This window comes from Myotis daubentonii, chromosome 16 (genome assembly GCF_963259705.1).
Source record: "Myotis daubentonii chromosome 16, mMyoDau2.1, whole genome shotgun sequence".
In the NCBI taxonomy this organism is placed as follows: domain Eukaryota; kingdom Metazoa; phylum Chordata; class Mammalia; order Chiroptera; family Vespertilionidae; genus Myotis; species Myotis daubentonii.
The window spans coordinates 3,835,081-4,113,520 of record NC_081855.1 but is presented as its reverse complement, the minus strand read 5'-3'; the positions used below and the strand labels follow the sequence as shown (position 1 = coordinate 4,113,520).

The following is a 278,440-nucleotide window of genomic DNA, read 5'->3' as shown; positions in this document are numbered from 1 at the left end:
ACTCTGTCTGTGCTCTATAAACACAACAACAAAGCCTGTATGACAGCACATCTGTTTACAACATAGTTGACTGAATATTTTAAGTTCACTGTTGAGACCTACTACTCAGAAGAAAAGACTCCTTTCAAAATACTACTGCTCAGGAAGTAGCAAGATGGCGGTGTAGGTAAATGTGGCACTCGCCACCTCCCACAACCACATCAAAATATACAACTAAAATACTCAACAACCATTATTCAGAATCACCTGAAATCTAGCTGAACGGAAGTCCTACAACTAGGGAATTAAAGAAGCACACCAAGACTAGTAGGAGGGGCAGAGGCGCAGGGTGGAATTATGGAATGAGCTAGTCCCACACCCACGTGTAGTGGTTGAAAATCAGGAGGGATAGCTTGGTTTTGGAGGTTTCCCTGAGGAACAAGGGGCCCTGTGCCATACCAGGCCACAAGCCCAGAGTTCTAGTGCTGGGAAAAGAATTCCCTACAATTTCTGGCTGTAAAAACCAGTGGGGATTGTGGCTGAGTGATATGAAGACTACAGGAGTCCCAGGCAGTTCCTCTTAAAGGGCCCTAACATGGACTTACTTTGACTCACTCCCTCTGAGTTCCAGTGCTGGGGCAATAGCTTGAAAGGAACCTGGGACATTCAGGGAAGAACTAATTTGTCTGCAATCAGGGCAAGAGCTGGACAGTGCTGGGAGCCGGTCCATCCTTGCTGTTTCAAGGGACCTGGCATATATGGCATACTGTTCTTAATATGTTTGCTCACCTTCTTGGCACTATGTGTTTTAACCAAGGTCACCTCTCTGAGAAAGGTTGTTTCCCCAGGTAGGGATTTTCCCCTGAAGTTAGGGAGAGAATAAAACCCCTTAACTAAATGCCAGGCGGGTAATTAATCACTTTAACTATGAACAATCATGCTTAAGCCACATAATCTTTACTCCCTGGAATGGAGATAAGAAACGCCCTAACCTTTGGAATAGAGATTGATAGGATTGGAATCAACTGGTATAAATACAGATGTAACAAGACAACAGGACACAGAACCTACACACAGAACCTAGACACAGAACCTACACAGAACCTAGAGACAGAAGAACTTCGCTGGAGATAACATGGCAAAAGATCCTGGACAGAAACTGGAGACAGAACCTAGAGACACAACCTAGCGAGAGAACATTGCAAAAGATCCTGGACAGAAACTGGACACAGAACCTAGAGACAGAACCTAGTGAGAGAACATGGCTGAAGAACCTAGAGACAGAACCTGGCTACAGAACCTGGATAGAACATGGCAAGAGAACCTGACTAGAACCTGGTGACTGAACCTGGCTGAAGAACCTGGAGAACTTGGCTGAAGAACCTAGCAAGAGAACATGGACACAGAACCTGGCTGGAGATCCTAACCAGAACTTCGCTGGAGATCCTGACCAGAACTTGGCTAGAGATCCTGGCTAGGCTGCTGATCAACTGAATGCTGCCTCTGTGTCATTCCTTCTTCGCTGACTCCGTCCACACCTTTGGGGACCCCTGGACCTGCTGGGCTTGGACCCCAGCTTCTGGCGCCCGAACAGGGACCCCTAGGTAAGCCCCACTCTCGGGATGGATAGGACTCCACCATAGGAAGTGGATAGTCTTCGCCGACTCCGTCCACACCTTTGGGAACCCCTGGAACAGGATTCCCCTAGGTAAGCCCCCCCCCCCATTGAGAACCCCACACTCGGGACGAATAGGATTCCACCAGGGTACTACAGACCCCCTATAGAGGATAAGTAGGGTAAGAAGGTGGATAGTACAGAACTTAGATTGAGAAGATGTGCCATACTGAGTCCAAAGAAAGAAGACTCTGTATTGATTCTTAGATTGAGAAGATGTGCCATACTGAGTCCAAAGAAAGAAGACTCTGTATTGATCTTTAGATTAAGAAGATGTGCCATACTGAGTCTAAAGAAATAAGACTCTGTATTGATCTTTTAACACATATGCTTGCTAGCAAAGGAATTAAGGTTACTCCCAGTCAGACAGAACGTTTTATACAAGAAGTATGTCCATGCTTTTCTGAGGAAGGAAAGGTAAATGTAAAGGCATGGGAGGAGGTAGGCCCAAGGAGCCTTATCCTTAACCCCACTGCAGCCTTTCCACCCCGGGAAAGTGCAGGATTGGCAAGCTCTCCATGGGGTGATAGATCAGGACTCAGGTAATAGTGGAAAGCGCCAATCCTACTCTTAAAATGGATACAAGAGAGCATTTGGGGTTTTTCTTTTTAATGCCTGCTTTTAAAAAAATAAAAAAGGGGGAATTTGCCGGGAGCTGGTCCATCCTTGCTGTTTCAAGGGACCTGGCATATATGGCATACTGTTCTTAATATGTTTGCTCACCTTCTTGGCACTATGTGTTTTAACCAAGGTCACCTCTCTGAGAAAGGTTGTTTCCCCAGGTAGGGATTTTCCCCTGAAGTTAGGGAGGGAATAAAACCCCTTAACTAAGTGGCAGGCGGGTAATTAATCACTTTAACTATGAACAATCATGCTTAAGCTACATAATCTTTACTCCCTGGAATTGAGATAAGAAACGTCCTAACCTTTGGAATAGAGATTGATAGGATTGGAATCAACTGGTATAAATACAGACGTAACAAGACAACTGGACAGACAGAACCTAGACACAGAACCTACACAGAACCTAGACACAGAACCTACACAGAACCTAGAGACAGAAGAACTTCGCTGGAGAGAACATGGCAAAAGATCCCGGACAGAAACTGGACACAGAACCTAGAGACAGAACCTAGTGAGAGAACATGGCTGAAGAACCTAGAGACAGAACCTGGCCACAGAACCTGACTAGAACCTGGTGACTGAACCTGGCTGGAGAACCCTGGACAGAACCTGGCTGGAGAACCTACAGAACCTGGCAATAGAACCAGGCAAGAGAACTCAACCATGATGATCAACTGAATGCTGCTTCTGTGTTGTTCCTTCTTCGCCGACTCCGTCCACACCTTTGGGGACCCCTGGACCTGCTGGGGTTGGACCCCAGCAGGACAGGCAGCTTATTCCCAGACAGAAGTGCAGGCAGAGGCCAGTGTTCCTTTGCTGAGCCCTCCCTGCCACAGAGCTGACAGGCTTTGCCATATCTTAATCTCTATCAACCTGGCTCACACTTTTCGCCCGACCCTGGTGATTCCCTGAGACTCCGCCCCTCCCTACTTGTAGGCTTATCCAAGCCATTTCCAGTGGCTTTTCCATACAACTGGCCTCTCTTGCCTTGTGCTTTGGACTTTCCAAAAATCTCTCAAGCAGCAGCTGACATCAGTGTGCCCCTTACCTCTCACTAAGTGGTCCTAGGCCTGGCACTAGTGGCAGCCCACCCTGGTTCAAAGCTTGGCCTTTCTTGGGCACCTCCAAGCTCAACACAAGCAGCATCTATCTTCAGATTGTTTTGTAGCTCATGCTGGGTGACCCCAAGCAGGGCACTGGCAGAGGCTGACTTTGCACCTCCCAGGAGGCTCCAGAGCCAGTGGACCTGGTGGTCAAATTCAACCATGCCAGATTATAACCCTACCATCTCCACAAGTGACACATTCAAGGGCAAACTCAGTGAGCACTAAAGCCTCACTTTAAGCAAATCCTGCTCCATAGGGTCCGCTGCTGCACAGAAGCTCTTAGCTGTAGTCACAGCCAATCTTCACAACCAATTGGCCTGGGGGTCAATCCCTCCCAGTGATGCCAACATAAATCAAGGCTCAACTACAACAAGACTGTGCACATAGATGACACAGGGGCACACCTGGAGAGCCCAGCTCAAGTGACTGGGGAGGCTGAATCACGGGGCCCTATAGGACACCTACTACACAAGGCCACTCTAGGAGACATAGTAATTCTACATGGAAATAAAACAGGGAAGTAGCCAAAATGCAGAGGCAAAGAAACATGTCACAAATGAAAGAAGAGCAGAAATTACCAGGAAAAAAAGCCCCAAAACTAAACAAAAAGGAAGTAAGAAAACTACCAGACACAGAGTTCAAAACAATAGCTATAAGGATGCTCAAGAAACTTAATGAGAACTTTGAGGAACTTAGTGAGAATTTCAAGGTACGTAGTGAGAACATCAACAACATAAAAAAGGACCAGTCAGAAGTTTGGCATACACTCACTGAAATAAAGAATAATTTACAGAGGATCGATCAACCGTGGAGTAAAGGACACTGAGAATCAAATCAAGAATTTGGAACATATGCCCTGGCTGGTTTGGCTCAGTGGATAGAGCGTCGGCCTGCAGATTGAGGGGTCCCGGGTTCGATTCCGGTCAAGGGCATGTACCTTGGTTGTGGGCACATCCCCAGTAGGGGGTGTGCAGGAGGCAGCTGATCAATGTTTCCTCTCTCATCCATGTTTCTAATTCTCTATCCCTCTCCCTTCCTCTCTGTAAAAAATCAGTAAAATATATTTTTTTAAAAAAGAATTTGGAACATAAGGAAGTAAAAAACACCCAATCAGAAGAGCAAAAAGAATCCAAAAATATGAAGATACTGTAAAGAGCCTCTGGGTCAACTTTAAGCATATCACATTCACATCATGGGGATACTGGAAGGAGAAGAGAGGGAGCAAGAAACCAAGAACCTATTTGAAAAAATAATGACAGAAAACTTCCCCTACCCGGTGAAAGAAATAGACTTACAAGTCCAGGAAGCACAGAGAGTCCCAAACAAGATGAACCCAAGGAGACCCACACCAAGACACATCATAATTAAAATGCCAAAGGTTAAAAACAAAGAGAGAATCTTAAAAGCAGCAAGAGAAAAGCAGTTCGTTATCTATAAGAGAGTGCAGACTGTCAGCTGATTTCCAAACAGAAACTTTGCAGGCCAGAGAGAATGGCAAGTAATATTCAAAGTGATAAAAACCAAAAACCTACAAACCAAGATTACTCTATCCAGCAAAACTTTCCTTTAGAATTGAAAGTCAGATAAAGGCCAAAACCGGTTTGGCTCAGTGGATGGAGCATCAGCCTGTGGACTGAAGGGTCCCGGGTTCGATTCTGGGCAAGGGCATGTACATGGGTTGCGGGCACATCCCCAGTGGGAAGTGTGCAGAAGGCGGCTGATCGATGTTTCGCTCTCATCGATGTTTCTAACTATCTCTCTCCCTTCCTCTCTGTAAAAAATCAATAAAATATATATATATATTTTTAAAAGTCAGATAAAGAACTTCCCAGACAAGGAAAAGCTAAAGGAGTCCATCACCACCAAATCAGTGTTACATGAAATGTTAAAGGGTCTTCTTGAAGAAGAAGAAATTAGAAGAAGGAGAAGGAGAAGAAGGAGAAGAAAATATGTACAATAAAAATGGCAATAATGTATATCTATCAACAATTGAACTAAAAACCAAAATAAATGAACAAGGAATCTAATGTACAAAATAAACTGGTGAATAAAATAGAAGCAGAGGCCTGGAAGCATGGAACAGACTGACAAATCTCAGAGTGGGGCTGGGAAGAGATTACTCAAAGAGCTTACATGCATATGTGCATTACCTATAGACACAGACAATAGGATGGTGAAGGCCTGAGATGGGGAGGGAACTGGGTGGAGGAGGCAATGGGGAAAAGGAAGGGGGATATCTGTAATACTCTCAACAACAAAGGTTAAAAAAATAATTGCATTTTGCAAAAAAATAAATAAATAATATTACTACTCACTGACAATGCACCTGGTCACACAAGAGCTCTGATGAGATGTACAATGAGATTACAATAGTTTCCATACCTGCTAACACAACATCCATGCCGTCCATGGATCAAGAAGTAATTTCAAGCCCTGGCTGGTTTTCTCAGTGGTTAGAGTGTCAGCCTGCAGACCAAAGGGTCAAGGGTTTGATATCCAGCCCTGGGCCAGGTTCATGCTGGAGGCACTGATGTGTCTCTCTCACCTCTCTCTCTCTCTCTCTCTCTCTCTCTCTCTCTCTCTCTCTCTCTCTCTCTCTCCACTCTCTTTCAAAAAAAAAAAGTCAATGGGAAAATATCCTTGGGTGAGGATTTTAAAAAAAGAAGTTATTTCAAATTTGAAAGAAGACTTTCAAATTTTAGTATTTAAGAAATATATTTCAACCCTAGCCTGTTTGGCTCAGTGGTAAGAATGTTGGCCCAACAGACTGAAGGGTCCTGGGTTTGATTACAGTCAAGGGTATGTACCTCAGATTCAGGCTCAATCCCTGGACCTGGTTGGGATGCGTGCAGGAGGCAACCAATCAATTCGTCTATCTCACATTGATGTTTCTTTCTCTTTGTTTCTCCCCCTCCCTTCCACTCTCTCTAAAAATCAATGGATTAACAAAGAAAAAATAAGAAATATATTTCATGCCCTTGCCAGTGTGGCTCAGTTGGATGAGCATCATCCCATGCACCAAAAGGTCACCAGTTCAATTCCCAATCAGGGCACATGCCTGGGTTTCAGGCTCAATCCCCAATGGGAGGAGTGCAGGAGGAAGCTGATCAATGTTTCTCTCTCACATTTCATGTTTCCCTCTCTCCTTCTCTGTTTTCCTCTCTATAAAGTAAATTAAAATGTATTTTTTAAAAGAACTACATATTGTAAGGCTGTCTATCACTACCCTAGACAGTTATTCCTCTGGTGGATCTGGGCAAAGTAAATTGAAAACCTTTTGGAAAGGATTCACCATTCTAGATGCCATTATGAGCATTTGTGCCCTAGCCAGTGCGGCTCAGTTGGTTAGGCATCGCCTTGTGCACCAAAAATTGCTAGTTCAATTCCCAGTCAGGGCATATCCCAGGTTGCTGGTTCGATCCTCAGTAGGGTCTATGCAGGAGGCAGCCGATCAATGATTCTCTCTCATGGATGGGGTTTTTTGTTTTTAAAAAATCTTTATTATTGAGAGTATTACAAATGTCCCCATTTGTATCCGCATTGCCCTGCTTCACCCAGTTTCTGCCCCACCCCAGGTCTTCACCACCCTATTGTCTGTGTCCACAGGTAATGCATAAATGCATATAAGTCCTTTGATTAATCTCTTCCTGCACCCCTTCCTTCTGAGATTCGTCAGTCTGTTCCATGTTTCCATGCCTCTGCTACTATTTTATTCATCAGTTTATTTTGTTCATTAGATTCCTTGTTCTTTATTTTGGATTTTAGATTCAATTGTTGATCTTTTATGTATTTATTGCCATTTTATTGTTCATATTTTTAAAAATACATTTTTATTGATTTCAGAGAGGAAGGGAGAGGGAGAGAGAGACAGAAACATCAGTGATGAGAGAGAATCATTGACTGGCTGCCTCCTGCATGTCCTCTACTAGGGATTGAGCCCACAACTTGGGCATATGCCCTTGACCAGAATCAAACCCAGGACCCTTCAGTCCGCAGGCCGACACTCTATGCACTGAGCCAAACTGGCCAGAGCTATTGTTCATATTTTTTCTTTTTTCTTTTCTTCTTCTTCTTCTTCTTCTTCTTCTTCTTCTTCTTCTTCTTCTTCTTCTTCTTCTTCTTCTTCTTCTTCCTCTTCTTTTTAAAAAAATATATTTTTATTGATTTCAGAGAGGAAGGTAGAAGGAGAGAGAGATAGAAACATCAATGATCAAAGAGAATCATTGATCGGCTGTCTGCAACCCAGGCATGTTTCCTGACCAGGAGTCATCAAACCTTGACTTCCTGATTCATAAGTTGCAGCTCAACCACTGAGGCATGCTGGTTGGGCTTCTTCTTGCTCTTCTTAAAGAATCTCATTCAACATTTCATATAATACTGGTTTGGTGGTAATGAACTCCTTTAGCATTTTCTTGTCTTGCAGGTCCTTGCTTTTCTTGCCACTCCCTTCTGGCCTGCAAAGTTTCTATTGAGAAATCTGCTGACAGTCATATGGGCGCTCCCTTGTAGGCAACTAACTGCTTTACTCTTGCTGCTTTTAAGATTCTCTGTCTTTAACCCTTGGCATTTTAATTATGATGTGTCTTGGTGTGGGGCTCTTTGTATTCTTCTTGTTTGGGACTCTCTGTGCTTCCTGGACTTGTAAGTATTTCTTTCTCCAGATACGGGAAGTTTTCCATCATTATTTCTTCAAAAAGGTTTTCAATATCATTCTCTCTCTCTTCTCCTTCTGGCATGCCCATAATGTGAATGTTGGTACACCTGAAGTTGTCCCAGAGACTCCTTACACTATCTTCATATTTTTTAATTTTTAAAAAATTTTTGCTCTTCTGATTGGGTGTTTTTTGCCTCCTCATGTTCCAAATCATTGACTTTATTTTTGGAATCCTCTACTCTACTATTGAATCCCTATAAATTATTTTTTATTTCAGTTAGTGCATGCTTAATTTCTGACTGGTCCTTTTTTAGGTTGTTGATGTTCTCACTATGTTCCTTGAAATTCTCACTAAGACCCTTGAAAGTCTCACTAAATGCCTTGAAGCTCTCACTAAAATCCTTGAGCAACCTTAAAACCATTATTTTGAACTCTGTAATTATTTTTTTAAATATATTTTATTGATTTGTTACAGAGAGGAAGGGAGAGAGATAGAGAGTTAGAAACATTGATGAGAGAGAAACATTGATCAGCTGCCTCCTGCACATCCCCCACTGGGGAAGTGCCTGCAACCCAGGTACATGCCCCTGACCGGAATCGAACCCGGGACCCTTCAGTCCGCAGGCCGACGCTCTATCCGCTGAGCCAAACCGGCTTTGGCTGAACTCTGTATTTAGTAGTTTGCTTTTTTCCATTTCATTTAGTGTTGTGTGTGTATGTGTGTGTGTGTGTGTGTGTGTGTGTGTGTGTGTGTGTGTTTTCTGGAGATTTCTTCATTTGTGATATATTTCTTTGTCTCTGAATTTTGGCTGCTTCCCTGTGTTTGTTTCTATGTATTAGGTAGAGCTGCTGTGTCTCCTGGACTTGGTAGAGTGGCCTTGTGTAGTGGGTATCCTGTAGGGCCCTGTAGTTCAGCCTCCCCAGTTATCTGAGCTGGACACTCTTGGTAAATCCCTATGTGGGATGGGTGTACAGTCTTGTTATGGTTGAGCCTTGATTGCTGTTGGCGTCACTGGGAGAAATTGATCTGCAAGTCAATTGGCTATGAGGACCAGTTGTGACTACAGTGGGAGAGCTGCTGTGCAGGAAACACCCCTATGGAGCAGGACTTGGTTCAGTGGGGCTTTGGAGCTCACCAAGTCTGCCCCTTGAGTGTGTTGCTTGTGGATGTGTAGAGTTGTAATCTGCTGTGGTCTGAAGCTGACTCTGGGGCCACCTGACAGGAGGCTGTTACTTGTATTGGGCTTAGAAATGACCAGGGGAGGCCAAGTTGTGAAGCAAGGCAGGTTAGTGTTAGTGTTGGGTCTTGGGCCTCTTATTGATAGGTTTAGGGCACGCTGACACCAGCTGTTGCTTGTTTGAGAGATTTTAGCAAAGTCTGCAGCCTGAGCCAGGAGAGGCCATTTATATGGAAAAGCTGCTGCAAACAGCTTGGGTTGGGGCTGCAAATTGGATGGGGCGGGATCTCAGGGAATCAGTAGGGTGGAGCAAACAGTGTGTGCCAGGCTGATGGAAACTCAGAGATGGCTGCCAGTTAGTTCTGCCACAGGGGAGGTCTCAGCATAGAACAATGATTCCTGTGAGCACCCCTGTCTGGGAAAAAGCCGTCCCCGAGTTCTTGCTCTGATGCCAGACAATCCAGTTCCTCCCCATATGTCCCTGGATTCCCTCCCTTGCTGCTGCTCCTGCACTGGAGCCCAGAGGGATGGAGTCCCAGTAAGTCTGTGTGCCAGTCCTTTAAGAGAAACTGCCTTGGTCTCCAGAAGCCTTTGTGTCACTCAGCCACATTCCCTACTGGTTTTTTTTCAGCCTGAAGTTATGGGGACTTCTCTTCCCAGCTCTGGAACCCTAGACTGGGGGGCTGGTGTGGGGCTGAGACCCCTTGCTCCTCACAGGAGGCCTCCACAGCCAAGATACCACTCCCAATTAACAAAAACGCCGCATGTGGGTGTCTCTCCAGCACATTCCATGCCTCTGCCCCTCCTACCAGTCTCAGTGTGCTTTCTTCTTCGAGAGATAATAATAAATTTTTGTTTTAAGACACTAAGTATGGAAATTTCTTGCTACATAATTATGTATGATAAGCAATACAGGAGCAGAACCAGGATTTGAGGCCTGTGATTCGTTCCACTTCAATGCAGTGGCTAGTCCAGGGGTGGGCAAACTTTTTGACTCGAGGGCCACAATGGGTTCTTAAACTGGACCGGAGGCCGGAACAAAAGCATGGATGGAGTGTTTGTGTGAACTAATATAAATTCAAAGTAAACGTCATTACATAAAAGGGTACGGTCTTTTTTTCCAATAGTTTTATTCATTTCAAACGGGCCGGATCCGGCCCGCGGGCCGTAGTTTGTCCATGGCTGGAGTCCATTGGCTTGATCATCCCTTGGCCATTTGCAGGTTTACAGAGTCTGCATTTTATGGAAGTGCTGAGCTTGCCTGCACCATTGACCATATGCAAGAGCCAAACTGCTGCACATAGAATACGAAATCATGATGCCCAGGCCTAAGACATTCCCTTTAACATTTTTTTAAAGGAAGGAAAAGAATCTTTGCTAATGTTTTATAGAAGTTTTTTAGCAGGATAGAACCAAAAACACAGACCTTTTCCTTCAAATGATTGTTGAAATGAAAATGCAGGGACTTGACTATCAGTCGCAGAGACTGGGGTCTGAATTGTCTCCTCATTGCAGACATGACCAGGCACAGATCCTTTCACCTAAAAAATAGGCACTAAGATTAGCAGCCATATGGGAACTTAGGATGGGGAATAAGCTGTCTGTGGAGTCCATGAGTGAGAGAGCACCAGAGGAAGCTGGGGTTGTTGTTGTTGTTTTTTTCTTTTGTTTTGTTTTGTTTTGTTTTGTTAATCCTTACCCAGCGATATTTTTTTCATTGATATTTTTAAAAATATATTTTTATTGATTTCAGAGAGGAAGGGAGAGGGAGAGAGAGGTGGAAACATCAATGATGAAAGAGAATCATTGACCGGCTGCCTCCTGCACACCCCCTACAGGGGATCGAATCCACAAACCAGACATATGCCCTTGACTAGAACTGAACCGGGGATCATTCAGTCTGCAGGCCGACACTCTATCCACTGAGCCAAACCAGCTAGGGCTCATTGATTTTTAGAGAGAATAAAAGGGAGGGGAAGAGAGAGAGAGAAACATCGATGTGAGAGAGACACATTGATTGGTTGCCTGCCACACATGTCCCAACCAAGGCCGTGGATCCAGCCTGCAACTGAGGCACATGCCCTTGACAGGGAATCAAACCTAAGACCCTTCAGTCCATGGGCCAACTCTCTATCCACTGAGGCAAACTGGCTACGGCCAGAGAAAGTGTTTTGTAGCTGCTCTCCACTCTCATGTGTCTGGCCATCAGGAATAAATAAACAAGGATTTGGTTTTCCCCAAGTGGAGGAGGATGGCAGCTGGTCTGGCCGTGGGAGGCTACAGAGGCCAGAGGCCTGGTCACTAGTCAAGGGGACCTTGGAAGGTTCTATCACTGAGTCCTTTCCTTCATCATCTGGATTTTATCCTTTTTCTACTTCCCTCAAAATTAAAAGAGCTTCATTGTCTTTTGTGATTATTAATATTTATATGTTGTAAAAAATTAAAGAAAAAATTTAAAAGATATTTGCCATTATCTCACCATGGAGAGATAACCACTCTTGACATTTTTTAACCTCCCTTTTTAAAAAAAAAAAAAAATCCTCACCCGAAGATATATTTTCCAATTTTTTTTCAGAGAGGGAGGAAGGAAAGGGCGAGAAAGAGAGAAACATGGATATGAGAGAGACACATTGACTGGCATGCACCCCAACCAGGCTGGGGTTCAAACCTACAACCAAGACACATGCCCATGACCGGGAATCTAACATGCAACCCTTGGTTTGTGGGCCGATGCTCTAACCACTGGGAAAACTGGCCAGGGCTTAACCTCCTTTTTTACTTCATTATTTCAGACATAGCTCCATATTAATGAACTTAAGTCAACGTCATTGGCATTGCCATTGTGCCATGGACTAAACACTGCAGACTTAGGAACCAGACAGCCTGTGTCCAAATTTCTCCTCCTTTTCTCACCAGACATGTGACCTTAAGCAAATTCTTTTTCCTCCTCACACCTGCTTCCTCATGGACATGGCCACAGCAGCTACCTCATAGAGTTGTCACGATGACCAAGTGATCCCTCGTGTGGGGCCAGGCAGGAGGCAGCCAATCAGTGATTCTCTCGCATTATTACCAGTACACAGTTACCAACCACTTTCTATTAGCTACACTTATTATGAAATTTTTAACCAATCTCTAATTCTGAATACTTTTTACTAATCTACACAACCTGTCTTTGGATTTTCTCACATTAAAGTCCTAGAAGTAAAAGGGTATGACCTTTTAAAATTGTGTCCCCCAGAAATTTTGCACCAATTTACATTCTCACCAGATAGGGAAGAGTGCCCATTTCTCTTCATCCTTACCAACACCAGGCACTATCCATTTTTTAACATGGCCAGTGGATGGTCAATTTTTCCCAGGCTTTTACCCCCATCGTGTAAATTTTTCTTTAATTAGTAGGTAACAATGAAATTTGTAGTTGGCCAAACAGAAATAAACAGATATTTTTTTCCTATTAAGCAGTTTTAAAAGAGCATGAATAAAATGCCATTCTATTATTAAACATCTTTTAAAAAAATTTCATTTATTTTAATGAGAGAGAGGGAGGGGGAGAGAGAGAGAGAGAGAGAGAGAGAGAGAAAAGAGAGAGAGAGAGAGAAACATTGATTTGTTGTTCCACCTATTTTTACATATATTGGTTGATTCTTGTCTGTGCTCTGACTGGGACTCTAACCCAAAATCTTGGTGTATCAGGACAACACTCTAACCAACTGAGTTACCCAGCCAGAGCTAAGCATCTTTTTTTTTTTCTTCAAAAATGGAGATTTACTATTTGTTATATTGAAAGGCTCAACACATTTTAGATGTCAATACACCTAAAAATTAATCTATGAATCCAGTGAAATCCCCTTAATTTTTTTTTATTGCTTAAAGTATTACAAAGGGTATTACATATGTGACCTTTTTTTTCCCCGCCCTTGACAAGCCCCTGGCTTCCCCTATCCCCCAGTGTCTTATGTCCATTGGTTATGCTTATATGCATGCATACAAGTCCTTCAGTTGATCTCTTACCCCCCTACCTCCTGCCCCCCAACCCTCCCCAGCCTTCCCGCTGCAGTTTGACAATCTGTTTGAGGCAGCTCTGCCTCTGTATCTATTATTGTTCAAAAGTTTATAATGGTCTCTATTATCCATGAATGAGTGAGATCATGTGGTATTTTTCCTTCATTGACTGGCTTATTTCACTTAGTATAATGCTCTCCAGTTCCATCCATGCCGTTGCAAATGGTAAGAGTTCTTTCTTTTTTACAGCAGCATAGTATTCCATCGTGTAGATGTACCACAGTTTTCTAATCCATTCATCTACTGATGGGCACTTAGGCTGTTTCCAGATCTTAGCTATGGTGAATTGTGCTGCTATGAACATATGGGTGCATATATCTTTTCTGATTGGTGTTTCTGGTTTCTTGGGATATATTCCTAGAAGTGGGATCACGGGGTCAAATGGGAGTTCCATTTTTAGTTTTTTGAGGAAACTCCATACTGTCTTCCATAGTGGCTGCACCAGTCTGCATTCCCACCAGCAGTGCAAGAGTGTTCCTTTTTCTCTACATCCTCTCCAGCACTTATCCTTTGTTGATTTGTTGATGGTAGCCAGTCTGACAGGTGTGAGATGGTACCTCATTGTTGTTTTGATTTGCATCTCTCGGATGATTAGTGACTTTGAGCATGTTTTCATATGTCTCTTGGCTTTCTGAATGTCCTCTTTTGAAAGGTGTCTATTCAGAGCTAAACCTCTTGAAATAGCTTTTGAACCTTGAAGTACATTGGTTGAGGAACGTTTTTATCAACAGTGTCTAGAAATCAGCCGGCCTGTGTGGCTCAGCAGTTGAGCATTAACCTATGAACCAGGAGGTCACAGTTCGATTCCCTGGCAGGGCATATGCCTGGGTTGCAGGCTCGATCCCTAGTGTGGGGCCGTGCAGGAGGCAGCCAATCAATGATTCTCTCTCATCATTGATGTTTCTCTCTCTCTCTCTCTCTCTCTCTCTCTCTCTCTCTCTCTCTCTCTCTCTCCCTTCCTCCCTGAAATCAATAAAAATATATATTTTTTTAAAAGAGTGTTTAGAAATCAGAAAATGACAGTGGAGTAAGTGGATGCTACACAGACATGCTCCCAGGACCAAATTGGAATTACAACTAAAATACAGAAAAACCATCCTGAAAAATCAACTAAAGACTAGCTGGAGAGAAACCTGATCACCAAGGATGGAAAATGGAGACCACATAGAGACTGGCAGGAAGTGCAGAGGTACAAAAGGGCTGGTTGGTCTTCCACAGACAGTAGATGAAGTTCTGGAGGAATATCTCAGCTGTAAGGTGCTCTCACTCAGAACTCTGGGGTCTAAACCCCAAGCTGGTCTCCCAGCCCATATCACCAGAACTGAGAAAGGTGCCCACACAACATCTGGCTGTGAAAAGCAGCAGGGTTGCTGTCAGCCAAGGAGAGATGGCTGGAAATGCAGGCACCCTCTTAATGAGCCAATGCACAAAATTGCGTGTGCAGCTGAGAAAAGTTAGCTTGAAACTCAGGCATACAGGCCATGGGTCCAGTGGGAAACAAAGGCAGGTGGAACATAGATAGAGGCAGACACGACAGTCTGAGCAGCCTACTCACAGAACCCAACCATGTTGAAATAATAGGATGTTTTTGGACACAGAGCAGGAGGCATGGGAAACCAAGAAAGAGCCTGCAGCAACAAGGTGTACTGATGCATAGGAACAAAGTTCAGGTCCATTGCTAGGCAAGAACAATGAGGGAATCAATCAGGTGGCAACACAAGTAGATATAGAGCAGCCTTGCAGCAAATATACACCCCTAGAGTACATGGCTTTATGGGCAGCCCATTATTGCGCCCTCCTCCCCATGTGGAGAGTCTGAATCTGCTTGTAATAAATTTTCCACACTTTGCCTTAAATCTTCTGGTCCACAGAGCTCATTCTTTGGCACACAAGACATGACCCAGGGGTGGAAACAAACTTGGCTCACTGTTCCAGTTATCACAGCCACTCACCTTGGGCTCTGGCAGAGAGAAGACAGAGTAGACTGGAGCAGTGTCAGCAGAAGCCAGGGTTGGGGACTTTGGGGTGAGATCTCATAAGGCAAACACCCCAGTTTCCTGTGCTGAGTCATTCCCTCACACGGCAGAGGACAGCTTTCTCCAACAGACCTTTACCATCTAGGCAGCTTTTGCCTGGAAGAGAAGCAATAGCCCCACCTTATTGGAAAACCCCTTGCCACACCCTCTGCAGTTTCTGAAGCCCATTAAGAGACTGAGAATAACAATCGGCCTGAAGGGAGAAGCAACTGCCTCATCCTGTTGGAAAACCTCCCGCCCCACCCTGTGGATGATAACCTGAGACTATGACTGCATAACAACCAGACTACAGGCAGGGGCAGGTCTCTGGAGGCTTTGAGTCTTTGCCTGATTTAATTCTGGGCCCAAGGCTAGGAAAAGCAGGCCTTGGTGCACATCTTGGTCCTTTCCAAAGGCTCCTGACCCCAGCAGAGGAAGCCACAAGCTGTGCTTGCTGATAGCTCCAAACAAGGTACTAAGGGACAGTCACGAACATCATCTGACATTGTCCTGCACTAGAGATTGGGAGTCATAGCAGATCTACCTAAAACACAGACACAAACCCAAACAGGCAGCTGAAATGGGGAGAAAATGAAAGAACAAGACAATTCTGCAGAAGAAGAGCTAAATGAAATAGAGATAAGAAATTTATCAGGGGGTGGGAATGGCTGGGGTGGGGGGGTGTCAATTGGGGAAAAAGGAGACATATGTAAAACTTTAGACAATAAACAAAAAGAAATTTATCAGATATAGAATTCAGAATACTGATGGTAAGGATACTCAACAGCATGAGAAAAGATACAGTAACTGTGAAAAAAGACCAGCTGGAAATAAAGAATAACATAGCATTAATAAAAAACACATTGGAAGGAATACACAGCTACACAGCAGATTAGGGGAAGCTGAGGATTGCATCAGTGAATTAGAAGACAGGGTAGAAAAAAAAATCACTCAATCAGAGAACCAAAAAGGAAAAAAAATTAAAAAACAGGAGGACAGTTTAAGGGAGCTGTGGGACAACATAGAAAGTAACAATATTTGCAACAGAGGATTTCCAGAAGGGGAAGAAAGTGAACAAGGGATAGAAAACGTGCTTGAAGAAATAATGGCAGAAAACGTCCCTAATGTGGTGAAGAAAAAAGTCACACAAGTCCAGGAGGTACACAGAGTCCCAAGCAAGAAGAACCCAAACAGGCCCACACCCAGATACATCAGAATTAAAATGCCAAAAATTAAAGACAGAGAGAATCTTACGGGCAGCAAGAGAAAAGCAATTTGTTGCCAACAAAGGAGCTCCCCTATAAGGCTGTCAGCTGATTTCTCATGAGAAACTCAACAGGTCAGAAGGAAATGGCATGCAGTATTCAAGGTAATGAAAAGCAAGGACCTGAAATCAAGATTACTATATCCAGCAAGGCTATCATTTAAAATAGATGGTGAAATAAACAGCTTCCCTGTTTTAAAAAAAAAAAGTCTAAAGGGGTTTATCACCACCAAATCAGCACTGCAAAAAACATTAAGGAGACTGCTGTAATGAGAAGAAATATACATAGAGAGAAATATAAGCATAAAGAATTAAAATGAATAAGTACCTATCAATGATAACCTTAAATTTAAATGGATTAAATGCTCCCATCAAAAGACATAGGGTAGCTAATGGATATGAAAACATGAACCAAATACATGCTGTCTACAAGAGACCTGCCTCAGAACAAAAGACTCACCCAGGAGGACAGTGAAGGGATAGATAATTTTCCCCCAGCAATTAGAAATGGAAAAATAAGCTGGGATAGCAATACTCATATCCGAGAAAATAGACTTCAAAATGAAGACTATCACAAGAGACAATAAAAGTCACTACATCCTACTAAGAGGATCAATCCAATAAGAGGATATAACACTGATAAACATGTAAGCAACTAATGTGGGAGCACCTAAACATATTTAAAAAAACTTCTGGAGGACTTGAAGGAAGAGATCAACAATACAATCATACTAAGGGACTTTAACACCCCACTGACTTCACTGCATAGATCTTCCAGACAAAAATTAACAAGGAAATAGTGACTCTAAATGACACACAGGATCAGATAGATTTAATTGACATTTATAGAACATTTCACCCCAAAGCTGCAGAATATATATTCTTCTCAAGGGCACATGGTTCATTCTCAAAGATAGATCACGTGTTAGGACACAAAACAAGTCTCTACAAGTTCAAGAAGATTGAATTCATATCAAGCATCTTCTCAGATCACAGTGGAATGAAATTAGAAATCAACTACAGTAAAAACACCCAAAAACATGGGGGCTAAATAGCGTGTTATTAAACAATGAATGGGTTACCAATGAAATCAAGATGGAAATAAAAGACTTCCTGGAAACAAATTAAAATGAACACACGCTCTCCCTGGTGGGAAACCAAGATGGCAGCATAGGTTAAAGCCGGAGATTGCTGCCTCGAACAACCACTTCAAAAAACAACTAAACAACGGAACGGACATCATCCAGAACCACAGGAAGGCTGGCTCAGTGGAAATTCTACAACTAGGAGGAAAGAGAATATCATACCCAGACTCAGAGGAGGCGCAGTGCTGAAGTGAAATACTCAGGTGCAGAGTGCGCGTGCGAGCAGGCTGGCGGCGGAGGGCGAGGTTGTTGTTTTCAATCCAGAGGGAGTTTCAGACTCTGAGCTCCAGATCCAGGCGAGTCTCTAGGGACCCAGACTCAAACGGGAGAAGCGGGACTGTCTGGCTTCGGTCGGAACTCGAAGGCAGCTTTCTCTCCGAGGTTTGCAGTGGTTGCTGGGACTCTGTGAGGCAGAGCCCCTAGGGACGGAACTGAGAGCAGCCATAACTGCTCGCTCCAGCCCACCATGTAGATCCCCAGGGACCCGCCCCACCCAAGCCCTGCGCAGAGCCATTTGCCGGATAGCCTCAGGCAAAGGCTAGATTAGCACCGCCCTAGAGATCCAGCACAGAAGCTCTCCCACTGCAGACACAGCGGACTCTCATAGCCAGTTAGCCTGGAGGTCAAATCACCCCCGGTATTGCCGACAACAATCAAGGCTTAACTACAACAAGACGGCGCACAAAGACCACTAGGGGGTGCACCAAGAAAGCATAAAAAATGCCGAGACAAAGAAACAGGACAAAACTGTCAATGGAGGATATTGAGTTCAGAACCACACTTTTAAGGTCTCTTAAGAACTGTCTAGAAGCCGCTGATAAATGTAGTGAGATCCTCAAGAAATCTAATGAGACCCTCGATGTTATGATAAAGAACCAACTAGAAATTAAGCATACACGGACTGAAATAACTAATACTATACAGACTCCCAACAGCAGACCAGAGGAGCGCAAGAACAAGGCAAAGATTTGAAATGCGAAGAAGCAAAAAACACCCAACCAGAAAAGCAAAATGAAAAAGAATCCGAAAATACAAAGATAGTGTAAGGAGCCTCTGGAACAGCTTCAGGCGTACCAACATCAGAATTATAGGGGTGCCAGAAGAAGAGAGAGGGCAAGATATTGAAAACCTATTTGAAGAAATAATGTCAGAAAACTTCCCCCACCTGGTGAAAGAAATAGACTTACAGGTCCAGGAAGCGCAGAGAACCCCAAACAAAAGGAATCCAAAGAGAACCACACCAAGACACATCATCATTAAAATGCCAAGAGCAAAAGACAAAGAGAGAATCTTAAAAGCAGCAAGAGAAAGAAACTCAGTTACCTACAAGGGAATACCCATACGACTGTCAGCTGATTTCTCAACAGAAACTTTGCAGGCCAGAAGGGAATGGCAAGAAATATTCAAAGTGATGAATACCAAGAACCTACAACCAAGATTACTTTATCCAGCAAAGCTATCATTCAGAACTGAAGGTCAGATAAAGAGCTACACAGATAAGGAAAAGCTGAAGGAGTTCATCACCACCAAACCAGTATTATATGAAATGCTGAAAGGTATCCTTTAAGAAGAGGAAGAAGAAGAAATAGGTAAAGATACAAATTATGAACAACAAACATGCATCTATCAACAAGTGAATCTAAGAATCAAGTGAATAAATAATCTGGTGATCATAATAGAATCAGGGACATAGAAAGGGAATGGACTGACTATTCTTGGGGGGGGAAGGGGTGTGGGAGATGCGGGAAGAGACTGGACAAAAATCGTGCACCTATGGATGAGGGCAGTGGGTGGGGAGTGAGGGCGGAGGGTGGGGCGGGAACTGGGAGAAGGGGAGTTATGGGGGGAAAAAAGTGGAACAAATGTAATCATCTGAACAATAAAGATTTAATTTAATTTTAAAAATGCCAAAAAAAAACACACAACAACCCAAAATCTCTGGGACACAGCAAACGCAGTCCTGAGAGGGAAGGTCATAGCAGGCCTACCTCAAAAAAAACAAGAAAAATCAGCAATAAACTATTTAACCCCACAACTTAAAGAACTTGAAAGAGAACAACAAAGAATGCCCAGAGTAAGTAGAAAGAAGGAAATAATAAAGATTAGAGCAGAAATAAATAACATAGAGACTAAAAAAACAATACAAAAAAAATCAATGAAACCAAGACCTGGTTCTTTGAAAGGATAAACAAAATTAATAAACCATTAGTCAGACTCATCAAGAAACAAAGAGAGAGGACCCAAATAAATAAAATCTGAAAAGAAAGTGGAGAAGTAACCACTGACACCACAGAAATACAAAGTTTTGTAAGAAAATACTATGAACAATTATATGCCAACAAGCTGGACAATGTGGATGAAATGGACAAAGTCCTAGAAAAATACAGTCTTCCAAACCAAAGCAGGGAGAATCAGAAAACCTGACTAGGCCAACAACAACTGATGAAATAGAAGCAGTAATCAAAAAACTTCCAGCAAAAAAAAGCCCTGGTCTGGACAGCTTCACAGGGGAGTTTTTCCAAACATTAAAAGAAGAAATAACACCTATCCACCTCAAAGTATTTTTAAAAAATCCAAGAAGAAGGAACACTTACACCCTCTGTTTTAAAAAATATATTTTTATATATATTTCAGAAAGGAAGGGAGAGGGAGAGAGAGATACCTCAATGATGAGAGAAAAATCATTGATTGGCTGCCTCTTGCACGCCCCACACTGGGGATCGAGCCTGAACCTGGGCATGTGCCCTGAATGGGAATTGAACCGTGACCTCCTGGTTCATAAGTCGATGCTCAACCACTGAGCCACAATGGCTGGGCCCAACCTCTTTTTATGTGTCCAGCATTATCCTAATTCCACAACCAGATAAAGACTACAAAGAAAGAGAATTACAAGCCAACATCCCTGATGAACATAGATGCTAAAATCCTCAACAAAATATTAGCACATCACATCCAGCAATATTATCAAAAAAGATCACACACCGTGGCCAAGTGGGATTTATTCCAGTGTTGCAAGGCTGGTACAATTCCCAAATGACATAAACAAATTGAAAGACAAAAATCACATGATCATATCAATAGATGCAGAAAAGGCATTTGACAAAATCCAACACCAGTTTTTTACAAAAATGCTCAGCAAAGTGGGAATAGAGGGATCATACCTCAACATAATAAAAGTCATATATTACATACCTCCAGCCAACATCATATTCAATGGGCAAAAACTAAAACCATTTCCCGTAAGAACAAGACAGGGATGTCTGCTTCCACCACTCTTATTCAACATAGTACTGGAAGTCCTAGCCACAGCAATCAGACAAGAAGAAGAAGAAATAAAAAGCATCCAAATTGGAAAGGAGGAAGTAAAACTCATTATTCGCAGATGACATGATATTGTACATAGAAAACCCTAAAGATTTCACCAGAAAACTAGTAGATTTAATAAACGAATTCAGCAATGTAGCAGGATACAAAATTAACACCCAGAAATAGATGGCATTTTTTACATCACTAATGAATTCTCAGAAAGAAAAACTAAACAAATAATCCCATTTATCATTGCAACAAAAACTATTAAGATACTTGGGAATAAATTTAACGTAGGAGGTAAAATACTTGGAAAACTATAGGACTTTGAAAAAAGAGATAGAGAAGATATAAACAAGTAAAGGGTGTCCCAAAATTCACGCAAGAAGCAATTTTGATAGAAAACACAGGTTTATAATTAAAAATGTAAATTTTTTATTGATTCATAAAGTATACAGTATAGGGTTATGTATGGAATAGCATATCGAGTAAATGGCCTCCACGGTTTTGCTGGCACATAGGCACTCTTTTGTTGAAAATTTCCATGACCGTTTTGCATAAATGTGGCTGAATTTCGATGAGGCTCATTTTCATCTTGATGGCTTGATTAATTGACAAAATTGTCGCATTTGGGGTTCAGAAAATCCATGAGTGATTGTTGAGAAACAAATGCATCCACAACGTGTCACTGTTCGGTGCGGATTTTGGGCTGGAGGCATCATCGGACCATTCTTCTTGGAAAATGCGGCTGCTCAGGCAATAACAGTTAATGGTGCTCGCTATCGCGACATGATAATCCAGTTTTTTGTGCCTAAATTGCAAGATATGGATGTGCACAACATGTGGTTTCAACAAGATGGTGCCACATGCCATACAGCCCGAGAAACAATTCAATTACTGCATGAGTCATTTCCTGGTTGTGTAATTTCCCATTTTGGTGATCAGAATTGGCCGCCCAGATCATACATATGTGCCAGCAAAGCCATGGAGGCCTTTTACTCGATATGCTATTCCATACATAACCCTATACTGTATACTTTATGAATCAATAAAAAATTTACAATTTTTAATTATAAACCTGTGTTTTCTATAAAAATTACTTCTTGCGTGAAGTTTGGGACACCCTTTTAGAAGAATATATCATGTTCATGGATTGGTAGAATTAATATCATTAAAGTGTCCATAACTCCCAAAGCAATCTATAGATTCAATGCAACCCCTATTAAAATACCAACGGCATATTTCACAGATCTAGAACAAATACTACACTGAGTGGCCAGATTATTATGACCACCTGACATTTGTAGGAAAATTAGCTATAATTTCGCGCTGAAGTTGCTAGAGGGCCAGATCATTAAAATAAAGAAGCAGGTTGTTTACCACAACAGTAGAAGTGATTTTTTTCTGAAGAAATGGGTAAACAACACGATTTAACAGCCTTTGAACGTGGGATATATTTGAACGTGAGTGGCCAGATTATTATGACCACCCCATCAGTACTTCGTTGGGTCACCTTTTGCCTTCAATACTACAGCGATTCTTCTTGGCATTGACTCCACGAGATGTTGAAAGGTGATGCGAGGAATCTGACACCATGCCTGATGAATAGCACTGTCCAGTTCTGTGAGATTTGATGGTTGTGGAACCAGCTGCCTGATGGCTCTTTTAACTTCGTCCCACAAATGCTCCATTGGATTGAGATCTGGTGATTGTGGGGGACACCTAAGCAAGGTAAAGTCTCCCTCATGTTCTTGAAACCACTCCTGCACAATACGAGCACCGTAGCATTGCGCATTGTCTTGTTGGAAGAAGCCATCTCCGTTGGGATATGCCATTAACATGATAGGATGAACTTGATCAGCAACGATACTTAGGTATGTTGTGCTATTCAGATGTTGTTCCACACGAATTAAAGGGCCCACATCATGCCAGGAAAACATGCCCCAAACCATAACACTGCCCCCACCAGCTTGAAGGGTTGTACTCATGCATGTGGGGTGCATGCTTTCATGCTGTTTCCACCAAATTCTCACTCTGCCATCTGCATGATGCAACTAGAAACGTGATTCATCAGACCACATGACTTTTTTCCAGTGCTTGATTGTCCAATCCTTGTGTTCCTGTGTGAATTGGAGACGTTTTATCTTGGTAACTGCAGACAGTAAAGGTGTTCGAACAGGCCTTCGGCTTCCATATTCCATACGATGCAGTGTACAGCTAATTTGCCTACAAACGTCAGGTGGTCATAATAACCTGGCCACTCAGTGTATATGGAACCAAAAAAGACTCCAAATAGATGCAGCAATCTTGTGAGAAAGAACAAAGTTGGAGGGATCACAATACCAGATATTAAGTTATATTACAAAGCCACTGTAATCAAAACAGCCTGGTACTGGCACAAGAACAGGCATATAGATCAATGGAACAGAACAGAGACCCCAGATATTGACCCACACCATTATGGTCAATTAATATTTGACAAGAGATGCAAGAACATATGATGGAGCAAGGATAGTCTCTTCAATAAATGGTGTTTGGAAAATTGAACAGGTATGTAAAAAAAATAAAACTAGGCCATAACTTACACCATACCAAGAATAAACTTAAAAAAATGGATAAAAGACTTAAATGTAAGTCAGGAAACCATAAAAATACTAGAACAAACCTAAGGCAGCAAAATCTCAGACATCTCTCATAGCAATATGTTTATGGATACATCTCCTAGGGTAGTGATCGGCAAACTCATTAGTCAACAGAGCCAAATATCAACAGTACGACGATTGAAATTTCTTTTGAGAGCCAAGTTTTTTAAACTTAAACTATATAGGTAGGTACATTGTTATTAACTTAATTAGGGTACTCCTAAGGCTTAGGAAGAGCCACACTCAAGGGGCCAAAGAGCCGCATGTGGCTCGCGAGCCGCAGTTTGCCGATCACTGTCCTAGGGCAAAGGAAACTAAGAAGAAAATAAAGAAATGGGACTACATCAAAATAAAAAGCTCTGCACAGCAAAAGAAACCATCAAAATGAAAAGGGAGCCCACTGTATGGAAGAACACATTTGGCAATGATCCATCTAATACAAGATTAATATCCGAAATATATAAGGAACTCATACAACTTAACAAAAGGGAAGACAAACAATCCAATTTAAAAAATGGGCATACATCTACACAAAGGACTACTAAGCTGCTGTAAAAAAGAAGGAATTCTTACCATTTGCAACACCATGGATGGAACTGGAGAGTATTATGCTAATCGAAATAAGCCAGTCAGAGAAAGATAAATATCACATGATCTCATTCATTTGTGGAATATAATGAACAACATAAACTGATGAACAAAAATAGATCCAGAGACAGAGAAGCATTGAACAGCCCATCAAACCTCAGAGGGCAGGCAGAGAAGGGTGAGAGGAGGAGGGGGTAAGAGATCAACCAAAGGACTTGTATGAATGCATGTAAGTATAACCAGTGGACACAGACAATAGGGGGGTGAGCGTCTGTTCTGGGGGGCGGGAGCAGGCTGGGAGAGGTCAATGGGGTGGGAGGGAGTAGATATATGTAATACTTTCAACAATAAAGAATTTAAATTTTAAAAATGGGCAAAGGACCTAGACACTTCTCCAAAGTGGACATACAGATGGACAAGAGACATATGAACAAATGCTCAAATTCACTGATCATCTGAGAGATGCAAATTAAAACAACAATGAGGTATCACCTCACACCTGTCAGAATGGCTACCATCAACAAATCAACAAATGACAAGTGCTGGAGAAGATGGGAAGAAAAGGGAACCCTCGTGCACTGCTGGTGGGAATGCAGACTGGTGCAGCCACTGTGGAAAACAGTATGGAGTTTCCTCAAAAAATTAAAAATGGAACTGCCATTTGACCCAGTGATCCCACTTTTAGGAATATATCCTAAGAAACCCAAAACACCAAACAGAAAGAAGGTATACACCCCTATGTTCATAGCAGCACAATTTACAATAGCTAAGGTCTGGAAACAGCCCAAGTGCCCATCAGCAGATGAGTGGATAAGAAAACTGTGGTAAATTTACACCATGGGATACTATGCAGCTATAAAAAAGAATCTCTTAGCCTTTGAGACAGCATGGAGGGACTTGGAGAGTATCATGCTAAGTGCAATAAGTCAGTCAGAGAAAGACAAGTATCACATGATCTCACTCATATGTGGACTCTAATGAACAAAATAAGCTGATGAACAAAATAGATCTAGAGCATGGAAGCATGGAACAGAGTGCGGAATCTCAGAGGGAATGTGGAGGAGGGTGGGTGGGTGGGAAGAGATCAACCAAAGACCTTGTATGCACATATGCATAAGCCATGGGACACAATAGGGTGGTGATGGCCCAGGAGCCAGGGGAGGCCTAGAAGGGGTCAATGGGGGAAAGGGGACATAAGTGCCCATCAGCAGATGAGTGGCTTAGAAAACTGTGGTACATCTACACAATGGAATACTACGCTGCTGTAAAAAAGAAGGAACTTTTACCATTTGCAACAGCATGGATGGTCCTGGAGAGCAGTATGTTAAGCAAAATAAGCTAGTCGGAGAAAGATAAATATCACATGATCTCACTCATATGTGGGATATAATGAACAACATAAACTGATGAACAAAAATAGATCCAGAGACAAAGAAACACTGAGCAGACCATCCAACCTCAGAGAGAAGGCAGGGGAGGGGGTGTAAGAGATCAATCAAAGGACTTGTATGCATGCATATTAAGATAACCAATGGGCACAGACACTGGGTGTTGGGGGCTTGTCCTGGGGGATGGGAGTGGTGGGGGCAAGGAGGGGAGTGCCAATCGGGGAAAAAGGAGACATATGTAACACAAACAATAAAAAAAGAAAAAGAAAAGTGTGCTTACAACTCAGGCTGTTTAAACATACAAATGTACAAAATGATCTTTAAAGCATCACTTTTGTGTTTTGCTTTGTTTCCTGCTGCTCACCAAACAGAACTCCTTCCCCTGCAAAGGCCCTTGGGAAATGATAGTTATTTTTTCTTTCTGCCTTGAGGCAACTCTAATTTTTATACGTTCACTTAAAGATTTATTGTCATATCAGAACAATTTTCAGTGTACTCTAGCAATATTGATTAGTTTGTTATAATTCATATAGATATCTCCATATTCATATTATATTCTCATATTGATATATATTATCCACATTTTATACATTAACCATTACATTTATACATTAGGGGTGTAAATCTAATTTCATTTACATTTGATCCCTCATATTTTCTTCTTAGAATTACAAATGTGTAGTAAAATTACTTAAGTTCTAATAATGGGGGTTAAGAAAAATTTTATTTTACATAGTGATTCAAACATTTTTTTAAAAATATATTTTATTGATTTTTTACAGAGAAGAAGGGAGAGGGATAGAGAGTTAGAAACATCAATGAGAGAGATCCATCAGCTGCCTCCTGCACACCCCCCACTGGGGATGTGCCCGCAACCAAGGTACATGCCCTTGACCGGAATCGAACCCGGGACCCCTCAGTCCGCAGGCCGACGCTCTATCCACTGAGCCAAACCGGTTCGGCAATTCAAACATTTTTAAAATATATGTATATTTTCATTGATTTCAGAGAGAGGAAGGGAGAGAAAGAGAAAAATAGAAACATCAATGAGAGAAAGAATCATTGATTGACTGCCTCCTACATGTTCCCTGCTGGGTATTGAGCCCACAACCTACTGGGCATGAGTCAAACATTTTTTAAATATGAGTCAGTCTTTGTAGTTTCTTGGCATTTAAAAATATATATGTTTTTATTGATTTAAGAGAGAGGAAGGCAGAGAGAGAGGTAGAAACATCAGTGTAAGAGACATTGATTGGTTGCCTCCCTATGCACCCTGACCCGCAACCTGGGCATGTGCCCTGACCAGGAATTGAACCTGTGAACTCCCTGTGCAAGGGATGACGCTCAACCAACTGAGCCACTCTGGTAAGCTAGTACACTTGGCATTTAAAAAAAAATATTTTTTAATTGATTTCAGAGAGAGGAAGGGAGAGAGAGAGAGAAACATCAATGATGAAAATTGATCGGCTGCCTCCTGCACATCCCCTACCAGGGAATTGAGCCCGCAACCCGGGCAAGTGCCCTGACTGGGAATTGAACCCTGACTTCTTGGTTCAGTGATGGCAAACCTATGACACGCGTGTCAGAGGTGACATGCGAACTCATTTTTTTAGTTGATTTTTATTTTTGTTTTATTTTTTTCAATTTTACTTTTATTTATTTATTTTTTATTTTTTTTTGTTAGTTTTATTGCTTAAAGTATTACAAAGGGTATTACATATGTGTCCTTTTTTTCCCCCCCGCCCTTGACAATCCCCTGGCCTCCCCTACCTCCCAGTGTCTTATGTCAATTGGTTATGCTTATATGCATGCATACAAGTCCTTTGGTTGATCTCTTACACCCCTTCCTCCTGCCCCCCTCCCCTCCCGGCCTTCCCGCTGCAGTTTGACAATCAGTTTGAGGAAGCTCTGCCTCTGTATCTATTATTGTTCATAAGTTTATAATGGTCTTTATTATCCATGAATGAGTGAGATCATGTGGTATTTTTCCTTCATTGACTGGCTTATTATTTATTTATTTTTAATCTTTAATTTCTTTATTGGTTAAGGAATTACAAATGTGTCCTCATCCCCCCATTAACCCCCAACTTCCCCCCCCCGATTTTTCTTTGTTAAATGGCATTTAAATATATAAAATAAATATCAAAAATATAAGTCTTTGTTTTACTATGGTTGCAAATATCAAAAAATTTCTGTATGTGACACGGCACCAGAGTTAAGTTAGGGTTTTTCAAAATGCTGACACGCCGAGCTCAAAAGGCTCGCCATCACTGGTCTAGTTCATAGGTCCATGCTCAACCACTGAACCACCCCTGCCGGGCCCCATGACTATTTTTATTGCCAATTTGCATATCTTAATCCCTTCCCTTCTGTTTTTTTAAAGTTATTGGTCCACCTCAAACTGCCTGTAGCTACCCTGGCCACTGTGCTAGCTGATTTCTTCATCTGCATTCATTTGCTGAGTAAATACTATTGACTGAGTACTTAGTGCATTAGAGAGCTGGGCTGCATAGAGATGACAAGCCACCTCCACATGGGGTGACCCAGGACCGATAAGCTAAGTAGTTAGAAAAAGAGTGCCTGCTTCAGTAGCCAATAAACTATCCTATGAAAGGGAGACCCTCATAGATAAACATAGATAGATGCTTTCTGAATATATAATGACATTAGCAGTCTATATGACATTCATTATCATTATGCTATGGTGATCATATTGCATATTATTGTTAACTTTTTAGTCGTAGGACCTTAGAGGTCACTTCTCTCTGACCCTCAGCTCTGCATTTGCAAATGGGCGAATGCCACCTACCTCATAGCCCTGTTGGATGGAGTGGAGCAATGCTTTCATGGTGCCTGGCAGTAATGCCAGCCCCAGAGGCGCAGACAGCAAGCAGCGCCCTGAGGCAGCCTCCCCTAGCGGCCAGCACCCAGCCAACACCTAGGACTTGGAGCCGTTTGCTGACATTCCATTCTCTGCAGCTGTTCCCCTGAGAACTGTTGACTGACACCGGGCTGAGTCACTGCAGCACCCAGTAGGACCTTTTCCTTCTTCTTTCCATTTCCATTACCGAAAGTTCAGAGTGGAAAGCTGATGAGCTCCCCGCAAGCCAGCCCCTGTGGGTCCCTCACAGTTAAAGACGGGCGCCCCCCAGGTCTTCCGCCCAGAACCACAACAAGCTCCCCAAACCACATTTCTCTGGCTCACCCCTATAAACCCTCCCTGTAGCTCAAGGGGGGCATCCTGCAGTTCTGGGGGCCCGGACTCCCCCACCCCCTGCAGTGCCACTGCCCCAGCTAGAGAGCCCCTGTCCACCCTCTGCCAGAAACCACCGCCCTTCACTAGAAGCCCTCCCCAGGGGAGCACTAGGTGCTGGGGCCGGGACTGGCCGCTCATTGGTAGTTTGCATTTGGTTGAGATGGTAGCAAACAGGACGTGTGTTCCCCATTCACATTCTATCATAAGGATTTGCGTTAGCTAAAAATAAAGGAGTGGGACTGCTGGCTTACAGAACTAAACGCCCAGGGTAAACCTTCAGTTATAGTTGGATCCTGTGCTTGACTATTGCCATGTTTTGTGGTTTTGTGTTTCTTCCTCTCGAAGTTCCCTCTGCTTGCATCCCCCAGAAATTTTGCACCAATTTACATTCTCACCAGGTTGAGGGAAAGTGCCCATTTCTCTGCATCCTTACCAACACCAGGCACTATCCTATTTTATTTTTTTTTTTTTTTTGGTTAATCCTCACCCGAGGATATTTTTCCATTGATTTTTAGAGTGGAAGAGAGAGGGAAAGACAGAGAGAAATATTAATGTGAGAGAAACACATCAATTGGTTGCCTCCTGCATGAGCCGTAACCAGGGCCCAGACCAGGGAGGAGCCTGCAACCAAGGTATGTGCCCTTGACCAGAATCAAACCCAGGACCCTTTGGTCTGCAGCCAATGATCTATCCACTGAACTATATAGGCTAAGGCCTTTACCCATTTTTAATTGGGTTATTTGTGTGTTTTTGGTGTTGAGTTGGGTGAGATTTTTTAATAAATCTCATTATCCTAAAATAGGCAGAGTCTTTGTAAGGTTTAAACATATTAAAAAATTTAAAACCTGCTATTATCAAAAGACACAGACTGAGAGAAAATATTCACAATATGCATATCTGGCCAAGGACTTATATCAAGAATATACAAAGCCCTCTTAAAAATCAATACTAAAGTTCACTTCACGCCCACTAGGTTGGCCATAATGAAACTAAATTTTTTAAAAGCAGCGGAAAATAACAAGTGTGGTGAGGATGTGGAGAAGTCAGAGCTCTCACACATTGCTGGTAGGAATGTAAAATGGTGCAGCCACTCTGAGAAACAATCTGGCACTACCTCAAAAAAGTTAAACAGAGAGTTGCCATATGACTCATCAGTTCCACTCCTAGTATCTACCCAAAGGAGTCAAAGACATATATTCAAACGAATACTCAGACACAAATGTGAACAGCAGCACTATCCAGTCGCCGACAGTGGAAAATACCCAAACGCCCACCAACAGATGAATGGATAAACAAAGTGTGGTCTATGCATACAATGGAATACTAATCATTTATAAAAAGGAACATGCTACAACATGGATGAAACTCAGAAACATTATGCTAAGAGAAAGAGGCCAGACACAAAAGGCTGTATATTGTATGATTCTATTTATATTAAACTAGAGGCCCAATGCATGAAAATTCGTGCAAGATTAGGCCTTCCTTCCTCCAGCACCGGGGACCCGGCTTTCCTCCTCTGGCCACCGGCAGGCACCGGGACCCAGGCTGGCTTCCCTCCAGCCCACGCTTCGAGAAGACATCAGGTCTAATTAGCATATTACCCTTTTATTATTATAGATGTCCAAGGCAGGTGAATTTATAGAGACAGAAAGCAGATTGGTGGTTGCCAAAGTTGGGAGGAGGGAGGATGAGTAATGACAGCTTAATGGTTAAGGAATTTCACTTTGGAGTGATGAAAATATATTGAAACTAAATGTAGGTGCTGGTTGAACAATATTATAAAAGTACTAAATGCTACTGAATTGTGCACTTTAAAATGGGTAATAATTAAATATACATTATTTGAATTTCACTTAAAAAAATTGATACCAAGAAGGCAAATAATCCAATTTTCTTTCTTTTTTTAACTATATTTTTATTTATTTTAGAGAGGAAGGGAGAGAGAGATAGAAACATCAATGATGAGAATCACTGATCAGCTGCCTCCTGCACACCCCACACTATGGATGAGCCCGCAACCCGGGCATGCGCCCTGACCGGGAATCAAACTGTGACCTCCTGGTTCATAGGTCGATGCACAACCAACCACTGAGCAACACCGGCTAGGCCCAATTTTCTTTTTTAAAAATATGTTTTTATTGATTTTTTTAAGAAAGAGAAAGGAAGGGAGAGGAGAGGGGAAGAGAGAAAGAGGGAGAGAGAGAGAGAGAGAGAGAGAGAGAGAGAGAGAGAGAGAGAGAGAAACATCGATCACCTTTCTCCTGCAGGCCCCCTAGGCACTGAGTTGGCAACTCAGGCATGTGCCCTAACCAAGAATTGAACCGTATTCCTTTGGTGCATGTGCCAACGCTCAACCAACTGAGAGCCATACCAGCCAGGACAAATAATCCAATGATTTAGAAGATATATGGGGGGGGGGGGGGGGGAGCACAGGAAAAAGTGCTTGGTATCATTAGTCTTCAAAAAAAGGAAATTAAAGCCACGGTAGACCACTGTATATGCATGGAGATGGTAAAATTAAGGCTGATGATGCCAAACGGGGACGAGGGTGTGGAGGGGCCAGGACCCTCGCGCCTGCTGGTGCGAATCTAAAATGGCACAACCACTTTGGAAAGCAGTTTGGTGGTTTCTTATGAAATTAGACATAAAATTACTACCAGACCCAGCAATCCCACTCCTAAGTATTTATCCAAGAAAATTTTCTTAAATGTCCATCAACAAGTCTTGTTCACTACCTCACACCTGCCAGATAGTGTTGTCAATAAATCAGCACACAGCAAGTGCTGATGAGAATGTGGGAGAGGGGAGCCCGGGTCATTGCTGGTGGGAATGCAGACTGGTGCAGCCATGATGAAAAATAGTATGGAGGGTCCTCAAAAAATTAAAAATGCAACTGCCTCATGACCCAATGATTCCACTTCTGATGTATTTCTGAAGAAACCCCAACGCTAATTCAAAAGAATATATGCACCCCTATGCTCATTGCAGCATCATTTTCCATAGCCAAGATATGGAGGCCACCCAAGTGCCCATCAATAGATGACTGGATTAAAAAATTGGTGGTACACATATGCCATGGAATATTACTCTGCCATTAAAAGGAATGAAATCTTACTATTTGCAATGGCATGGATGATTCTAGAGCAGCGGTTCTCAACCTGTGGGTCGCGACCCCTTTGGGGGTCGAACGACCCTTTCACAGGGGTCGCCTAAGACCATCGGAAAACACATATATAATTACATATTCTTTTTGTGATTAATCACTATGCTTTAATTATGTTCAATTTGTAACAATGAAAAGACATCCTGCATATCAGATATTTACATTATGATTCATAACAGTAGCAAAATTACAGTTATGAAGTAGCAACAAAAATAATTTTATGGTTGGGGGTCACCACAACATGAGGAACTGTATTAAAGGGTCGCGGCATTAGGAAGGCTGAGAACCACTGATCTAGAGGGTATTATGCTAAGTGAAATAAGTCAGTGAGAAAAAGACAAATACCATATGATTTCATTTATATGTGGAATCTAAAGAACAATATAAACAAACAAACAAACAGACTCATAGATGCCGAGGACAGACTGATGGTTGCCAGATGGGAGGGGAGTTGGGGGCCTCGGTGAAAACAGTGAAGGGATTAAGAAGTACTAATTGGTAATTACAGAATAGTCATGGGATGTAAAGTACAGCATAGGAAATATAGCCAATAATATTGTAATACTTTTTATGTATGGTGCCAGGTGGGTGCGGGAAATAGGGGGAATACTTTGGGGGGGGGGTGTTGTTATACCAGAGGATGTTTTTCCATTGACTTTTAGAGAAAGTGGAAGGGAGGGGGAGAGACAGAGAGAGAAACATCGATGTGAGAGAGACACATTGAATGGTTGCCTCCCAGGTGCACCCCAAGCAGGGCCAGGGATGAAGCCTGCAACCAAGGTAGGTGCCCTTGACCGGAATCAAACCCGGGACCCTTCAGTCCTTGGGCAGATGTTCTATTCACTGAGCCAAACGGGCTAGGGCTCAGGGAACACTCTGTAAAGTATATGATTGTCTAACCACTATGTTGTACACCTGAAACTAATATAAAATATTGAATGTAAACTACAATTGAAAAAAAAAAAGAGAGAGAATCACACACAAAAAAAAATCAAGCCCTGTACATGAATATTCATAGCAGTGTATACATAGTCTTCAGAAACTGGATATAACTCATATGTGTGTCCCTCAGCAGGTGAAGAGATAAAATGAAATATTGCTCATGCAGGAAACCATAAAAATTCTAGAAGAATCCAAAGGCAACAAAATCTCAGACATATGCTGAAGCAATTTCTTCACTGATACAACTCCTAGGGCACTTGAAACGAAAGAGAAAATGAACAAATGGGACTACATCAAAATAAAAAAGCTTCTGCACAGCAAAAGAAACCATCAACAAAACAACGAGAAAACCCACTGTGTGGGAAAACATATTTGCCAATGACATATCTGATAAGGGCCTAATCTCCAAAATTTATAGGGAACTCATACAACTTAACAAAAGGAAGATAAACAATCCAATCAAAAAATGGGCAAAGGACCTAAATAGACACCTTTCAAAAGAGGACATTCAGAAAGCCAAGAGACATATGAAAACATGCTCAAAGTCACTAATCATCCGAGAGATGCAAATCAAAACAACAATGAGGTACCATCTCACACCTGTCAGACTGGCTATCATCAACAAATCAACAAACGACAAGTGCTGGAGAGGATGTGGAGAAAAAGGAACACTTGTGCACTGCTGGTGGGAATGCAGACTGGTGCAGCCACTATGGAAGACAGTATGGAGTTTCCTCAAAAAACTAAAAATGGAACTCCCATTTGACCCTGTGATCCCACTTCTAGGAATATATCCCAAGAAACCAGAAACACCAATCAGAAAGGATATATGCACCCCTATGTTCATAGCAGCACAATTCACCATAGCTAAGATCTGGAAACAGCCTAAGTGCCCATCAGTAGATGAATGGATTAGAAAACTGTGGTACATCTACACGATGGAATACTATGCTGCTCTAAAAAGGAAGGAACTCTTACCATTTGCAACGGCATGGATGGAACTGGAGAGCATTATGCTAAGTGAAATAAGCCAGACAATAAAGGAAAAATACCACATGATCTCACTCATTCATGGATAATAGAGACCATTATAAACTTTTGAACAATAATAGATACAGAGGCAGAGCTGCCTCAAACAGATTGTCAAACTGCAGCGGGAAGGCCGGGGAGGGTGGGGGTGCAGGAGGTAGGGGGGTAAGAGATCAACCAAAGGACTTGTATGCATGCATATAAGCATAACCAATGGACATAAGACACCGGGGGATAGGGGAGGCTAGGGGACTGTCTAGGGCGGGGGGGGGGGGGGAAATGGACACATATGTAATACCCTTTGTAATACTTTAAGCAATAAAAAAAAAAGAAAAAAAGAAAGAAAAACAATAAGAAAAAAAAAAGAAATATTGCTCATGGATGAATGTCAGAAAGATTGTGTGAGTGAAAGGAGACACAAGAAAGTCTACGTACTGTATGATCTCCTTTACAAGAAATTCCAGGAGAGGCCAAGCTAATCTGTAATGACAGCACACACCAGTGTTGCCCCACCCCTGGAACTTTCCACAGTGACAGAACAGTCTACTATCAGATGGCAAACAGTGATCCATCACATGATTGTATTTGATTCATGTTGCACCTCCATCAAGCTTACTTTCAGACCTCTGTCCTACATGCCGCCTGTGCACTTGTCTCCACTGGTGTCCCGCCGCCCGGCACCCTACCCCAGCCAGCCACGCTCAAGGTTCCGTTAACAGAAGCAGGTTACATAAGGCGCCTGTGTCTGCCCCTGCAGCGCTGCTGCGGAGCCACTGCCCTGGCGCATGCGCGTGGCCAGTGGGCCCTGACCCTCCGCGTGCCCTGGTCAGGGCCCTTACGCCGGGTGGTTTCTATGGGTACTCTGGCCCATATGCCAGCTCCTTGAACAGAGTCCACAACAACACAAACTATAACATGTGTGACCAGTACTCCGGCGCCAATAGCAGAATGCCCAGCGCCATGCTCCGGACAGTCCAGTCTCGGAGGGGGTGATGCGAGAGGGCAGCTTGGAGACAACCTGGAACATGAAATTGCCAAGCTACGTCCTGGCCTTGCCCAGCTCTGTATCTCTTTCCCTGTGAAATGGGTTCTAGTATCACTTGCAACTTTAGCAAAGTGGGGGGCCTATTTGGAACAGAGGGCAGCGGTGCGGGCCAGCCCTCTGTCACAGGAATTGCGAACCCTGTTGGGACCTGCGACATATGAGACCCTGTCAAGGGTTGAAACTCGCAGGGAGGAGTTGGGGTTTGTGCCACTCCCAACATGGGCGTGGCCACCGAGGCCTGTAAGCACCACACATGGCTGCCAACTGTCTCTCAACAAGCAAGTATCGGTTCCCAGTTTCCTTCATCGCTGGGCCCAAAACCCGACGGTGCGCTTCTCCCCCCATACTGTTCCCACAGATGCCAACCAAACCCGGATGGAGTAACGGTGCCGCCCAACGGGAATGGTTGTGTCAGGTCTCCTCCACCTCTGGAGTCCAGTCCCACGTCGCCCCCTTCTGGGACAACTGGGACAGTGGCCGCAACAATGGCGCCAGGTGGGGGTGAACGCTCGCCAACACCCAGAAGACCAACACAGGTCTGCAGCTGTGCCGCCTTCCCCGCTGTGGGTCGGGGATAGCCTGCACCTGTCAATGCCTGCTTCGGGGCTCACCCTGGTCTCACTGACCAGACAGCTCCCAGGACTCTGACAGTAAGCCAGTCGTTCACCGCCTTTCCCTGCGAGCCCAAAGCCTGCCGTAGGCTACTGGCAGCTGCGTTCAAAGCTGCAAGAGAGTCAGAGGCCAGCACGATGCCATCAGTACGATGGAACACTGTGACCGTGGGAGGCTTGCCCCGGTGGCTAGATCTTGTGCCACCAACCATGACAGATGGTAAGGCTGCACACATATCCTTGCGGGAGAACGACAGAAGTCCACTGTGGACCGTCCCACGTGAAAGCAAACTGTCCTTGACTCTCGGTGCTATGTCTGTGGAAAAGAAAGCGGTAGCCAAATCCACCACCTAGTGGTCCCGCCCCAACGTCAGCTCAGGTGGTCGATGAGCTCCCTGGAGTGTAGCCGGGAGTCACTTTCTTCAGGTCCCTGTAACCCCCGGCCATTCACCGGGCGCCCTCAGGCTCCTTCACCGCCTTGCTGGGGAGTACGGGGGGGGGGGGGGGGGGCCAGATCTTTGGCTTCTCCAGCTGCGGTGCGGCCTCCTGGGAGGCGGTCCTGCCACACCTGCGGCACTGGGGGTGTGCCCCCTTGTGATGGGGTTTACCACATGCACCCACAAGTGGAATTCGCCCTGGGCCCTGGCAATCGTTAACCCTTTCCGCTCATCCATTCCCAGGCTGTGTTCTGTATGGGGAGGCACGCACCATATAGGCCTTCGGGGCAGGCGGCCGATACCCAGTGTCACGTTCGTTGCCTGCGCACAGGGACAGTTCTGCCCCCGGACCCGTATATGGGCCACGGGACCCATGTATCTGTCCGCGTTGCCGCAGAGCAAACTGCACTCCGCACCGTACCCACCAGCGCCAACACGCGCTGCCCGCTGCGGGGGGCCAACATACAGTGAGTTCAACATGCGGCTCGGCCCCCCAACCAGCGCCTGGGCCTGCCCCTCAGTCCGGGAGGTTACGCCTGCTCCTCAGGGGCCTCCAGTCCTGGAGGCGCGGGCGGCGGGGGCTGCCCTTGCTCGCAGCTTCTGGAAACGCTGTCCCACCGGTCGCGGTCTCAGGCCTCACGGAGCTGAGGCTCCTCCACAGTGACGGGTCTCACCACCCCCTTCTCTGGCCGCTGGGACGGTCTATGAAAGGGTCAGAACGCTGCCAGCGAGCCCAGCGCCCCCGGAGGGGCTGCAGCGAGACTCCAGTCTTCCATGCGCGTTGTGAACGCTTGTCAGCACCTCGAGTATCCAGTTAAACATGGCTCGTCCCCTGCCCGTTGCCGTGTAGCTTGCACTAGATCTGCACACGGAGGCCATGGACTCGGTCTGGGCGGTTCTCTGGATCCTGCCCAATGTCTCTGGCCGCGCCACTAGCCAGGCCATCAGGGAGGGGCTCCCTGTCGGCTCCCAAACGCGACTGGTCCGCAGTCGCTGCCGCAAGGAGGGGTGGGTCCTTATGGAGGTAACATCTCCGTTCCGGTGGAGACGCTGCAAGCTATCTGCAGGTCATCCCACATCTGCACGTCATCCCGGAATCGCTCCCTGCCTCTGCGGCTCTGTTGGCCTCATCCTCTCGGTTCTGTGGGGGCGCAGGGGGTGGAGTGGCACATGTGCTAATTCAGTAATGGTGGGCTGCCCTGGAGCCCCACCTTCGGGGCCACAGGCTGATCGCTCCTGACGCCTTTTCAGGGTCGGTGGCACCTGTAGGGCAGAGGCTGTTGCCCCAGCGGGAACACTGTCCCCCAGCCTCTCCTGGCTCTGGATCTCCTGTCCCAGTGTTGCAGTTTCAAGGCCGTTAGGAGGACCAGCCTACCTTCCCCGCAGCCTTCCGCTGGTCTTTGGGAATCTGGTCCGTCAGGAGCGACAATGCCTTCTCTAACGCCACCGCTGTTACCTCGACCTGCTCCCAATCCTGGGGGGCAGGGGGTGGTGGAGTTGGGGTCCAAGACATCAGGACCACCACTACAGATTCTACAACCTGGTCGGAGGCCACATGTCCTCCGGCGGGGTGGACAGGGTACTTACCCCAGAATCCTGCCTACGACTCTGCCAGTTGTCGGGTCCAAGTTCCTCAGCCAGGGACTTGACCCCTTTGGATGCGGGAATTGGAAAAACATAGGAATGGCCCTAAGCAGGTGGGACAGGCTTTATTGGAACAAAGCGCCAACAACCCGCTGGTCAGTGGCACTTTATATACTCACTCTAACTAAGAGGCCTCGTGCCAAATAGGGACATCTGTGCTCCATTAGCATAAGCAGGTTACATAAGGGTGCACCTGTGCAGAACGTACAGTGCTGCTGAGTCGTTGCCCTTGCGCATGTGCATGGCGAGTGGGCCTTGAACCTCCCGCCTACCTTCCCCGTGCTCTGGTCAGGGCCCCACATCACTCCACCATCCCTACATGTTAGGTCTCATTCTCCTGATTCAAAATAGCTGCCAGAGCTCCAGCCATTACACCTGCACTTCAGACCAGCAGCTGAAGGACAAGTCCACGTAAGGGCCTCTTCCTTTTAGGGAGACTTTCTGGAGTCCAACACTTCTACTTATATCTGGCCAACACTGAGCCAGCAGCAGAGGAGGCTGGGAAATGAATTCTTTGCTGAGTTCACTGCTGCCCCCAGAGAGCATTAGCAGCGGTTCTTAAACTTGGGCAAGCATCATGAGCAACTAGAGCAGCGGTTCTCAACCTGTGGGTCGCGACCCCTTTGGCGGTCGAACGACCCTTTCACAGCGTCGCCTAAGACCATCCTGCATATCAGATATTCACATTACAATTCATAACAGTAGCAACATGACAGTTATGAAGTAGCAACGAAAATCATTTTATGGTTGGGTCACAACATGAGGAACTGTATTTAAAGGGCCAGAAGGTCGAGAACCACTGAACTAGAGGTATTGTTAAAACACCCAGTGCTTGGCCCCACCCCAGAGTCTCTGATTAGTAAGGCTGTGGAGGGTCTGAGGGCCTGTATTTCTAACACGTTTCCCCGGGAGGCCAATGCTGTGGCCACATTGAGAAGCACTGTCTGGGAACTCTGACCCTAAGCAGGCAGGAGGGAGAGGCGCTGGGGGGCCGCTGGCCTTCTCCATCACAGCGGAGGGACGGAGCCAGGTCCCACAAGGGCCACTAACAGCATGAAGACCTTCTTTCAAGTCTTTGCCGTTAGGTGCTCGCTCCACATTCCCTACCAAATATATAAAACATACCCCCGTATCGCAGAAAATGTTGCTCTTTCTATAAGATAGAATTTGAATTTTTTTTTATGATTTAGCTTCTGAAATCATTTGGCCACAAGTGTATCACCTTTCATCTTACTTTATAGTGGCATTTTTGCAAAGTGAGAAAAACCACGTTTCCCACTGTCCTGAAAATGTTATGAACGTTAGATTTAACAAAGAAGAAATTGAGAGTTTTGTGAGCATTTAATTAAACATTTATTAATGTTGGTTTTGCAAGGTTTTTAAAAAATGTTGGATGTAATAAAAATAATTTTAGGTCTTATATATACACAAAGGCCTTTGAAACAGTCATGAGCAGAGGTCTTCGTGCAGGAGGTCCCTCCCCCTGTAAACACTGTGGGCTCTTAGTGTCGGGAGCAGCTGGCCCAGCCCAGAGGCCTGGCCCGCGCTGGGGCCAAGACAGAGACTGCAGGGAAACGGGTTCCATCTGTCTCAGCAGCCAGCCTGAACTGCCAGCAGAAGGCCCTTCCTGACCAGGGAGGCACCACTGTGGGTTGCAATAAAGATTTCTCTATAGGTCAGGCTAGGCTGGGTTCTGCTGCAGTAAAAAAGGAGCCCCAAACCCTGGCCAGTGTTTCTCAGTGGTCAGACCGTTGGCCTGGTCAAGGGTCTCAGGTTCGATTCCCGGTCAAGGACATGTACCTCAGTTGCAGGTTCAATCCCCAGTCCCGGTCAGGGGGTGTGCATGAGGCAACCAATCGATATGTTTCTTTCACATCAATGTTTCTCTCTCTCCTTCCCCTTCCATCTCTCCCTTCCACTCTCTCTAAAAAGCAATGGAAAAAAATGTCCTCCAGTGAAGATTTTTTAAAAAATGAACGCCGAATTATTGTTGGCTTATACCAACAAAGAATTCTTTCTCACACTCTGTTCTCACTGTAGGTCATCTGGGAGCTCCAATCCACATCGCCCACACTCCACGTCCCGGCCTGAGGAGGCGGCCCCCATGGGGCACTGCCCGTCTCACAGCACAGGGGACGCGGACCTGCTAGTATTGTACGGACCCTAACCCTTCTGCTGGGAGTGACACGCGTCACTTTGCTCACGTCTGACAAGACTCTCTCCTTGACCAGTTCTGCTCGGGGTCCCTTCAGTTCTTTTTCAACTTGGCTTCCGCTTTGGGGCTTCTGTGTTCATCTCTGCAATCTCCAGTAGAACCAGCGCCCCCCGCCCCCAATAACGGATCACCCTCTATATCTATATCTGATTGAGTTCCTCACCCCTATCGCCACCCCCAGGTGATGCCCATCACCCTGGCCTGCCTTTGCCAAGACTGCAGTTAGCGGGCTTAGCCAGAACCCCCGAACCCCCCTGATCCCTGATGTTTCCTCTGGGAACGATTTCCATCCACTGACCCACCCTGCTCCTTGCCTATAAATTCCCACTTTTCCTTGTTGTATTCGGAGTTGAGTCCGATCTCTCTCCCACGGCAAGACCCCATTGCAGTGGTCCCTACGCTCACCTCGACTGCCCTTCGTGAGCGAAGCCTGCCTTACAGTTCTGTAACAAGGGCCGGAGGGCCTCCGTAACCGCCATCGCAGAGGGAAGCAGGGCCAGGCCTGCTGTGACTGCCACCGGAGCGCTCTTTCCAGAAGGTGGCAGTGCCTGCTTGTGAACAATGCTGCGGCCACTGTCCGCCCACAGGGAAACCAGGACCAGCCCTGTCCGGCAGGCCGCCCCCAGCTGCGCAGTGGAGAGCGAGAGCGGCCGGGAAAGTCGTTTGCCTGAGGTCACCGAGGCAGGCGGTGGCAGAGCCGGAAGTGTCTTCTCGCTCACCCACACGGAATGACCTCATCCCGGGCTCCTGGTGGGACGCGGCCATTTCTGGTTCACAGATCCACCCCGCAGCCACGGGAAGGTCGCCCGCCACAGCGAGGGTGCGGGGGTGAGGGGGGGGGGGGGGGGGCGTTGCTCACAGAATGTGAGTGTTGGGCAGCCTGTTTGTATGAGACGAAGGTAATCTGCCTCAGGATCAAAAGACATTTTATGTGTGAATCTTGATTAGTTCCCTTTTAAAAAATCGTTTTGATCATATATTTATCCAGAAAGAAGCCTGCAATAGCCCCCAGCGCCCAACCTCGGAGAAGGAGCCTGAACTCGCCATCCCCTTCCCGCTGCACGGAAAGGCAGTGCCAGCTTCCCTGGGGTAACAGTAAAGGGGACCATCACAGCGAATGACTAACAGTAGCCGAGCCGTTGATGTGCCTCACGGTCACGTGCTCCCTGCCCCTCCTGTGAACTGCAGCAGTAACACTGCCTGGTTCCACCGTGTGCCCCATGAGCCCGCCGAGGAATCATACTCCCGTTTCCGTACAGTGGGGCTCTCCATAAGGTTGGCTAAAATTGTGTGTTCTGAAGAAGGGGGTGTAAGAGATTTACACCATTTTGAGGTGCGGCCCATAAAAGTCTCCCGGTCTCACAATGTCAAACACCCCAGAGCCTGAGTTAAAGTGGTAAAAATGGGTTTTACTCAGAAACTGTTGCCACAGGGGGAAGGGACTTCGGGACAGGGCTGAGTTCAGCGCTGAATACAACAAGGAAAAGTGGGAATTTACAGGCAAGGAGCAGGGTGGGGCATTGGACGGAAATTACTAAGAGGGAATATTGGCGGTCAGGAGGGATTCTGGCCAAACCCACCCAAATGGAGTCTTGCTGAAGCCAGGCCAGGGTGACGGCATCACCTGGGAGACGGTGGCGATGAGGCATGTGGTCACGTACCCAGGGTGATGTTATGGAGGACGAGGGATTCTCGCTAAAGTTTTGTTGAGGATAGAATCTTTGACAACAATCTCCCACTGCATCCTTATTTTAGACACCAGCTGTGTAGACTATTTTGGGGATAGTGGAAGAAACGTGAAAATGGACTGGATGTGAAATGATGTAGAATTTTAATTTTTCTTACGTGTGGCAATGTCTTTCCGGTTATGTAGGACACCTTTACTTTTAGGAGATGCATGCTTAAGCACTTAGAGGTGTGAGGTTACCGCAAAATCACAGGAGTGGGCGTCAGGGTAGGGCTGATACAGCGGCCCATCCAGCACCTGCTTTCCTTAGAAAGGATATGGAACAGGAAGGCACCAGTAGCTCCACAGAGTGTGGACCCTCACCTGCACATTTCCGTGGCCGTAATCACTGCCCATGGGGCATGTTCTAGTTGCAGGTGGCGGCAGCAGAGAGGCCACTGACGTTGGAGGAGATAATGGAGGAGACAGGACCGCAGGGTGACCATCAAGCTGAACCCTGGCATCTGGAGGCTCCTCGCCACTGCCGCCCTTAGAATGCACATCCACCCACCATTCCAACAGTGGGAGCTGTTCGAAGAATGCAGCCTTCGGAGAGTAAGGTGCTGTTGAGACCACCTGGACTGAATAGTGCCTGAACCCAGTGAGGCCTCTATATAAACTTTTAAGATTCTGGTGAGCAGGTGCAGCGATCTACTCGTCCTGCTGCACCCAAGACAAGCCTCCTGTGTAAGTTCCCTGGCTCATCATTCCTGCCACCTGCCCATCTGTGATCGTCTGCCTCTTGCCTTGGTCTCTCCTTGCCCTCTGTGGCTGGGGACTAGTTTGTAAACCAACAGCTGGTTCTGGGGTCCCCTGCCAGTCAAGTCGCCTATAAGGTAAGCGTCTACTTCTCATTCTTCAGCCCATGAATCACAAGTTGTACCAGGAGGGGCCCTGCCGTCTTGGGTCAGCCTAACAGCACCTCATGGGGCCCACAGCAATCCCGTCTAAATTCAGACCAAGCATCACATTCTTGAAGCTGGAGGAGGGAGTCACAGTTCAGCTAGGAAAGCTTCCCTCTCGTCGTGATATCTGCAACGACTTGTAAAGTGATTTAACAAAAAAGGAAATGAGACAAAATGCTAACAATGATTGGGTCTAGGAAATGAGAACTGAATGTTTATATTCTCTAGTGCTTCCGTAACTGCAATGTTTAATTACAGGCAATCAGAGGGGCGGTCTGAAGTGAGGAATTCACCTCTTGCTTTTATCTCTTGTGTGGTTTGCTGGTCAGTTAGTCCTGCCTTCTAACGTCCCCTGCTGCCAAGTCAGAGTATAGACCCCTCTTGTTTCATGCAGGCCCACCCCCGTCCTCCTGACCATAGACCCACCTCTCCTCCCATCCAAGTGCTAATTCTTCTGGAAGCGGGTGCCATCAGACGCTTTCTGTTTACCTTCTTTGGTTGAAGGACAGAAATAAACCAACACAAATTACCTTAAACAAAGAGAGAGAGAGAGAGAGTGGGGAGGGAGGGGGGAGAAAAACTCTTTCCGTATAACTGTATAGGCCTAGCTTCTATCTCAGATAAGTTCTGGCCCAGAGGTCAAAGGGGAGACCTCTCTGTCACTGGCTAGTCTTCCTGGGTGTTGCTTCCTTTGGCACAGGAGATTAGACAGAGGCCAGCAGCTCTGGGACTGCCTCCTTCCAGAAGGACAATCAGCAGACTCTGTCCTAGCATCTCAGCAAAAGTCCCAAGGCTTACTCTGATTGGCCAGGCGTCGTCACCTGCCCACCCCTGAACCAATCACTCAAGCCAGGGAGTGTCAGCACTGATTAACCTGCACTGAGTCATATGCTCCACAGGGTGGAGAAGGCAAGGGCAGAGACCCAAGCAAAGGAGCAGAAACTGGGGGCAGCTGGACTCTGGAGGGTGGGCTCAAGGTTTCTGGGGGAGAGGGGAGCACAGAGGGAGGGGACTGGTTTGGTGAGCTGGAACTAGCCCACTTCAGAGGACATTCGAGTCTCATCCGGTTCTGGGGGCTTTTTCGTCCTGTGAGATTCCAAAGTGATATTTTAGCCCTGAAAGGGCTTGGCTGAGTGGCTAGAATTTGTCTACCAGCTTCCCGCATGCTCACCCGGCCCAGGTCCAGAGCCGGCACTGGGTGGGTGTAGTTCACAGAGGGACCATGAGGGGAAGACGCAGAGGCACAAAACCAGTCTCCAGGGCTTGGGATGTTGTATTTTGTTAACTTTTTTGTGAAGTGTAACACATACATGGAAGTGTGTCTTAAGTGCTCCGTTCAATGAATTTTCACAAGTTGAAAACCCCCAGCATCCATCTCAAGATAGAACATGACCCCGAGCCCTCCGGAGCTCCCCTCCTGCCCTTTGCCGGCCACTCCTCCCAGCCCCATGCAGACAGGCTCTCTCCCAGGTCAGCACCGCGGACTGATGCTTCCTGTTCATCCACGCTGTCATGTGTGGTTGTATTTTTGAATGAACAAGGTTGTTCTCATGGTTCTGTAGTTCCCGTATTCATTTGTGCCCTCTGCCCTCCATGGGCACTGAGTGTTTGGGCAATGGTGACTGGTGCTGCTATGAACCTCTTACACGTCTTTTGGTGGGGATATCCTATATAATAAAAGGGTAACATGCAAATCAACCAAAAGGCAGAATGACTGGAATGCCTGCAACCCCTCACCCTGGCTGTCCCCACCCACAGCCCCTCGTCACAGCCAGCCCACCCCCAATGGCCCCCATTGGGGCAGGCTGGCTGCATCTGACCAGTGCATGAATTTGTGCACTGGGCCTCTAGTGTGTGTATACACACATACACACACACACACACACACACACACACACACACACACACACACATTTTATATATATACTGGTGGCCCTGTGCATGAAATTTGTGCGTGGGGGGTGTGTCCCTCAGCCCAGCCTGCACCCTCTCCAATCTGGGACCCCTTGAGGGATGTCCGACTGCCTGTTTAGGGATCAGGCCTAAACCGGCAGTTGGACATCCCTCTCACAAGCCAGGACTGCTGGCTCCCAACCGCTCACCTGCCTGCCTGCCTGATTTCTCCTAACCACTTCAGCCTGCCAGCCTGATCACCCCCTAACCACTCCCCTGCCAGCCTGATCAACTCCTAACTGCTCCCCTGCCAGACCGATTGCCCCAAACTGCCCTTCCCTGCTGGTCTGCTTGCCCCTAACTGCCCTCCCCTGCCAGCCTGGTCACCTCCAACTGCCCTCCCCTACAGGCCTGGATCCCCCCAACTGTCATCCCCTGCAGTCCTGGTCACCCCCAACTGCCCTCCTCTGCTGGCCCGGTCACCCCTAACTTCCTTCCCATGCAGGCCTGGTCACCCCCAACTGCCCTCTCCTGCCAGCCATCTTGTGTCCACATGGGGACAGCCATCTTTGACCACATGGGGGCGGCCATCTTGTGTGTTGGAGTGATGGTCAATTTGCACATTACCTCTTTATTATATAGGAGATATATATATATATATATATATATATATATATATATATATATATACACATTTCTATATATACTAGAGGCCCGGTGCACAAAAATGTGTGCACCAGGGGGGGGGCGGGGGGGGCGTCCCTCAGCCCAGCCTATGCCCTCTCACAGACCAGGAGCTCTCAGGGGATGCCCTGTGTTTCTTCCATGGTCCCCTTAATTTCTAAAATTTCCTAAACCTGTCCTATTTCACCCCTAAAAATTCCAGTTTCAACAGCACATGTAGTAAATATCACTGAATTATATGCTTTGAAATGGCTTAAATAGTCCATTTTATGTTGTGTGTATATTAACCACAATAAAATAAATTAGTACGGAGTTCCCATATATCATTCTCCCAGCTTTGATTAATGATAACATCTTACATAACCATAGTGTAAGTATTAAAACAAAGCAGTTAATATCTATCTATCTATCTATCTATCTATCTATCTATCTATCTATCTATGCAAATCGACCAGATGGTGGAACAACCAGTTGGCTATGACGTGCACTGACCACCAGGGGTCAGATGCTCAAAGCGGGAGTTGCCCCCAGCCTGCAGGCCCCGATCGCCCAATGGGGAACCAGGAACTGGGAACCGGGGGTGGGTGGTGGCAGATGCAGGAGGTGCCGGGGCCCGATTGCCCCGCTGATCACCCCACACACAGAGGGCAGCGTGGCAAGGGAGTGGGACCAGCTGCCAGCAGCCGGGGAAGATCGGCCTGATTGCAGGCCAGGTCTAGGGACTCTACCCGTACACGTGTGCCGGGCCTCTAATTGGTACATATTTGGATTTCACCAGTTGTTCCCCTCAGGCTTACTGTTTCTCTACTTCAGTTTCCAGGCCAGGACCCCACTTCAGGTAGCTGTCACACCTCTTAGTTTTCTTCAGCCTGTGACAGTTTCTCACTTCTTCTCTTGCCTATTGCAATTTTGAAGGGTTCTAGTCGTCTATTTTGTAGAATGTTCCTCATTTTGCATTTGTCTGATGTTTTTTCAAGATTTGATTAAGGCTGTGCCCTCTGAGAAAGAACACCCAATGGCAAGATGCGTTTCTCAGTGTCTCAGCTGAAGTCAGAATGTCTTATATTAATGAGATTAGCCCGCTCACAGGAGTAAGGTGATGTCTGCCAGATTCCTCCACTGTAAAGTTACTATTTTCCCCTTTGTATTAATAATAATAATACGTATTTTGAGACTGCAAATTTCCTATTTCTCTTTAAATTTTCACCCTTTTATGTTGGATGTGGCCTGCAGCAAAATTCTCTATCAGTGATTTTCTATTTCCTTTATCCCTTCTTTATTTACTCATTGGAATTCTTCTGCAAGGAAGAGTTGTCTCTTCTCCATTCATTTTTCTATGAACCTATGTAGTTGTATCAGTATGGACTAATGAATATTTACTTTATTCTTTGGATCACAACTCTATCATTACTTTGTTACCCAAATTGTTCTAAGTCTGGTCATTGGGACCGCTTCCAGCGTGGCTCTTGTTCGTCTGACACTCCCTGACTGTGGGCACTGCAGGGTTCTCCAGGATCATTTTGTGTTTTGCTCGCTCCCGCCATGGACTCAGCCACTCCTTCAAAACCCCAGAGTCCGAGACCTGGGCACCTCGTGCGTTCATTGCTCCCTGGGCGTCATTCTTCTCAGCGGACAGAGCTAAGAAATATATATATATATACCACCAAATGTGTACCCACACACGTATATTTATGTCTGTAGGTCTCTCTGTGTATTTTGTTTTTGAAGCATCACAATGTTCATTCTAGCCTGCCACCTTTCCTCAGTTGTAACTTCCCTCTCATCGTGAGAAAGCTGGCCCTCTTTATCGCCAATAAATTTGTTCAACCTTAGAGTGCATGTAAAGTAGCTTCAGAATTGTTGACCCCGTAACCCGCTGAGAAATAAACTTACCACTGGGGTACAATGTGTGCCTGTAGTTCTTTTTGTCTTTAGCGTTACATTATACAGTCAAAACACTGTTCTCCAAAAGTAACTAGGTCAGCGCCTTTCTTACCCATTCCCTTCAGTGTGGTTATGTGGTTCATTTGTAGCTCATTCAGCTACATTGTTACTGTTTGTCACAGTCTGCCTGCTATTTTGGGTTGCCCCCGAGTCTGATTAATTTTTTTAAATTTGCATTCGCAAACTATCTTTGTGGTGGAAAGTTCTGTGGATTTTTGTTGTTGTTAATCCTCACCCGAGTCTTGATTTTTTTAAAAAAAATATATTTTTATTGATTTCAGGGAGGAAGGGAGAGGGAGCGAGAGATAGAAACATCAATGATGAGAGAGAATCATTGATTGGCTGTCTTCTGCACACCCCCCACTGGGGATCTAGCCCACAACCTGGGCATGTGCCCTTGACCAGAATTGAGCCCGGCACTCTATCCACTGAGCCAAACCAGCCAGGGCAGGATTTTGATAAATGTATAAACTCATGTATTCCCCACCTCAGTGCCACGTAGAATAGTTCCAAACCCCCCCACATTTCCAGCTGTGGTCAATGAGAAGAACAGAGAGACCCAATGCCTGGCAACCACTCATCTGTTTTTCATTCCTTATAGTTTTCCCTTTTTCAGTATGCCATATAAATGGAATTTTTCAAATATAACATTTTGTATTTGGTTTCTTTCACATATTAAACTAGAGGCTTGGTGCATGAAATTCGTGCACAGGTAGGGTCCCTAGGCCTGGCTGGCGATCAGGGCCGATTGGGGCCTTCCTTCCCCAGCTGCTGACTGCCAGGGAAGGCATTCCTTAGTTCCACGCCGCCCTCTGGTGGTCAGTGCACATCATAGCAAGCAATCGAACTCCCGGTCTCCTGGTCGAACTCCCAAGGGGACACTTTGCATATGAGCCTTTTATGTATATACTAGAGGCCCGGTGCACAAAAATTTGTGCACTCGGGGGAAGGGGGGGTCCCTCAGACCGGTCTGTGCCCTCTCGCAGTCTGGGACCCCTCGGGAGATAACGACCTGCTGGCTTAGGCCTGCTCCCGGGTGGCAGAGGGCAGGCCCAATCCCTAGGTGCAGCCCCTGGTCGGGCTCAGAGCAGGGCCGATTGGGGAGTTGGGGCGCCGCCCCCTGTCATGCACAGAGCAGGGCAGATTGGGAGGTTGCGATGCCACCCTCAGTCATGCTCAGGGTAGGGCCGATTGGGGGGTTGGGGCACCGCCCCCTGTCACACTCAAGGCAGGGTCGATGGGGAGGTTGCGGCGCCACCCTGTCATGCACAGAGCAGGGCCCATCAGGGGGTTGGGGTGCTGCCCCCTGACATGCACAGAGCAGGGCCGATCAGGGGGTTGAGGAGCTCCCCCCTGTCACTCACAGAGTAGGGCTGATAGGGGAGTTGGGGCACCACCCCCTGTCACACTCAGGGCAGGGCTGATCAGGGGGTTGGGGCACCGCCCTCTATCACCCACAGAGCAGGGCCGATCAGGGGGTTGGGGCGCCGCCACTGTCACACTCAGGGCAGGGCCAATGGGGAGATTATGGCTCTACCCTGTCACACACAGAGCAGGGCCCGTGGGGGGCGGGGGGGTTGTGTCCCCACCCCCTGTCACACACAGAGCTGCAGGGCGATCAGGGGTGTGGGCGCTGCCCCCTGTCATGCTGATCCTGGTGCCGGGAGGCCTCGCGGCTCAGCTGATCCCTGTGCTGGGAGGCATATTACCCTTTTACTATATAGAATAGAGGCCTGGTGCATGGGTGGGGCTGGCTGGTTTGCCCTGAAGGGTGTCCTGGATCAGGGTGGGGGTCCCCACTGGGGTGCCTGGCCAGTCTGGGTGAGGGGCTGAGGGCTGTTTTCAGGCTGGGACTGAAGGTCCCAACCGCTCCTTTTTTTCTTTTTTTTTCTTTTTTTATTCTGGGCAAGCTTTAGCTCTGAGGCCTCGGCTGCTGAAAACAGGTTTCTGGCCTTTGTTTACTGTCTGTATTTGATACAATGTTGCGGTCCGGCTGGCTGAAGCCCTGCTGTGTAAAGCAGGTTTCTGGGGTTTTTTTAGCTTCTATATTCGCAACATAGTTGCTGAGGGTTGCAGCTGAGAGGCCGGCAAGTCAGGCGGGGAACGTTGGAGTCCTCCGTCACTGAAGCAAGCAAGCCTCCCTGTTTGCATCAGCTGCCTGGTTGCTGGCCACCATCTTGGCTGCCAGTTAATTTGCATATCTCGGCCCTACTCTGTGAGTGACAGGGGGATTAGCCAATGGGAAAGGTAGCGGTTGTACACCAATTACCATGTTTCTCTTTTATTAGTGTAGATAGATGTATCTGATTTTCATCTATGTTGAGTTCCACTTCTGGCATAGCTCTGGATCTGCTCCACAAACTGTTAAAAAAATATTTAAAAAAAATATGTTTTCATTGATTTCAGAGAGGAAAGGAGAGGGAGAGAGAGATAGAAACATCAATGATGAGAGAGAATCATTGATTGGCTGCCTCCTGCACACCCCACCCTGGGGATCAAGGCCATAACCCAGGCATGTGCCCTGACTGGAATCAAACTGTGACCTCCTGGTTCATAAGTTGAAGCTCAACCACTGAACCACACCAGCTGGGCTAAAATATATTTTTAAAAATTTTAAGTCTCTGGAGATGGTTCTAACAAGCTGAAGGGGTTTGCCTGTGGGCATCAAAGCCCAATACAACTTGAATAGGAGTCTGCCGCAAAGAAAGTAAAGGTTTATTAAGGAAATGGTGCCAAGCCTGGATGCCCGCCAACGGGTCGGTTATATAAGGGAAAAACCATTAGTCATGGTGACTAAGGGAGTTGGGGTCCTGGGCTCTACTGTTTGGTTGGGACCAGGGTAGGGAGTAGTTGAATATTGTACCAGGTGCTGATGGTAGCCAGGGTGTCATTCTGTCCAGTTTCATGAGGGTGTGGTCAGTAGAGTCACTTGGCTTTCATGGGCCTGGGGCTGAAACACAATGAGATCAAGATACTACCCTTAGGCCCAGCAGGAGTGATCGGTTGAGCATTGTCCTGTGCACAGAAAGGTTGCTGGTTTGATTCTCAGTCAGGGCACATACCTGGGTTGTGGTCGGATCCCCAGTTGGGGCGCCTATGGAAGGCAACCGACCCATGTTTCTCTCTCACATTGATGTTTCTCTCTCTAAGCATGTTCTCGGGTGAGGATTAAAAAGAAAAAAAGATGTTTAATATGACGAAACTTTTCCCCTCAATAAGCAGACCTGAGGCTTTATTCTTTTTCTTGTTAATCCCCACCAGAGGATATTTTTTCCATTGCTTTTTCAGAGAGAGTGAAAAGGAGAAAGAGAGGAAGGGAAAGAGGGAGGGAGAGAGGAAGGGAGAGAGGGAGGGAGAGAGGAAGGGAGAGAGGGAGGGAAGGAGAGAGAGAGAAAGAGGGAGAATGATTGACTGGCTCTCTCCCATACATGTTCCTACTGGGGCCAGGGAGCAAACCTGCAACCCAGAAAGGTGCCCTTGACCAGGAATCCATCCTGCAACCCTTCGGTCCAAGGGCCAAACCGGCTCGGTCTAACCACTGAGCCACCGGCCAGGGCTGAGGCTTCATTCTCAGACAGTTTGATGCTGACCAGAACATGTTGTCTTAAGGGCTTGATGATTAAGGGAGTGGATGTGTAGTATGTCATGGTGCTATTAGACTGAACAAATCTAGCTTGGTTTAAGGAAAAAGTCATATCCTATCTAATAAAGAGGTAATATGCAAATTGACCATCACTCCAACACACAAGATGGCCGCCCCCATGTGGACACAAGATGGCCGTCAGGGGAGGGCAGTTGTGGGCGATCAGGCCTGCAGGGGAAGGCAGTTAGGGGTGACTGGGCCAGCAGAGGAGGACAGTTGGGGGCAACCAGGCCTGCAGGGGAGGGCAGTTGGGGGGACCAGGCCTTATAGGGAGGGCAGTTGGGGGCAATCAGGCCAGCAGGGGAGGGCAGTTGGGGGGACCAGGCCGGCAGGGGAGGGCAGTTGGGGGGACCAGGCCTGCAGTGGAGGGCAGTTGGGGGCAACCAGGCCTGCAGGGGAGGGCAGTTAGGGTCAATCAGGCAGGCAGGGGAGTGGTTAGGGGGTGATCGGGCTGGCAGGCAGAAGCGGTTAGGGGGCAATCAGGCAGGCTGGCAGGCAAGTGAGTGATTGGGAGCCAGCAGTCCTGGATTGTGAGAGGGATCCCAGATTGGAGAGGGTGCAGGCTGGGCTGAGGGACACCCCCCCGCCCCCGCACAAATTTTTGCACCAGGCCTCTAGTTAAAAAAATGAAATCCCTGTATAGTACAGGCACACAGCAAATGAAGAAACATTTATTCAAGAAAATCTGTGCCATGCCAGCACAGCCAAAGGTTTGGTGAGCTTGGGGGCTGGGCCGGGGGAGGGGGGTGGCGACAAAGGATGTAGAAAAGACAGACAGAGAGAATGAGCTGGGTCTAGGTCAGGGGTGGGCAAACTTTTTGACTCGAGGGCCACAATGGGTTCTTAAACTGGACCGGAGGGCCGGAACAAAAGCATGGATGGAGTGTTTGTGTGAACTAATACATGTTAACACTGCTGCTGGTGAAGGAGTGGAGGGGAGAGCAAGAGAACCCTCCGCTCTTTCGGCTCCACAGGCCGGATAGAACAGCCGAACGGGCCGGATCCGGCCCGTGGGCCGTAGTTTGCCCATGGCTGGTCTAGATGGATCTTCCTGTGCCTGGCTGAGGCCACAAAGAGAGATCCAGAGACAAGCTGAGCCTTTACTTTATAGCCAGAGGTAAACAAGGTAGTGGTCACCATAGTTACAGTGTTCTGGTGAATTTCACTTGTTTCAGCAGCACTTGCTGCATCTCCCACAGCCCATTAGCTTCCCAGATAAGATCTAGGGAGCATCATAAGGTCAAGCCTAATTATGCTAAGAGGGCTGTGCCCTCTAACCTGGGACTTCTTTGTGGCTTTGCCCACAGGTCAGTCCGAGGCTTAACCCTATAGCCGCTCCCTACAAAAACCTACTAAAACAGAGTGATAGGAAGTCCTTTGGGACTTGCCTCCTGGTCCCCCAATATTGCAAAATTATCTCGTGTCTTTTTCTCTCATTTGTTGTGCGGCTCCTCTTTCAGATACCGAGCCCTACTCCACGCAGAACGTGGAGGGAGTCTTACTCGACATCTGGCGCCCGACGGGTAATCTGGAAGTGCAGGCCTCGCTGGAGCGAGAAAAGGAAGTTTTCACCAAAAAGGTGTGGAAAACTCACCGAAAAAAGGTGAGGGGAAGTCCACCGCACGCAATGCCCAGGATCAACTACAGAAGCCCGGGTCTAGAACAGCTACAAGACCATGTGGATTCCTGTAACAACGGATCACAGAAAGCCAGCCACAAAGACAGAAGAGACAGTTCAGAGATGGAGATGGTGAAGACGCCTTGCCATGCTAGCAGTCAGCAGCTGTGCGTCGCTGCAGGGTGCCCAGGACCAGACCAGAAAGGACCGGATCCTGCATTTTCCACCATCCAGAACCAACATTTCATTGCTGGCATGTACACATGAACTGTTGGACATTGAAACTTGGACTCAGAACTGTTGGACATTGAAATTGGGACTTGTTCTTATATTTCTAGTCTACAGATACTTGATTTTTTAAAGAAAAAATAAGGGGGAGATGCCGGAGTCCATTCATTGTCTTCACTAGCTGAGTTTAGACAGAGACCCCCAAAAGCTAGTAACCTTTGAAGTCCTAGCAAAGGTCAGAACTGTGCACCACCCAGTTAATTTAGGTAATAATAGTTGAATCATCCCCACCTTAGTTCCCTTAATTCCTTAGATACTTATGTAGATCCTTGTTGATTATTGTTAATCAGATACTCTGCCTACTCCCGGAAATCTATTGATGAGCTAATCAGATACTTTGTCTATTCCTGGAAATTGTCTGCTGATCTGTGTGTCATTGAAACCTCCTTACCCTAAGGGCTACTCCAGATCAATAAAAGATGGGAGCGGCCTGAGCATCGAAGGAAGTCCTTCGGGACTTGCCCGCCTGGTTCCCCAATATTGCAAAATTAAAAACAAAAACAAAAACAAAAAAAAACACAGAGTGATAAAAGCAAATCTGTGATGTTTGAACGGAGGTCTGCTTTCTGCTTCCTCGCAGCTCAGACAGAACAGCCCAGCCCAGACTGGCCACGTCAAAGAACAGGCCTCCTCTTCTGGTTTCGCTCCGGCTCTCCTCCCCGGGGGGCAGGACCCAGCATGGCCCCCCTCGTCCTCAACTGCCAGTGTTTAGACTACGCTCTGAGTGAGTGCAGACAGGAGTGGGGGCTTCCTCCTGACACCCACCTCCCATTTGTGAGGCCAAAGCCCTACCTTGAGCACCATGAGCCCTGCCCTTGCTCATGGGGCTGGGGGTCCAAGCGGGGGGAGGCAAGCCAGATGCCTAGTGAAAGGGGGCAGACACAGAACACTGGGGAACCAGCTAGAACTGTAAGAAATATGAGCCATGCTCTGTTAGCAGGATTGGTTTATTCTGATTAAAAAGGGCACGTTCTACCCTGGCTGGAGCTGCCCTGGAGGTGCAGCCTTCCCCCCATTGGAGCTGCCTGTCATCATGGAAAGATGAACAACTGAGCTGCAGAAGCCACAGTCGCAGCCCTTTGAAGGTCCCTAGTCTGTTTTGCACACCCGCAGGCCTTTGCAGACCTCCAGCCTGCTCACCTGTTCACCGCCCATGTGGCCTACCAGTTGGCTATTTCCCCATGGAACCCCGGCCCCTGCATATCACTAAGCCCTGTGAAGACCCCAGCCCTTTTGTATATCTGTAAACCGCCCATGTGCCCTTTTGCCTATTCTCCTTGTCCTCCTACCTACATAAGCAACCAGCTTATGGGGGTCTGCAGAGCAGATTTCTGTGGATGACCTGCTGCTCTCCCATGCTGCCGGCAATGTACACTAATAAAAGACAAACATGCAAATTGACCATACCTTTGCTACATCTTAAGCCATGCCCACCAGCCAATCAGAGCGACTATATGCAAATTAACCCAATCAAGATGGCGGCCAGCAGCCACGGAGCTGGAGCAAGCAGGAGGCTTGGTTGCCCCAATGATGGAGGAAGCCAAGCTTCCCAGCTGCCACGGAGGGCTCTGAGCTCCACTCAAAGCAGCAAAGTTTCAATTATAGAAGGTAAATAAACCTCAGATATCTGCTTTCAGCCGGCCCATGGCCACGGAGCTGGAGCGAGCAGGAGGCCCATCCTGGCCAGCTCTGAGCTCCACTCCAGGCTACAAAGTTTCAATTATAGAAGGTAAATAAATCCCAGAATAAAAAAAAGAAAAGAAAAAAAGGAGAGGCTGGGAGCTTCCATCGCCAGGGAGGCTTAGCCAGCCTAAAAATGGCCCTCAGCCCCTCACCCAGACTGGCCAGGCACCCCAGTGGGGACCCCCACCCTGAAGGGGGTGTGACCAGCTGAAAACAGCCATCAGCCCCTCACCCAGGCTGGCCAGGCACCTAAGTGGGACCCCCCCACCCTGATCTGGGACACCCTTCAGGGCAAACCAGCTGGCCCCCACCCATGCACCAGGCCTCTATCCTATATAATAAAAGGGTAATATGCAAATTGACCCTAACAGCAGAAAGACTGGGAATGACTGGTCACTATGACGCACACTGACCACCAGGGGGCAGATGCTCAATACAGGAGCCAACCCTGGGAGGAGCTCTGCTCAGCCACAAGCCAGGCTGATGGCTGCCATACAGCGGTGGTGGTAGGAGCCTCTCCCACCTCCTCAACAGCGCTAAGGATGTCCGACTGCAGCTTAGGCCTGGTCCCCGCTGACAAGTGGACATCCCTCGAGGGCTCCCGGGTTGCCAGAGGGATGTCTGACTGCCAGCTTGGGCCCAATTCCCCATGGAGCGGACCTAACCCAGCAGGTGGTCATCCCCTGAGGGGTCCCAGACTGCGAGAGGGCACAGGCCAAGCTAAGGGACAACCCCCCCCCCCAGTGCACAAATTTTTGTACACCTGGCCTCTAGTACTCTATAATAAAGAGCTAATATGCTAATTAGACCAAACAGCAGAACAACTGTCCGGATGACCTTCCGGAGGACCGGCAGCCAGGGCTTTGAAGGCCTACTCTTGCACGAATTTCGTGCATCTGGCCTCTAGTACTGGAATAACCGCTCATGTATGATTCAACCCTGCCTCTGCTTAATTGGCTCGAGTAGTGACAGGCAGCACGGTTGTTTGTCCAGTTACACTAGGATGATGGCTGTCACTGAGTGTCCAAACCGGTAGAGAATTTTTGAGCCAAAACTGATGATGATGCTGGAAACAATTTCTCAAATGCTCCAGAGAATAACAGATTTTCAGATTCTTTTATTTGTTTGAAATTAAGGAGGAAAGTTAAGGAAGATAACATGAAGGTGGGAGAAAGCAAGGTGGAACTGGAATACAGGGTACGTGCGTGAGATTACTGCTCCCTTGAGGGTGGTTACCACCTAATTCAAAGGTGTGTTAACTTCAATGCACATATACAATGGAGAGGGTTTGCTTAAGGCGAAGGTAACCCTTTTTCTAAAGAAGTTAAGTGCTGGGCATGGCTACCCACCATGACTGCCGAGTTGGGAATTTATGATCAGATCACCCTGGGAGGTTACTTTCTGTAGAGCGTGTCCCCTCCCCACCCCACCCCCACCCCCGCCTTTCTTTTTGTCTACAGGACATGGGTAAGACAGAAAGGAATCTCATCCCCTTATACAGCTGTGGGAGTTTAGATGTGCCACAGTGGTGTGCAGATCATTTTGAACTAGAGGCAACCAGGACTCTGGGGGCTCAAGAGAAACTTTTGCCCCCACTTAACTATCTAGAAGAAATTAAATTAGGGGCTGTTCCCATAATAAATGATTATCAGAGATAACTGTTTGTGTTTTCTTTTAATCCTCACCTAAGGATATTGTCCCCCCCATTGTTTTTCAGAGAGAATGGAAGGGGAAGGGGAAAGACAGAAACATCAGTGTGAGAGATACATCAATTGGTTGCCTCCCACAGGTGGCCCGGCTGGGGATGGGGAGCAACCCCACAACCCACGTACCTGCCCTTGACTGGGAATGGAACCCTTGCCCCTTCAGTGCGAAGTCCAGTGCTCTAACCACTGAGCACACCAGCCAGGGTGAGAGAACCTTTTTTGCCTACCTATAGGGCAGGGCAAACTTTTTTTTTATTTTATTTAAAAAATATGTTTTTATTGACTTTAGAAAGACAAGAAGGGAGAGGGAGAGAGAGACAGAAACATCAATGAGGGAATTGGCTGCCTTCTGCATGCCCCCTATTGGGGATTGAGCCCCTAACCCTGGCAGGTGCTCTTGACTGGGAGTCAAACCAGCCACCTCGGGGTGCATGGGGTGATGCTCAACCGACTGAGTCACACCAACCTGGGCAGGCAGGGCAAACTTTTCATTACTAAACATCTGCTCTTACAATTCTGCAAGGTGCCTCACCTCATTCTTAGCTCAGAGTGTCACATATACCACACTCTCCCTGTCTGTGACCCTCCCATGCATGTGAGGCCTCTGACTCTCTCATGTATGAGGACTTCCCATGCATTTTATGTGTTAAATTTGGTTATTTTCTCTTCATCTGTCTCACAACATCACCACACTCACCATACTACCACACCCACAGCACCTCAGACCCCTTGGAGGCTCATCACCCTCAAGGGAGCCCTTAGCCGTAACGCTCCTGTAACCCAAACCCCATCTTGCTTTCTTCCACCTTTATTTCATCTTCCTTATATTCCCTCCTGCATTCCAAACACATGAAAGAAGCCCCACAGTGTCATTCTCCAGTGCATTTGAGATCTTACTTCCCGGCATTGTTGTCAGTTTTGGCTCAAATAAATTCTCACCAAAATTCTCTACAGGTTTGGATGTTCTTCGTCAACATGCTCAAAGAAAACAAAGTGGAGGGAGAGTCCTCCTCTTATTTTAAACTTGGAGAATTAAACTTCTTATTTTTATTTTTAAATGTGTCTTGATTGTAGAGAGAGAGGAAGGTAGAGGGAGAGACACATCCACATGAGATAGAAACATTCACTGGTTGCCTTCTGCACCCACCTCAACTGGAGATTGAACCTGCAACCTGGGTAGGTGCCCAGACCAGGAATCGAACCGGTGATTTTTTGGTGCATGGGACAATGCTGAACCAACTGAGCCACACCAGCGAGGGTTAACCTCTTATTTTTTTTATTTGTCCCTGTCTTTACAATTATTAAGCAATGGTTGGTGGCACCAATTCAATGCCAACAGGAATCCCCAGTTTGGGGTGCGGTGAAGAAGGAAACTTAATTCAGTGCAAAAGAGTTCAATTGTGATCCGCACGGCTAAGAGGCGGCCCTGGGGCCAGGCCCCTCTCTGGCTGGACAGCTCTGCTCCGGCCTGTGCTGGTCTGCTCCACGCTGGTCCAGAAGACATCTTCAGTATTTCAGCTCAGCCGGGGAAATGCAGTCTCAGTCCTCAGTGGGAAGGGAAAGTGTGCCAGAGGGGAGCCAGCTTATGTAAGCAGAAGTCCCCTGATCCCTGCCTGGTCTGTCCTCATAAAATAAGGATCCAGATTCCTGACATTTGATTGGTCTGATGGAGCTGCTGTGATTGGTGGGTAAAGATGTTGATACAGCTGTGCAGCTCTGATTGGAAGAGGAAAGCTCAGTCCTATTGGTTGAAATAGATCAGGAACTCCTTTATAAGGCTGGCTCAGATGGCAGGAACACCGGCAGGCAGGAGTTCAGTGCAGAGGCAGGCAGTTCAGAGCAGGCCTCTCCCTGACATGCAGTTTGCATGAGAGGGCCCTGTGAAGAAATGGCTGCTAGGCTCTGTTTCTTAAAAAAAAAAAAAACATTGAGCCCAGTCAGCCACCAGGAGCCCTTCTTAGTAGGTATCTTCCTGATCAGTGTCCACACTATCTACTTTGCTCTAAATTCCAAAGATGCACAGTGAGGGGGTGGGGTGACACAGGGGAGCTAGAGAAGGAAGTGACTCACTAGGCAAAGAAGCTATTTGACAAAATCATTCTGAGTCTGTGTTGTATTGTGTGACTCTCCTGGAAATAGGACTTCTTATGGATCCCCACTTTCTCACTGTCTTTCCCAGGAATTTCCTGAATCAGTTTTGAATCTATTAACTGTCACATTACTCCCATTTGTTACATTTTGGAAATTGCTTGACATTGTAAGAGGTTAAGAGTTGTTGATACACTGAGGACTGAAATATCAGGAGCTGTTAGAGAACAAATTATTCGATGACACAGTACGGAAAACTTTATTCAAGGGGAAGCTATTTCTATAGGTACAGGGACCACCGCAATGGAATCTTTCAGGGGCAATAGAGAGTGGGCTCAAGTGTGAATATGGGCCAATGGAACTTATAGCCAAGGAGGGGGGAGGGGTGCAGTGGATGGAAAATGAGAGGAAGAAACATCCGAGGTGAGGAGGATTCTGGCTAAACTGACCAGGCCAGGGTGATCAGACATCACCCAGATAATGGAGGATGAGAAATCCAACTAGATATGGAGGGTGGGGGTTCTGGTCAAACGGACTTAGCAGCATCCTTGCTAAAACTGGACCCCGTGGGTTTTGGACTCCGGTCCACAGCAGAGACAAACAGGGAAGTCTGAAAGTCAGGCTTCCTGGAAAAATATTTCAGAGGAGCCCGAGTAGAATGTGGTCAAGAGAATCTGTCAGCTCTTTCCCCTATGGTGTGCAGCCCCTAGGTTTCTGTCTATATTCCAGTATTTATTGAGTCCTAGTTATGTGTCAGGCACAATGTGAGTGCTTTAGATCTGTCTGTTAATCCTCCTGACAGCCATGCCAGGTAGACATAATGATCTCCAATTCAAGAGTGAGACATGTAAGTGCCTGTTCTAGGATTCCACAGGTACCGAGTCACAGTGTTGAAGTTCAAATCCACGTTTGTCCCATTTAAATGACCACCTGCTAAACTGTAAGTTAAATATAAGCAACAAGCCTCATCCCCAACTCCAGGGCCTACCCAAATTCCCGGGACCGGCCCTGCACGTCTCCCCAGCATCCCAGCTCCCTGGCTCGCAGCCAGGCCAGGAGCGCCCCGCCGCCCGCAGGCCCAGGTGAGCCGGCGCGGGTCTCGGGGCGCCCGCCCCGCCCCCAACACGCAGCGCGCTCTGATTGGGCGCCTCCAGAGGCGAGGCGGGGCGGGGCCAGGCGGGCCGCGCGGGGACCCGGGGCAGCGCGGTTCGAGGCGGGTCACGTGGCAGGTGCGCGGCCCCGCGAGTCTCGGTCTCCGGTCGCGCGGACGGCAGCGTGGGCCGTCGGTCCCGGCAGGTGGGCAGCTTCGGGCGGGCCTCTGACCCGGCGCTCGCGGCGCGCTCGGCTGTGCGCGTCTCCTGGCTCCCCAGCCCCACGTGCTCTGCAGGCCGCGCAGGTGAGGGGCGCGCGGGATGATGGGCGGGGGGTCGGCGCGAGTCCCCAGCGCCCGTTCTCTGGTCCCAGGTCTCAGGTGCGGTAGGGGGTGGCCCAGCTGAACACAGGTCCGAGTGGCCGCTCTCCCCTGAGCGCTCTCGGCCTGAGCATTCCAAATGCAAGTGCAGCTGCACCTCCCGCAGCGTCCTCCCAGCCAAGCTGCCAGTCGAGTGCTTTGCAGACGGGACGGGGAGGCTCGGAGAGGAGCCGGTGTAGGCGGGACCCTGCCACACGGCACACGGAATCGAACCCAGGCTCCCCGCAGCCGGCGCGCTCACCGCGGCGTTTGTGGCCGCTCGGCTTGGGTCCCCGAGGGGAGGGACTGGCTGCAGTCGTTCTGGGGGACGGACGTTGCACCGTAGGGCTCTTGGCCCGGTGCCCTGTGCTGCCAACCCTGGAAGTTAAGTGGACCTTGGCCAGCGGAGCCCCGCACCCGCAGGTGCCTCCCGTCAGGCAGTTGCTGCACTGGAAGCACCAGTTTAGATTCTTACGGGATCGCATTTGTAACTTCCTACTCGAGGGAACATGCGCGGAGTTGGGTGATTGTGCTTTTATTCAGTGCGGGTGGCGCAGGCGGGCTTTGGAACCAACTCCAGGGAAAACAGTTCAAATGACATGGCCTTCGGCCCTGCGCTCTCTGAGCCTCAGCTTTCTGAAAAGTGGAGGTCACAGGGCCTGAGACGGGTGACATTCCGCAGGCCCTCGGTTCCACTTGTGACCGAGGCCCAGGGAAGGTTGGAGGCATGGGGAGGCTGGTGACTTTGGAGAATGAATTCACTTCCTGGCCTGTCTCCCTGGGGGTGAGTGAGGCGCATGCCACCATGTCATGACAGCTGAGGCTGCAGAACTGCATCCCTAACCCAGGCAAGGCCATACAGCACCCCTCAGGATAGAATAGATTTTATTGACTTAATAGATATAATAGATTATAACTGATTTAATTGAAACAAGACACACAATCCTGAACTCTGAATGAAGAACTCAAACTTGTTCCTGGTTAAAACAAAGCTTAAGTTAGACTCGATATGGATTTACTGAGAGTATGAGTTAATTACTCTGCCTGGGGGTTGGGGAGTGACTTGATCCTGAGTGGTAACGGGACCCCAGGGAGGAGACTCCCAGTGGGTGGGCAGTGAGCGTGGGGTGCTGGCCACATCCGCACCCTCACCGTGGGCGGAAGCCGTCACTGAGTCAGAACTAGCATCTGGGCCAGGAAAAGGTTTGCAACAGGGCGGCAGGTTGTTACGCTGCAGTGAGCTGAGTGAGACCACAGATGAGGCAGAGACTTGGTTCTTTTTCCTGAGCAGAGGGGAGCTGAGTGCCTTTCACAGTGACTGAGGATCTGTCTGACTGTCCTGGAGGGAGCGGGGGTGGTTCCCAATGGGCTTTAGCCATTGGCTGGTTGAGATGGTCTCTGCTTGCCACCTTCAATCCTTTTTGACTTTGACTAGTCAGTATTTGAAGCAGCTTTTCTCTTGGAGCCTGGTTTTGTCTCTGGTGCTTTTTGTTGTGGGCTTACCACCTGCCGAGGGTGGTGTTGGTCCATGCACAGGTCCTTGGGTTGAACTGGCCATTCTTGAGTGCAGAGGTCTCTCCACCTCTGGTGGAAATGTGGGGCGTGGCCAGCCACATTCAAGGTCACCTGCCTGTCCTTGGCAAGGTGGTGCTGCTGTGACCACAGAAGTGTCCATTGCGTTCCAGCACAGCGCTTCCTTTCTAAGCATGCTGTGCTTACGGTAAAATAATGGCCTGGTTCAAGGTTATAGGACCAGAGATTAAGGAGGATCCCTGTAATTTGGGACTATTAGACTGTTTTATCTAATGGGTGTATTTGTTGAACAAATTTACTGTGTGTGTACTTGTGTGGGAAAAGCTACAACCTTTCTGCTGTGTTTCCCTTTTACTCTCACACCATCACCAAGCAACCCTTCTCACACCAGATGTGTGGGGGTTTCCAGGCATCAGCAGGTCTGAGACACCACTGGGTGTCGTACAATTCAATCCAATTCTACCCGGAGTTAATTCAGCCCACGAGACCACCCCCTTCAGATGTCAATCACAAATAGTAGGTCCCCAGGTTATCCACGACTTCTGTCCTATCGGCTACAAATCAGAGGCTCCCGTGACCTGCTCCTGGCATTCCATCATTTGTTAGAGCAGCTCACAGAACTCAGGGAAACACTTAACGTTTATCAGTTTTTTAAATATAATTTTATTGATTTCAGAGAGAAGGGAGAGGGAGATAGAAACATCAGTGATGAGAGAGAATCACTGATTGGCTGCCTCCTGCACGCCCCACACTGGGAATGAAGCCCGCAACCTGGGCATGTGCCCTGACCGGGAAGCGAACCGTGACCTCCTGGTTCATAGGTTGACACTCAACCACTGAGCCACGCCAGCCAGGCTACCAGTTTTTTCAGAGAGATGATAAAGGATACAGGTGAACAGCAAGGTGGCACTCAGAGGGTGAGGTCTGGCAGGGTCCAGAGCACAGGAGCTTCTGTCCCCCGTGGAGTTAGGGTGCGCCACTTCCCCGTGTGGATGTGCCCACCACCTGGAAGCTCTGAATATATGCAGGCTTCCTCGTGTAGGCATGACCAAGCGTTAACTCCTCCTTGGAGAGGTGGGGGCAGGGCTGGAAAGCCCAGGCTTCTAATCATGGCTGGTCTCTCTGGTGACCAGCGCCCCAGCCAGGAGCCCTCCAGGGGCCCACCCAGGGGCACCTCATTAGAACAACAGAGGCTCCTAGTCCTCTTTTCACTTAGCAACTCACAAGGGGTTAGGAGCCGAGACCAATATATAGGTGTTATCTCATTACTCTTGGGGGATGGGCTCTCTCCTCATGATTGGATCTTTCTTTTTTTTTTTTTTTTTTTTTTTTTTTTTTTTAAATATATTTTATTGATTTTTTACAGAGAGGAAGGGAGAGAGATAGAGAGCTAGAAACATCGATGAGAGAGAAACATCGATCAGCTGCCTCCTGCACATCCCCCACTGGGGAAGTGCCCGCAACCCAGGTACATGCCCTTGACCGGAATCGAACCCGGGACCCTTCAGTCCGCAGGCCGACGCTCTATCCACTGAGCCAAACCGGCTTTGGCATGATTGGATCTTTCTTAATCTAGACGCCCTTTCCCTGGGTAGGCCCCTGCCTCAGCTCCAGCACCCAGCTCCCATCCTTCCTGGCTCTCCTCATTTTATCCGTCTGCATTTAGTACACTTGTTCAGCTTGCTGCTCACCTTCCGCACCAGGGAAGGCCCTGACGGCAGGGCCCAGTCTGCTGTGCTCACAACTGTGTTCCCAATAGCAATGCCATGGCGGCACAGAGGGGCCTGAATAAATAGTGGTCGGTGAATCATTTTATTTTGTTTTTATTTTATTATTATTGTTGTTGGTAATCCTTGCCCGAGGATATTTTTTTCACTGATTTTTAAAGAGAGAGAGAAACATCGGATGTGAGAAAGACACGTCGACTGGTTGCCTCCCAAAAGCGCCCGACGGGGCCGGGGTCAGCCTGCAGCCCAGGTCTGTGCCCTTGATGGGGAATCGCACCTGAGACTCCGGTGCATGGGCTGACGCGCCACCACCGAGCCACACCGGCCAGGCTCCATGAATCCTTTTAGATGAAAGCTTACCAAATTATTGGAACACTGCTGAAAAGCTGCGGACTGTTTGTTGATTAGGGGAGGTAGGTTCCTGTAAATATTTAAACTTTCACACCAGGGGAGATGCCACAGATCACAAATTCTTGTTCTTTGTAAAAACATACATTTTCCGGCGTTTTGATGGGATGCAGTTTTCTGTTGAAAAAGATTGACCTATAATTCTTTTTTTTTTCCTATCTATAATTCTTGCAGGGCAGTCTGTATTTAAGCCAGTGCGTGCTCTAACTTGCAGTTTCTCCAGGAACCCTGTGGGTAAAAGAGCATATGACTTCCGGTTCCGAGTCTGACCCTCATGGCCAGTGTGCTGTGCAGCCACAGGCTAAGAGGCTTTACTGCTCTGAGCCTCGTTTTCATTCCTTAAAAAATGGAAAAAATGACACTTAAGTAATTCATTGTTGAGGCAAATATTACTTCATGTATGGCCGCACTGAATTCTGTGGGAGATTTAAAAACATGAAAGTAGCACACAGCCCTTGCCTTCCAGGAAGGTAGTTTAGCTGGAGAGAGAAGCCACAGCAGGAAAGGTTAGTTGAGAAAAGGCAGCGCAGGGCTCTGTCCGCGGGGTCAGGCCTCCTGGGGCGTGGGGGTGGCTCTCATCGCTAACTGGATAACAAGCTGACACCCACAGTTCCGAGGGAACCAGAAGTCCCACGTACACGTAGTGGTTTTGCAATGGACTATCTTCATGTTTACCAAGCAGTTGAGGGAGGGGCTCATAGTGTTGATACTTTAGCAACTCAGAGAACTAGCAGGTTGCAATGAGCTTTGACTAAAATTAATGTTGGAAGTTCTTCCATTTTGAGGCAACTTGGAACCAGTGCAATGGCGACCGCGGTGAGCAGGGCTCCCAAGAACGCTGACCTGTGGTCCTCGCATGACAGAATGCTGGCGCAGCCCCTGAAAGACAGCGACGTCGAGGTGAGGCTGTGGGGTCTTCCTGGGTGTCCTTAGATCCCAGTGTCTTCTTACTTTCTAGTTCTAATGCCAGGTGCCCTTCATCCTGAATAGCCTTGCAGTTAGTATAAGAGTGCCAGGCTTAGAGGCAGCGGTTGGCAAAGTGCTGAAAGCCCTTCCAGGATAAGGGTAAGTATTTCTGTGCTTCTGCAAAGTGCAGAGCTCGGTGCTGGATGCCCTGGGGGGACGGGGAAGGTCACTGACATCTGACCCTTTCTTACAGTTTAGAGGAGGACATTTAGACACCAAGAAGCATCTTTTATTAATGTATTCGTAAAAATATATTTTTATTGATTTCAGGGAGGAAGGAAGAGGGAGATAGAAACATCAATGTTGAGAGAGAATCATTGATTGGCTTCCTCCTGCACACCCCCTACTGGGGATGGAGCCCACAACCCAGGCATGTGTCCTGACCAGGAATTGAACTGTGACCTCCTGGTTCATAGGTCAGCGCTCAACCACTGAGCCACACCAGCCTGGCCTAACCATCTTTTAAGGAAGCTTATTTTAAAGAAGAGAAGCAAGGAATCAGGGAAGGGAACACTTGGTGAAATGTAAAACTAAAGATAAGACGGTAGAATTAAAAATTAGGTGAGATACTTATTTTAAGTACATTCTGAGTTTGGTTTTTTGGGTGATGGTCAACCTCTGAGGGCAAACTATGGTGCTTTAACAGCGGCTCTTCTCTTTCCTCGGTCATCACTGTGATCAGAGTAGAATGTTGAGCTTAGAGGTCCACATGTTTGTGTCTGTTTTCTTCTCTCCAGGTTTACAACATCATTAAGAAGGAGAGTAACCGGCAGAGGGTTGGACTAGAGCTGATCGCCTCAGAGAATTTTGCCAGCCGAGCAGTTTTGGAGGCCCTGGGCTCCTGCTTAAATAACAAGTACTCTGAGGGGTACCCTGGCCAGAGGTATGTGAATGCTGTCTGAGGCTGCTTCCGGCAGGTGGGCGAGGCACTGAGTCGGCAGAGTGCAGGCCCCGCAGGCTCCTGTCCACGCCTGCGGGCCGACACACCTTGTATGCGGGCCCTGTGACAGCACCGATGTCCCAGAGCAGCTACGCTCAGGGTCACTAACAGCCCCTGCGCGGCTTTCCTGACGAGCAGGCCAGTCCCTATAGAGGAGTGCGGAGCTGCTGAACTGTGGTTCTCAACCTTCTGGCCCTTTAAATACAGTTCCCCATGTTGTGACCCAACCATAAAATTGTTTTCGTTGCTACTTCATAACTGTAATGTTGCTACTGTTATGAATCGTCATGTAAATATCTGATATGCAGGATGGTCTTAGGCGACCCCTGTGAAAGGGTCATTCGACCGCCAAAGGGGTCGTGACCCACAGGTTGAGAACCACTGCTCTAGAACAAGGTCAGCAAGTACTCTGAGTGATGCTAGGGGCGGGGGTTGTTGCGTGTGAGTAATCAATGCGGCTTCAGGAGGGACTCGGAAGTGGACCCTGAACCTGCTGCCGGAATGAATGTTGGATTGACGTGGGCAGTGATTTGGGTCAACTCCTTCACCCGGAGAACCCTGAGAAGTTGCCTCTTTTACAGTCATCACCAGACAAAGTGATGATTACAGCATCTGACATATGGTTTTGCACATTTGTATTTTTGTGTCCCAAAGGACACAGGAAAAGAAGGGTCGCCCTGGGAGTTGAACGCATTCTACCCTGAGGTACTCACTCTGCAGCTCTCTGTGGAATGGCCAGACACCAGAGTAGGTGTGCGGAGCCACCTCAGCCAAGGGTTCACAAGCCTGAGCGGGGCGGCGAAGGATGAAGAGGAGACAGACAGAGAGAATAAGCTGGGGGTGGATCTTCCCGTGCCTGGCTGAGGCCACTGAGAGAGATCTAGACGGCAAGCTGAGCCTTTATTTTATAGTCAGAGGTAAACAAGGTAGTGGTCACCATAGTTACACTGTTCTTGTGAGTTTCACTTGTTTTGGCAACACTTGCTGCATCTCCCTCAGCCCATTAGCTTCCCAGATAAGATCTAGGGAGCATCATAAGGTCAAGCCTAATTATGCTAAGAGGGCTGTGCCCTCCAAGCTGGGACTTGTTTGTGGCTTTGCCCGCAGGTCCGCCTGAGGCTTAACCCTATAGCCTTGCCCTACAGTAGGGCTTGTGTTTCTTCTGCTGTGAATGACTAGCTTTTGCATTGTACCTTGAGGAGGTCAGAGGTCACTGGGTGTTTTCACAGCTAATATCTCATTGGATCCTCATGGCCGCCCTGTAGGGAAAGGGGGGCTGTGCTCCATGCCGTAAGGATGGGAGAGCGAAGACTCACCAAGATTCGGTGACTTTTCAAGTTTGCACACGGGTAGAGGGGCTGGGCCTGGATCCAGATGCTTTCCAGTTGTGGTTTGATAAGAAACATCTGGTCTTTGTCCCTGGTTTCTGGCACCTGAGCTCCTAAAACTCTTGGAATCTGGTGATAGGATGTCTTATTCATAATGAACACACCTGAGTTTATGTTAAGAGGTGACCCTTGGTGAGCCTCTAGACGGCTTCAGGGTGGGGCTGGTGGCCGGAAAGACCAAGGCATGCTGAGCGGGCTGAAGCCGAGTTCACCACCACTGGCCAGTGGTTTGTCAGTCACCTCATAAGGAAGCCTATGGAACCCAGCGCGGTGAACGGCTCAGGTGCTGGGAGGGGCTGGCCTGGGGAGGCCCGGGAGCTCTAACCCTAACCCTTTCCCCGCACCGTGCCCCGTGCATCTGGCCAGTGACAGTAGGTAAAGTGCTGTCCTGAGTTCCATGGGTCACTTTGGTGAGTTATTGAATGTGAGGGGGTTGTAGGAATCCCAGAGTTTGTCAGACAGAAGTGAGCAACCTGGGGACCAGCCATCGTGACAGCCTCTGAAGTGGGACGGCCTGGGGGGCTGAGCCCTTAGCCTCAGGGGCTGGGCTGCCCCAGCTAGTCCGTCAGAGCTGAATTGAATTGTCGGATGGTCAGAGCTGAATTGAATTGTCGGATGGTGGATGGTCGGTGTCAGGACTGGATGGTGTGAGGAAAAACCCCCTCACATTTGACATCAGAAGTGTTGTTACTGGAAAGGGGGCTGAGCCTAGGGCCGGCCGGAGCGCGTGGTTCTTGACTTGGTGCAGGGAAGACGTCACACCACGAGTCCAGGTGACTTTGAGAGGGTGTTTATTAAAGCTGGGGCAGTGCAACAAGGAAGGGGCTGGGGTAGAAGCAGCAGGAGAGCCTGGGTGGGGTGCTCTGGTTCACTAAGAAGTCAGAGAAAGGGGCCTTGGAGACAGGATCAGATCGGAGGGTGAGCCCGGCACAAGCTGCCGCTGCCCATTGCTCCCTTGGTGGGGACCCCGTGGAGTGTAGGAGGTGCCCGCCTGCGGGGGGGAGAGGGAAGGGAAAGGCATGGGCGCTCCTGGGAGGGAGAGTGCAGGCTGGGTCCCTCCTGGAGGGTTTAAAGGCTGGGCATTTAGGGGAGGTTTTAAGGGAGGAATTAAACCCTTTCAGGGTGTTGGCTCCACTGATTGGTCAGCCCCAGGGCAAGGGGTTTAAACTGCATGACCAGCAATATGCCAGGGGAGGAAAGGCCGCCCTGGGGAAGGTCCGCACCAGTCTTGCCCATTGCTAGTCACCCGGGCTCTGTGCCCCGCCGACCGTCTATCTGCTGTGGATTGCTGGCCAGTTTGTTCAGCTCTGTCTCAGCTTCCCCGGCCCACTTGCCAAGGAACTTTCCTAGTTTCCTACTAACATGCCTTACTGTGAGTAAAACCCCTCATTCGCCCTTTTTCCCTTATTGTGGTAAAATATACATAAGGAAATTTTCCTTTTTAAGTGTGCAGTTCAGTGGCATTAAGCACATTCACAATATGGTGCAAGCATCACCACTATCATCTCCAGAACTTTTTCATTTTGCATAAATAAAACTCTGTACCCATTAAGCTGTAACTCCTGCCAGCAAGCACATGAACCAGGTGCTCAACATCACTGAACATCAGGGACATGCGGATCAAAACCCCAATGAGCTATTCCCTCACACCCATTAGAGTGGCTACTACAGAAACACACACTCACAAGACAAGTGTTGGTGAGAATATAGAGGAGTAGCCCTTGTGCACTGTTGGTAGGGATGTAAAATGTGCAGTCACTGTGGAAAACAGTATGCAGGTTCCTCAAAAAATGAAAAATATATGATCCAGCAATTCCACTTCTGGGTATATATTCCAATAGAATTGAATTTGTACATGTTCATAACAGCATTAGTCACAGTAATCAACAGATGGGTGCAACCCAAGTGTCCACTGATGGACAGGTAGATAAGCAAAGGTGGTCTATCTATAATAATAAACGTGTAATATGCTAGTTAGACCGGACAGCCAAACGATCTTCCGGACATCCTTCTGGACTAAGCCTCAGTGGCAGGGGCCAAGGCAGAGGCAATTAGGGGCAATCAGGCAGGCAGGCAAGTGGTTAGGGGCATAAGGCAGGCAGGCAGAGTGGTTAGGGGTGATCAGACAGGCAGTTAAAGGGGTTAGGGGCAGGCAGGCAGAGGGGTTAGGGGCAATCAGGCAGGCAGGCAGAGGGGTTAGGGGCGATCAGGCAGGCAGGCAGACAAGCGGTTAGGAGCCAGCGGTCCCGGATTGCGAGAGGGCTGTCCAACTGCCAGTTTAGGCCCAATCCCACAGGTCTAAACCGGTAGTTGGACATCCCCCAAGGAGTCCCGGATTGGGAGAGGGTGCAGCTGGGCTGAGGGGTCCCCCCACCTCCCCACACGAATTTCATGCACCGAGCCTCTAGTACTTACAATAAAAAAAAGAAGGACATCCTACCACATGCTGCAGGGATGAGCCTTGAGGACATTATGCTAAGTGAAATAAACTGGTCACAAGAAGTCAGATACTATATGATTCCATTTCTATGAGGTCCCTAGAGTAGTTGAACCATAGAAATGGAACTAGATGGTGGTTCCTAGGGGCTGGGGGAGGGAGAAATGGGGAGTTGTTCAGCGGGTGTAGAGTTTCAGTTTTTTCAAGATGAAAAAGTTCTAGAGATCTGCTGTGTAACAATGTGAGTACTTATCAACATGAGGTACTTAACACTACTGAACTGTGTGCTTAAAAGTGGTCACAATGGTGTGGCCCAGTTGGTTGAGCATCGTCCCACGCACCAAAGGGTCGCTGGTTGACTCCCGGTGGAGGCACATGCCCATGTTCCTGGCTCAGTCCCCGTGGGGGAGCACCAGGAGCATCCATGTTTCTCTCTCACTCCCTCTCCCTTCTTCTTTCTCTAAAAATCAATAAAAACGTATTTTTTAAAAAATGGTTAAGATGGTAAACTTTATGTTATGTGACTTTTATTATAATTTAAAAATGTAAACACATTTAATTCAAAAAATTTAATTTAAAAAATTTCCAAGCTTTTTGTGACCACAAGGCCTAAGTGTTAAAAATTTCTTCTGGATTGAGTTATGATTATTAGTATGTATACCAATAAAAAACACAAATATATGAGAAATTTTGATATGTTATTATTCAGTGAGAAGTAAAATTTTATTAGAAATGCAAAACCCCTCTACCTCTCCCTCCACCCAGCCCCTGGCCAACCACCATTGCACATTCTGTCTCTCTGAATGTGACTGCTCTTGGCCCCTTATGTAAGGGGCAGTCAGTGCTGAAACGGCTTGTTTCACTTAGCACAGTGCTCATGCGAGGTTGGCCCTGCAGCTGACGTCAGTTTCCTCGTCGATGAGGAGACACTAACGCAGTGTCGGAGCGGGCACTGAGAAGGCGGGGCACTGAGAAGGCGAGTCCTGTGGCTGCCCACCAGGGCTGCACTCCTGCTCCGTCCTGCGCGAGGTTCTTCGGCCGCTGCCGGAGCGGGCCTGAGTCTCCTGCTCTTCTCACGCAGGTATTACGGCGGGACTGAGTTTGTTGATGAGCTGGAGATCCTCTGTCAGAAGCGAGCGCTGCAGGTCTACGGTCTGGACCCCCAGTGCTGGGGGGTCAACGTCCAGCCCTACTCGGGTAACTACCTACCAGGTCCAGGGAGGCCTGGCCAGTGTTCATGGGGAGGAGCCTAGGAAGGACTGCCCATACACAGAAGCTAGGAAAAGCCCCTCCTGGCGTGGTTGTCTTTCTCCATGTCCTTGGCTCCCGCTCTTCTCGCCCCTCAAGGATAGTGCCCTGTCTGACCCGCCCCTTCCCTCGCTCTCAAAGGGGTTGGTGTGGGGAAGCTTTGGGGGCTCGAGGAATGCAGCATTGTTTCCAGTCCAAAGTCGCGTGCCCCACACTTTGAAAGGCCAAAACTCAGAGTTTGGAGTAAGGAAAGATTTGTTGATCGAGAAGATGGGGCCCTAACCCTCAAACCCATGTTAAGAAAGCAGAGTTGAGGCCCCGCAGACGTCCTCTAGTGATCGGCATGTCCGGATCAGGCTGTTAGCCTGAGGGCCATGGGAGCCACACAGATTTGAACCTGATGGAGCCGGAGACGGAGCATCTCACTCTGTTCCATGTGGCGGCCACTGCTGGTGGACGGCCTAGTGGCCGAGCTTGGGGTCCTGCCAGCTGCCGCACGGGCAGAAGCAATTGTACGCCCTCTGGTCTGCCCGGTCCAGGCTCCCCTGCCAACTTCGCAGTGTACACCGCCCTGGTGGAACCCCACGGGCGCATCATGGGCCTGGACCTGCCCGACGGAGGTCACCTGACCCACGGGTTCATGACGGACAAGAAGAAAATCTCTGCTACATCCATCTTTTTTGAATCTATGCCCTATAAGGTAAGAGTGCCCCTCTCTCCACAGCCCCACAGTCTGTCTCCTCAGGAAGCCACCAGTGTGTGGCTGCACCTGGGGAAGTCCCCACTCTCACCATCTGTCATTTCCCTGCCCTGGGGACTCCTCAGGCATGCAGGGCAGGCTGGGGGCGGTTGGGGAGGCAACTGCATAGGGGGTTCCAGCCACAGCAGGGCTGCCAGCTGCTCCAGAACGAGGGGCAGTGACAGCTCCCAACAACCAGGTGCCCCAGCTGGACCCCTAGTGACAGCAGGTGCAGCGGACTCCCCCCGCCGCCAGCAGCCCCCACCAGCACCTCGCCAGCCTCCTGAGCCAGGCCCGATGCCCGTTGTGGGACCAACACGTTTGTGTGGGGCCCTTGTCATTATAAACAGTTTTGTTAAAAAAAAGCATGTCGGGCCCTGGCCGGGTAGTTCAGTTGGTTAGAGCATCATCCCAATATGCCAAGGGTGAGGGTCCCATCCCCAATCAGGGCACATACAGGAGCAACCAATAGTGCGTGAATGGGTGGACAACAATCAGTGTCTCTCCCCCTCCCTCTCTAAATTAAATAAATAAAAGTGTAGCTGCATGTGAGATCCGTGGGCTCCTGAGGGGCACAGGGAGTTCGCCGTGGCGATGAGTAGAGAGATGGTACAAAGAGGTGACTTGCACACGTGCTCATGGTACGCCTGTGCACCTGATTCTCCTCATGCCCGGACTCTCTCCTCGCGGCGCGTCGTCAGTGAGCCGTCCCTGGTTCCTTTCATTCGTCCCATCAGAGCAAAGGCAGCCATGCACTATTCCGCGTGGTTGAATATCAGACACATAATTTTATCCTTTTAAGAAAATCAAGCTGCCTGGACCGTGTGGTTCAGTGAAGTGTCCCCTGTACACTGAGAGGTGATCCTGGTCAGGGCACATAGGCAGGCTTTGAGTTCAATCCCTGGTTGCAGTGTGCAGGAAACCAGTTGATGTTTCTCTCTCCCCCTCTCTCTCTCAAAACAAACAAAAAACACAAAAGACAATAAAAACATATTTAGCCCTGGCTGAAGCTAAGTGGTTAGAGTGTTGGCCTGTGCTCACAGTTTGATTCCTGGTCAAGGGCATGTACCTGGGTTTTGGGTTCAGTCCCCAGCCCGCTGGGACACGTGCAGGAGGCAACCATTTGGTGTGTCTCTCTCACATCACTGTAATGTTTCTCCCTCCCTTCCTCCCTTCCACTTTCTCTGAAAAATAATGGAAAAAATATCCCCTGCTAAGGACTAACAACAAAAGCATATTTAAGAAAAAAGGACAGAGCCGTGGCCGGTATGGCTCAGTGAGCGTTGACCTATGAACTGGTCAGGGCACATGCCCGGTTGGGGCTGGATCCCCAGTCGGGGGTTGCAGAGGCAAAAACAAGCCATTGATATATCTCTCTCTCTCTCTCTCTCTCTCTCTCTCTCTCTCTGCGTTTTCAGATTGGTGCATATCCTTGAATGTGTGCTCTTTTGTTTTGTTGTGTGTTTTATCTAAGGATATTTTTCCATTGATTTTTAGAGAGAGTGGAAGAGAGAGAAAAAGACAGAAATATCAATGTGAGAGAGACACATCGATTGGTTGCCTGCTGCTCGCGCCCTGACCAGGGCCCGGGTCAGGGAAGAGCCTGCAACCAAGGTACGTGCCCTTGACCGGAGTTGAACCTGGGAGCCTTGGTCCACAGTCCAACGCTCTATCCACTGAGCCAAACTGGCTAGGGCTGTTTGCTGTTTTATTAGCCTTTGTCTCAGTTCTAGCCATTGCACACAGGCTTTTTTTTTTTTTTTTTCATTGATTTTGAGGGGAGAGAAAGAGGAGGGGGCATCGATTTGTTGTTTCATTATGTGTGACTCACTGGTTGCTTCCTGTTTGTGCCCTGACCAGAGATCAAACCCGCAACCTTGGCGTATCAGGCCTGTGCTCTGACCTACTGAGCTACCGGCCAGGGCACATGCTCTTTGAGTGCACGTGCTGGCTCGTTGCTTTCCATGGAAAGCCTTGGTGTTTCCAGTGACGGTGTCTGCATTGGCAGTGCTGACCTTGAACGTGGAAACGGGACAGTAGTAATACAATGCTCTGTCTGCACGGAGCACAAAAGCCGGTTCCGGGTTTCTTTCGCCAGGGAAACCGTGGTGGCAGAGGAGCACAGGCTTGTTCTTCAGCCTCCGGGGGGGCCTTCGGGGAGCCTCCTGCTCTGTAGCCCCGTGTCTGCTGTTATTGAAGTCTTCCTGGCATTAGCAAGCCTGGGCTGCACCCCAGTTACCCCACAACCACCCTCTTCTTTGATACGCACTGTGCAGGCTGCAGTCCCGTGGGCACACGAAGGCCAGCCCAGTGGTGGGCCTGTGGGGTGTGGAGTGGCTGGGACCAGGACCCTGGCCAGCTTGGCCGGCTCACGTGCTGGAGGGCGGCTGCGGGCACCGGCCTTGGTGGTCAGGCGGGAGGACACAGACCTGATGGGCCTTCAGCAGCAACTGTTACCCATCAGGCTGCTTTCTGCCCAGCCCTTCAGCCCTGCCCCCTGGGACTTTCACACCAGGCTCCACCCATCACTGGGCCAGGCCGTCCATCTCTCTGGAGAAACAGCTGGCTCGTGCACCTGCTGTCGCTCTCCCCGCGGCTAGAACCTCCTCTCACTGGGCCTGTGCCTGGAGGGGCTCCTTCCCTCCCGTCCGAGGCCTCCACTCTGCTCTGGCCACAGGGCAGTGGTTACATGCCTGTGAATTCTTCCAGAAGCTGTTTTATTGCCGAATGTTTGAAATTTAAAAAAAAAAAACAAACAAAAAAACACTTAAAAAATATCCCACAAGTTTCAAAAGCAAAATGTGCAGGGAGAGAGTAGCAACTGATTCTTTTGGGTAATTATGTCCTCTAAAATTTTATAGAATAATGTCCATTTTTTTAATGTGGATCAGCCATTGATTTTTCAGTTAACAGTTTCTTTGCTGAGTTTAGGTGGCTAAGAAAGAATCAGCTGCACCCTTAAAACAAAACACACAACAAAGCCACAAATCGTCTTTCAGCCTGCTTTCCAGATGACCCCTTGGTTCCCAGGTGGAACCCCTTGCACACACACATCTGTGATTGTGTTGAACTGAAAGCATTTTTTTTATTTGGAAAGGGTGACCACCTAACCCCAAATCCTTCCCTCCATGGGGTGGGGCTTCCACAGGAGAAGTTTCTCACCACCTTCTCCCTGAGGGCTCCCATGCCCCCCACACCCCTAAGTCTTTTCTACAGTAACCCCCTGAGATTTTTTTTCAAATATGTTTTTATTGATTTCAGAGAGAGAGAGGGAGAGAGAGATAGAAACATCCAAGAGAAAGAAACACGGATCAGCTGCCTCCTGCACACCCCACACTGGGGATCGAGCCCACAACCTGGGCGTGTGCCCTGACTGGGAATCAAACCCTGACCGGATGATGTTCAACCACTGAGCCACACCGGCCCGGTGACTATTTTTACTTCCCCTTAGCATAAATGCTTTAACATAACTTTAATAAATTGAACTTACTAAGAAACATGCTGCCAAAAAAGAGAAAAGTTGTCTTACCATCTGCACTCCATCTGGGATTGAATTGTTTTCTGGAGGCCAGCGGTGGCTGCGGTAGGCATCCAGCTGACCTCACGCCATGCGTTGGAAGGCCTCGCTGCCCTGCAGCCCCGCACCGCCTGGGCGGCGGCCTGTCCAGCCGGCTCTCCCTGCCCGCCCTGCTGCCACGCTGCCCTCCCCACGCACAGCCTTCATCCTGTCACTTTGAGTGCTCTCACATTTCTCTCAATAATGCTCTGGGTAGCGGTCTTGCCCACCTTTGTTAGATATTTTACGGCTTTTGAAACTAATGAATGATATAATTATTAACATTCCATTTTCTGTTTTTTGCTGCTCATAGATACAAATATAATTGACTTTTTAATTGATTTTTTTAATTGGCTTTCAATCCTACATCCAGTGCCTCACTAAATGCAGTTTCTAGTCCAGTTTCTGGTCGCTGCGTCTAGTCCAGGGGTGGGCAAACTTTTTGACTCGAGGGCCACAATGGGTTCTTAAACTGGACCAGAGGGCCGGAACAAAAGCATGGATGGAGTGTTTGTGTGAACTAATATAAATTCAAAGTAAACATCATTACATAAAAGGGTACGGTTTTTTTTTTTTTTTTTTAGTTTTATTCATTTCAAGCGGGCCGTAGTTTGCCCACGGCTGGTCTAGAGTCTTGGATGTCCTAGGTTTACAAGCAGTGAGGGAGGTCAGCTCTGAGGCTTTCGAAGCCCAGGACTCTCTCTGGGGCCTCCCTGGGCTGCGGCTGAGGAGCCGTTGGCGGGCCCGCTGGCTCCTTCCTGAAAGCGCCGCCTGGGTGCCTGCATGCGGGTGCTCGCTCGCCTCGCTCCTGTGGCTCCGCAGTGGCTTCCTAGTTCCTTCTCACCCAGGAGACCCTGGCGGGGCGGCTCACTTTCCCGGAACCCTCGGGGCTTGGTGGGTCTGTGAGTAAGACTTAGTTGTTGGCACCACAGGGGCATGCCACATGAGGGTCCCCCACCTCACCCTCAAGCCTGGCCTGGGCACCTTCCTGTCTTCATGGCGGAGAGGAGCAGGCAGCTTTGGGCAGGTGGAAGGAGTTGCCTGACCCTTGATGGCCAGCGCCAGTCCCGGGGGAGGGCCGCGGGGAGGGCTGCAGGCGCCTGAGCCTGCGTGTCCGTGGCTTCCTACAGGTGAACCCCGACACTGGCTACATCAACTACGACCAGCTGGAGGAAAACGCCCGCCTCTTCCACCCGAAGCTCATTATCGCAGGTGATGAACCTCATTACCGCGGGGGATGACCAGCGGGAAGCTGCGGCGGGAGCTCCCAGTCCTCGCCCCGTCCTGCTCACTGCTGGTTTCTGCCTGGATGGCTGAGCTCCTTGGGTCCAAGTGGACCCTTCTCAGGACACATGTCCGTTTTGCCACAATTAGCCGCCGGTGGAATAGGTCCGAGGCTGTTCCCGGAGAAGCATCTAGAAATGTTAATCCCTGACTGGCTGGGGTGGGGGGCCGTCCCACCACCAGGGCATGGAAGAGGCAGAGATCAGAGTGGCTGCCTTGACACCAGATGTTTTTCGAGAACATCCTTCATTTCTGTCCTCAGATTGTGGAGGGAGAAGCCTCCAGGCTTTCGGATGTGCAGATCGGAGGCCACCATGCCGTGGCCGCAGTTGGCTCTGGGTATCTCTGACTATGGGGTCGCTTTTTCCATCTTAGGAACCAGCTGCTACTCCCGAAACCTGGACTACGCTCGACTGCGGAAGATTGCCGATGACAACGGGGCGTATCTCATGGCCGACATGGCGCACATCAGCGGGCTGGTGGCGGCTGGCGTGGTGCCCTCCCCCTTCGAGCACTGCCACGTGGTGTCCACCACCACCCACAAGACCCTGCGAGGCTGCCGCGCGGGCATGATCTTCTACAGGCGAGGTGTGCTGCTCAGTGCGGGTGGCTGTGCGGGCGGGGCCGGCTCCTCTCCTCGGTGTTCACATCCGCTTACGGGGCTGGGGAGAGTCCGGCCTGGGATGCCTTGAAGACATGAGGGTCTGAAAGAGCTACTTAGGGGTAATGACCGCTGTTCAGGGGACCTGGAGAGAAGCCCGGAGCGCAGCTGTGGGCCGCGGGGGAGGAGGAGGGCATCGTGCCGGGCGGCCTCCTGGTGTGGCAGGTGCCGGAGGGGAAGGAAGACGTGCACGGCTGGCCAAGGCACGCAGGGGCGCCGGCACAGAATTATTTTGGTGAACTTGCCATGTTTCTTCTAGAGAAAGACTCCCAGTAGTCAAGCTGTAAGGCCTCGATGTACGAGTCATAGCGCCGTTTATCATTGCAGTAAGGAGTTTCTCTCTCCAGTAATGGGATGCTTCCAGCCCACATGTATGTGGACGCCCCCATATTTTGGGATTCCCACATGTGAGAGCCATGTGGGCCTGTGCAGGGGCCTGGCGTCCACAGAGAAGCCACCCTCGGGAGACAGAGTCTCTTGAACCCCGTCAGCAGCTCCTCCCCGGCCCGGCCACCCGTGTACAGTGGGCACCTCTGCACCCTGCGGTCCTTTCCATGCGCTGAGGTGTCTGGGGCAGGTCGCCCTCCTCCCGCCTGGGCGATGGTTGCCGACTCAGCCAGCTGGGCCAGCGGTGAGCCTGTGCCCCTCCCTCAGCCCCGGGGCAGGACCAGCTGCAGCGCCTGCCTTGGCCGGCTGCGGTGAGGATGTAACGGGTTAACGCAGGCAAAGTGCTGAGAGCCGCTCTCTGCACACATCAGTGCTGCTAGTGCTGATTAGTAACCTCTTGCCCAGGGGAGCCGTAGTCCCCGTCTCCAGCCACATGAGTCTTATCTCCTCAGAGTGGTCATCCTGGCAGAGCGCTCTCTGGCACTTCCCCAAGGCGTTTTCTTTGTGACGGTCTCCTGGAGGGAAATGTTCGTCATTTCATTCCATGTGTGAAAGGGTAGGCTGCCCACCTGGCAGCCAGCGCCCTCTGCCCGCAGCATGGCGTGCAGGTCTCCCCTCCAGGAGGAGCGCCCCACAGCTCCGCAGTCTGGGTTTGAGTCCAGGCGGAGAAAACAGCCCATCGGTGGTTCCCATTCTGATCTTTTTCTTCATCCAGGAGTGCGCAGCACGGACCCCAAAACCGGCAAAGAGATTCTGTACAACCTGGAGTCGCTCATCAACTCTGCTGTGTTCCCAGGGCTGCAGGGCGGGCCCCACAACCACGCCATTGCTGGTAGGACCTCCAGACCCCCCCCCCCCCCGAGCCTCGGAGGCCGTCCCTTCACCCACAGCAGCCCCCATGCCGCAGTTCCCCTTCTGTTCGCTGTGGCCCCGACTCCCCCTCACCATCCACCAGAGTCGTGCCAGGGCTGCCACGCTGGGGAGAAACGAGAGGAACGCCCCCGTCTAGGAGATGCCAACAAGGAAGCCCAGGGAAACGGGACTGTCACAGGCAGGGACACGTGTGGCCACCCCTCGGGGGAGCTGAGCCCGGCCGGTCTGTGTGGAGCTCTCTTTAAGAAACAACAGGGGAGGATTTGACAGCTGGAAGAGGCAATGCAAAGGGAGGGGGCTAGCAAGGACAAAATGCCTCTCCCCTGACCCGTGGGGGAGGGGCACCTGTGTCGGGTCCTAGCACCGCTGGCCTTGCGTCTGCACCTGTGGCTCCTGGACTCGATTCCAGGACCCCAGCAAGCAGTCCTGACTCATTCCCTCTTCGTACAAGCGGCTCAGAAAACCTGTGACGACCTCAGTTACTCCACTCTCTTCTTTGGAACAAAGCAGTTGCTAGGAGGGCCCAGGACAAAGGTCTAACCTGCACCATGAGAAGCACTAGTGTTCCCCAGAGGGAGGGGGGCAGAGCGGGGAGGTCAGGCACCAGGCCGTGGGCGGCCCGGCACCTCCCGGGGTGTTTTCCTGTCCCATTTTGTACCCACAAGCTCAGCATCTGCAGTTTCTTCCTCCGTCACACTGACTGCAGCCTCTGGCGGGACGCAGCACGTGCGTTTTGCATTCTCCTCCGTTTCTGTGCCCTGTAAGCAGCCTCAGGATTGAACACAGGCCTGCACCCTCACCTAGAATCTGACCTGAAAGGGCTGCATAATTTGGCATCAACGCCCAGCTTTAAGCAGCATTTTCATCTATGGAGCGGAGAGGACCGCCTGCGAACTCTGCCTCACTTAGAACAGCTCTCCTGTGCAGGCTTACCAGCACCAAACTCCCACGCCTGGGAGAAAGGCTGCCTCAGAAGCACATCCTCAAACAGAAGATGTCTGGCCGCGTGGCCAGGTCATTGTAGGGTTAGAAGTATATGTCATTTGGGGGATGTCATCCACCCCTTTCCGTGACGGCGGAAAACAAGCCCGAGCAGAGCCAGGTCTCTGAGTCTCAGCCTGTGTTGTGCTCCGCCCTGCCTCCTGACCTCTGTCTCCCTGCAGGGGTGGCCGTGGCTCTGAAGCAGGCCATGACTCCAGAGTTCCGGGTGTACCAGCAGCAGGTGGTGGCCAACTGCAGGGCGCTGGCTGAGGCCCTGACGGAGCTGGGCTACAAAATAGTAACAGGTACAACAGAAACTTGGGTGGCACCCACTCACCTCGGCCGTGACCCTGCTGCTTCTGACTCATCCAGGCAGGTGTGGCTGTAGCAGGGCCCTGGGCTGCGGCTGCCGGGTGTGAGTCAGGCACCTCCAGAGGCGTTGCTGTGCCCTGCGGCCTTCCCCACCTCACACGGGGACAGCTGCCTCCCCTGCTGGGCCAGTGAGGCCAAAGGAGTCCCTGAGCTCACCGAGAGGCCGGGAACTGCGCTCACATACGGTGGGTGGCAGCGCCAGCGGTGCCTGGCATGGTCTGCAGGACTGACCCCACTCACCCCAAGGGCCACGGTGCAGTAGACCACCTGCCGGGAGGCCAGGGAGTTCAGACTCCACTATGCTCGCCTTTGCCTTAACTCAGAGATGGTGGCCCTGAGTGAGCTGGATGTGGTGGTGAGGGCTCGCTCGGGGGGCCGTGCCCAGTCCCTGCCCAGTCCCTGCAGGCTGAGTCAGCATGGCCCGGGTGCTGGCAGGCAGTGAGCGTACTTAGCTACTGAGAGGAAGGGCAGCTTTCTTGGGCTCGCCGGCTGCCATCTGTGCCAGCAGAGGTGGCCCAGGAAGGTGGGTCCTGGTCCCCTGTGGATGCAGGTGCCTGCCCCTGCCTGCTGCCTTTACAGGCCCAGTCTGAGGAGCGGGCTCCCAACTAGGCCAGTGAGCAGCTGAGCTGGGCAAATGCCATGTTCTCAGCCATGTTCTCTGAGAAGCATCTCTTTCCTTCACTTCCTTTCTTCGCGTTCTCCTCCCTCCTCCACGTCTCCCGGGAAGAAAGCCCCAGGGTTCTGTCTGGCCTGTGACCTTCCAGGTTCTCTAAGTCAGTTTCTCAAACGTGGATGTGCATATTAATGCAGGCCTGGGCGGGCTCTGCCTCCCGCTAGTTCCTAGGTGATGCTGGGCGGGAGCCAGGCTTGGTTGGCATCACCAGGATTTAGGCCAAACTCCGTCTGATACAGGCACCCCCTCAGCCCTGCTGCTCAGAGCCTCCAGTGAGTCCCGCACTTCCTGAGCTCCTGGCCTGTCCTCGCCCCTCATTCACTCTGCTCTGAAGACTGAAGCCAGTCATGGTCACTGATGGCAGCCAGCATATCTGGTACCAACCTGCCTGGCGCTGGCCAAGCACGATTCACAGGCCCTCATTTCACCCTCATGACAGCCTTGCATGTTGTTGGGCTTAGGTTACAGATGGGCATCTGAGGTTCCACAATGCTGAGCTGCCTGCCTAAAGCAACGGCCAGAAAGTGGGAGGCTGTGGGGACGGTGCCTTCAGCTTTGGGCTGTGAGGTCCAGAGCTAAGCGCTGACTTGGTTTGTGGCATCTTGGAAGTCACAGCTGTTGCCCAAGTCAGTGACTTGGTACTAATGAGAGTTCAAAGTGGAAAGATGCGGGTACTGTACCTGGAAGACTTCTGGGCGCTTGGGCCAGTTGCAGAATGTTCTTGTCGCCTCGCCATCTTCATCTGCACCACTCTGCTACCATCCCCTTCGCAGGAGTAGAGACCAGATATGACAGCCAGTAGTGCTGGCGCCCAACACGTGCTCAGTAGCGGGAGCGGGTACCCGCTGTCCCATAAACGGGACCACCCCCTGCTGCCTCGCAAGGGGATGGAAGATTGGCTTCAGAGACGGGCGGGGACTGCCCAGGTGACGTGTCAGAGGAGGCGGAATCCTGAGCGGCACTGCGCGAGCGGCCCTCCCAGGCAGCCGAGGCCCTAGCCGGGCGGCCGGTGGCTGGGTCTTTGCAGTGGGCAGGCTGGCCATTCTCCCCTCAGCCTCAGCCGCTGCATCGCCGAGCACCCTACACCACTCGGTCCTTTCTGTTCAGCTCTCGGGTCCTGAGCGTCTTTCCTTGAGGCGAGTGAAGCCTTCCAGGACACGGTGGGGCTCACTGTCCTGCCCCATCTGCTTCAGCCCCGTCCTTCCAGCCCATTCCTAGGAGAGAAATTCCTCCACTCGCATGGAGTCACCATCTGCATCCTTACATGTCCAACTTGGCTTCCAGGTGGTTCTGACAACCATTTGATCCTCGTGGATCTCCGTTCCAAAGGCACAGATGGTGGCCGGGCTGAGAAGGTGCTAGAAGCCTGTTCTATTGCTTGCAACAAGAACACCTGCCCAGGTGAGAACCCTCCTCGCTCTTCTCTTCCACACTTGTCTGCATTTCCGGGCTGTTACAGCTGTGAGAACTGGCTCAGATGCTTGAAGGATGCCTGTGCCCTGGCGGGTGGGAGCTCAGCGGGGGTTCTCCGGGGCTGCCTCGCCCAGCTCCAGCCAGGACCGGGCGAGGGGGTGCTGAGAAGTGAGAAGGCTTTTCAGGGAGGGAGCCGGGTCGCTGGAAAGCAGGCTGGCTCTCGGTAGGTTGTGAACGAGGATGGTGATGCAGTCCAAACCCAGAAGAGCAAAGGCCACGTCACAGAAGGTGACTTTCTTACTGTTAAAGCAGAGCCCTCAGTGTGCCGCTGCCTGCGCCTTGCTCCTGCCTCTCCCGCGGGGGTCGGTGCCCTTCTCACCAGACACACTGGCATCTGCAGGCCTGTTCTTTTGCCCAAGGGTCCCTTTTCAACGCACAGTGGTCAGGGGTGAGTTTGAGTGCGGCCCAAGTACAGAGCCTGTTTCTGTTGAAGGTGACAGAAGCGCCCTGCGGCCCAGTGGACTGCGACTGGGGACCCCAGCACTGACGTCCCGAGGACTTCTGGAAACAGAGTTCCAGAAAGTAGCCCACTTTATTCACAAAGGTAAGGATATCGGTTTGGAAGTTTGACACCTCATACTGTGTGTATGGAGTCTCTGAACAGTGGCGACCCAGCCACTGAGGGACGCTTCTGTGTCAAGGCTGAGTGTTGGGGACAGGCAACAGCAGAAATCACTTAGCAAACCATTGATCTGAAACCTTTGTACACTTGTCCTGCTCACGGAGGGTGCATACAAGAATCATTTCTGGGGTGAACATGAATCCCTCCGGCTGTCACCCCCCAGCTGGGGTCTCTGGGTCTTGCGTGTGTCTCCTGGTCCCAGAGGACTCATTTCTGTGCCACACAGGGATAGAACTGACTCTGCAGATTCAGAAGGACGTTGGGGACAAGGCCAGCCTGAAGGAGTTCAAGGAGAAGCTAGCGGGGGATGAGCGGCACCGTGGGGCCGTCCGAGCCCTCCGGGAGGAGGTGGAGAGCTTCGCGTCTCTCTTCCCTCTGCCCGGCCTGCCGGACTTTTAGAGGAGCCACCGGCTGCACCTGCCCCACTGGGAGCGTCAGGACCAAGGACACAGTGCCCTTGAGAAGCACCACCCCACACGGGCCTGGTCAACTTCTGGGTGCTCTCCGCAGAGGTTTCTTTGGGACTTTTCTCATGTTATCTTCACAAATCAAAATCTGCTAAAGGCCCACTGTTAGTAATTCTGGGACCAATTAAGGAGTATAAATCTAAACCTCACTTTCTCACAGCTCTGTTACAGTTCCTCTGTAAAAATGAAATCCTACTTAGCCTTCATTCACTGAGACAGTGGGGCGGGGCAGAGCTAGGGGAATGATTCCAGGACCTTCACTTACCCTTCTGTCAGTATTGGGCTTCCTCTGACGCACTGCAGCAGCGAAGAAACACCCAAGCTCGTAGCTTGTTCCCCGTGGGACAGCAAAGGAAACTGACCCATGACCTTACAACCGCAGAGGGAAACCTGACCCTTCTGCTCTGTGCTGGCTCAGAATTCTCAGAGGTGCCCCAGGCTGCGGGTTCCGAGTAGCAGCCCTGCACGCCGCGGCCGTGGTCTTCGCCCTGCAGCTGGGCAGGTGGGAGCGCCTAGGGTTCGCAGCCTCCTGCGGAGCCTCATCCAGGGACCTTCGTCCTGCGAGAGAACTCCCTCCTGTGATCAAGAAGCCGACTGTCACCTTCCCAGAGAAACTTTATTTTTCATAAAGCTGAGGTGCAAAACATAAATGACCATTTTTAATAAGCACAAATTTTTAACCACAGAATGTCTACAAGAATTACAGCTTTAAAAAATACAACCCATTTTTATATTTCAAAAATAACTCAAATAAATTAATTTCTTAAAAAGTACACTTCTCGTACTGTTTGTTTGGCATTTGCTCTGGTTGAACTCTGGTGCAACCGTACCTGGGAGCCACTGTCACCGGGTCTCTGTCATACTCTTGCTCGCCACTGTGACGACTGCAGCTCACATGCTGGTCAGACTCCCATTCACAGACGTGGACAGAACATGCAGTAATAAAATACTTTCCAAAAATAACAAACGAGAGTTCCTCACAGACGATGCTTGTCACTGCAGCCTTACAGGCGGCTTCTCTTAGCCCGACTGCAGCCGCCAGCAGCGCCGGGCATTCGGAGGCCGAGGCTCCCTGTGGCCCCGCCTGGAAGGCACCTGTGGCCTAGTGTCCAGTGTGTTGGCGATTGCTCCAGCGCAGTCTCTGGGTGAGTGCACGCGGGTACCCACATCTATGCCTCAATCTGGGAGCTGTTACACTGCTCCAAGGCTTACCTTTAGGGGCTTGTTTCTTCCCCAGCTGAAGACGAAGGGACATATCCAAGACCCCTTGTGTAGCCCCAGAAGCCAGGGCTCCCCACCAGCAGCAAAGTGCCCCTTCCCTCTCTCCTGCGGCCTCCCTTACTAGGTGAGGCCATGTTAGGCCAGTGCTCAACAGAGAAAGGCTCAGGAAACCCTGGTGTGCTCCAGCCTTATCAGCTGAGACCGTTTTTGTTTCTAGCCAGAAGCAGAAACTTGATGCTTTTTCCTTATCTCTTTTAAAGATTCCAGTTTTTTCACTTTAACAGTATTGGAGAAAATTCAGAAAGCTGGCTGGTTTGATTCAAAGCACGAACCAAAACACGTTCCTCTGAAATAGGAGGTAGCATCTGATTGCTAGCTTGGGGAATCAGTGCCTCCAAAGTCCCCCCACCCCCGGCTGGCCACCAGCTGAGTGCTACCACCTGTAAAAGATGACGCAGCAGCAGCTGACCTGCCCTGCAGCGTTGGGCCAGGGAGTGGGGCATGCGGTGGTCAGTGCAAAGGCAAGATCTTCAAGACCACTCTTGGCCTCCAGACACATGTCACTGTACCACAACAGGCCTGGCATTTGGGGTAGAAATATCGGCCTTCCTTGGATTTTGAAATGGGATTTGTTGTTTGTCGGGGGTTGAAGTCTACTATACTTCGAATACAATAACCTGAAATAAAGTTAAAAGCTAAATGGGAAATGACAGGATGAGCTACCATGGCCCATTTCCAAATCTGGTGTAATGTGTATAACTTCAGCCATTGCAGTCAATTATGGAAAAGTCACAATTTCTAAACATCAAAGATCACACTACAGGAGCAAGGTCCCTGGGGAAACGGAGGCAGCAGCTCAGGCTGGGTGCTGTGACGCTGCAGCCAAGCGCTAACGGAGCTCCTGGCGGTCACTACGTGACTGCAGCCCAGGCAGCTTTGTGACGGGGACTGCGTGGACAAAGGGAAGGGGGGCGGGTAAAGGAAGTAAAGAAAACTCAGTTTCAGTGCCTGGGCCTTTGTGGGACTAAAGAATTAATAGGGGCACCGATGTCCTTGATTGTCTGGGAAGTGTTTGTAAATGTTTTATTAACACTGGGCTATACTACAGGACAACATCAAACCACAGTTCTTGAAGAAATGATCAGTCCGTTGCATAGGGCTCCCCACCATTACCCTTTATAGCTGCATCTGGTAGGTCCCACTTCAGTCTCAACCGCCTCTGCCCAAACCTCCCAGCCCAAGTGCCACTTTCATCCCTTTGAAAAGAAACACACTGGGCATCAGGCAATCCTTTGAAACTGTCACCCTGAAAAGTTAGATTTTAACCCAAATTTAAATCCTGGAGTTCACCCTCTCCTCAGTGAGGCCAATGCGCTTCTCCGTGCGGAGCCAGCTCCAGTGCGCTGCCCCGTGGGCTCCGGCCCGCGCCGCGGAGCAGCCTCTCCTGCTTACAGCCACGGCCGTGCCGTAGTCCTCAGGCCTTCGGGACTGTCCTTGGGGCCAAGCTTCTGAGCACACACCCTCCAAAGCAGACGTCTATGGCAGACGCAGCAGTGGGCTCCTAGAAGGCCGTTTCCCCTGCCCATGTCCATGTTAACCAGAGTCCGTGTCGGAGGGAAACAGGAATGAGACGTCAGTGCTGGCGCCAGTGGTCACTGTCCATCTTGTCCCTGGGCCCTAAGGCCTTTCTCCCCGTGGGGGTAAGATGGCACGAGCTCATGCTCCTGGAGGCCTAAGTGACAGCAATTAGCCACCCAGTTAGAAACAAAGCAGCATCTTGACCACGAAGGAGGGGAGCCGGTCGCAGGCCCGGAGCTCACCGAGAAGCAGGCTTCCTGTGCAGCCCTCCCGCAGGCCAACGCCTCACCTGTCAAAGCTGCCGGCAGCTCCTGGAGCGCCGTCTTGCGTGTGAACATGCAACAGCCGGAGGTAAAAGGAACCAACAAGTGTAAGCAACACCAATCACCACCAGAGTTCTCAGTCACGGCCTCAGGGGCAAACTCGCACATCCACAAAGACACGCGAGAAGGCCTTCCTCTTCTGGAGGAAATCCCTGCCCTAACAGGCATGGGGACTGACCAGACACTCTGGATGGGAGCCAACGGGCCGTATCCTGTGCAGAGGACCTGGGCGAGGGAGGGACCAAAGGAGTGATGGGACGCAAACCCTCCTTAGTCACCAGAGGTGTGCCTCTCCCGTGACTTCAATGGTGTGCCCCACACTGACAGGCAGACCAGGTCTCAGCACGCAGGGCACGGCCCCAGTAGATATGCACACGCGCCCAGGAGCACCACTTGTCACTGGCTCAGGGTTGTTTTATCACGTTTGTGGGAACAAATTAAAAAGCAGTAATACCGAGAGTTCTCCCTACTTAGGGGGGAAAACAGCTTTAAAAGAAAGGTATAAAATTATCAAGGTTGCAAGAAACCCTCCATCTACATACCAGTGGCAACTGTAAGAAGCTCAGGGAGGTTGTGGTGGGTGGACCTGGGCACATCTCCTGAGAAGGTGGGAGTCACACATGGGCAGAAGTAGCTGCCATGAAGTGCCCACACGCCAGGCCTGTGCAACCTGCCAGGCAGGTCCACGAAGACAGCTGTCCTCTTGCCTGGAGGAAATCCCAGCCCCGAATCACCACCATCTGGGCTGCCCACCCACACCAGCCAGCTGAACCGAACTCTGCTGTCCCGTGCTCGAGAGACCCCGCGAGAGGTAGTGAAGTGGTTGCAAGGGTTTGCTTTGGGTGAGAGGACAGTGCTGACACTCTGGCCAAAAATACTGCTGGGCCAGGCCCTGCTGGCTCTTCACCGCTCACACAGTGGTGATGGCTTCATGGATCCTCGGCCCTGGCTGGGCTCTCTGCCTCAAAGCGCAGTTCCCACTGACAACTGGGGACTAGTGACGCTGCACTCTCTCCTGCTGCCTGTGGGGACGCTGTGCAAGGTGAGGAAGTGAGGGTGGGGACAGGGAGCTGCTCACTCCCTCAGCACGGGGGCCTGGAGGCTGACATTCCCCACCACCCAGCGGGGGCAGAGCTTTCTCCCTCCCCTCTCTCAGGGGCCTCCCCTGGATGACAGGCTCTAGGAGGCCATTCAGTTGGGGTTTGAATGAGACAACGGATATTCCACCCTCTTGTTTTCCACAAAATCATTCCAGTTAACAGGCTGTTTCACTTGATTTTGCCACTCAAGTGTTCAGTGAAGATAAGCGTGGCCACATGGTCCTCCCATCATGGCTTTGCCTTCCTGCCCCTCATCCCACCCCACTGAGGCTTTCCTCTGCCCTGGCTACCAGTCCTTGGGAGGCCAAGAGCGCCCTCCAGGTCCATTCCTTACCAGGGAGACAAGAGAGCTGTTACTGTCCTGGATGCTTTCAGAGCCAGGCTCCTCCCTCTGCCCAAGTCCAACTTGCAAGCTGCCTGAAGCCACCTTGGTTTCCTTCCCACCTATGACACCAGAAGTCTAAACCGCTCAGAGGACTGCTTGGTCATGTCACGCCAACCCTTCTCTTTCCTGTGCCCGAGTCACAGTGGCTGGAACTGACCTCAGATTTTGTACAAAAAACTGGGGACATAGTCAAACCTGAGCATGGGCTGGCTGGTCCCAGGAGACTCCTGCATATAGTGCAGCTTCAGCAGCTCAGCCAGGTACTGGACCACCTTGACATCTTCATTCACGAGGCCCAGATTCAGCTTCAGAAAGCTTGCCCGCCGGCTGGCAACCAACTCCTCTATCTCCTTGTTGTGGGCAGGCAGGTGCAGGTGGTGGCAGAAGGTGTAGAGGAAGGCCTTGGAGCAGAGCTGGGTGAGCATGCTCTGGACGTGCAGGTAGTAGGTGCTGCCCCGCTTGATTTGAGTACGGTGGTCTGCCAGCCGGGGCACAAGGGTGCCTCTGTAAAGGGGGCAGCGTAGGGTTTTGTTGTCCAGGTCCAGGATGCTTGTGTAGCGGCTGTAGCGGCTCAGAACGTGAAGGGTGCTGGCACTGGCCGGGGATGCCACTCTGAAACACACAGGCTAAGGTCAGGAGGAAGAGCAAGGGCAGCAAGTGGAGGCAAACACTTAGGAGGGGGGCTTCCTGTCTCTAGGCCAGCTCCCATCCGGCCAGCACTCACTGGCTTTCTGGAAGACAAATCTGCTCATCATGATCTTCCAAAGGCTCCTCACCACCCTCATGAAGTTCAGATGCCTTGGCATGGTCAACAAGTCCCTGTATGACCTGCTGCCTGCTGACCTCTGAGGCTTCATCTGTTACTAATCCAAAGCTTTCCATGGGGCCTCCACATCACGGCCTATGTGCTCTGCCCGGATACCCTTCACTCCCTCTGTACATGGCTTATCCAGTGTCAGCCTTCTCCAGCCTTCCCTGATCCCTTCCTCTGCTTTTTGCTATGACCTTGGTCAAGCTCCTTAACCTTTCTGAGACTTATTTGTCGCCCTGACCGGTTTGGCTCAGTGGATAGAGCGTCGGCCCACGGACTGAAGGGTCCCAGGTTCGATTCCGGTCAAGGGCATGTACCTGGGTTGCGGGCATATCCCCAGTAGGAGATGTGCAGGAGGCAGCTGATCGATGTTTCTAACTCTCTATCCCTCTCCCTTCCTCTCTGTAAAAAATCAATAAAATATATTTAAAAAAAAAAAAAGAATGCCTGACACTGACCACTGTGGTGATAGCTGTCTTCTTGTCCTGCCCACTGGCCAGGAGTTTTTGCAGACGCAGGCCTGCAAAAATTTGGCCCCTTGCTCCCACTGCCTTGCACTCCAGGGGTAGGCAGGCAGGGTTTGCCCAGTGAGGGAGGAAGTCGGAGCGCTCAGTCCAGTAAGCAGCTCCGTAAAACCCTCCTTTACACCCGTTTTTCTCTGTCGTCTGGCAAATGGCTGACTGGCCAGGTTTCACAGACTGACAGGCTCTGGAATGTAGGGCATGTATTAGACCCAAGATGGTGTGTAAAATGGACTGACAGTCACTTGGGACCAAGGTAATCTCATAATAACTTTTCCTTCCTGAATGTTGTCACCTTGTATAACTGACAATCATTTACTGAGCATCTGTTATATTCCAGGTAGTGACTCAGGGGCAGAGCAGGTGGTGATGGGCCTGCTTTGGCTGGAAAGAAAAGCCAAGCACACTGAGTGAAGGGGGATGTGTCTCAGCCTCCACAGGAGAGGCTCCGGGCCAGAAGGTTCTGGAGGAGTGGCCTTAGAAGAAAGGTGGGCCTTGGGATCTGTGGAAGGCATCCAGACCAAAGATGGCCAAGGGGGCCGGACTATGAGCCAAACACCTCCTCAGGCTTGGCACATCCAGCCCACCAAGGCGCTGCTGCAGCAGCACAGCCTCATCTTCTTGCCCCTCCATTCCAGCCACCTATCTTGATCACACTGGCCTCAGGCCCAGCTTCTCCCAGGAAAGCTCAGACGGCCCCACCCAGTCCCACCTATGGCACCACCACTTCTCTGAGAAGATGCTGTTTCTTCTAACTCTTCCTCCATTTCTGCTTCCCTCAAGACTCCTTATCAGGAGGCCAGACAACATGGGAAGAAGCAAGTTCCAGGCTTGTCCCTCAGCTGTACAGCATAGGCACCTGAGAGCCTCACACCTGTGCAGATTCATTATGGTCTATCCCAGTGGCCAGCAAACTGCGGCTCGCGAGCCACATGCAGCTCTTAGGCCCCTTGAGTGTGGCTCTTCCACAAAATACCAACTTCTGCGCATGGGCCACGAAGTTTCAATCGCACTGTACATGCGCGCCCGCACGTGGTATTTTATGCAAGAGCCACACTCAAGGGGCCAAAGAGCCGCATGTGGCTCGCGAGCCGCAGTTTGCCGACCACTGGCCTATCCCAAAGCCAGGGAGGCAATCTCTGTACAGACAAGGACACTGAGGCCCAGAGAGGGGCCATCACTTGTGCAAGATCACCTAGTTAGAAAGTGGCAGAAGCAGGACTCAACCCAGGAGGGCCTCTGACCCACCCTCGCACTGTTTCCCTCCAGAACTACGCTGTTTTCCAGATGGTCCGGGGCGTGTTACTACTGCCTGCTAAACAATACAATAACCTCTGGATTTGACTTAAAATCATGGGAGACTGATTTGATTGTGTGTCCATATCCTGTGTTCACTCTGTAGACAGTGAGGGCCTACCTTAGAAGAAAAATAAAATCAAACTGCCAATGACATTAGCAGTTCTGGGGTGAGTCCTTGAAAACAGTTCATCATCTGAGCTGATTTTAGCTGGAGGCAAAGCACCTGAGTGGGAAGACTCTCTGAGCCAGACAATTCTCCGATTCCAGATTAACTTAGCACACGGGACCACAGATGGGAAGTTCGTGACACACCAAGACACCTCTTCTACTCACACTCTTCAATGCTGACCCTCAGGTGGGCCTCAATCCGCCTGTTCGACGGTGGGTCTGCCCATGGGGGTGACTCGCCCTCCACCCACAACTCCAAGCACCGCTGAGGGCTGCCGAGCACGGCGCTAGGCTGTTCACACACCCTAGATGTGCCCGCCTCCAGCTCCGTGTGGGGCTTCTGTAAGCCTACTTACAGGCAGGATCGACAAGTTTTGTTCAGGGATGAATGACATGACTGGTCCAAACTCACACAACTAGTACTGTTGACAGCCGGATCTGAACTCGGAACACACACTGCCTCCAACAGCCATGAAGCACAACTCTATGGGTTTTCATCTCTTGATATTTTCACACTCTGTCTACCGTTCACCTCTCAGAATTATTTCCGGTGATTTGTAGCAAATCCAGTTCCCACTCCATTTCTAGTCCCTCAGCTGATCATCCAGTGACAAGTCCCCTAGGGAACAAGAACTCCAGCCCATCTACCATTCTTCATGACTGAGAAGGACCCCCTCGAGGCAGGTGCTTCCAACTCCCAGCAGGTGTGCACACTCCGGTCAGCAGGAGAGCTTCACAGAAGTCATCATTTCCCCACTTGGGATTCTTGAAAAGACCTCACCGGCCACTTCCGACAGGACTCTCACTTTCGTGAAGGGCTGCTTCCAGGCTCTGCAGACTGGTGGTGTGGGCCACACTCAGTCCCTGCTGCCCTGGCCTGCCTTCCTATTCAGGATGGGGTAGACCATAATGAATCTACAGAGGAGGGCTCATGGGTCAGGCACAGATCAGATGTGATGGGCCTTCCGACCTCTGCAATCACAAGGCCAGCCTCAGAGAGGTCAAGCTGACAGCGGTGACAGAGCTGGGGCTAAAGTGAGGGTTGACTGGGAAGGGCATGCTCGCCCTGACACGGCTGCCAACTCACCTTATAATTCTGGCACTGGGCACAGTAGCTGGCACATAGCCCTCAATAAGTACTTGGCAAATGATATTCAGTGATCCAACCCTTTTCTTTTCTCAGGAGGGAACAAAGCCTCGAGACAAGGAGTAATTTGCCCAGGTGCCCACTGTGAATGGACAGTGAGAGGGATGACACAGGACTCAGACCACCTCACACCTCCTCCACTCCAGGATGCCAAATATACTGCCCACCTGCCAGCTACCCTCTCCTGCACCACAGAAACATCATTAATTGATGACAGCAGGATTTCCAATGCAGCCCAACCGAGGCCTGAGTCCTTCCCAACAGAGCACTTCAATCAGGTACGCAGTAGAATGGAGATGTAAGAAATGAACCTCTTTTGCCATTCTGGCACATTCTAAGGAGGGAATTTAAGGAAAAGCCTCCAGAAAGGGCAAGACCATCTTGAGCCTGGTCCTCAATATGCCAGGTGATGTTGATAGATTGACATGTTTTAGATGCTCCATCTTTTGAAGTAAAAATGTCAAAGTTGAAGGGTTAGGGTGAGGGCTTGAGTTGGATAACAGAAGGTGTGTAATGTGTATGTGGGTGCATATGAGGAATACCAACTCATCATTCCACCAAGAACAGTAGCAAAACACAATCCCTGAAAAGCCCTTCCCTTCCTGGGACAGAAGGGTTAATCCCAAGAGCACAGAGGTGCCACCAGCAGAGGGTGAGGACGCTGGGAGGCAAGACAAAGCCATCAGTGCCATCATCCAACCTACTGACCCTCAGATTCTACATCTGTAAGCAAAGACTTTAATGGTTTCCTATGATGCCCAAGGAATGAGCTTGTCCAGGTGTCACAGGCACATCACACCACGTCCCATGACGTCACTCTTACCCAACAAGGGCAAGTCCACCCTCCAGGTCATTCAAAGACCCCAGGCCTTCTCCAGTCTCCCTTCCTGCTTCCCAGGTGCGACTAAGTTATGCTGTTTTCTTAGAACACACAAAACACCCACTGTTAGAACTCTTATCTCTCCGTATGGCAAGGCCCTGATCACTTTCTGTCCTCTCTCCTAAACTACAAATTTTTCCAGAGCAATGGCCTTGCTCAGGTACCTCCAGCTGATAGCGCCGCACCCGCCAGAATGGCTTGTAGGTTCTCAACAAGTGAGTCAAGTCATGACATAGAAGTGGTATTTGTTTGAATCCCACCATGATGACTCTGAGGAAAGCCTAATGCAGCAAGGGGTTAGTTAAGTCCAGGTGACTTCATTAAGAAGGGTGGACACAAGGAGACGGGATGGTGACTTCACTGGTATTAGGAACCCATGTAAAGGGGAAGTCAGAAAATTAGAGCAAACGATGGCTGACTGCAGTGTGGAAATTTTTGCCCTTCCTATGTGTCAGCAGGGACTCTGATGATAACCTAGCTCAAAACCTTTGTTTTACAGATGAGCAAAGTGGGGTGCAGAGAAGGGGCTGAGGAAACTGAACACAGTGCGTACACTGAAAGAGAGTCCCTTGAGTCAGACATTTGTCAAGCAGTATTTGGAAAAACAAAAAGAATCTATTAAAGCATAAGGAAATGAAATAGAAAGCATTCAGAGAGGAAGAATGAATTGGCTTTTGCATTTCCTTATTAAGACTGCCTTCAAAGGCAAACAGGACAGTGGAGTGAAAGCCACTGGAGCCCTCTGATGTCCCTCTCACCAGTCAATAATGGCTGCCCTCCTACATTACCACAGCCCTTTCTCAGACGCAGATCACTTGTTAGTCATTTACACCATAGTGTAAATTTGAGGATAAACAAGGACCCAAGATCTAGAAGTCCAGCCTTTCCCAGGCCAACTGAATCAGAATCTCTGGAAATGGAGCCCAGGAATTGTGATTTTTAAAATTCTCCCATACCCCCGGCCAACGTGGCTCAGTGGTTGATCCCCAGTCTGCCCAATTGCCCAGCTTGCAGGCACAATCCCCAGTGGGATTCTCTCTCATTGCTGATGTTTCTCTCTTTCTCCCCCGCCCCCCGCCCCCCACCCCCTTCCTCTCTGAAATCAATAAAAACATGTTTTAAAATAAATAAAATGAAATTCTCCCATAATTCTGGCACAACTGGATGCAATCCAGGACTGGCAACCACTTAGGAACTACAATCCCCTCATGTGACTAATAGAAAAGGAAACAGAAGGGGAATGAGTTGCCAAAAGTAATGGTGAGTTGGTGCTGGGTCCAGACTGGAAGCCAGGCCTCCCGATTCTGGTCCACCACACCAACTTTTAGCCTCACCCAGAGGCATGTACATCTAACAGGCCCTTCCCCACTACCTGTAACCAGTTACCTCTGCAGGCCAATAAGCTTCCACTTCTGAAAATCCGTAATGTGCAAAGGGGAGGAGACCCAGTGCTTCACGGGTTTGGCATAGCAGCTGTAGTTGGGGACGAAGATGGACAATGCTGTCACAAGCTTCCTGACTATGGCCTCGTCCTCCCCCAGGACCACAAGTGTCCTCCCACTGAGCAGGGAGTAGATGGCTGGGTGGGCAAAAGGGTACTGGCGGATGAATTTTAAGGCATTCTGGCCAGCCCTCTTTTTATGCCTCTCAAAAGAGGGGCCAGTGGGATGAGCAGAGGAGGGAGTCCTGTCCAAGCTGGTGGAGACCACACTGCTCACATAGCTGGTGGTGTCCGAGTAGTTGTCCAGGCTGATCTTACTGATATCCCTGCTGGCCAGCAGTTGGCCTGGGTCCAGCTCATAAGCAGGGAAGCCTTCAGAACTGTTGTCTCGGGAAGAAGGGTTGGCATTTTCCACTGCATAGTCCACACAGAACCCCTGGTCCTTCTGCCTGTAGCGCTGTGGGGGGATGCTCACTACTCCATCCTCGTCAGAGTGTGTGTGGATTGGAGTGGTGAGTGGCACCAGCAGACTGTCACTCTCCTTCCCAATGCAGCAGGAGTCTGCTTGTGACGAAGTGTTTTCTAAACTGCCTTCCTCTGGCTCACCCAGCTTGCTTAGGCTGATGCTTGCCTGGAAATGGATGGCTCCCTCATTATCATCTGCATATGATTCTTCTTCATTAATAGCACTTGGGTAGCTGGCCTTAAAGTCATCAGGGATGAGGGCCTCAGAGGGGCAGGTGCTGAGGACTTCAATACTGTCCTCACTGATGGTCCTGTGGCTGACTGCTTTGCTCCGGATCACCTGGGGGCTCAGTGGCACCACGAGGCTGGCCTGACTGTCAGACTTCGATAGCGCAGAGGTGGACTTCTCCGTGCCTAGAACCTCAATGCTTTCACCACTGCTGATACTCCCTTTCATATCCATATCCAGGTAGTCTAAGTTCCCATGGAGATCAAAACTGCTCATTTCTGCCACCTCCACTTCCTTACAGTCCTCACCTCCAAACTCCTGCTCCATCTTGATCAGCACAGACTCCACACTGGACTTGTAAGAGCCAACACTAATTAATACTTGAGGAATTGGGCATTCTTCTAGAGATCTGGAAGGTGGCCTCTCCTGACTGGGCTTAGAGGGTATGCTTTCTTGTTTCTCTACCATCCTATCATCATCTGCAAAGTCTTCAAAGAGAAAGTTTGTTATGTGCTGTTGCTTTAGTAGTGCTCTGTCAATCTGGCTAGTCAGGAGATAGCACAGGTCTCCTCTGAACATGTGCTCAATGTGGCTGAGCTGAGCCAGGGTCTTGGTGAAATACTCAGTGTCACAGAGCTCTTCCAAGGTCTTCAACTTCTTGTCAAAACACTTGGCGGACTTTGCTTTGATGAGTTTTGGGGTGTAGGCAGGTCTGCAGGTGTAAAGGTCTGTGTCAGCACACTCATCAGGGTTGGAAGTAGTGGGTGCTGGGTCAGGCTGATCCTGAGCATTCTCCATCTCCTCAGAACACAAATCAGACCCCTTCAACTTCCGATGAGGGTATGAGCGGATCTGCTTCAGAAGGTCTTGATGTTCGATGATGGACTTCTCTACACTAGCCAGCTCGTTGGCTTTCTCAATTGCCTGCGATGAGTAGAAGCCCTTGTCATTGGCTTTCTTCTGGATCTCCGTTTCAGTGTGCAACACTGTCCTGGTGTAATCCAAGTCTTTCAGTTTCTTTTCAAGTTCCACAGCAAAGGCCTTCCTGTTGCCTGACTTCAAGTACTCTGAAGCTTTGGAAAATTCAGCCGAAAGCTCCTGGAACTGCTGCATGATTTTGTGCTGGTCTGCTGAGATATAAGCCATGCAAAAGGGCCTCACGAAGCCACGGGCCTCCAGGTCGTACAGGGTGAGGTGGTGCACATAAGCAAAGGCTCCCTCTTTGGAGTCTCCCAGCACCACCTTGGAGTCCTCCACGAAGTTCAGCTTGGGATAGGCAGAACCAGGAGGATGGCCCACGAAGGAAGCCTGGTAATCCACAGACATGATCCGTAAGGAGAAGTAATTGAGGTCAAAAGTACCGAAAACTTTGGTATCATTGGGGATGGTCAGCAAGGGCTGGGGTCCCACCTGCTCCGAGAACTCGGAAATAAGGATGAAGTCCCGAGAGAACTTGGCTCCGGACAGTTTGGACCATGGGTTACCTCCCTGGCTTGTGAAGGGGAAGAGCGGCACCGAGTACTCTTCTGGCAGAGCCGGCTCATTGTAAGGCTCCTCCTCATACTCGTCCTCTTTGGTGAAGGCCACCACGTCAGGGGCGCTGATCATATTTCCAGATGTGCAGAGAGAACATTGAGAGGAAGTGAGAAAGAACGCTGGGGCAATCAACGCCGGGGAGCCAGGCCTCCGCAAGAGGAAGCAGTCTTTGTCGACTTCGTTGCGCTCTTAGGAGTACTTGCCTGCCTCTCACACACCCGAGAACTCAAACTCCCGCAGCCCCTCGGAGGTGTATCCCCTCCAGGCCTCATGAACTCCGCAAGTCCAGAAGACAGGGAGGCCGGCTGCCCCCTCCTCTGCCAAGCGCGGCCGGCGCAGAGCACCTGCAGCGAGGTCACCGGGACTTCCCCGAACCCACCGGTGGTAGCAACAGCCCGGGCCTGACCTGGTACCTAACGTGGGGCTACAGGACGCCGCAGGGACCAGCCAAGCGTTGCCGCCCCCACGACCCGAGGGCAGAAACGGTCCCCGCTCCTTGGACGCCACAACCCAAAGACAGCTACAGCGGCGCCGCCATCTTGGTATCACATGACTCGCGGTATTGGCGCCGCGTGACCCGGAAACGTTCGAGTAGACTTCTGAGCAAGAGCGAAAAAGATTGTGACGGAGAGGCTCGGGGGAGGCGGGGGCACTGTGGAGCAAGGACCAATCGATTAACTAACACTGTCAGGAAAGAAAGGAAATGAAGCGGGGGAGCGGAAACGTGTTGGGACCGGGATCCGGGAGCGCGGGGCAGTGTGGGAGTTGTAGTTCGCGGTGCTAGGAACTCGCGCCTGGCGGAAGTGGCTGGAGAAGGCGGGCGGAAGCGGACGCGGCGGGCGGAGAGGAGAAGGCTGAGTGGCCGCAGCCCCCAAGCCGGGTGGGCTTGTGGGAGGAGACCGGGCTGCGGCCGCACTCTGGCGGCTCTCGTAGGCTCTGGTTCCCTTAGGGTGGGCGCGGGGTGAGGTGACCCTCACCTCTGTGTTCCACAGCATGCACGGGCGCCCGGGATGATCTTCCCCGTCTCCCGCTGCGCGCTCCGGTGTCTGCATCGGCCCGGAGGTCGGACCTTTCCCACCTCCGCCATGGAGGTGGCCTTCCGAGGCGTCCGGAAAGTCCTCTGTGTGGCCGAGAAGAACGACGCGGCCAAGGGGATCGCCGACCTGCTGTCCAAGGGTCGCATGAGGCGGGTAAGGGGGCGCATTTCCCATCAGCCGTACTTGGTGAAGCCCGCGAAGCGGGACAGCCTGGTGGGCACGGGGGATAGAGATGAAGGCGACTTCTCGCCCATCTGTGGGTCTTCACTGTCTCCCCCAGACCATTGCCGTGGCCTCCTGTCTTCTCTTAGGACTGATGGGCATTTAAAATGTAGTTCAGAGGTTTCACTCATCTGCTTTGAAACCTTGCATCTTTCTTGCCAACAGCAGTGGTTGCCAAACTAGTCTGATCCTCAGAACCACCTGGGGCAGTGGCTCTTCGGCGGACCTGGAGTGAGGCTGGGGTAACCTGTATTTCAACGTCTTTTCCTCCGGATTCTAAAACTCGGTTAAGTTGTGAAGCACTGACCAAACTCTAGCTTGGCAGTCACGCCCTGCCCGATCGTCCCTGGTGTCCTAGCCCTCCTGCTTTCTGCGTTCCCTCTGCCTTCTGCAGCCCCGCTGACTGTACAGCCCCTGAGTGTATACTGACAGGGCAACATTGGGTAAGGTTTGGGGATTAGAGGCAGATGGCAGCCCTCACCCATGGTCCTTAGTGCCAATTCAGCACAGGAATCCCCAATTTGGGGTCACAGTGAAGAAGGAAACTATTCAGGGCAAAGTATCAGAGAGGTCACATCCGTGTTGCAGTTTCAGCTCCAGCTGGGAGAACTGCCTTAGGTGGGAAGGGAAAGTGCTCTCAGCAGAGGCCGCTGGTTTAAGTTGCCAGAAGTCCCACCGCTGGTCCCGTCTAGTCCTTCCTCATGCAAATGTCGCGCCAGCTCTCAGTTTGATTGGTCCAAAAGACATTGTGATTGGTCAGAATGGAGCTTCTCTGATTGGTTCGTGAAGAAGCGGATGAGGATATATGGCAGCACTGCTCCGACCGGATGGGGAAAGCCTCATTCCCATTGGTTGAAATATTGTTCCAGGAACTCCTTAGTAGGACTGTCTCAGGTGACGTAACAGTGTAGGCAGGCAGTTCAGTGCAGGCTTCTCTGTGAAGTGCAAATTGCGTGAGAGGCCCCTGTGTAGCAATGGCTGCTGAGCTTTGTTTGTTTGTTTGCTTGTTTAATTAGATTAGAGAGAGAAAAACATCCATTGGCTGCTTCATACACGCCCCCTACTGGGGGTGGAGCCTGCATGTGCCCTGTCCGGAATGCAACCAATGACCTTTTGGTGCATGGGACCATGCTCAACCAACTGAGCCACACTGGCCAGGGCTGTTTGTTTTTTAAATTTGAGCCCAGTTAGCCACCAGGAGTCCTTCTTAGTAGGTATCTTCTTTCTCAGGGTTCACACTATCATACAAACTGATTCTGAGAGAGGCAAGTAAGGGATAAGATGTTTCTAGACACACTGGGGGCACAAAGGAAGGGGAAAGTGAGAAAGGGTTTTCAAAGGGAGTTGACAGGAAGGTCTTAAGAACTATTCAGGAAAATCTCTCAAATAACAAAAGTGGATCCTGAAATGTATTCTGGAGAACATTCTGAGAGCATGGGCTAGAAGTTCCCTGCTCTTTTTTCTTTCAAGTCCCAGGTTCCTTAGACCTCTGTTTTCTAGTGCGTGGCTAGTGAGAGTCGGAGCCAACGTTGTATGGGTGCTAGCTGAGAGCTTCATCTTTTCAGTGCCAAAAGTCCTGGTGACCGGCCCCAGTATTTGTCAACTTATGGAGGTCTGGGCCTCTTGAAAATGGCCCATCTACACCTAACTAACTAACTTCTATATTCTTCAGGGCTCTGTTTAAATGTCTCTTCTTCAAGAACCTTTTCCTTAAGTTTCTCACCCTGCAACTAGGTGAGGGACACTTTGTGATATGCTGTCATGGTGCCCTCTCTATTTGGAAGGCACCTGCCATTACAGTTAAATAATGCATTGTGCAAGTATTTACTTGATGTCCTCACCTTCGCTCCTTGGACTCTAAGCTCCATAGGAAAGGGACTATCTCTATTTTGTTCATTGCTGTATTCCTAGAATCTAATACGGTGCCTTGAATACAGGAGCGTTTCAGTAAATGTTTGTTGGATAATTGTTTGAGCTGAGGCTTGAAAGATTACCAGGCAGTGGAAACAGTATCTATAAAGAACAACCAATTGCTTGAAACAGCTTACCGTATTCAAAAACTGAGGAGTTAGGAATTCGAGGAGGGACCAGTGAGTTAAGCAAGAGAGATTAGTTGAAGGAAGATCATGAGTGTATTAGACTGCCATGTATTTTATGCACAAGTGTTAAAGTACATACAACATTTACCATTTAACTACTTTGAAGTATACAATTCAGTAGCATTTAGTTTATTCACAATATTGCACAACCATCACCTCTATCTAGTTCCAGATTTTTTTTAAATTTTGTTTTTTCTTTTTCTTTTTTTTTTTTTTATTGCTTAAAGTATTACAAAGGGTATTACATATGTGTCCATTTTTCCCCCCGCCCTAGACAGTCCCCTAGCCTCCCCTATCCCCCGGTGTCTTATGTCCATTGGTTATGCTTATATGCATGCATACAAGTCCTTTGGTTGATCTCTTACCCCCCTACCTCCTGCACCCCCACCCTCCCCGGCCTTCCCGCTGCAGTTTGACAATCTGTTTGAGGCAGCTCTGCCTCTGTATCTATTATTGTTCAAAAGTTTATAATGGTCTCTATTATCCATGAATGAGTGAGATCATGTGGTATTTTTCCTTCATTGACTGGCTTATTTCACTTAGCATAATGCTCTCCAGTTCCTTTAAAATTTTGTTTTATTGCTTAAAGTATTACAAAGAGTATTACATATGTCTCCTTTTTTTTTCTCCCTTGACATTCCCCCGACCTCTCCTACCCCCCAGTGTCTTGTGTCCATTGGTTATGCTTATATGCATGCATACAAGTCCTTCGGTTGATCTCTTACCCCCAACCCTCCCCAGCCTTCCCGCTGTAGTTTGACAGTCTGTTCGATGCTGCTCTGCCTCTGTATCTATTTTTGCTCATCAGTTTATAATGGTCTTTATTATCCATAAATGAGTGAGATCATGTGGTATTTTTCTTTCATTGACTGGCTTATTTCACTTAGCATAATGCTCTCCAGTTCTATCCATGCTGTTGCAAATTGTAATTCCTTCTTTTTTATAGCAGCGTAGTATTTCATTGTGTAGATGTACCACAGTTTTCTAATCCATTCATCTGCTGGTGGGCACTTAGGCTGTTTCCAGATCTTCACAATGGTAAATTGTGCTGCTATGAACATAGGGATGCATATATCCTTTCTGATTGGTGTTTCTGGTTTCTTGGGATATATTCCTAGAAGTGGGATCACTGGGTCAAATGGGAGGTCCATTTTTAACTTTTTGAGGAAACTCCATACTGTCTTCCATAATGGCTGCACTAGTCTGCATTCCCACCAGCAGTGTACGAGTGTTCCCTTTTCTCCGCATCTTCTCCAGCACTTGTCGTTTGTTGATTTGTTGATGATAGCCAGTCTGACAGGTGTGAGATGATACCTCATTGTTGTTTTGATTTGCATCTCTCGGATGATTAGTGACTTGGAGCATGTTTTCATATGTCTCTTGGCCTTCTGTCTGTCCACTTTTGAAAAGTGCCTATTTAGGTCCTTTGCCCATTTTTTGATTGGATTGTTTATCTTCCTTTTGTTAAGTTGTATGAGTTCCCTATAAATGATGGAGATTAAACCCTTATCGGTGAAAACATTGGCAAATATGTTCTCCCATGCAGTGGGCTTTCTTGTTGTTTTGTTGATGGTTTCTTTTGCTGTGCAGAAGCTTTTTATTTTGATGTAGTCCCTAGTTCCAGATTTTTTTTTATCACCAAAAGGAAACCTCACCGCCATTAAGCAGTCACTTACTATTCTCTACTTCTCCCAGCCACTGGCACTGCTAATTTGCTTTCTGTCTCCAAGTATTTGCTTATCTGGATATTTTACATAAAAAAGAATCATAATATGAGGTCTTTTGTGTCAGGCTTCATTTACTTAGCACAATGTTCTTGAAATCATCCATGTTGTAGCATGTATTAGTACTTTGTTCCTTTCTATGACTGAATAATATTCTATTGTATAGATAGATCACATTTTGTTATTCAATCACTGGTTGGTGGACATTTGAATTGGTTCCACCTTTGGCTATTGTGAATTAGAGCTGCTATAAACGTTCATGTACACGCTTTTATTTGAATACCTGTTTTTGGTTCTTTGCAGTAAATTCCTTTGGACTGGAATTGGTGGGTCATAAGTTAACTCTGTATTTAACTTTTTGAGAAACTACCAAACTATTTTTCACATTGGCTGAAACATTTTACATTCTCACCAGCAATGTTCAGTTTCTCCACATCCTCACCAACATTTTTTGCCCATTATATTGTGGGGTTTTGTTTGTTTTTTTGATCTTCACCCAAGGATATGTTTTATTGATTTTTAAAGAGAGATAAACATCAATGGTTGCCTCTCATATGCACCCTGACCTGGAATCAAACCCAAAACCTTTGTGATGTACAGGACAGTGCTCCAACCAACTGAGCCACCCAGCCAGGGCCAATATCATGGTTTTGATTTGCCCTTCCCAAGTGATTAATGACACTGAGCTCTTTTTGTGTGCTTATTGGCCACTGTTGTATATATCTTGTTTGTAGAAATGTTTGTTTTGTCCGTTTTTTAATTGAGATGTTTGTCTTTTATTGAGTTGTAATAGTTCTTTATGTTTAGGATAGTAGATCCTTGTTAGATGTATGATTTGCACATATTTCATTCCATTCAGCAGGTTGTCTTTTCACTTTCTTGATAGTGTTCTTTGGTGCACAAAAGATTCTAATTTTTTTTGAGCTCCAGTTTCTGTTTTTCTTCTTTTCTGGTTTATGCTTTTAGTGTCATATCTAAGAAATCATTGTCAAATCCAAGGTCATGAAGATTTGCCCCTGTGTTTATTTCTAAGAGTTTTAGCTCTTATATTTAATGTTTCTATACAGTGTAAAGTAAGAATCCAACTTTATTCTTATGCATGTGGATAACCAGTTTTTGCCAGCACCATTTGTTGAAAAGACTGTCCTTTTCCTTTGGATGGTCCTGGCACCCTTGTCAAAACAGTTGACTGTAGATGTTTGGGTTTATTTCTGGACTCGCAGTTCTATTCCGTTGTTCTGTATGCCAGTACCACACTGCTTTGATTACTGTAGCTTGGTAGTAAATTTTGACATTGGGCAGTGTGAGTCCTACAACTTTGTTCTTCTCTTTTTCAAAAACAATGTTTTGGCTATTCGGCGCCCCATGCAATTCTATGTGAATTTTAGGATTAGCTTTACCATTTCTGCAAGAACAGGTTATTGGGCCCTGGCAGTGTGGTTCAGTTGGTTGGGCATCATCCCATGCACCAAAAGGTTGCTGGTTCCATTCCCTATCAGGGCACATGCCCAGGTTGTGGGCTCAATCTCCAGTAGGGGACATAGAGGAGGCAGCCAGTCAATGTTTCTCTCCCTCTCCCTTCCTCTCTATAAAAAGCAATAAAGAAAAATAAAAAATTAGGAGTTTCTAAAACAAAACAAAACACAATTATTGGGATATTTGTAAGGATTGCATTGAATTTGTAGATCACCTTGGGAATTATTACCATCCTAATATAGTCTTCAATCTATGTCCACAGGTACTTTTTCTATTTATTTAGGTCTTTAAGTTCTCTCAGCAGTGTGTTATAGGATTCATTGGCTTTTGGATACTGTTATGAATAGAATTGTTTTCTTGATTTCCTTTTCAGATTTTTCATTGCTACTAGGTTTTGTGTGTGTGTGTGTGTGTGTGTGTGTGTGTGTGTGTGTACTGTATCCTGCCACTTTGCTGAACTTATCAGTACTAATGTTTTTTTGTGGCTTCTTTAGCATTTTTGTCTGTAAGATCATGTTGTCTGTGAATATAGATAATTCTGCTTCTTTTAAAAAAATACTAGTATTTTTATTGATTTCAGAGAGGAAGGGAGAAGGAGAGCAATAGAAACATCCTATATAATAAAAGCCTGATGTGCAAATTGTCCCCTCTGGCGTTCATTTGACCCGGAGACCGGGAATTCTACCACTCTGGTGCTGACCACCAGGGGGCAGCGCGGAACATGGCTACCTGGGGTCGGGGATAACGGGGATGGAGGTGCGAGGTGTCCGCAGATCTTGCTCTCATTCCCCTGGGACGCCAGGGCTCAAACGCCAGGGAAGCCCGCACACTCGGGTGCCGGGCGCCTGTGTGGAGCCTGCCCTGCATCTGCAAGGCCTCTTCCGGGTGAGCCCAGCCGCAGCTGCAGGAGACCGCAGGGGTTGGTCAGGCTCCCCATGGGTTCACGCAGGAGCCGGTCTGTGAGGCCAGCCAGGAGAGAGTATGCTGCCCGCCTGGCTTTCGTGCAGCACCACTAGGTGGCCCAGAGGCCCATGCTGCACCCTGGACTTCAGTGTCCAGCTGCACTCACCGCATCTCCACGTGGGGACTTGGGCACCGTGACTCAGGTGGAGAGGGGCACGTGGGGGCCCAGGTGCTGCCCCGGGCCCAGAGGTCAGCTGGGACCTACCCTTCCATGCCAGATGCTCGCACTTCAATCACCAGCCAGCCTAGGGACCGCACCCATGCATGAATTTCGTGCACTGGGCCTTTAGTTAATTTTGAGAAAGAATCATTGATTGGCTGCCTCCTGCATGCCCCCTACTGGGGATTGAGCCCGCAACCTGGGCATGTGCCCTTGACTGGAATCAAACCTGGGACCCTTCAGTCTGCAGGCTGATGCTCTATCCACTGAGCCAAACCAGCTAGGGCTGCTTCTTTTTAAAGAATATATATATTTTTTTCTTTTTTTTAAATTTATTTTTTTATTGCCCTAGCTCGTTTGGCTCAGGTTGTAGGAGAGGGAGGGAGAGAGAAACATCAATGATGACAGAGAATCATGGATTGGCTGTCTTCTGAACGCCCCACACTGGGGATTGAACCCACAACCCAGGTATGTGCCCTGACCAGGAATCGAACAGTGACCTCCTGGTTCATGATAGGTTGATGCTTAACCACTGAGCCACACTGGCTGGGCTAATTCTACTTCTTCCTTTCCAACGTGAATGTTTTTCTTTTTCTTGCCTAATTGCTCTGGCTAAAATCTAGTAATCTCAGATAGCAATGGTGACATTCTTGTCTTGTTCCTCATCTTAGAGGAAAAGCTTTCTGCCATTGAGTACGATGATGTTAGCTGTGAGGTTTTATTCTGAAGGAAGTTGAATATTTATCAAATGCTTTTTCTGCACCAGTTGATATGAGCAATGTAGGTTTTAAGTTGGGGAGTACTGAGGTCATATTTGTGTTTTAAAAAATCACTCTGGCAGCAGAGGATTTCCAGAGTGAAAACCTGGAGTCAAGGAGACAAATTGGAGTTCCCCATGTGAGAGATCGGAGGCCTGAACTCTAGAACCCTGGAAACAGTTTGAGTAGGAAAAGAAGGGAATGATGGAAACAGTTTAAAAGTTAAAAGGTCTAGCTCTAACCGTTTGGCTCAGTGGATAGAGCATTGGGCCGCAGACTGAAGGGTCCTGGGTTCGATTCTGGTCAAGCGCGTGTATCTTGATTGCGGGTTCAATCCCCAGTAGGGAGCATGCAGGAGGCAGCTGATCAATGTTTCTAACCTCTCCTTTCCTCTCTGGAAAAAAATAAATAATGAAAAAAAAATTAAAAGTTAAAAGGTTAATATTTTACAAATCTTGGTCCTTTTCCTGGAATGATAATTTTCTATTCTCCTGATGAATTCTCCATCTTTTCAAAGAAAAATAAAAGGCAACCTAAGTGTAATCTCTTTTGTGAAGGCTTTCCTAAGTGTCCCCTCTATCCATTTCCTTCTCTCTTTCCAGATGCATTTTCATCTCTCTTGATGATGGCAGTCATCATGGGTCGAGTTATCGAGCTCTTTGTCCATCTCCCCCTAAGAATAGTGACAGGTCCTATTTGTTCATTCATCCCTCAGACAGAGCCTGCTACATGAAAATCACATGTAAATTACATGGTATCAAATGCCATAATCTCTACTTTTTAAGAGACTTAAATTCTGATGGCGGTGCTAACACATGCACATACAAATCAAAATCAAATGGCAGCCATTGCAGTTTTATGATAGCAAGGAATTGAAATAATAAGAACAAGTAATGGAAATAGAATGATTAAGTAAATTATATGTCCTTATAATACAGTAATGCCCTGGTGCATGGATTCGTGCACATTGAAAGGAAATAAATTAGAAGGTGGCTGGCGGGGTGGGACTGGGCAAAACAGGCTGGACACGCCCTGAGGCCAACCTCCCACTGTCCCTCCCCGGCTGGCCGGTCCCTCCCCAGCTGGCTGCAACTGGGGCGGCGCCAGGGCTTGAAGAGCATCTGTGGAGTGAGCAGGGTCTCTCCAGCAGATGGGGTCCCTCGGCCTGGCCTGTGGAGATTGGGCCAAAACCGCCTCTCTGATATCCCCCGAGAGGTCCTGGATTGTAAGAGGGCGATTCTCAGGTGACACACCCTGGCTCCTTCCTCTCTGGTTCCGGGATGCATCACCCGAGAACCTCCACTGCCAAGTCACTGCAGCTCAGCAGCTCCTGCATTGAGCGTCTGCCCCCTGGTGGTCAGTGTGCGTCATAGGTGATGGTTGGACAGTTACTTAGCCTTTTATATATATAACTAGAGGCCCGGTGCACAAAATTCATGCACCCGCGGGAGGTCCCTCAGCCCGGCCTGTGCCATCTCACAGTCCAGGAGCCATCGTTGGATGTCCGACTGACAGCTTAGGCCCGTTCCCCTGGGGAGTGGGCCTAAGCTGGCAGTTGGATATCCTTAGCGCTGTTGTGGAGGCAGGAGAGGCTCCTGCCACCACTGCTGTGCTCACCAGCTGTGAACCCAGCTCAGGGCTTTTGGCTGAGTGGCGCTCTCCCTATGGGGCATACTGACCACCAGGGGGAAGCTCCTGCGTTGAGCATCTGCCCCCTAGTGGTCAGTGTGCATCATAGCGACTGGTCGTTCCGCCATTCAGTTGATTTGCATATTAGCCTTTTATTATATAGGACTAGAGGCCCGGTGCACAAAAATTTGTGCACTCGGGTTCCCTCAGCCCAGCCTGTGCCCTCTCGCAGTCTGGGACCCCTCAGGGGATGACCACCTGCTGGCTTAGGCTCGCTCCCCAGGGGATTGGGCCTAAGCTGGCAGTCAGACATCCCTCTGGCAGCCTGAGAGCCCTCGGGGATGTCCACTTGCCAGTGGGGAGCAGACCTAAGCTGCAGTCAGACATCTTTAGCGCTGCTGAGGAGGCGGGAGAGGCTCCCACCACCATCGCTGTGCTGGCAGCCATCAGCCTGGCTTGTGGCTGAGCGGAGCTCCCCCTGTGGGAGCGCACTGACCGCCAGGGGGCAGCTCCTGCATTGAGCGTCTGCCCCCTGGTGGTCAGTGTGTGTCATAGTGACCAGTCATTCCTAGTCGTTCTCCTGTTAGGGTCAATTTGCATATTACCCTTTTATTATATAGGATTAGATATCTGTTAATGGAAAAGACTTTTTTTTTTTTATTAGTTAAGGTATTACAAATGTGTCCTCATCCCCCCCACCCTGCACACTCATGCTCCCATCCCCCTGTTGTCCATGTCCATTGGTTTGGCTTATATACATGTATACAAGTCCTTCGGTTGATCTCTTCCCCTTACCCCCGTCCTCCCCTACTTTCCTTCTGGGGATTGATAGCCTGATTGCTGTTTCTCAGTCTTTGGGTCTGTCCCTTTTCATCAGTCTATGTTGTTCTCTATAATCCACAAATGAGTGAGATCATGTGGTATTTATCTTTCTCTGACTGGCTTATTTCACTTAGCATAATGCTCTCCAGTTCCATCCATGCTGTTGCAAATGGTAAGAGTTCCTTTTTTTTTTTTACCGCAGCGTAGTATTCCATTGTGTATATGTACCACAGTTTTCTAATCCATTCATCTGCTGATGGGCACTTAGGCTGTTTCCAAATCTTAGCTATGGTGAATTGTGCTACTATGAACATAGGGGTGCATATATCCTTTCTGATTGGTGTTTCTGGTTTCTTGGGATATATTCCTAGTAGTGGGATCACTGGGTCAAATGGGAGTTCCATTTTTAGTTTTTTGAGGTAGCTCCATACTGTTCTCCACAGTGGCTGCACCAGTCTGCATTCCCACCAGCAGTGCAGAAGGGTTCCTTTTTCTCCACATCCTCTCCAACACTGGTTGTTTGTTGATTTGTTGATGATAGCCATTCTGACAGGTGTGAGATGATAACGCATTGTTGTTTTGATTTGCATCTCTCGTATAATTAGTGGCTTTGAGCATGTTTTCATATGTCTTTCGGCCTTCTGTATGTCCTCTTTCGAAAAGTGTCTATCTAGGTCCATTGCCCATTTTTTTATTGGATTGTTTATCTTCCTTTTGTTAAGTTTCATGAGATCCCTGTAAATGTTGGAAATTAAACCCTTATCGGTGGTATCATTGGCAAATATGTTCTCCCATGTAGTGGGTCTTCTTGTTGTTTTTGTTTTGTTTTGTTTTGTTTTTAATATATTTTACTGATTTTTTACAGAGAAGAAGGGAGAGGGATAGAGAGTCAGAAACATCTATGAGAGAGATCGATCAGCTGCCTCCTGCACGCCCCCCACTGGGAACGCGCCCGCAACCAAGGTACATGCCCTTGACCGGAATCGAACCTGGGACCCTTCAGTCTGCAGGCCGACGCTCTATCCACTGAGCCAAACCGGTTTGGCTGTTGTTTTGTTGATGGTTTCCTTTGCTGTGCAAAAGCTTTTTATTTTGATGTAGTCCCATTTGTCTATTTTCTCTTTAGTTTCCATTGCCCTAGGAGCATTATCAGAGAAGAAATTCCTTCGGCATATGTTTGCAATTTCGCTGCCTGTGGATTCCTCTAGTATTTTTATGGTTTCCTGTCTTACGTTTAAGTCTTTTATCCATTTTGAGTTTATTTTTGTGTATGGTGTGAGTTGGTGGTCTAGTTTCATCTTTTTGCATGTATCTGTCCAATTTTCCCAACAGCATTTATTGAAGAGACTGTCTTGAGCGTCTGCCCCCTGGTGGTCAGTGTGTGTCATAGTGACCAGTCATTCCTAGTCGTTCTCCTGTTGGGGTCAATTTGCATATTACCCTTTTATTATATAGGATTAGATATCTGTTAATGGAAAAGACTTTTAAACCTATGTTTAAAAAAATACGTATATGTACTTAAAAGAAATTCAACAAAATATTAACAAGATAGAATCTTTTTCTTTTGTTAACAGTAGTACTTTTTTTTTAATTAAATCTTTATTGTTCAGATTATTACATTTGTTCCTCTTTTTTTCCCCCCCCATAACTCCCCTCCTCCCAGTTCCCGCCCCACCCTCCGCCCTCACTCCCCACCCACTGTCCTCATCCATAGGTGCACGATTTTTGTCCAGTCTCTTCCCACATCTCCCACACCCCTTTCCCCCCCAAGAATAGTCAGTCCATTCCCTTTCTATGTCCCTGATTCTATTATAATCAACAGTTCATTCTGTTCATCAGATTATTTATTCACTTGATTCTTAGATTCACTTGTTGATAGATGCATATTTGTTGTTCATAATTTGTATCTTTACCTTTTTCTTCTTCTTCCTCTTCTTAAAGGATACCTTTCAGCATTTCATATAATCCTGGTTTGGTGGTGATGAACTCCTTTAGCTTTTCCTTATCTGTGAAGCTCTTTATCTGACCTTCAATTCTGAATGATAGCTTTGCTGGATAAAGTAATCTTGGTTGTAGGTTCTTGGTATTCATCACTTTGAATATTTCTTGCCACTCCCTTCTGGCCTGCAAAGTTTCTGTTGAGAAATCAGCTGACAGTCGTATGGGTATTCCCTTGTAGGTAACTGAGTTTCTTTCTCTTGCTGTTTTTAAGATTCTCTCTTTATCTTTTGCTCTTGGCATTTTAATTATGATGTGTCTTGGTGTGGTCCTCTTTGGATTCCTTTTGTTTGGGGTTCTCCGCGCTTCTTGGACCTGTAAGTCCATTTCTTTCACCAGGTGGGGGAAGTTTTCTGTCATTATTTCTTCAAATAGGTTTTCAATATCTTGCTCTCTCTCATCTTCTGGCACCCCTATAATTCTGATGTTGGTACGCTTGAAGCTGTCCCACAGGCTCCTTACACTATCCTCGCATTTTTGGATTCTTTTTTCATTTTGCTTTTCCGGTTGGATGTTTTTTGCTTCCTCGCATTTCAAATCATTGACTTGATTCTTGCGCTCCTCTGGTCTGCTGTCGGGCGTCTGTATAATATTCGTTATTTCAGTCCGTGTATGCTTAATTTCTAGTTGGTTCCCCAATATAAGATCGAGGGTCTTATTAGTTTTCGTGTAGATCTCATTAAGTTTATCGGCAGCTTCTAAACAGTTCTTGAGAGACCTTAAAAGTGTGGTTCTGAACTCTATATCTTCCATTGACAATTTTGTCCTGTTTCTTTGTCTCCGCATTTTGTTATGCTTCCTTGGTGCACCCCCTAGTGGTCTTTGTTCGAAGTCTTATAGTTAAATCTTGATTGTTGTAGCTAATCCCAGGGAGGGTTTGACCTCCAGGCCAAGTGGCTATGAGAATCAGCTGTGTCAGCAGTGAGAGAACTTCTGTCCTCTAGGGAGGTGCTAATCTAGCCTTTGCCTGAGGCTATCCGGCAAATGCCTCTGTGCAGGGCTTGGGCAGGGCGGGTCGCACAGGATCAACAGGGTGGGCCGGAGAGAGCAGTTATGGCGGCTGTCAGTCCTGTCCCCAGGGGCTCTGCCTCTCTGAGTCCCAGCACCTGCTGCAAAGCTCGGAGAGAAAGCTGCACTCGCTCTGACCGAAGCCAGACAGTCCCGCTTCTCCTGTTTGAGTCTGGGTCCCTAAAGACTCGCCTGTATCTGGAGCTCAGAGTCTGCGACTCCCTCCCGATTGAAAACAACAACCGCGTCCTCCGCCGCCAGCCCGCTCCGCGCACTCCGCACCTCAGAATTTGACTTCAGCACTGCGCCTCCTCTGAGTGTCCGTGTGCGTTTCTCTTTCCTCCTAGTTGTAGGACTTCCACTCAGCTAGGGTTCCTGTGGTTCTGGGTGATGTCCCTTCCGTTTTTTGGTTTCACTTTTGAAGTAGTTGTTCAAAGCAGCAAACTCCGGCGTTAACCTATGCCGCCATCTTGGTTCTCCCAACAGTAGTACTTAAACAGTTGTAATTGCAAACAGTTCAGGGACTACATATGTATATCAAGTACACTGTCCTCACCACCCACAGCAATCACTGCTAGTAACTTATACGTCCTTGAGGACTTTTCTATAGTTTTCATAGTTTTATTTTTATATTCAGAAGAAAATTTTTTAAATAAAATTTTAAAAATATGTTTTTATTGATTTGAGAGAGAGAGAGAGAGAGAGGGAGAGAGAGAGAGGAGAGAAGGGAGAAGGAGAGAGGCATCAATGGCCTCCTGCATGCCCTGTACTGGGGATCCAGCCCGCAACCCGGGCATGTGCCCTGACCCATAATCGAACTGGCCCCCTCTCAGCACACAGGATGACTGAGCTACACTGGCCAGGGCAGAAGGAGGAATCTTAAAAGGATCCTGCTGCAGATTCGGTGGCAGCAGTGTGGTCAGCATGCTCAGAGAAGGTGTGATGGGCTCTTCTTCAGTAGGGTGGGGAGCACTGAAAAGACATCACAGAAGCTACACTCTTGGTCTGTCAACTAGGGCTCCTTTCTTTAGTCTCCAAAACGCCACTATAATTTGGGAGCAGCCTAAAGCATCTGAGAACTTCACCCAAGAGGTAGAATCACACAGTTGTGCACTATCCTCGGAATTACAGGGAGGAAAGTTTGAAATGTCAGGAAAACATTTTACATCCTCAAGACTACCCATGGGTAAGGAAGGCTTCCTCGGAAAGCCCTGAGCCTGGGGTCCCACATGCTGTTAGGTACCTCTCTTGCTGGAGAGCATCAGGACAGTGGCTACAGACACTGTCCCAAAGAGACCAGAGGGCCGTGGGTGTGCACCTCGGAGCCACTGCGGCTGGCTGGGCTGGGGGAAGGTTGAGGAGCAGGATTCAGCCGGTGCCTCAGCCTGGTTGTGTGTCAGGGTCCATATAAGATTTTGTTTGAGAAGAGTTCATTGCTTCCTTAAGAATTAGGGGGGAAGGAAACAGAAACCATTGATTAAGCAGATTTTATTCTGTATTTCCGTAGTCTCCTCTTATCCGAGGTTTCACTTTTCATGATTTGTTACATGGTCAACCACACTCTGAAAATATTAAGTGCAAAGTTCCAGGAATAAACAAATGGTAAGTTTTAACTTGTGCACCGTTCTGAATAGTATGGTGAAATCTTGTGCTGTTCCACTGTGTCCCGCGTGGGAATCCTTTCAGCTGCCCACACTGTATACGCTACCTGCCCACCCACCACTCGCTTAGCAGAGGTCTCAGTTACAGCTGGATGTGGTGGTATCACAGTGCATGTGTTCAGGGAGCCCTTATTTTGCTTAATGATGCCCCAAAGCACAACAGTTGGCAATTCAGATATGCCAAAGGGATCCATAAAATGCTTCCTGTAAGTAAAAAGGTATGTGTGTGATAAAAACAAACAAACCAGTATATGTAGGGTTCAGTGGTACTGAGGACTCAGGGATCTATTGGGGGTCTTGGAATGTATTCCCTGAGAATAAGGGGGGCTACTGTACTGAAAAGGCTTAACTAGTAATTGGAATTTATAAAGGTCGTCTCTTTCCTTGGCAACATTAGAGTACTGAATTTTTTATTATTTTTTTTTTAGCATTAAACTCTTAAGTATCAGATAAATCCCTCTTTAAAGTTGCTATTATGGGCCCTGACCGGTTTGGCTCAGTGGATAGAGTGTCGGTCTGCGAACTGAAGGGTCCCAGGTTCGATTCCGGTCGAAGGGCATGTACCTTGGTTGCGGGCACATCGCCAGTAGGGGGTGTGCAGGAGGCAGCTGGTCGATGTTTCTCTCTCATTCATGTTTCTAACTCTCTATCCCTCTCCTTTCTCTCTGTGAAAAATCAATAAAATATGTTTAAAAAAAAAAATAAAGTTGCTATTATGGCCCTGGCCAGTGTGGCTTAGTTGGCTGGGTCTTGTCCTGTGCACCAAAAGCTTGACAGTTCTATTCCTGATCAGGGCGCATGCCCAGGTTTCAGGCTCAATCCCTGGTAGAGGGCGTGCAGGAGGCAGCTAATCAATGTTTTTCTTTTATCGATGTCTCTCTCTCTCTCTCTCTCTCCCTCTCCCTAAAAATCAATTTGAAAAAATCTTTAGAAAAATAAAAATAAATTTGCCATTATACCTCAAAGAACCTCATTCAGTGTTCCACCCAGAAAAATTGTATTTGTGAGGCTGAGGGAGAATCTTGTCCACAGCGATTTTTCTTGGCCCTTGAACGGAAATTTCCTCAGTTCCCATTTTGCCTGTCTCTTGTCTTCTGCGCGTTGTCGGTGTGAAACTCACATGCACAAATACAGTTGACCCTTGAACAACATGGGTTTGAACTGCATGGGTTCATGTTTGCGTGGATTTTTTTCATTAAATATGTACAGTATTGTAAATGTATTTTCCTTATAATTTTCTTAATAGCATTTTCTTTTCCCTAGTTTACTGTCAGAACACAGTATTCAATACATATTTCATACAAAATATATGCTAACTGTTTACATTATTAAGCCGGTCAACAGTATGCTACTAGTAGTTAAGTTTCGGGGGAGTCAAAAGTTATATGCGGCCCTGGTGGCACAGTTGGTTAGAGCATCATCCAGTACACCAAAAATTTGTGGTTTAATTCCCATTCGGGGTGCATGCAGCAGGAGGCTGATTGATGTTTCTCTGTCCCCTCAATGTTCCTCTCTCTCCCTCCCACCTTCCCTATCTCTCTCTCAAAATCAGTAAAAACATAACCTCCGGTGAGAATTTTAAAAAGTTACACCAGGGTTTTTTGACTGAGTAGGGGGTTGCTGCCCAACCCCGTCTTGTCAGGGGTCTGTTGTACTTTTAGCCTCTTCGGAAGAAGATGGGGTCTCCTCAAAGAGGCTCTTGCTTATCCAGAAGTGCAGCTGAAGTGCTGTGTAGACTGACCCCAGTCCTGAGTGGGTCTCATAGTGTCCATGGATTTCAGAGCCAGGGAGACCTTAGAGCTAACTTCATTCAACAATAAATTGGGGTTCAGAAAGGTGAATGATTTGCCCACATTCACGGTTTATTGGTACAATTTTATAGTCAGGAAGTGGTAGGAATGTGTGGAGAGGAAAGAGAGAATCAAGAGAGCTGTGCCCTAATCCTTTCTCTGCCATTAATTTGTCTTGTGACCTTAGACAAGTCCATTCTCATCTATAAAAAGATGTTGTATTAGCGATCTCAAAGTTGCCTTCCAGCATACAAACTCCGTGGTCCTTATCGGGTCCATGCTTGTACCTGTGTTTAAGGGGCCACTAAATAAATGGTCTTAATAAGGTAGCCTCGCCTCTAGAGGAAATGCTGTTGCATTTTTAATGTTCTCACCTAGCGGGGTTTTGCTTGATCTTTATGCTGAGGAATCCTTCTTATGTGGTTTATGTATTTTGTTTGTTTTGTTTTATAGAGGGAAGGACTTTCTAAATTCAACAAGATCTATGAATTTGATTATCATCTGTGTGGCCAGGTGGGTGGTACAGTATTTCTATCGTACAGCGGAGGCGTGCTTTCAGATCAGGTGCCACTTTGGTGTGCATTCTCATGGCTAAAAAGAGCAGCTGTTTACTACAAGTTCTCCCTAAATTGCTTGTATTTTAGAATTACTTAATCCAGAAGAGTTAGTCAGCCTGGCCATTGTAGCATATGTCGCCATCTTTTAAGAATAACTATTGTTAAGACCTAAAGACCCCTGGTTACAGGTGACTACTTTATAATTTGTAAGGAAGTCTCTTTTTAATAAAAAATGTGGTCCCATCTCAGCTGTTTTTATAACAAGAAGCTAATGTGCAACAGTTGGGGGGAATTTTAAATGCTACAAAAGGCATCAGGGTACTAGAATTAAAATGGTGATTTCATTGTATTACTGTGGCTTTTGGCTTCAAAGAGCTCTATTTATGTTTGTTTCTTCCCAATCAACTGGGTTTTTTGTTTGTGTATTTTTTTAATACTTTAATTTTTTTAGAGCAATTTCAGATTCACAGCAAAATTGAGGGGAGAGGAAGGTACAGAGTTACCACATACCCTCTGCCCCTCTCCCCATACACACACAGCCTTCCTCATTATGAACATCCCTCATTAAGAAAAGAAAAAAACAAAACAAAAGAAGATCCCTGCACACAGTGGTATATTTGTTATAACTGACACACCTACCTGGACACGTTATAATCACTCAGAGCCCGTAGTTTACATTAGGGTTCATGCCATGTCGTGCTTTCTTTGGGTTTGGCCAAATGTAAGTAAACATATGTCCATTATTACGTTCACTGCCCTGCAAATCCTCTGTACCACCTATTCATTTCTCCCCCCACCCCAACCACTTTTATTTCCTTAATAGAAGTTTCTCCCTTTTATTTGAATGATGTAGCAAAATATAGTTGCTAAAAGACTGACTCAAATTTTGTTACCATTTAGAATGTTACCATGATAATGACCTCGGTTTCTGGACATTTGCTGGCTCATGATTTCCAGATGCAGTTTCGTAAATGGTCAGTACAATTCTTGGGGGGGGAGCGGAACTTTCCGATTATTACAGTAAGTTGTAGAACATTACAGGAATTTTGAGGCATATTGATCCTATTGTGTAACCTATAATACTAAGATGACTGAGTAAGTTCATGCTATTATAGCAAAATACCACAGACTGGTCGGTTTATAAACAACAAATTTACTTCTCCCAGTTACGGAGGCTAGAAGGAGGAGGTCAGAGTGCCAGCATGGTCCGGGTGCCGACTGCCGGCCTCTCACCGCGCCTTTACCTGGTGGAAGGTCTAGGGCAGCGGTTCTCAACCTGTGGGTCACGACCCCTTTGGGGGTCGAACGACCCTTTCACAGGGGTCACCTAAGACCATCGGAAAACACATATATAATGACATATTGTTTTTGTGATGAATCACTATGCTTTAATTATGTTCAGTTTGTAACAATGAAATTGGGGGTCACCACAACATGAGGAGCTGTATTAAAGGGTCGCGGCATTAGGAAGGTTGGGAACCACTGGTCTAGAGAGTTTGTGTGGCCTCTTTTATAAGCATCCTGATCCCACTCATGAGGCTCCACCCTCATGATCTAATCACCCCCAAAGGCCTCACCTCCTAGCACCACCACTTTGGGGTGAGGATTCCAGAATCTGAGTTCTGGGAGGAACAAAGCGTGAGGCTGTAGAAATGACCTTGGATTAACTGATTCACCACAGGTTTAAAGAGCCATTGCAGTGTGCTCCCCCAAACAGCCAGAGCTTTGTCATGCAGTCATTGGGTTGCATTTCTCCGATAGCAGATATGCATGGAGGCTTCTAGAGTGTCTTCCTAGCAGCTCCTGCTAGTGCTCCTGGGAAGTGGAAAGTGCATGTGCAGAGGGTCTGAGTCTTGCTCTTGACCCTCTGGCATTTCATGCGGGGCTTTTCTGTGGGTCCCTCCCCGGGTGCACGGGGCAGAGTTTCCCCTCATGCTGAGGTGGGCTTTGTGTGTTTCCGTTTCTTTTCTAGGCAGAGCTGCAATCCCCTTGTCCTCTTTGAAGCAGAAATTGAGAAGTACTGCCCAGAGAACTTTATAGACATCAAGGTGGGGTCTTTTGGAGGACATGGCCCTGGCGTTGAACCACCACGAGATCATTGAACTGAGTGGTTTCTGTATTTTGAATGCACTGAATTCAGAGGCCAAGTTTCCCACCAAACTAAGTGCCATGATTAAAAAAAGTATTCCCAAAATGAGGCCATTGAAACTAAGTGGCCAAGGGACTGGAGTCAGCCTTTTTGTGAATAATAGTTGTTGAAATAAACTCTCAGAATAAGTATTGTTAAATTACTAGTTCTAGCTCTGACCCCATCTCTAGTTAGAATGAAGAGACTACAAAGTGTGTAAATGGTCCTTTGACAGTAAATTGTGAGTTTTCAAGCAGTCAGAGCACCTGTAGCTAATTCAGTGCTGACTGGGAAACCTTGGGATGAAACTCAATTAGGGGTCCGTTCTTTTTAAACCAGACATGACATAACCAGACCCACTAGAGTCCCATGTGCTGTTAGAACTGAGCTTCAGGTCTCTTCTTGCTGGTATAGTTGCATTCACCTCGGGCTTCCAGAAGCTCATTGGTGAGTGTGACTCTAAGCTGGAGGGCTGTGCTGGTTTCTTCACCGCCCGAGAGCTGTAAGCACAGCTTTCTCTGGTTTCTTTTTCTCACCATGGTGCATATTCCAAGAACGTTGTTAATGCTCAGTCAGGTCTGTTTAGTGGAGAGGAGGTGCAAAGTAGCCCGCCGCAGGCTGTGCTCTCACTGCTCTTTCCCTACCGACTTCAGAAAACTCTGGAACGAGAGACTCGGCAGTGCCAGGCCCTGGTGATCTGGACCGACTGTGATAGAGAGGGTGAAAATATTGGGTTTGAGATTATCCACGTATGCAAGGCTGGTAAGTGATGCCCCTTCTGAGTTCCTGTACTTCGGGAATGCATAAATAGATGATTCTCCGGCATAGATGTGTGAGTGGCTGCGCCTGAGTTCCTCCCCATATACTCTTCCTCCCGAGTCCCCCTGCCGTTCGCACTGGCTGTGTGTCCTGGAGCAAGTCACTGACCCCCTGGGAGCCTCGGCTTCCTCTTCTGGAAAGCCCGCCAGCCTGGCACAGTTCCCAGAGCCGTGGGGACTGAATGAGCCAACCACGCAGATCCGGTAGCCCTGGCCTTACTGCGTATTAGCTCCAAGTACATGGCCAGCTCCTTGGAAACAGGGACTTTATTTTCTATTTTTTATTTATTTTAAACATTTTTTATTGGTTCTTTTTAAGGGAGATAGTAAGGGAGAGGCAGAGAGAGAGAGAGAGAGAGAGAGAGAGAGAGAGAGAGAGAGAGAGAGAGAAACATCAGTCAGTAGCCTCCCTGGCCAGATAGCTCAGTTGATTGAAAAGTTGACCCAATACAACAAGGTTGCGGGCTCGCTCCCTGGTCAGGGCATACAAGAATCAACCAATGAGTGCATAAATGGGGCAGCAGCTTGAGGTTTCTCTCTCAGATCAATTTTAAAATTAAGTTTGTTGAGGTAACATGGTTAATAACATTATGTAAGACTCCTTTTTTAAAATCTTCATCCAAGGAGTGAGAATATTTTTTCCACTGGTTTTTACAGAGGGGGGAGGGAGAGGGAGGAAGAGAGAAACATTCATGGAGAGAGACACATGGATTTGTTGCTTCCCACACTTGCCCCCACTATGGGTGGGAATGGAACCTGCATCCCAGGTACATGCCCTTGACCGGAAATCGAACCCAAGACCCTCCGGTGGGCAGGCCGATGCTCTAACCACTTAACACACCGGCCAGGGCAAGATTCCATTGCTTAAAATCTATATTAATTTTACCTCCTGAACATTAACAAATGTTGAAGTGAACTTAAATGTGAGTCTGAAGCTATAATGATTCCTGAAATTTGTTTTAATTTAATTTAAAAAAAATTTTGTTGTAAGGTATTGATTTTTTTTTTTTTAGAGAGAGGAAGGATGAAGGAGAGAGAAAGAGAAGCATCGATGTGAGTGGGAAACATCGATCGGTTGCCTCCAGTATGCACCCCGACTGGGTATGGAACCCCCAACCTGAGTATGTGCCCTGACTGGGAATGGAACCCACAGCCTTTCGGTGTGTGGGACGGCACTCCAGCCAGCTGAGCCAAGGCGACTCTCGCATTTAAATGCATTAACTTCCAGGGAGAGTGTATGTGTTATTTCCATGACAGGACACGAAATCCCCCATAGGATCTGTTAATTAACGTTTTTCTCTTCCCGAAAGGTCTGAGAGCAGGTGAAATTAAAGTCTTGAAAGGCTCACTAAGACGGTCTCAGTTGATAGCTAAATTCAGTCCGCTGTGGTTACTGACAGTGCTCAGCTTGGCGGCTGTAATGAATTCCCTCTCAGAAAGCATATTGCTCTTTCAATCGGGTGCTTCACAGCTTCTTGAACTGTCCAGCTTTCTGCGTCCAAGGTGGCCTTTACGATGAGAGGGCGGTGTGACTTGGCTTCGACCTTGGCCACTCTTTCTGCTCTGCAGTGAAGCCCAGTCTGCAGGTGTGGAGGGCCCGTTTCTCTGAGATCACCCCCCGTGCTGTCACGATCGCCTGTGAAAACCTGACCCAGCCCGACCAGAGAGTGAGCGATGCTGTGGACGTGAGGCAGGAGCTGGACCTGAGGATCGGTGAGGGGCCGCACCCGGCCTTTGCTGGCGCATGCAGCTGTTGGGCTTTGGTTATGGAACCAAGGATGAGGTTTGTGTGTAAATATGTGCAGCTGGCTTTGACCTTGCAGTTCATCATTTTCTTGTTCTTCCTTTCCTTCCTCACTCTCCAGGAGCTGCCTTCACGAGGTTCCAGACCCTGAGGCTGCAGAAGATCTTCCCCCAGGTGTTGGCAGAGCAGCTAATCAGTTACGGCAGCTGCCAGTTCCCAACCCTGGGGTTTGTGGTGGAGAGGTTCAAAGCCATTCAGGCTTTCGTGCCAGAAATCTTCCATAGAATTAAAGGTAGGGCTGGGACTTGTTTATGATGTGGAACCTACAGGCCAGGAATAGCCAAGGGCTCCATGAGCGTCGCGGCACTAATTCACTGTTTACTTGATTTCTAGTTTTGCTGTTCTTTATTCTACCTCATTACAATATTCAGAATCCACGTAACGTTTCCTCAGTGACCTTCTCTATTTCATATTCTTTGACTTGCACTGTAATACTCCTAGTTCACCTGTCATGTCACGTGGCTGAGGCACAGCCTCCTGTTTGCGTTTCCCCAATAGTAACGCATGACCACAGAGACGGCGTCGTAGAATTCAGCTGGAAAAGGCATCGTCTCTTTAACCACACGGCTTGTCTTGTCCTCTATCAGCTGTGCATGGAGGTAAGAAATATTTTGAAATCTCAGTGATCTGGGAAAATTGTAATTTCCCAAGTCTGTCCCTCTGTAGTGGCGGAAGCGATCCTGTCCCGTTGCCCCCTGAGCTGTAGCTTTCAGGATATCACCTTTTGGGACCAGTAAGAGTAGAACCTCATGAAAACAGCACTAAAAATTGGGGAAGAAAAGGACCTGTGGAGTTTTTAGGTAAAATGAGAAATGTTTGCTAAACTCTCCCCTGAAGCCAAGGCCTGTCATAGCAGCTGATAAGGACAAGCTGGGCCAGGGCGTGCAGTGCACTCTCAGAGTGGAAGGAGCTGGACAGCTTCTGGTCTGACTCTCAGCCATTGGCCAGATGAAATCTAAAGAGATGAAAGTCTCAAATGAGTGAACAAGTTAATTTTACACAATGATAAAGGACTGGAGGTAAAAGGATAAATTAATAGAGAATGGCCAGGGGGAGCAGAAAGGGGGACTGTTCTAGGCATGGCGGTCATGAAAGGTATGTCAGGGAAGGCCGGAGTGAGTAGCAGCAGGGAGCCAAGGGGGCCCTGGGGAAAGCGTGTGGCCGGCAAGAGAGCAGCACATGCAAAGGACTACTCAGCCACAGGCCAGTCAGTGGCTCAGCTGTGTCCCTCAGGCTGACTGTCCACTTTGGGATGCTGCTTCCTGTCAGTCAGCACACAACAGCCGGCGTTCACCCAGGGGCTGCACGCTGTGGCACCTAAAGAAAACTTGGAGCTCTCTAGGTTTGATGAGGAGTCAGCTGTGCTTCTCAGCTGTAGCCATTGGCAGGGTTAGCATTGATTTGCTAAGGGAAAGTAATGACTACTGAGCACCTGCTTCATGCCAGACACACCGTGTGTTTACATGTGACTTCCTTTAGAACACTGCCTACGCGGGTGGCGGTCTCATTTTACAGATGAGGGGCTAGAGAGAGTGAAGGAACTGCACAGACACATTGGAGCCAGTAAGGGGCAGAGCAGGGACTGGTCCCAGTGTGTCTGACTCCAGCTCCTGCAGACCACGCTGCCTCCCAGGAGTCACTTGTCTGTCCACTACTTCACCCTTTGACCATGAAGGGCACACAGCCACCCTGCACGTTTATCTCTTCAGTAAAAAGACCTGCCCTTTTATGTGCTTTATTAGGATACTAGAGGCCCAGTGCACAAAATTCGTGCACTGGTAAGGCCCCTAGTGGCTCCTGGCTGCCGGCTGGGTACTTCCTCCCTTCCTCTGGCCCCCTGCCGCCACTGGGACCTTCATCCCTTCCCCCACCCCCCACCCTCGTCGCCTGCTGCTGCTGCCACCGCTGGCCAGGACCTCCCTCCCTTCCACTGGCTGGCCCCACCCCCTCGTCAAACTCCTGGACAACTCCCGGTTGAGGGGACAGTTTGCATACTGCGCTGTTATTATATAGGATGGTACCAAAAAAAAAAGCAGGTGGGATACTTTGAGCTCCTTGTCAAACGCACCTGGTCCCAGTCTATTTGGAAAGGGAGATTTGGATTTTGATATATAAATATTCTCATTTCCAAATCACTTGAGTTGAGTTCTTTGTCTACTTGAAGTCTCTTAAAAGTGTGAAGTTGGTCTTAAAATTAGAGTTTCTTCAGCGTGTATTATAGAATTTCTCCTATTTCCAATTCTGTATTATCAAGAATTAAAAAAAAAAAAAAGTAACTCCATGCACGCGAGATTGGAGACCATACTTAGGAGAGGCGTAGGCTGCTGTCGTCCACGGGCTCCAGGGGGGCACCGGAGGGCTTGTGAGTTGCCCCTCGCGGTCTTGTTTGAGTGGGAAGGTGGTGATGGCACCCCCCACTGGACGACAGCCGGCGTGCATGGAGCGCTTCCGCAGGATGAGCAGGGTCTCCGCTGACCAGGGGCAAGCAGAGTGCTGAGCAGGGCCTTGCGGGAAAGCGGCAGACGCGCATCAGCAGGCTCACGTGCCTCTGCTTTTCGTGGCTTCCAGGACCCCAGGGCGACTGTGGTGGAGGTCAGTTCTAAGGCGAAGAGCAAGTGGAGGCCTCAAGCTTTGGACACTGTGGTACGTTCTGGGGGGATTTCGCCAGCCCCTGACTTCCTGTTTTGGGGACCAGACCATGGCCCAGTGACATCACTCTTCACAGGGCCACACAGGAAAGCACTTGGAAAAAACAGAAGCTCCAAACCCTGGGCCTGCTTGGCCTCTGCTTCTTTAATATTTAAGTTATCAATGCAATATAACTAGTTTCTGTGGAGTTTGGGAAACAACAAAGGGAGATAAATCAACTATCACCTCACCATTCTTGTGTAATTACTGGTGTAACTTTGGTGCCTTCTTTTTTTCATATGCTTATTTTTTAGAGTTGTAATTGGAATACTTTGTTTTTCCCAGCTAAGTTCTTTTTTAAAAAATGTTTCTGCATAATATATAAATATTTAAATATCTGCTTTAGGAGCCTACTCAAGAGCAAATTTTTTGACTCTACGAGCCCCACCCAATGGGACACAGTCTGAGTAAACGCATTGGGGTTCCCCTTCCAAGTCACCAGCGTGCAGGGAAAGTCAGAGAGCATCCTGTCAAGGCCGGCTACAGAGGTTGAAACGCAGAGGGCTTGCGCTGGGGTCCCCCCCCCCGTCCGTCCGTCCGTCCGTCCCCCCCCCCGTCCGTCCGTCCGTCCCCCCCCCCCCGTCCGTCCGTCCCCCCCCCCCCCCCCGGGCGCAAGGCAGCTTTGCTTCCAGACAGTAGGCCGGTGGATACTTGGCCATGTCGCCGAGCATTGTGGGATGTCAGCCGGGGAAAGGGCCGCCGGTTCTCCCCCGGGAGGCTGGCAGAATGGCATTCATCCTTCAGGGGAACGTCCAGGATTCGAAGGGTGTTCCCAAACTGGGGTGCTCAGACTGTCTGTGTCAGAATCTGTATTAGGTGCTTGTTAAAAAACGCAGATTTCCCTTCCTGGCTGGGTGGCTCAGGTGGTTGGAGCATCGCCTCCTACACTAAAAGGTTGTGGATTCAATTCCCAGTCAGGGCACATCCCTAGGTTAAGGGTTCCATCCCCAGTCACAGGGCCCACGGGGACAACTGATCGATGTTTCTGTCTCACATTGATGTCTCTCTCTCTTCCTTCTCTCTATAAATCAATAATACCATATCCTCAAGTTGGGGTTGTTTTTAATGCAGATTGCCGGCCTCTCCCTGCTTATGTCAGAATCCCTAGTGCTCAGGGCCTGGGAATCTGCTTGCTTCCCAGGTGGTTTTTGCTTCTGCACATCAGGGTCTGAGAACCACTGGAGTAGATCCTGGCTCTGCTGCGCAGGCCCAGGAATGTCCTCTCAGCACAGCCTTTCTCCCTAAAGTGACAGCAGCTGGAGCGACGGGCCCAGCCAGTCTGGAGATGGCGATGTGGCTGTGCCGTGCGCTCTGGCTGCGCTACACCCTAACGTGCCTGCTGACATTCACAGGAGCTGGAGAAGCTGGCGTCTCGCAAGCTGAGAATAAGCGCCAAAGAGACCATGAGGATCGCCGAGAAACTCTACACTCAGGGGTAAGTGTCTCACCTTGTGGGTAGAATTTGATGCATCTTCATCAACGTGAAATACTTTAGAAATAGAGTTTATGGGGAAACACACTGTCTAGATATCACTTAAGCTCTGAAGTAGAAGAATTTTGACACTGACTTCTCTTTCCTAATAATGAAAAAGTTATTTCAAAATCTCTTCTAAAACAAGGGTCCATAGAGTAAATTCAAACCCCAGTCTTGATCCCCCAGCAACTCCCCCTGGGCCCTGGCAGGTGGCAGGCAGCACCTCACCTTTAGGACAGCGGTTCTCAACCTGTGGGTCGCGACCCCTTTGGTGGTCGAACGACCCTTTCACAGGGGTCACCTAAGACCATCCTGCATATCAGATATTTACATGACGATTCATAACAGTAGCAACATGACAGTGATGAAGTAGCCACGAAAATGATTTTATGGTTGGGTCACAACATGAGGAACTGTATTTAAAGGGCCAGAAGGTTGAGAACCACTGCTCTAGGAGTTGTTTGCCTGTTGTAAGCCATCCTGCCTCCAGGGTCATGGGCCCCCCGTGCCATCCAGGGCCAGTGTGATCCGTACAGACCGGCATGGCAGCCACACTGCGGCTGACTGCTGCGTGCCTGAAATGTGGGGTGTCTGAGTTAGGATGTGCTTAAGTGTGAAATATACACTGGGTTTCAAAGATTTGCATGAAAAAAAGAACGCAAACAATGTCGGTAATGGTGAAGTGGCTAACGAAAGCTTTAACTACACGTGGGGTCTACGTTGCAGTCACTGGGCAGCACTGCTGTGTCTGTGCCTGGAGAGAAGTGTAGGCGTGTGCGCTGTTGTAGCTGTCGGGCCATCGTGCGGTTGCTCTGTCAGACTGACATAGAGAAGGCCCTGGATGTGCCCGGCACACAGCTGCTGGCAGAGCCGAGCTGAGAGTGTGCCCTTGCTGTGCCCTCCCTTCATTTATCCTTGGACTTCTTTGCGTCTCACCCCTTCTGGGGGGCACATCTCAGGACCTCTATCAGCGTAGGTAACAAGGTTGCCTTCATTTGAGTTGGCTGGCTCAGATGAATGATTGCTGGTGTCACCGGCTGTTTTCCACCGAATTCAGTTGTTTGCGGACCAACCCCTTGTTCTGTTTGTCTGCCTTGTTTTAGGTACATCAGCTACCCCCGAACTGAAACAAACGTGTTCCCCAGAGACCTCAACCTGACAGTGCTGGTGGAGCAGCAGACCCCGGACCCACGCTGGGGGCCCTTTGCCCAGAGCATTCTAGAACGGGGGGGCCCCACCCCCCGCAACGGGAACAAATCTGACCAGGCTCACCCTCCCATCCACCCCACCAAATACACCAACAGCTTGCAGGTTGGTTTCCCTGGCTCTGCTGCCTCCTGGAACCCAGAGGGAGGTGAGGGGTCAGTGGTGGCATTTGAATTTACTCTAGTGGGCTCTAATTGTAGGAACTATGTGATTGTGAAATATCTCCTCCATTTCAGAAAAGAGGTGTTATTGTACAAGCTCTCTCTCCTATTTCACAGTCTTCTGCCTGGCTTCCATGAAAGACCCCTATGGTGGGTTCTGCTCTCTACCCGGCCCACCCACTTCCCCACTCTGTCAGCTCCCTCTGCTGCTTCCCTGCACCCCCAAACTGATCTCTGCACAGCCCCCCACCCACACAGAACCCTGGCCCTCTCGTTCCCTTGTCACCTGGAAGAATCCTATTCATCCTCCCAAAACTGGATCCGTTTCCATTGCCTTCCCCAAACTTTCACATCCCCTCCTGCCATACTCCACTCAGCAGGACTGTCACACTTGGCATGTGCTCAGCTGGGGGGAAGCTCCGCGATGCCCCAGCTAGTGAGGCTTGTTTGACATCTGCAGGTTAGTGAAGTCTGGTATCTTCTTCCTTTTCCTTCTTTCTTCTTCCTCCTCCCTTCTTGTTCTTTTCGTATTTCTTCCTTTTTTTTTCTTTAATTTTTTTTTTTTTTTTCAGAGAGGAAGGGAGAGGGAGAAGATAGAAACATCAATGATAGAGAAACATCAATTGGCTGCCTCCTGCCCGCCCCCAGGAGTATGCCCTGACCGGGACTCGAACCAGAGGCCTCTTGGTGCATGGGACAACATTCAATCCACCGAGCCAGGCTTCTTTCTCCTTTTTTTTTAATTTTATTTTTTTATATTTATTGATTTTACAGAGAGGAAGGGAGAGGGATAGAGAGTTGGAAACATCGATCAGCTGCCTCTGCACACTCCTACTGGGGATGTGCCTGCAACCAAGGTACATGCCCTTGACCAGAATCAAACCCAGGGCCCTTCAGTCCGAGGGCCGATGCTCGATCCACTGAGCCAAACCGGTTATGACTCTTTCTCCTATTAGTAACACATTATTCTTTCTGATTTTTAAAAAATACATATTTTTATTGATTTCAGAGAGGAAAGGAGAAGAGAGAAATAGAGAGAGAACCATGGATCGGCTGCCTCCTGCACGCTCCACACTAGGGATCAAGCCCACAACCCAGGCATGTGCCCTGACCTCCTCGTTCACAGGTTGATGCTCAACCACTGAGCAACACAGGCCAGGCTATTTTTTTTCTGATTTTAAAAGTAATACATGTTCATTTTAGACAATTGAGAAAGAAAAAGATGTCCTCTAATCTTACCTCCTCCTGAGAACCATCCGTTTTCTATGCATGTGTATAATATTCTTACATTAAAATTGCAGCCTTAAATAGTTCATAAACTATTTTTTTCCATTTTATGTTTCTCCATGTGCTGAAATATTTTAAAGTATATTTAATGACTGCATAGGTGGTCTGTAACTTATTTTGCCAAGTCTGTTTCTGAAGGATTAAGTTGTTCCAACTTTTAGATACATGATATACTAAAGTTAACAGGTGTATACATAAATATTTGTGCAGATCTCTCATTATTTTCTTCTAATACCTTCTTAGAAGGAGCATTAATGGATACAAGCATGAACATCTTATGGGCTCTTGATAGACTGAGCCTCACCAAATGCTGGATTACTGAATTGGTGGGAAATCACCAGCCCTGTGTTCATGAAGTTGGTCTAGGGCTGCTGGCTGCAAACTTACCCTGTATCTCTAATGTATGAGGGTGCCTTGTTACTTCTTATGCTTTCGCCTGGTGGTCTGTGTAGGTTGGGTTTACGGCCAAAACGTCACTTCCCACTGTTGAGGGCAGCATGACTCTCTTGCTGATCTTTGCCTGACGAGAGTCGTGCGGTTTATCAGCCTTCGTCCATAGCGCCAGGGCCGTGGCCTGGCACGCCGCGTTCGAGCAGGGGGCAGGCGTGGAGCGCTCTGTTCTGTGCGGACTGTGGCCTGAGAGGAGCCTACACAGGTGGCACAGCAGTGATGCTGAGACCCGAGCGGCGTTGTTCTGGATCTAGAGGGACTCTCAGCTTTCTTTTCTTCACAGGGAGATGAACAGCGACTATATGAGTTTATCGTTCGCCATTTCCTAGCTTGCTGCTCCCAGGATGCTCAGGGGCAGGAGACTACTGTGGAGATTGACATCTCTCAGGAACGCTTTGTGGCTCATGGTCTCATGATTCTGGCCCGGAACTATCTGGATGTGTACCCGTATGATCGCTGGAGTGACAAGGTAATGAATCATAGGTGCAGTCAGACAACCGCGGGCCTCGGGGGACGGGAAGGCAGTCGTGGTCCCACCCTAGAACATTGCTAGAGGGGGCATGTTCCTAGGACCGGAAGCTGTCTTTTGCTGAGTGCCGTGGCAGAATGGTTTGACTGACGCTTCTGCTCTCTGTAGACCCTCCCTGTGTATGAGAGAGGCTCCTGCTTTCAGCCCAGCACCGTGGAGATGGTGGACGGGGAGACCAGTCCGCCCCAGCTGCTCACTGAAGCCGACCTCATTGCCCTCATGGAGAAGCATGGCATTGGTCAGTAGCTCATCACCATGGTAACTAGCAGCTCTCAAGCACAACTACTAATGTGGACCCTGCCTTACAGCTGAAGTGAGGCTCAGAGAAGTTAGGGACTTAACCTAAGGTCTCAAAGTGTGTTTTATTAAAATGTAGGTCCAAATAACTCCACAGTCAGTGTTCTTACCACTGCTCTGCACCACCCATGTACACACAGGCACCTCAGACCCTGTATCACACACACATATACACAGGCAGGCGCCTCAGACCCTGCACCACACACACATACACACACACACACACACACATACACACATACATGCGCACACGCACACACACATACACACACACACAGGTGCCTCAGACCCTGCACCATACACACACACACACACATACACATACATACACACACACACACACGGGCGCCTCAGACCCTAAACCACACACACAGGTGCCTCAGACCCTGCACCATACACACACACACACATACACACACACACACACACACGGGCGCCTCAGACCCTAAACCACACACACACACACACACACACACACACACACACAGGTGGTGCCTCAGACCCTGCACCATACACACACACACACACACACATACACATGCAGGTGCTTTAGACCCTGCACCACACACACACACACACACACACACACATACACATGCAGGTGCTTTAGACCCTGCACCACACACACACACACATACACACACACACACACACACAGGCGCCTCAGACCCTGCACCACACACACATACACACACAGGCGCCTCAGACCCTGCAGCACACGCACACACACACACACTCACAAATACACACAGGTGCCTGAGAGTTACTGTGGGTTTGGTCTAGGCCAGGGCTGGGCAAACTTTTTGACTCGAGGGCCACAATGGGTTCTTAAACGGACCGGAGGGCCGGAACAAAAGCATGGATGGAGTGTTTGTGTGAACTAATATAAATTCAAAGTAAACATCATTACATAAAAGGATACGGTCTTTTTTTTTTAGTTTTACTCATTTCAAACGGGCCGGATCCGGCCCGCGGGCCGTAGTTTGCCCACGGCTGGGCTAGAGTCTAGACCACTGCAGTAGAGTGAGTGACACAGATTTTTTGCTTCCCCAGCACGTACAAAAGTTAGGTTTATATTGTACTGTAGTCTGTTAAGTGTGCAATAGCGTTATGTCTTAAAAATGTATATACTTTAATTTAAAAATACTTTATTGCTAAAAAGTGCATCATCTCAGCTCCAGAGCTGTGCCCTGTGTTTCCTGAGGGAGGGACTTGCTCAGTGCACACGCAGACGTGATGTGAGGTGCAGGACGAGGAGGTGTGCCTGGAGAGACAGCCATTTCCCACCGGCTCCGCGGGGCGCGGGGCTGCCCATGGCCTCAGTATTTTGGGTCCAGGCTGAGCTTTGTTTGTGTTAAATAAGGTCCCAACATGTGAAACTTGAGAAATTCCACATAAAAGCCTCTCTCCATCTGTTGAAGTCTCAGGGGGTCCGGCAGCCTGGGCCTCCTGTCCCAGGGACTCTTGTTCGGGTTTGCGCGGCGGCCACTCCTCTAGATGCCCGTCTGCTGCTCACGTGGCTCCCGCACGCCCGGTTCAGCCCGGCCCCTGCTGTTACCAGGGGTGGCCGTAGTCGTAGATTTTTGTTAAAGCATTTCCTGTAGTTGTTTCAGAATTAGAAAGTAGGTTTATATGGTGTCAGATAGGGATTAGGTTTATCGGGGTGATCATTTTGTGAGTCATATAAATGTTTGATCACTTGGTTTTGCATCTGAAATTAACATAATATTGTATGTCAGCTATAATTGTAAATTTAAAAATTATTTTTTAAAAAATGAAATTAAGTTTAAAAAGAAAAGCCAGGCCAAGATTGTTTCTCCCACCAAGCCCTGTAGCCGCAGCCGTACAGGTGGCTCTCTTGTGACTGACCCACTGGCCCCTCTCCTCACAGCTCTGAGGACTGTCTCTGAGCCTCGTCCAGAGGGCCGTGCCTGCAAGGGGGGCTCCCTGGGGTGTCATGGAAGCAGGCTGTTCCTCGGGGGGCAGCTCCTCACTGCAAAGTGAGTGTTGTCGTTCTGTGACGTAGGAAGACGTGCCCCGACCTGAGGCCACTGGCCATGCCTGGCCTGTCCAGAAAGGCCATGCATTTAGCTAAAATGAGAAGTAGTTTACCCCCATGATTCATGCATTAAAGTGTGAGGCCTGGGGCCTGGGTGCACAGGCGTAAGGCTTCGTCCTTCTCTTCAAGGGCTGGTCCAGCAGGAGAACCAAACCAAACCAACACATTAGGCACAACATGCTGGGCTCCGCAGGGAACGGCAGGGAGCCCGCAGCCTCACAGTGAGAATGTCGAGGAGCGCAGGCAGGCCTCGCGGTGCAGGGAGGACACGGGGAGGACACCGTGCTGTTGGGGCGGGCATTCGGGGTGGTCGGAGAACGGAGGCCAGAAAGGTGATGGGAGCCACGCCGTGCTCAGGGCTCCGATGCTGGCCCATAGTCAGCAGAGCCGTCTAAGATTTCTAAGGAAAGGACCAGTGTAGGGCTACATTTTTTTCAAATGTGAACAGCTTTATTGAGACATAATTCACATACAGTATATAATTCATTGACTTAAAATGTTCAGTTCAGTGCTTAGTATATTCACAAAATGATGCAGCTGTCACCACAAATCAAACATTTTCACCACCTCAGAAAGAACCCCCACCCAGAGCAGTCATTCCCTTCCCCTCCCGTCCCCGCCCGAGGCAGCCACGCCCCTCCTGCCACCATAGGTTTGCCTTTTGTAGACATTTCCTGTAACGGAATCAGACACCAGCTGGCCTTTTGTAACTTGCTTCTGTCACTTAGCATGTTGTCACGGTGCGTCCGTGTGTGGCGTGTGTTAGGACGCTGTTCCTTTCATTACTGAGGAGCGGTCTGCCTTCTGTTTCTGTTGACGGACGTGTGGGTTGTTCCATGGTGGCTGTCCCGATGCTGCAGTGAACATTTATGCCCCAGTTTTGTGCAGACATGTTTCCAGCTCTCTCGCGTATACACCTGGGAGTAGAACTGCTGGGTCGGGTGCCTGTGTTTGAGGACCCCAGGCTGGTTTCCACAGCGGCTGCTCCGTGCTACATCCCCCAGCAGTGCGGGGTCCGGCGTCTCCACATCCTCGCCAGCACTTATTGCCATCTGCCTTTATCCGCGTAGGCAGAGTGACATTCCCTGTGGGTTTGGCTTGCACTCCCTGGTGGCAGAGCTGTGTTTTAAAGGGGGGTGGGGAGCGTCGGGTCCACGGGCCGTGCCATCATTTGGTCTGGCCCTGCCAGGGCAGCCACAGGTGGGACTCGAAATTCACTAAATCTAGGAGCTTTTTTCTTGCAACATTTATATTAAGAGAACGATTTTATAAATATAAACATTGCCCTTGGCAGAAAAAACGGTTCCCTACCCTTGTTTTAAAAGGTCCCTTCAGCCCTAGCTGGCTTGGCTCAGTGGCTAAAGCATCGGCCTGTGGACTGAGGGGTCCCGGGTTCAATTCCTGTTAAGGGCACATGCCTGGGTTGCGGGCTCACTCCCCAGTAGGGGGCGTGCAGGAGGCAGCAAATCAATGATTCTCTCTCATCATTGATTTTTCTATCTCTCTCTCGCTTCCCTTCCTCTCTGACATCAATAAATATATATATATTTTTTTTTTTTTTTTTAAAGGTCCCTTTGGCCCTCTTCCGGGAGCTCAGTTGGTTAGAGCATCACCCTGACACACCAAGGTTGTGGGTGTGATCCCCGGTCAGGCCACATACAAGTATCAACCAATGAGTGCATAAGTGGAACAACAAATTGATCTCTCTCTCCCCCCCCTTCCCCCCTCCCCCCCCCCTTAAATCAATAAGTTAAAAATAAATAAATAAACAAACAATAGCTCCCTTTGGCCACAGCGGAGAGAACGGGTGGGTGGAGGGAGAGACCGGAAACCGGAGCCTCGGGTGTCCTGACCAGCTGGTGTTGGGGCTCTGGCTGTGGCTCCGGCTGAGCTGAGGGGGAAACTTAAAGACGCAGCGTCCGAGCTGGAGGTGACAGCGTTAGTGAGCAAGCGGATGTGAGGGACAGGGAGGTGGCCATTGTGGTTTCCATATGGTCCAGACTGTGCATGGAGGAGTAGTGCAGAGAGCAGGCAATCCTGGCAGAGGGAGGGCCCACGGGGTGGCGGGGGGGGGGGCGAGGTCTGGACTAACCGAGTCACTGGAATGGCTTTCAGGTACTGATGCCACTCACGCGGAGCACATCGAGACGATCAAAGCCCGGATGTACGTGGGGCTCACCCCAGACAAGCGGTTTCTCCCTGGGCATCTGGGCATGGGACTGGTGGAAGGTAAGGGGAGGGGCTGCAGGGAGTTTGGGGGGTGCTCTGTCGTTCAGATTCCAAGTTGTGCTGTCGGGGCCGCACAGAACACTGCTCTTCCCTCAGGGTATGACTCCATGGGCTATGAGATGTCCAAGCCGGACCTCCGCGCCGAGCTGGAAGCCGATCTGAAGCTGATCTGCGAGGGGAGGAAGGATAAATCTGTGGTTCTCAGGCAGCAGATCCAGAAGTACAGGGCAGTTTTCACCGAAGCAGTGGCTAAAGCTAAGAAGTGAGTGCACATGGGGGGTAAAGGGGTACGTTTCCCTAAGAAGTGGGAATTCCTGGGGTGACTCAGCAAAACCAGGTGGTCCTCACACGCTGCCCGCCAGGCCGGTCCATGCTTACCAGCGGCCTTGCGGCCTGGCTCCCCCCGGTCATTTCCTCCTGAGCTCCAAGTGTTCCCTTCCGTGGAGCTTTGTCAATATCAAAACAAACAGAGAGACCTGGTCCAGCTATGCTCGGCTGTTGGCTAAATGCTGTTCTCTTGATTCAGTTGTTTCGAATTAGTAGCAGCACAATCATATGCCAGTAAACCAGGTGCTGGGGTAGGACCACTTGTTCTCAGGGTGTTGTGAGGGGCCATTCAGCAACACGCGTGTGTGTTAGAAAGGTCTGCCCCAGCGTCGTGAATGCGTGAGCTGGTCGAGACCCAGGACTTCAGAGCGTGTGCCTGGGCCGGTGTGGTTTGTTTGATGTGCGGCCACTGACCGGCAGAGCTGCACCCTCCCGGGCGCTGTCCGTCACCCAGGCCGGCCAGGGCCGCTCGGCCAGTGCAGTGCTGTGCCTGCCTCCCGCCTGTGCAGCCGGCCTGGGGCTGACCAGCCAGCTGGCTCCCGGGTCACACGTGCTGAACGCACATAAGAACGTTGCACATGCTCTGCTGTTTCTTCAGATTGGACGAAGCCTTGTCCCAGTACTTCGGGGAAAGGGCGGAGGTGCCCCCGGAGGAAGCCATCTACCCGGCGGTGCCAGCTCCGGTCAGGAAGTGCCCGCAGTGCAACAAGGACATGGTCCTCAAGACCAAGAAGAGTGGCGGGTCAGTGCCCAGCTTGTGCCCCACCTTTGCTCGCCTCGCACCTGCCGGCTTGGCCAGGCAGCTTCTGCTCACCCCGCCTTTTCTTTTTTCTTTAACCCTCACCCCAGGATATTTTTCCATTGACTTGTAGAGAGAGTGGAAGAGGGAGGGAAAGACAGAAATATCAATGTGAGAGAAACACCGATTGGTTGCCTCCTGAACGAGCCCCGACCAGGGCCTAGGCCAGGGAGGAGCCTGCCACCGAGGTACATGCCCTTGCCTGGGAATCGAACCTGGGACCCTTTAGTCCACAGGCCGACCCTCTATCCACTGAGCCAAACTGGCTAGGGCTCCTTTGTGTCATTTTTTAGAGGCAGCCTGCTGTTGCCAGTCCCCGGACCAGGAGTTGGAGATGGAATCCCACTCCTACCACTTACAAGTTTGTGCGCCAAAGCAGGTTACTTAACTCTTCTCTTGTCCCTAGACTTCGGGCACCGAGGTCTGCCTCACAACGCTGTGGGAAGGGTGGGGATTCAGTGAGAAGTCAGGGTCTAGCCCTGAGCCTGATATGCTAGATACTCAGCAACACTGATTCCCTTCTCTCCTAGCTTTGGCTCCGAATTGGGTCTGAACATCTTAAATCCCTCCTATTCCCAGTGCATTCATTCCAAGTGGGCAGTTGACTCCGAGGTTCAGGTTGCCCGGCCAGGCCTAGCTGCCCAAGCCAATACCTGGGCACCAGGGGCAGGTCACGGCGGGAGTGGTGGGCGGTGGTGCGGCCATCGTGTATCCTGTGCCATCCCTGTGGCCGGCATGCTGGAAGGTGCTCGACAGACTATCTTATCCGACTCCATAACCACCCTACAGGACAGCTGTTTTCTAAGGAGTGAGGCCGAGGCCGAGGGGCTGAGGGCTTGTCTATAGCAGGCAGCCCTGGGAGCAGGAAAAGCAGAATTTGAACCCGGTCTTCACAGCCCTTCTCCGTCCTGCCAGCCCCTCTGGCTGCAGCATCGTTCACCTCTGTGCTGCTCCGTGAGCAGGTGGCTTCCCTGACTCAGAAACCAGAGGTTTGTGGGCCCGACCAGCAGCCAGGGTCAGGCGTGTGTTGCCCACAAACGTAGAAGCCAGTGCCCCTGCAGGCATAGGCAGTGCCTGGCGGCCCTGTGTCAGCGTTTAATACCCGCTGTCGGTGGTTTCTTCTGGGCCAGTGTGCATGCATTAATAAGCTTCGGAACATGAGGGAAGGAATGCTTACTTTGGTGTAGCTCTGGGTGCTGCAAGTCCTTGAGTCGCCCAGGTGGGTCGGAGGATCTTGTGAGGTTTACCACTCCAGGGTTTACCTGATAATCTCCATTTCTGGGGTTTGGGGTTTGTTTTGTTTTTCCTGGTCTGGTCATACCCGGACATGCTCAGAGGACATTGTAGATGGTGTGTGTGGTGGCTAGTCCAGCCCTAGAATTGAAGGCATTGATAAATGTTGGCCAAAAAAGATGTGGAGCAGGTGTTAAGGGTAAAGACTCTCTCATCAGACTGGGGGGCACTGAGCCAAGCCCTCGTACTCCCTGGTGCTGTGGTCTGAGTGTTGGCAGGGGGGTTGGTTGTTTTTAAAGTAGAAAGCAGAGTCAGCTGTAGCAGTTTCTTTGTTATTATTTTGTTGCTGTTAATCCTCACCCAAGGATATTTTTCCCATTGATTTTTAGAGAGAATGAAGGGGTGGGAGAGAGAGAAAAAAACATGGATGTGAGAGAGATACATCAATCGGTTGCCTCCCACATGCACTCCAACCAGGGCCAGAGATCAAACCTGCAGTCCAGGTACATGCCCTTGACCTGGAATCGAACCCAAGACCCTTCCGTGCACCAGCACTCCCACCACAAGCACCCCTGCAGGGCAGCAGTGCATTTCTTAGCGGGTGGGCAGTGCAGCCGGCCAGCATTTCCAATACAGAGGGCGCCCACACCTCACCTGCCCTCTGTCTGCAGGACGGCAGCCCTTCGGCTGTCAGGGTTCCTTTCTCCTGCAAACGCTGGACCAGAGTTCACTGCTCTGCATGTCTGTCTCCAGTGCTGGGGCCCCTTAAGGGGGGACAACCGCTCTCAGGTCCTGTCGCCTTCACCTGCTGTGGTCCTGCTCACAGTCCAGGGGCTTCCCTGTGCACAGACCTCTTCTCGGGACCTGGGCCCCTGGTGTCCATGTGGGGTGGGGACAAGGGTGTAAGACATGAGGGGCGGCAAGGGCACCTTACAGGGTGACACGGGTGTATGTTTTGATTCCAGTACTGACAGGCTCAGAACTATAATGTGGTGCATGGCACATCCCACTGCCCGCCTGGCACCTTGCAATGTGGAGAGAACTGAATTAAAGCTATTTTTTAAATATATTTTTTAATTGATTTTAGAGAGAGAGGAAGGGAGGGGTAAAGAGAGGGAAATTTCGATGGGCTGCCTCCTGCACACCCCCAACTAGGAATTGATCCTGCAACCTGGGCATGTGCTCTGACTGGGAATTGAACCGGTGACCTTTCAGTGCACAATATAATGCCCAGCCAACGAGCCACACCATTCAGGGCTTAAGCCGTTTTATAACAACTCTGTCTCTTCACAGGCTTTCTGTTCATGTTGTAGAAGGCAGCTTGGCCAATCTATGCTGGACTTTGAATAAACTCTCATATTCTGGAAAAAGAAAGGAAGAAAAAAATTTTCTTGCCAGATGGGTGACAGCCTGGGACTGGCTCCCCCAGTTCCCGTTTCTGCCTGACCCTGGTCCCTGTGCCCCCAGGTTCTACCTCAGCTGCACGGGCTTCCCGGAATGTCGAGCAGTTATGTGGCTCCCTGACTTCGTGCTGGAGGCGGGCAGGGATGAGAGTGTGTGTCCAGTGTGTCAGCCACACCCTGTTCACAGGTGAGCTGGGCGCCTGAGTCAGCGTCAGAGGAGGTGGGGCGGGCACGTTCGGGGCCTTTCACTCCGAGGCCCTCGGAGGGCGTTCGCTGTGCTCGCGGCGCCAGGCCAGCAGGTCTCCGCTGGGGCAGGTCCCGCTGATGCCCTTGTAGGTGTGGGGCCAGGCTCCTGGGCCGTCTCAAGAGGAAGGACCATGGAGGCCCCGTGGCCTGTCCCCTTCTGCTCGATGGCCACAGTCTGCGTGCGTTGCATGTCGTTCCCACGCTCTTCCCCAGGCCCAGAGCTCTCACGGGGCTGGTCCTCGCACCTGGTCACAGGACCCCTTACGTTTGTAAACATCATTGAGGGATCCAAAGAGCTTTTGTTGTGGGTATGTTTATCAATATTTACCAAATTAAAGTGTAGACATCTTCTAAAATTGAGCTTATTAATTTGTTTATAACATGCATTGCACACTAACATAAATAACATGTTTTTAAGCTAAAATGCCTATTTTCCAAAGCAAAAAAATAAGAATGCATGGTTTTCCATTTTTGCAAGTCTGATGTCTGGCTTAAGGGAGACAATTGGACTCTCACGCCTGCTCCCACAGTTGGTCTGCTGGGTTCAATGCATGTGTTGTAGCCTCTGAAAAACTCTACTGCACATACTTGGAAGAATAAGAGCACAGCAGACTTGGCATTGTTGCAAAATATTTTTGGGCCTCACCTTGAAAGGGCCCAGGAAAACGCAGAGGCCGCTGGCTCACACTTGGAGGGCCGCTGGTGCGGGCTGGCCTTGCAGAGGCCTCTGTGTTGTGGCCCCACCTGCCTCCCGCTCTGCACTCGTGTGAAGACCGGAGGGGCTGGTGGTTGGCTGGTGCGTTACGAGGATGTCAGGGGGAGACCTCAGGCAGGCCCAGCCCTCTGGGACCAAGGAGAAGACGCTGCACCTGGTGTCAATGTGTTTTCTTACCTTCTGGCCCCTTAGGTTGAAGCTGAAGTGTAAGCGTGGTAGCCTTCCCCCGACCATGCCTCTTGAGTTCATTGGCTGCATCGGCGGATGTGATGAGACCCTGCGGGAGATCTTGAACCTGAGGTTTTCACAGGGCCCCCCCAGAGCTTGCCCGCCAGCCAGCCAGCCCCCTGGCTACCTGCAGGCTAGCCAGTCCCTGAACCGAATGGACAGCAGCCAGCACAGCCACCCCCTGCCCCCTGACACCAGGCAGCCCAGGCCCTTGAAGGCTCTGGCCCGGAATCTACCACCAGCCACTGCTGCTGGTGAAAACGACTCTGTGGTCTGCAACTGTGGCCAAGAGGCCGTGCTGCTCACCGTCCGGAAGGAGGGCCCCAACCAGGGCCGGCAGTTCTACAAGTGCCCTGCTGGCAGCTGCAGCTTCTTCCTGTGGGCCAGCGGCAGCTGCCCGGACCCTCCCTCTTCTGCACCGAGACCCCCCGGCGGCTCGCTGGGACGCCCCCCTGGCTCAGGGAACCGCCCCGGTGGGGCTGGTGGCCCTGGGGATGATTCTGGTGGTGGCACGTCCTGCCTCTGTAGCCAGGCCGCTGTCACACGGACGGTGCAGAAGGACGGGCCCAACAAGGGCCGCCAGTTCCACACGTGTGCCAAGCCGAGAGCGCAGCAGTGCGGCTTCTTTCAGTGGGTGGACGAGAACGTGGCGCCAGGTGAGGAGCGGCTCCCCCGCAGCGGCCCTGCAGGGAGCAGTGGGCGGGGCGGGCGGGCGGGTCCTGCTCAGAGACCTCAGCTGTGTGATGGGAGTGTGAGCATGAGGTTGGCTTGCTCCTCATCTGCGTCCCAAACCAAAGGGTGCCTGCCGGCACCACGCTAAGTCAGCAATGTACGTACACATCCTCCACCTTCACCAGGTGAGCCTGCGGTCACAGTTACACACACGAAGTGACTGACCACAAACGAAGCCGCTTGAAAGTAGGTCGGCCTAATCCCAACCCCACGTGCCTATAGCCTCTGCAAACCCTGCAAAGTCATTACCCAAAAAATCACTCATTTGTTCAGATGAAGAAACTAGCCCAAGGTTAGACACAGCTTGAGTGTGGCACCCAAATGGGTGTGTGAGACGGGAGCCTGGCCATGGGGCCCAGGGCTGGTGCGTCTGAAGGCACTGAGAAGTGGCCTGTCCGCTCTCGTGCGCAGCAGAGCGTGTCTCTGAGGATGACAACAGGCCTAGTGGGAGCTGGTCACGCGCTGGTTCCACAGCCCAGCGGTCTGACCTGGAACCCAGGACCTGGCTCAGCCTCGGTTTCCTCAATAAGATGGGCACCTGTCTGTCTCCATCAGAGCTCCTGAAGGAGTTTAATCTCGGGCTGTGGCTAACATGTCACCAGCTCTGCACCTACAGGAGGAACCCAGAGCAAGCAGGGCAAACTCCAGGGCTAACACAGGCCCATAAACAAGGTGTAAGTGTATGTGGCCGCAAAAAGAACGAAAGGTTCAATCCTCATAGAAATGTAGGTTTATTTAGAAAAGTCTAGTATAAAAAAAGCACAAGAGCAATGATAAAATCCATGTTTTCTTCCTGGCACTTGGCATCTCTTCTCTGCTACTATCTTTCCTACTTCAGGGGAAATCTTGTTCACAGTGATCACTTTCAAAACTGAACCACGGTGAATGTCAGTAATTCTGGATCTGCAGGAGACTCATTTCCTGTCATAATTGTAAATAACTGCTCGCGCCATTATATTGGCTGGGCCACAAAAATATTCACTGTGGGCCGCATGAGGCCCACGGGCCACGAGTGTGACATGCTTGACCCAGAAGGCTCAGTAAAAGTATGGCGCTGGGCCGGCTGGTGTGGCTCGGCAGTTGAATGTCGACCCAGTAACCAAGAGGTCGCCAGTTTGGTTCCTGGTCCAGGCATATGCCCGGGTTGTGGACTTGATCCCCAGTGGGGGGCCTGCAGGAGGCAGCCAATCAATGATGTTCCTCTCTCACCATTGATGTTACTGTCTCTCTATCCTTCTCCCATCCTCTCTCTAAAAATGAATAAAATGTTGTTAAGTGCAGGGCTGGCTGCCAGAGCCAGAGGGGCCTTGCTATGACAGACTCACGTTTGAGTGGAGGGTGGTTCAGACCTGCAGAGCCGCAAACCGCTACCTGGCTGAGCAGGCAGGCGGCACTAAGGCTGGGGAAGGACTGGCAGGATCCAGAGCGCGGGTTTCTTGTGGAAGGTGGGGAACAGGTGGTTGGTCACAGGCCCTCTTGTCTTGGCTGCCTCGCTCCTGACCTCAGGCCAGCCTCTTGCTTGGGTTCCCACTTTGGTAAAAGGGGCAGCGCTCTCGTTCCCAGCACCGCATGGGCCCGCCTTCAGGAGCTCAGGGCCTGGGCAGGGTGCTGTGTGCTGGTGCAGAGCAGGGGCCTGGCCTGGGGGGCGGTGAGTATGGAAAGGAATCCGTATTTCCTTCCAAGTCAGCGTGACTTTCCCTGCTCCCCCCACAGGGGCTTCTGGAGCCTTGCCCTGGCCAGGAGGCGGCGGGAACACCCGCGGGCCCCAGTCCACGAGCAAGAGAGCGTGGGCCAGCTCCTCAGACCCGGGGTCCACGGCCAAGAAACCGCGGAAATGCAGCCTTTGCCACCAGCCTGGACACACCCGCCCCTTCTGTCCTCAGGGCAGAGGAGGGTGACAGGGCGCTGCCTCTGCTCATCCCTTGTCTCCAGGAGGAGCTGTCTTCCTAGGACCAAGCGGCCCTTCACCCCCTGGGGGTGTGGGGAGGGGCTGCATCTGGCCGGCCTGTGTTAAGGAGTCCAGGTCAGACTGCTCCTCAAGGCCACCCTGTGCCTGGGCTCCGAGTGACCACGCCACTGCTGAGGCGCAGGAGCTGCTGGGACCCCCGCAGGGGCCCGTTCGCGCTGCGGCAGCAGCTGTGGCCTCCGGGGCAGGAGGACTTCTCCACGGACATCCTGAGAAGGAGGCGTAATGCAGCCGTGGCTCTTGCTCTGAAATTGTGTCTACAGAAGACTTACTCCCCTTTATCTAGAACCTGTGGCCAGGACACACCTGCTCATGTGCCTTAATAAAGAGTTTCACCCCTTCACTCTGGTGGGTCAGGTGCAGAGTCTGGGGAACGGTGGCAGGAGCAGTGGGTGTAGATACCGGCCAGTGCCCAGGGGACTCTTGCCAGCCTCTGGCCCTCATGGTCTCCCTCCAGCCGATGCCCTTTTCCCCTGTCCACATGGTAAGCGGAAGCCCAACTTCTCGCAGCTTGTCCTGCAGAGAAGGTAGTGGGTGCACGATTCAGAATCTGTCTCCCACACCTCCAAAGGCTGCCACCTTCTTGTGAACAGCACTCAGCATACTTACTGGCTTTGTTGTGAGGGTTAGAAGGTAAGCAGAGTGGGTGTGGGCTGCCCAGTCACGTCACTAGTGCTGAACAAATGAACACTCCTTAGGTCTTGGGACGCCTGGCCCTGCGCGGGCTGGGTGGCAGGTGGACAACGTTTGGAATTGCTCCTGGAGCACCTCATCAGTGGTATGGGTCATGGCCCTGCATCTGTGAGGTCTTGGGCTCCCCCAGCCCCAGAAACCACCAGTCCATATTCTGCCTCTGGTTCTACCTATTCCAAACATTTCATATAAATGGAATCATACGTGCCAGCCAGTGTGTCCCAGTGGTTGTGTTGACCATGAACCAGAAGGTCACCAGTTTGATTCCCAGTCAGGGCACATGCCTGGGTTGCAGGCTTGATCCTCAGTGTGGGACATGCAGGAGGCAGCCCATCAATGATTCTCGTGTTTCTATTTCTCCCTCTTCCTTCCTCTCTTAAAATAAAATAAATGGAGTCATACAGAATGTGACCTTCTGTGCCCTGTAAGGTTCATCCACATATAAGCATGTTGGTCCTTCATTCCTTTTTTTATGACTGAACAAGGGGCCCAGTGCACCTTGAAAGGAACTGTGGGCCGCAAGGCTGCAGTGGGCACAGGGGTGGGTCTCAACCCATCCTCCCTGGCCCCCCCACCCCTGTCCCCTCTCTGCCAGCAGCCCCGCTCCCGCTGCTCCCACTGCTCCCACGCACTGATGGCACCAGCTCCATTCACACCCGCTGATGGTGTAGAGTGATTGGGGCCGGCGCCTGCAGCAGGTGCAAGCGGGGCGGCGCCTTCAGCGGGTGCAAGCAGCCACTGCTGCCCCAGTCGCCCCTCAGGAGCAGGTGGAGGTGGAGAAGCCCTCAGGGCCAATCGGGGCCAGCAGCCGCCATTCGCACCACTGATAGCACCGAGCAATCAGGGCATCGCTGGGCACGGGCAGTGGGTGTGAGCCCGGGCGGGACCGCAGCACATCGGAGCAAAGAATTTTTAGTAACCGCCAGAGGTTTGCCCCCATGACAGTGACTGGTGCCCCTGCTCATCTGCTCCACCATCCCACTGCAGTCAATGCCCTCCATGTTCTGCGCACGCCCCCTGGTGGTCAGCACGCATCACAGCAACCGGTTCAGTTTCTCCGATCGGTCTATTTGCATGTTAGGGTTTTATATATATAGACTAGTGGCCCAGTGCACAAAAATTTTTGCACTCGGGGGTGGGGGTGTCCCTCAGTCCGGCCTGCACCCTCTCCAATCTGGGACCCCTGGAAGGATGTCCTACTGCCGGTTTACAGGGATCGGGCCTAAACTGGCAGCTGGACATCCCTCTCACAATCTGGGACTGCTGGCTCCTAACCACTCACCTGCATGCCTGCCTGATTGCCCCTAACCACTCTGCCTGCCAGCCTGCTTGCCCCCAACTTCCCCCCACCGCCAGCCTACTTGCCCCCAAATGCCCCCCCCCCCACCAGCCTGATCACCCCCAACTGCCCCTGTACCAGTGTGCTCACCCCAACTACCCCCCCTGCTGGCCTGCTCGCCCCTAACTGCCACACCCTGCTGACCTGGTTGCCCCCAACTGCCCCCCTGCTGGCCTGCTCACTCCAAATGGCTCCATCTTCTATTCCATTTGTGTCCTTTCCATCCCTAAGTTAATGTCGTGTCCCTAATATGTGGTTATGAGATGTCTCTGTGACTGAGCTGGGAAACCTTTCACATTTCTCTTTCCTTGCATCTCAGGATAACTGAGGTCTGCGGTTTGTGTGGGACCAAAGGCCCTGGGAATACAATGCTGAGCCCTCTGAACTCATTTTATTCTTTACTGTATTTGATTCCTGGGGCTGAATTAAACATGAAAACAGAAGAGAATATACCCTTAGATATAGAATCTGAGTCATTACCCAGAGATTTCTGCGGGAGTTGACACTGAGGCATGAGACACGTGTTTATTGGTCTGTTTCCTCAACTATGGAACGGAGGTTGATCCTGCCCCTCGGATCCTTTGGAGGTTGGATATGCTGCATCCAGAGGGATTAACTGGCAGCTCTGAGAGTAAGATCAGAAATCCACAGACACTTGTTTCCTTTGCCCAGACAGAGTTAGAAAAACACAACTCCTTTTATCATAACGGCAGCAAGGGCCATGCCTATGGGAGGAGGAGCAGGGAACCAGGGCTTCCCCCTTGCTCCTTCCCCGCCCCCCCTCCCTCCATCCCTGCACTGGTCCAGCTGCTATGCTATGGTGGAACCGCTCACTCAGGCTCTGGCCCCGCCCATGTCACAGGGAGGAGCATGTGCAGTTTCTTGCAGACACAGAAGCAGCTGTGGAGTAGGGAGGTGGCGGTTTTTCCCCTGAGCAGGCACTTAAGTCCTCTTTGAAGTCTCCACTCCGGAGCCTGCGAGTCCAAGTCCTGGGAGGCTGTGCAGTGGAGGCGCCACATTCCTTTCAGCAGAAACTGAAGATTGATGGGAGCCTGCCGGCTGGGGGGAGGGACCAGGAGGTCTGCCTTGCGCCCATTCCCAATCCACAATCCCGCTTTGCTGATCGCACCTCCTGAGCCCCGCGCTGCCCGGGGCTGCACACGGGGCCCTGGATGGCGGCTCCTGCTGTCCCACCCTGCCTACAGTATGCAAATTAGCCGCCATCTTTGTTGGCAGTTAATTTGCATATCACTCTGATTAGCCTATGGGGCGTAGCAAAGGTACGGTCAATTACCATGTTTGTCTATTATTAGATAGGACTAGTGACCCGATGCACAAAATTCGTGCATGGGGAGGGGGGCCCTCAGCCCAGCCTGCACCCTCTCCAATCTGGGACTCCTTGGGGAATGTCCGACTGCCAGTTTAGGCCCGATCCCTGGCAGTCGGACATCCCTCTCATAATCCGAGACTGCTGGCTAACCACTTGCCTGCCTGATTGCCCCTAACTCCTCTGCCTGCCTGCCTGATCACCCCTAACTGCCTCTGCCTGATTGCCCCTAACCACTCTGCCTGCCGGTCTGCTAGCCCCCAACTGTCCCCCCTGCCAGCCTTCTCACCCCCAACTGCCCCCCCTTGCTGGCCTTCTTGCCCCCAACTGCCCCCTCCCCTCTGGCCTAGTTGCCCCCAACTGCCACCCCCCCCCACCAGCCAGCCTGCTCGCCCCCAACTGCCCTCCCCTCCTGGCCTGATTGCCCCTAACCACCTCTTCCTTGGCCCTGCCACTATGGCTTTGTCCTAAAGGATGTCCAGAAGGTCTCCCCATCTAATTAGCATATTACCATTTTATTAGTATAGATCCGTGGTCGGCAAACTGTGGCTCACGAGCCACATGCGGCTCTTTGGCCCCTTGAGTGTGGCTCTTCCACAAAATACCTCATGTGGCTGCGCACGTACAGTGCGATTGAAGCTTCGTGGCCCATGCGCAAAGTTGGTTTTCGGCCTGGGCGAGTCTATTTTAAAGAATTACTGTTGATATTTGGCTCTGTTGACTAATGACTTTGCCGACCACTGGTATAGATGATATTCCATTGTGTGGATGTACTACATTATGTTCATCCATTAATCAGCTGATGGACATTTGGGTTATTAATTGCCTTTGGCTAGTGTGAATAGTGCTGCTATAAACATTCAAGTATAAGTATTTGAACACCTGTCTTTAATTCTTTTGGGTATATATGTAGGGGTGAAGTTATTGGGTCATAGGTAATTCTGTTTAATCAACAAATGGTTTTCCATAGCAGCTATATACCATTTTACATCCTCATGACCAATGCAGGAGGGTCCTATTTCTCTACATTCTTACCAATACTTATTTACCATTTTTTAAAATTCTGGCCACCCTAGTGTGTGTGAAGTGATAGCTCATTGTGGTTTTGACTTGCCTTTTCAAAATGACCACTGATGTTGGACATCTTTTCATGTGCTTGTGGCTATTTGCACATCTTTGGACAATCATCTACTCAGGTCTTTTGTCCATTTTGTTCACTTGGGTTGTTTGTCTTTTTGTTGTTGAGTTGTAGTTCTTTACCGACTCAGGATACTAGATGCATTTGTGGGTTTTACTCTTTCTACAGGTGACGCCTGTGTGCCAAGACCAAGAACTGCTGGATTGGGCTGTGCCAGGACAAACCCAGCTCAGGTCCTGGCGCCCCACTGACTCAGTGGTGTGCCCTCACCACTGAACCTGAGTGTCCTCGTCTATAACACCTGGTGCCAACTGGGGGCGCTTTGGTGGGGGAGTCCAGGCCTGACTGCCGTGAGAACTTCACAAATAAAAGCCTGTGAGGGAAAAAAAAAATAAAAATAAAAGCCTGTGAGGGAGTTTCTCATGTCTCTTGGTTCAGGCGAGCAGCATTCAGCGCACTGAGAAGTGGATCCTTCGTCTGACTGACAGAAGGTTTGAACCCCATTTACAGCTTGCACAAATAGGACAGGATAAAATGACCCCCTCTTACTAAGCCCCAGCCACGAGCCGCAACTAGGAACTAGGCCACCTAATCGCGCCGTTTCTCAGCCTCCAGCTCCATTGCAAGGGACACAGGCTCTTCCTCTTTGAGCAGAGAAGAGGACTGAAACCGTCTCCGCCTGCATGCTACCCTCTTAGAGAAGGCACTGTTCACGCCACAGAGCACCGCTGTCTGCAGAGAAGGGGCGCTCTGGCTGATGCCTCTTGCACGTCCCCATGGCACCCCTTCTTGCCCCAGTCTGAGAACTAGCGAGAGTGGCCGCACAGCTGTTGCTGGTCGAGGGAGCCTGTCTCGGATGCTCATTGCTCTTGGAGCAGCTGGAAGCTAAAAATATAAGCTCTGGCAGCCAGACATTCTCTGAGCACTGCACTCGCTTCAGGCAACAGCTCGGGTACTGGGAGGTCTGCCACCCTTTGGGGTGAATTCGAAGCTGCCTTTCCTTCCAGGGCTGTTGCAGCCCAGAACGTCAGCTGTTCGGGACCAAGGACCTCTGACTGGAATACAGGGGCGGCATGGGGTCAACGAGCATGCCAGGGTGGTCACATACTCCCACTGGCCGTCCCTGCTAGGGACAGATGTGTGCACTCTGTGACTGCCTCAGACTACCCATGTTCACACGGAGGTGGCACTGGGGGCAGCCTGGAGAGGTTGGGGTGAAAGCACACAAGTGAAAGAGTCTGAGATTCTGGCCTTCCTGCTGTGTGAGGCCCCAGCCAACCAACTCATCTCAGGAAATTGGCAGCACTGCAGAGGTGACCCACAACACCGTCCTCGGTGCCGTTTGGAATACACTCTGGGTGTCATCCACTACACTCTTAGCTTCCTCATTGAATTAAGTGCAACCAAATTGTGATGTTACTGGGGTTAAAAAAAACCCTAATTTTCTGATTAGAAAATAAGTATTTTTTTTGCCCAAGCTGGTTTGGCTCAGTGGATAGAGTGTCAGCCTATGCACTGAAGTGTCCCGGGTTCAATTCCAGTCAAGGGCACATGCCTGGGTTGTGGGCTTGATCCCCAGTAGGGGGCGTGCAGGAGGCAGCCGATCAATGATTCTCTCATCATAGATCAGTGATGGCGAACCTTTTGAGCTCGGCGTGTCAGCATTTTGAAAAACCCTAACTTAACTCTGGTGCCATGTCACATATAGAAATTTTTTGATATCTGCAACCATAGTAAAACAAAGATGTATATTTTTGATATTTATTTTATATATTTAAATGCCATTTAACAAAGAAAAATCAACCAAAAAAATGAGTTCACGCGTCACCGCTGGCACGTGTGTCATAGGTTCGCCATCACTGTCATAGATGTTTCTACCTCTCCCTCTCTCTTCCTCTTGGAAATCAATAAAAATACTAGTATATTTTTAAAATCTAGCTATGTAAAAGGCTGTGTCTGTCCGACCAGTAGCTATGATCTCACTGACCACCAGGGGCAGACGCTCAACGCAGGGGCAATGACATCATGTAGCAACGCCCAGCTTCCTCTCCCTAGTGACTAGCCTCCTTGCAGTTTCTTCAGCCCAGGAACACGACTTGCTTTATAGCAAGGTGCAAACGTTTTACACTTTAACCAAATGTCTGTGAAGCATTTTCCCATGCCTCATCTCATTTGATCCTCACAGAAGTCCTGGAGTAGGTAGATAGGAGACTTGAGGGAATCCTATTTTCATTAGCCAGAAAATGGAGATTTAGAAAGCTTAGAAACTTGACCCGACTGAAAAGAAGTAAGAAATGGTGGACCTTGAAAATGACTTCAGGTTTTCTCACTGCTCAGAATATAGTCAAACACTGCTGCAGTGAAATATTTTACCCTTTGTTCTCCCTGCGTGATCTGCAATAATAATCTGCTTCGTGTTGATATTTACTGCCGTGTTGCTGACAATTACCTGAAAGAGAAGTTGGAGTGCTTCACTGGGCTGGAAAAAGTTTAGTTAAATCAGAAAGCAGGTCTAATTAAGCAAGTTTATTCTATATCTATAAAAGGCCAAGTTGACTTGCACACGTGTGATACATATAAAGCTCTCGCTGATGCCAATCACGGGCATGTGTTTTGCTCTGTTATTGTCGATCATGAATTTGGTTGACACTTCTATTATAAAGGGCGAATAGCAATATTAAAATATTTCTTCTAATTAATTTCCTTTCGATGTGCATAAATCCATGCACTGGGACACTGGTGTGTGTGTGTGTGTGTGTTGTTTTTTTTTGAAAAATGCAAATGTGTCATGTACCACGTTGAAGCCCCTTCTATTTATTTTTATTTTTATTTTTTTTAAAATATATTTTATTGATTTTTTACAGAGAGAAAGGGAGAGAGATAGAGAGTCAGAAACATCGATGAGAGAGAAACATCAATCAGCTGCCTCCTGCACATATCCCACTGGGGATGTGCCCACAACCCAGGTACATGCCCTTGACCGGAATCGAACCCAGGACCTTTCAGTCCGCAGGCCGACGCTCTATCCACTGAGCCAAACCGGTTTCGGCAGAAGCCCCTTATTTTAGAACAGGGCAAAGTGGAGCAGTAGCCCTAGACCAGGGGTGGGCAAACTTTTTGACTCGAGGGCCACAATGGGTTCTTAAACTGGGCCGGAGGCCGGAACAAAAGCATGGATGGAGTGTTTGTGTGAACTAATATAAATTCAAAGTAAACATCATTACATAAAAGGGTACGGTCTCTTTTTTTTTAGTTTTATTCATTTCAAACGGGCCAGATCCGGCCCGCAGGCCGTAGTTTGCCCACGGCTGCCCTAGACTATGGGCTTTGGGGTGTGCCTGACCCTGACCCCCTGACCCTGGGCATACTGCCCTTCCCATACTTGAAGGAGCTAATACCTGCTCTAGAGCCACTGCAGGCTCAGCGTCTGCTCCCCCAGGCTCCAAGCCTGGCCTCACAGCCAGCTAAGTGCTGAGGTCTCAAAGGCAGGAAGTGCTTTCCTGGTGTGGCTTGCACGCTAGCTCGGAGGCAGTTGTGCTGGAGGTACATTCGAGCCTGCTAAGGTCTTTGAACCAGGGGTTCCTGAGCTGCCCCTGAATTGGCTTCATTTTTCCTCAGCGCAGACCAGGAAGATGGGAGCCACGGACACAGGCATCGGTGGTGGGAATAGGAATCGCACCTCCATTTTCCACTCCAAGTAAGATCTTACGAACGGAGAGTAGGAGAACGTGGGACGTGGCAGCGAAGGCTGATGCTGGTGAGGGGTCGGTCGCATGCTTCTGTCTACGGAAGGCAGCCACTTTCCCTTTCTGCCCCGCTCGGCCAGGCACAGCTCAGCGCGTTGGGGCGGTTTTCTGGGCTGCTGGCTGAAGTCCTTTCAGAATGCAGTTTGGCAAGATCCTTCAGGATCTGCGCAGCTGGTGTGGCTCAGTGGTTCAGCGTCAACCCATGAAACAGGAGATCACAATTCTATTCCCCGTCCCGGCACCTGCCTGGGTTTCAGGCTCTATTCCCAGTAGGGGACGTGCCGGAGGCAGCTGATCCATGATTCTCTCTCACCACTGATGTTTATAGCCCTCTCTCTCCCTTCCTCTTGAAATCAATAAAAATACATTTTTAAAAATTAAGATCCGTCAGGATCTGAACAAGTTTGAATGCTTTCCACGCCCAGGAATCTCCTTATGAGGAAGCCCATGTGCGCAGACCTTCAGGGCTTACGGCTGAGACAACTGGGCAGGTCACCTTGAGGATGGCTGTTCCTCCAGCACAGCGGTTCTCAACCTGTGGGCCGCGACCCCTTTGGCGGTCGAATGACCCTTTCACAGGGGTCGCCTAAGACCATCCTGCAGATCAGATATTTACATGACAATTCATAACAGTAGCAACATTACAGTTATGAAGTAGCAACGAAAATAATGTTATGGTTGGGTCACATGAGGAACTGCATTTAAAGGGCCAGAAGGTTGAGAACCACTGCTCCACAGATAGGATGCTGTGCGGCTAAGTGTTCTGTTGCTGTTCTTAGCAGCTAAGTGTTTCTGAGGAGACATTCTCAGGAGTGAAGTACAAGGAAATGTTTCCCATGCAGGAAGATTATGCCTGAGTTACGCGGTGACATTTTAAACCCGTGAGCTCCTGTTGGCCATTTCCATGACTTTCATTCTGAGCAGGTGCGGGCCTTGGCCCTGGGTAACGCTAAACCAGGCCAGGACGCGGACTGCCGGGTTGCCCACCATAGTCTTAGTACACGACGTTCAGACAGACGCACCTGGCGCAGGGCTGGAATTGTCCCTGCGTCAAAGGGCATCTGTGCAACGGTAGCAACAATCCCTGCTGCTGGCACAGACCAGGACTGAGCCTGCCAGACACAAGCTCCCGCGAAGGCTTCTAGCAAAATGGTGATTTGTTTCCGGCTCTCGGCTAGAAACTCAAGTCCCAGATGTTAACCGTGTACTGGGGATGTAACCACAAACACCTCATTTCTCTTTTAATTCACCCCCGTCTTACTGAAGTTACGGTGTGTGAGGGTTAATTCAGAGCTACCTCAAGCAGGAGGCCTCCCCAGAGGGGACCACACGTGGGGTTCTGTCACCTAAGAAGGGGCTCTGAACCGCCGCCCCAGCCACGCCCAGGCCAGCTCAGCAGGACACCAGTTGTCCTAGGAGCCCGCCATGGTCAAAGGCAGCCTGGTGGCGGAGGCACCCTTGTGCTTGGGCTCTGTGAGCGAGGCACCAAGGCCCAGCAGTCTCTGGTTTGGGAAAGCACTTCATTTTTGGCCAGGCTCTGGGCTAACGCTCCCCCCAGCACTTGCTCCTTGCAGCCACCCTAGGAAATAGGTGTTGTGATGAGAATCCCAAGGCACAGCCTCTGCCTCCTGCCTGTTCCCTGGCCACCCCTAGGCTGCCATTACAGCTGCTTAAGGCTCTCTTTGCACCAGCTCCTGAGACAAGTTATCTGAATGGCCCTCAGCTAAGCCAGTCTCCTGACCTTTGACCCTTGCCATAGCCTGAGTGCAGCCACCATAACCTCCAGAGGCAGCCCAGGATCCTGTCCCATTTGGCAGCCCTTGGGTGACTACCCTAGGAAGTACACTGGGATGCGGAGAGGAGGGGAGAAGCATAGCGGTGGCGGCCACACCCTCAGCACACAGGGCCTCGTCTGTCATCTGCTGACACGGGAAGCAACCCCCAGCAACGGGGACCCTGACGCACTCGCTTCCCGTCTGGACAGGGAGGCAGAGAAGTCGCATTTCTCTGTCACTCCTGGCGAGAGGCAGCTGCAGCTGGAGGAAGTGCTGGTGGGAGCGTCAGCCCAGAGGCTGGCACAATCCCGAAAGCACAGGGGCTTTGAATAGAAAATTCAGGCTTTGTGAAGAAACAAAACCCTGTTGGTTCCCATTACAAAAGCAAGGCATTGCCAAAACCAGTTTGGCTCAGTGGCTAGAGCGTCGGCCTGCGGACTGAAAGGTCCCGGGTTCAATTCCGGTCAAGGGCATGTACCTGGGTTGCAGGCACATCCCCAGTAGGAGATGTGCAGGAGGCAGCTGATCGATGTTTCTAACTCTCTATCTCTCTCCCTTCCTCTCTGTAAAAAGTCAATAAAATATATTTTTTAAAAAAAAGCAAGGCATCACACCAGCAACCTTGTCACCTCCCTCCATATCACCCCTCCAGGCCCATTCCCAGCCCCTCTGGCCCAGCTTCCAGAGCTCCCAACAGCTGCTCATGAGACAGCACGAGTCACACGAAGGCTTGTTTTCTCTTTTATTCTTGTTTACATTCTTTGAGGCATAGCTCGGCTTCAGCAGGAAGGATACCCAAGGCAGAGGGACCACAGGGAAGGGGAGGTCGACCCTCCCTTTCCCAGCCCTGACCTCTGCCAGGCTGCAGGGAGAATGCAGGAGTCAGCTGAGCTGTCCACGTGGCACTGCCCAGGCCACCTGCACCGCAGGCCTTCCCCGGAGGGCACGGCCTCTGCTCTCCGGCTGGCCCAGTAGCAGCTAGCGAGACACCCTTGGCTCTAGGCACGGCAGGCAGCACTGAGCCCTGGCTCCCCCGTGGGGCAGGGGCTCTCGCAGGGCCCTCCAACAGCCGAAGAGAAAAGTCGCCAGATGGAGGGGAAAGGGCCTTCACGGATGTGAGGTGGGCAGCACCCCAGGCTGAGCCCCCACTCCCGGCTGGAGGAGAGTTCAACAAGCAAACTAGACCACAGATGTCATCAGGAAACTAAGTCAGCCAAAGAGCCCGTTCCATTCCACGGGTGCCAGGGGGGATGAACAAACACCTGGTATTCACCATCCTGCACCAGACCCTACAGATGCCTGGAGCTGGCACCCAAGGAAAGCACCAACTCACCCTCAACGGAAAGACAGAGCTGGCCTTAGCCCCTTCCTACCACAGCAGCGCCATCTGCTGTCAGGGGATCCTCTGCTGGTGATGATGGACCAGGCCCTAGGTCCTGGGGTGGGCCCAGAGGACTAAGGGAGTGGGTGTGAGTGGCTGGCATTCCAGGCTGCCTGAGAGGCAGTGCAGCCCAAGCGCTCTGAGATGGGAGGGTCCGAGTGATGGCTGCCTCTGCACATGCTAACCCCGTGGCCTTAGCCAACGCACCCTTTTTTATCCTGGCTGAAAGCAAAAGAAAGGATGCTCTCCAGATCCCTGGGAGAAGCGTGCAGCTCACCAGCATCAGAACACACGCAGCCTGCCCTTCCCCGCCCCATCTACAGCAGCCCCTCGGGGGCCTGGAGGCCGAGGTACAGCACGTAGCCAAGGTTGTCGATCTCCTCCTGGCACAGGCTGGCGAAGAGGTTCACACCAGGGTTGAAATGGCAGGGCAGGCTGGCCCGCTCCAGGCTGCCGATGAGCAGCTCCACAGCCTGCAGAAAGCGCTCCCCCAAGGCCTCCTCGGCCCAGTCCACCTCCTCCTCTCCCAGACGTAGGACCACCTGGGTCAGGTGGCCCCGGCTCAGCTGCCTCAGGGCCGGATGGCCGCGGCAGACACGACACAGTAGCAGCAGCAGCCGCCGGCGGGTCCCAACCTCACAGCCATCCAGAGCTCGCAGCCTGGCAGCCTCCGCCGGGTACAGATCCTGCAGCCAGAGGTTGCCAGCCGGCCCCTCCAGGGGCCAGGCCACCAGGAGCCGGTCTTCAGCGCTGGCGCCAGTGATGGCCAGGAGCACAGCGACAGTGAGCTCCAGGCGCTCATGCTGCACCTCGAGCAGCAGCTCCTCCGAAGCCACGCTGGGCCAGATCAAGCACCCGAGGAGGCTGCCAATGACTGGCCAGTTGACGGAGGCGGCCAGTGCCTTGCGAAACAGCTCCAGCAGGACACGGGAAGAGAGGTAGCCACCCACCAGGAAGCGGTCCCAGGGGCTGCTTCCGCGGGGACAGAATTCAAGCTGAGTCCTACGCACAGCCCAGCAGCGAGGGTCCCTGGCCACAGTGTCCATGCCAGGCACCAGGCTCCACAGACCCGGCTCCAGCACCAGGGGCACCAGGAGACGCACATCGTCAGCAGCCCCTGCCTGCAAGCCATCATAAAGCGGCCCCCCAGGCGCAAGCACCCCAAAGGGCAGTTCTGGGAACTTGCTCCGCAAGTAGGCCTGCAGCTCTAGGGCAATGTCGCCAGCCAACTGTTTGGCCAGAGCCACGTGGGACACTGGGATGCTCACGTGGTCTCGCTCGAACGCCAACAGCTTCTCCTGGAATGTCAGGCACAAGAGTCCTGGGGAGGCAAGCTGAGGAGACGACTGAGGGTCAGCACCTGCAGGCCCCTCTGCAGAGTGAAAGGGCCAGGGAACATGTCAGAAGGCCCTGTGGTGAGCCACGAAGCCTCCCCCAGGTTACCAGGTGTGTACTGGCCCTCACCTGTAAAAGAACCAGCTGAGAAAGAGCACCCCGCTCAAGTCCTCACGTAGAAAGACTACTTTGATGACAAGTTCTCATTGCCTCAGCTCCCCAACTCTTTGGGGCCAAAACAGCTCATGCAGAGTGCAGTGCGGTCCTGGACCTCGGTTTCCTGACCTGAGGCCCCCATATCAGAAGGCTACTGCCCTACTGTGATATCACCCCCAAAGTCCACATGTCCCAGTGGTTGACCGAAGGGCAGAAAAACACACCATGAAACATGCAGGGAGCCCACACCCCTGGAGGGAGAGGGGCTTGCACAGGGCACAGTCGGTCAGTGGCAGAGCCTGGGCTGCATCTCCTGAGTGTGACCACCAAAGGGGGACCCACCAGGTTAGAGGGGAAGGGGTGCCATTCACCTGGGGCAAACAGTGAGGGGACTGGGAGCAGCACAGGCTGGCTGGGGGCAGCCAGTGAGGGCCGGGGCTGTGGGCGTGGTGCGGCCTTGAGCAGGCTCAGTTCCTTCCAGCTGTCCTCCAGGCTCGTGGCGTCTGCCTTGGCGTCATCCTCGTCCTGCGAGCTGGCAGCCCTGTCAATGAGCTGCAGGCAGAGTGCACAGGTCAGCGCACCTGAAGCCTGGGCAGCACAGCACAGCCCAGGGCAAAGCCAACAAGCTTGCTGGGTAGAGAAGCAGATGCCAGCCATGGGCAGTCCCCAGCCCCCTCCCAGGGCCCCGCTGCAGGCCCCAGCCCTGTGATCCTCCCCTGGGAGCCCCAGGTGTCACTGGTCCACCATGGCCTTACCCGCTTCACAGCCAGGGTGGCAATACCCAGCACGGCAGCCCCGCCCACACCCAGCACCAGGCGGGCATTGGCCAGGAGGAAGTTCACAGCACTGCCCAGCATGTCGTCGTCATGCCGCTTCCCCCGTTTCTGGAAGAACTCTGCCATGTCTGCCTACAAGAGAGCCAGGGTGCAGGGACCACTGAGTATGGAGCAGCCAGGCAGACGGCGCAGGCGTGGGTAGGCACTCGGTTGCCATCCTCCTGGGGTCCCTGGCTCAAGCCCACAAGGGGGTTCCTGAGAGTTTCAACAGAAAGTGGCCACTCACAAGATTTCTTGTGAGGAGAAGGGGGGCTGCCTGAGCCCCCTTCCCCAAACCTGCAAACAACCTACCCCACCCCTGGACAGAGGGGCTCACACAGAAAGCGCCTAAGGCAGGTCAGAGAAGGGCCCAGCACCCCGACCCCAGGATTCTGACATCCCCAAAGACCCCTAAGGAAGGTCTTATCGTCACTCCAGTTTTACAGAGAAACAGGCTGCTGGCCAGTGAGTCGACAGCACATGCACCAACGACAGCAAGCCCCCAGGATCTCGCCTCCCAGAGGCCCCTGGTCAGGCCCTAGAGGCGCCTCGCGCTGGTTAATTAGGGGGGCACCCAGGAGGAAGCAAGGCCCGGGAAACCCACGCCCTGGGGCCCAGACAGCCTGCCCTGGAGGGCATCTCAGTGCGGCCAGTTACCTCCACATCTCGACAGAGCAGCACCAAGGCAGAGCTGCCAAGTCAAGGACAGGCGGGGAGATGGCCCGGGCTGTCTGGCAGTGGGTGTGTGACAGCGGAAAAGGCTGCACTCAGGCCCCAGAGGACTGGCCGCCTCCCGGGCTGGGGACCCGGGCTGGGGACCCGGGCCGGGGAGCTGTCCCCGCGGTGGGGAGCCGAGCAACAGGGAAGGTCAGCGGCTCAGCTTCCAGGGGCCAGCAGCAGCGAGGAGGATGAGAGGTGAGGAGCCCGAACGGTGGCTGCCGGCCTCGGGCTCCGCCACAGGGACTCCTGGCCTCAGGCCCTGAGAGCCGAGGGTGTGTGACCCAGGGCCAAGCCCAGGGACCGGCCAGACACCAGGCAGAGCCGCCTGAGGGCACCTGAGCGGTGACCCTGAGCTCAGGGCCAGCTCTGCGGGCACCGAGGGCTGCTGCCCTCCCTGCGCGGCTGTGGGTGCCAGGGCTGCTGCCAGGCGAGGAGAGGCCCGAACCACGTGGGGACCCGCCCCCCCGCCATGTCCCAGACTATGAGCCCTGGGGCCCGGGGCGGTCAAAGGAGCCAGGAGTCCCCTTAGCACCCGCGAGGCGCGTTCCCCAGCTCCGCCTGCCCACCCTGGCGGGTCCCGCAGGCCCATCCCGCAGCCTCCAACCCGGGAAGGGGAGGGCGGACAGGTGGTTAAAATAGCCCCCGGCGCCGCCTGTCCTCTCCCCTCGGCCCAGTCCAGGCCGGTTCACCGGGGGCCCGGGGCCCGGGGAAACCAAGTGGGGGCCGGATTCGAACCCCAGCTTGGAGGCCCAGGCCATCTCCTCCTTCCTCCGCGAGGCCGCGGCCCTGACCGGCGTCCCGCGCGCGCCTCCCCTCGGGCCGGTGACCCCGCGCGGGCCGCTGGCAGCGGCCGTACCTGCGTCGTGGCTTCAGCGCAGCGGCCTCAGCGCATCGGCCGGCGGACGCCCCGCCGCCCGAGAATGGAATCTGAACCCGGGAACCGACGCCGACTTCGAAAAACACGCAGACGAGCAGGCCCCGCGTCCAATCAGAGCGCTAAAGGCCCGCCGTCTCTCCGAAACACGGAGCGACTCATCCAATGGCGGGCAGGCCACGCCCCCGTCGGCTTGCGCGTCTCTGGGGGCGGGACTTTCTGGTGCGCCCGGTCTTAAAGGCGCCGGGCTGCGTTCCGAGGCGCGCAGCGCGGCGCGGCGCGGGGCGGGGCGGGGCGGGGCGGGGCGGGGCGGGGCCCGCCCCTCCCGGGAGCCCGCAGGGACGCGCGGGCGCCTGTAACTCGAGCCGCCGCTGTGGACGCTCTGGGCCCACATTCTTTCCCCGGGGCCGGGCGGCCGCGCGGTCGGCTGTCAGGTGACCCTGAGGTCACCTCTGCGAGAGGCCCGCCTGGTGGCCGCGCTATTCTTATCCCTTGGCCGCGGAGCAGTGACTCGGGAGGCCCCCCCGCCGCTGCTCCGCGCGGGCCCCTGCGCCCGAGAAGGATCGTGCTCAGCCCGTGGCTCACTCGGCGTTTATTTACCGGGGCCGCTGCCGGCGGAGGGTGTGATGTAGGGAATGTGGACTGCGAGCGGGGTGACAGTAACGCGCACCGACCGCGCGCCCGCTGTGTGCCGAGCTGCACCGGCGGCCCCCGTGTGTTCCTGGCGACAACCGTGGAAGCATTCCCAGGGAGAGCGGCCGGGGCTTGCCGGGCGCTCGGGGACTTCAGGCCCGGCCAGGCTTCTTCGCCACTGCGCCGCCAGGGCCCGCGGGCGGGCAGACCCCGCGCAGCTGTGCCCGCGTCCCCTCGGCTGTGTAGCCCCGCGGCGCCCGGACCCTCGAGGCGCCCCTCGTCCTCCAACAGACGGGGAAACTGAGGCCGGGGAGGCGGCCGCGCAGCCCGCGACGCGCCAGGGCGCCGGGCTAGAGGGGCGCGGCCCGGGCTCCGCCTCTCCGCCGCCGGGGGCGGGGTGAAGGGCGGGGTCGGCCTGGCCCAGCCCGCGGCGCTCCCCGCACCCCGGCCGCCCGGCAGTGAGCGCGGCGCCATGGAGGCCACCGGGGTGCTGCCGTTCGTGCGCGGCGTGGACCTCAGCGGCAACGACTTCAAGGTGAGCTGGCGCGGCGGGCCGCACTCCCTCCTCTCCTTCCGTCTCTCCCGCCCCGGCCGCCGGCCCCTTCCTGCCGCGCCCGCCTCCGGGCCTGGGCCGCCGGACCTGGGCGGGGCCGGGGGGGCTCTCGGGGGCTCGGGTCCCCGCCGCGAAGGACCCCCTCGGCCTCCTTCCAGGCCCGCGGAAGTCGCGCCCATCAGGCCCCGACTCGCCGCCGCGCAGCCGGCAGCCGGCTGCCCCCGCGTCTGTGCCCCGCCACCGCCCGGTTCCGGTGCGATCTTGGGCAAGTCACTTCCCCTCCCGGCCTCCGCGGCTTCTCACCCGCGAGGGGCTGAAAAGCCACCCTCCGGGGGGCCCGGTGAGCCGGCGGGAGAGCGGCAGGAGCTGCGGGCGGCTGGCGGATAGGCCAGGGCCACCGGAGCCTGCGCCCAGCCGGCCCGCCACTTCGTGGGTGAGGCCGCTGGAGCGTCCGGGATGCGGTGGGCAGGGCCAGTGACCGGAGGGGGCGGGCCAGGATGGGGGCAGAGCTGGCCTGGCACAGGAGGGTCAGCCAGGATGGAGCGAGGGGAGTGGGCAGGCTCGGCTGGAGTTTCGTGTTGGGGAGCCAGACTGCGGGCCAGGCCTGAGGAGGAGGCAGGCTCTTTCTGCATTGATCCATCATGTGCACACACCTCTGACCCACGCACAGGTGACCACCACGCTCCTCTACCTCCGTGTCCACCCCGCTCACCCGGGGTCTCCATGTGTCCTTCCCAGATTGAAGTCTGAGTCCCTGCTGGGAGTGTGCTGTGTGGGGAAGCGGGTGCCAGCCAGGCCCTGGAGGCATATGCTGCCAGGCTCCCTGCCGTTCGGGTTTTGGGCTGAATGACGGATTTGGGGCTGAATGACGAAGGAGGCAGTGCCTGTGTAGGGGTCGCTGGGGCCTTGCACTAGGGGTTTGGATCTTGCCACAAATGGCTTGTAGGCTGAGGGCAAGGTGAGGGCACAGGTAGGACCTAGGCCAGTGATGGCGAACCTTTTGAGCTCGGCATGTCAGCATTTTTTTATATATATATATATTTTATTGATTTTTTACAGAGAGGAAGGGAGAGGGATAGAGTTAGAAACATCGATCAGCTGCCTCCTGCACACCCCCTACTGGGGATGTGCCCGCAACCAAGGTACATGCCCTTGACCAGAATCGAACCTAGGACCCTTGAGTCCGCAGGCCGACGCTCTAACCACTGAGCCAAACCGGTTAGAGCAGCATTTTGAAAACCCTAACTTAACTCTGGTGCCGTGTCACATATAGAAATTTTTTATATTTGCAACCATAGTAAAACAAAGATGTATATTTTTGATATTTATTTTCTATATTTAAATGCCATTTAACAAAGAAAAATTAACCAAAAAAATGAGTTCGCGTGTCAGAGGTTCGCCATCACTGACCTAGGCCGAGGCTCAGGGGCCACCCCCACACTCGGTGGTGCAGGCAGAGCCTGGAGTGCTGGGTGAAGGCATTTGAGCCAAGCTGAGCACACAGGTGGGTGCTGGAGATGTCACCTGGAACTAGCCAGTTCCATCCAGATCCTCCAGCAAGAGACGATCTTAGGCCAACAGCCATCCTGATGATTAGTCATTCCTCACAACACCTGTCGCGAGGGGCTTTTACTCGCCCTCCTTTATGGTGAGGAGCTGAGGCAGAGTGGCAAAGTGCCTTGTCCAGGGTCACACAGTTTGTTGCTCCCAGAGGTTCCATGGGCGGTTGGGGGCCATGGAGGGTGGCAGAGCAGGGCCGCTCCTCTCCAGACCAGCCTCACCACCCGTGTCCCTCAGGGAGGCTACTTCCCTGAGAATGTCAAGGCCATGACCAGCCTCCGGTGGCTGAAGCTGAACCGCACCGGCCTCTGTTACCTGCCAGAGGAGTTGGCTGCCCTGCAGAAGCTGGTAAGGAGCTGTCAGTGGGCAGGGTGGGTACCGTGGGGGCTGGGGCAGGTGGACAGAGCAGTCCAGAGGAGATGACAGAGAACGGTGTTGACAGGCATGAGCAGAGCTGGCAGAGGGAGATGCTGGGTGTGTGCGGGAGTGGGCTGTAGAGGTGGACTGGGCCTGTGTGGCCGAGGGACCCCTGAATGGTGCAGAGTCATGGTGGCAAGTGGACACCCCAGCCCCCCCCCTGAGTCCCTGCCTCTTCGTCCTGGCCCAGGAGCACTTGTCTGTGAGCCACAACAACCTGACCACACTCCATGGGGAGCTGTCCAGCCTGCCATCTCTTCGGGTGAGTGTTGCCAGAGGCCACCAAGCTTGGGGGTGGGACTGGAGTGTAGCCAGGGGCATGAGGGCAGGGCCAGACCCCAAGCTGGGCCATCACCCCTGCCCACCCCATGTCCTTCCTGAAGGGGAGAGAATATAATAACGTCCTGTGTTAAGTAGCCTCTGGATGAATCCAAAATTCCACCTACTGGGGGCAACGACTACAATAATAACGACTGGCAGTGGCTGAGTACTATTCCATGCGGGTTTTCCTTATAATCCTGACCTCTGCCAAGTTCACCGATGAGGGCATTTGCCAGAGGTCACGGAGCCAGGCAGCGGGAGAGCTGGGGCGGGGGTTTGGCAGAAGGGGAGGTGGTCAGTGCGGCCTGCGTACACTGCTCCTCTTCATGGAGCTTCCGGTAGCCCAGAGCACAGGCTCGGCCAGACCTCTGGGGCCTCGGCAAAGGCCGTTCCCACCCAAAGCCAAACCCCGAGGTGGTAAGGACTCAGGCTGCTTGAGTTCCAATCAGCTCTGCCACTTCCTGCCCGCGTGACCTCAGACAAGTCCCTTCCACTTTCCGGGGAGGTTCCCGAGGGAACTGCTCTGAACACCAGGTACCGCACAGACGGGTGAAGGAGAGGCGGCCACAGCCCGGGCCCTGCTGTTACTTGTAAATCACAGCACCATGCCCCGCCGACCCCTCCTCTCTCCCCCTCATACTCTCAGCACATCTGTAATACGAGGTTTCAGTCCTAAGGGGAGAACAAACAGACTCACTCAGTCCACACTGGTCTCTCTGGGCCGACCCCTCCCTGTTCTAGAAGCCGACTCAGAGCTACAGCCCTGTCTTGCCCCCTGGCAAGGAGAAGAAGAGGGATATTCTATCAGAAAAGGTTCCCTGAGAACTGGGCTCTGGGGCCCATATGAGCTGGGCTTTGAGGCGTGAATAGGAGCTCATAGGGAGAATAGGAAGACCCTGCCCAGTGGAGGGACTATGTGCAAGGCCGGGGGAGCACTCAGGCCTGGCCTCCAGTGAACTTCCTGAGGGGCGGCCCTCCCTGATCTCTCTGCTTCTCCTGGTTTATCCCCAGGCCATCGTGGCTCGAGCCAACAGCCTGAAGAATTCTGGAGTACCCGACGACATCTTCAAGCTGGATGACCTCTCAGTCCTGGTCAGTGGCTGCCCACCCACTATGATGGTCCCTAAGGCCATGGTTATCCCATTTTACAAATGGGAAAACTGAGGCTTAGAGTAGTCGGTGCCTTGCCCAAGGTTCCTCAGGGAGTCAGATCCTTAACCTAGGCACCCTTCCTGCCAGGGTCTGGCTGTCTCCCTTTGGCCCTAAAACCCCCTCATCTGCTCCCCTCTCAGTGCCCGCCTGATCCCCCAGCCTGACCTCTGACCTGACCTTATCCCTCCTACCCAGGACTTAAGCTACAACCAGCTGACGGAGTGCCCTCGGGAGCTGGAGAATGCCAAGAACATGCTGGTGCTGAACCTCAGCCATAACAGGTGCCTGTCAGGCCGGGAGGTGCGTGGGGTGGGCCACAGCACAGTGGGGGCAGGTGGGTCCAGGTGGGCATGCGCTGCTGATGGGTTGCCTCACTGCCCTTCTCCCTCCCTCCTGCCCCAGCATTGACACCATCCCCAACCAGCTCTTCATCAACCTCACTGACCTGCTGTACCTGGACCTCAGCGAGAACCGCCTGGAGAGCTTGCCCCCGCAGATGCGCCGCCTGGTGCACCTGCAGACGCTTGTGCTCAACGGGAACCCCCTGCAGCACGCACAGCTACGGTCAGCGGCGCTCGCCACGCCCTCCAGAACCCAGCCCTGGGGGACCTGGCCCGGCCCCTGATTCCCAGTAGCCCTGACCCTTCCCATTTGGGTTTGGTGTGGGCTGTGTCCCCTGTGTTGTCCACCTCACCCCACAACTGTCCTTGACCTTGTCCCTTAGGCCCTTAGTCCTGTGCCCTTGCACCTTCCCCTGGCCTGACCACCCCCTCTCCCTGCAGGCAGCTCCCAGCTCTGACGGCCCTGCAGACCCTGCACCTCAGGAACACCCAGCGCACCCAGGGCAACCTCCCCACCAGCCTGGAGGGCCTGAGCAACCTCACAGGTCGGCAGTGCCGGGCCCTCAGCCTCTGCTGCCCGCAGGCCCCTCACTCCTCTGGGGGAAGGGATGAGCCCTGCTTCTCCGACCCCCCCCCCCCCCCCCCCCGCCACTGAAAGGAAAGGATAGCATTGCTTATGTTATGAGTAGCTCTCCCGTTGTTATGGTGACTGGTAAGAACACCAAGTAATGAGCACCCAGTTTATGCGTAGACGCCCCGTGTGAGGGGGTTTCTCCTGAGGCTCAGAGAGGTTAAGTGACGTGCTGACAGCCACAGAGCCTGGAGGTGGTGCGGTGGGGTTCGGACAGGCCTGGCTGCGCTGGAGCTGCCTGGGGGGGCCCTGGCTGATGCTCCCTCCCCCCACGCCCCAGATGTGGACCTGTCCTGCAACGACCTGACGCGGGTGCCCGAGTGCCTGTACACCCTCTCCGGCCTGCGCCGCCTCAACCTCAGCAGCAACCAGATTGCAGAGCTGTCCCTGTGCATCGACCAGTGGGTGCACGTGGAGACCTTGAACCTGTCCCGAAATCAGCTCACCTCCCTGCCTGTGCGTCCAGGCCTGGGGAGGGGGGCAGGAAGGCTCCTGGGCCCCCCTGGCTGCTGCCCTGACTCCGCCCTGCCTGCTTTCTCTCCAGTCGGCCATTTGCAAGCTGACCAAACTGAAGAAGCTGTACCTGAACTCCAACCATCTGGACTTCGACGGGCTGCCCTCGGGCATCGGCAAGCTGGCCAGCCTGGAGGAGTTCATGGCCGCCAATAACAACCTGGAGCTGATCCCTGAGAGCCTCTGCAGGTGTGGCGGGCGGGGCGGAGCCACGGCATTAAACCCAGGAGAGCTGGTACCCACCCTGCGGCCTTCGGCGTCATACAAAATGGACCATTTACCTTGGCTTTGTGGATGGCGACTACACTTGTGGTGCCAGCGATTCTCAGTTTGGGTCCCCAGAGCCCCCTTTGGGAGGACCCTGACAGCATGAGGCCGGAGGACACAGTGCCCCCGTGTGCCCTCCGGCTCTGAGCGCCCCCTCAGGCAGAGAGCAGAGGACCCCTCCGCCACTTCCAAACCGATTTGAGCAGAACATGTTTCTGCCGTCTGTCTCCAGGGCCCTTAATCTGCAGGTCACTTGGGAAAATTCTCTGTCAGCGTCACAGAAAGAATTCAGTCACTTAGCTGTGAGGAGGTGCTGTCCGCCTGCTCCCGCCTGGCGCCTTTGCAGCGCCTCAGAGCTCACTGTTCCTTCACTAGCCGGGCCCCGCGGCCTCTGCCCTACCTGCCCCGCCCCCAGGACTGGAAGTTCCCCTGCCCCTCTGTCACCTGTCTCAGGCCCCGGCTCTGTCCCCACAGGTGCACGAAGCTGAGGAAGCTTGTCCTGAACAAGAACCGCCTGGTGACCCTCCCAGAGGCCATCCACTTCCTGCCAGAGATCCAGGTGGGGGCGGGCCCAGGCCAGCGCAGGGCTGGGGGCTGAGGGAGGGGGTACAGACAGACCCTCAGGAAGGATCGAGCACAGGCGTGTCACTGGAATGAGAGGGACCTGCATAGGCCTCCTGGGGGGGTGGCCTTTGCCGGGTGCTTTTGGGGAGAAGGTGAGCTACATCCCCGTATCCATGCCATGCTGGACGGCATCGTGTAAGTCCCACAGAAGGGAACACTGAAGGCCAGGACGGGCAGTCACTGAGCCAGGATGAGAGCCAGGCCCCTGGCCGCAGCCCTGGTGGCTGCAAAGCGGGAACAAAGTTTGGTGTGGCCGGGAGGTGGGACTCAGGCTCAGCGCCGCCTCTGCTCACCCCTTGGGGCAGGTCCTGGACGTCCGGGAGAACCCCAGCCTGGTCATGCCTCCCAAGCCCGCTGACCGCGCTGCCGAGTGCTACAACATCGACTTCTCGCTGCAGAACCAACTCCGGCTGGCAGGTGCCTCCCCTGCCACCGTGGCCGCCGCCGCAGCAGCTGGTAAGCGGGAAGGTCTGGCCTGAGAGGGGGCTGCTCTCTGGACACTGGTGGAAGGGGTTGGCCTGGTTGGCTGGATGCCCCTGGGGCAGGCCAGACCGGGGCTTAGCCGTTTGCCTCTCCCCTAAGCAGGGGGTGGGTCTAAGGATCCCCTGGCTCGAAAGATGCGGCTACGAAGGCGCAAGGACTCGGCCCAGGACGACCAGGCCAAGCAGGTGCTGAAGGGCATGTCGGACGTGGCCCAGGAAAAGAACAGGAAGCAGGAGGTAAGTCAGGCCGAGGGCTGGGACAGGGCCGGTGGCCCCGGGCTCTGGGCAAGGCAGACTGTGTGACCCGCTCAGGATGGAAGGGGCCCTGGGCGAAGCCCCTGAGGCGGGTGAGACGCAGAGGTGCCGGCGTGAGTGGCTGCACAGAACCAATCCGCGCGCCGTGACTGTGACCCCAGGAGAGTGCTGACGCCCGAGCCCCCGGGGGTAAGGTGCGGCGCTGGGACCAGGGCCTGGAGAAGCCGCGCCTCGACTACTCAGAATTCTTCACCGAAGACGTGGGTCAGCTGCCGGGCCTGACCATCTGGCAGATTGAGAACTTCGTGCCGGTGCTAGTGGAGGAGGCCTTACACGGCAAGTTCTACGAAGCCGACTGCTACATCGTGCTCAAGGTGAGGCGGGCACGGCCCCGTGACTTGCCTGAGGTCGCTCAGCAGCCTCAGCACCGCAGCTTTGCGCACGGAGGCGGGTGGGGGAGGCCCAGGCAGAGGTGTGGCCGCCATCCCCTCCTGGGCGGGGAGCCTGTGCCCATCCGAGCAGCCCCTCGGCGAGCTCGGGCCCAGGACTGCCTGGTGAGGCCGACGTGACTGTGGCCTGGCCCCCAGACCTTTCTGGACGACAGCGGCTCTCTGAACTGGGAGATCTACTACTGGATCGGTGGGGAGGCCACACTGGACAAGAAGGCTTGTTCTGCCATCCACGCGGTGAACCTGCGCAACTACCTGGGTGCAGAGTGCCGCACCGCACGGGAGGAGATGGGCGACGAGAGCGAGGAGTTCCTGCAGGTGCCATGGGCTGGGAGGGCCGGCGAGGGCAGGGGCGAAGGGGTGGGGCGAAGGTGGTGGGCATGGCTAATGAGGCAGGCGGGGAGCTGAGACCCATGTGGTTTTGGGTCAAGACCTAAAGCAGAAAGCAGGGGCAAAAATGGTGAAGGCAAGGGAATGAGATGAGGCCAAAGGTGGGGGGCCTGGGTTATTGGAGGCCAAGAGAGATGGGGAACTGGGGCCAATATGGCTAGGGGGCAGGGCCACCACCTGGACACCAAGGGGCAGGGCCGAGGGCTGGCCCAAGTCCAGTGGGCAGGGTTAGTGAGTGGTTCTGGCCCTTCTTCCAGCTGCTTAAATGTAGATGAGGCCACACTCGATTTTACCCAGATTCGCCCAAGTGTGCTCTCCTGTAAACCTTCTGTACCCAGTACACATACCTCAGCATGCTGTGCGCACCTGAACTGCACAGGAGTGAACACATCCCTCCATTTGTACATCTTACCACTCCAGTATGTGTCTATGTTGATAGACACAGATCTTATTCCTCCTCTTTAACGTCATCACAGATTTGTAGCACCCGGCACACCTGTATACAGGTGGGATTGGTGGGAGGTGGTGTTAGCTCATGATAAAGGCCTGCCCCCTCACACACAGGTGTTTGATAACGACATTGCCTACATTGAGGGTGGAACAGCCAGTGGCTTCTACACTGTCGAGGACACGCACTACGTCACCAGGTGAGGAGGTGTGTGGGTGGGCAGCATTGACCTGGACTCAGCTTGGAAGGACTGGGGGGAGGGTGTTAGGGTAAACTGGTCCCGTGGTGTCCCCTCCAAGCCACGTTTGCTCCGGCCTCCAGGATGTACCGCGTGTATGGGAAAAAGAACATCAAGTTGGAGCCTGTGCCACTCAAGGGAGCGTCCCTGGACCCCAGGTGAGTACCAACGATATGAGGTGGGGGTGCCTGACTGAACCTCCCCTTTCCCCAGTAGGGGACAGATGTGGGCTCTAGAAGAAGAAGCCTTCCAGCAACTCTTTTAGACTCTTAGCCCCATGATGGGGGATTTGGGCCTGGGAACAGTCATTGCCTATAGCTGTCACAGCCCCTCCCCCCCTCCTGTCCAGGTTTGTTTTCCTGCTGGACCGGGGGCTGGACCTCTATGTGTGGCGGGGGGCCCAGGCCACGCTGAGTAGCACTACCAAAACCAGGTATGAGATGCACCCTGCTCAGACATGGGGAGGGCTTTTGTGCAAAGCAGAATTGTCACCTAAGAAGGGGTTTGGGCCTTACTAAGGGCTTTGCACCTGTCCTCAGGCTTTTTGCAGAAAAAATTAACAAGAACGAGCGGAAAGGGAAGGCAGAGATCACGCTGCTGGTGCAGGGCCAGGAGCCCCCAGAGTTCTGGGAGGCACTAGGGGGTGAGCCCTCTGAGATCAAACAGCACGTGCCTGATGACTTCTGGCCACCGCAGCCCAAGCTGTATAAGGTGAGCGGGGCTGCAGGGCGGGCCGGACTCCACCAGGGGTCAGGTTGGGGGATGGGCCACGGACTCCGTGGTGACTGGTCTTCATCTGGACTTTGGTGTCGAGGGTGCCACCTTCTGGACAGAATCGCCCTGAGCAAAGGTCTGGAGGCTGGCTCTGAGTCAGGCCATTAGCATAGTGTTGGGCTGTGTTTGCTGGAAGGAGCTGCAGAGAGGGAGGCTGAGAGTGCCTGGGTGCTGGGCCTGAGAACCTGGCCTTAATTCTGGGGTGTTGTGAGCAGAAAAAGGACAAGTTAGAAAATTAGAAAAAACAGTAAGTTCTGGAGAGAGTAGGCAGGAAAAGTACCATTTACAAGTCCTTCCACTGATAGGATACCCTTACAATGACCTTGGGAAGAAACTGAGGCCCAGAGAGGAGCAGGCAGCGGACCTGAGTGCTCCGAATCAGGACTTGTGGTGGGGCTTGTGTCCCCAGACCCTGCCCCTACAGCGCTGGCCTTTCCTCCTGCTAGGTGGGCCTGGGCCTGGGCTACCTGGAGCTGCCCCAGATCAACTACAAGCTGTCAGTGGAGCATAAGAAGCCGCCCAAGGTGGAACTGATGCCGGGCATGCGGCTGGTGAGACGCACAGGCAGGAGGGCGAGGAGGCAGGACCTCCCCCTTTAGCCCAGCACTGGTTGACCCCAGCCTCTGGCCCCGCAGCTGCAGAGCCTGCTGGACACACGCTGCGTGTACATCCTGGACTGTTGGTCCGACGTGTTCATCTGGCTCGGCCGCAAGTCCCCACGCCTTGTGCGTGCCGCTGCCCTCAAGCTTGGCCAGGAGCTGTGCGGAATGCTGCACCGACCACGTTACGCCACGGTCAGCCGCAGCCTGGAGGGCACTGAGGCACAGGTAGCAGTGCAGGCCACACCCCGGGGCTCCTCCCCAGGACCCTCTGAATCAGCTACTGCCCTGCAGAGCTGAGCCACCCCCACCGCTTCTGTGCTGCTGCCAGGCCCCGCCCCCCCCCATGCCCCTCTCACTCCCGCTTCCTAGGCCCCCTTTTCTTGGGCTCCATCCTGCGTGACCTGCCCCTCCCACTTCTGGTTTCTAGACCCCACCTTCACACCCCCATGTCCGCCAACCGAGCCTCACCCCATCTACTTCCACCCCAGCCTTAACTGCTGACCCTCACTTGTGTTTTCTCCCCTTGGCAGGTGTTCAAAGCCAAGTTTAAGAATTGGGATGACGTGTTGACGGTGGATTACACACGCAATGCAGAGGCCGTGTTACAGGGCCAGGGACTTGCCGGGAAGGTGAAGCGTGATGCTGAGAAGAAAGATGAGATGAAGGCTGACCTCACTGCACTCTTCCTGCCAAGGCAGCCACCCATGGCGCTAGCAGAGGTGGGGTCGGGGGCCTACGTGATGGGCTGGGGCGGGGCCTAGGGTAATAGGATGTGGGGCAGGGCGTGGGTGATGGGGAGGGGCCTAGGGTAATAGGACGGGGGCGGGGCCTGGGTGATGGGGCGGGGTGGACTTGGCCCAAGCTGAATGGGATGCAGCCTGCCCTGGGTCCTGGGAGGAGGCTCTGTGCAGGTCCCTGCCCGTGAGGAGGGCCAGCTCCAGAGGCCCACCAGCAGGGGTGGGGGTGTCACATGCAGGCCGAGCAGCTGATGGAGGAGTGGAACGAGGACCTGGACGGCATGGAGGGCTTCGTGCTGGAGGGTAAGAAGTTCGCTCGGCTGCCTGAGGAGGAGTTCGGCCACTTCTACACACAGGATTGCTACGTCTTCCTCTGCAGGTGCTGTCCCCGAGTGCCTCCCTGGCCCAGCCCTGCCCTGCGCTGGGCCCTGCTCACTGCCCTCTGACCCTGCAGGTACTGGGTCCCTGTGGAGTACGAGGAGGAGGAGAAGGAAGAGAAAGAGGAGAAGGCGGGGGCGGAGGGCAAAGAAGGCGAGGAGGCAGTGGCGGAGGCGGACAGGCAGCCCGAGGAGGACTTCCAGTGCATCGTGTACTTCTGGCAGGGCCGCGAAGCCTCCAACATGGGCTGGCTCACCTTCACCTTCAGCCTGCAGAAGAAGTTCGAAAGCCTTTTCCCTGGCAAGCTCGAGGTGCGCCTGCCGTGCCCCTACGGCGCAATGCCGTACCCCCATAGCCCGTGGGGGGGGGGCGTCTGTGGGAGTGGGACTCAGACCCAGAGAGGGCTTGGCCCATGAAGGGTAGGGGGGTCCCACGGAGCTGCCCCCGACACTTGCATACACCCAGGTGGTACGCATGACGCAGCAGCAGGAGAACCCCAAGTTCCTGTCCCATTTCAAGAGGAAGTTCATCATCCACCGCGGCCGGAGGAAGGCAGCTCAGGGTGCCCTGCAGCCCAGCCTCTACCAGATTCGAACCAACGGCAGCGCCCTCTGTACCCGGTGCCTGGCTGGGGAGGGGCACAGATGGGCAGGTGGGCTCAGTGAGCCACCGACTCCTTGCTGACCTCCCTCCCCCCGTGCCCAGGTGCATCCAGATAAACACCGACTCCAGCCTCCTCAACTCCGAGTTCTGCTTCATTCTCAAGGTGCGGCTGTGGGAGCGACCAGGACTGTGGGTCCGGGTGGGGGCTGCAGGGTGTGGGGGCTGCAGGGTGGGCCTGACCTGAACCCTCTGCACACTCCCCAGGTTCCCTTTGAGAGTGAGGACAACCAGGGCATCGTGTACGCGTGGGTGGGCCGGGCGTCCGACCCGGATGAGGCCAAGTTGGCGGAGGATATACTGAACACCATGTTTGAGGCCTCCTACAGCAAGCAGGTGACCAGGGCAGGCAGTGGCCAGATAGGCCAGTGAGGGCGGACAGGGACCCCATGCTGAGCCAGCCTCTTACCCACAGGTCATCAGCGAAGGCGAGGAGCCCGAGAACTTCTTCTGGGTGGGCCTAGGCACACAGAAGCCTTATGACGACGACGCCGAGTACATGAAGCACACCCGGCTCTTCCGGTGAGGCTGGGCCAGGCCCTCCCCCGCTGCCTCCTGCGGCCTGGGACTGCTGCTCATGACCCTGACGCTCTGCCTGACCCTTGACCCCCAGGTGCTCCAATGAGAAGGGTTACTTCGCAGTGACTGAGAAATGTTCTGACTTTTGCCAAGATGACCTGGCAGATGATGACATCATGTTGTTAGACAATGGCCAAGAGGTGAGGCCCCTGCTGACCCTGCCCGTTCAAGGAGCCCACCCATTTGTCAGTGGGAATCCTGAGCCCAGGCCCCCTCTGACCACCTCCCGTCATGCCCACAGGTCTATATGTGGGTGGGGACCCAGACAAGCCAGGTGGAGATCAAGCTGAGTCTGAAGGCCTGCCAGGTGAGCTGGGTGGAGGGAGGGCTGCAGCTGGCCGGAATGGTCTGGAAGGCCTGCCCAAGACTCATGCATGTCCGCTCCCCAGGTGTACATCCAGCACATGCGCGCCAAAGAGCACGAGCATCCCCGCCGCCTGCGCCTGGTCCGCAAGGGCAACGAGCAGCATGCCTTTACTCGCTGCTTCCATGCCTGGAGCACCTTCCGGAAGGCCCTGGCCTAGAGCAACTGCCACCCCCTGCAGTGCCCCTGTGGAAGCCCCAAGCTCAGGGTGAGGAGAGCAAGGGCCTCTTCACCCACCACTTAGCCAGGGGCTGTGTCAGGGGGCAGCCCTGCTATGTCATGCCCAGTGCCACAGCCCCCCGGCAGCACAGCCCAAGTGGCACCAAGGGGGCAGCCCTGATGGGAAATGAGACCCCTCGGTGTGAGCTCATGTGTGACACCCCCTTCCCTGCTAGGGATAAAGGAGACATGGTTGCCCTTTAAGAGATATTAAATGCTTTTATTTTCAATATTAAAAATCAGCATTTTTCATATTAAAACAGTGCTAATGTTAAAATTACAGAAAAACCCCCAAGGTACAATCTACAGGGAAACCATTCTGACCCCCACATACACATACCTGACTGGGCCCCCATCCTGGGTGCCAAGGGAGCACCCAGTGTCTGTCTCACTCACACAAACATACAGGGTGGGAAGAGGGGGACATGCTAGCCCAGGAACAAGTACCAAAATAGTTTTAGAAAGGAGTGTCCAGCCCAGCACTGTCCAGTCCAGGCATTAGAAAAATATTCTTTGCAAAAGGAGGGGGAAAGGACGGTGTGTGTCCTTCCTTGTGGCAGCTGGCTTCCAGGTACTGCCTGTAGGAGAGGCCAGTCCGAGTCCACCCGAGTTCCAGGCCCACACCCCGGGGCCAGGGTGGGCAGGTGCCGCTGGGGCCCACAGGTGAGCAGGCGTCGTCTGCGAAGGGCTGGGAGGGGACACAGGTCCTGGATCCCAGCTCCAAGCAAGGCAGTGGTGGCAGGTAGTCCTGGCCTTCCTGGAGAGGAGGAGAAGGGTCAGCAGAGGTCCAGGGAGGCCAAAGGGGCAGACAGCCTGGCTCCTTGGCTGCCACCTCTCGGGCTCCTCCAGGCAGGCAAAGGGCCCAGCAGGAACTGCTTGGAGAGGCTGGCCAGGCCTCAGCGTTGCGCACTTCAGCCCACTGTGGCCAGGCGTGTCCCCAGCAAGAAACAGAGCTGGGTCTGTACCTGATTGTGGGTGTGGGTGTGGGTGTGGGGGGAGCTCTAGGTAGCAAATAGGATGGGAAGACTTATGGGCTCCAAATGTGGACAGGGCCACACTGAGGCTGGAGTGGTGGCCAGTCTCAGGCCAGGCCCCGTTCAGGCTCACCCCACGGGGCCCCGCCTTGTGCCTGGGTGATCTCAGCTGCTGAAAGGGGCTGGCCAAACCTGAGCCCAAAGCTGCCGACCACCTCTTGTTCCCAACACAACCGAGGACACTCAGGGGCTGACAGGCTGGCGCTGTTGCTTTATACGAAACAGTGAAGATCACGTCTGTGCGGCCCCGAAGCCCTGAGGGACAGCCTGGAGAGCAGCAGGCTCCGGAGCACTGGCCTCACGGGCCTGCTGGGCTCTCAGATGGAAAGCCAGGCGGGACCCCTGGGGTTGAGGCCAAGAACCCAGGACAGCCAGAGTGGCCCACACTTGCAGCACCTCATTTAATCAGGATGGCACAGGCTCGAGCCTCGTCTTCCACCAGGTTCCTCAGATTCTTCGCAGCCTCCTCCGAAGAGCTGGGGAAAGGGGCGGTGATCAGGACTTGGGGTGAGGCCCCCTCCTCGCTCCTGCATGCCTGGCTGGGACACCAGTTTGACTGAGGCGGGGAGGTAGGCTGGGAGCCAAGGCAGCCCTCCTCTGGATCCTGCCCGCCCACCTCACCCCAGGAAATCCTTCACATCCTCCACCGTGATGTCCCCCGTTGTGTCCAGAGTGGTGTCAGCACTGATGGCCGAGTCAATGGACATGGGCGAGAGCATGGCCTCAGGTCGCTCTGGGGTGTCTGCAGGGAGGAAACGTCGGGCCTCTGTTAGGACCCCTGGGACCTGCTGCAGCCGTAGTACGACGTGTTAAACCCCCTGCCCCGCTCTAGCCTGGCGCACCCTCCCCAGGATTCCAGCTGTGCCTCCCGCAGAAGCCTCCCTATGTCTGCCTGGCTGGGGTCCTGCCACCCGTTTCATGCCCAGCCCCTCACCAGCTCTTTTGCTGTGGACAGGATTAGGGCTTCCATCACGGCTCTGTGGGGCCAGGAGGATGCCAGGAGTCCCGTTAGCCTGGCTCAACTTGGGCGACTCTTGGAGTCTGTAGCTGCAGAGACAGGGCCATGATGGGGTCACAGGGAGGCACCTCAAGGCTCAAAGGTCCAAACCCCTGTCGTCCCCATTCCTGAGGCCTGGGACTAGAGAGACACCCTTGCTCCATGCAGAATCTGGGGGTGGGGACGACAGCAGCCTTGATCAAAGGCCTCCCGGGCCAGGGGCTACCCCCTCCAGGTACCTGGCATGGGCAGCACCATGGGACCAGCTGATGTCCAGAGAACAGAGCGGCTCTGTGATGTTCCGGGCACTTAGGGAGAAGCGTTCAAACTCCGATGGGGAAATCAGGTAAAAACCTGGTGGGTGGGAAAGAAGGAGCCAAGAGTGAAGTCAGGAGATGGTCCCACCCTCAGCCCCACAGCTGGTCTCTGCCCGCACGGACTGACTAGCCCTCCCACATCCTGGCCGGCGCTGTGCCCACACTGGGTACCCCTTCTGCTGGCGCTCTCGGGAACACTCCTGGACCCGCTTGGGCCCCTTGCCCCAGAGAGCCTTCGCCTCACCCTGGCCGTGGCGCGTGAAGACACAGGAGGCGATGCCGCTGATGTCCTCCTTCCGGATGCAGGAGTAATGCACCTGGGGCCTCAGGCCCGGCACCGAGAAGACGTGCACGTCACCCAGGTTGGTGAGGCAGGCCAGGCAGGTCTCGGCATAGTCCTCGCAGGCCACGCTGGCGAATGTGGCCAGTGCCACCTTGCGCACACGACAGCCCTCATGGGCTGTCAGCTTGAACTTGGTCTTGGCGCTCACCTTGGGTAGTGTGAACACCTGTCAGCGGGCAGATGGCCAGTGAGCACAGCCTGGTCCAGTCCACGCCCCGAGCCCTACGCAGAGCCCAGCCTGCCACACAGGCCCATGCCCCTGGCCACTAGCACCCCTGCCTGAACACCCACCCCCCTGGAACTGCCCTCAGACCTGACCCGGCTCCACACTGTTCCTAGAGCCTCCCAGGGCCCTTCCCACAGAGCCTGGCAAAACCAGTCACGCTGGGTTGTAAGGGTTAGATGGTTGGTATGTCCCCAAACCATGACCTCCTGCCAGAGCCCAGAGGAGTGGGTCAAGGGGTTCTGGTGGGGGACCCAGTGAGGTAGGAGGGTCCTGCAGGCATACAAGTTGAGGAAGTCCTCGGGGCTCTGCAGGAGCACCTCTGCTAGCTGTGTGGGGTCCTGCGGGGGCTCAGCAGGTAGGCAATAGGCCAGGCAGGAGTTCTAGGGGGTCCAGTGGTATCTAGGAGGCAGGAGCCTGGAGGTATCTGCAGCAGCTCACCTTGAACTGCTCCTCAGACGCGATGAGCACTGCATGGCCACCCTGCATGTCCGGGGCCTGGGCCAGGTCCTGAGAGGCCTCGAAGGGCTCAGGCAGCGGGCGGCCACGCCCATCCAACACGGCAATGGCCACCACAGGCGCACGATGCATTAGCTGCACCTCCTTGCCCAGCACAGCCTCCACCGCTCGCTCGGGCCGCTTCTCGCTGCCTGCCACTGCCACTGGCACCTCCAGTGCGTAGGCAAACACAGAGCCTGAGTTGGTGCCTGCCCACATGGTGGGTCCGTGGTGGGCCGCTGTGGGGCAACAGGCTGTGAGGCAGGGATCAGCCCATACACAACAGAACCCTCCCCTCCTCTCCTGACACTGGGACCCCTCAGTCAGCCTTGTGGCCTTGGGCACCCTCTTTAAACTGCTGACCACAATCCGAGCCTCGGACACAACTCTCCTAAAGAGGCATCTCCACGGAGATGTCAACAGCACACAAACTGGACCCTGACCTCCCAAACGCACGTACTGCACCCTCCGCCCCCTCAGCAGTGCCACCCCATCACAAAGCCTCAGCTCTCTCCCAGCCCATCCCCTCACCAGCCCTGGCAACACACTCAGAACAGGGTCCTCACCCCAAAAGAGCATCAGGGTCCCAACCGCACCCGATTCACCCCCACCCCTTCAGTGTGTCCATGCAGCAGTCAGACACGAAGTCCCAGGCCTGGGCTGAAACGAGAGGGGACCATCTCGCCCCTTGCCCTGTGTGAGCTGAATCTCTGGGGAAGACCCGTTAGTGGAGAATCTGAGCTAAAAACCCAGGAGCCAAGGTGGGCCCGAGCAGTCCTGGCTTCGCGCCCTGGAGGTACGGTGACCTCAGCAACAAGCATCAGGGGAGCCGAGCCCCAGCAACAAGGTAGTGAACCACGCACACAGCTGACACCCCAACCCCCAGCCAGCCAGGCACTGAGCCGCAGGGGCCTTTTTACAGTGACTGGTAGAGACCCACAGGGCTGCCACGTCCAAACGGTGGGGAAAATCCACGGATAAAGGACCCTCAGCAAATAAGCAACACCAGAAGGGGCCTTGCTCACCCAGAGACTAAAAGACACACCACTAAATGCCCCGTGCAGGCTGGGGGTGACCCAGCACCAACCATACAAGGCCCTTTTAAGATGAATGGAGAGAGACTCTGGGATCAGTATCAGCTCCATGGGGTGCGATGCAGGCCCAACTGTAGGTCACAGCTGTCAGACACGAACTCAAGTACTCGCGCTGGGTTTCAGTTAAAACACTCCAGCAAAAAGGTAAGCGACATAGTGCAGTGGCAGCAGCGCCCGGTGGGGCACAGGGTGACTACTCTCTGGCTTTGTGTAGGGTTCAAGTCCCAGTTATGTGAGTGAGAAATCAACTGATGAATTACTCAATAAACCTGATGACCGCATTTCTCTGCAGGGCGCGCTCAGGGCTCCAACCACTTGGGGTCAAAGCCAGCTCCTAAGCAAGGCAGACGGCACAGCTCCTTGCGGATCCCTCCCCTCACTCACCCACCTCACACTCTACCCCCAAATCCCGAGCTCTCAGGTCTGAGGTCCTGTAGCTCCCTCACTAACCCCGTGCCAGCAGGAACTCCAGGGGAACTGTGTGGATGCCTGGCACCTTGCTGCCGGTGCACCCCCTGGCAGAGGCTGTCCCACCCCTGCCCCACTGCCCATTTCCTGGATGGCGGGCCAACGGAGGCCTGCTGTGCTTCTCTAAACCCTGTCCCTCTCCTGGCCTCACCATCTCGGAGAAACGTGTCGGCAAAGTAGAGGCAGCGCACCACGCCCGAGAGGGAGTCATCGGCTGAGCGGGGCTCGATGCGGCGCTGCACGGGGGTCATCTCCACGTCGTGGGGGCAGGCCTGCTCTGCCAGCTGTGCGTTGGCCTCCTGCAGCTGGGAGAGCGTGGGGCTCCAGGACACTGTCCTCTCCCTCAGAGCCCAGCACCCAGTTCCCATCACCCTCCCCAGCTCCCCTGATCACCCAGGGCTGAGGGCTACTGAGGGTGGGCAATAGGGGAGCAGAGACAGGGCCCCGGCCAGGGCCAGGCCTGGCTCCAGGTCTACACTGCAGCCTCGGGGGGTGCTCCCTGGCAGCCTGGCCCCAGCTCACCTTGCTGTTGGTATTAACAACCCGTTTCTTGCCCGAGACTCGGCTTTTACGGATGCGCCGGAAAGACTGGCGCAGAGACTTCTTGAGCGACTTCACCCGGGAGAGCGGCCCCTCCATCGCCAGGGAGTCATTGGGGTGAAGCGTGCACCTGGGGGCAGACAGGCGCCCGTTGGGCTACAGAGCAGCCTCCTGGAGCAGCCTCTGTGCTCCTGTTGGCCCGGGGGCCGGGCATTAATGGTCCCTGGTCAGGAAGCCCAAACCCCACCTGCTGCCCTGCCGACCCAGCATCTGGTGGCTCAGCACTCCACCAGCAGCACTTCACATAAGGTTGAAGCTGCCAAAAGCGCTAGCGCCACCTTCACCACAAGCCTGACAGCAGCGGTTCTCAACCTGTGGGTCGCGACCCGTTTGGCGGTCGAACGACCCTTTCACAGGGGTCGCCTAAGACCATCGGAAAACACATATATAATTGCATATTGTTTTTGTGATGAATCACTATGCTTTAATTATGTTCAATTTGTAACAATGAAAAGACATCCTGCATATCAGATATTTACATTATGATTCATAACAGCAGCAAAATGACAGTTATGAAGTAGCCACGAAAATAATTTTATGGTTGGGGGTCACCACAACATGAGGAACGGTATGAAAGGGTCGCGGCGTTAGGAAGGTTGAGAACCACTGCCTTATAGCAAACTGAGGCCTAGCTGGGAGTGGGAGACACCAGAGGTCCCATGGAGCTGGGGCCAGGGGGACAGGCAGACCCTCCCCAGGCTGTGGGCCCACACCCCGCACCTGGCCAGCACTGGGCTCTTGCGCTGGTAGTCGAAGAGGCCGAAGCCGTGACTGGTGCCAAAGGCTACGAGGCTCCACTCCGTGTGCAGCGTGACAGCGGTGACGGCGGCCGGCGGCAGGCACTGAACCAGCACCCGGGGCTGGAAGCCGGCGGGCCAGGGCAGGGGCCCCGTGCGCGGGCTCAGCCGCTCGTGGCCCTTCCACGTGAAGCCCTCTCGGTCCTGGAGGAGGTCCACACTGGCCATGCTGACCGCCTGCTCTGCGGGCATGTCACTGAGCTCCAGCACCAGCACCTGAGCCCGCAGGCAGGGCAGGGGAGGGGTCAGCATAGAGGATGGGCCACCATGCCCCACCGGAGCCTGCAAAGTCACTGTCAGGGAAGTCCCGGGATCGTCTCATTGACCCACTGAATAAGCACTTGCAAAATGCCTACTGCACACAGGGCCTGCACCGAGGAGCACAGTGGTGACCCTGCCCCGCCAGAGCCAAGTACCCCACCACCACCACGCCTAAGGCACACAGAGCACCTTTGGGATGCTCTGAGCGCTGGAAGAATAGCACTGAACAGACTGCTGGTCCCTGCCCTCCCAGGGTTCATCTAACATCCGTGCTCCAGCCCTGGCCCTAAGCCTCCACGTGCCCTACAGCCAGAGCTTGGACTTAAGGCCCCAACAACAGGCCCACCTCCCTGGCTGGCCTCACCCCACCTGGGGCCCCATTCCCACCTCTGGGCCAGACCCTCCAGTTCAGGCACACCTCTTCCAACAATCCCTCCAGACCCCCAGCCCTGAGGACCTCTCAGGCTCACCTGGCCTGCAGTGCCGGCCACCACCATCTGCGCTGTATACTTGCAGAGTGCCACCTTCTGCACCCCAAGTCGGGGGTCATCACTGTAGGGATCAAAGCAGCCCACCTGGGGAGTGGGTTGGAGTGATGACACAGGGCAGAGCCAGGACCAGGCTCCTGGGGTTGGGGGAGGGGCCCACCTTGCGGAAGGGCGGCCAGTCGTCCTCGGGGGCCTGGGCCAGGCTGTCGGCGTGCTCACAGTCGGTCTGGAAGAGGCCAGCTGTGCTCAGCTTGTAGAGCGGCCGCAGCGCCACGCCAGAGGCATCCCAGAACCGCACAGTGCCGTCCTCGTGGCTGCAGGGAGGAAGCCATCAGGCCCATGCCGGGCCCCCGCCCATTCCTCCATCCACTCATCCTGGGGCCATCATTGAGCACCTACTGCACAAGCCAAACGCTGCCCAAACGCCTACTGTATACAGCAAATAGGAAGCACCTACTGATTAGGCAAAGACATACTGAGTGCCGACTATATGCCAGGACACACGCACCTGGGCCCTTCAAACAGGGTGAGAGGTGTAGAAACAATCACCAGTGTGACGAGCAGGAAGTGGAAGAGGGGAAATCCAGGGAGCAGAGGACTCAGGGGTTCTGTCCTCACTGGGTCACTCAGCAAAAGGGATCGGAGTTAGCAGGTCACAGAGCAGAGGGCTCAGCAGCAGGAAGACTGGGAGGCCAGCAGAAAGCAGGAGAGGAAGGGGGGCAGGCCAATCTGGGGTGCTGCCTCAGGCGGAAAGCCCTGGCGTGAGCAGGCGTGTGGGGCTGGACGGGAAGCCCAGCAGCCCTGAAAGCCATGGTTAACCGTTTCCAAGCAGGAGCGGGAGGCAGAACCAGGGCCCCCAGATCCCAGCACAGGCAGGCAGCAGGGGCAGGGCAGGAAGTCAGGCCCTGAGTCACTGGGCACGTCAGCGCCCGCCGGGCCCAGGCCGGCCCAGATTCCCAGTCCCAGGGCAGGCTAGGTGGGTAGAGTTCAGTTCCAGGCCAAAAGACAGGGCAGGGAGGGGCTTGAACCAGGGTCTGAGAAAGCTACGATCCCAACCCACCCTCCTGAAGGGGGAACCCGGTCCCACCAGGGGCCAGGCCTGAGTCACTGGGCAGGTCAGTACCCGCCTAGTCTAGGCTGGGCTCTCCTGCACCTGCGTGGGCTGTGCCCGGCCCCACGCTCCCACATACACACACATACACGTCACAACTGTGCTTGGCCAAGGGGCTAGGTCTGCCCTACCCAGTCAGCAGCAGCCCTCGTTGAGATGGTTCCTGGGCCAGGTTCCGGCCCCCGGTGATGGGCCAGCTCTGGGAGAGGGCGAAGGTATCAGTGAGGTCAGGACAAATTCTTCTCCCTTTTACCCTGGGCTGACACCCAGGACCCAAACTGCTTCCAAGTCCCCGAGGTACACCTGGCACATTCCACCTCCAGCTTTGCATCTGGGCTGCACTTTCACAGGGAACACCCTCCCCCCCCAAGGCTGGGCCCGCAAGGTGCAGGCACACACCGAGGCACTGGAGGCAGGCTGGGCGCTCTGCTGTTCCCCAGCGCTCACGATGCGGGCCCACAGCTTGGCAGGGACATTGGCCACGTGGGCCGAGCAGGTGATGGCGGACGAGTGCAATGGGGCCAGGTACGGAGCAGGCACCACTGGCCAGCCAGGCATTTGCAGGTCCAGCACCACCAGCTCTTCTTCGAGCAGCACAGCCAGGGCCTGGGGCTCGTCGAACTCTGTGGGACAGGGGCAGGGTGAGGAGCAGGCCACAGGCAGTGCCGGGTGCCGGGTGCCGGGTGCCGGGTGGGGGCGGGCAACACACCATCCTCTGGCCGCACGCTGTGCACCGTGAAGAAGTCAATGACGCGGGAGGTGAAGTCCAGGGTCACCAGAGTGTCCGCCCGGAGCACACTCACACAGTGGCGGTCACCGTAGCTGGCACGGGGCATGCCACCGCTAAAGATGATGAAGTGGCCCCTATACAGGGGTGGGGGGCCCTGTGAGCCACCTGGGTCGGGAGCGCACACTGCCCAATCCAGAGAGAGCATCCCAGGACAACCCTGAGACCCGAGCCCAGCCTCCACCTCAGCCAGATGCAGCCCCCGACCCACACCTGGACCCAGCTCCCCACCTACCCAGATGCACAGTTCCGCCACAGAATCTTATTGATGGCTTTGCAGGGAAAGGGGCCTGGAGGGATGGGACAGTGTCAGGCTCATCTGTTTGCCAGGACCCGAAGAGCCTCAGGTCGCATTTCTCACCCCTTCTCCCATCCTGCCCACATCGCTCCTGCTTCCTGGCTGCTTCCTGCCTCCAGGGGGGGAGGCCCACTGCCCCTCACCGTACACCCCACAGTGGGAGGGGGGTCTCGCCTTTGCAGATGTGGCATGGCGCTGCCACCTTCCACAAGTCCCCCTGGATGCCCCCACAAAGCAGAGGCGGCCACGAGTGCCCGAGCTTGGGATCGACCACCCGTCAAAGCCCTGTGCTTAGGCGGCAGGGCTGCCCTCAGCCTGCCCAGCACTCACCGTAGGGCATGGTGGCCACTGTAGGTTGCGTTACTGGAGAGCTGCCAGTGTCCGCAGACCAGATGGCATAGCTGCCGTCGCTGTGTGAGCTGACCAGAGTGCTGCCACTGCGCTCCCAACACAGGCTCTCCAGCTGCTGTGGGCAGAGCAGGTGGGCATGAACAAGGCAGCCACGGCAGAGGCCCCGGCTATGGGCACAGTCTCCCACACCAACCTGGTTCCCCAGGAAGACGCGGTCCACACACTGTGCTGCCTGGTTCCAGATGACCAGCAGGCCCCGGCTGTAGCCAATGAGGATCCTGGAGGGGTCCCGCAGGTGTCCCTGCAGGGACTCCACGGGGCCCAGCGCCTTCCCGCACCGGTAGTCATCTGGCAAACTGCAGAGGAAGCCCAGGTGAGCCAGCAGGAGAGCTGCCCAGGCAGTGGGTGTGGGAAGCCCGCCTGCCTCTCACCTTCGCAGAACCTCCTCAGGGCCAAGGGTCTGACCCTCAATCAGCATCAAGGTGGAAACATCCAGGAAGAAGACGCTGCCACCTTCAGTGCCCAGGGCTGCCATGTTGCCAGCAGCCACAAGCAGGATCACTGTGATGTGGGCCAGGGTGGGCGGGCCACTATGGGAGACAGAGGGAGGCGGGGGAGGGTGTGGGCTCCTGCTGCTGAGGAGTGCAGAGGGTGCGAATGAGCTGCTACTGTGAGAGCATCATGGCCCCTCTGCACTCACTGGGACCTGACTATCCCGTGGGCTGGTGAACTGGGAAGGCAACAGTGGCATCATAATTAACTCACTCAATTATTCATCAGGAAGCCAGCATGTCAGCGGGGACAGTAAATATAGGTTCCTCTGGTCTCGGAGATGGGCTCCCAAGTCCCTCCGACCCACCAGGAGGGCAAGGCAGGAACCAGGCTACTCCGCTGCCCCCTGGAGCACCCTGTCAGCACCGCACACCGCACACAGCGGTGCCTGGCAGGACCCCCCTTCCCCCAAGCTTACCCTTTCACCTGTACACACTATGGCCTGTCATCCCAGCCCCAACTAGAGACACCAGGGGATCTGTGCTGATGGGAGCTCAGCTTGGACCTGCCCCACACCTGCCACTCCGCCACTGCAGGGAGTGCAAGGCCACCATCGGGTGCGCAAGTCTGGGGCTCAGTGCACCTCCCATCCTGCACCTCTGGTGCAGCAGCACAAACCCCACCTGCTCACCTCAGGCTCAGCCGCAGCTTCTCTTCTAACACCCGCCAAGCCCCTGGAGCACTGCTCAGTGACAAGGGGTCCAAATGCTGCCTCTGGGACCCAGGCTCAGCTCAACATCCCCTGCCACCCTAAACCCAGCCCTCGGCAGTTTCTCGTCCCCACCATGCCTTCGCAAGGCTGGCTCCCCATGCCCAGCGGCTGGCCCCCGGCCAAGCCCACCAGTACCTGGCACCGTCAAAGCCCAGCCGACTGGGCAGTTGAAAGCTGAGTGCTTCCTCCAGGTGGGCACAGCCATTATGGTGGACGATCTCCCAGAGATGCAGGCTGCTGTCATCCAGCAGGGTCAGGAGGCGGCCCTAGGGGGTGTGCAGAGACCAAGACTGGGCGGTAGGACTGGGAGGGGGTCCCAGGGTTCACAAGCCAGCCAGCGGGGGCAGAGGCTCACCTGGCCAGGCAGGAAGTGCATCTGGGTGACTGTGGCCATTTCCCGGTGCAGGCCTGTGAATTCCACACCAGGTGCGCCATAGCTAAGGGCAACAGGTCAAGGGCAGAAACAGGCAGAGATGCCCAGCCTCCTCCTCCTCCAGGGCCATTCTGATAGCTCCCAGCCAGGCCTGCCAATCCAGGAGCCCTCCAAAGTCCAGGTGGGCCCCTCCCTGAAGAAACACTGTCCTGCACCCCCAAGTCATCCTCAAGCTCAGAAGGCAGGCTCCACTCAGCTCCTGCAAGTCCTGCTGTGGTACAACCTTCACATCTTTAGCTATAAAATGGGTAGTGGCTCCCACCTCACAGGGCTGACCCAGGGCAAGTGAGAATAAAACATGCTCAGCACATGCAGCCCACTCTACATCAGCCTCATGTGTCCGTGTGCACGAGAGCTGGCCCCACAGGCAGCGAGGCCAGGCCAGGCTCGGGCAGGAAAGCTGCTTCTTCCCACAGCTCCAGGCCCCATTCCAGCCACAGGCAAGGAAACCAACCTCCCTCTGGGCAGGCAGGCAGCGGCCCCCACCCAAGAGAGGGGAGAGCCAAGGCCTGTCCATTCACAAACCAGCACTCAGAGGCTTGAAGAGGTTGGGTGACCTGCTTCCAGTGCCTGGCGTCAGTACCAGAGTCTCAGCAACTCCAGGTCTGACAGTGAACAGGCAGGGCCGCGGGGGCCCTGGAGGGAGGGCAGGGGAGAGGTCAGCAGCATTGCCTGGGGACAATGCAGGAGCCAAGCCGTTGCTTGGAGCTGGAGCTAGGATTCCCTGCAGGAGCTGGAAGCACACAGAAGAGGGGACAAAAGAGGGGGCAGGAACCAGTCACCAAGGAGACGGGGGGGGGGGGGGGGGGCGCCTCTGTGTGCAAGGCCTTCTTCTCAAGCCTCAGTTTCCCAGCCCAGGGGCGGTTTGGGGCCGGAAGGAAGGATTGGGGAGAGCTCTGGCCTCCTGAGGCTCTCCGAGACGCCCAACAGGTTCTTTGTGAGCATGAGAAACCGGCGCCCAAGGCAGACCAGGGCACAAGAGGGCCAGCACCAGAGGCTAACGGACGCCTGACACGGGGCACCAGGCGACACCACCTGCGGAGCACAGCACGTGGGGCAGGACAGCACCTCGAGGGCTGGGAGCAGCAGGCAGGAAGTGGATGTGGATGGTGCTGGGGAGCATCCGGCCCAGCCACACCCCCTAGTGTAGGCAGACTCACCAACTGCAGGTCCAGACGCCCACGCCTCCCCTCCCCTTTACAGGCATTTACTCATTCTGTGCCGCCCAGTGTCCCTGATGAGGACACTGAGACCCAGAGGGTCACATGGGGAGGGGTGGAGGTGGGCACCTCACACCAAGCAGGTGCCAGTCGGCACCCCCGTTTCCCGGAGGGAGGGAGGGCTTCACTTCAGGCAGTGGAAGTGCGATGCTCCACACCAGGCAAGAAGGCATCCAGCTGTCTGCTTGCCCCCACCCACCCGGGCTGACAGGGAAAATGCCCGCTTTGTGCGGCACACACAGCCCATTGTGCAACCACCAGCATCCAGGTGGGGGCCGAGCTGCGCTCACCATGCCGAGCCTGGCACTGCCCCCCAGCCCCTCGCTGGACACGTGTCTCACATTGGTACACACGTGTAGCCGGTCACCAGGGAAAGACCCACTGATGTGACCCTGGCCCACCCACCAACCTTGACAGGTACCAAGATAGGCCAGCCCCCTGGCCCAGCCACCCTTGTTACAGTTGCTGGGACAATGAATAGCAGGGTCGCCGAGGGTCGCTGGCTGAAATGCAGTGAGGGACAGCTGTGGTCACTGCAAGCTGTGCCCCCACCCCCGCATTATCTCCATGAGGAGGGATGAGGGCAGAAGCTGCACCAGCCTCCACCAGGTCCAGATACCTTCCACAGCCTCCCGGGCTGGGGCCTGCCACAGAGCCAGCGCATAGGTAGCTACAAGCAGGTGGTCCTCAGCCCCGAAGGCTGTGCCCCGCAAAGGATACATCTTGACGGCCCCAGATCTGGTGCCAATGGCCATGATGCGAAGCTCAGGGTCGAAGGCCAGGGCGCTGGGCTGGTTGGGGAAGCCATGCTCCACGGTCTGTGGGGGGAGGGGAGGACACTTGCACAGGCACAGCTGCCCAGGCCCACCCAGGGGCCCACCCCAAGGCAGCCTCAGGCTCTGCTGCTGCTGTGCACCAGGACTCCAGCTGGGCCCCTGTCTCTGTGTCTGCAGCCTCCCTGAGAAATGGGCAATCATGCCTCCAGTGGGTACGGAGGGGCTGTGCCAAGCCCCCGTCCCTCGGCACTTGTGTCCAACCCACTGTGTGCAGAACTGACAACAGGCAGGAAGCACAAGGCTCAGAAGTGGGCCACCTGCCCCACTGGCTCTGCCCTTATTCCTAGGGGCAGGGACTGAAGCTCGGTGAGGCACCATGCTGCCTCGGGTCCCCCGTGAAGTCCATGGCACTTCCCAAACACAGGCCCCACGTGGAGGTCAGAGGCCAACCCCAAGGTCATCTAGGCAGAGTCAGAGACAGAGGAGCTACCTGCGCAGACCCTGAAGGTGTCACCCACCTCCCAGACTTGGGTTCCCCAGCTGGAAACGGAGCAACAAGGTCCCCACCCCCTCTGTGGCAGGGATGGTGTGAGAAGGGCCTGTGCACTGTTGGTATTAACGGAATGGCTTCCACCTGGTCCTCTGCTCCTGGCAGGGCCAGTCCCAACGGACACTGGTCCCAGCTTCTCCAGCCCAACTGGGGCTTTCCCTCATCGCCGACCCACCCAAAAAGCTCATACTCATCCCCCGAGGCCTAGCTGGGGCCCCTGCCTGGAATGTCTATACCCCAACCCCATGTCCTCAGCACCAATGTGGGATACCACCTGTGGGCCACAGATACCTCTTGATCACTGCCTCAGCAAGACACTCATTTTTTAAGAAACCGTGATTGCCTGGACAGGTGGCTCAGTTGGTTGGAGCGTTGTCCCATACACCAAAATGTTGCAGGTTCCTTTCCTGGTCAGGGCACACAACGAAGTTAAGGGTTTGATACCCAGTTTGGGTATGTATGGGAGGCAACTGATCGATGTTTCTCTACCACATTGATGTTAGAGAGAGAGAGAGAGAGAGAGAGAGAGAGAGAGAGAGAGAGAGAGAGAGAGAAGAGAAGAGAAAGGAAAATAAAAGAAACCCTAGTCCCCAGGCCTCCCGCCTCCGCCTCCCTCCCGCCTCAGCCCATCTAAGCAGGGACTGAGCCCTCCGGACGCTGGCCTTGGGCCAGTCACAGCACTCTTCAAGCCTCAGTTTCCCATTTGAGCACTGGGGGACAGGGAGTCCACTGGAAGACACAGGGGCCCATTTGGCTGAGGATGGGGGGCAACTTCCCTTTCCCACCAGCACTGCTATGCCAACGCGGGACCTGACTGGCCAGTCCCCCCCTCTGCTCAGGAACCCTCCCACCCCAGGGCTCCCAGCTACCTGGAGAAGGTAAGTCCTCACATCTGGACTTGTCTTCCTCCTCCCACTCTCTCCCCCTCACTTAATTCCAGGCCCAGTGGCCTTTTGATCTCCTCCAATTTACCGGGCAGGCTCCTGCCTCAGGGCCTTTGCAGCTACTATCCCTCCACCTGGAATGTGCCTTATCCAGCACTCCCCAGCACTCGGGGCCCCTAAGCCATCCTGGCTACAGCAGCCACCCCTGCTCACAGGCTCCAGGCCCTCACCCTACCTTTTTTCAATCCATAGTACTGGCATCATCCAAACTGCTGCATATTTTGCTCTTTTGTTTTGGCTTTTCACTATCTCCTCCACTACGGCATCAGCCCCCTGAATGAAGAGGTATTTGTCCCTTTTGTCCTCAGCACCTAGAACTCACACAGTCAGAGCTCCGTGTCAGGGGACATAGAGTGGGCACACCTCCCACAGGCAACACGTAGACAGGCTGGGATGTGGACCCAAGACTGAGTCCAAAGTGGATGTCTGCGCCTGTCCCCCCAATCCCACTAGAGAACCTGGGTCTAATCGCTCTTATTGTATTTTTGGCATCTATTCTCTAGTGACCACTTACCACCCCCTCTGGGGAGCCAGCCCCTTGCCCAAGACCACCTCCCTCCTACCATTGCTGCCCACTCAGAACGGGTCCTCATTCTGCTTAGCGGGGAGCCCTCCCCTTTTGCCAAACAGGACCAGCCAGGGGGGCAGCCTCCTAGCCCCCCACCATCTGCTGCATGGCCCCACTTCACACCCAACTCACTGGCTGAGGAAGTGACACCTGAGCTCAGTGCCTGGCCGGCACTGTCATTCTCACCTCGCAGGGGCTCGGCACAGAAGGGGGACCTGGGAGCGCCTTCCCTCTGGGCCTGCAGGCTTCTGGCAGGGTCCTGGAGAGTCTGAGGGTCCTGGCAGCCCCACCACCTCAGAAGCCCTGCCTGCCCCGGGAAATGCCCTGGTGCCTCGGCCACTCCAGGTCTAGCCGGCCCAGAGCTTCCTCCTGGACAAGAGTCTCTTCTCGGACCACAGCAGCCCTCAAAGCTAAAGTCAAATCCCTACCAATAAGGAGGACGAAGTGACCCAGTTCTACCTGTGACTCTGGGCAAGTCAGCACCCCTCTGCGAGGCTCCATCTTCTCACCTGGGTGCCGGGCATAACAGCTCAGCTCCCGGGAGCCTCAGGCCTGTGCGGCAGAGGGCTCTGGGCTAGAACTCCGGGGGCTGGCGGCCACCCGGGCAGAGGGCGGTGGGGCGAAGGCTGGCCTGTCCTGCCCAGGGAGGACGGGGCGGCCCTCCACCCCCCGCTAGGCTGCAGGGCTCAGTGGCACAGGAGGCCCAGCAGGGAGAAGAGTGGCTCCACGTCCAGGGAAACTGAGGCCCCACAACCTGAAGTGCAGGGGGGTCCACAGCCAGGCATCTCCCCTGGAGCCCTGGGTGAGGGAGGGGAGGGACATGGAGGGATTCCCCAACCCTCCCCTCCCCATCTGCCTCCTCTCCTAGCCCCCCCGCCCCACCTGGGCTGCCCCGAAGGCGGGCAGGGATGAGGGGAGCCTCCGAAGTGGGACAGAAAGATGGAGCGAGAGACAAAGTGAGAATTCGGGAAGCCCGCAGGATGGAGAGGCAGCGGAAGAGGACGGCACCGCTCGGAGAGGCAGAGAAACAGGCGCGAGATGATGGGAAGCGGAGAGGAGACCCGCAGAGACGACACCCGGGGACCGAGGCGGGGACACCCCGGCCCAGGCGCGCGGGCAGAGACTGAGCTCGGGGGGCGGTCAAGCCGGAGGGCGGGCAGCGACGCCGAGACCTGGGAGGGGGCCGGGGCGGCCCGCAGCCCGGGAGAGGCGGACCGGGAAGTCAGCGGAGACCCGCAGCCCCGGAGACGTCGGAGCTGGGGCGGAGGCGAGGGCGGCCTCCGAGAGCGCCCGGCCCGCCGCGCTCCCTCCCCGCGGCCCGACGTGGCTGCGGCGCCCGGGCCCCCGGCCCCGGCCCGCACCCTCCCGCCCAGCCCGGGCCCCAGCGCCGCACCTTGTGGAAGGCGAAGAGCTCCTGCTTGAGCTTCTCGCGCTGCGGGTCCGCGCCCTGCCGCCGGAACCGAAACTTCATCATCTTGCGTCCCTCCGCCGCCGCCGCGCCCGCCGCCGCCGCAGCCGCCCGCAGGATGCGCCGCACCGCCCCGCGGGTCCTGAGGCGCGGGCGGGGCGCCAGGAGGTGCGCCAGGCCGCCTGGCTCGGGCGTGCGGGGCGGAGCCTTCGCGGGGATGGGCCCAGGGCGCGAGTGAAGCACGGCTCGACCAATGGGCTTGCCCGCGCGCCGTCCGCCCCGCCCCTGACGGCCAGACGACGGGAGGAGACCGGGCTCCGACGCTTCCCCGGCTCGCGAAGCGACGCCCGCCGAGCTCGCGCCGCGGCGCGGGGCCTGCCGGGACTTGTAGTCCGAGAGCCCAGGATCCAGTGTGGACGGCTGGGCGAACTTTAGAGGGGCTGGCGCGTGCTCCCGAACCTGGAAGACGCCTTTCCCCTCCTCCTACGAGCGAGCGACATGCATATTCAGGTAATGAGGCAGCCCTACCCCGAAAGCCAGGAGGGTTCTACTGGTGCAACGCCCTGGCCCCCCAGCCCGTTGCCCCATCTATGCATTGATCCAATGTTTACCAGTTTTTCGGGACACCATTTTGACTATTCTCCACCTCCCACCGACATGCTTTTTGCTCTTGGTGTGTGGTCAAGATGGAATGAACTAATCAGGAAGGCCCTTAGTCCCCAGCCCCCGGGGAACTCCTACACATCCTTCAGGACCCGACACAACAGGCACTAACCATGTGGCAGCTTAGGGGTTCTTAGGAGTTCCATCAGCCAAAGAGGGATGGAGAGCCAGCAAAGCGGAGGGTCTTCCCCAGTGGGGGACAACTGGGAAGGTCCTGAGATTAGATTTGGGCTTTTCCAAGATAGGGGAAGGGCCTTCCCTGTGCTGGGAACTATATACATACAACTGTGCTCACCTCCGATTTCTGGGGGACAATGGAATTGTCCCCACCTACCTCCCAGGCCTCCTTTTCTCATCTGGACAATGGCCTCAGCCAGGCTGAAGATAGGCTGCCCTTGGCTAAGGGCTGGGCAGGTCCCAGGTCCCAGAAACTTAGGTGGGGGGGTGGGGGTGAACCAGGCCCCATCCCCACCAGCTATGTCAAGGGAGGCAGGCCTGACTTCTGACCCTCAGAGGCAGCTGCCAAGCAACAGGGGCCTGGCTGTCCCTCTACACCCATGCCAGTCCTGCCTAGCACTTCCCTGGGGTTGGGGCTGGATCTGGAAGAGGGGCAGGTGAGGGAGCAGGATGGTGAGAAGAGGAAAAATGCTAAGAACAACAGCTTGAGTGCCTGGTGTGTGGCAGGCACTACACAAAACCACCGATTTAATGCTCTCAACAGTTCTGAGGGAGGCAACAAAATGATCCCCGTTTACAGACGAGGAAGCTAAGACAGATGGGTAAAGAGCAGAGGGGCTTTGACTTGAGTTATGGGCAGAGTTGGCTGGAATGAGAGGGGTCGATCCCTTGGGCCACTGCCTATCCCACACTCAGCACAGGCAACTCAGGCCTGCGTTCTGGTCCCTGCCCTAGCATCTACTGACAAGACCTGAGTCCCAATTGCTTCTTTCACAAAATGAGGGTCTCACACAGAGAAGAGTTAGAAATTTGTTAATTCCTATCCCAACTTCACCATTTAGAAGCTGTGCAGCCTGGAGCAAATTAAGCTCTCTGTGCCTCAGTTTCCTCGTCTGTAGAAATGTGTATAATACTAGTACCTACCTCAAAGGGTTGTTGTGAAGATGAGATGAATTAGTACTTATGAAGCCCTTGGATTGTGCCAGGCAGACAGGAAGAGCCGTGTGAGTGGTAGCTGTTATTAAATTCTTACTAATTGCTATTGGAGCTCTCCTCCTCCATCACCCCAGGCCAGTCCCTGCCCTTCCTCAGTCTCTGTTCTTTGAAATGATGCTTAGTCATCAGGTAGTAAGCATCCCCACTCTGCTCACAATCTAGGGGATGGGACAGAGCTGAGTGGAGGCCACGACCACCAGGAGTTCACTGTGCTGTGGGGGGGCCACGCAGAAGCATGTGACCCAGGGCAGGTGTCCTGGAGGGAGGGGCACGATTCACGCTGAGCTGAAACAGGTAGAGAGGCTGGGGGATAGGTAGACAAGAGGAGGGTCTCCTGGCAAGTAAGGGTTCTCACAGTGTCAGAGCTCCCCACACTTGTTCACAATAGATTCTAGGCCCACCAAATGTGAATGCCCGTGGAGTGGGATCCCAGATTCTGGATTTTAAAACAGGCCTTTCCCAGGCCCAACTTGCCCCCGTCCCCAAAGCCAGGCAGGGTTTAGGAAGGGCGCTGGGGAAGGGACCATCTCCCAGGCTGGAGGACCTGGGGGACTAGTAACTGTCTTTCCCTCCCCCTTGAGGGGCAGCCCGACCTCTGGTTACCATGGGGGCCCAGGCGACAGGGCCAGGTTGCCAGGCCAGGACTGTTCCTTGCTGAAAGCAGGAGATAGGGTCTTCAGTGACCTTAAGGGCCCCCACCCCTCTCCTGGGGATGGAGGAGCAGGCTGCCGAGTCAGCGCTGGGAGAGAGGCTGCTCCCTCCTTCACACTCAGGGCAGCCTCTGGCCAGGGAGGAGCTGCTACCTTCTCGGCATTTTCTAGGTGAGGTGGCCTCTCCCTGCCCCCTCCTTCTCCTAGGCCACCCCAGGACCCTACCCCAGCGCTGAGGTGAGACCTGGCTTCAAATCCTAAGATATCCCCTTGCCAGCTGGGTGATGTCAGGTCGGGCTTGAGCCACCTTGAGCCTGTTTCCTCATCTGTAATGTTACGAGGACTAAATGAGATGATTCAAAACAGGAGTTGAGCACAGGGCCTGGCAGGGTCTGTATCTAGTGAGTCAGCTATTTTAGGACTCGCTTCAGGACATGCTGGCGTTCTTCCAATTAGCAGACTAGCTTCTGCCGTGGGACCTTTGCACGGATCTTTTCCTTGCCTGGAAAGCCTGGGCTCATTTAGCCAAGCCCCTCTCTTCCTTTTGGTCTTACTTACATGACACTCCTCCAGGGAGCCTCCTGACAGCGGTTTCCCCGCTGGGTGCCTCCCTGCCCGATTCTGACGACCTCTCCTCAGCACCGCCTACTTGACGTCTTTACGTGTGCACTGCGTGGCTTGACTTCCCAGCTTGGGAAGGCCCTCCCTGAAGGCGAGGTGTTTTTTTAATTTAATTTAATTTTATCCAATTTCATTTTATTTATTGGTTTGAGAGCGAAACACCGATTTGTTGTTCTACTTATTTACTTCATTGGTTGATTCTTTTTTTAAAAACATATTTTTATTGATTTCAGAGAGGGAGAGTGATAGAAACATCGATGAGAGAATCATTGATTGGCTGCCTCCTGCCCACCCCACACCGGGGATCAAGCCTGCAACCTAGGCATGTGCCCTGACCTGGAATCGAACCCACAACCTTGGCATTATCAGGATGATGCTCTAACCAACTGAGCTACCTGGCCAGGCCAGGGCTAGAGTTTTTTGTTTTTTTTAATATATTTTTTTTAGTTAATCCTCACCCGAGGATATTTTTCCACTGATTTTTAGAGAAGGGAGGGGGTGTAGATCGAAGAGAGGAGAAACATGGATGAGAGAGACATCGATTGGTTGCCTCCCACACACGGCCCCAGGCTAGGGATCAAGCCTGCAACCAAGGTACATGAAGCTCTATCCACTGAGCCAAACCAGCTAGGGCCAGGGCTGTTTTTAATGCTGTTTATTGCTGTGCTCCAGTGCCTAGAATAGTGCCTGGCACATAGTAGGTACTTGACACAATTTGAAAAAAAACCAATTTTTTCAGATCTAAAGCAAATATGACAAATGTTAATGTGGGTACTTCTATGACTTATTTTAAGTATTTCTCAGGGTGTCTGAAATATTTAATTAAAAAATAACAATCCACACTATTTAGGAAGTGAGTCCACAAGAGGTGATGGCTGATGGGAGTGGGGGGGTGGGGCAGGGAGGTGAATAGGGGTGGCCCTGAGACAGGCTGGCGTGCACTGAGGGTGTCCTCAGATAAATGCTCTATCTGTGCATTCTCCCTTTGAATGCTTGCAACAATCCTGGAGGTAGATGTGAGGAAAATCCCACTTCACAGACAGTAAACGGAAGCTAAAGGTGGAGAAGTGACTTGACCTGTGGAGGGAAGGAGGGGAAAAGGGAGACAGAGTAGGGGCAGCAAGGAAGTGGGAGGAAAACCAGGAGAGCCTGGTTGAGGGAAGAGGACCCAGCCTTCCAGGAGCTGGCCCAAATCCCAGCTGAGGCCACAACGCTCCTCTGGTGCCCAAATGGCAGGCATCCTCTTCTTGGTTCCCCCCGCCCCAGGGGTCTGGCAGGCCGGAGAATTCCTGGAGTGGGGTCTGGGTTGGAAAGAAATGAGGGGGGAAAACAAGCAGGACCTGGGGACTGACTGGGAGACCACTGGGGAGCCTGAGCCGGGGGAAAGGTTGAGCCCCTCACCCTGGGTGGTATGCAAAATGAAGTTGGCTCTAAGGGCGCTCTTTAGGGCCCAGGAAGGGGAGGTGGCCGTGGATCTTGAGCCCTCAGTCAACAGAGGGTGAACAGTGTGTTGGGCATCAGTCAAAGAAAAGCCAAACAGGCAGGGGGAGGAGTGTTAGGCAGACCCGGCCTGTCCTCATTTCCTAAGGGAGGACGCAGGTCAAGAGAAAAGTGACCTGCCTGGCCTGTGTGGCTCAGTGGTTGAGCGTCGACCTATGAACCAGGAGGTCAGGGTTCAGCTCCCAGTCAGGGCACATGCCTGGGTTGTGGGCGCAATCCCCAGTGGGGGTGTGCAAGAGGCAGCTGATCAATGATTCTATCTCATCATTGATGTTTCCATCTATCTCTCCCTCTCTCTTCCTCTCTGAAATCAATAAAAATGTATTTTTTTAATAAAGGGAGAAAAGTGACCTGCCCAAGGTCACATGGGGGTAGATGATAATGGTTCTCTGGACCTGCAGCCTGTGTGCCTCCCCGGGTGCAGGGCTCTTAGCCCTGACACTTGCTGAGCCAGGACGCTCGGTGTGCTTTTCTCAGCTCATGCTGGGCCACAGGACTTTGGGATTAAGGTACCTGCCCCCTGCAGGGAGTTTCAGGTTTGAGGCTCCAGGGGCTGAGCAGGCGGGCACTGTCACAGGCCTGTTGGAAGGTGGAGTTCTGTGCTTCATTCCTCTCTGTGGCCCCAAGTTCCTGTTTCTTTCTGGCCCCGATTTACTCATCTGCACAATGGGGGTAAATAGTAATGGCTGCTATTTAACAACACTGAGCACTTAGTCTGTGCCAAGGGCCACAGTCATTCCTTCAATCCTATGCTCACTTTACAAGGAAGAAACCAGGGTCAGAGGGGTGAAGTCATTTGCCTCAAATCACACAGCCAGTACATGGTAGAGTCAAAATCTGAGCCCAGGTCCCAAATTAAATAAGACCTTTTGAACAGGGTCTCACAGTGAGAGTCCAGGAGAAGGTGGGAATGAGGGCCTACTCTCCCACCCTGGAGTGGAAGCACTGGGCCCACAAGGACACTCTGGGCTATGCTGAGGGTAGCCAGTGGTCTGGGGAGCCCAGAGGCAGCCCTTGGAGGCTCCTAAGGCAGAGAGCACCAGCATGTGCAAAGCCCTGTGAGTCCTGAGGCCCCTGGCTGAGGAGGGCAATAGTAGGGATCCTAAATTCTTGCCCCTGAGCTTCAGTTCCCCATCCAAAGCAAAGGACAGCTGCCCCTGCCCCACTCTGAAGCACTGTCACTTGGACTCTGCTGCCCCACTGTGGGCACAGGGAAGAACTGCACAATGAGCACCCTAAAACCTAATTAGAGGACCCCAGTCCCCACAATGCCCAATAATGGCTCCAAGAGCCAACTGTGGAATTTTAAGAATTTTTGCAAGTCAGTTGTTAAAATAAAACCATTATTAAAAATTAAATTATTAAAACTATATTATATTAAAAGCAAAAGTAATGTTCAAAACTAAGCACTTCCTAATTTCACTGTATTTTGCTATTGTCTGTGCTCTTTTTTAAAAAAATATTCATCCTAGGATAGATTTTTATTGATTTTAGAAAGAGGAAGGGAGGGAGAGAGAGACATTGATCAGTTGCCTTCCACATGTGCCCCAACCAGGGATCGAACCTGCAGCCTAGGTATATGCCGACTGGGAATATCAAACCCGCAACCTTTTGGTGTACAGGACGCTTCAACATTGAGCCACGCTGGACAGGCTAATTAAACTCTGGAGTAGCCAGATTTAAAACAGTAACAGGAAAACAGCTGAAATTAATTTAAATAGTATATTTTATTTAACCTGGTATTATCCACAATATTTCAACATGTAATCAATATAAAGTAACTAATGATATCTTTTACATTTTTTTTTCATTACTAACTCTTCAAATTCTGGTGTTTATTAAAGCACATCTCGGTTCAAACTAGCCACATCTCAAGTGTTCAACAGGCAAATTTTCCAATGGCTGCCATAGTGGACAGCACAGGTCTAGACTTAAGAAACAGATGGAACCTGGCTGGTCTGGTTCGGAAGGTTGGAGGCTCATCCCGTACACCAAAAGGTGGTGGGTTTGATTTCCAGTCAAGGAACATACCCAGGTTTCGGGTTGGATACCCAGTTGGGGCGCATGCAGGAGGCAACCGATTGATGTTTCCTACATCGATGTTTCTCTCTCCTTTCCTCTAAAATCAATTTAAAAAATTTTTTAAATAGGTGGAAAAATATTAAGGATGCAGATTAAATTTAAAAGTAGTGCTGAGGCTGAGAAATTTCAATCCAGTTAACCATTTGCTCAACGATGAGAAATCTGTATGTCATGTATCAAATTTAATGATAATAAATTAACTGCTGCCCTGAGCAGTGTGGCTCAGTTGGTGGCAGCGTAGTCCCATATACTAAAATGTCGAGAGTTTACTAGTCAGGGCACATACACGGGTTGTGGGTTTGACCCCAGTTGGGGCATGTGCGGGAGGCAACGGATCAGTATTTCACTCTCACATTGATGTTTCTCCCTCCCTCTAAAATCAATAACAGCATGTCCTCAGGTAAGGATTAAAAAAAGAGAATCTGGTACAAGAGCAGTGTAGTCGGCTTAACAGTGGCCCCCAAAGATATCAGGTCCTAATCCCTGGAACTTATCCATGTTTTATATTTTACATTTTTTAACCGTGCAGATGTGATTAAAGATCTTTACATGGGGGGTTATTTTTGGTTCTCCAGCTGGGCCCTAAATCCCATCACACAAGTGTCCTGAGGAGAGGGAGGCGAAGGGAGATTTGGTAAACACAGAAGAGAAGGCCACGTGGCTGTACGTCCAGGAGTTTCCACGCCCACCGGAAGCTGCCAGAGGTAAGGACTAGAGCCTCCACAAGAAGCATAGCCTGCCAACACCCAGTAATAGCGATTTGGGTTTCTGACAACCAGAACTGTGAGAAAATAAATTTCTGTTGTTTGTGGTAATTTGTTACTGCAGCCACAGAAAACTAATACAAATAGATGGGATGGAACTCCATTTGCCATATCGTGGTTGAATTAGTACCACAGGTAGGCTATAAATATAAGAATTCAGAAAAAAAATCAACAAAAGCATTCTGTGAAAAACTGGCTATACAAATTTATGATAAAGAATATTGTATATTTTATTTGTACTTTATGTGCTATACATCTTTTATATCAGTACAATTTATAATAACATGTGTGTATATGACATATACCAGGTCTGTCTTGTATCCTCAACACCCAGCACAGAGCTTGGTACACAATAGGACACTCAAACATTTTTTGAATGAACATGACTTTGGACCTAAGTTTCCCCCACCACACAACAGGGTCGGAGGAATGAGATGGGCTCCCCAGGTGGGCAGAACTGGTGCCAGATGTTGTTAGAGCACCTACTGTGTACAAGACCGGGCTGGGGGCAGGCTGATGGGACATAGCAGCTGGCCCAAACAGCTGGTGCCCCAGAAGATGGCTGGGAACAGTCAGGTAGGGGATCTCCCATTCCCTTAAGGTCTCTGCAGGCTTGGGGACTGCTCAAGGGATTATCACAGTCCAAGAGATGGGGTGCCAAGGAGCCACTGTACAGCTACAGAGACTAATGCCAAGGACACAGCAGGATCTGCTAGGGTGGGACCCTCTTTCTCTAAGTTCTCCTGTCCCTCAATCCTGCAGGGCAAAGGGCCTCTTTCACCCAGGGACTAGGAAGAACCAGGGTCTGGCTTTGTCACAGCTACAGAAGAGCCCTCTCTTTCCCAGCTTTCCATGTGAGCCCCCATTCCATGCTCCTAGTCAGGAGCCCAGGCATAGAGGGGTGGGTGCGCACCTCTACGTGTATACTCTAGCTCATCTTTGGCAAGTTACTACTTTCCCTCTCAGCTCCAATGTCTCCTCTCTGGGGCATCCAGGGCCCGGTCTGCAGCCAGTGGCTGACCCCTGTAGGCCCAACTGGCCGGATCTGTTACCGATTTGCAGGAATGAGCCCTGGCTGGACAATTGTTGGATCTGGACTTTCCTCTGTTAAATGGGCAGTTAAGTGGCTTTCCAGGTTTCCACAATAAGAATTTGGCCACGCAGACTGGCTCTGGGCACTGGAAGCAAATGAAGACGACTCTAGGCCAAAGCCCCTAACCAGAACCTGGGAGCCAGGTCTGGGATCTGGAGGTATTAAAACCCTCTGGGCCCCAATCCCATTCCATCGCAAAATGTCTGCCTGTGTCCATACACCACAACTCTACTGGTATGAATTCTGAAGGCAAGGACCAGGATAGTTTTGCTCACTATTGGGGCCACAGTGTGGGATTGCCCAGAATATAAGAACTCAGTTATTTGTTTAATGAGCAAAACCACTTGTGTGTCTTCTACAAAGACCAGGCTCTCCCCCCTGCCTTTGCTCATGCTGTCCTTCCTTCACTAGCACACATCCTCTGATCACCCCTAGGAAGAGGATCTTCCAGAACTCAGCAGGGTAGGATCCTGGCTCCTGGGAGTGGGAGAAAAAGCAGAAGTCCAGTCCACCTTCAGCCCCTGGGCCTGTGTCAGCGATTGGTCATCTCCTCTGGAGCCCTAGTGGACAATAAACTCTGCTCACCACCAACCCCCCATTCAGAGTTTAAAGAGAAAATGAAGGGATGAAGGAAGCACCAAAGGCAAGCCCTCTTTTATGATAGCATCAGACAACTGTTTCAAAATATATTAGATTTGGTTTTTATTGTAGAGCACACATATCAGGGCAAAGTGCTGCACACACAACTACAAATCATTGAGGGGGGAGGGGGAGCTGTAAAAAAAAAATGCAACTGCCTTAGTTATGCAGTTCCAACTTGAGGATCCACGCTGGCCAAGGAGTTCTGGCCCTGAGAAGGGCTTCCTAATGGTGGCTGCCCCCAATTTCTGCAGCCCCAGACCTAGGATTCTATAAACAAGGTCCTCCCCATGGTGGTGGCAACGTGGGGAATCTGCTCTCAGGCCTAGCAAGGAAACATTTCTAACAAATCTAGACCAGCAAAACCTCACAGCCCTCGAGAATCTGAGGAGGTGGCAACTGCCAAAGACTACTTTCCCCCTCTTATTACTATTTTTTAAAAGCCCCTTCCCCAGCTCCCATGCCCCGAGGCGGAAGAGACACTGACCCAGTCTGCAGACCTGGGCTCTGGCCTTAGATGTGTGCTGCAGGCAGGCAGAGGGGCAGACACCTTTCTATGGGGGTGACATGGGGAGAAGGCCCAAACTGGCCAATGTAGACGAAAGGAAAGGAAAAGGAAAAGAACGAGACCGAAGGGGGGAAAAATCTAAACAAAAATCCTGCTACACACCACAACAATTTTCCATACCCCAAATGCTAGACTTGGAAGGACACCAGTCCTTCTAGCTAGAAACAATTTCTAAAACTGTCCCAACATGGCCAGTCTAACTGTTCCATACAATCACACGCATATGCCCGAAAGGAGCAATCCAGCAGAGGTATGCTCTTGGCAAGAGGTCAGGACTGCTGCAGCCAGGGACCTGTAGGCAAAGCAGGCCAGTGGGCATGGAGGAAGCCCTGGGCTCGGCCAATAGCTCTGGGGTGCAGAGGCTGGCACTATTGAAGCGCCTGCTCAGTCATCCTGAATGATTCTGCAGCAGGAGGAAGGTGTTTGTGTGACTTTCCAGAGCCTGGAGAGCAGGTGACAGACAGGACAGCAAGGCCCAGGAGACCTCAGCCCAGCTTAAACATGGGGGGGGGGGGGGGGCGGCGCGGTTACAGGGACAACTTCATTCACAACACTGAGAAAATTTACATATAAAGCAAAACAAGAATTTTCTTAACCAAAACATTTTGTTGCTTTTAAATAAACCAGCCTGGCACAGCCCCACTTGATGATGGTTGCCCCGCGTTCCTCTACTAGCCACTCCAGGGTGAGCTGTCAGCCTTTCCATCCAAGAGGAAAACCAGGAACCAATTCTGTTCTTTAGCCTCAACAGGCAACAAACCAAGGAAAAATGAAAGGGTCCAAACAAACAAACAAAACCCCTCAAAACGAAACAAAAAGGGGGTGGCTACTTGAGGATTAACCAGAGTTCCCGAGAGGATGCAGTGGGCCTCAGTGCCTCCGCATCTTCACCTTTCGGGTGGGGCTGCCCGCGGCCTCTGAGCAGTCCTCCGACTCATAGGACTTGCGCCAGTAGTTCTCAGAGCTGAAGCTCCCCCTCCGCCGGTGTGTGGGCAGCAGCACTGAGCGTCGGTTCTCTTCCTTGTCCATCTCCAGGATCCTAGGCCTGCAAGGGGCAGGGTGGGAGCAGTTACGAAGAGGCTGGCATGGCCGCAGGGCCTCCCACCTCTGCACCAAGCTCTGACCCTCATCTGCAGGATGACTCACCACCATTCTCCCAGAGGGCTGTACTGGCAGAAGCAATGGCATTGTTTCCCTGTCCACTAAGTGCTAGTGGTCACTCCTACTCGTTGAGACACTTCCTAAGTACCCTGTGGGGTCTGCATGGCTCTGAGTCTGGTGCCCAAGGACACTGCCAAGGCTGCTGTTTGGATAGAAAAAGGCCCTCCCTATTACAGCCTAACACCCTGCACGGTCCTGCCATCTCCCTCCACTTCTCAACCCCCCATTTACTCCCCCTTTCTCTCTGCCCACCAACCCCACTAGCCCCTGAAACCACCAAGTTCTTCCTGCCTCAGTGTTTTGGCCCATGAGTATCTCCTGCCTACATTGCCCTGCCCACAGGTCTTCCTCATCTGTTTGGTCTTAGCTTAAACAGTACTTCCTCAGGAACCATCCCCAATCCTTCTGAAATGGGTCTGGCCCACTAGCTTCCGAGTCCCAGGCTTTCACATTTAAGTATAAGCCACAAGAGTGCTTGTCTGGGTGGACTGGAAAAGGGAAATCACGGGCAGGCCATGAAGCATTCCCACTTGTCAGAGTCTGGGCCTAACCTCTTCTCTCTGAGGATACAGGCAATCAGGGGTTAAGTGTGAATGGCACCAATGCCACCAGCCCAGGGGAACTAGACGTAAAGCTTGAGAAATGTGGGCAATGCCAGGCTCCTAACCACCTACCCCAGGCGCTTCCCTATCCATCTCACCCTGAAGCTAGGCCATGGGGCTGCTTGGCTAGCCTTGTTGAGGGTGCTAAGCTGAGTACCTGTGAGCAGCGTCGGGGTCTGCTTTGCGGTGAGACCGCTTGGGTTTCAGAGCAGGGTCCCTGTTGTTTCCTGACAGGCGGTCTGAAGCATAGCTGGGTGGTAACACGGAGCTGCTCAGGGACTTGGTCTCCAACCGGGGCGCGTCTAATCTAGTCCTGAAAAAAGAAATAGGCATCGGGTCATCACGGGGCCTCTGGTGGGGGTATGGATCCTAGCAGACCAATTCTCTCTCCAGGCAGGCTGAGTGGGGAGGCCAGAAGCTCGGCTCTGTGCCTCTGTCTCTTGTGGTTCAACTAAGGATTGGTCTGGCTGACTTCCAAAGACACTTCTTGAGTTCAGGCTTAGGAGCAGGGAACAAGAATACTTCCGTATGGAGACTTCCATGACAGAAATCGGCTGCCCCAGGGAAAAGATCCCAGGGCACTCTTTGAGTTGGATGAAGCAGCCTCAGGCCCAGAGGTCCTCTGGACATTTCCACCTGCCAGAGGACTGAGAGCCCTCTAGTGGGCACCAACATACTCCAACAGACAACTTCACCCTTGCCTAAATACCAGGCAGGAAGGTTCTCCTGGCCAGGCCTATGGAAGGGCTGGAGGGGAACAGAGTAAGAGTTCCCCCCACTCTCACTCAGGGACAGAGGCTGTGGCAGAGCCAGGAGAGCCCAGGCCCAACTCCACATTCATGTACTTGGCTCTCATCCCACCACAATCACCTGGCAGCTTCTGTTTATTCCAGGATACTGACCAGGCCAAGGGCTTTTGATGGCAAGCTCTCACGGAGCATCGGGTATGAATCTCAAGGACTACAATGCCTACCTAGTAAAGGAAGAAGATGCAAGCAGAGTCAAGGAAGAGGGGTTGGAGAAGCTGGGCCGGGAGGTATCAGGGCAGTGATCTGAAGCCAGAGTAGGGAAACCTCAAAGAAGCCCAAGGCTCCTTGCATGGTACAGAGAAGGCTGGCAAGTCAGGCTGGTACAGCAAGGAGCAGGAGAGAGGCCTGGGATGGGGGGTAATTGGTACACAGCTGGCAGAAGGCCCCAAAGGCAATTTCCCATAGGCTGCTGGGCACAAAGTAGTAATTTGGTTCTGAGGAAAAAGGTGCTGTGATCAGGGCAAGACTCAAAGGACATCCTCACAAAATTACTGAGAGGAAGGGGGGCTGGGATCAGAGGGTGTCTTGCCCTAGTCTGCCTGGCATTCTTGGTAACAACTGCACCCAGTCTTCGCAGCTCCCCCTACCCCTACTGGCTGGCCTGCTGTAAACAGATGGAGGAAGCTGGGTCAGAATAGTAAGTCACGTGTCCGGGAAGTCTTGGAGAAAGGTTTAAGCCTAGGTGAGACTCCAAGCCAGCCAGGCAAGAGTCACAGGGCTCTGAACCTGGGCAGGGGTCTTCTCCTAAGAGCAGCAGGGGACACCTTCTAGCTCGGAACACATGTTCTGACGCCCTCAGGCTCAAACGAGCGGGCAGGAAGGCAACATAACTGGTCCCTGCCCCTTTGCTTTGGCCTCACAGAGGCAGAGGCCAGAGGGGCACAGCTTTTCCAGCCTCAGCCTCCACTCTGGGCTCAGGGAAGGAGGACCGAATAGCAAGAGAAAATCCAGCCGTGATCACCATCCCTCTCTGGGCCTGTTTCCCCATTTGAGCAAAGAAGGAAATGTGACTGGCTCTAAGGCCTCTTTTAGTTCTGAGGGTCTAGAAACCAAAGATAAGTCCTAGGATTCTTTAGAGAAGCACCAGGAAGAGGTAGTGCTGGGCAACACCCAGACATGAAGGTGGGAATTAGAATCACCTGCTCCCCGAAGCCCTCTTTATCGGGCCAGACCTCATATCCCTATGCTGAGAGGTCCAGGCAGCAGAGATGAGACCAAACAAGACATTAGCCGTTAAGCTTGACTGCAAGGACTCCCAGGGTCTGAAGCCTCATGGAGGAGCATCTCCTTTTGGCACCACTAAACTAATCCTACACTAAGACGCCACAGGTGCCAGGGACCACACACTCAGGGCAGAAAAGCCCCTGATACAGAAAGCCCTGGTGGGCAGGGCCTAGCTCCCTGGAGTTGTTTCCTTGGATTAGTGACAGATGGCAAGAGAGCAGCAGAGCCACCACGAGGAGAGCCCAAACTACACACCTCGGGGGCCAGAAAACACAAGCACATCCTGCCACGCTGGCACAGGCCAAGTCCTTGTTTGCCCCGCCCTAAAACTGCTTACCAGCTGAGTGGCCTGCCTGGGCAGCCCGGGCACAGTGGTGGTGGCCCCTCACTAGGGTTCTAGGACTGCTGGAGAAGCTGGGAAGAAAGTTACAACCAGCTGAGACTGGAGAGACAGGACAGGGACCTGGACTGGCTTTGCTGCTCTCTAGCTGCCTAAGTGAGGAAAGGGTACTGTTCTCCGCACATGACTGTTCTGTTGTTATCACGGGGCAGCCCTCAGAGGAGGGATAATCAGAAGTGGCCCTACCAGAGTCCAGCATCATGTACTCATTTTGGGGACAGTATAAGCTTTGGGGCTCCAAAGGGCTCCCAACCCATCCCCTGGGGCTGTTACAGTATATCTCAGAAATGCTGGAGAAGCTCTTGCCCTCCCTCCACATCCAAAAAGCCATAAAGCTGCAGGAAGCCAGGCTAGAGCCAGATTCCAAGCCGAGAGCCCACCAGCAGCTTAACTTCAGACCAAACCCCTCTTCAGGCCAGGCCATTTAAGGTTCAGTGTGCAAAGCCACAGATTTGGAGTAAGGAAGCCCAGTTCTAGCAGTAAGGTCTGGGCCCCCTCAGGTGGCAACAGGAACGAAGACCTGCATCACAGATCTGAGTCAGCATCCCCCAGTCACAGCAAGGCACCACAGGCACATGAAGCGAGGATTAACAAGGCAGGGACTGAGCCTTGGTATAGGGCAGCAGTTCTCAACCTGTGGGTCGCGACCCCTCTGGGGGTCGAACGACCCTTTCACAGGGGTCGCCTAAGACCATCGGAAAACACATATATAATTACATATTGTTTTTGTGATTAGTCACTATGCTTTAGTTATGTTCAATTTGTAGCAATGAAAAGACATCCTGCATATCAGATATTTACATTACGATTCATAACAGTAGCAAAATGACAGTTATGAAGTAGCAACGAAAAAAATTTTATGGTTGGGGGTCACCACAACATGAGGAACTGTATTAAAGGGTCTCAGCATTAGGAAGGTTAGAACCACTGGTATAGGGGAAGCCAGAACGAAGGGAGGATGACAGCATTAATGTAACACATTACCACGTGACCTGAGGGGATGGGGAGTTGACTCTGTTCCTTTATCACTCGGAATCCTCCAGAGAAGCTGCTAGGGAGGCTCATACCCACTGCAAAGGTGGGAAGCAATGCTGAACTGGAGACCAAGTCACTTGCCTAAGTCACACAGCTACAACCCTACGATGGCTTCTGAAGCCCAGTGGGTTTGCATCACTGCCGAACAGGGCCGTGCAGACAGACCACCACCAGTCTGAGCTTCAGGGTCTGCTGCCAACCACTCCAACTTCTGGCTCCACCTTCACCAAGCACCCTTTTGTGCCGTAAAGCCTGGCTTTCCCAAGGGAGGCAGGAAGCAATGTGGTGGGCATATCTGAGTACGCCCTTGTCTACTGAGTGACCAATGGGTCGGGTGTATGCCATGTGGACACACACTCATCGGACCAGAGAAGAAAGGTGGGCTAACCCTTGGCACAGGAGACAAGAATCGTGAAGACAGAAGCGATGGCAGGAGTCTCGGGGGATGATGTCTCAGGCCTGGCCCAAAGCTGTCTCCTCATCCCCATCCCCTCAGAGGCAAAGTTGAGTGTGCCTTCCAGCCTCCCTTGAGCTCATCCACACACACAGCCTCACACTAGAGCTTTCAGGGAGGGTCTCCCTTGACCCCTGAGACCCCTTGACCTGAATGACCAAATAAGCCATTTAGCTCAGCCTCCTCCAGACAATTTCTCGCCTGCAAATCCCTCGCCCCACTGCTCACATGCTTCAGCAGCTCCCCAGCACCTCCAGATTTCTCTGCACAGCGCGAAGTCTTCTCTGACGGTCTTAGATTGTATCAATTGCTCCAACCCATCTCTACTCTGTGTTCCAGAATGGACTACCTCCGAGTCCCCAGACTTCAAGCCTCTGTAAAGAGCATCTCTTCTGCCTGAACTGTCTTTGCCCCTAAGCCTCTTCTGTGCTTGTGCGAAGCCCATACCTCCTCGACTACCTTCAGGTAGCATGTCTCTGGAAAGCCTTCCAAGCCACTCCCTGGTGAAGTGCTAAATGTCTGCCTTTCCCCAAAGGACAAGGGAATGAGAAGAGACCCCTTTCCTGGTACTGGCACAGAGCCCAGCTCATACCAGCCTTGGTAAACACTTGGCAAATGATACTCCAGCTGCTTCTTCCAGCTTCAGCCTACTCTGAGATGAGCACCATTTGACCAGAAAGTGTATTCCCTGAGCCACTTTATGTAGTGAACTGTAGAGCACCCCATGCAGGAATAAAGTCTTGTATACAAGCCTCGGGATTCCTGAAGACTAATGGATTGGATGCCCTGGTCACCAACCAGAAGTCCATGAGAGTCCAGAGCTCTCTCCTGAGATCAAGTGTTGATCCAAGGCCTCCTTCTCCCATATCACCCCTCAGCTACAGAGGTCCTCTAAACTTCCTGTCTTTGAGCTTATCATTTCTGCCTAACAAGCAGTGTCTAGCACAGGGGCCAGATCACCAAGCTTTTTAAATTTTGAGAATACGTTTATTAAAGCTAGAGACAGTGAAATGAGGAAGAGCTTAGGTTATAAGAAGCAACAGGAGAGCCTGGGCAGGGCTACATTGGCTCTCAAAAATGTTACAAGAAAGAAGTGAGCCATGCGGGGGTGCTCTGGTTCATGGAAAATCAGAGAAAAGGGCCTTGGAAACAGGTTCAGGAGATACACCTGAGAGGGAAGAAAGGCATGGGCGTGCTCTCAAGCCTTTCTTAAACACCCTCCCCAAACCTACCAAGCTGGATATAATTTTTTTTTAATCCTCACCCGAGGATATGTTTTTATTGAAATTTTTTTAGAGCAAGAGAAAGGAGCGAGGAGAGAGAAAAACAGATGCGTTGTCTCCTGTACATGCCCTGACCCGGGATTGAACCTGCAACTTAGATATGTGCCCTGACTAGGAATCGAACCTGTTCCCACCAACTGAGCCACCTGGCTGGTGCTGGGGGAGCAGGTATTTTATATCCAGGGAACACACTCTGTGCTTCTAGAACAGTACTCATTCAGCTTGTGCTGCACTGGCATGCAAAATGCCCACCTATCACATACCAACCACCAAGGGACGTAAGTTGCCTTGGGTGCCTTGTGCATGGTAGATGCTTAATGTTTCCAAGTCAGAAATTCCCAGTCAAAGATCATTCCAAACTTGCTAGATCACCAGAGGCAGTTCACTTCCAACCTGACCCCTTTCCAGCGTTCACACTCTACTCTGAGAATTAATGTGCAGGCAGCGCTCTACCCAATGCCTAGCACATAGTAGGTGAGTGCGTGGCATGGGGCAGCGCACAAGGTCCTACAGAAGATTGCACACCAGAGAATCATGGAAAAAAATGGGACACCACTACCACCTGCCCTGTGATGAGTTGCTATACCCCAGAAATTGATGAGCCGCTTCATTCTCTAAGCAGTAATTTAAAACTTTAACTGTACCTTCATGACGGTTAGGTCCAGCTTCCCGCCTGGGGTACCAATGACTGACAAAGATGCATGTTGGGCAGCTTGCCCTGAGTGGACTGGGAAACAGACATTCAGGGAAACTGGGGGATGCTGAAGATCTGACCAGCCTGCAACCCACTCTCTGTAGCGCAGCCCCCTTCTCACTTAAAACACTCTCATCAATTAGCTCTCTACTTGCACAGCAGAAGCAAGAAAGCCCTTCTGTATGTGAGTTTGTTTCTTAAAATCATAGCATACACCCCAGTGACACACTAGGGCAGGAGCAGGGCGTACGTGTGGTGTGCCACTGTGCCATCCACCAAAGGACCACAAGACTCAGCACCAGGAGAGCCAGGTTCTAGGCCTCACTCAGCCATTTACTGGTAGTGCCCCCAAACATACTAGTTTTATAAAGCTAAGCTGCAGCCCAAAGATTCCACTCCTACAGAAGCTCTCAGGCCACCCCAACATCCCAGTCCTCCCTGTGAGAAATGATGGCACCACGTGCATGATGACTCAGCATCACCCATATTCAAAGGAGCTGCATTTTGTTGAGCCAGAAAGCACTTGGCAGCCACCCCTCCATTTCCTCCCCAAAAGGCCCTTAGAAAGACCATTCCAGCTGACTGACCTGAGCCAGTGACAGAGGCCCTAGGCCAGCGGTTCTCAACCTGTGGGTCGCGACCCCTCTGGGGGTCGAACGACCCTTTCACAGGGGTCGCCTAAGACCATCGGAAAACACATATATAATTACATATTGTTTTTGTGATTAATCACTATGCTTTATGTTCAATTTGTAACAATGAAAATGCATCCTGCATATCATATTTACATTACGATTCATAACAGTAGCAAAATTAGTTATGAAGTAGCAACGAAAATAATTTTATGGTTGGGGGTCACCACAACATGAGGAACTGTATTAAAGGATCGCGGCATTAGGAAGGTTGAGAACCACTGCCCTAGGCCTTTGCTCAGCAGTCTGTGTAATCTTTTCCTGAACTTAGTGGGGAGACAGACTGGCTATACCCCTCTGCCTATGAGTAGGGCCAGCTCAATGCCCAAATTCTACTCATTTAAACGTGACTTCACAAAAGACATCAAGTTAGTCAGGTGCCGCACTAAGGCCATATCCCTGATGTCTGGGAAATGCCTGGGCCAGGATGCTCCCCTTTTCATCTTGTCACCAGCTTGCCCTTTTCCAAGACAAGCCCCTACAGCTACTCTGGAGCTGCTCCTCTTCGGCCTGAACTGTCTTCCTCTGAGCCAGGCCTCATGCTGAGCCCCAGATGGATAAGGCTCTCCCTGTCCCTACAGAAAGCAGATTTGGAAGTTCACAATGCTAAGTGTACTGGCTGTGACAATTTAAGCAGGAAGGGTATAAGAGGGCCACATGTGTGTATATAATGCTCCCTGCATGTCAAAACAACCAACATCTGAGCCTTGAAGGATGGCTAGGTTAACCAATGTTCAGTGTGTGAATGTGGATCATTTGGAGGGTAGGGTGTAGGTCAGAAGCTGAACGTGTTATATGGGAAAGCATTCCCAACAGAGACCACACTGTTGTAAGAGTCCAGGACAGAAGTCCAAGGACCATACTAGGAAAAGCAGGCACTGTAACATAAGTGAGGAGTAGAAGAGATTAGGCTGGCTGGATGGATAGGCAGAGACCAACAAGGATTTTGGATTTTATTCTATAAACAGAGATGCCTGTGCCTCAGCTGCCTAGGGAAGCTGGGGAGCACTTTCCCACGCTTCAGCCCTCTCACACCAAAAGCTGTGTGTCTGCCCTCCAGCCTAGTACCTGGCTGGCTCTTGGGACCACTCAAGTCAGAAGGTCAAAGACCTTCAGTCACCTATAATAGCCATTATCTGAGGTCAGACTACTGCCAGGGGCCCAGCTGGCTAAAGAGCTTCTTGGAGGAACTGGTAAGAGTATAGACAAATAGCTCTACAAGGAGTATCTAACTTAGTCATCCCAGGCAGCCAGGTATGGGAGACACCATTCAAGAAGGAAACAGCCCGACCTATGAGGCTCAGTAGTTGAGGATCAACCTATGAATCAGGGTTCGATTCCCAGTCAGGGCACATGCCCAGGTTGTGGGCTCTATCCCCAGTGTGGGCTGTGCAGGAGGCAGCCAATCAATGATTCTCTCTCATTATTGATGTTTCTCTCTCGCCCTCTCCCCTCCTCTCTGAAATAAATAAAAATATATTTTAAAAACTAAAAAAAAATAAATTTACAAAAAGCAGGAAACAGCTGATGCTCTGGCTATGGCCACCTCCATTTGCACCTCCAGTGAAGATTTCCAAGATAACCTATTTTGAGAAGCTTGAAAAGTTCTGCTCTGGTTCTGTATCACCCTAGGAGTTGCTTTGTAGTTCGTTCTGGGCATACCACTTGTCCCCGGCTGCACCTGAAGTTGTCAAGTATAGACTGAGAAGAAATGACTGGAGAGGCCAGAAAGGGCCTATACGTTGGACTCCATCACTTCCAGATTCTGGGTTTTGGCCTGTGCGGGGAACCACAGGAAAAGAAAGGAGAAAGGCAGATAAAAACCCTTCTTCTGATGAATTCTGGGAACATTCTTTTGGCTAGAACAGAGAGGCTGCCAGCTGCCAAGCTGACCCGTGTCTGGAGCTCCCAAATATGCCTCGTACTCTGCCTGCACCATAGGTCTAAATCATCTCCATTCTACATATGATAAAACACACTCACAGTTTTGACTTGATGAAGTGGCAGAACCACACCAAAGAGACTTCATCACATTATTCTGAAGTTCTAGGCCCAAAGGGTCAAGATACCAAAGTTATTGACTGAAGTTAAAAAAAAAAAGGCAAGTGAGAAATAAGGACTTAAAGGCAAAACCTAGAACAAGCTGAGCATAAAATAACTACCCATGAATCCATACCAATAAGTAAATGATTGAATCTATAATAATAAAAGCGTAATATGCTAATTAGACTGGACAGCCGAGCGACCTTCTGGACGTCCTTCCAGATGACCTTCTGGACAAAGCCAGGGCTGTGAGGGCCCAGGCGAGGGCCAAGGCAAGCTGCCGCAGCTGCGAGGGCCAAGCCCCTTGCACGAATTTCGTGCATCGGGCCTCTAGTAAAGATATAAACAAGTAGGGGAGAAGAAACAATTCCTGTTCAGAATTCCAAGTACTTTGTGGGGCTACTCCCCCTTACAGAGGAGGAGCTAACTCCCCACTCTTTAAGCATGTGCTACACACAGTGACGTCCCTCCTAAGGAGACAGTATGGACAGAGGGAACTAGTATAACTTTAGCATGCAGAAATCTGATTAACACCACCTCAGCCAGGTGATCAAGCTCATTATCAAGGTCCTGTGCCCTAGACACGACACTGAGGAGAGTGGTGCTTTATACCTCTGTGGTCTTCCTCTTCAAAACCTATAACTCCAGTCTAACCATGAGGAAAACATGAGACAAATCCCAACTGAAAGACATTATATAAAATACCTGACCATCAATGTTATCATATGTAAGGCAAATCTGAGAAACAGTCACCGCCAAGTAGTCTAAGGTGAGATGACAACTAAATGTAATGTGGAATCCTAGAACAAAAGTACATTAGGAAAAAACTAAGGAAATCTAAATAAAATATGGACTTTAATTAAGAATCCTGGATCTATTAATTTTTTTATTGTAATACAAATACCACATTGACATAATATGTTAACAAATAGGGGGGCATGGGGTGCTTGGTACATGGGACCTCTTAGTACTATTTTCACCATTTTCTGTAAATCTGAAACTGTTCTGAAGAATATTTATTTAAAAAAAATTTTAAAAAGCCCTGCTGGTGTTTCTAGGTGATTAGAGCATTGGCCCACGGACCAAAGGGTCATGGATTTGGTTCCCAGTCAAGGGCACGTACCTGGGATGCAGGTTTAATCCCTGGCCCTGGTTGGGGTGCATGTGGGAGGTAACCAATCGATGTCTCTCTCACACATCAATGTTTCTCTCTCCCTCCCCCGACTTCTTTCCACTCTCTCTAAAAATCAATGGAAAAAAATATTGTCGGGAGGATTGACAAAAACAAAAAAGATGGCAAGCTTTAAGGACATCCTGCGCCAGCTAGGGTCTAAGCACCAGTCCTGCTCTGCTCGCTGATGTCTTATCTGATCTTGGGCAATTACCTTGCCTCTCAGGAGTCCATTCTACAGGCAAGTTTACCTTGACCCAGTGTCTGCTTGGCTCAGTGCATTCACCCCATGAGCAGAAAGAACTGCAGGGCAGGCTAGTTTTGGCAGTATTGGTCAGTACACCCCTGACTTCCTGGCCAGAGAAGAGGAACAGTTATGCACCTGCTGAACACTGCAGCCTAACCTCCCACCTCCGTTTCCTTTCCTCACTCTCTGCTCCTTCCCAAAGTGAAAACACGGACATTTTAAAAGCAGGCTGCTAAGGCACAGTCTAAAAATAATCAACAGAAACACATGCCAAATCAGAACGAAGGAGGTGGGGAAAAGGGGAGGTTCTGGAAAAGTGTTCCCCAAATCTTATCTTAAGACTGTTCCCATAAACACTGAGAGCATGGGCTTTTGCTCAGTCCTAACTAAAATCACTAAATAGCCACAGAACTTAAATTTCTGATGAAGAAGAGATACAACAACTTTATACTCACAGAATTCAATTAAAAAAAAAAACAAAAACAGACCTGCCCTGGCCAGGTAGCTTGGTGGAGCATCGTCCTGATATGCCAAGGTCAATTGCAAGGCAGGGCACATACAAGAACAAACCAATGAATGTATAAATAAATGGAAAAACAAGTGAATGCTTCTCTCTCTAAAAATCTTTAATTGTGAAAGTGTAATATGCTAATTAGACTGGACATCCTTCCGGACGACCTTCCGGACAAAGCCGGGCTGTGAGGAAGCCCAGGTCCCGGGTGCCAGAGGGAAGCTGGTGCCAGCAGCCGGGGGAAGGAAGGCCTACTCTTGTAGGAATTTTGTGCATCGGGCCTCTAGTCAATAAATAAAAACACACAAAACCCCCCAGACCTTACAAGCCTTTTCCTTCTCTCAGGTTTTACACTGTCATGCCACTGATAGAAAGGAGCCGAGTTCTAAGGCAACCCAAACCTAGATCTTCAGACAGGCAGGCAAGCAGGTGCCAGACCAGGGCACTTACTTCCTGAGGATGATGACTGCTCTTCGCTCCTTGATGTCCTGAGGCCGTATGCAGTGAGTGATTTCATCAGCAGCATATCCACTGAAAAAAAAACACAGAGCATGTGAGCATGGAGAGTAATCAGACAACCAACGTTCGGGGGGGAGGAGGGAGAAGGAGGAAAAATATGGCCCAGGTCTTACTGCCGCTGTGGGCCCCATTATTTGAGAGGTAAATAACATTTCTGTTCTGAAACCATGCAAGGAAAACCTGAGATGAGGCAAAGAAGAGCCTTAAGGCAGAAGCCAAAGCAGGAATCCCCCTGTACAAGCGAGGAGTCCTTCTTTTCAAGGGCCACCGAAAGGGTACACCTTTGTCACTTTGGAGACAGTTGGAGTGACTCAGGCCAGACCTTGGTGACAAGACAAGTATCTCCTCCTCCTCCTTCTCTCCCTGTCCCCCACCCTTTGGCTTGCAGAGGAATCCAAGTTAAACGCTGACAGCACTGACTGCAATGTTCACAAAGAGGATCTGTCTACTTGAAAAATAAAAGCTTTAAAAAAACCTCCATTTGGGGGAATCCAAAATCTTGAAGACAGCTGTGACACTCAAATTCCTGTTTTCATCAGACACATGATTTTAAAACTGCTCACCGACCAATAAATGTAGATGACTGTCCTCTTCACAGCTAACATCGTTCCTATTGATATTCTGGAAGCAAACTCAGCTTCCCAAGCCCCATCACATGCCCTCATTGAGAGCATGGCACCCCACTCCCATAGACTAAACATTTGACACAAACCAGAGGGCCCTGGACCACCCGGGGGCAAGCCAGAACCTGGGGTAGATTCCTGACCAAGAAGCCATGATCCAGGCTCCCCATGCAGGGATCTGCCAGCAGCAGAGGCCTCCTGGGCCCTAATCCCAGGGCTAGGTCCCCTCCTACATTCTTGCACTCCACACTGGGGAAGTGCAGATCTGGGCTGCAAGACAGTCCCATGTAAACACAGGACTTCCTCAAAGAGCTAAATTCAATTCCCCAAAGGTTCTCAAGGCACATTTCTATGGCCTAAATCTGCAGTACTGGCTACAGGCAGCCTTCCCTACTGTTAACAAGTGTTATCAATCTGCTTGACTTTACTGCAGGCACTACACCAAGGGACTTGACTTCCCATCTCCAACAAGGAACCACTCCCTTAATACAGTTCTGGAGAAAATCCAGATGTTTGCCAAATCCTGACTGTCCCCGTGCCCCAAAGGCTCTAGAACGTAAAACAAGCCACAGAGCCCAGGCCTCAGAACTAGTGAGGAGGTAGGACTACAGAGGCCTACAGAAATGGCCACGGCACTGACCCTCCTGAAAAGCTCATTAGCACTGGTCTTCTAGAACTTCCTGGCAGTTGTGACACAATGTACTAAGCCCTCCTCAGAGTATCAGGCTCTGCTGGGAGCGGAGGCTCAAAGTCCTGATCAAGGGACACTCGTCTGGCCAACCTTCAGCAGAGTGTCCAGCAGAGACCAAGAGGGTAAGTTACTTACTACTAAGGAACCTACTTGTCATAAGAGAACCTGTTTGCAAGTCCTAGTCTGCCAACCTGAAACTTAATATGCCTGGGTCCAGCTTTACCCTGGGCATAAAGCAAAGTCCAGTGCCTCCTGCTCTTTTGTTTTCATAGAGGAGAGAAAGGAAGAAATACCTCATGCTTGTCAGCCTGCCTGGGTTGAGCCCCCCAAGGAGCAGTGAGTAGTATGCTGCAAGCATCAAGACTCAAGAGAGCCTGGCTCTGTCATCCACTAGCTTTGTGCCTTAGAGTGACCCCTCAACTCCCCAGGGCTGGGTCCCCCTCACTGCCCACCCACACCTCTCTACTACTACATGTAGCCTTATGGAAAATATCTTTCCTACAAGACAAAGCTTTGCAAAGTTCTTACTCATCTCTGCATACAGTGGACACAATGACATGTGTGTTGAGCTCAACTTTTTTACTGCTTTGAAGCCTGTTTCTACATCTGCAAAACAGCAAGTCATTCCTCAGTGGATTAGGTGCAGGATAAATGAGAAATCTGAAAAACTCAATGATAAGGGACTGTACACTTCTCCTCTAGGGGACAGTCTTGGAGACTGAGTTGTTAAGGCACATTTCCAAAATGGCCACGATTCCCCTTCTACTCTGTGCCCTACCTGGCGCAGGATAAAACCAGAGATGGAGGGCCTGGCCAAGATATTGGCCTTGTGACAGCCTCCCTCTGGCTGGTGCTACCTGCTCTGGGCAGCATCCAGTGATTTTTGCATGGCTGAGAAGCTTAGGTTTTTGGGGGGTAGCAGGTCAGCCACCTAGGCAAACCTCCAAGAAGACACATTGCCTAATTTGTAGGAAAGCTTCCTACAAAGAAGGTCAACCTTCTCTGAGTCCCAATTCTGTATACACCAAGGTATAGATGGAGCAGCTGAGCAGAGAAGGCAGCTCATCTCCAGAGACACTTTACCTAAACTTCAAGCATTCCATAGTATGGAAGAGATTCAATCTTCGATAACAACCCTATGGTATTAACAGCCCTATCTGGCAGAGGAAAAACTAAGGCCCAGAGAGGTTAAGTAACTTGCTCAAGGTCAACAGCTAAGGTGGTGACTCTGGAACTATAATTAAACTCCTGGTTTCAGTGTGCTACACTGGCTTTTGCATTTTTATTTTGGATAGGAGAGTAGGTAATGAGGGCTAGGAAGAAAAGTCCACTATGTTTCCTGGTGACAAGATCCAATCTCTCCTTGGGGCTTCACTAGCCTCAGCAATACCTCAGCAATAGCCGCACACAACTGCCCAGCTGAAAATGCCCATCCAACCCTGCAATTTTTTTTAAAATATATTTTATTGATTTTTTTACAGAGAGGAAGGGAGAGGGATAGAGAGTCAGAAACATCGATGAGAGAGAAACATCAACCAGCTGCCTCTTGCACACCCCCTACTGGGGATGTGCCCGCAACCAAGGTACATGCCCTTGACTGGAATCGAACCTGGGACCCTTGAGTCTGCAGGCCGACGCTCTATCCACTGAGCCAAACCCGTCAGGGCAAACCCTGCAATTTTTATGGCCTATTTATTTTCTGCTTGCTCTGAGCTCCAAGATTAAGACCATGGCTTGCCTACTAGCTTCCTTTCCTTCACTGCCCTCTGCCTTCTTGTCAGGCCTGGCAGAACCAAGGTCAGCCAACTCCCCTGGCCCAGAGTGCCTCCCAAGAATGCACAGCCCTGACTTGATCCTGAGGCTCCTTCCCCTCCCATGGAATCGAAAGTTTCCACACAAGAGATGTGGCCCAGACCTATATAACCTACTTTCCCAACTATTTTAAGCCAGAAACCTAAATTTTGCTTTCAACCCGCTGAACAAGATCAGCCCTTAGCCCAGAACTGACAGGGGTGCCCACTCCACCCAATTATCAACTATTTACTAGAAGTCACAGGCTGAGCTTCCCTCTTCCTATCCCATGGCTGGGTGAGATAGTCATTTCCAGACAGATGGCTAAGGCCTGGGTCTCTAGGCTCATGGCTACCACAACCACTGACCATGCAGCAATGATTAAAAGTAGCAGCAAGTAAGCAATTAGGCTGAGGTAGTCATTCTAATTAACCCAACTGAAATATGTTTTAATCTGCCCATTCAAGGAATAGGAGAGGAATGTGGTATGAAGAGGAGGTGAAATATATTTAGTTCCCTAGAGAACAGCATTAAGAGAGGGTCCAACCAAACCCAACATAGGAAAGGGAAAAAACAACTGCTAACTGGGTCTGGAAAGAAGTCTGAAGCTATTCCAGAAGGGTCTGTGAGGCCTTGCTCTATGCCCACAGTTGGACACTGCTGAGTCAATGTGTGCCACACACTAATATCCATGCTGACAACTATCTCTATATATAAAAGCCTAAGTAACTGTCCAACCGGTAGCTATGATCGTGCACTGACCACCAGGGGGCAGATGCTCCAACTGGTAGCTATGGTATGCACTGACCACCAGGGGGCAGGTGCTCAATGCAGGAGCTGTGGTGACTTGGCAGCTGCAGTTCTCGGGTGACACAACACCCAGAACCAGAGAGGAGGGAGCCCGATTCCAGGGTGCGTCACCCGAGAACCACCCTCTTGCAATCCAGGACCCCTTGGGGGATGTCAGAGAGTGGGTTTTGGCCCGATCCCCGCAGGCCAGTCTGAGGGATCCCACCCCAGGCCTCTAGTTAAATATAAAAGTGTATTCCTGCCATGTTGCCTTGAACAAGTACAGACATCGCTGCCACCAGCAACTGAAGTCTGAGTCAAATGAGAATTACTACAAACCTTCCCCATCTACAGAGAACCACTCTTCATCAGCCGTTCCCTTCCAATGGCAGCCTCACAACTTCTCACCGCTGGGATGGGATACATACTAGGAAGTGAAAGAAAGCATCACCTTTTTACCAGCTAGAACAGTGGTTCTCAACCTTCTGGCCCTTTAAATACAGTTCCCCATGTTGTGACCCAACCATAAAATTATTTTCGTTGCTACTTCATAACTGTAATGTTGCTACTGTTATGAATCGTAATGTAAATATCTGATATGCAGGATGGTCTTAGGCGACCCCTGTGAAAGGGTCGTTCGACCGCCAAAGGGGTCGCGACCCACAGGTTGAGAACCGCTGAGCTAGAACCGAGCAAGATTTGAAAAGAACCACAAGCAGGCAGGTGTTCACCCACCTGCATACCAAGTAAGCTGAGAGTGCTAAGTGGGCAGGTGCTATAAGATTTAAATAAGTGGGAGTGTTCAGAACCCTGGAACAATGGCTCTCCACTGAGGATGATTTTGCCCCACAAGGGACATTTGGCAATATCTGGAGACATTTTTGTACTGTCATAGGTGACAGTGGCATCTAGTGGATAGAGGCCAGGGATGCTGCTAAACATTCTACAATATACAGGATAGCCCCAGCACAACAAAGAATTAGCCCACCCAAAATGTCAACAGTACTGCTATTTTCCCAAGGCATGCCGCACCAGAATCTACTTCAGGTCCAGGTCGGATGTGAGAGCTAATAATAAACTTCATCTGCCTCAAGTTAGCACCTACCTCTGCCCCTTACCTATTCCCTGCTACTGCTGCCAAAAGGGTTTGCTTAGCTAACTCCTAGTCACCCTTCAAGCTCCAGCTTACTTCCTCCCCCAAACTTCCAGCACTCGGGAGTGGGTTAAGATGTCCCTTCTCCCCCCTTTAATGCACTCCTGCAGTTGCCTTCCTGGGCTGTAACTATCTGCAGCCTCCACTGGTCTGTGAATTCCATGAAGGGAAGAGGCATGTTTTAGGCTCTATCAATCCCTATCCGCTTCTCCAGAGAGAGCAGGGACTCATTAAATGGGTGTGCACGAAAGCAAGCACCCATTTAAGCGCCAGGCCCTATATCACGCACAAAATCACTATACTTAATTCTACTAGGCTTTACAAATGGGACAGCAAGCTCAGAGACTGCCCACGAGATCCCAAATGAGAGCTGGATTCAAAGCCTGGGGCAGCACTTTTCAGGACATGCTGAGCCTCCTACACGAACTCCACAGCCAGAGAAGGGACTTGAAACCTTTAGGACTTTACTATTTTGAAGAAAAGATGAAGATAATTTTCCTGATGATGCAATCCCATTGCCAATCACTAACAGACTGGCATTTAAAAAATATTTTTACCTTTCAATTACAGTTTACTTTCAGTATTATTTTGTATTGGTTTCAGGTGTACAGCATAGCGGTCAGACAAACATATACTTTACAAAGTGCTCCCAGACCTGCATTTTCAGAACCTGAAACTTCTTCAATAAAGGGGTATGCATGTGTATAGGGGTGGGGGGATTCTCAAAGTCACAAACTGCCCCTTGTGATCTCAATACACAACCGACTACTGTTAGACCTTCTGATGACAACCCCCTGTGACTATGTGGAAAACTGATATCCCATTAAGAGACCAAATGGCCCTTGTATGAAGTCCTCTCAGAGTCTAGTACCCTTCAATGAAGTCAGACACCAAGCTGTCTTCCACAGCAAGCCACTTGGAGGGTGTGCCCTGAAATCCCACCCTAAAGGGTTCTCCTAAGACACCAATCTGGGAGCACCATGTATAGGTCTGAGAAGCCAGAAGCCCAATTGACAAAGGGGCAACTGATACATAAGGAAGCCAAAGTACTGCTTCTACTGCCACTGACTTCCCCAAATTTCCCACCAGGAGGCCTTCAGGATCACAAGGCTCTGCTGCCACCCCAGGTATGGAATCAGCCTCAGCTGTTCAACTCAAATTAGATGACCTGCTCATGATATTCAGAGGGCTCCACCGACCCATGACTGTGGGCTACAGCACTGACGACACTTCAGAGGTTAAACTGCTCACAACAAAACTGGAGTGTGTCCTGATGCTGTACTAGAATTTGGTGGTCAACCAAGCTCTCTGAACAGCTGGAGTCTAGACCTCCTAGGAGGTGTTGGGGATTACTGAAATACATTGCTAGATTTACTTGTTTCAAGGCTGAAGGAGGCAGCTTCCAGATAATGTTCTGCTTCATATAAACAACGAAGGTGTTCCAGCCGGCAATCTCCTCTGGGGGCCAGGGCACTGGCTAATTCTCAGCAGAATCTGGGGCCCGAAATAGGCCAAGAACCTAAGTCCTGCTGCTGACATAACTATAAGACCAAATTCCAGGTAGAGACCCGCTTTGTTTCATTTATTCCTGGTAACAGGTAAACACATTCTTACGAAGGACCGATGGTCTACTGCACCCAACAGGGACTGAATTTTAAATGTGGGCTGCACTCTATTCCTGGCCCAACCACAACTCTGTTCAATTAATTCCAGGGAAGTCACTGGCCTTCTTGGGAATGGAGAATGTGTATCAATTAAATATGCTCCGGGGAGCCTTCCCTGTATTTTCTGTTAAGAAATTCATAAATAGTTTACTTTCTCTGTTAAGGAAACCATGAATGGCACAGTTGGGAAGATTTCGAAATGGTAAGTTCAACTCATTTTTTTTAAAAACACATAAACTTGAAAACGGAGGCCCAGAATAAAAACTTGCTAAAATCACAAAGGAAAAGAGAGTGCTAATTAGCCTTCTGGAAAGATGCCTAGAGATTAATTCTCAGTCAGTCCGCGATCACGTCACACCTACCCTCCGGACACAGAATTCTAGATGGTTCCCAGACCCGTCCCTACTTTCTTACTACAAGTATGAAAGACAGGAGTGGGTCAGAACTGTAAAGTGCGGGCGCCTATCGGCCGCTGCCTCCTGGGTCAGGGCAGGGCCGCCCCTCCTCCCAGGTGGGTTACCTGAGCACAGTCACGCTCCCCCTGCGCACCGGCAAGGAAAGCACAGGTTCCGACACTCGGATAGGCTTGAACTGGAACTTGCAGCCGAAGCAGAGCGCGGAGTCGCTAAAGAAGGACACAGACACGATCGGGCGCTCGAAGATGTGGATGGGGTCCACGTGGGACACGATGCAGCCCCCGGGCTGGTAGTCGTTGATGACGGCGCTGTTGACGAAGCCCTCGGGGATGACGCGGTGCTCTACCAGCTTCTGGATCACCAGCTGGTGGACCCACTCGGGGATCTCGTCCACGTCGCCCGGCGGGTAGAGGCGCTCCTGGCCCGGCCCGCGCTTCTGCAGCTGGGCGCCATACGTGTAGCCCTCGCCGAAGAAGTACTTGTTGCGCAGCGGGGCCCGGTCCACCGTGTGCTCGTTGTACAGGCCCTTCTCGGCGCGGGACACCACCTCGTCGATGCGGGCCTCGATCTTGGCGCACTCGTCCTGGCTGAAGAGGCGCATCTGGCGGATGCCGCTCTTCACCTTGCGCGCCTCCTCCTCCTTCTGCAGCTGCTGCTCCTCGTAGTCGCTGCGTTCGGGGTCCGAGTCTTCCTGGTACTTGCGTTTGGCCCCGGGCAGCGGGTAAGGCTCGGCGGCGGCGGCGGCGGCGGCGGCGGCGGCCACGGCGGCGGCCGCAGCCGCCGCTGCCTCCCGGCTGCCCGCCTTGTAGTTGTCCCGGGACGTCATGGACTTCAGCTTTTCACGCAGGTCCGTGTAACCGCTGGCGGCCGCCATGGCCCCGCGACGCTGCTCTAGGGTCCTTCGGGGCGGCCGGGGCGGCCGGGCATGGCTCTCGGGGGACGCGGCCCGGGGCCCCGGGAGGGCAGGGGGTCCTCAGCGCCAGGTCCCCATACGAGGACCCGCCTGGGGGAGTTGAGGGCCCGGCGCTGGGTCGAACCTCAGGGGCGGCGAGTCATGCAGCGGTGGCGGCTATGGAGCTTCCTCCTCCTCCACCTCCTCCACGTCCCGGGGGGCAGGGGCGCCAGCAGCGCCTCATGCCGCGGAGGGCCGCTGCGAAGAATCGGCTCGACTCCCGGCCAGACCCTCAGACGCCCGGCCCAGCCCGCACTTTAAAGCGCTCCTCACGACGTCACGCGCCGCTCGCCCGACGTCCGCCAGCGCCGCTCCTCAACAAGCTCTTCAACGCGCACGCGCAGTGCTGCCGGCCACCGCGGCTCCGCGCGCAGCGGACTTGCGCGAGCGAGCGGGCCGGGTCAGCGGAGGTGCAGGCGCAAGCGCAGACGGGGAACCGCTGGTCGGCCGCCACCCCTCCCCCACGCTAGGACTCCGAGGGAGCACTTTCAAAGAACACCGAAGGGCTCCCTCCACAGGGGTGCGCTCACACTGCCAACGCTACTGCTGTGCTGCGTCACGGCATCGTTCGACTGTCTGAAAAACGCCTCAGCCCCCAGCGCGCAATCTCCGGGAAATCGCCAACAACCTAGGACTAGGTTGTCGGGTTACCGTCCCTTTCGGTGCTTTCACTTCTTTCACGGGCCCCCGGCCACGCGCCGGGCGGACCCAGAGGGGAGCTTCCGGAAGTTGGTTGGTAATCCCGCCTGTCAATCAGGCGGTCGCCTTGGCTACTGTATCCGTCAATTAGCGGCAGGGAGGGCTATGAGGACCCCTGAAAGATGAATGGGTGTCTGAGTAGGTGCCTGAATGGGGATCCGACCGGAAGAAAAGCCCTCAGACGCTAAAAAGGAAACTTTTGAACTGCCCGGTCAAGAGCACCAATTTCCAGCTCTGAACCGAACCACGATGTTCGCAGAATCTGGACGCACTGACGGAGCGCCTCACTGCCCCTTTCTCCCTCGCAGCCACCGCTGCCGCCAGTAGCGGACGTTCCCCGAGTCACGTACGTGAGGCTTCGGTGCGTGCGCAGCCGCGGGACGCTCCGGGATTGGCTTAGCTTCTTGCTTGGAGCTGGAGCTGGGTCTGAGGGCCGCTCTTCCGGGAGCGGCAGAAGGAAACTCAAGAGGACGAGTAGGCTCGCGGATAAGGCAGGACTATATTACCGGAGACGATTAAGAAGCCTGAAGCTCTGTGATCCGGCCGGGTGCCCCGCGTGAGCAGAGGGTGGCGACTGGGCGTGCGCGGCCCACGGGCAGTGGCTTCTGCTCGGCCTCCCAGGATGAAGTTCGTCCCCTCTGCTTGGCGCTCAGGCCGCCGGGGAAGACCCTTCCCGCGAACACAGCCCCAGCCGTCCTGACCTGCCGGGTCTGCAGACGTACCAGCCACGCCTCCGGGCCGGGACCCAAGCCGTTCCAGGCGTGGCTCACGTCTTCCTGCAGCCTACCCGGATTCTCATGGGAATGAAACGCAGCGTAGGTTTCCCGTCTGGCCTCGGCATCTGCCTGCACCCTCAACTCTCTGGTCATTTTGTTTCCAGCCAGTGTGTCGTCCCTGCCCACAGTTTGTCAGGGCAAGAGCACTGGACTCTGGATTTGTGTTTTTGTTATTTTTTAATCCTCACCAAGGGTTTTTTTCCATTGATTTTTTTAGAGAGAGAAAGACAGAAAAACATCAATGCGAGAGAAACATCGATTGGTTGCCTCCTGCGCGGCCGGGGCCAGGGAGGAGCCTACAACCGCGGTATGTGCCCCTGAATGGAATAGAACCCGGGACCCTTTGGTCCGCAGGCCAACTCTATCCATTGAGCCGAACCGGCTCGGGCTGGATTTGAATTTTGACCTGACAGGCTGTATGACCCTGGGCAAATGACTTTTCTTTCTGAACCTCAGTCTTCTGGCCTGTGAAAGGGGAATAGCATTAGTGCCCGCCTCATGGTAGTTGTGAGGATGAAGTGAAGTCCTGTGTGTTAAGCAGTGGGTATTGCTGACCCTGAGTCTGCACTTCAGTTTCTGCATCTGTAAACAGGATCCGACCAGTCCCTGCCGGGAGGTGGAGGCTGTTGTGTAGTGACTTGGCAAGGCCGGGACAGCAGGTTCTGTGTAATGGGGAATTCTGGACACCTGGGCCCGGGCCCTGTACTTAAGCCCTCTGCCAGGTCTCTTGCAAAAGGCCACACAGCTAATCAGCACACAGATGGGGAATCTGAACACAGGCCTTTCTGGGTCCGCAGCCTGGGCCTTTAACTACCAAGCCAAGATCTTCTGCAGCGTCTGTGGGCCCTGGGAAGGGGAAGACCAGCGGGGGAGTGTGGACATTGGAACCCGGCCACGTCCAACCCCCGTCCCACCTAGGGGCAGCAATAAGGTCCTTTTGGCTACTTTTCAGCACGCAGATATGGTGCATCCCGCTGCACCCATCCGTGATCCCAAACCTTCACCAGTTGACTGTCTCAGGCTCCCCTGCCACCCAGTCATTTTTCCCGTATTGTTCTCACTCCATGGTAGGCTGTGGGGCTTGGTCCCCTCTGCTCTGGATCTCCTCACAGCTACCTGGAGTTCCTATCTTTCTGGGTCTTGGGCCAGGTAGGGGGGCCCAGTGTGGTACCCCTAGGGCAGCGGTTCTGGCGGTCGAACGACCCTTTCACAGGGGTCGCCTAAGACCATCCTGCATATCAGATATGTACATGACGATTCATAACAGTAGCAACATGACAGTGATGAAGTAGCAACGAAAATAATGTTATGGCTGGGTCACAGCATGAGGAACTGTATTTAAAGGGCCAGAAGGTTGAGAACCACTGCCCTAGGGCAGTGGTCGGCAAACTGCGGCTCGGCAAACCGTGGCTCGCGAGCCACAGGCGGCTCTTTGGCCCCTTGAGAGTGGCTCTTCCACAAAATACCGACGTCTTTGCATGGGCCACGAATCACACTGTACGTGTGTGCCTGCACGTGGAATTTTGTGGAGGAGCCACACTCAAGGGGCCAAAGAGCCGCCTGTGGCTCGCAAGCCATGGTTTGCCGATCACGGCTAGGGTATCTGGGAGCACAGCAGGGTCTGACTGTCCTACCACCCCTGACTCTTTCCAGTCTGCCTCAGGGAGCGTGTCACCTCCTCTTAAGAGGGCTCCTCTCTCTAATGCCACTAGTTGCCAGAACAGCTGTGAAAACATGAGCCTATGCCTTAAGGCCCAGGCCCTGAAATCAAAAAGCCCTGTTTCCCTATCCAGTGCTCGGTAACAAAGCACCCAAAGCTGAGGCCTCGGTCAGTTATCCAGCTCACAGATCTGCCGTCTGGTCAGGGTTCAGCCAGGAGGCTACTCGAGTTCATGTGCATCAGCTGGGAGGCTCAACCTGGAGGATCCACTTCCAAGTGGCAATCATCTGACCTAAGAGCCTCTCAGCTCACACCTGGGTAGACCTACTGTGTAGAGGTAGCTCTTTGTGGGCTCTTTATCTTGGGGCTGCTTCTGAAGGAAACCAACCTAAGGCGCTGGTGAAAGTGGGACATCCCTGCCTCAGGATGGTCTGATTGATCCCTCAGTCCTTCCCATTGGACCTAAATCTCTCCCAACTTAACTTCTGCCCACCCCTGTCACCACCACCACCACCACCGTCCACACCACAGCGTCTCCCAGTTGACATTGCAGCAGCCTCCCCTCTAGTCCCCCTGCCTCCTACATGCACTCTGCTTTGTGATCAGAATGACCTTTTCAGGATACAATCTGAGCAGATTGCCACCCCTCCATTGAAGAAACGTTGAAGGCTCCTCATGGCTTTTGGGATAAAATCCCACATAGTCTGCAAAGCCTTACCCAAACCACCCTGGGAGCCTCCAGTCTCAAGTCCTGCCACTAGCAATGTCCACCCCCTAGGAATCTCTACTTCAGGGTTTCTGCACATGCTGTTTCCTCCCCTCGCCACCCAGCAAATTCTCATTGACAGGTCTTGTCTTGCTCTATACTTTAACTATGAGCAACTTCCAGTACCTCGCATTTGCATAGTACACAGTAGGTGCTTAATAGGTAATGCATAAGTAAATAAATCTTTCCTCTGACTCTGTGGCTTTAGCCAATTATGCCCCCCCCCATACCTATTCAGACTTCCTCTCCCAAGTCTGCTGTTCCCCTCCCACTCCCAGGTTCCCCAAAGCACCAGCACTTTCCATTAATATTCATTTATTATTTTATTCACGTGACCAGTATTTTTTAAGCGCCTAATTTGTGTTAGGCATTGTCCTACCTAGGCTCTGGGGGATATAGTGGGGAACAAACACCATTTTCTCTGGAATGTTCACTCCCCTCTGCTCCATCTAGCCCTAGCACACTCCTATTCATCCTTCAAAACCCAATAACAAAGTCCTATTCCTTGGGAAGCTCCCAGACTTCTCCCTCCCCAGCCCCTAACATGGAGCTTCTTTCTCCACTATACCACTCTTGAACCTTATGTGGCCCATCCAGTGATGGGGGCCTGGGGTTGGGGTCACCCAAGGAGTGGGGGCACAGCGGTCTGCAAGGAGAGGTAAAGATATGTGTCTGCTGGAAGTTCTGTTCACGGGCAGTCAGGGGCACAGCTAGGCCTCCAGCTCCTGCTTCCTCCCTCAGGTTTGTTTTCCAGCCACTCAGCAACCATGGCGGACTGGCTGCCAGGTGCACCTTTTATTTGTACAGAAATGACCAAGGGTCATGAGTCCAAGCTGAGCGGCGGTACGGGGGCACCCAAGGAGGACATGTGAGAGGTTGAGAAGTGGAGCAGGTTTGAACATCAGACCCATCAAACCAAAGGCAAAGTCCAGTTCATCCAGGCCACTGGTTTGGGGCTTCCCGGCCACAGGTGGGATCGGGGCCAGGGCCCACCGTGTGCATGGCAGGAGGCCCACGGGCAGCCTTCGGGAGTCCTGCTTTCTGACTCAAGTTTGCGTCTCGACTCCATTCCACCTCTGGCTAGGTCTTGGGCTCCTGGGGACTTGGGTCATTCCTCCTCGCATGTTTTGTCTCCCCAAGTTCTGGGCCTTGTGGAGGTCACCGGCACGGAGAGGCCCAGGAACTGCCCCAGGGCCAGAGCGAGCCTGCGGCAGGGCAGCTGCAGGGCTGCCGCGGGGTCAGAGCAGCGTGATCTCGCTGGGGGGCAGCGTGAGCTGCTTCTCCCGGGCACTGAGCAGGTTCTCCACGTGCACAGCCACCACTCGGCACAGTTCCAGGCCCTGCAGGAGAGACCAGAGTCCACGGCCACCCCCCGTGCCCGGCTCTCACCTGGGGTAGGAAGTGGATGGGAGACAGTCTCCCCAGCGCCCCCAGGGCCCTGGGAGGAGCATGATGAGCTGGAAGGAGGGATGCTGGGCTATCGGCTGGAAGGGGTAAGCAAGCAGGAGACCAAGAGCATCTGCCAGCTTTATTGCATGTGAACCGGGTGACCTAGGGCCAATTACTGCACCGCTCTGAGCCTCAGTGGCCTCATGTAGGATCTCAGTTTACCGGGGTCTGCCTCATGGAGCTGTGGTGAGGATTCCATGTGTACATTCTTTAGATTAAAAGAATATTAGTCCTGCCGAACCGGTTTGGCTCAGTGGATAGAGCGTCGGCCTGTGGACTCAGGGGTCCCAGGTTCAATTCCGGTCAAGGGCATGTACCTTGGTTGCGGGCACATCCCCACTGGGGGTTGTGCAGGAGGCAGCTGATCGATCTCTCTCTCATCGATGTTTCTGACTCTCTATCCCTCTCCCTTCTTCTCTGCAAAAAAATCAATAAAATATATGTAAAAAAATAAAAGAATATTAGTCCAGTCAATAAATGGCAAGTTTCTAACTGTATTGCCAGTTACCACCTGGCACTCACAGCCCAGAATAAGCTATGTCTCAGCCTCAGGGCTCCCAACTGGGAGATTGGGGAGGGAGGGGGACGGGCAGGGAACTGGAAAATCCATCTGTGAGTATGGTTCTCAGACCACAGCCAGCTGGAATCCCCCGGGGAATGCCCTGAGGGCCAGGGGCCAGCAGAAGCTGCTCCAGAAAAAGGGTAGAAATAATGAGGGCAACACTTACTGAGTGGCAGGCATCGTCCTGAGTCCTACCCCTGCTAGTCCCCAGTTCCCTATGAGGCACACACTCTGAGATCCCGTTCCACAGGTGAGGAAACTGAGGCCAGAGCCATGAAGTCACTTACCCAGACCTCACAGCTGGTGGGAGGAGGCCAACGCTCGGAACTGCTCTTTTGCTGAGGTTAGCTGTGCCTGTCCCACTCTGGGGGCCACCTCAGCTAATGTGATCCGAGTGAGTACACAATGGGGTCCTCCTCCCAGCCAGTTCTACCTACATGTTGCAGGGCTCCAGGCCTCACTGGGATCACTGCCCCCTTGACAGGTGTGGAAACAGGCTCAGTAAGAAGCAGGGTAGCTTGAGACACCCTCACACAGTCTGTCAGGGGCAGGCAGGATAGGGACCTGGGTCTGTTGGCTGAATCGTGCTGTACTCGGACATCACTACCTCCTGGAAGCTTCCCTGATGACCTCCAGATAGCTCAAGGACACCCTCTCAGCACTGATCGCCATGGTTTATTGGAGAAATTCTTTGATATCTGTTTCCCCCATGAGACTCAGGCTCAGTGAGAGCTAGTGCTGAGGGGTTTCAGTCACTTCAGTGTCCCTGCAGCCAGTGCAGAGCCTGCGACCTAGAGATGCTCAGTGGTTATGTGTTAAGTGAATGAACGTGTCCCCTGTACACACACATGCAAGAGGCAGAAGTGGACAAGCCAAAAAGGTCTCCCCGGTTCATGCATCCACAGCTGAGCATCTGCTGTGCGGGCACCGTGTTCTGGATACAGTGCTGGACACTGCCCTTTGTGGGACAGTCCAGTGGGGGAGGCAGGCAGAACACATGAACAAATAACTAAATGGTCTGCAAGCCATCGTGCGGGCCACCAAGACAGAAGGAGACGATGATCAGGAAGGAGGGTCAGGGAAGCCTCTAGGACAGCGGTTCTCAACCTGTGGGTCGCGACCCCTTTGGGGTCGCCTAAATACATCCTGCATATCAGATATTTACATTACGACTCATAACAGTAGCAACATTACAGTTATGAATAGCAACGAAAATAATTTTATGGTTGGGTCACCACATGAGGAACTGTATTAAAGGGTCGCGGCATTAGGATGGTTGAGAACCACTGCTCTAGGAGGAGGTGATGTTTGGGAGGGAGGGGCCCTGTGATTGACAGGCGAAGGCGGGGCACACACTCTAGGTAGAGGGGACAGTGAGTACAGGGGGCCTGGGGCAGGAGGGAGGGCCATCTTGCCAGGGAGCTGGGAGAGGCCAGGATGGCTGGGCGAGGGGTGAGAGCAGAGGGCCACAGAGACAATGAGAGGGGGGGCAGGGATGGGAAGGCTCCTAGGTTGGGGGCTACAGTGCCTGGGAGGGTTGAGAGGGAAAGTGGAGAGAACTGCTGATCTCCAGGGGGCTCTCACACAGATGGTTTGGGGAGCCTCAGTGCTACAGGGGGTCCAGGGGGAGAGGCAACATTCAGAGGCAGTCCGGGGAGGAGGCACCAGGAAAGGAGCCCAAGATAGAGTGGGTGGTCAGCAGGTATGCGAAGGAGGTTCACTGTGGTGAGAGCTCAGAGAAGAGGGTTCTGGGAAGCAGACTGGGCCAGAGGCTAAGGCCAGAATTGGGGTGACCTCGGCAGAAGCAGAATTGGGATACAGTAGGAAGCAAACTGGGGAGCCTCGTCCAGATTTGCAGGCTCTTCAAGGGCCACAAAGAGCCAAAGGGGCTCTGTTCTGGGCTGTCAGAATGAGGGCGGGGCAGTGGGAGACCCTCCCTCCTGCCCTGGGAAATCAGCTCCTTCAAGGCAGGCCCTGGCCTGGCGTTGTCCTGGGCCCAGATCTTGAGGAGGGATGTGGTAGGCTGTCAAAGGCAGACGTGTGGGTCCCAGCCCCCATTCTGCCCCATCTGTGAGCCTCAATCCTCTTTCAATGGGGTGAAAACTCTGGTTCTGCTCCCCCCCCCGCCCCCCGCTCCCTGGGGGCTGTGATACTTGGACAGGAGCCCAGAAGTCAGCCATACCTTTTAAGGATCAGCCACAGTTGCTGCAAATAAGGAACAGGGCAGGTGGGCCTGTGTCCCTGTATATCACATGGGGACCCCACTATCCCTACCCTCAATCCCAGTCCCCACAATCCACCTTCCAAGCCCAGCTTCTGGGCCACTGCCCTTCACCAACCTTCTAGTGCCCTCAGAGGAAAGCCCCGGACTCTGAGCTCGGCCTTCGCGGACCTTCACGACCTCTCCTGCCCCGGCGGCCTCCCAGTTCCCTAGCAAACGCCTCGCCATCCTGCACACACCCTGGGCTCTCTCCCACGAGCTCATCGCCCAGCCCCCGCTGGGGACCACGGCCAAGGCCTGCAGTCCTGTGCAGCGTGGGGCGAGTTCTGTCACCTGCACTGGGCCGGATGTCCCCTGTGGCCTGGCCAGAACACGAGAGGAGGGGACAGGGATGGGCGCCCGTGGAGCCAGACGCAGGGGAGAGCCTGGTGAGTGAAATAAGGGAGCGAGGGTGGGTGACAAGGTCTGGGTGCTGAGGGAGGGCCCACCTGCTCCAGCTGCAGCTGCATGGTGCACCGGGCGGCCACGTCCCCCAGCACCATCTCCACGTAGGGGTAGCTGGAGCTGGCTGTGGGCCGCTGGGTCCACGTCGACTGGATCTCCTTCAGGGGGAACTTCACCATCAGCTCCTTGGGGCGGGGGGCAGACAGGCCTAAGGGTGGAACAGTCTCGCCCACCTTATCCCTCCCCCGCAGACCTAACCAACAGGAGGCAGGACACCCCGGTCGGGTACCAGTTCCCCAGTGACTTGCTGTGTGACCTGGAGCAAGTCATGGCTTTGCCTCTCGGACCTCACCGGCAAGACTGATTCAGCAATGCGAATGCGTACCTCTGCAGTGTGCCAGGCACTCTTGCAAGTGCTTGGGATCCAGGGGTGCTTAGATGGGGGTGCCCTGACCTTAACATCAAGCCTGCTTCGTAACACCTGCCCCTCTTTGGAGCTTGCTCTCTGGCTCCAGGAGCACTCAGAGCTATGAGAGCGAATGCCTCCATGAATGCCCGAGGGGGACGTGGTGGGCAGGCGCCCTGGCTCCCCCGACCCCAGGCCAGAGGGATCCTCTGTGGGTGTGTCCCATGCCGCCTCCCGGAGAGCCCGCTGGACTCGTGCCACTTGCACGGCAGCAACTTGCTTGCTGACCCACACTTCCCACCGAGTGAGGCTGGCTCCTCCCGATCTCACTCCCTCACTCCAGTGCTGCCTAGAATCACCCCCAGATTAACCGCCTGCCCTGTCCTCATGTCCCCTGTCATCACTTCCGGGAGAGCTAAAAAGGGGGCAACAGGTCCTATTTGTTATGGACTTAATCGTGTCCCCCCAAATCCATATGTTGAAGCCCTAACACCCCAAACCTCAGAATACGGCTGTCATTGGAGACTGGGCCTTTAAAGAGGTGACGAAGTTAAACTGCGGCCATCAGAGGGGCCCTAACTCAGTCTGACTGGTGTCCTCATGAGATGAGGAAACTGGACAGAACAGACACCAGGAGCCCATGCAGAGAACAGGTCACACGAGGCGCCGGGGAAGACGGCCACCGATAAGCCACGGGGAGAGCGGAGGGGGCTCAGGAAACCAGCCCTGCCGGCACCTGGGCCTCGCGAGTGTGAGGCAATTCGTTACTCTCTGTTGCTGAGGCCCTGGCTGCCAGCCTGAGCACCGAGACGCTGTCTGCGTGTCTGGCGGGGCTCTGCTTTCACAGCTTCATGGGGTGGGTTCTGTCGTCCCTGTGTCCAGACCAGGAAGTGAGGCTCGGTGAGGCCGGGGGCTGCCCCGGTCACACAGGTGTACGTGGTGGAGCTGGGCTCAGTCCCTCTGAGGGGTGGGCTCTGGGAAGAGGGGTGCGCAGCGGAGCGGGCTGAGGCCACTCACGTGGGTCTCAGGGCTGAGGAAGTTGAGGCCATTCTGGTTGACGGCGAGGATGCTGGGGGCCGGCACAGCAAGGTTGCTGCAGCTCTGGATGAAGAAGAAGGAGGAGCCAAACATGGGGGAGGCGCTGAGGAGGCCTGGGCAGGAGAGGGACAGTCAGAATGAGGGCTCGTCAGTGGCACACGCCTTCAACTGCCTGCCGCCCAAGCCCTCATCCTCCCCTCTGCAGCCAGCGCAGGGCTGCTCCGTCCGAGCCTCCTGTCTCCCGCCTTCCTGCCCTCCCCCTGCTCGCAGCTCCCAGCCCTGGCGGCCAGCTCTCTGCCAAGAGCTACCCAGAGCCTAGGTGGTGCCTTGGTGAGAGTTTTAGAAAGGTGTTCTCTCCAGGCAGCTCGGCGTGACGCACACTGAAGACGCGTTTGTGCAAGGAAAAGGTGCCCTCATCTCCCCACTCCGAAACCCCTCCTCAGCAAAGCCCCCATGACGAACTCCCCCAGCCCCAGACTCTTACCCAGAAACTGGGCGCGGGCCTGGTGGGGGCTGAGCGCCTGTGTCTGCTGCCGGTGCTGGCTGACCAGGCTGAGCCAGGCGGCGCCGGCCGTGGAGTGGAAGAGCTGAGCCGGGATGTACTGCTGGACCTCCCGCCTGCACGTGGGGGGAAGCGGCCTGAGCACTGTCTCCTGCGATCCTGGCCGCAGGCTGGTGCAGAGCCATGTGCTCGGGCACCTGCCGGCAGACTAACCGCTGGGGAGTGCAGAGGCGTTGGGGATGGGTATTAAGTGCTCCCGGCGCCCTGGCACACAGCAGAACTCTATGACTGCTGGCCAGCACCTCGACTTCCTGTTTGAAGATGAGGGAATTGAGGCTCTGAAAAGCTCACTGCCTGGCCCGAGGCCACACAACACCAAGTGAGTCTGAGTGGGGGCGCTGAGCCTTGAATCCAAGGTGGGTTCGTACCCCCAAGGAGAAACCCAGGCCAGAGGGGAGAGCAGCACACAGCAGTGGCAGGTGTGGAACTACCAGAGCCGGCACAGCCACCACCAGCACTGTATGGGGTAGAGGAAAGCTGCCAGACGCCCCATCTCCCCTCCAGGCCCTTCTCTCTAACATGCCGCTTCCTCGGGGCAGCTCCTGTGCCTCTCCGGGCATCTGGGAAACACCCACGGCAGTTCCAGCAGGGCCAGGACCCTGAGCGGCGGGCGGGAAAGCCAGGCCCAGGACCCTGAGCTGCGGGCGGGAAAGCCAGGCCCAGGACCCTGAGCTGCGGGCGGGAAAGCCAGGCCCAGGACCCTGAGCTGCGGGCGGGGAAAGCCAGGCCCAGGACCCTGAGCTGCGGGCGGGGAAAGCCAGGCCCAGGACCCTGAGCTGCGGGCGGGGAAAGCCAGGCCCAGGACCCTGAGCTGCGGGCGGGAAAGCCAGGCCCAGGACCCTGAGCTGCGTGCAGGGGGACGTTTGGGAGAAAGTCAGGGGCATCCCCTTCCCCGGGAGACCCCCTTCTTTGCAGTGCTGGGTAGTCGCCTGGCGCCTGGACCTGGCCCCCGCACTTAGCTGGGTAAGCTTCAGCAAGCCATGCAACCGCCCTGGGCCTCAGTTGCCTCATCTGTGTAAGGGGAAAATAAAGTGGGTACAGAGTGCTTTGCAGAAAGCAAGAACCCGATGATTCTTTCTGCCCAGGACTAGGATTATAGTACTTCTGTGTGCTTCCCAGCCTTTCTGCTTAAAACCGTAACATCGAAGGGCTTTGCGTACTGAGCCCTCACTGAATGATAGCACCGGGACCTTCACTGTAGACACATGATCTCACCATCATTCACACAGGATTTTCAAAGTGGGCCGAGGCTCTGGGGGCCAAGGACACTTCCATGTTAACACTGAGCCGTTACTTGGTTTCCCTCTTGTTCTCGAACAAGGACAGGGGAGTCTGCCAGAGGCTACATGGCACGTGAGACCAGAGCAGACCGGCTGCAGAAGCAGGCGTGAGAACCCAGGTGACGAAATTCACAGCCCCAGCCGCTGTGGCTTAGTGGATGGAGCGGCGTCCCGTACACCAAAAGGTAGTGGGTTTGATTCCCAGTCAGGGCATGTTTTGGGAGGCAACCCATAGATGTTTATCTCTTTCATCACTGTTTCTCTGTCTCCCTGCCCCTTGTTCTCAAATAAATTAAATAAAATAGATTTACAAAATGTAAAAACAGTGCCACTCTTCTCACTAAATTTTTTTGGAAAATACATTTTTTATGTTGTTTATATTAACATGTAATGTTAATTTATATTATCTCTCTATATAAAAGTGACTGGCTGACCAGCCAGCTGATAGCTATGGCATGCACTGACCACCAGAGGGCAGATGCTCAATTCAGGAGCAGAAACCACATGCATGGAAACATGGAACAGACTGATGAACCTCAGAGGGAAGGGGGGATGGGGGAGGGCGGGAAGAGATTAACCAAAGATCGTATATGCCCTCTCACAATCCGGGACCCATCAGGGGATGTCGGACTGCCGGTTTTGCCCAATCCCTGCAGGCCAGGCCGAGGGACCCCACCGATGCACGAATCCGTGCACCAGGCCTCTAATATGCATATAAGATCTTTGGTTAATCTCTTCCCGCCTCCCTCCTCCCCCCTTCCCTCTGAGATTCATCAGTCTGTTCCATGTTTCCATGCCTGTGCATTGAGCATCTGCCCCCCCTGGTGGCCAGTGCGTGTCATAGCTACTGGTCGAACGGTTGAACAGTCACTTAGGCTTTTATATAGAGATGTAATGTATTATCCTTGTTTTTAAATTAATTAATCAATATTTTAAATTGTTCCTGAGTTTTAATTTTGAATATGGTAAATATATATTAATGGATACAGCCCACATAGACAAAAGATCTTTGGGGTCCTATTCCTGAGACCAAGTCTGAGAAGCACTGATTTATCACCCCTGTGAGAACCAGCACCCAGGAAGGCCTCGCTGCTGGATGCAACGCCCTGGTGAACATTTCTGCATGGCCACGTGCATTCCCGGATGACGGGGCTGTGTGTCCTGAAAGCCTTCTTATCGTTACATTTATTCTGAGCTGTTAATACCAGCTGGAAGCAACCTGTTATGGGGGGAGGAGGGCCCCAGCTCTCGGGGCGAGTTGGGATGGTAGCCCACGGCCAGGTCAGCCCCTTCCCAGACAGCCTGCTGGTGTGAGCGGGGTGCACAGGGCCGGGATGTCCAGCTCTGAGAATGTGGGGGCGGCAGGCGGGCAGGTGCTCACATGCTGGGCAGGCAGAAGAGGTCCTTGGCCCGGTGCTGCAGGGAAGCCAGCTTGGACACCTGCTGCAGCTGCTGCTCGCGGGGCTGGCCGGCCGGCACGCTGCTGAAGAGGCCCTTCAGGTAGTCGGGCAGGACCTGCAGGGGAGCCCTCGATGAGGGGCAGCAGGTGTGCAGGGCGTCAAGCAGTGGGGCGTGGTCGTCCCCACAGTGACCTGGGAAGAGTGTGGGCGTCCACACTGCGGTGTGGGGGTGTCTGTTGGGCTGGGGTTACTGAAAACGGAATATGCTTGAATCACTAAAAACAGATTCATGGGCGGGTACCCCCAGACTCTGATCACAGATCTGGGGCTCGACTTAAGGATTTGCATTTTAACAAGTTCCCAAGGAACGGCTGCCTATAGGCCACACCTAGACCAGCACTGGACTGGACTGCGTGGGGTCGTTGGCAACAGTGACACCGTGTGGCCATAAAGCCAAGTAACCTTACTTTGTACTTGGAATTGGGGGAAATTTGGCACCAGTTCCACACAAAAAACACACTCTTCCAAGCACTTCCACAAATGTTAGCAGAGGAGAGAGAGCCAGATTTTATAAACCCCAGGATCCTAACTGCGAGGACCAAGATTCCAATGGGAGTAACACAAAGACAGAAACAACACTGGCAGCCAAGGCCGCTTCAGGCCTTTGAGAGCGGGACAGGCCAGGCACTCCGAGGAGGGGAGAAGGGGAAGAGGTGCTGTTGGGGCGGCCTTGCTGGGAAGGACTTAGAAAAGCAGAGACGTGCCCGGCCGTGTGGCTCAGTGGTTGAGCATTGACCTATGAACGCGGGGGTCAGGGTTCGATTCCCCATCAGGGCACATGCTAGGTGTGCAAGAGGCAGCCAATCAATCAGTCTCTCTCATCATTGATGTTTCTCTCTCTCTCCCCCTCTCTCTCCTTCTCTGAAATCAATACAAATGTTGAAGAAGAAGAGGAGGAGGAGGAAGGAGGAGAGAGGAGAGAGGAGGAGGGAGGAAGGAGGGGGGAGGGGGATGGAAGGAGGGAGGAGGAAAGAGAAGGAGAAGAAGGAGGAGGAAGAAGAAGGAGGAAGGGGAAGGAGAAGGAAAATGGGAAGGAGGAGGAGGAGGGGAGGGGGAGGGGAAGGGGAGGAGAAGGAGGAGGAGGAGGAGGGGGAGGAGGAGGGGGAGGAGGAGGGGAAGGAGGAGGAGGAGGAGGGGAGGGGTCGGGGAAGGGGAGGAGAAGGAGGAGGAGGAGGGGGAGGAGGAGGGGGAGGGGGAGGGGAAGGAGGAGGAGGAGGAGGAGGAAGAGGGGGAGGAGGGGGAGGAGGGGAAGGAGGAGGAGAAGGAGGAGGAGGAGGAGGGGGAGAAGGAGGGGGAGGGGAGGGGGAGAAGGAGGGGGAGGGGAGGGGGAGGGGGAGGAGGAGGAGAAGGAAGAGGAGGAGGGGGAGGGGGAGAAGGAGGGGGAGGGGAGGGGGAGGGGGAGGAGGAGGGTGAGAAGGAGGGGGAGGGGAGGGGGAGGGGAAGGAGGAGGAGAAGGAGGAGGAGGAGGGGGAGGAGGAGGAGGGGAGCAGAGACGCAGGAAGGCAGCCGGGCAGAGTGCCGGCACCTGCGGGCGGAGGTCTGAGATTAGGTAGTGAGGGTAACGTCGTTGTTGCTCCGAGGAAGCCATGCAGGGGGCAGGGCACCAGGGCTGAACGGTCAGTGGGGACCTCACAGCCCTGGGGGAGCCAGGAAGGTTCCAGGGCATGGGTGGCCCACACGTGCTGACCTGGTTGTAGTGCATGGTCACGTACAGCTCATTCTCAAACTTCAGTGGCTGGTCCCAGAGAACACGCCGGAACCAGAGCATGTAGCTGCTCTCCACCTGCTCCATCTCCGAGGCCACGTCCAGGATGTAGGTGCCGCGGCTGAGTGGGCACACGTGCTGGCCTGTGGAGAGCCAGAGGCAGCGGGGGGCACGTGTGTGCACATGTGTACCCCTGTGCACAGGCGTGCACCCCCAAGCTGTCGCCCAGGCGAGCATCACCCGGGCAAGCCCCCCGCTGGGACACGGCACCCTCAGGAGGCGCGCATACTGCGGACCAGGTGCCCTGTGTTTGCGGGATGCCGGTGACTGCCACAGGATGCCTCTCCTGCACAGCTGTGGCGCTGCGTCTGCAAAGTGTCCTGGGTCCTGCTCAGACACAGCCCAGGCCGTTCTGGAGGAGTGGGGGGCGGGGACGCACTGAGTGCCTTTGGGCAGAACCCTTCGGAGGGCACGCTGGACTCCTGCGTGGGGGGGGGGGGGGACGCAGCCGGCACCGGGGGCTCAGAGCCTGTGGCGAGGCTGAAGGCGCTTCTTCATTTCCTGCAGACCCTTCTGCTCCCGCCCCACGCCGCCCATAAAGCTTTACCGAAGGGAGGGCCGTGTCGTACGATAAAGTCCAGACTCTTGGGCCAGACAGCCTGGGTTCAACGCCCAAATACGTGACCTTGGGTGAGTCCCTTGACCTCCAAGGCAGGCTGATTACTGGCCCTTTCTCAAAGACGTCCATGCCCTAAGCCTGGAACCTGTGAATACGTTACCTTCATGGCAGAAGGGACTTTGCAAATGTGATTAAGTGAAAGATCTTGGGATGGAGACATTATCCTAGGGCAGTGATGGCGAACCTTTTGAGCTCGGCATGTTAGCATTTTGAAAAACCCTAACTTAACTCTGGTGCCGTGTCACATATAGAAATTTTTTGATATTTGCAGCCGTAGTAAAACAAAGACTTATATTTTGATATTTATTTTCTATATTTAAATGCCATTTAACAAAGAAAAACCAACCAAAAAAATGAGTTCACGTGTCACCTCTGACACGCGTGTCATAGGTTCGTCATCACTGTCCTAGCTCATCCAAGCGGACCGAATGTCATCTCAAGGACCCTTATAAGAAGGAATGAGAGAGAGAGAGAGAGAGAGAGAGGGGGGGGGGGGGGAGATGCTGCCTTGCTGGCTTTGAGGCTGGAGGGGGCATGAGCCAGGAATGGGGGTAGTCCCAACAAGCTGGAAGGGGCAGGAAGAGAGTGTCCCCCCCCCCCCCCCCGAGGCTCCAGCAGGAACCAGCCCCGAGGGACCTGCAGAGCCGTGAACATATAAGCGCCCGCCTGTGGTTTTAAGCCCCCGGGTACGTGGTGATCTGTTACAGCAGCAACAGGAGACTACTACCCCTCGTGGGCCTCGGGTTCCCATCTATAAATGGGGGTGATGACAGGCTCCCTGTCATAGGGCTGTGGTGGGGACTGAAGGAGATGATGGGCTAAAATGCTTTGAACTGTGCCTGGGACGTAGTGTGTCAGTCACAGGACTGTTTTGTTACTGCCTTCCCCTCCTGCCATGCCTTGGCTGGACTCCAGGCAAGGGCTGAGGACAGACACGTGGTCCAGGGATGAGGGGGCAGTGGGAGAGCTGGTGGGAGAGGATGCAGCCGGCCAGCTGGCGTCTCAGTGGGTAGACAGCAGAGGGCAGGGGTGGGACCGGGAGAGACCAAGGGAGGGCCTCTATGGCCTACTGAAGGCACGAGTGGCGGGGAAGATGCTGGCACTCGTGGGTCCCAGGAGCTGGGATGGGGGCTCCTGGGGCAGGGTCCCTGAGCAGGCCGAGGGGCCGCGGGAGGAGTCAGAGCGCCTTCTCCTCCACAAATCCCGTCTGGGAGGCGAGACAGACATACACACGGCGGAGCAGAGAGAGACAGACAAGGGCTGGGTGCTCGGTGCACGGAATGGTCCCTGCACACGGGGGTCAAGGGGCTTCTGGGGGAAAGTGCCTTCCGGCCGGAGCCCTGGAGGCCATGTAGGGCGTGAGCCCAGCGCGCTCGGCCCTCCTGGCAGCTCACCTCGGTCGGTGACAAGAAAGATGACGTATTCCTGGAAGGCCTCAGGGCGGGTCAAGGCCATCTCAGCACAGATCTCCTTCACCACGTCCAGGGCCACCTGCGGGCGGGCGGGGAGAGCGAGGCTGGGCCAGCCGCTGACCTCTGTCCCCCCAGCCACCAGCAGACCGAGGGCAGAGCTCCCGGGCCTGCACAGAGGCAGCCCTGGGCTCTGAGAACCGCCTCGCAGGCAGGGAGCACAGCTTCTGGTCTGAGAGGCCCCGGCTTGCCCCTTGTTCGCAGTGGACTATGTGAGAGAGCCTGGGAGGGGCTCAGTACCCTTGGGGGCCACTCTGGAGACTGGGGTGTCCTTGCCCCCCACCCCACCCCCCAGCGGCTGCCTGCTGGAAACATCCCCTCACTTACGGTGCACGTTTTGATTTTGAGATGGCGTTCGAGGCCTCCAGGGAGGAAGAAGAGTTGTCTCTTGGAACTGCGGCCCGCCTAGGACAAGGGAGGGTGAGGAGACAGGCAGGCTGGGCCGAGGGACCTGGGCCAGCCATCGTGCCCTGCCACGGGGGTCCCTGAGCCCCAGGTTCGGCAGGCCCCGCAGGAGCACCCGTGCCGGGCCCCTGAGGCCTTCTGAGCACAGCAGGCCTCTCCGCGCCCTGACCCCCCCCCCCCCCCCACGCTCACCAACAGGGCCCGGAGCTCCATGCCGCTGGGCAGCTCCAGACGGCCGCCGAAGCGCAGCGTTTTCTGCAGGTTTTGCTCACAGGCCTTGGCGATTCCTACAAAGACAGAGCCAAGGCCTTGCCCCGGTCGGCAGTCAGGCTCCTCTGGCCGCCGGCCGCCAGCCCACGGGCTCTCTGCACAGCCAGTGGGATGAGCTTTTACTCCAATCTGCTGGCTGAGGAAACAGCCCAGAGGGGCAGCGATCTGCCCAAGGTCAAAGGCTGGAGTGCTAGTGCCGCGCTCAAACCCACAGCCCACAGGCTCAGGCCTGCAGTTAGGTCCACAGCCCCCTGGGCTGCCCGATGAGCCCTGGAAACAGCTGTCACCTTGAGCTGCTGATGGGGGGCTTGTCCCTAAGAGGCTGTGACTATGGGGGTGCAGCTGTGGGTCCCCCACAGAGTCCCGGCAGGAGACCCCGTGCCTGCCTCTGCGTGTCTCGGACTAGGCAGTGCCGCACCTGCGGGCAGGGAAGCCCGGGAGCCGCTCTGAGCCCCCGGAGCTGGGCCTCTCCGCCTCCGACCTGGGAGTGTGCGCTACTCAAAGCCGAGGAGGACTCGGAGGCAGGGGAGGTCCCCCATCTCTCTCACCGCTGCTGTGGTGACCGCAGGGGCCCTGGCTCTTTCTTAGGGGGACCAGGGAGTTGCTATGGAAACAAGGCTGGCATGAGGTTGAGGAGCGGCCCCTTTCCTCCACACTCCAAGCGGGAAAGGCTGAGCCCCTGCCCCCAGCTTCGGGCCCACGCCGGCCTGGTCCCGCTCAAGGCCCTGTTGATTGCCAAAGACCCAAGGGGCAGAGCCTCCCCCGCAGCCCAGGCCGGGCCCCCCTCCTCTTCCCCACGCCACTCTGCCCACGAGGAATCCTGCCCAGAGCAACAGCTCCTCTGGGAAGCCATTCACCTCTCCTCTGACATGCCTCCCTTCCCACTGACCAGACAGCCCGGCGCACCAGCCCCTGCGGGGCCTCCACCACATGCCGGGGTGAGGGCATCTGGGCGAACATGGCCCAGGCACCGTGAAGGGCCAGGCTCTCTGGATTTCCCCTCCTGCTGGCTGCCTGGCCGGTACCCACGCGGACAGGCCTCGGCCCTGGCCCCCTTGCTGTGCCCCTCACCCTGGAAGGGCAGGCCCGGGCTCTGGCTCACGTCCTGGAGGAAGTGGACGAGGGGTGGCCGGAGGACCTCCGAGCAGCTGTGGTAGGCGGTCAGGATGTACAGCAGCCTCCAGCCCCGCTGGCAGCTGTCCCTGTGAGGACACACGCGTAGGACCCCGTCACGTGGCCACAGCAGGACGGCCATGCCCGGAGTCTCGGGCAGCTCTGGTTCTGGGTGTTCTTCCTGCCCGGGAGGGCAGGGGGGTGGCCCAGCGCCAGGCAGGAGGTAGGTCCTGCTTGGGGCCAGGGAGGGAGGCAAGGAAGGGCCCGGGGCCCGACACGCACCAGGGACACCTTCCCTGGGGAGATTCTGCCTGAGGCTTCTGGGCAAAGGTCCCTGAGGGGGGCCCGGGGACGGGGGGTTGGGGGAAGGTAGTGGCAGGGGAGGCCTGGGTGGGCGTGGGGCAGGAGCATGTTCTGAGTGGCTCTAAAATTCCCAGGAAGGCCAGGGGGACTGGACAATTCCCAGGGACTGGACAATGACAGCAGCACACGCTCGCGCACTGGCTGTGTGCTCCCCCGTGAGCCCTGCGGGAGGGCTTCGCCTGTGGGGCCTCTAGTGCCCGGGAGCACAGGGCTTCCCTTGCCCGCACCACCCTCACGAGGGCCGCGTGCTGTGCGACGCAGGGGAGCCAGGACTGGCCAGATGAGAGCTCAGCTTCCCTCGGGCTGCGGTGATGGCTTTAGGGACAGGAATGTGACCCAGGTCAGCCGATCACAGCTCTGCACCCCCAGCCGCTGTGGACTGGGGGTTTCTGAGTGGGCCACCTTGCAAATGGCTGGGGTGGTGCTTGGGGACGGCATCGCCGCCGAGGAAGCAGCCAGGACACAGGGCAAGCCTGCTGGCTGCCCTCACCTGGCGCTAGCCGTGCCCGAACGCCGACATCGGCCTTTCCGGGCACCGGGACCCTCTTTTGCTTAAACCGGCTGGGACTGCGTTTCTGGCACCTGCCACCAGTAACCTGGACTCACGCGATCGCTACCATTTTACAGGGAGGACGCTGAAGCGCCAGGAGCAGGAGTGCTGGTCTCGGACCAAGCAACTCCAGGTCCGCACACTGTGTCTACTGAGTGAGGAGAGGGCCGGGGAGAGAGGCTGGGCGGGCCAGGCCCGGCGGCGGGAGGCGGGCTGTGCTCCTGGAGGGACGGGGTGGGGGTGGGGGGGGCGGGCAGGGGCACAGCGGCTCACGCACTGGTCGCTGCTGGCGCGGTCCGTGAGCTGCTTCACCACCTGGCAGTAGCACTCGTCCCGCAGGGCCTCCTGCTCGGCGCACAGCTGCAGGGCGGCCGGTCACCCACAGGCCGGCACAGGAGAACAGGGCGGGCGTGTGAGACAGGCCCCGTGTCCCTCTCCAGGCCCTCCCTCCGGCGGATGCACTCCTCCTTGGGCCACACTAGAAGCTGCCCACCCCAAAGTCCTGCAACTCTGGTTGCTGATGGGGAAACTGAGTCACAGGCCAGGAGAGAGCGCACGGCAAAGTGGGCGAACTGACCTTCAGGAGGGTGCAGAGCACGTCCCGTTCGCGCTGGCCCTTCAGCGGGGCGTCCCCCATGAACCGCATCACGGCTGCAGGGAACACCCCACTCAGCCCCAGGCCCGAGCTGCCCGCCCTCGGGGACCCCAGGGAGGCCCCTCTGAGAGGCTGTGGCCAGGGGCAGCTGGGGCTTCTCTTTCTTAGAGGAGCCCCATGTCTGGCGGGGGGGGGTCTGAGGAGCAGGGGCGCGGTGATGAGCAGGGGCAGGTGGTGCTGGCCCCCGGCCCAGGGTCAAGGCCACCCCGCACCTAGGAACATGTCGGTGGCCATCTTGCTGAGGCTGGCGTCGCTGAGCTCGATGAGGGATTCCTGGAGCGGGCTCTGTCAGGGAGGGGGTGCGTCAGGTGGGGGGCAGGTCCGAACAGAGGGGGCCGCGTGGTGTGTCCCGTCTCAGGCAGGAGGGTCCGGGTCATGCAGAGGGAGCGGCGGACAGGGAGACAGGGGCGCGCGCAGGCCCTCAGGTGCTGAGGACAAGGCTGTTTGCTCCAAGGCCTGCACACCATCTTACAGATGGGGAAACTGAGGCCGAGGGCTGGCACCTTGGTGAAGCAAAGCATGTCCTCCAAGGTTCTGGACTCCCGGCCCTCCTTGGATTTGAGCCTGAGGCCGTCCCTAGGACAGGAAGCAGAGGGGCAGAACATTGGCGCCCCCTGCCCCCCCCAACCCCCCGCTCCCACCACGGCTGCAGGTGGCCTCACGCCTGAGGTTTCTCCCCCTCACAGAGGAAGGCCTTGCCCTTGGACACGGCAAGAAGCCCCAGGAGGAACTCCTCTGTGTGGGGACTGGGGTGGGGTGACCACTCACTGGGGTCTCCTCTGAGGGTCTCGGAAATACTTCTGGGCAAACGCCAGCATCGTGCGTGGTGGGGGAGCCAGCCCGTCCTCCCCACGATCAGCCGAGCCGGTCCTGATGGGGGAACCCTGCAGGGGGCAGGAGCCAGGAGGGCCTGTCCAACCACCCCCACCCCCGCCCGCCCCCGTCCCCATCAAACCTGACTCAACTCAACCCCAGGTGAATGTGCCCAGGCTCTCGGGTTGCCCCCCCCACCCCCTCGACCAGTCACAGCCTCCACATGCCCAGTGGGCCCATCCCCTGACCCACGTGGCCATGCCCCCCACCAGGCGCATCCCTGCCCAGGGCGGGCCTCTCCAGATGCCGGGGTGAGCTGATCTTGCCCTTACAACGTAGCTTTACCTCACTCCACCCCTCGCTACCACCACCCCACCTGCTCGGCCCTGCCCGCCTCACGGCCCCATCCTGCCACCGTGACCTGGTCGCAGTCCTTCTGCTGACTCCACCCTTCTCTACCCATTTGGCCAAATCTCCAACCATCGCTGGTCACATGCCACAGGTCACAGAATGGCTGGCCCTACCCCCTTCACCCCACCCCAGGACTGGCCGACCTTGTTCCCATCCACCTCCAGTCAGATGACCCCCCGCGGTCTCTACCCAACTGGCCTGGCCACCCGCCTCACCTCTCTCCTGCGGCCCACCTCCCATGCAGCAGCCGTGGAGGCCACGGCGGCGGCCACAGCGGCGGCACGACCCCGGCTGGGCTCCGTGGGCAGCTGTAAGAAGTCGGGGGCAGCCACGGGCTGCACCAGCTCGGAAGGGAAGCGTCCCACGCGCCCGTGGATGGTCCCGAGCCGCCAGCCTAGGGGGTGGGAGGGAGTCTGAGGCGAGCAGGCATCTCCCTGGGACTGAGGGCTCTCAGGACCCGCCCTGCCCTCGAGCTCCCTGGTGGAGGGGCCTGGGCTTGGGAAGGGAGGGCATTCCCTCGGCATGTGTGGCACAGAGGGATCCGCCGCTAACGGAAACCCTTCCCCCAGATCAGCAGGCGGAGGGCTGGGCGGGTGGCCGCCGGTCCCTGGGAGGCCTGGCCAGGCCAGAGCACTGCGAAGCCGGAGGCTGTGGGGGCTCTGCGGTTTGGGGCGCTGAAGCCGGGCAGGGGACCCGGGACCCACCGAAGTCAGGGCCTCTCCGCTGCAGCTCCTCCAGATACACCACCTTCTTGCGGACGACACAGCCGGCACTGTAGCCTGCGGCCGGGTACGTGTCAGCAACTGCCAGGGGGGCCCTGGCCCAGACCCCGCTCGTCCCACCCCACCCCAGGCACCGACCCGGGCGGGGCGGCTCAGGGGGCTGCAGGTGGATGATGTCGCCCTTGTGGAAGGCCAGCAGCGCCGGGTCCTCAGGCAGGAAGTTCCTCACAGCAACCACGTAGTCCGAGTCCTGGGCGGCCAGGGGCAGGGTGAGGCCACAGGCCCTTCCCGCCTCCCAGAGGCCAGGCCGCTCCCCTGCCCCCACGCCCACAGGTGTTCCTCCCCACTTCAAAGAGGGAGGGGCATCCCGGGTAGAAGGGCAGGGCAGGAGCCCTGGCCTGAGGCATGCAGATGGTGCCAGAGCACAGGCACAGGCCGCACCGCCTGCCACGTCCCCACCAAGGCTGGGCCGGGCCGGCCGCCCTGTGGGCACGGCCACTGCAGGGAGCAGTGCTGGCGCAGTGGCCGAGGAGGGTGAGGAGCACAGCAGCTGTGGAGCTCAGAGGAGGCGCCTGGCTGAGGAGCAGCAGAGGCAAAAGGCCATCTGTGGACGGCCGCAGAAGTCTGCGACTCGGCCACGGGCCGCACACGGCCTGCTCCCGGCAGGGGGCCGGTGCGGGTGCAGAGCCTGTCCGGGGCCTCCGCCCCCGCGGGCTCTGTGGGGGGACCCTGACCTTCTTCAGCTCCAGGATGAAGTCGTCCACCAGAGCCTTGACCTGCTGGGCGCGGGCTGAGAAGAGGATGACCTTCTCGCTGGCCAGGTTGAACTCCAGCATGTTCCGGGAGGGGATGGTCACGAACAGGATGTCCGCAAAGCTGGGGGACAGGCGCGTGAGGGCAGGGCCTGTGGCCAGGGGACGCCCTCTCCCCAGCCATCCTGCTCCTCGGCCCCGCCTGTCCCCCTCCCGGACTCCACCAGCCCCGGCCCAGGAGCTTGCCCAGCCTCCCGCCCTGTCACTCCGTGGCTGCAGAGGACTCAGCAGGTCTCTCCCTGGGCCCCTTCCCCTTCCAGGCGCACGGGCACGTGGCTGCGGACCACACCGTCCGACCACAGTGAGCTCCGTGGGGTCTTGGGGGCAGGATGGCCAGCGGGTTCCTAGCTGTGAGCCTGAGCCAAGCACCTCCCTCCCTGAGCCCAGGTCCCCGTCTCTAAACTGGGCTGGGTTCAAGGGCTGGGCACCATGCTGGTGCTCGGAGAGACAGTGAGGAAATGCTGATGCCAGCCCGTGCCCGTGTCCGGCGAGCCCCGTTTTCACCCGCTGCCAGCACCTGTACGTGCGCAGGACACGCAGCTGCCCTCCGGCCTCCCGGCTGCCCCTGGCCATCTGCAGGAGCTTGATGCCTGTGTGGGACACAGCTAGGATCTGCACGCCCGTGCCCACGCTGCCCTGGGTGGGGACAAGGGCACGTCAGCCTTGCCCTAAGCCCCGGCCGGGCGGGTGGGCAGGCTGGCAGCGGCTCGCACCGTGGCGGGGAAGAGGCGGGAGAAGTAGACCTCCCAGCTGTCGCGTGCGGTGCTGACCACGGCCCGCTTCACGCTCTCCGTCACCAGCGGCCTCTGTGTGTCCAGCTGGCTCTGGGCTGAGGGATGCAGGGGCGTCAGGAGCCTCCCCGCCCCGTGCCGGCCCCGCTGCAGGGAGGGAGGCCGACTCCGCAGACGGCAGGGGATCATCTGCTCTCAGTGCCGACGGGGAAGCCAGGACCCGAGGCAGACAGAGGCCCGGCCCCCCAGCCGGTCAGGCAGAGCTGACCCAGACCTGTTGCCTGGCCATGGTGGAGCCTAGCAGCTGAGCAAGGAGGGGTGTCTGGGAGGTGAGTGGGGCGGGGCTCATCCCTCCCCCGCTCCCTGCGGTACCAAACAGAGCCTTCATCTTGAGCCTCTCGTCCTCGGAGATGCGCAGGCAGGCCTCGGAGAGTGTGTCATGCAGGATCTGCGGGAATGAGCTGAGCTGTGATGCGGGTGGGCCGAGGGCCTCCCCCACCTGGGAGCCCAGGCTGGACTGTTCTAGGACGAGCGGGGGTTCCATGTGTGCAGCTGTGGGGTCCTCTGGGTAAATCAGATCCCACTCACAAAGACCCTCTCCTTTCTCCTTCCCTCCAGGTCCTGCCACCCCTCCCGGCCTTGGTGTCCTCATCTATACAGTGGGTCCATCTAGCTCAGACAAACCACGAGCCTGGTCAGATGGGATTGTGGGCTTGTGACCCTAGCCATGGGAACAGGGGTGCAGTAGAACAACTTCCCATCCACACCATGGTCAAGGAGCCCAACTCTGAGCGCAGCAGCAGAATCTGCAGACAGCTAGTCCACGTGCCCATTGCCCTGCTGAGCACACTGAGGCAGAAAGGGAAGAGAGGCCCTCACCTGCCGGAACAGGAGGTCTAGCTGCACGGGGTGGCTGTAGCTGTCCTTCGGGTAAAACACCTGTGGGGGTGGGGCTTCAGTGAGGACCTCCAGAGGCCCCTCACTTTGCTTCACACCTGGACCCGCCCCCAGGTGCAGCCCCGCCCTGGAGCAGCCGCAGGTGCCTAGCTCAGCTCCACCCTGGCCTGGTTCTCCAATCGGGTGTCCCCTCTGCCCTTGGTCAGCCCCTCCCCCGCCCCGCACCTCTTTGCGAAGGAAGATCTGCCAGGGGGTGTCCTGGTAGCCATAGAAACTGGGGTTGGGGAGGCGGTGCAGCTGTGTCTGCACTGGGTCCTCCGCAGGCTCCAGCGACCTCGAGGGCAGCGCTGGGGAGCACAGAATCAATCGCAGGCGTGAGGGGAGGCAGTAGAGTGGCAGCCCACACCCTTGGCCACAGACACACGTGATCACACGCATGCAGAACGCTGCTGCAGCCCAACCAGCCCTCGGCACATACTAGAAACAGGCACCCAGTGTGTGCAGGCCTATGCCAGGGGCTGAGGGTGTCGCAAGCGACTGCCTTGACTTTACAGTCTCCTGGCAGCTGTGGGTGAAACAGACCATTTGAAACGACGAAACTCTTCGTGCTAGGAGCCATGAGGTGGAAATAAAACGGGGTGACTTAGGGAAGGTCTGTGAGGGTCCTCGGACCGGGTGGGGTGGCAGGTCTCTCTGAGGAGGTGACATGGGAGACCTCGGTAAGAAGGGGCAGGCAGGCAGATGTTGGGGGCAGAGCGCTCAGGCAGGAGCAGCGCGGCAAGGAGTGAGGCAGGAGTGACTGGTGTGCCCCAGGAACACCGAGGGGCAGAGGGCCAAGGGAGGTGGGGCGGCAAGGCTGGGAGAGGGCAGATCTCAGGCCAGGGAGGAGCCGCTGGAGCGGGGGCCAGAACTCTCTCTCTAAGGTCACTGTGGCTACGTGAGGCAAACGACGTAGAGGTGAGGGCTCCAACTGTGATGTCAGAGGCCTGGATGGGGACCCCTGGTCTAACACCTTCAGCTGTGTGATCGTGGCACGTCATTTAAGCTCTCTGGGCCTGTCTCCCCATCTGTAACACCTGTAGGTGCAGATGGGCCTGTGTCCAGGGTGTAGTGCAGACTTAGTAAGGCCAGGGTGGGCCTGGCCTGGATCGGGGTCATTTAAGTGCTGACGTAATTGTACAGATGTGCGCACAGTATGTCCACACGGGCTCAGGACATGGACACGCATGCCACGGACATGCACACACACACACCTGTGTTCACACAGACTGACACACGTGGACACCTGCCCTCTGTCCCTCCCTCCCTCCCTCTCTCCTGGCACCTCACCTGGTGTGGGTCGCATGGATGGCCTCGGAGCACTGGTCACTGGCTTCACCAGGGCCACGGCCTCCCTGGGCACCTGCCCCCACCCCAAAGAGAGCGCTCAGGGGGCGCAGGGCCGGGGAGGAAGCAGCAGCAGGGTCATGCCTTTTAGGGGCAGCTGGTTTCCGAGGCTCCCTGGAGGCCCCCGTTTTCCATTCTGCCTGGGCACGGCCAGCCTCTGCCCTCACCTGCGTGCCAGGTGCTGCCGCCAGCTGGCTCATCTGGCCCTTCAGGATCATCAGGGCCTCCTCGTGGGGGTCTGGCCGCTTCACGAACACCCTCCCGCAGTCCTTCCTGGGGGGGAGGACACCGAGTTCCTCTCCCCATCACAAACCCCGAGAGGAAGGGCCCTCTCCGCCACCCCCGCCACCCCGTCATTGTCAATGAGAACCACAGGTTCTCACAGCGCAGCCTGGAAAGCAGCCTGGGCCGCCCTCTGCCGGGAGGGGGTCCTGGGGAGCATCTGCATAAACAGACTCCTCCGTCACACGTCACACGGCTGGCACCGGGCCCAGGGGGAGGCAGCTGCCTGCAGGCCGGGGCAGAGCTGACCTGAGGGCCTTGGGCTGGGCCCCCTGGGGCGGCTGCTGGTACTGCCTGACGATGTTCTTGATCTGCTGCGTGGGCTGCGGGAAGTGCTCCGAGTTGAGTGTGGAGTACCGGACCAGCTCGGGGCAGGGCGAAGCTGTGGGCCAGGGGGCGGAGTGAGACCACGCCTCCCAGTCCAGCCTGGGAGGCCGCCCCCACCAGCCCAGCAGGGACAGGACACTCACTGGTTTCTGGAGAAGACCGATCCTGAGCTAGAATGGGGGCGGCCACCGGCTTGGTGGGGGGCCTGGGGGCCTTGGCCGGAGGGGCGGGGGTCAGGGGCTTCAGGGTGGAGCGCAGGAGCACAGGCTTGGCCGGGGGTCCAGTGCCCGTGAGCTTGGGCCGTGCCTCGGGGGCTTGGGGCTTCTGCAGAGAGCAGGGTGTGAGGTGAGCTTCCTGGGACACACCAGCTTGCTCTCTGGGACCCCGTGTCTGCCCAGGACGGTGTGGGGTCCAGGCTCAGCGAGGTGCGGCGATGCCCTGGGCAGGCCAGGCTCACCTCCGGGGGGAAGGGCCTTGGGGCAGGACTCAGGGGCTGCTGCTGGAGGGCCATGGCCTGCAGGGTCATCTCTCTGGCCTGAGGAGAGGTGGGGGTGTAACCAGGCAGGCCCGCTCCAGGCAACCCCCTCCCAGGCCCCTCGCACGCACCAGCAGCACGGCCTGTTTGTGGATGAAAGCTTGCTGCAGAGCCAATGTGGAGGCATCCAGGCCTGGGACTTCAGGGAGCCGGGCAGAGGGCGCAGATCCCAAGGCGTAGGAGGTGAGGGAAGCGGGAATTTCCTACCACCTGCCCCCTTGCCTCCCCTCCGCCCTGCCCATGGCCGCCTCCATGTTAGCACGGGAGGGAGCCCGGAGAACCAGCGGACCCAGCCTTGCCCAACCCTAGAACCAACCCTGGGCAGGCACTGACTTGGCTTTGGCTCTGGGGGTCTCTTGGGAGTGTCTTCAGTGCTGCTACTGCCACCGCCACCAGGCTGGCCTCCCCCTTTCATGCGATAGGCAATGGCTGTCGGCTTCTCCAGGTCCTGGGGGCAGCAGCTGGCTCGAGTGGCTGCCTCCGGGCTGGCCTCCCACGGTTCCAAGGCAACGGGCACCTGACACCAGCCTCCTCCTCTACCCCAGGGGCCTCCCACTGGCCAAGCGTCTGCTGTGTGCCCAGCCTCTGCCCTCACGCACTCACTCAGTCCTCCCACCACCTTGCAAGTTCCCAAGTGACCACCCCTTTCACGGAGTAAAATGAGGCTCCAAGCGGGGCTATGCCCTGCTCAGGGCTACATAGCATGCCCTGAGGGGCTCCTGGGAGTTCTCAGCATGAGCAGGGTGCCTGAGGGGCTCCTGGGAGTTCTCAGCATGAGCAGGGTGCCTGAGGGGCTCCTGGGAGTTCTCAGCATGAGCAGGGTGCCTGAGGGGGCTGGATCCCACAGGACATGGGAGGTCTGAGCCTTTATCAAGGGGCGTCTCTAGCCAAGAGGACACCCTCCTCCTTTGCTGGGTCCCCATGACACCCCATGGCCCGGCTGTGTCCCCCCTGGATGTGTATGACTTGGTATGTGCACGCCATGCCTGCTGCCTGCAAACACCCCAGCCATCCCTACCGCATCCCCGCAGGACAGCACGGGGTCGAAGAGGCTGTCCAAGTAGCAGTCCAGGCCCTTGTGGGACACAGCAGGCTCTCCAGGGCTGTCCAGGCCTGGCAGGGGGGACACGTCATGTTCTCTCCTGCTGATGCCCCCACCCCCCCAGCCCCAGGGCCTTCCCCACCAGACACCGGTCCTGCTGGTCAACCTGGGTGGGTTGTTGTACCTCTCTGGGCCTCAGTCTCCCCATCTGTGCTGTCCTCATGGTGGCTGCAGTACCCATTGGCGTCAGCCACGTTGGGCATGTGCCCCTGTGGTTGGGGCCTAGTGGGCGTGTCCTCATCTGAGTCCCAGCTGTTCCCAAACACCCTGTGGGGAAGGGGAACATGGAGCATCTGATCCCAGAGGGACCCACGGCCTCCCAGACCACCCCCACCCCACCCCCTTCCACCCAATCTCCTCGGCACAGGACTCTGGAATTGAGTGACTGTCTCTTTAAAGGCGGGACCCTTTGGTCAGCCCCACCTCCATGAGAACCTTGAAGCTTAAGTCCAGACCTCAGTCTCTCTCAGCAGCCAGAGGGGCAGTCCCGTGCTGAGGCCACCCGTGGGGGCCCAGGTGGCCACCTACGCTCTCGGGCCTCCTCTGCCGGCCACGGGCCCTTCTGCACCCACAACGAAGTAGGACTTCTGCCGTGGGAAGTCCCTGAGCAGCTCCAGGTCTGACACCAGGTCCAGCACGTAGTCGTGGCCGGCCAGCTCCGCCCACTGGGCCCCGTGCTTCATGGCCACCGTCCAGCCCCGCCAGCCGTCCATGAGCCCTCTGGGGACAGCGAATGAAGGGACATGAAGGAGGGACGAAGCCAAGAGGTACCACTTGGGAAGACTCCGGGATAGGAGCGGACCCCAGCATGCCTGGGGGGGGGGAGTACCCAGGGGGTTGGAGAATCTGGCCTCCTGCCCCTCCCTCCCCGCTTCCCAGGTGCACTGGTGAGCTGGGCAGGGCATGCAGGAGCTGACCTGTGCCTCAGGATGTCTCCGGCCAGCTCCTCCCCCGTGCTCCAGGAGTGTACCGGGCAGGAGAACTGGTCGCCTGGACAAGAGCAGGCGCAGCTCAGCCTGGGAGGTCGGCAGCTGGCCCCGCTCTGCTGCTTCCTGCCTGCTGCCTGCGCACAGGCCTCTCACTCTTGCCCAGGGTCCTGGGTCTGCATCTTCTGCCCCGCTCCTCTCCCACATGCGCACCAAGACCTCCTTCCAGGGCCACGCCCAGCAGGCACCCCTCCCCGGCTTCTCCTGGCCCAGGGCAGAGGCCTGAAGGAGGGAAGGCAGCGGGGCAGGGAGGGCAGCTCACCGTTGAAGCAGCCCACATCCAAAGCCATGCTGGCCTTCTCCTGTGCTGCTGTCCACTCGAGCTGGGTCGGAGGGAAGGTGCGGGCAGCCCCAGGGCCTTGCTGCTGGGCCCGGCCCATGGCCTGCATGAGGCGATGCTGACACACGGCCTGGAAGCCATTCCGCCCGTAATCAGACACAAACCTGTGAGAGTGAGAGCCAGGATGAGAGGAGCTGAGGCTAGCCCCGGTCGGGGAAGACTCCACAGCCAGTTTAAGGGAGGCCCAGGCTGGCCCAGAGCTTTAAGGTGAGAATGAGAAGGCCAGGCTCCCCCAGAGCTCCCAGGCTAGGCTGAAAAAGAAGGGTACCAGGCTAGCCCCAAAGCATTTCAAACCAGCAGTTACACGGCCGAAGAGGTCCCAGGACGGCCCACCTAAGCTTGTCAGAGCGACATGTCACTGACAGGGTGGGGTCTGCAGCACTCTGTGGGCAGGAAAGGCACTCCAAGGGGCGCTCCCCATTTCACCCGGACCCCAGCTGCACCCGCCCTGGGCCTGCTGCCAGGCTCTCGCCCATCCTGAGACGGCTGTGAGGTTTCAACCTGGCCCAGGACCCCCGAGCCGACTCCTGCTGGCCGCAGGCATTCCGCATGCCTGGCTCCACTCCCAACCGCTGGGGTGCCTGGCCAGGAGCCGCGGGGGAGCGGGTCCACAGTGGCCACAAGAAAGAACCTAGAGCTGTGCCCACAGGAAGCCCTGGACAGGCAGTGGCCCTGTCCCATTGCCACACGGCTGAGCAGTGAGCCGCCCCCCCCGCACGTGGCCTGTGCACCTCTGTACACTCTGAGCTCACAGCCACTCGGAAGGCGGTCCGGTTACCACCCCTAATTTATGGGTGAGGGAAGAGGTTCAGAGAGGAGCCGTGACTTATCCCGCACTGAGCGCCTTTCCCTGCCAATGACCCCGACGCCCCGGTGGGTGACACTGGCCCTCCTCCTCCGGGGGCTGGCGGGTCTGTCCTCACACAGCACTCACCGCGCTCCCCTGTCCTAAGCACTCCACGTGTGTCCTCACAGAGCCTGTGAGTCCTGCTCTCGTCATCCTCATTTTACACGGAAGACACCGAGGATCAGCGAGATAAAGCAGCTTGCCCAGGTCACTCAGCTCTGATATGGCTGAGCTGGGACTTGAACACAGACTGTCAGAGCCTACACGTCCAACCTCCTCACTACATCCCGATGACATGAGAGGTCCACGCCTCCATTCCAATTCCCCACACCCTGGTTTTGCCACCCACCGTGCCCGGGAAGTCCTTTATCCAATCTCACTTGACTCCTACGCTGCACAGTAAGTCCAGCTTCCACGCACAGAGACCTCACGCCTGGCCTGACCTTTACCATCGCACCCCGGCCGGTGCCAGCGTCCCTGCCCGCCCAGCCCCACCCGACCCACTCACTTGAGCAGGTACTTGTTGAGGCGCGAGGAAGGTGCAAAGCCGCTGAGGCAGGCAGCCAGCAAGAGCCAGCCCCGCTCGGCATTGTGGGTCCTGGAGTTGCGCCACACCTGGTTGGCCAGTTGGGCCAGGATCTCGTCCCGGAGTTCGGGCACTGCCAGCCCCTTCTGCACAATGTAGTTCCCGAAGACGTGCTCCTGGGCACCGTGCAGGTGGGGGTCACCCATGAAACGCAGGACCTGCGCCACAGACAGACTCCTGGGCCTCGGAACGTTGCTCCTGCCGGGTTCCCACCCCCATGCATCCCTCACACGTCCTTCCCGTGCCCGTCCATGTAAAAGTCCCCCACTACAATATAATAGCTCTACCCTACACCAAATGACCCGGCAGTTCACTCCAGCCCTGGGAAAAAGTCAGGATCCAACATCCACGCTGGCTTTCTCTCCTGCTCATGAACCTTCTATAGCTCCCATCCCCGCCCAGCACCCCTGGCCCCCAACCCCCTTCAGACTCCAGGGGCCACATATCCAGCCACATCCCCCCCATGGAGGCGTACTCCTCGCTCCATCGCCTTGGGATAAATCTGAGCTCCAGACCCCTCTTGCCTTTGCTCTCCGGATGGGTTCTCTGTTCTGACCACATGGATTTCCTCTCCTCCCTGTGCCTCCTCCACAGCCCGGGCTGGGAGAGCCTGACTCCTCCTCTGACTCTAGCTCAATGCCCCTCCTCCAGCAAGCTCTCAGCCCCGCCTGGCCTGCCAGCCGCCGTGCCGCCCTGTGCACCCTGGCGGGCACTAGCCAGGTGTGCCGTGCCTCCTCTCTCAGCCTAGGGAGCCCTTGAGGAGAGAACCCGGATCTGTCCGCGTTGTCCCTGGGAACGTCCTGCTGCCGGGACGAGGCTGGGAGCAGAAAAGCCCAGTCCCCAGAGCTCCATGCAGAGGTGGCCAGACCTGACAGAACTCCTCCAAGGAAGGGGCGTGGCCGGGGCTTTGGCTCGTGCATGGGTCAGGAGGATGAGAGCCCCCTGGCCGGCCGCAAGCGCAGGAGCCACGGACTCCAAGGCGGCCCGGGCAGGCCCCTACCAGCTTGAAGATGCTCACGGCTTCCGCGTGGTGCTCTACGGGCAGCCCAGTGAGGGGCATCCTCAGGGGCACCGTCAGCATCCCGAAGGCAGGCTCCTGGGGGCACAGCAGACACATGGCACAGAGCCAGCACTGACCGCACATCTGGGTCCACTGCTCTGTGCCAGGTGAGAGCACAAATCCCCTGCCCCCAGTGTGTAGATGGGGAGACTGAGGCTTGGAGGGGGCAGACGCCAGCCCTCAGTGAGTCGGTGGTAGAGACAGTCTCAGCCCCATCTAGGCCCTTTCTGAGGGACAGAAAGTTAAAGCAGGGATGACGAGCTGTGGCTCCACTGACTGTTACATTTCTGACATCTTTCCAGACTGGCTGGCAAACGGCTGCTTCCCAAGCCCCTGGGGCCTCCCCTCCAGGCCTCCGTGGGCCCCAGGCTGCTCCTGACCCAGCAGCTGTAGGGGGAGCTCGTACCCGACCCTCAGGGCCCGGACAGGAACTGCCCGAGCTGTGGACAGCGTCAATTCTAACTGATCTGTGCCCATTGGCTGGGCTGCTTGGGCCCCTGCCAGCCCTTACCTTGAAGTGGCACCGGACAAACTTGGCCATGGGGTAGTTGTTGATGTCCAGGGGCAGTGTGACACGGGGCTCAGCCTGGAGCCGGGGAGTCCGGACGGGGGCCACCCGGGGCATCTGGGCTGGCCTAAGGCCTGTGGAGAGAAGGCACGAGGTGCCTGGCTCCCTTGCCCACCTGTGCCCACTCCCACCACACCTGCAGCACCTGTGTACCTGCCACTGCTCGCAAGAGCCCAGCCAGCTCTGCTGGCACCTCCAGGTGTCCCACAGCTACCACCTCCCGCTTGCTCAGCTCCTGGAGGGACAGCGTGGTGAGGGGAGGGCCTGCCATACCCCCCCCGCCCCGCCGTCCTCCCCTCCTGTCCCTGCTGCCACCCAGACCCCGCACCCACCTCCTGCTCCCGTAGCCGCACCTCCTCCACCCGGAGCCTCCGCTCTGCCCTCAGCTGCAGGAGAGCAGGTGGTCAGGGCAGGGAATGGCGGGCAGGGGCCCTGGCAGGCCGAGCCAGCTCACACAGGGCGGCCAGCAGGGAAGCAAGGGGTCAGCTGGCCTGATTTCTGGAGGCGACTGCACCTCACAGATGGAGGGAGGCAGAGGGGTGGCCAGAGAAACAGGAAGGCAAGGAAGAAAGAGAGAGCAAAGGCAAAGGGCAGAGGAGTGATCCTGGGAAAGGCGGGCGGCTCGTCACCCACAGAACCTTCAGGAACAGCCGTGCAGTTCTTGGGTGCTCGGCGTTACATTTGTCTGGTGTTGGTTTATGTGACAACAGGCCAAGATTGGCATCAAGGTACGAGCAAACCGTACTCAGTGCTGGTCCAGGTGCAAAATTCTAATCGGACCCAATTACTGAAGACCCACAGTGAGCCCAGCACCCGGACACCTGTCAGTGCAATATTCATTTCACCCTCTGCAGCCTCAGGGGAAGATGGGAGGTCAGGCTGGAGAGGGGCCGAGGCCACACAGCTAGTGAGTGGCAGAGCGGGGATTCGAACCCTCCTGGGAGCTAAGTGCCCCTCCCCATCTCTGCCACTCCCTGGACCCAGACAGGACAGGCCTGGCTCCGGGAGAAGGGCCAGGGGAAGGCCTGCACCTTGAGGTGGCGCCGGTGGCTCACGTATGTGTTCACTAAGGACCGGAACTTCACCAGACTCTTTCTCATCTGCTGATACCGCTGCCTGCGGGTAGGGAGGAAAGGAGTGTCGCGGTGGTGGGGGGGGAGGGGTCATGGATAAACCAGGGGCAGAGATACCTGTGCCAGCCTGGCCTTGGTGCACACTTCACTCTGGGGCCCTTTGGCTCTAAGGAAAGGAGCTCAGTGGGGGCAAGGACGTGGCTAAGGTCCGAGCCCGGATCCAACCACTTGGAGCACATAGATCCCGTTAGGTTGGAATCCCAGGGTCCCTGAGATGCAGGGTGGGGTCCTTCTTGGCTGGATGGATTCCCACCCACGAGTTACAAGGGCCAGCGGGTGGGACGGAAGGGCATCCAAAAGCAGAAACACTGAATCTGATCATCCTTCCAGCAGAGGCTCCCACTCTCAGCTTGCATACCTCCAGGAACAGGGAGCTGACCACCTAAGTTCAGGCAGAGCCTCTCCCAAGCCTCGTCTAGGGCTCCCTAGTCCTGCCTAGTGGCTGCACCTGGCCAGGTAGCCTCGGGCTCGGCTTTGCAGCAGGATGATCTTGCAGCGTAAGGAGCGGAAACGGCGCTGGATGAAGAAGCCGCGCAGGCAGCGCTGCAGGGTGAGGGCTGCCAGGTTCCGGACGTGCTCCCGCATGCTCTCCAGGAGCTGGTGGAGGTGCTCCTTAAGGAAGAGCTGGGCCGAGGAGGCGGGTGCTGAGCCGGCAGGGCAGCGACTGGCCTCAGGCCCTCCCTCTCCGGAAGTCCATGGAGACCGAACAGCCAGGGCAGCGGAGGGGTTGGGTTTGGAGAGATGGGAGCAAGCTGAGGGCGCATTAGGCAGCGGGAGCGGCCTGAGCAAGGTCCGGAGTGGGGTTGGCATTCCGTTCACCCAGCTCCACTGGACTGCCTTGGGGACAGTCCTGAGCCCACGGGTCGGTCCTGAAGGCCCTGAGCCTGAGCCCTCCAGGGACTGCGTGTGGGGGGGACTCACCTTGCTGACGCCAACGCGGTACATGTTTGGCATGACTGTGCACAGGCGGCTCAGCACGGACACACACATGTCCCCACTGGCTGGCAGGTTGTGCTCAAGGGACACTAGACAGCGGTACCTGCAGGGCCCAAATACAGCTGGGGCTGGGGACCTGCTGCCCCAGCCGCCCGCCAGGCTGCCCTCACCACCCCACCGCCTCCAGGAGGCCCACCGCGGGGGCTCCCCTCAGTGTCTTCCAGTCAGAGGGCACTCCCTCCCAACTCTAGGTGCCAGGACTGTGGAAAGGGATTCAGCAGAACAAGACCCCTTACTGCCATCTGCTGGAAGCTTGTCATAATCACGATTAAAAATGTTTCTCTTTGGAATCAACACAGTGAAACTGTGAAAAACTGCACAACGACCAACACCCATGCCAGACAACAGCTGGCATGTGGCCTGTGCACAACCCGCGCAGCTGTGCACGGCAAGCCCTGCTCTGCCGGGGCCTGTGGAGCCACGGCGGCGCCTGGGCTACCTGTCGACGAACGCCTGGAAAGGCAGCCGCACCGGGAAGCCCTCCTTGCGGATCCGCACGGTCTCCAGCAGCCCGGAGTAGCGCAGCTGCGCCATGACCACATCTGCCTCAAAGAGGCCTGGCTCCTGTGGGGAGGACCCGCCATGTGCAAGGGCACTGGCAGCACCAAGTTGCCGCGGTGGGCGGGCCGCGCCAGAGCGCGGGGAGAGGGCTGCTCCCGAGGCCTCGGCCGCACGCACCTTCTTGTGATTGGGCTTCAGGCAGCGCACGAACAAGGGGTTACACCTGGTCAAGGGCAGGGGCGGCAGCGTGAGGCCCCGGAGAAGGAAGTGCCCATCCCCAGGGTCGGAGGGTCCCGCCCACCGGCCACGCCCACCTCTCCATCTTTTCGATCAGATCCAGGAGCGACTGTTGGAACTTGGCTGCCACGGTGTGGGCCTTGTGGAGACGGGTGATGGAGCTGCTCTTGCCCAGGCGCTGAGGGGCAGCCTGGGGGGCATGGCTGGAGAAGAGGCGGGCCACCACCTGGGCAGGCATGGGCACCAGCCAGGGCAGTAGTCAAAGCACCAAGAGGGAGAGGTAGGAACCAAGAGACAGACAAGGAGAGAAACGAAGAGGGAGAGAGAAAGCCAGGGAACAAAAGGAGTCAAGTCTCCAGACCAAGAAGCACCAGAAAACTAACCCAAGGGACCAGCCCCGGGGTCAGCTGGCTTCTTTTTCTGGGGGACACATGGGCACCCACTGGGCGCATGGTCGTGAACCCTAGGATGACCGCAGGAGGAGGGTGCCCATTTGACAGATGAGGAAATGGAGTCCCAGAGAATACGGATGGGAGAACCACTCATCAGGCAGATGGAGGTGGGGATGGGCCCAGGCTGGGCGGGCTGACCGGGATGAGGCAGGGGAGAGACCTGGGGGCCAGCCAGGGGCATAGCCCTTTACGGGGCGGGGCCAGGAACGGGAGAAAGTACAGAGCAAGGCAAGGCTGGATGGGTGTGGGGTTAGGGCTGGGATGGAACTAGGGCACCTCCCCTTTCCTTGGCGGACAATGGCCTGGCTGTGGGCTGGGTGCTCTGGGGCAGGGCCAGGGCCGGGGAGGGAGGCTTGCTCACCCGTGTCCGGCTCCGAACAAATAGGTCCAGCACGTCCTGACGCACCTGGTCATGGTTCTTGTCCAGGAACTTGTGCACCTGGGAAGGGGGATGGCCGGGCAGCTGGGGCTGGAGTCCTTCCCCCACGCAGCCTGGGTGTGTCAGCCGCCTACTACCATCTTCTTCCTTCCTCGCTGCAGCCCTCGGGTGACCCTGGCCCTGCACCTCCAGCCCACTGTCTCCCTGTCTGTCCTGGAAGGGACTGGACCCTCCCCCGGCAGTGGTCCCCACCCCTCCTGTCCCCACAACCCTCCCCACTCCCAGGACTGGCGCCCTTCGCATGACTAGCCCCGGTCTTGGCCCCATCCTCAGTGGAGGACGCTGTCCTGTGCGCGTCCTGCAGCTGAGGGAAATGCGGCCCAGATGGGGACAGAGGCTTGGAATCTTGGCCCAAGACAATGCCAGGGCAGGAATGTGCCCGAGCTAAGAGCAATGAGAGTTGCCCTGGTGACCTTGTTACTGATAATAGCTGCTCTTCATCAAGCCCACCCGAGCCCTAGGCTTCTCACACCGTGAGATGGACACTGTTTTTATCCCCATTTTCCAGGTGAGGAAACTGAGGCTCCAAGAGGTACAGTGATTGGCCCAAGATTACACAGCCGAGGGTCAGCAGGGCCAGAACTGGAATCGGGTGGGAGTGTCTGGAGCCCAGGCTGAGCTTCTGTGCCTCCAACATCAGGGCCCTGGGGTGCTGGAGGCCATGAGGGCTGCCTGGGGTCTCACCTGGTAGGTGACTTTGCCTGCGTAGTGCTTGATGGTGAACTCGGGCAATGGCATCTTGGGTTTGGAGTAGAGCGGGTTGGCGCCATGGTGGTAATGGCACTTTTGCAGAAATGTGTGGTCTGTGGCCTGGGGGCAGGTAGGGTTCAGTGGGGGAGCAGGGGGCGGGCACCCTGTTCCTGGCCTAGTGGCAGATTCTCCAGCCCTGACTGATCTGCAGTGATCACTGGGGAGGAGGAACAAGTCACAGCCGCGCACTGCCCAGGGCGGGAGGCCGGAGGGGATCTCTGCAGACAGGTGTGTCTGGTTAGCTCCCAGCTGCCGCCCCTCCAGCCCAGCTGACTTTGCACTCTCTTGTCCCACTGCCAGCCCACCCTTGTGTTTTCCAGTCAGTATGTGAGGCCCAACCCCAAGGTCACCTCCTCCATGAAGCCTTCTATGATTCCCATGGCTGGTGTAGCCCCTCGAGTGGACACCTGCAGCCCCCTATCCAGGTTGTGAATGGCAGGTTGGCTGTCCTGAGCCCCATCCCAGGCCAGAGCAGAGAGGAATGTAGGGCTCAGGCCTGATGAGGACATGAGGCTCAGAGGCGTGGAGCAGCCTGACAGCCCACGCGGCGCCCAGGGCTCACCTGGGGAAAGCAGCACTGGTCATCCAGGATGCGCAGGATGCCGTAGGGCTTCAGCGAGATGAGGTTGATGCAGGGCTGATTGTCAGCGAAGGCCACCTCCCGCCAGTCGATCTGTTCGCGGAGGTACTCCTCCTGCGGGCAGCAGGGCTCAGCTCCTACTCCTGCCCAGGCCCCCGACTGTCTCCCCGGATGAATCCATCCGACAGGGCCTGGCCTGGGGCACCTCTGCTTGCACGCCTCCTAGCACAGGGAGCTCACTTCCTGGCAGGGCCACATGAACCACTGCTGGGCCTTCTCCTCCCTCCACCTAGGACAGCTCTGTGGAGGGTGAAGAGGACCCCCGAGCGGGCTCTTCCCCCCAACACCTTCCCCTCAAGAACACGGGCCTCTCGTGCGCTGGTGAAGCTGCCCGTGCCTTTCCCTCCACTTGGTCTCTGACAACCTCCGACTTGCCCGTAACGAGCCAGCATGTCCTGCGGTCACTGAGGAGGCCCAGGGCCCGTGAGGATGGGGGGTCCGACCGAGCCCCGCACACCTGCTCCTCCTGGAAGATGATCTTGTTGAAAAGGTACTGAAGGTTCTCGTTCGCATAGTTGATGCACAGCTGCTCGAAACTGTTGAAGCTCAGGTCCTGTGAGGCAGGTGGTGAGGGCCTCAGCCCACCTGTCCCCTCCCAGGCCCCCCCGCCACCACCCCCCCCAGCTCAGGCGCAGTGCCCTCCCTGCCTTCTGTGGTCGCAGCTTCAGGACGTGGGAGCCTGACCACAGGCCCTGCTCAGCACGCTCTGTGGCTGCCGCTGTGCACAGGCGGAAGGACGCCTGGCAGGCTGGGCCCAGTGAGAGGCAGCTCGGCTGTGGTTAAAGGCCCAGGCTCTGCACCCTGGCCAGTGTGGGCCAGTGGATAGAGCGTCAGCCTGCCAACTAAAGGGTCCTGGGTTCGACTGTGGTCAGGGGCACATGCCCAGGTTGTGGCCTTGATCCCCAGTGGGGGGCGTGCAGGAGGCAGCTGGTCAATGATTCTCTCTCATCGTTGGTGTTTCTCTCTCTCTCCCCCTCTCCCTTCCTCTCTGAAATCAATGAAATTATTTAAAGAAATAAAGGCCCAGGCTTTGGAACCTTCTTCGAGGCTCCAATCTTTCTAACCATGTGCCTTGGACAAGCCCCCTGTAGCTCAGTTTCTGTCTGTAAGACAAGGATCATGACAAGCCCACGTCATAAGGCGGTGGTAAGGGTTAAGTGATCGGTAGACGTGACGCACTTGGAACAGCCGCTGGCACACAACAGGTGCTGCGTGAGTGTTCGCCAGCACGCTTCTTTCTAGGGTCTCGCCTGTCTCACCCCAACCCCCGCACTGTGCACTCAGCACAGCGGCGCCCCTCCCGCCCCTGCAGATGCCTTCACTCCCCAGACCCAGGCCCCCACACCGCGGGCCACTCCCCCGCCTCCCTGGTTCCTGAGGAGAGAGCTCAGCATGTCTCCCCTTCGAGGGAGACCGCCCTGGCCCCTGCCCGCTAAGGTTTCCTCTGGCTCCACCAGGCCAGGCTGACTGTTACGGCTCTGACCACATGGGTTTGCCGATTTCTGTCCCCCATGCCCACCCAGTGCCTCCAAGGGCAGAGCCCAGGTCTGGTCCTTTCCAGGGTCCCTATGTTGCCCAGCTCACAGCCTGGCACCCACAGGCCTGCGGGTGAGGGAAGGACATGGTAGAAGATAAGGGGCCCTGAACGAAGAATGGCTGTGCTCTAGGCAGAGGTGAGACATGAAACCTTATGCCCCCCGCTCACCCGCTCAGGAGCCCCACCTCGAAGCCATAGATGTCCAAGATGGCGATGGACAGTGCGTCCTGCTGGGGGGATACCAGCGCGTTGACCCTGGTGATGAGCCACCCGAACAGCAGCGCATACAAGACCTTGGCGATGGCATCCCTGGAGCAGAGATGGTGAGGGGGTGGGCACCGTGGGGACCTAGCCACCGGGAGGCTCAGGGAGGGAGGGTGCAGCCTCACCTGGCATCCACGGCACTCTCCACCGTCAGGGGGGTGAAGATCTTCTCTCGAATTGTCTCCTAGGGAGGAACATGGCCCCTGAGCGACAGCTGGCTGGCCACCACCTCCAGGAAGTCCTCCGAGGATTGGGGGTTGGGTGGGGAATGGAAATGGAGTGACTGGTCTGAGGTCGACAGTAGGCCAGAGGTTGAAACATAAGGCCCTCGCCCCCCCCCCCCCCCCCCCCGCCTGGCTGTGCTGGTCGGGGTGGGGGCTGCTGGTCCAGTGGGAGAGGCAGAGACATAAGCAAACATGATGCAGCAAGACCAGCCTTGGGAGGGGAAGGAGGGCCAGGGGCTGAGGGAGGCCAGAGGAGGCACCAGCTCGGCCAGGGGTCAGGAACAGCTAGCTCCCTGGAGGTGGACAGCTGTGCTGGGCCTCCGGGCAGAGGAAACAGCCAATGCTAAGGCCTGGAGACTGGGCGTCCAATGCCTGTGGGGCCTGAGGCTAACCCCTCCAGGCCTGGCTCAGAGGAGGGATGGACAGGGAGGAGAGGGAAGGGGAGAGAGGGCCCACAGAGGGGGCACAAAGCGGCGGAGGCTTGGACAGACCCCCAGGCCCGAGACTCACGGTCACTTTGAAGGTGATGGCCTTCTGGAGCCCCTCAGGGGAGATCTGCAGCAGCTCGGCCACGGCCTGGATCTCCCGGGCGCTCACCACCGAGGCCACCTCCTGTGCGTCTGTCTGTGTAAAACACCCACAGGACTGTATTTTGAGCTAAACAAGTAGATTTTAAAATTCATATAAAAAAACATAAACAAGCTAGAAGAGCCAGGAAAATTCTGAAATAGGAGTGCAGGGGGACCTAGGAGATGGTTAAACGTATTTCAAAGTTACGATAATTAAAACAGGTAACAGACATGTAGCTTGTAAGCAGATTAATGAAGCACAATAGGAGGTCTGGAATTCGGCATAAATACACGTAGGAAGTTAGTATATGACAAATATTTACTTTTCAAGTGATAGAGTTAGTATAATTAAGTAATTGCCTGGGGAAAAAAAAGAAATTGGATGCCTGCCTCATACCTTACTAAGATAAATTCCTGATGGATCAAAATTTAAACGTTAAAAAAACAAACTGTGAAAGCCATAAAGGATCTTGAAAAAAGTATGGGCGAAACTTATAATTTAAGAGAGACAACTCTCTTTAAAAATGATTAAAAAAAAAACCTCTAAAATTTATACAAGAAAAGATGAAATTCCTGAAAATAATTTTAAAAATCTGAAATGCCAAAGCAAACAAACAACAACCACGAAAAACAAAACCAAACACCAAGATTCCTGTAAATAAAGTCAAAATATGTATGATAAACCGGAAGACATATTTACAATTCACATCAAAGACAAAGGCTTATTTCCTTAACATATGTACGTCATACATACATCAATAATAAAAAGACGGTCTGGCCGCTGTGGCTCAGTGGTTGAGCATCGACCTATGAACCCGGAGGTTACTGTTTGATTCCTGATCAGGGCACAGGCCCGGGTTGCAGGCTCGATCCCCCGTAGGGGGCGTGCAGGAGGCAGCTGATCAATGATTCTCATCATTGATGTTTCTATCCCTCTCCCTTCCTCTCTCTAAAGTCAATAAAAATCTATTAAAATAATAATAAAAAGACAAACAACCTCAAAGTGTAGGGGAAAAGAGCGATTGGTGTGTGTTGGTGCCGCCTGAAAGGCAGATATAGACGCGTTCTGTCTCCCCAGAGCACTCCTAGGAAAGACTCCTGTGCCCAAGGGAGCCGGGATGGCGGCTGGGACCTCCTCTCACCTCATACTTCTCAAAGTAGACGTTGCCCAGGTGCAGGATGGAGGCCAGGATGCGGAAGATGCTGTCCTGGTCCTCCCCGCTGAAGCCCAGCACCTCCATGGCAGCGAGGAGCCGGCGGAAGTCATCTGCATCGCTCTTCCCCGAGATCTCACAGTTCCCACCCTAGGCGAGGGCAGGGCCAGGGGTCAGGGATGCTGGGTGGCGCCAGGAGCCCTGACTGTCCCTGCTCTGTCTGCACCTGCAACATGGCACTCAGCACTTTCGTTCCCACGGGCCAGGAGTCTCTGAGCGGGTACTGTGCTAAGTGCTTTGCATACATTTCCTTCCTTTAATCCTCACCACGTCCCTGGCAGTGATACTGTGCTATCCCCATTTTACAGATGAGAACACTGAGGCACTAGAGGGGAAGTATAGTAGCTCCAGGCTACTTATTTCTGTTGTAGTCTCCAGAACAATGAAGAATCATGTAGGCCTCCTCTACCCTAGATTGACCCCTGTCCACGTGCCATGATGAGACACCTCACATCCAGACTTGCCCTCCCAAACCTCCATCATCTTTGCTGGACACCAGGGCACCACGACTTGGCTCTTTCAGCCCTCTGGGGTAATGAGGGGGGACCAGGCCTGGGGAGCCTCGGAGGCCTGCTGGTGCTCACCTGGTTCAGGTAGTAGTAGGTCTCAGCCTCCTGCAGGCTGAAGGCCTGCCGGAGCTGGGCAGGCAGCCCAGCCAGCAGCTCGTAGAAGATGTGGTAGTTCCTCTCGTTTTTGGCCTGCAGAGTGGGTGTGTGAGTGCCGAGAGGGGAGCGCCCACCTAGGCGACCCCCACACACAGACAGGCCCAGGTGTGCCCACCAATATAAATACACACACCCAGGCCTGCAGGTGGGGCCGGGCCGTGCTGAGTGAGCGCCCAGCCTGGCTCTGCCTGGGAGCAGGGAGGGGGTGGTGGTGGGAGGGGCCCTGGCAGCATTCCGTAAGAGAAAGGTGCTGCTCTCGCCTGTGTGCTGGCCACACACACCCACGCATGCCTATGTCCCAGGAGCAGACATAGGCCTCCGACGGCTCATTTAGCCAGGGTGGCTGAGCACCCGCTGGGCGCCTGGCCCTGCTCCAGGCCCTGGGACACAGCGAGGACAAGGCAGACAGAAGTCCCTGGCCTCATGGACCCACCTGCCAGCTGGGAGACAGATACTCTGCAAATCACTGGTTAAAACATAAAACATGTCAGGTGGTGAGGAGCGCTCTGGGAGACAGCGCAGTGCAGGGCCGGGAGCTCACTGTCAAACGGGAGGAGGTGGGGCGGCCACACAGGTGTGGGGAGGGCACTCCGGGAGAAGGAGCAGTCAGTGCAGGGGCCTGGCAGGGTCGGGCCTGGCGTGCTTCAGGGACAGGGAAGGGCCAATGTAGCTGCAGGGCGGGGCGGGGGGGGGGGCGTTCGGTCACATGCTCACACATACACGTGCATTTGTTCATTAATTCACCCTTTACCCAGCCTGGCCAGGTGCCGGGCTCTGAGTATCTACACACACGCGCGCGCACACACACACACACACACACACACACACACACACACACACACACACACCCTGTCCCGCGCCCCAGCACACAAGGGCCGTGGAGGGCCTGGCCCACCTGAAACACAATCCTGGACTTCTCGAGCAGGTACTGGGAGGTTATGGCACCAGAGATCACGCCCCTGTGTGAGGAGCATGCGCAGCTCAAGCCTGGCAGCCAGTGGCAGGACGACGGGCCCGCTGTTGGCTCCGCGGGCTCTGCCAGGACATGGGGTGCACGGCAGGGTCTCTGGGGGCTCCTCCACGTCCCACTCACCCTTCCAGAAAGATCTCCACAAACTTCCCAAAGCGGCTGGAATTGTCATTCCTCACAGTTTTGGCGTTACCGAAGGACTCCAAGAGGGGTGTGGCCTCCAGGATCTAGACCCCAGAAGAGGTGGGTATTATTCTGGCCGCCTAGAGCGAGGAGCATGGTGGGGGCCACCCAGGGATTTCCCAGACACAGACCTCCCCAAACACCCCGTTTGTGAGGGGCGACCAGAGGTGGGCTCCCTAGAGAACCCCGGGGTCTTCCTAGACTCCCTCAATGCTCCCACCTCACGCGGCCCAGACCCTACACACAGACCCCAACTCCGCCCTCCCAGCCTCGGCCTCCCATGAGGCAGCCCTGGCCAGGACAGGTGTGAGACACGGCTTCTGACCAATCCTGCTATCGCACACGCGTGCACACACATGCACACCCCCAGGTGCATGTCACAGAGGCTGGAGCACGTACACACACACCCACACACTCCAAATACCTTTATCTTCAGGAGCAGTCGGTCGGGAGGAGGAGGCGAAAGGAACAAGAACAGAAGGTCACCTGTAGGACTGACCACCACTCCCCCCACAACACCAGGGCCTCCGGCCACAGAGGGGCTGGAAGAACCCTTTGGGCCCCTGTGGCGGCCAGAAGAGCCACCAGGTAAGAGTACAGTCATGAACCCCAGAGCCCCCCAGGGGTCTAGTCTTGGGGACTGCAGTGTAGCTCCAGATGTGGGTGTCTGCTGGGCCTAATGGCCAGAAGGTTCTGGGATGTCCTCTCCCTGTCCCTTCACAGCCATGGGTCACCTGGGTCCCTGGAAGAGTCTCCTCCCTGATCCTGTCTGTGCTCCCTCCAGGGGTTGTTTGAAAACCTGCATAGGTCACCTTCTCCCTCAGGCTCAAAGCCAAGTCCTCACAGTGATCTCCAAGACTCTACACAGCCCAACCTTCGCTGGCCTCATCTCCCCTCCCTTGCTCTGCCCAGCACCTGGCCCTCCTGACTGTGCCCTCAACACTCAGGCACACTCCTGCCGCTGAGCACGGGAATTCTCCCTCTGTAGCTCTTAGCACCGCTGGCAAATTCTCTCATTTCTTTGTATCTTGTCTCCCGCACTAAAATTTCAGCTTCCGTGGGGAAAGTGTGAGTCCCTCCCTCTGGTCACTCCCATAGTTCCGCTTAGTCTAGGAAATATTGTGCCCACTGTACAGAGGAGTAGACTGAGGCCCAGAGAGGAGCAGAGGCCAGCCTGGGGTTGCTCAGTGAGTCAGGGTCCGCCTGAGCTGTGACCTGTGCTACCCCTTAGTCTGGGAGTTCTCTGAGGGCACTTGAGGGTGGGTCAGCTGCTTTTCTGTTCCTAGTGCCCACTGCAGGGCTGGGGCACATGGCCAGCGACCAGGGGCAAGGACAGGTAAATCAGGTGGGTAAACATCTGGCCATGTGGTGCCATCAGTCCAGCCCCCAGGTGGGGTGGTGCCTGTGGTTTGGGGTGCAGAGGGTCCGGCCAATCCCCATCGTGGGGTTTCCATGTCATATTCTCAGCCCTGTGGCCCAGGCCTCCGCCAGTGAACCCTCAGCATGACAGGCTCCAGTAAGAACACACGGCAACACCTGCCCCACAAGAGGGGCCTGAGATCTTTTCTGGCTTGTTGGGAGCTGTGGGTTGAGGCTCATGGCACCATCTTGCTGTCCAATGGGAGACTGGTTGAGGATGACACCCATAACTAAGGGAGGGTGGAGCCAGGACAGGGGACATTGGTTAAGACCTTGGATTCTGCATGCTTGAAGAAATAATAGCAGAAAACTTCCCTAATGTGGTGAAGGAAAAAGTCACACAAGTTCAGGAGGCACAGAGAGTCCCAAGCAAGAAGAACCCAAACAGACACATCATAATTAAAATGCCAAAAATTAAAGACAAAGAGAGAATCATAAAGGCAGCAAGAAAAAAGCAAACTGTTACCTACAAAGAAGCTCTGATAATGCTGACACCTGATTTCTTATCAGAAAGTCTACAGGCCAGAAGGGAATGGAAAGCACGAATCTAAAACCAAGATTACTATATCCAGCAAGGCTATCACTCAAAATAGTGAAATAAAGAGCTCCCCAGACCAAAAAAAAAAAAAAAAAAAAAAGACTAAAGGAGTTCATCACCACTAAGACAGCATTACAAGCAATGCTAAAGGGACTGCTGTAATGAGAAGGAGAGAGAGAAACCTAGGCATACAGAATTAAGATAGCAATAAACTAGCTATCAGTAATAACCCTAAATGTAAGTGGATTAAATGTCCCAATCAAAAAGCATAGGGTAAAAAAGAGACCTATGTAATACTCTTTGTAATTCTTTAAGCAATAAAATAAAATAAAATAAAATAAAATAAAATAAAATTTAAAAAAAGCATAGGGTAGCTGAATGGATCCAAAAACATGACCCAACTGTATGCTGTCTACAAGAGACCCACCTCAGAACAAAAGACACACACAGGATGAGAGTGAAAGGATGGAAAAAATGTTCCATGCAAATAGAAAATTTAAAAAAGCTGGAGTAGCAATCATATCCGATAAAATACTTTAAAATGAAGGCCATCACAAGAGACAACAAAGGTCACTACGTAATACTAAAGGTATTGATCCAACAAGAGGATAGAACCCTAGTAAACATATATGCACCCAATATAGGAGCAACTAAATATATTAAAACAAAACTTCTAGAGGACTTTAACGGAGAGACAGACAACAATACAGTCATAGTAGGGGACTTTAACACCCCTCTTACTTCACTGGATAGATCTTCCAGACAAAAAATTAACAAGGAAACAGTGACTCTAAAGAACACACTGGATCAGATGGATTTAATTGACATTTATAGAACATTTCACCCCAAAGCAGCAGAATATACATTCTTCTCACGTGCACATGGGTCATTCACAAAGATAGTCCACATGTTAGGACACAAAACAAGTCTCTACAAGTTCAAGAAGATTGAAATCATATCAAGCACCTTCTCAGACCACAATGGAATAAAATTAAAAATCAACTACAGTAAAAACATCCAAACACATGGAGGCTAAATAGCATGTTATTAAACAATGAATGGGTTATCAACAAGATCAAGAAAGAAATAAAAGCTTTCTGGAAACAAATGAAAATGAACACACAACAACCCAAAATCTCTGGGACACAGCAAAAGCAGTCCTGAGAGGGAAGTTCATAGCACTACAGGCCCACCTCAACAAAGAAGAAAAATTTACAATAAACTATTTAACCCTACAATTTAAAGGACTAGAACGAGAAAAAGAAAAGCTCAGAGTAAGTAGAGGGAAGGAAATAATAAAGATTAGAGCAGAAATAAATGACAGAGACTAAAAAAGTAATAATAATAAATGAAACCAAGACCAGGTTCTTTGGAAGGATAAACAAAACTGATGAACTGTTAGCCAGACTCATCAAGAAACAGAGAGGACCCAAATAAATAAAATCAGAAAGGAAAGTGGAGAAGTAATGACTGACACCACAGAAATACAAAAGATTGTAAGAAAATACTATGAACAACTCTATGCCAACAAGCTGGACAATGTGGATGAAATGGACAAATTCCTAGAAAAATACAATCTCCCAAAACTGAATCAGGAGGAATCAGAGAACCTGAATACGCAATAACTGATGAAACAGAAGCAGTAATCAAAAAACTCCCAGCATACAAAAACCCGGGTTCAGACAGCTTCACAGGGGAGTTTTACCAAACATTCAAAGAAGAACTAACACCTACACTCCTCAAACTATTTCAGAAAATCCAAGAGGAAGGAACACTTCCAAACTCTTTTTCTGAGGCCAGCATTATCCTAATTCCAAAACCAAATAAAAACACTACAAAGAAAGAGAATTACAAGCCAATATCCCTGATGGACATAGATGCTAAAATCCTCAACAAATATTAGCAAATCACATCCAGCAACATATTAAAAAGATCATACACCATGACCAAGTGGGATTTATTTCAGGGATGCAAGGCTGGTACAATATTCTCAAATCAATTAACGTGATAAATCACATAAACAAATTGAAAGACAAAAATTATATGATCATATCAATAGATGTAGAAAATGCATTTGACAAAATCCAACACCCATTTTTGATTAAAAAAACCTCTTAGCAAAGTGGGAATAGAGGGAGAATATCTCAACATGATAAAAGCAATGTAGCAGGATACAAAATCAACACCCAAAAACCAATGGCTTTTTTATGCACCAATAATGAATTCTCAGAAAGAGAAACTAAACAAACAATACCATTTACCATTGCAACAACAACAATAAAATAAGATACTTAGGAAAAAATTTAACCAAGGAGATAAAAGACTTGTACCAAGAAAACTACAGGACGTTGAAAAAAGAGGTAGAGGAAGATATAAACAAGTGCAAGAATATACCGTGTTCATGGATTGGTAGACTTAACATCATTAAAATTAACATCCATACTACCCAAGGCAACCTGCAGATTCAATGCAATCCCTATTAAAATACCAACAGCATATTCCACAGATCTAGAACAAACACTCCAAAAATTTATATGGAACCAAAAAAGACCTGAATAGCTGCAGTAATCTTGTGACAGAAGAACAAAGTTGGAGGAATCACAATACCAGATATCAAGTTATACTACAAAGCCACTGTAATCAAAACAGGCTGGTACTGGCACAAGAATAGGCATATAGATCAATGGAACAGAACAGAGACCCCAGAAATCGACCCAAGCCATTATGCTCAATTAATATTTGCCAAAGGAGGTAAGAGCATACAATGGAGTCAAGAGAGTCTCTTCAATAAATGGTGTTGGGAAAATTGGGCAGATACATGCAAAAAAAAAAAAAAGGAAACTAGACCAACTTACACCATACACAAGAATAAACTCAAAATGGATGAAAGACTTAAATGTAAGTTGTGGAACCATAAAAATCCTAGAAAAAACCATAGGAAGCAAAATCTCAGACATCTCTCATAGCAATATGTTTATGGATACATCCTAGGGAAAGAAAACTAAGGAGAAAATAAACAAATGGGACTACATCAAAATAAAAATCTTCTGCTCAGCAAAAGAAACCATCAACAAAACAACAAGAAAGCCCACTGCATGGGAGACATATTTGGCAATGATACATCTGATAAAGGGTTAATTTCCAAAATATATAAGGAATTCATGCAACTTAAAGAAGGAAAACAAACAATCCAATTAAAAAATGGCAAAGGACCTAAATAGATACTTCTCCAAAGAGAACATACAGATGGCCAAGAAACATGAAAAAATACTCAAAGTCACTGATCATCAGAGAGATGCAAATTAAAACGATAATGAGGTATCACCTCACACCTGTCAGAATGGCTACTATCAACAAATCAACAAACGACAAGTGCTGGCGAGGATGTGGAGAAAAGGGAACCCTAGTGCACTGCTGGTGGGAATGCAGGCTGGTGCAGCCATTATGGAAAACAGTATGGAGTTCCCTCAAAAAATTAAATATGGAACTGCCATTTGACCCAGTGGTCCCATTTCTAAGTGTATATTATAAGAAACCTGAGACACCAATCAGAAAGAATGTATGCACCCCTGTGTTCATAGCAGCACAATTTACAGTAGCTAAGGTCTGGAAACAGCCCAAGTGCCCATCAGCAGATGAGTGGATAAAAGCTGTGGTACATTTACACCATGGGATACTATGCAGCTGTAAAGAAGAATCTCCTACCCTTTGAGACAGCATGGCGGGACCTGGAGAGTAGCATGCTAAGTGAAATAAGTCAGTCAGAGAAAGACAAGAATCACATGATCTCACTCATATATGGAATCTAAGTAACAAAATAAACTGATGAACGGAGTGGATCCGGAGACAGGGAAGCATGGAACATAGTGCGGAATCTCGGAGGGAAGCCGGGGGGGGGAGGGTGGATGGTGGGAGGTAATCAACCGAAGTCTTTGTAGGCATATATGCATAACCCGTGGACAGGGACCACAGGGTGGTGAAGGTGCGGTGTGGGGGCTGGGAGTGGGCTGGAGGGGGTCAATGGGGGGAAAAGGGGGACATATGTACTACTTTCAACAATAAAGTTTTTTTTTAAAACAAGGCCATCAAAAATTTTGGTTGCCTCCCCCCTCAAAAAAAATTGAGAGATCATAACAATAAAGATTAAAAAACACACAAGCAGAAATAGCTACAAAAAATAAAATAAAATGAAATAAATAATAAAGTAGTTACGTGATGCTTGAAAAAAAAAAGACCCAGGATTCCGCCATGCCTAAAACGGGCCCAGGCCAGCCTGTGCGATGCCACAGGCAGGGGTGAGTAGTGGCTGTGAAGTAAGCCCACAGGTGTCCCGCTCGCAGACTCAAGCCAGCACAGAAAGCCGCAGACCTGCCATGCCCACGCTCAAGCATCCGCCCTGAACCTGCAGGACAGCACTCTGCCAGACCCATCCCAGTCCCTCTGCCCCTCAGTCATCTCCCTCCCGCAGGAGGGCCATCGTGTGCACACTGGTTTGCCTACCTAGCCAGTCCTCCCAGGAGTCTAACCTCAGAGGCTTGGAAAACCGTGCCTAGCACAGAGGGAAGGTCTGCTTAGCCACCAGGAGACTCAGGCTGATGGGGGCGGGGGGGCTGCCAAGGCCAAGGTAGGCAGCAGAGGGGCCCCGCTACCCCGAGGGCTGAGCAGCCTCTGCCCGATGCCCCCAAGATCACCTGCTGAGATTGCCATTGGCTGCGTCACTGTGGCCACTTAGAAACCTTCATGGGCCCAGGGCAGGGAGTCTGAGAGTCAGGTTCGGAGCTGGTGGGCCTTTGCCCAGAGCTCCAGGCTCATGGTGCACCACCACCTCCCCTGCCGTCTGTGTGGATGCCCAGCAGACACCTCACAACACCATTGCCCTCTGTCTGCAGCCCTGCTCAGCAGCTGGTGGCAGCCCTGTGCTGCCTGTGGCTCCGGCCAAATGCCTGGGGTGGCCCTTAGGCTGCGCCCTCTATTACAGCCTTGTCTGTGGCCTGTACTGTCCCTTAGTCTGGGAGTCAGGAAGTCACCGGCTGGCCTCTGAACTGCCCTGGGGTCTACTTCCTTGGCCTGAGCCACCGGCCTCCCTCAGCTGGGCTCCATGCTGCCACGCTGTGTCCTGAGCCACCGGCCTCCCTCAGCTGGGCTCCATGCTGCCACGCTGTGTCCTGAGCACACCGGCCTCCCTCAGCTGGGCTCCATGCTGCCACGCTGTCCTGAGCCACCGCCCTCCCTCAGCTGGGCTCCATGCTGCCACGCTGTGTCCTGAGCACACCGGCCTCCCTCAGCTGGGCTCCATGCTGCCACGCTGTCCTGAGCCACCGGCCTCCCTCAGCTGGGCTCCATGCTGCCACGCTGTGTCCTGAGCACACCGGCCTCCCTCAGCTGGGCTCCATGCTGCCACGCTGTCCTGAGCCACCGCCCTCCCTCAGCTGGGCTCCATGCTGCCACGCTGTGTCCTGAGCCACCGGCCTCCCTCAGCTGGGCTCCATGCTGCCACGCTGTCCTGAGCCACCGCCCTCCCTCAGCTGGGCTCCATGCTGCCACGCTGTGTCCTGAGCACACCGGCCTCCCTCAGCTGGGCTCCATGCTGCCACGCTGTCCTGAGCCACCGCCCTCCCTCAGCTGGGCTCCATGCTGCCACGCTGTGTCCTGAGCCACCGGCCTCCCTCAGCTGGGCTCCATGCTGCCACGCTGTCCTGAGCCACCGCCCTCCCTCAGCTGGGCTCCATGCTGCCACGCTGTGTCCTGAGCCACCGGCCTCCCTCAGCTGGGCTCCATGCTGCCACGCTGTGTCCTGAGCCACCGCCCTCCCTCAGCTGGGCTCCATGCTGCCATGCTGTCCTGAGCACACCAGACCTGCGTGCCCCAGGGCCTTTGCACTTGCTTCTCTGCCTGCCTGCTCCTCCCCTCAGGGCCCTCAGGGCCCACTCCCTCCTCTCACTAGGGCCTGCCCTGATTACCACACTCCGAATTATAACCCCCCCCCCCCCCCCGCAGTCCCAGCCTCCTCCCTGCTTCTTTCTCCACGCTTATCACCTGTGTATTATTTTTCTGTCTCCTCCACTGGAATGACATTCCCACGAGGTGGGAACATGAGTCAGTCTGTGCTGCTGCTGCTGCCTCCCCAGACCTCGCTCAGGCCCCGCACACAGTAGGTCCTCAGGAGCCTCCCACATCCTCCGGTTTGAGGACTTGCACTCTGAGCAGACCGCCAACCCTGCAGGCCTCCTCAGCGCCCCCACACCTACTGGCCCCGCCCCCACGGCCGCCCCACACTCAGGCCTCTCCTGCCTCTTCACTACTGACCAGGAGCCACAGCAGGAAGGTGAGGCCAGGCAGGGGGAGGAGGGTGACTCCCCTTGCCCACATGGCCTCTACCCTAGCCAGGCCCAGGAGGGCTCCCCCACAGGTGCTCCCTGGGAGGGGAGAGAGAGCCCCAAGTCCTAAGAGAACTCTGGGTGCGACCCTGGGCTCAGCCTCCCCAACCTCCAAGTGGAGCCAAGAAATCTCATCTTTTGGGGAGCACAAGGGGTGCTTAGCTGAGGACCCTAGGAAGACAGGCGGACTTACCTGCTGCATGATGCCCCGTTTTTGGTTTATGGAGGCCAGGTAGCGGAGGATCAGCTTCGTGGCCTCAGTTTTTCCGGAGCCGCTCTCGCCACTGACCAGGTAAAGGGGCAGAGTGAGCTGCAGCCGGCTCCCCGCCTCTCCCGGCTCCCATGCCACCGCCATGACACAAGAGGACATGGGCGGGCTGGCTGCCCAGAGGAGCCGAGTGACCCCTCCCCCGGCCCCACAGCAGCCCCCATATGTCCCCTCCACACATGCACAAAGACCCTCAGCCTGGCCTGCTGCTCACCTGGTAATGATGCTGCTCACCTGATAATTATGCACTGGTTCTGTTTGGCATCGAGCATTTTGGCGAAGGCGAGATTTGCAATTGCAAAGAGATGCCTGGAGAGACAGGGGGAAGGGGTGCTTCCAAACCTCCCAGAGGGCAGGTGGGGCCGCATCTCTGTCCAGCCAAGCCTGCTCCACCCCCCATCCTTGAGGAAATATCCGCCCCCTGACCCCACCCCCGAGGGCTGAGCCACAGCGGCCTCCAGCCCAGCAGGGCTATGGCCAGGCTCGGGGGGAAATAGCGTGGGCTAAGCTGCCGACTGCCGTCAGCCCTGACCGCGGCTGAGGGGCAGCCCGACTCACCAAGCTCAGAGAGAGACCCGGGAGCCCAGGCCAGGATGTACTCACGGGGGGTTCTCTCCCAGGGCCCGCCCACTGTACTGGTGCACCTGCTCCAGCCCGTAGATTCCGAACATCCGGTAGGGGTTCACCGACACCAGGATGCTGCCGATGTAGGTCTGCTGTGCAGACAGCGGCCTCAGTGCCCGTGGTTCCTCGCAGCCCTGTGTCCCTCCCGGCCCCTGGAAGCCTGGATCCGTGCCCATGGGGACAGATGTCTGGCTGCCTGACCTCAGAGTTCAAAGCTTGGGCCCTCTAAGAGCTTGATGGGTCCTCCGCTCTGGCAGTGGGATTCCCAGCACTGTCCCAGGCTGAGGCTGGGAGGGGCCGAGCACAAAGGCCCAGGCATGGTTCTGCAAGGAGGCTGTTAGCTGCGGCCTACCTCCTGGCGCTGCGCCTGGCCCTAAGGCCCAACCTCCACCGCCTGGAGAGGCAGGGGCTGGGAGTGCAGGGCGCTCTGAGGTATCCAGCCTCCTGGTGACCCCGCTGCCTGCGCTGTGGTCTGGGGCTCCGTTCGGCCACTCTGCTCCCATCTTCCCCTTGGCAGCCCCTCCTGGGACCCGGGCCTTGGACTCCAGGACTCTGGGAGCCTTGTCGTCGGGCTTCCTGTCTCCAGGTCGCTGCCCCTGGCACCCACCACTCTAAGATCTACGCGTAGGACCTTGGAGGTCAGGGCCCCAGGCTCTAGTCGGTTTTGCTCAAATAGCAGACACCTCAGAGGTGAAGCCAGCGGCCACTAGTCTGGGGCCCAGCAGGAGACACCTATACCACCCACCAGGCCCCAGGAGACAAGGAATCAGCTGCCGGCCAGACCCGAGCCAGGGCGGAGCCACCCCACAACTCACGTAAATGAGGTTCCGTTCAAATCTGGTCTTGAGGTTGGACAGCACAGTGGTCTCCTGGAGGTCTCTGGGAAAGCAGGAAGAAGGGCAGTCAGGGCCCACTGTCCGCCAGTGCAGGGCCTTGGCCAGAAAGTCTCATCTCTGACACTAACCAACCATGAAGCCTTGGGGAGTTACTTAACCTCTGTGCCTCGGTTTCTTCATCTGTCCAATGGGTATGATTACTAGCCCTGGCCCTACCTCACTCACTGGGTTGGCGACGCTCTTAGGCAGCAGATCTGAGGGCTGAGTCATCATAATTGGATAATGATACGGACCAGCACAGCCCTTACGCTTTGGGCACCTCCAATGTGCCAGCACACTCATAACCATAGCCATCCCACCCCCACCCCCGTCTTATAGATGAGAAACTGAGGCACAGAGCGGTGAAGTGATTCGCCCACGGTCCTGTAGCTGCTAAGTGGTGGGGCTGGGATTGAGCCCCGGCCCATCTGATGGCAGAGCTGTGCTGGCATCTGGTTTTTGTGACACTGTATGGCCCTCACTTTGCAGATGAGAAAACAGGCTCTGAACACGTTCCAGGAGATGAGAGGCACCCCTGGTAAGAGGGGGTGCTCCAGCTGGGAGTGTGGCGACCCCCCGAGGCCCCCTCACTGACTGCCATCCAACCACTCACTCGAGCTGCGTCATGTCCTCCACACCGTCCTCCCGGTGCTGCTCCAGGAACCGCGTGGACGGCAGGTTGCGGATGGAGTGCATCTATGAGAGAGAGTCCTCTGGTCACCGGTGGGAGGGGCCCATGCGTGCCCCCTGGTGTGGACACAACTGGGACCTGCTCCTGTTGTGAAGGAGGAGCCCTAAGTACAGCCAGCTGGGTCCTGGGGGCCTCCTTGTCTTGGAATGCCAGGGGCTGTGGAGCCCGTCAGGGACACACGGCTGCCCTCTGCCCGTGTGGTCCCGTGTAGCCCCAAGTCCTGCCCGTGGGCACTGCTCCCACTGCCTTGCCGGGAGCTCTCCCAATGCGGACACCCCTTTCAGGTTGGACCCCAAGTGACAACTTGAACATCTGTATCTTGGTGCATGGGGCCTCCAGGAAGACCAAGACTCCACGGGCACCAGTCTGCAGAGACGGGACCACTGCTGCCCCTGCACATGCCAGTGCCCAGGCTGGGCAAACACGAAGACCCACACGCACAGACCTACACGCAAGGCATTTACAGGTCACACAACTCCCATGAACACCTGGGTCTTGCAAGATGCCTACTGACATGTATGAAGGCCTGTGTTGCCTGGCTGAAGCACATGCTCTCAATGTCCACATTCCCATGTGCATGGACACCTGGGCTGTCGCCACACCTGGGGTCTGGAGACAAAAGTCCCGATGCCACCTTTGGGCTGCAGGTCTCCACTGTGCCTGACTATGTGCATACGCGGGACCCCACGGATACCACAGCTGCTTAGACCTTGGTGCACGCGCGTGCGCACGCACACACACACACGCTTTCCTTGTTTGGCTGTGGTACACCCAGGCACACATGCATGCATGTGACCCACATGACTGAGAGCACACATGTGCGCCTTGTCTTTCCAGCCTCTCAGGCCTGGCCCACACCCCTCCCTAAGCAGGCGAGGAAAGGGGACACCAGAAAGGGGACGCTCTGTGCTAAGTAGGCCACAGGGAGTATCACCCTGGGCCCTGGCCTCCCGCCCACCAGCCTGCCCACGTGTGCCAGTGGCCGCAAACCCTGAATAATTCAGCCACTCACGTATTCGAGGGTGAGGAGGGCCCAGGCATCCTTGCCCCTCACCCCAGGGCGCCCTGTGGCCCGCTCCCGCAACGCTGTGGCCCATACGGCTCTGGGCACCCGCCGCCGGGGCCACGGTCCCCCCAGCAGCCAGGCCGCCCCGGTTGCCATGGCTGGGCTCGCTGGCTGCCCGCTCCACGGGCACCGGTCTGCATAGGTTGAAAACCGCCTGCTGCCCCTACGTGTCCCGCCCGCCCCAGGCGTCCCGGGGGAGGCTCCGGTGACCACTCCCCCTTCGCTGACGGGCCACTGGGCTCACATTCCAGCATGAGCATGGCAGCCAGGCCTGGGCTTGGCACCCCTCAGAAAACTGCCTGCCCCTCACCCTACCGGGGGCCAGACTGGAGAGGCACACTGGCTCTGCCAGCCCTGACCCCCTGTGCGACCCCCTGTGCAGTGAAGGGGCTGGCAGTTTGGTTCCTGAGCCCTCACCTCAGATAGTCTAGAATCCCGCAGCCCAGAAACTGCCCTTATGCAGGAACCCCAGAGAGAGCGAGGACTCCAATTGGAGGGAGGGTCGGGCGGAAGCGAGAGGAACAGTATAAATGGGAATGTGGGTGGGTCAGGTGGGCAGACAAGTCCTGCAGCTTTGTCCTCAGCCCAGATCTCTGGGGCAGCTGGGGGTGGCGAGGACAAGATCCCTTCCCCACAGGGACTTGGAAGGAGCTTCCGGTGCCTCTGCCCGGTGCCTGTCTGCGCTGGGCACCCCTTGTTCGGGGCTCCAGAGGCTTGGGAAGCCCGGGGCTGTTCTCCCCCAAGTTACAGATGGGTCCTGAGGCCGAGGCAGCCGCTCACAACGGCCCCGTTCCCCAGGACAGAATCCCCAAGCCTCCCTCTGACCTGTGCCCCCATACCTTGTTCCACCAGCTTTTGGGGCCAACCTCTTCCCAGGGGCCCCCGTGGGGCAGAAAGGCAGCTTCGGGGCCCAGGCAGCAGGAAGCGGGGCAGGCAGGTGCTTGTGGCCAGGGCCGGTGGGTCCCCGCTGGCAGCCAGAGAGAGGCCCAGAGCAGACTCCAGGCCCTGGGCTTGAGGCTGGATTCTGGGTCCTGGGTCAGCTGGGTGGGGGGCTGCAGGGTGGCAGGACCAGCGTGCTGGGGAGAGCTTGATTTCTGTACCCGAGGCAGGACTACAGCAAGACGCCCAGGGCCTGCCTGGTGCCGCTCACCTGCCCTGGGCAGGGGCCCTGGGGCACCAGTGGGCTTCAAGGGGGCCGGGGCACTGGGCAGTGTTCCCCAGCGGCGCCATGGTGGCCAGGTGGCCCTCATCCTATCGCGTGCGGCCAGAGGGTGGGAGAGGCTGAGCCTTAGCACCTTCTGCTCTGGGGGAGAGCTCTGGGGGGGCTCTGGGCTTGGGGGCTCAGGCTCTGCTGGTGGCCGGGGGTTCCCGGGGGAGGCCTCTTCTTTGGGCTTCTCAGGCCTGGGGCTGGCCGATTTGGTGAGCTCTCCAGGCCCCGGGTCGTGGTGTCTCCCCAGGAAGACGCCAGTCCCGGCAGGGTCTGCGTCCTCCAGCGGGGAGTCCCGGGATGGCCCGGCGCCCAGGTGCTGGAGAAAGGGGTTCTCGGGTATAGGCGGTGGCCTGGAGAAGCCCCTGCGGCTGCCTGCCCGGCCTGGCCAAGGCGAGGATGGGCGCTGGGGCGGAGGCATGTCCACGTCCCAGCTGGGGACCAGAGGGGGCACTGTCCAGGGGACTTCTGAGTCCTCGGATTCCTGCCGGCTCTCCTGGAGCTCCGCGGCGGCCGCAGCCGCAGCCACTGCCGCCGGCCACGAGCGCGGGCCCAGGGACCTCCGGAAGGGCGGGCGCACCCTGGGCTTCACGGCCCGGGTGGGCGGCTCGCTGAGGCGGCGCCACGTGTGCGGGAAGCGCGAAGGCAGGTTGAGCGAGCCACGCCGGCTGGGGCCCAGCAGAGGAGAGGGAAAGGGCGACGGCGGGGGGCCCAGCCGCCGGGAGACGCGGTGCGGAGACAGGGGCTCCCGCAGCGATCGGGGGCGGCGGGGCAGGGGCGAGAAGGTGGGCTGGAAGGGGCCGGCCCGCATGGAGGGCTGGGGGGACGCAGGCCCCAAGGGGGAGCGGTAGCCCAGGCCGGGCAGGCTCCGGAGCGACGGCTGCGGAGAGGGCAGCGGGGGCCAGGCCTGCCTCCGAGACGCCGGGGGAGAGGTCCCGGGGAAGCTGAAGGTGGCCCCTCGCCGGCGGGAGCCCCGGAACGAGGGCCGGGGTCCAGGGAAGGCCAGCAGGTCGAGGGGCACCTCGGGGCTCACGGGAGGGGGCTCCGCGAAGGCCCACCAGGCGGCCTGCGGGGGGAGCGGCACGTGCGCCGGCGCGGCCCAGGGCGGCGGGTGGCGGCGGAGCGAGCCGTAGGGCGAGGCGGGCCGGGGCCGGCCCGAGAGCGCGGGGGACAAGGGCGCGGGCGGCGCGGGCGCGGGGCTGGGGGCGCGGGGCGCGGGCGGGGCGAGCAGCGCGCTCCAGTGGGCGGGCGCGGGCGCGGGCGCGGGCGGGGCGCGGGGCGGGGCGCTGGGGGGGCGCGCGCGGGCCTGCGTCCGGCGCAGCATGATGGGCGTGTTGGGCCGGTCGGGGTCCATGCCCGCCAGCTTGTAGCCGAAGCGCTTGTAGGCCGCCTCCCGGACGGCCGGGCCGCCGCGCCGGGCCTTCTGGCTGCCGCCGAGCCGCGGGACCGGCTTCTTCTCCGACAGCGTCTTCTTGAGGAAGCGCGCCAGCGAGGTGGCCGGGCGCGGGGGCCCGAGCTCGGGGCCGTAGCCCAGGCCGCGGTGGGCACGGTGGGCGCCGAAGGCCGACAGGGCCCGCTGCAGGTTGCGTTGGCGCGGCGTGAGGAAGCCCCAGAAGGGGTGGGCGTAGGGCCCGGTGCGCACCGGGGGCACCTCTTCCTCGTCCTCCTCCTCCTCCTCCTCCCCCAAGGGTAGGGGGATGTCCAAGGAGGGGGGCAGGGGCACCTCCAGCTTCTCCTTCCCGAACAGCTTCACCTGGGGCCGCGGGAAGAGGCGGAACCTGCGGATGAGGGAGAGCTTGGACCTGGCGGGCTTGTCCATGCCTTGCTGTTCGAAGAAGCTGGCGCTGGGCAGGCGGAAGGAGGTTCCCTGCCGCTCCCCGGCCGCCTCCTCCGGCTCCTCCAGCTCCGCGATGTCATCCATGGGGTGGGCGTAGGGGTTGTGGGGTGACATGATGGGTGGTGGCACCCACGGGTATGCAAAGGCCGGCTCCTCCGGATACAGATAGGGCACTTCGGGGGCGTATATGGCCTGGTCCCCGCCACCATAGATGCCTTCGGCGTAGGGGAGGCCATAGGGGGCCTCATAGGGCACCCCGTAGGGCTCCCAGGAGGGGGCATCGTATGGGAGGTCGTAGGGCAGGTATGGCGCGTCGTAAGGTGCAAAGGGGTCCAGGTAGTGGCCCTGCGGGAACGGCTCGCTGTCGTAGTAGCTGTAGGGAGACGCGTACCCCCCTGGGGGCGCGTAGGGGGGCTCGTGGTCCTCGTAGCCGTAACTGTAGCCGTAGGCAGACGTGGGGTAGTAGGGGCCCCCGTAGTAGTCCAGGGGGTAGGGGTCGTAGGGGTCCTCGGGCGGGTACCCGGGCGCGTGGTCTCCATACGGCGGCCAGGCGGGGCTGTAGGGGCCGTAGGCGCTGTAGGGGCTGTAGGCGCCGTAGGGGTCGTAGGGGGCGTAGGCGCCGAAGGGGGCGTAGGGGGGGCTGTAGGGGGGGCCGTAGGGGGCCAGGCCCGGGTCCTGCTCCTCGTACTGGGAGAGCGACCGCTGGTCGTAGTAGGCGTCGCCCTCGCGGTGGTAGTCGTAGTACTCGCCCAGGTCCTGGAAGCCCTCCAGCCCGTACAGCGACCTGCGGGAGCCCGCGTGCCGGAACGGGGCCTCGTCCTCGAAGGGCAGGAAGCCCACGGGGTCCCCCGACGCGTAGATGCTGCGGCTGCGCGGGAACCTCCGCAGGCGGCCCCCCGGCCGCAGGATCTCGGCGCCCGAGGGGAAGGGCAGCTTGCGGGAGCCCACGTGGGAGCCCGAGCGGCTCAGCCAGGCGTCCACCGCGGCCTGCTCGCTGCCCGACTCCTCGGCCTTCTTGATGAGGAACCGCTTGGTGAGCCAGTTGATGGCCGTGGAGGCCTTGCTGAGCGACTGCGCCCGGGGCCGGAGGCGGCCGTAGCCCCGGCGGCCGGGGAAGCGGATGACCATGAAGGACGGCTTCTTGCCCCGCATGGCGCGCTTCTTCTTGCCCATGCGCATCTGCGTCATGAGCTTGGACGTGGACTGCAGCACCGTGCGCGCCTTCCTCTTGCGCTTGGTCTTCTGCGGGCCGGTGTGCAGGCCCCAGAAGAAGGCGGACGCGCTGCGGAACTGGCCCTTCTTGGAGATCTTGGGCGTGCGGTCCCGGAAGCCCATGAACAGCCGGGAGGTCCCCTTCAGGCTGCGTTTGGGCTTCTCCGGCTCCTGCCCCTTCTTCTTCTTCTTCTTGGCTTTCTTCTCCTCGTCGGCCATGGTGGCGGCCTGCTCCCCACCAGCCGCGGCCGGTGTCCACGTTCAGGGGCTTGGAGACGGGGTCCTGCTGGGCCTCCCGCCGCGGCTGCAGAGCGGCCTGGGCGCTGCACCTCGGACTGGCCTGGTGGCCTGGGAGGGACAGTTCCCAGGAGGCGGATCCATAATTCATCTCCTTGAGCCTCCGCCTTGGGTTTCACCCTCGAGCGGTGGTGGAAAGTGCGTGGGTGTTGTTTACCCGGAGCCGGGAGGCCTGCGCTGGGGGAGGCTGTCTTGGCCTGAAGGCGCGATGAAGACCCCCTGCTGACACGGCCACCCCCTCCGGGGCCTCCGCTGGCTCAGCCCCCCGAAGGGAGCGCCTGGGTGACCCAGCCCCAGAGAGGGGCAGCGCGCCCTAACTACCAGCACGTGAGGAGTCGGTGGGGGCCGAGCTGCATCTCCTGAGCCAGAGTGGGGTGCTCAGACCCACCCAGTTGCTTGGAGAGGAGCCTTGGACCCTCCATGTCCTGGGAAGGGGAGGAGGGGAGGCGGCGCAGGTGCCCAGGGCTTTGGTCCGCGTAACTGGAGCTGGCTGGCTCTGGGAGCATGAATAATGCACTGGGGAGAGCGAGGCTGTGGGCTCGGAAGGCAGGACAAGGTGGGCATCTCCGTGGGACTCCCGCAGAGCCTTTGAGGCACATGTCAGGGGGCTGAGGGAGCAGAAACGGTGGGTCAGGCCTGGCTCTGGCCCAGCTCTGTCGTTGACTGGCTGTGTGGCTCTGGAAAGCCCTTCACCCTCGCTGGGCCTCACTTTCTTCATCCATAGGATGGGAGTAATAAGCTGTGCCCTGTGGCCTTCACGAGGAGGAAGCAAGACCTGATGGAGCTGCTGGGTAGGGTCATGCCAGGGGCTGCTGGCACCGGCTGCAGGCAACCCCAGGGAGCAGTAGGGAGGTTGATAGAAACTAGAGCAATCAGGTGGCTTCCAGGGTGGGCCTCCTGCAGTGGGAGGTTTTGAGGGGCATCCACTCCCGAATCATCTCCTCCTCTGCTGCCCATTCTGCCTAGCTCTGGGCTGTGGGTGCTTCCCACTGGAGGGAAAACAGAGGGTGGGGGGGTCATTCTGTCTGAGCCCAGAGATGCCAGCAGCCACCCTGCCCTTCCTGGAGCCGGCTTTCAAATTGAGCCTAGGCCACTACTACCTCGTGCGTTTCTCGCAATAGGCCCCTGGGTGGGAAACTATCATCTCCATTCTCCAGATAAGGAAATGGTCTCTGACAGGTCATGTGACTTGTTCAAGGTCAGCCAGCTGGGGAGGGTAGAACTGGTCTTGGACCCAGGTCTTGGGTGGTTCCAAAGCCACCTTCCTTGCTAGGCTCTTGGGTCCTTGGCCATCATGGGGGAGGGGAGCTGAGCTCCTCAGTTAGCCCTACCCTGACCCTCAGGCCCTGAGCCAGCACACATTTGCCTGGTCACTCATTCATTGACTCATTCAGAAGTATTTGTTGAAAGCCTGCTACACACCAGGCTCTATCTTACTGGGCTTACAGCTAAGAACAAGACATAAAAACCCAACCCTTGTGGGGTCAGTGTGGATGGGGGTAATCACAAACAAGGAAAATGAGCAAGAGATGTGATTGGTTAAGTGGTGATAAGTGCTGGGATTGAAATGAAGCAGGGGAGGGCCAGGAAGCAGGTGTGTGCGACAGCGAATAGGCTGGGGACCACTCGCTGGGAGGTGACCCTGGAGTTAAGAGCTGCAGGAGGGGAGGGAGGGAGGGGGCGGGGGAAGTGGATGGTCCTGAGGTGATGGAAGAACGGTGAGGCCAGGGGACTGGAGTGCAGTCAGGGGGAAGGGGGAAGGTGAAGTAGAAGCTGGGGCAGATGTACAGGGCTTTGTGGGCCCCAGCAAGGACTTGGCCTGACTGCGAGTGAGGCTGGAGCCATGACGTTGTGGAGAGAAGGGATGCGATTGGACCTCAATCTTCACAGGATCCTTCTGGGCTGCCATGGGCCTGGACCGGGCTGGGGCAGTGGAGGTGGAGGGAAGTGCTAGCATATATGCAGGCAGAGCCCACAGGATTTACTGGGGACTCATAGGTGCCCCCGAGGTCTCCGTAATCAACAAAGGGGAAGACGGAGAGGCCATAGCTAATAGGAGGAGAGACCCACGTCAGCTTTGGATGCTTGGTTTCAGATGTCTGTTAGGCACTGCCGGGGTGAGGGAGGGGTGGAGTACAGAAATCAAGGCTGATGACACCAATAGAGAGTCAGTGGCACCTCGCTGGTGGGGAAGCCGCAGTCAGGAGGATGACACGGCGAACAGGTGCAGGTGGAGCCCAGGCCGAGGAATGAGCCCTGAGCCCGCACTGTTGTTCAGCCTCATCGAGGACTTGTTTTCCCCTTGATTTTTAAGGAGAGTGGACGGGAGGGCGAGAGACCGAGAGAGAACATGGATGTGAGAGACACATCAATTGGTTGCCTCCCGCGTGCGCCCTGGCCAGGGCTGGGGATGGAGCCTGCAATTGAGGTATGTGCCCTTGACCGGAATTGAACGCGAGGCCCCTCCCTCCTCCTGCAGCTCTTAACTCCAGGGCCACTTCACTATCCACTGATCCAAACTGGCCAGGGCTGCACTGTGTGGCTCAAAGAGATGAATGGCTGAAGAAGAGGGCAGGGCAGCTGCCGCAAAGGGGCACATGGGTCAGGTTAGCTGAGGACAGAGAGCTGACCACTGGAAGCAGCTATGTAAGTGACAAGGGCGGAATGAGGGGATAGCCTGACAGGAGAGGGCTGCAGGGAGGAAGGACTGCAGTGGTCACAGGGCATGTGTGCGCCTGTGAACAGCCAGCATCACTGTGTCATGCACACTCTGTGGTGAGTCACGTGCTATGGGGAGTATCCTATCTAATAATAGACAAACATGGTAATTGACCATACCTCTGCTACGTTCCCCATCGGCTAATCAGCAGGATATGCAAATTAACTACCAACAAAGATGCCAGCTGGCAGCCATGCAGCTGAAGCGAACATGAGGCTTGCTTGCTCCAGTGATGGAGGAAGTCAAGGTTCCCCGCCTGCCGTGGCCCAGCTCTAAGCTCCAGAAGCAACAATGTTTCAATTATAGAAACTAAACAAACCCAGATACCTGCTTTCAGCCAGCCGCAGCCTCAGAGCTGGAGCCGGCTCTCAGCTCCAGTGACAGCTATAGAAGGTAAATAAATCCCAGAATTTAAAAAAAGAGGCTGGGATCTTCAGTTGCCCGCCAGCCTGAAAACGGTCCTCAGCCCCTCACCCAGACTGGCCAGGCACCCCAGTGGGGACCCCCACCCTGAAGGGGGTGTGACCAGCTGCAAACAGCCATCAGCCCATCATCCAGGCTGGCCAGGCACCCAAGTGGGACCCCCCACCCTGATCTGAATCACCCTTCAGGGCAAACCAGCTGGCCCCCACCTGTGCACCAGGCCTCTATCCTATATAGTAAAAGGGTAATATGCAAACTGACCCTAACAGCAGAAAGACTGGGAATGACTGGTCACTATGACACACACTGACCACCAGGGGGCAGACTTTCAATGCAGGAGCTGCCCTCTGGTAGTCAGGGCGCTCTCACATGGAGGAGCTCTGCTCAGCCACAAGCCAGGCTGATGGCTGCCAGTACAGCAGTGGTGGTGGGAGCCTCTCCTGCCTCCTCAGCAGCGCTAAGGATGTCCGACTGCAGCTTAGGTCTGCTCCCCACTGGCAAATGGAATCCCCCGAGGGCTGCTGGGCTGCCAGGGGGATGTCTGATTGCCATCTTTGGCCCAATCCCCCGGGGAGCAGGCCTAAGCCAGCAAGTGGTCACCCCAAGGGGTCCCAGACTGCGAGAGGGCACAGGCCAGGCTGAGGGACCCCCTACCCTCGAGT

At 53.7% G+C, this 278,440-nt stretch overlaps 8 protein-coding genes and 1 long non-coding RNA gene across 23 annotated transcripts; 4 read left to right on the top strand and 5 right to left on the bottom strand.

Moving 5' to 3' along the window:
- The first annotated feature begins 59,338 nt into the window (after positions 1–59,338).
- SHMT1 (serine hydroxymethyltransferase 1) lies at positions 59,339–83,107 on the top strand. 3 transcript variants are annotated; one of them, XM_059668409.1, is made up of 12 exons: positions 59,406–59,545; positions 64,053–64,167; positions 64,971–65,116; positions 70,080–70,195; positions 70,786–70,946; positions 75,672–75,753; positions 76,201–76,413; positions 77,589–77,705; positions 78,910–79,032; positions 81,057–81,173; positions 81,679–81,789; positions 82,094–83,107. In XM_059668409.1, exons 2-12 carry the CDS (start codon positions 64,072–64,074, stop codon positions 82,264–82,266), a joined length of 1,455 nt encoding a protein of 484 aa, XP_059524392.1. In that variant the 5' UTR covers positions 59,406–59,545; positions 64,053–64,071; the 3' UTR covers positions 82,267–83,107. The 3 variants fall into 3 exon arrangements, with proteins under 3 accessions (XP_059524395.1, XP_059524392.1, XP_059524393.1); XM_059668410.1 differs by having other exon boundaries at positions 59,407–59,545; positions 64,038–64,167; XM_059668412.1 differs by lacking the exon at positions 64,053–64,167 and having other exon boundaries at positions 59,339–59,545.
- SMCR8 (SMCR8-C9orf72 complex subunit) lies at positions 82,932–96,105 on the bottom strand. Its single transcript, XM_059668408.1, has 2 exons — positions 93,154–96,105; positions 82,932–87,553 (listed from the first exon to the last, which is right to left on the bottom strand). The coding sequence occupies exons 1-2, from the start codon at positions 95,508–95,510 to the stop codon at positions 87,100–87,102; spliced, it is 2,811 nt and encodes a 936-aa protein (XP_059524391.1). The 5' UTR covers positions 95,511–96,105; the 3' UTR covers positions 82,932–87,099.
- A 134-nt stretch (positions 96,106–96,239) lies between these two features.
- Positions 96,240–139,190, top strand: TOP3A (DNA topoisomerase III alpha). Of its 4 annotated transcripts, XM_059668407.1 has the most exons (20): positions 96,494–96,628; positions 110,842–110,936; positions 113,239–113,298; positions 114,243–114,316; positions 115,315–115,390; positions 116,124–116,232; positions 117,858–118,001; positions 118,154–118,324; positions 118,591–118,691; positions 120,661–120,735; positions 122,133–122,215; positions 123,358–123,565; positions 125,642–125,827; positions 125,996–126,125; positions 130,359–130,472; positions 130,569–130,734; positions 131,398–131,541; positions 134,299–134,421; positions 135,388–136,079; positions 137,869–139,190. In XM_059668407.1, exons 2-20 carry the CDS (start codon positions 110,934–110,936, stop codon positions 138,051–138,053), a joined length of 2,844 nt encoding a protein of 947 aa, XP_059524390.1. In that variant the 5' UTR covers positions 96,494–96,628; positions 110,842–110,933; the 3' UTR covers positions 138,054–139,190. The 4 variants fall into 4 exon arrangements, with proteins under 4 accessions (XP_059524387.1, XP_059524389.1, XP_059524390.1 ...); XM_059668404.1 differs by lacking the exon at positions 110,842–110,936 and having other exon boundaries at positions 96,240–96,628; XM_059668405.1 differs by lacking the exons at positions 96,494–96,628; positions 110,842–110,936 and adding an exon at positions 111,178–111,213.
- A 9,677-nt stretch (positions 139,191–148,867) lies between these two features.
- On the bottom strand, positions 148,868–154,925 carry MIEF2 (mitochondrial elongation factor 2). 2 transcript variants are annotated; one of them, XM_059668389.1, is made up of 4 exons: positions 154,797–154,925; positions 151,767–151,915; positions 151,383–151,563; positions 148,868–150,892 (listed from the first exon to the last, which is right to left on the bottom strand). In XM_059668389.1, exons 2-4 carry the CDS (start codon positions 151,911–151,913, stop codon positions 149,838–149,840), a joined length of 1,383 nt encoding a protein of 460 aa, XP_059524372.1. In that variant the 5' UTR covers positions 151,914–151,915; positions 154,797–154,925; the 3' UTR covers positions 148,868–149,837. The 2 variants fall into 2 exon arrangements, with proteins under 2 accessions (XP_059524372.1, XP_059524371.1); XM_059668388.1 differs by lacking the exon at positions 154,797–154,925 and adding an exon at positions 153,403–153,637 and having other exon boundaries at positions 151,767–151,919.
- On the top strand, positions 153,800–167,267 carry FLII (FLII actin remodeling protein). 3 transcript variants are annotated; one of them, XM_059668369.1, is made up of 30 exons: positions 153,800–154,588; positions 156,404–156,514; positions 156,774–156,845; positions 157,916–157,996; positions 158,252–158,337; positions 158,459–158,620; positions 158,839–158,942; positions 159,309–159,484; positions 159,573–159,730; positions 160,283–160,367; positions 160,738–160,888; positions 161,018–161,151; positions 161,331–161,543; positions 161,757–161,936; positions 162,573–162,655; positions 162,778–162,852; positions 163,044–163,127; positions 163,234–163,405; positions 163,915–164,019; positions 164,104–164,295; positions 164,601–164,789; positions 165,047–165,186; positions 165,262–165,496; positions 165,651–165,805; positions 165,891–165,951; positions 166,053–166,181; positions 166,261–166,367; positions 166,459–166,564; positions 166,666–166,731; positions 166,814–167,267. In XM_059668369.1, exons 1-30 carry the CDS (start codon positions 154,526–154,528, stop codon positions 166,946–166,948), a joined length of 3,810 nt encoding a protein of 1,269 aa, XP_059524352.1. In that variant the 5' UTR covers positions 153,800–154,525; the 3' UTR covers positions 166,949–167,267. The 3 variants fall into 3 exon arrangements, with proteins under 3 accessions (XP_059524352.1, XP_059524351.1, XP_059524350.1); XM_059668368.1 differs by having other exon boundaries at positions 153,801–154,588; positions 161,015–161,151; XM_059668367.1 differs by lacking the exon at positions 153,800–154,588 and adding an exon at positions 155,129–155,259 and having other exon boundaries at positions 156,388–156,514.
- On the bottom strand, positions 167,207–184,023 carry LLGL1 (LLGL scribble cell polarity complex component 1). 6 transcript variants are annotated; one of them, XR_009449039.1, is made up of 23 exons: positions 183,823–184,023; positions 180,312–180,409; positions 178,294–178,375; positions 178,074–178,204; positions 177,106–177,264; positions 176,868–177,030; positions 176,654–176,789; positions 176,261–176,315; positions 175,948–176,102; positions 175,638–175,861; positions 175,370–175,437; positions 174,288–174,441; positions 174,110–174,214; positions 173,302–173,594; positions 172,504–172,651; positions 172,133–172,286; positions 170,363–170,658; positions 169,600–169,864; positions 169,278–169,392; positions 168,976–169,082; positions 168,658–168,783; positions 168,438–168,517; positions 167,207–167,764 (listed from the first exon to the last, which is right to left on the bottom strand). XR_009449039.1 is itself a non-coding variant. In XM_059668372.1 (23 exons), exons 1-22 carry the CDS (start codon positions 183,901–183,903, stop codon positions 168,439–168,441), a joined length of 3,189 nt encoding a protein of 1,062 aa, XP_059524355.1. In that variant the 5' UTR covers positions 183,904–184,023; the 3' UTR covers positions 167,207–167,764; position 168,438. The 6 variants fall into 6 exon arrangements, 4 of the variants coding, with proteins under 4 accessions (XP_059524355.1, XP_059524354.1, XP_059524353.1 ...); XR_009449038.1 differs by having other exon boundaries at positions 168,976–169,088; positions 183,823–184,022; XM_059668372.1 differs by having other exon boundaries at positions 168,663–168,783.
- LOC132217925 (uncharacterized) lies at positions 184,014–194,387 on the top strand. The gene is made up of 2 exons (XR_009449043.1): positions 184,014–184,347; positions 191,102–194,387. It is a non-coding gene; the product is annotated as an uncharacterized LOC132217925 (long non-coding RNA).
- Positions 191,496–216,024, bottom strand: ALKBH5 (alkB homolog 5, RNA demethylase). Of its 2 annotated transcripts, XM_059668390.1 has the most exons (4): positions 213,667–215,987; positions 206,367–206,447; positions 195,511–195,666; positions 191,496–194,635 (listed from the first exon to the last, which is right to left on the bottom strand). In XM_059668390.1, the coding sequence occupies exons 1-4, from the start codon at positions 214,434–214,436 to the stop codon at positions 194,461–194,463; spliced, it is 1,182 nt and encodes a 393-aa protein (XP_059524373.1). In that variant the 5' UTR covers positions 214,437–215,987; the 3' UTR covers positions 191,496–194,460. The 2 variants fall into 2 exon arrangements, with proteins under 2 accessions (XP_059524373.1, XP_059524374.1); XM_059668391.1 differs by lacking the exons at positions 191,496–194,635; positions 195,511–195,666 and adding an exon at positions 204,040–204,317 and having other exon boundaries at positions 213,667–216,024.
- Positions 216,025–219,624: 3,600 nt separating this feature from the next.
- On the bottom strand, positions 219,625–275,454 carry MYO15A (myosin XVA). Its single transcript, XM_059668401.1, has 65 exons — positions 270,923–275,454; positions 268,940–269,022; positions 268,267–268,330; positions 267,431–267,540; positions 267,062–267,136; positions 266,753–266,843; positions 258,650–258,655; positions 258,166–258,269; positions 257,968–258,031; positions 256,992–257,105; positions 256,336–256,497; positions 255,135–255,248; positions 254,526–254,584; positions 254,322–254,445; positions 253,057–253,152; positions 252,522–252,653; positions 251,894–252,019; positions 251,132–251,209; positions 250,396–250,544; positions 250,259–250,304; positions 250,020–250,144; positions 249,506–249,623; positions 249,033–249,208; positions 248,483–248,567; positions 247,784–247,837; positions 247,605–247,686; positions 247,395–247,525; positions 246,824–246,919; positions 245,746–245,981; positions 244,313–244,494; positions 243,982–244,054; positions 243,593–243,784; positions 243,189–243,331; positions 242,981–243,075; positions 242,296–242,410; positions 242,034–242,101; positions 241,885–241,962; positions 241,571–241,751; positions 241,350–241,482; positions 240,986–241,091; positions 240,762–240,834; positions 239,658–239,779; positions 239,415–239,474; positions 238,908–238,983; positions 238,518–238,633; positions 238,322–238,440; positions 237,727–237,868; positions 237,131–237,242; positions 236,975–237,049; positions 236,486–236,664; positions 235,815–235,930; positions 235,550–235,622; positions 235,259–235,331; positions 234,969–235,042; positions 234,669–234,751; positions 233,437–233,567; positions 232,288–232,382; positions 232,018–232,095; positions 231,616–231,712; positions 229,525–229,685; positions 227,759–227,892; positions 225,020–225,153; positions 224,515–224,648; positions 223,136–223,276; positions 219,625–219,755 (listed from the first exon to the last, which is right to left on the bottom strand). The coding sequence occupies exons 1-65, from the start codon at positions 274,556–274,558 to the stop codon at positions 219,654–219,656; spliced, it is 10,602 nt and encodes a 3,533-aa protein (XP_059524384.1). The 5' UTR covers positions 274,559–275,454; the 3' UTR covers positions 219,625–219,653.
- Positions 275,455–278,440: the final 2,986 nt, after the last annotated feature.

Excerpts from the sequence above, each read along its gene's own strand:
- ALKBH5 (XM_059668390.1), bottom strand. The coding sequence starts at position 214,436 with ATGGCGGCCGCCAGCGGTTACACGGACCTGCGTGAAAAGCTGAAGTCC. Across the intron at positions 206,448-213,666 it reads GGGAGCGTGACTGTGCTCAG|TGGATATGCTGCTGATGAAA; the intron begins GTAACCCACCTG and ends TTTTTTTTTCAG. Across the intron at positions 194,636-195,510 it reads GACCCCGACGCTGCTCACAG|GCCTAGGATCCTGGAGATGG; the intron begins GTACTCAGCTTA and ends TGCCCCTTGCAG.
- FLII (XM_059668367.1), top strand. The coding sequence starts at position 155,144 with ATGGAGCGAGGGGAGTGGGCAGGCTCGGCTGGAGTTTCGTGTTGGGGA. Across the intron at positions 159,731-160,282 it reads ATCCCTGAGAGCCTCTGCAG|GTGCACGAAGCTGAGGAAGC; the intron begins GTGTGGCGGGCG and ends CTGTCCCCACAG. Across the intron at positions 161,544-161,756 it reads ACTGCTACATCGTGCTCAAG|ACCTTTCTGGACGACAGCGG; the intron begins GTGAGGCGGGCA and ends CCTGGCCCCCAG.
- MIEF2 (XM_059668389.1), bottom strand. The coding sequence starts at position 151,913 with ATGGCAGAGTTCTTCCAGAAACGGGGGAAGCGGCATGACGACGACATG. Across the intron at positions 151,564-151,766 it reads CCACCCTGGCTGTGAAGCGG|CTCATTGACAGGGCTGCCAG; the intron begins GTAAGGCCATGG and ends CTCTGCCTGCAG. Across the intron at positions 150,893-151,382 it reads CCCCTCACTGTTTGCCCCAG|AGGGGCCTGCAGGTGCTGAC; the intron begins GTGAATGGCACC and ends TTCACTCTGCAG.
- SHMT1 (XM_059668409.1), top strand. The coding sequence starts at position 64,072 with ATGGCGACCGCGGTGAGCAGGGCTCCCAAGAACGCTGACCTGTGGTCC. Across the intron at positions 76,414-77,588 it reads CATGATCTTCTACAGGCGAG|GAGTGCGCAGCACGGACCCC; the intron begins GTGTGCTGCTCA and ends TTCTTCATCCAG. Across the intron at positions 79,033-81,056 it reads GGGCTACAAAATAGTAACAG|GTGGTTCTGACAACCATTTG; the intron begins GTACAACAGAAA and ends CTTGGCTTCCAG.
- SMCR8 (XM_059668408.1), bottom strand. The coding sequence starts at position 95,510 with ATGATCAGCGCCCCTGACGTGGTGGCCTTCACCAAAGAGGACGAGTAT. Across the intron at positions 87,554-93,153 it reads AAGCTTATTGGCCTGCAGAG|AGTGGCATCCCCGGCCAGTG; the intron begins GTAACTGGTTAC and ends TGTGTGTTTCAG.
- TOP3A (XM_059668404.1), top strand. The coding sequence starts at position 96,449 with ATGATCTTCCCCGTCTCCCGCTGCGCGCTCCGGTGTCTGCATCGGCCC. Across the intron at positions 130,735-131,397 it reads GCAGTGGCTAAAGCTAAGAA|ATTGGACGAAGCCTTGTCCC; the intron begins GTGAGTGCACAT and ends CTGTTTCTTCAG. Across the intron at positions 131,542-134,298 it reads AAGACCAAGAAGAGTGGCGG|GTTCTACCTCAGCTGCACGG; the intron begins GTCAGTGCCCAG and ends CTGTGCCCCCAG.
- MYO15A (XM_059668401.1), bottom strand. The coding sequence starts at position 274,558 with ATGGCCGACGAGGAGAAGAAAGCCAAGAAGAAGAAGAAGAAGGGGCAG. Across the intron at positions 252,654-253,056 it reads TCATCTTCCAGGAGGAGCAG|GAGGAGTACCTCCGCGAACA; the intron begins GTGTGCGGGGCT and ends TGCTGCCCGCAG. Across the intron at positions 241,483-241,570 it reads TCGGTCTTCTCCAGAAACCA|CTTCGCCCTGCCCCGAGCTG; the intron begins GTGAGTGTCCTG and ends CCTGGCCCACAG.
- LLGL1 (XM_059668370.1), bottom strand. The coding sequence starts at position 183,903 with ATGATGAAGTTTCGGTTCCGGCGGCAGGGCGCGGACCCGCAGCGCGAG. Across the intron at positions 180,410-183,822 it reads AGCTCTTCGCCTTCCACAAG|ACCGTGGAGCATGGCTTCCC; the intron begins GTGCGGCGCTGG and ends CTCCCCCCACAG. Across the intron at positions 178,376-180,311 it reads AGATCTGGGGCCGTCAAGAT|CTATGGCGCACCTGGTGTGG; the intron begins GTATCCTTTGCG and ends TGTTGCCCTTAG.